This window comes from Balaenoptera borealis, assembly GCF_965194805.1.
Source record: "Balaenoptera borealis genome assembly, chromosome: 16".
Classification (NCBI taxonomy): Eukaryota; Metazoa; Chordata; class Mammalia; order Artiodactyla; family Balaenopteridae; genus Balaenoptera; species Balaenoptera borealis.
In genome coordinates, this window is record NC_138872.1 from 73,483,175 (window position 1) to 73,735,513 (window position 252,339).

The window sequence follows — 252,339 nt, forward strand, 5'->3', positions numbered from 1 at the left end:
GTAACTCATGGCTATTCTTTTAGTAAAATCAAACAAAAATTAGTGTGATCTACGTCACCTGAGAATAAATTATTTTAAAGAAATCTAAGTTGTCCCATGAGATAAATGAGAATTGCCAAATATTTTAAGTCCAAGGTTGGGAATAAATTTGAGAGAATATGAGAATGACAAAGGGGAAATAACCCTGTTCATTGTCAGGGCAGAAAGCTTAATAAAGTGAGCTGTATAAATTGTAGAGAGAAGTTGAAATCAAAGAAATAGAAACTCTAGCAATAAAAAAGTAGCAAGTCCTACTGCCACACTCTGATAAAATAATTGGAAATTCTGGCTCACAGGCTTTGATCCTTGCAATCATGGGTACTTCTTCAGCCCTAGGACAATTGGTCTTTTATAGTTTCCTTCCCAAAGAGTCTTTTCAAAGCTGTTTTTATATGTCTTTGTTCTTCAAACTGTAGATGAAGGGGTTCAGCATGGACATGACCACAGTTTACATCACCAAGGCTGTTGCACTTGAATGTGAGCTGTGTGGAGAAGCAGAGCTTAAGTACATTCATAGACACATACAGTAAAATAAGGAGACAACTGAGAGGTAAGATGGACAGATGGACAAGGCTTTATGCTTTCCCTGAAATTATGAGATTCCGTGTATGGAGGAAACTCTTTTAGAATATAAGTAAAGAATATCAGCCACGGGAACACCACCCAGCAGTGCAGCTGCAAAATGTATCATTATGTTATTAAGTTGACAGAACAAGCAAGTTGGGCCACTTGACTGAGCTCACAGAGAAAGTGGGGATATCCAAGTCTGCATAGAAGAACAGCCCCAACATTACCAAGCTCTGTAGCAAGGAATTCATGGCACTCATGACCCAGGACACCAGAACCATCAGTCCCCAGAGCTGGGGGTTCATGGTGATGGTGTAGCGCAGGGGGTGAGAGATGGTTACAAAGTGCTCATAGGCCACCACAACCAGGAGAAAGTTGTCCAATCCTGCGAACGGTAGGAAACAATATATCTTCCTGCTGCAGATTTCAAGGGTTGTAACTTTGCTGTGTGTCTGGATGTTCTGCATCATCTCTGGGATCGTGGTGGAGGTGAAACAGAAACCTGCAAAGGACACGTTGGAGAAGAAGGACAGGTTGGCTGGGTGTGTGGAGGTGGGAGTCTGAGCTGATGGCCAGGACGATGAGCAGGATTTCAGACATAGCGATCATGTACATGGAGAGGAAAAGCCCAAATATGAGCGGCTGGAATTCTGGTTACTCTAAAAATCATAGAAGAAATTCTATAACTCCTGTAAGGTTCCCTGGTTCCATGTAGTGTACGTGACTACAAGAAGTGAGAAAAACATCAGTAACATGTTTAATTTTCACCTACATTTACATTTTGCAGTCATGAAATTAATTAATTTCAACAAATTGTCTATGGATTTTGTCCCCTCTCTAGGATTCCTTGTACCATCTCTGTTTATGAATTTTTGTCCTACTTTCAGCTTTTTCCCAAGATGTTATGTGTCTTACAATTTTTACATGAAATTCTTTCATGCTTCATGCATTTGAGGAATATTAATTGAGTGATAACTCAATTTTCCAATAACTATCTAGGCCATGAATATAGGGCACTGAAAAACAAAACTCTTTACAATCCAATGATAGAGAAAGAATATAAGAAAATAAAAAATCACGTAACATGTCAGATGGTGAGCAGCACTGTGATGAAAAATAATCAGTCATAAAGGAGACAGTAGACAGGGAGTGTGATTTTTTTTTACTGAGTGTTTAGGTAACACCGGCAAACAAGGTGACATTTGAGCACAGATTGTAGGGAAGACAGGGTTGGATCCAGGAAGTTATCTGAAGTGTGTGCCTAAGTGCAGGAATGGCCAGTGCAATAGCTCCAAGAAATGTGCTTGTTTCAGAAAAATCAAGGCTCCGAAGGAACCAGGTATGTCAAAGAGGTATGAGCAAGAAGGAGCACGATGAGAAACAGTGTCAGAAAAATTTGAGGAACCAGGTGGTTTCCCTGCTGCTGCTGAAGCTAAGCTAGAGGAGGTCCCTCATCCACGCCATGTTCCTCTTGCACCTTATTAATTTTGTTGCAAGGACATCCTCTAAATTGATTGCCTCCTTAGTACCATCTGTTGGTTTATTTCTGGTCTCTGTAATGTAAAAGTCACCTTGGAATTATGAGGCCACGTACCCTGGCTTTAGGGATGTTCTCACTTCACAAGGTACACAAACACCCAAACACACACATACACACACACACACAGAGATTGGACCATGGTCTCCTAGGCTGTTGCTACCATACCTTTCCCATTCCCACCCTCATTGATTAGGCTAGGAGTAAATACAACTCACATCAGCCACAGATATTATCCTGCCTCTAAAGAATGTAGAAATGGTACCCAGAATTCCCAATTTAAAAGCATCTCATGACAAATAAATCTGGGCCTCCATATTGGTATGGCCATTTTCTGTCATGTACTAAAATTACATAAATAAATATATATATAACAGCTTATAGTTATAATGATGGATATCATTATCATAATTATATCATTATCAATTTGATGTTTCTGGGTGGGGACAGGTGGTAGAAATTCTTTTACTGTCATCTTGCTGACATCACCCTAAGAAAGGTGAAGGTCATGGAGGCCATCTTGGAATTCTGCCAACAACACATACATTATAAAAGGATGGTATTAAGCCCTTTCTCCGAGAAGTGCTATGAAATAAAGCATATGTAGTTATTCTGTTTCAACCCTAACTGGGTGTACAATTCAAGTCTGCCATTAACCACCCGGAATTAGTGTCAAACTAATTCGAGGGGTCCTCAAATTCAAGGGGTCACTAAGCCACAATTATGGCCAACTGGTTACAAATTCTGGAATTCCCAAGAACTCCTCAGGTACAATAAGTCATGAGAACAATTTACAGAACTCATGAAAACACTATCCTAGTGATTATTATTATCAAAAAGGATACAACTGAGGAACAAATTAAGAGACATATAGAGTAAGGATTGAAAGGGCTCCAAATACAGAGTTTCCCTGTCTTACCCCCATGGAATCAGGGTGTGTCACTCTCCTGACATATTAATGTGTTCATCAACCAGTACCTGATAACTTTTGCTGGAAATCTGCTCGTCATTTTGACCACCATCTTTGACTCCCACCTCCACACGCCCATGTACTTCTTCCTCTCCAACTTGTCTCTTTCAGACAATTTTTTAGTTTGAGAAGGATTGGTATTAATTCTTTAAATGTTTGGTAGAACTCAGTGAAACAATCTGCTCCTGGGTTTTTCTTTTTGGGGATATTTTTGATTACTGATTCAATCTTCCATTAATTATTTATGTGTTCAAATATTCCACTCTTGCCACATCTATTCAACATAGTATTGGAAGTCCTAGCCAGAGAAATCACACAAGAAAAAGTAATAAAAGGCATCCAAATTGAAAAGGAAGAAGTAAAATTGTCACTATTTGCATGTGACATGGTATTATATATAAAAAACCCTAAAGATTCCACCAAAAACTGTTAAAACTAATAAATGAATTCAGTAAAGTTGTGGGATACAAAATCAATATACAGAAATCTGTTGCTTTTCTATACACTAATAACATATAAGAAAGAGAAATTCAGAAAACAATTCTATTTACATTTCATCAAAAAGGTAACATACCTAGAAATAAATTTATTCAAGGAGGTGAAAGGCCTTTACACTAAAAACTTTAAGACATTGATATAGAAATTGAAGAAGACACAAATAAATGGAAAGAAATTCCATCCTCATGGATTGGAAGACTTAACATTGTTTAAATATCCATACTAGCAAAAGCAATCTACAGATTTAATGCAATCTCTATCAAAATTCCAATGGTATTTTTCACAGAAATTGAGCAAAGAATCCTAAAATTTGTATGGAAACACAAAAGATCCCAAATAGTCAAAGCAATCTGATGTAAGATAAAGAAAGCTGGAGACATCACACTCCCTGATTTCAAACTATATTACAAAACAGTATGGTACGGGCATAAAAATAGACACATAGATCAATGAAATGGAATAGAAATTCCTGAAATAAACCCATGCATATATGCCAATTAACTTATGACAAAGGAGCCAAGAATATACAATGGGGAAAGGGCAGTTTCTTCAATAAATCATTTTGGGAAAATTGGACAGCCAGGGACTTCCCCCGTAGCACAGTGGTTAAGAATCTGCCTGCCAATGCAGGGGACACGGGTTCTATCCCTGGTCCGGGAAGATCCCACATGCTGGGGAACAGCTAAGCCCGTGTGCCACAACTACTGAGCCTGTGCTCTAGAGCCTGCAAGCCACAACTACTGAGCCCATGTGCCACAACTACTGAAGCACATGCCTGGAGCCTGTGCTCCACAACAAGAGAAGCCACTGCAATGAGAAGCCCACACACCACAACAAAGAGCAGCCCCCGCTAGCCACAACTAGAGAAAGACCACGCACAGCAACAAAGACCCAACGCAGCCCAAAATATATTAATTAATTAATTGATTAATTTAAAAAAACTGGACAGCCATATGCAAAAGAATGAACCTGGACACCTACCTTACACAATACACCAATCTCACTCAAAATGTATAAAGACTTGAATGTAAGACCTGAAACCAAAGAACTCCTAGGAGGAAACAAAGGCAGTAAGCTCTTTGACATCAGTCGTGGTGGTGATTTTTTGGATTTGACACCAAAAGAAACGTAACAAAAGCAAAAATAAACAAGTGGGCCACCATCAAACTAAAAGGCTTCTGCACAGCAAAGGAAACCATCAACAAAATGAAAGACATCCTACTGAATGGATGAAAATATTCGCAAATTATTATCTGACAAAGGGCTAATATCCAAAATACATAAAGAACTCGTACAACTCCATATTAAAAACAAAACAAAAAACCAATCCTATTAAGAAATGGACAGAGAAACTGAATTGACAGTTTTCCAAAGAAAACATAAAAATGGCCAACAAGCACATGAAAAAGTGCTCAATATCACTAATCATAAGGGAAATGCAAATCAAAATCACAATGAGATGTCACTTCGTGCCTGTGAAAATGTCTATCATCCCAAAGAGAAGAGATAACAAGTGTTAGTGAAGATGGAAGCCTTGTGTATTGTTGCTGGGAATGGAAGTTTGTATAGCCACTATGGAAAAAAAAAAATGGATGTTTCTCAAAAAATTAAAATTAGAACGACCATGTGACCCAGCAATCATACTTCTGGGTATATATTCCCATGTTTGTTGCAGCATTATTCACGATAGGCAAGATATAAATACAACTTCAGGGTATGTCAATTGATGAATGAATAAAGAAGTGTGGAGTACTATTCAACCACAAGAAAGAAGGAAATCCTGCCATTTGCAACAATTTGGATGAAACTTGAGGACATTATGCTAAGTGAACTAAGTCAGACAGAGAAAGGCAAATACTGTATGATATCACTTATATGTGGAATCTAAAAACGCCAAATTCAAGAAACAGAGAATGGTGGTTACCAGAAGCCAGGGTTGGGGAAAATGGGGAATTATCAGTCAAAGGGTACAAACTTTTAGCTATAAAGTTAACAAGTTCTGTACAGTAATCTAATGTACAGCATGGTGATTATAGTTGATAATACCATATTATATACATGAATGTACTAAGAAAATAGGTCTTAAATGTTCTCACCACAAAGAAATGGTAACTACCTGACAGTAAGAAGGTGTGTTAGCTAATGTTATGTTGGTAATAATTTTGCACTATATAAATGTATCAAATCAACACATTGTACATCTTAAACTTATACAATGTTCTATGTCAATTATAGCTCAATAAAACTGGAAACAAATGATAGATTGAACTGTATCTATTTCTAACATTGAGAACGAGATAATGAAGCCCACTGTCACCACTTCTACTCAACATTGTGCTAAAAGTCATAGTCAATTAAGTAAGGCAAGAAAATAAAAGACATAAAATTTGGAAAAGTAAATGGCTTTCACTCAGATACCAAATAATCATGTAGCTAGGAAATCCAAATAAATCTACCAAGAAAGCTATTACAACTTATTAGTGAATTTAACAAGTTTTAGAAGGGTTACAGAATACAAGATAAATGTACAAAAATCATTGGAATGTGTATTACTAGCCATGATCAAGTAGAAACATGAAATTTAAAAAATACAATTTACATTAATATCAAATAAATAATCAAGCAAATAAAAACTCTAAGGAAAAGTAAAGTACACTTATAAGTTTTTAGTAATGCTGACTTATTAAAACTTTCTATGCTACATAAATCTGGAACCTCTGTTTAACACGAAAATGGATCTGAAAGAGAAAAATAATTTTATTCATATAGTTAAAAGCTATATAGGAAACAAATACTATTTTATAAAACCATTATTTAATGAGCAAATGTATGCTTTATATGACTAAATCATAACTTGTTTTATACCTTTGGAAAAGAAGTGGAAAGAAAAACCATATAGTTTATTTAGGGTGACTCTTTCCTTTCTCTAAAAGAAACACGGACTATCACATTATTACCTAAAGGGTCCAGCCTCAAATACAACCAAGTGCATTTTAGAAATGCACTTTTACAAGGCTAATGTTATTGTTTTTTATATGTGTAACAACATTGGTGACTCAAATTTTAATAACACTGGATTGTGTTGAGAGAATGAGAAGATGAAAATCCCTTAGCTGTATAATTAGCCAGCATGTGGGAAAGCAATAATAAGTTATACTAATTGTTTATCTTCTAAAAGTCAATGATCTAAATTAAACTATCCATGCATATAATATAGCTAATGTACTATTATTGTTTTCATTTATTCAATGAACAATTACCATCATGTGCCAGGCACTGTTCTAGGCCTAGGGATGAATTCATAAGTGAACAAAACAAAGATCCTGGTCCTTGTAGAGTTTCCATTAAAAGTTCACATAGTAGACTTCATTCTTCCCCCAAATGATAAAATCATAAGGTGACTTAATAACATATATAAAAATCATTGTGGATATACCTCCCTTTCCCTGTATTTTTCAAAAAAAAAAACTTTCAAGAAGTAACGGTATTATAAATCAGATTATATTTTCTCAAATATTTTGAGGCGAAATCACAATACCCTGATACCCTGAAAAAAAAATGCTGCCTTTGAAATGAATGCAGTAATACAATTACAACAGAAGAAAAATTTATTCTTTTAGGGACATGAGAAAAATTCCATGAACTATGCCAGATGTAGCTGGAGTAAATATATACAGACCCTCAACGGTAGTACTTTCATAGAATGAGTCACGGTGAGTCAGCCATACACATAGATGAACTGACATTGTAAATGCGGAAAATCAGGATATATAGTCAGAAGGAAAATTTTGAAATGGCAAAAAAAAAAGTCTACTTTATTTGATAACTTTAGTTTTAACATATACCCCAAATATGTAAGGTGTAATATTATCATCCAAATGTTACTCGTGGTTTCCCACTGTTTTCTGGCTCTCCCTAACTTTTCAAGATTTATTCCAATATTAGTTTTACAAGGTCTAACATAAAAGCCTAAGAGTTCCAATCAGAAACAATATTTTATTTAATAAAAAGTATCAAGAAATTATTATCAGTAGAATTTGTTAAGGAATATCAGCATAAGAATTAGCTTTTTATAACATAATATTTTATGCCAACAAATCCCCTACTTCTATTTAGATATGAAATAGTATATATATACTTGGTCCCTGGAGCCACAGGTAGGGCTATGGTAAAAGAATTTCAACAGCTAATCACTTTTTACACTGTGCTATATAATTCTTTGATTTTCTTTCATTTTAGCAAATATGTATTGAGTGCTAATTCTGTGCTATTCTTGTTCTAAACACTGAGGACAGAGCATTTAACAAGATGGTCAACGTACCTACTCCCAAGGAGTTCACATTCTAGTTGGAGAAAATGTACAATAAGCAAACAGATTTTAAAACTTAGTATAATTTCAATCAGAATTAGTGCTATGAGAAAAATCTCACAGGAAGATGGGATTGAGAGTGATAGGGCTCTATGACACACAGAATGGTAAGAGAGGATTATTTCTTACGATCTTTGTCCTTCCTTATATTGGTACACCCCTGAGTCTGCAATGTTCCAGAGGCAGCCTTCATTTTATAAAAATCTATTATTTCTTCTTCTAATTGTCTTCTCTCCTCCTCAAGTTTCATTGTCTCCTCTTGTTGGACCCTCTTAAGATGCTCAAACTTGTCCTGTAGCTGTGAAACAAATCTGCAGTTGTGACTCAAAGCACGCTATGGTGGCACATCCCCAAGAACATGTTTCTTTTTTTCTGGTTATCAAACATACCCTAATCATCAGAGTAACACTTGATCTTAATAACAGTCTCAAAAATTATCTCTGCTGGAGTCATATTGCTCGTAATTACATTTTCAGACCTGAGAAGCAAATGAGCATCTACATAAAATGGCAAGAAGAATGATTGCAAAGGCTGGGGATGTGGGAGTGTGGTATTTATAAATGATGGCAAAATCATTGAGAAAATCATTGAGAAAACTTTTTACTTAAAGATGGGAGGTTGAAGGTAGAAATCAGAGAAAGCTAAACTTTATCTTAATACATAAACATTTCAAATATTAACTACTCTGGTGAGAAACTAGGACTTTTCCTGCAAGTCAGGTTCAAGGTAAGGATGTCCCCCCTCACTACTCCCTTTCAACATTGTACTGGAAGTCCTTGCTAATGCAATAAAGTAAGAGAAGAAAAATAAAATGTATACAGATTGGGAAGAAAGACATAAAACTGTCATTGTTTACAGATAACATAATCATCTATGTAGCAAATCCAAAAGAACTGACCAAAAAACTCCTGGAACTAATTAGCGATTATAGCAAGGTTGCAAGATATAAGGTTATTATATAAAGGTTAATTGCTTTCCTATATACCAGCAGTGAACAAGTGGAATTTGAAGTAAAAAATGCAATAACAATTGCATTAACCCCCCCAATGAAATACTTAGGTATAAATCTAACAAAATACATACAAGATCCATATGAAGAAAACAACAAAACCCTGATGAAAAACATTAGAGAAGAACAAAATAAATAACTATTTCATGTTTGTGGATAGGAAGACTCAATATTGTCAAGTTGTCAGTTCTTCCCAACTTGATCTACAGAGTCATTGCAATCCTAATCAAAATCCCAGCAAGTTATTTTATGGATATTGACAAACTGATTCTAAAGGTTTTATGGCAAAACAAAAGACCCAGAATAACCAACACAATATTGAAGGAGAAGAATAAACTTGAAGAACTGATGCTACCTGACTTCACTGACTATAGTAATCTGACTAAAACTACAGTAATCACGATAGTGTGATATTGGTGAAAAAAATAGAAAAATAGATCAGTGCAACAAAATAGAGAGCCTAGAAATAGATGCAAATATATTTAGTAAATTGATCTTTGACAAAGGAGCATAGGTAGTACAAGGAGGAAAGATAGTCTCTTCAACAACTTGTGCTGAAACAACTGAATATTCACATGAAAAAAAAATCCCCAAAGAATCTAGACACAAACCTTCACAAAAATTAAACTCAAATGGATCATAAATCTAAATGAGGGGACAGAAAAAGTGTTCTATGCAAATGGAAATGAAAAGACAGCTGGTGTAGCAATACTTATATCAGCCAAAATAGGCTTTAAAGCAAAGACTGTAACAAAAGACAAAGAAGGACATTACATAATGATAAAGGGATCAGTTCATCAAGAAGATATAACAATTGTAAATATAGATGCACCCAACATAGGAGCACCCAAATACATAAAGCAACTATTAACAAACTTAAAGGAAGAAATTGACAGTAGCATAATCATATTAGGGAACTTTAACAATGCACTCACATCAATGGACAGATTATCCACACAGAAAACCAATACGGAAACATTGGTCTCAAATGACAGACACACACACACACACTCACACACACATATATAGAATACTCTGTCCAAGAGCAGCAGAAATATACATTCTTTTCAAGTACACATGAAACTTTCTCTAGTATAGACACATGCTAGACCACAAAAGAACTCTCAATAAATTTAGAAGAGTGAAATCATATCAAGTCTCTTTTCTAACCACAGCACTATGAGCTAGAAATCAACTATAAGAAAAATACTGCAAAAAACACAAACATGTGGAGGCCAAACAATATGCTGCTAAACAACAAATGGGTCATGGAAGAAACAAAGAGGAAATTTTTAAATACCTGGAGATAAATGAAAACAGAAACACATTTTTCCAAAATCTATGGGATACAGCAAAAGCAGTGCTGTGAGGGAAGTTTATAGCAATACAAGCCTACCTCAGGAAACAAGAAAAATATCTAGTATAAACAACTTAACATTACACATAAACAAATTAGAAAAGAAGAACTAACAAAACCCAAAGTTAGCAGAAGGAAATAAATCATAAAGGTTGAAGCAGAAATAAATGAAATAGAGGCTTAAAAAATAGAAAAGATCAATGAAACTAAGAGCTGGTTCTTTCAAAAGATAAACAAAATTGATAAACCTTTAGCTAGACTCATAAGAAAAAAAAGAGAGGGCCCAAGTAAAATCAGAAATGAAAAAAGAGAAGTTACAAATGATACCACAGAAATACAAAGGATCATAAGAGATTAATATGAAAAATTATATGCCAATAAAATGGGCAACCTAGAGGAAATGAATAAATTTCTAGAAATGTACAATTTCCCAAGACTGAATCAGGAAGAAATTCAAAATATGAACAAATTACCAGTAGTAAAATTGAATCAGTAATTTTAAAACTCCCAACAAACGAAAGTCCAGGACCAGATAATTTGACAGGTGAATTCTACTAAACATTTAAAGAAGAGATAATGCCTATCCTTCTCAAACTATTCCAAAAAGCTGAAGAGGAAGGAATACTTCTGAACTCATTCTACAAGGCCAGCATTACACTGATACCAAAACCAGACAAAGAAACCACACACACAAAAAATTACAGGCCAGTATCACTGATGAACATAGATGCAAAAATCCTCAACAACATACTGGCAAATCAAATTCAACAATACATCAAAAGGATCATATACCATGATCAAGCAGGATTTATCCCAGGGATGCAAGGATGATTCAATATTCACAAATCAAACAATGTGATATATACTATATTAACAAAATTGAAGAATAAAATCATATGATCATATCAATAGATGCAGGAAAAGCTTTTGACAAAATTCCACATCAATTTATGATAAAAACTCTCAACAAAGTGGGTATAGATGAAACATAATAACCTCAACATAATAAAGGCCATATATGACAAACCTACAACCAACATGGTACTCAGTTGTGAAGAGCTGAAAGTATTTCAAGATCAAGAACAAAACAAGGATGTCCACTCTCACCACATCTATTCAACATAGTATTGGAAGTCCTAGCCAGAACAATCAGCCAAGAAAAAGAAATAAAAGGCATCCAAATTAGAAAGGAAGAGGTAAAACTGTCACTGTTTGCAGAGAACATGACACTATATATAGAAAATCCTAACGATGTCACCAAAAAACTGTTAGAACTAGTAAACGAATTCAGTAAAGTTGCAGAATACAAAATTAATATACAGAAATCTGCTGCATTTCTATACACTAACAATGAACTATCAGAAAGAGAAATTAAGAAAACAAACCCATTACAATTGCAAAAAAACATAAAATACCTAGAAATAAATCTAACCAAGGATGTAAAAGACTTGTACTTGGAAAACAATAAGACAACGATGAAAGAAATTGAAATGACACAAATAAATGGAAAGATATACTGTCATCGTGGATTGAAAAAATTATTGGTATAATAACTACAATACAAAAGGCAATCTACAGATTCAATGTTATCCCTATCAAAGTACCAATGGCATTTTTCACTGAACTAGAACAAATAATTCTAAAGTTTGTATGGAAACACGAAAGACCACGAATAGCCAAAACAATCTTGAGAAAGAAGAACAAAGCTGGAGGTCTCTCCATCCCTGATTTCAAACTATATACTACATAGCTACAGCAATCAAAACATATGGTACTGGCACCAAAGCAGACACACAGACCGGTGGAACAGAAAAGAGAGACCAGAAATAAACCCACACTTAATACGGTCAACTAATCTACAACAAAGGAGGCAAGAATGTACATGAGGGAAAGACAGCCTGTTCAATAAATGATGTTGGGAAAACTGGACAGCTACATGCAAAGGAATCAAACTGGACTACTTTCTGATGCCATATACAAAAATAAACTCAAATTGGATTAAAGATATAACTGTAAGATTTGAAACCACAAAACTCTAGAAAAAACATAGGCAGTAAGCTCTTTGACATCGGTCTTATCAATTTTTTTTGGATATGTCTCCTCAGGGAAGGGAAACAAATGCAAAAATAAACAAATGGGACTGCATCAAACTGAAAAGCTTGGGCTTCCCTGGTGGCGCAGTGGTTGAGAACCTGCCTGCCGATGCAGAGGACACGGGTTCGAGCCCTGGTCTGGGAAGATCCCACATGCCGCGGAGCAACTAGGCCCGTGAGCCACAACTACTGAGCCTGCGCGTCTGGAGCCTGTGCTCCGCAACAAGAGAGGCCGCGATAGTGAGAGGCCCGCGCACCGCGATGAAGAGTGGCCCCCGCTCGCCGCAACTAGAGAGAGCCCTCACACAGAAACGAAGACCCAACACAGCCATAAAATAAATAAATAAATAAATAAATAAATAAATAAATAAATAAATAAATAAATAAAAACAAAGAGAAAAAGAAAATCTTTAAAAAAAAAAAAAACTGAAAAGCTTTTGCACAGTGAAGGAAGTTATTAACAAAATGAAAAGGCAGCCTATTGAACGGGAGAAGACATTTTTAAACAATATATCTAATAAGGGGTTAATAATCAAAATATATAAAGAATGCATACAACTCAACATAAAAAAACCCCAAACAATCCAATTACAAAAAGAGCAGAGGAACTACACAGACATTTTTCCAAAGAAGATATGGAGATGACCAACAGGTACATGAGAAAATGCTCAACATCACTGATCCTCAGGGAAATGCAAATCAAGTTCACAATTAGATATCTCTTCACACCCTTCAAAATGGCTATTATCAAAAAGATAACACTTTGGCAAGGATGTGGAGAAAAGGCAACACTTGTGCAGAATTAGTGGGAATGTAAATTGGTACGGTCACTATGGAAAATAGGATGGAGCTTCCTCAAAAAATTAAAAATAGGACAACTGTACGATCCAGTAATTCCACTTCTGGGTATTTTTCTGAAGAAAACAAAAACACTAAGTTGAAAAAATACATGCACCTCTATGTTCATTGCAGCATTATTTACAATAGCCAAGATATGGAAGCAACATAAGTGTCCATCAATAGATGAATGGATAAATAAGATGTGGTATATATATACAATGAAACATTAGCCATAAAAAGAATGAAATTTTGCCTTTTGTGACAACATGGATGGACCTGGAGGGTATTATGCTAAGTGAAATAAGTCAGATAGAGAAAGATAAATGCCATATGATTTCACTTATACACGGAATCTAAAAAACAATTCAAATGAACAAACATAATAAAAGAGAAACAGACTCATAGATACAGAGAACAAACTGGTGGTTGCCAGAGAAGAGTGGCATTAGAGGATGAGTGAAATAGGTGAAGGAGATTAAGGGATACAAACTTCCAGTTATAAAATAATGTCATGGGCATGTAATGTACAGCATAAGGAATATAGTGAATAATATTGTAAAACCTTGTATGGTGACAGATGGTAACTGGGACATCACGGTGATCATTTTGTAATGTATAAAAATATTCAATCACTGTTGTATACCTGAAACTGATATAATATTGTAAGTCAAATTATACTTCAGTTTAAAAAATTAAAAAAGTAAATTCTCCAAATGCTCTAGAAAAAAATAAGATTACAGATGGCAAATTTTTAAAGGCTGTATCCAAAACCTATATGGTAAATAGCTACTTTTTGAAGAATAGCAAGGATCCTCCAACAAAATCATCTAAACTCTTGAGATGAAAACCTCCAACTTAATAGAACACCTAAACTTGAATACAAATTATATCAAACTAGCAGGACTTGCCTCTTTTTCAGCTTCTTTAAATGCTGTTTCTTTCTGCTTTACTCTCTGCATAAACTTCTGTTTCAACTCTTCTTCTTCCCTCTGACATTGATCCAAGAACTCCTGCCTTTTGGCTTCATAGATCTCTTGAAAACTGAAAAGAAATTTGTGTTACTTTTATATTAAAATGTTAATATAAATAAACATGTAAAAATATATATTGTTTATTAATATAAGTAGCTCATACAACTCAACAACAAAAAACCCAAACAGGAGGCTTCCCTGGTGGCGCAGTGGTTGAGAATCTGCCTGCCAATGCAGGGGACACGGGTTCGAGCCCTGGTCTGGGAAGATCCCACATGCCGCGGAGCAACTGGGCCCGTGAGCCACAATTACTGAGCCTGCGCGTCTGGAGCCTGTGCTCCGCAACAAGAGAGGCCGCGATAGTGAGAGGCCCGCGCACCGCGATGAAGAGTGGTCCCCGCTTGCCGCAGCTAGAGAAAGCCCTCGCACAGAAACGAAGACCCAACACAGCCATAAATAAAATAAATAAATAAAATTAAAAAAAAAAAAAAACCAAACAACCCAATCGAAAAACAGGCAGAAGACCTAAATAGTCATTTCTCGAAAGAAGATATACAGATGGCCAACAGGCACATGAAAAGATGTTCAGCATCCCTAATTATTAGAGAAATGCAAATCAAAACTGCAATGAGGTACCACCTCACACCGGTCAGAATGGCTATCACTAAAAAAATCTACAAATAACAAAGCCTGGGGAGGGTATGGGGAAAAGGGAACCCTCTTACACTGTTGGTGGGAAAGTAAATTGGTACAGCCACTATGGAAAACAGTATAGACATTCCTCAAAAAACTGAAAATAGTGTTGCTATATGATCCAGCAATCCCACTTCTGAGCATAAATCCAGACAAAACTATAATTCAAAAAGATACATGCACCCCTGTGTTTATAGCAGCACTCTTCACAAGAGCCAAGACATGGAAACAACCTAAATGTTCATCAACAGATGATGGATAAAGAAGAGGTAGTACATATATACAATGGAATACTACTCAGCCATAAAAAAGAATGAAATAATGCCATTTGCAGCAACATGGATGGACCTAGAAATTATCATACTAAGTGAAGTAAGTCAAAAAGAGAAAGACAAATACCATATGGTATCACTTATATGTGGAATCTAAAATATGACACAAATGAACTTATCTATGAAATAGAAACAGACTCCCAGACATAGAAAACAGACTTGTGGTTGCCAAGGAGGAGTGGGGAGGGGAGGGATGGACTGGGAGTTTGGGATTAGCAGATGCAAACTATTATATATAGAATGGATAAACAACAGGGTCCTACTGTATAGCACAGGGAACTATATTCAATAACCTGTGATAAACCATAATGGAAAAGAATATGAAAAAGAATATATCTATATATATATCTGAATCACTTTGCTATACAGCAGAAATTAACACAACATTGTAAATCAACTATACTTCAATAAAATACATATATATATTGTTATGTCACATATAAGGACATTTACCAATATTCTCTCATGTACAGAAATGAAAATTTCTATATCACGAGATGTAAAAAAGTGAGGTGCCATATTGAATATAAGTATAGAGAGTGTATATATAGTAAGTACTCAAATTTTGAAACACTTAAAGTATGTTTTGTTTCTCCTACCACTTTTTATTATATCACACTTCTTCACATCTTTTGACAACAAAATTTGGGGAAACATCTAATTTATGAGGTTCTCAAAGCAATTAAAATAAGGCCAGGCGTCTTTCAAAATATGATGCATTTAAGATAGCCAGTTCAATTCTGGTTGCCTTCAAAGTACTGTAACTAATATAACTGGATTGTTCTACACTGTGACCCTTCTGCAGCACAAATCCTATTCCTCCTCAATATAGCTAAGTACACCTGCTCTCAAACTATTTTCACTTGACTTCCATTGAAACTGAGTCCCCCTAAAACCTAGTTCCTCTGCCAAGTTTATGATTGAGCTCTCCATCCAAAATGTTATTCCCTATCTTGTCCAACACCTGTTCCCCTCAAGATTGAGGAATATCAAAGAAAAGGGGAGATTGAAACCGAGCGGGATGTTGTGGGACCCTCCCAGACATAAAAGCCTTTCCGTGTACCCCCTTTCTTGTTTGTGGGAAAAAGGCTTTCCACCTCCTAGACCTTCCCTGAGTTCCAAAGGGCAGATTCAAACAGCTACTGGGAGGAGAGTGAGGGAATGCAGAAAGAAACAATAGTGCAGCATGGGGTCCTGGACCTGGTTCCTCCTGGGGCAGGGGCGGGAGTGTGTGTATGACAATCTGATACAGATCTCTTGAGTTCTTCTACAGGAACTAACGTGCCTACCCAGGTGGAGGATGATAATTTCAGGCTGAGCACAAGCATGTAGACCCAGACTGGTAGGAACCAGAAGGCTGATGACTGAACATCACCCTGTTACCTCACCATCAACCAATCAGAGGAGGGTTACACATCCTATAGCCCTCCCCCACAAATTTTGCCTATAAAAACTTCTTCCCTGAAACCCATCAGAGAGTTCAGGTCTTTTGAGCATGAGCCACCCATTCTCCTTGCAAGGTCCTTGCGATAAACCTTTCTCTGCTCCAAACTCCAATGTTTCGGTTTGTTTGGCCTCACTGTGTGTCGTGCACATGAACTTGGATTCGACAACGCCATGACATTACACTGCTGCTTTTCCTCTTTCCCCCATCCAATCCTCAATATCCTTTGCCATCCTTTTCAATATCCTTTGCCATCTTATACCAATTTTTACTAATATTTGCAAATCTCTTTCCTGAGCTTCTGTTCCATATAAAATATACTTTCTCTTTTGGATACACATTTCAGCACATACACATATTGGATGCATATAAATGAGCCCTTGCATTATGTTGCTCCTACTAACTCTCCATCTAAGTCTGAAGATGATGAAAAACCACAAAATTTAGGATGTGAGAAGTACAGCTATTCTCATTCCGAAATAATCATATCTCATCGTTGTAGGGGATTTCTAAGTCACCCGTCATCTTGTTTGAGCAAGATCTCCACTCACCTAACTGGCTGGTTGTCTGGACCCACATCAGTAAATCCCATTTTTTGAAGTTTGCTGCACCTATAACGTTCATAGTGCCAAGTGTGGGTTTGTTCTTTCAAGTCTTCCATGTTTGTATAAAGAAGCACATCCCGGAGCTTAACAAAGTCACAGTGATCTTCATTTTCCACTAGGCAGAAAAATAATAAAGCCACAATGCTTATTATCAATCCCTATCACTTTCTAAGTATTCTTGAATGAGCTAAGAGATCGTTCTGATTAATAGCTATAATTCTTTTAACCATGTAACTATGGTTATATGGTACATACCAATTATAGGTAGAGCTTATTTATAGACCAGGAAATTTGCTTGAAATTTATTAGCCAAAGAATAAATAGGAAACACTGAAATAACATGTAATATTAGTAGATGGCATAAACTTTCATTAATAATTATGTTAGTATTTTTCAAATGAATATTCTCAAGGTATTTTACAGAGCACTAAAAAAGAATATAACATAATTTCACTAAAGTAAATAATTTTATTAAAGTAAATCCTGCTAACATAAAGGTCTTAACAACTATGCATGATTTAGTTATTAAACTATATTTACACACCATATTTATGAAAATGAATTAGTCAATTTTCAAAATCACTCAGTAAATTCACATGGCTCTCTACTGTGTTTGTCATATCCAAAAGACTGAACACAATACTTTGTGCATTGTGTATGATATTGTAACCAAATGTAATATTCATTAAAATATGTTGTTTTTAAGTACATTTCATAAATTAAAAAATTTGTAATATATTAACTGAAAATAACATTTGGAAACTAGTCCCCAATAATTAGTATCACAAGTATACGAATCAGACAATAAATGACTGCTATTACACTATTCTAACTCATCATGATGCTAGATAACTAATATAAATGTCTAGGTATAATTTATCCAAAAATGAATTGTACTACTTTATTTTTAAAATGGTTTTCCATCCCTTTTTATAGTGACCACTTTAAAATGCTTTATAAATTAGGTAGCAATTAACTTATATAACATGTTTCAAGTACCAATATTTATGCTTCTGTGTTGTTCAGAGTTCTTTTGTTCAAAGAACTTTCCAACATTCTGAATGTGATGGTTTATGCATAGAGAGATAATCTGCATATGGCAGATAGGGGGAAATGAGGAGGTTCTGCCCAGTTTCTGAAGTTTTGCCTAAAGCACCATCCAGAAAACTCCCGTGAGAATAGATTACAATCAAAATAAGCATTATCTTAAATGAAACAGAATCTGTGCTCCTTATCAGTAACTATTAATTTGCTGTTTAGCAAGAGTTACCAATATTGACTCAAGTTAAAATATTTTGTTTTATATATTTATACAGTTATATTTTATATAATTTTTATAATTTTATATATATTTAAGCATAATCATTCCAGAGCAAGCCTGCGCATCTTTGTTACATTTACCTTGTAAAACTCCCCAAGGGTACTGACGGCCTCTGACCATTCTTTTTCCAACTTTCACTTCATCCATACTTCCTACTACAGCAAAAGGTAAGAGTCCCTAGAAAGTAAGTACAATTTTAATCATGTTTCCTTATACCAATATGACTTACTCTGTTAGTCTTATTTCTGTTATGGAAACAACAGAGACAATAATATCATCATAAGTTTATTCAAACAAGTGATTTATCCTGCCTCAGATTTTATGACTTCACGTTAAATATGTGCAAATTAATTTCTGTAAGCATTTGTGCAAGATCATGCACACCGTTGAAAACTGCCTACTGAGTACAGCCTAAAGCAAGGCATTCTACTGTGGGGAATACAAAGAAAACAGTTTTTGGTAGACATATAATTTTTCTCACATTATCTTTACCCTGAAACACAATAAGCAAATCACTTTTAACTCCAGTATAAAAGCTAAAAGACAAAATTAAGAAAACTCTAATAATTAGTTAATTGAAATATAACATAAAGCATATTAATAAATAATACTATATAGAAAATGGAAAAGAAAATTAAAAAAGAAAAAAAAGGAATGCAAATCAGAAAGGAATAAGTAAAACTATCTGTTCTCAGATGATTTTGTGTGTGTGTGTGTGTGTGTGTGTGTGTGTGTGTTTACTTTTTTTTTTAAATTTATTTATGGTTGTGTTGGGTCTTCGTTTCTGTGCGAGGGCTTTCTCTAGTTGTGGCAAGTGGGGGCCACTCTTCATCGCGGTGCGCGGGCCTCTCACTATCGCGGCCTCTCTTGTTGCGGAGCACAGGCTCCAGACGCGAAGGCTCAGTAATTGTGGCTCACGGGCCAAGTTGCTCCACGGCATGTGGGATCTTCCCAGACCAGGGCTCGAACCCGTGTCCCCTGCATTGGCAGGCAGATTCTCAACCACTGTGCCACCAGGGAAGCCCTCAGATGATATTTTTTAAAATATTTTTTAATTGGGATATAATTGACATATTATATTAGTTTCTGATGTACAATATAATGATTTGGTCTTTGTATATATCGTAAAATGACCACCACAGTAAGTCTAGTTAACATCCATCACCACACAGTTACAATTTTTTTCTTGTGATGAGATCTTTTTGAATCTACTCTCTTAGCAACTTTCAAATATACAATACAGTACTATTAACTACAGTCACTATGTTGTACACCACATCCCCAGGACTTATTTATTTTATAACTGAAAGTTATATGACACAAATGTACATATCTATGAAACCGAAACAGACTCACAGACATATAGAACAGACTTGTGGTTGCCAGGAGGTGGGGATTGGGGGAGAGAAGGAATGGGAGTTTGGGATTAGCAGATACAAACTAGTATATATAGGATGGATAAACAACAAGATCTTACTGTATAGCACAGGGAACTATATTCAATATCCTGTGATAAACCATAATGGAAAAGAACATGAAAAAGAATATATATGTATATATATACATATATAACTGAATCACTTTGCTGTACAGCAGAAATTAACACAACATTGTAGATCAACTATACTTCAGTAAAGTATAAAACAAAATAAAATAAACTATTTGGGGTTAAAAAAAAAGAAAGGCAACTGATTTCTGTATGTTAATATTGTATCCTTCTACCTTGCTGAATTCATTTATCAGTTTTAGTAGTTTTTGTGTGGAGTCTTTAGGGTTTTCTATATATAGTATCATGTCACCTGCATATAATGACAATTTTACCTCTTCCCTACTGATTTGAATACCTTTTATTTCTTTTTCCTGTCTGATTGCTGTGGCTAGGACATCCAATATTATGTTGAATAGAAGTGGTGAGAGTGTGCATCCTTGTCTCATTCCAGATTTTAGCAGGAAGGCTTTAGTTTCTCACTGTTGATTAGTATATTGGCTGTGCGTTTGTCATAAATAGCTTTTATTATGTTGAGATACATTCCCTCTATACCCACTTTCGTAAGGGTTTTTATCATGAATGGGTGTTGAATTTTATCAAATGCTTTTTTCTGCATCTATTGAGATGATCATATGGTTTTGTATGGTGTACATGGTGTATCACATTGATTGATATGCTTATGTTGAACCATCTTTGTGACCCTGGTCATGGAAAGCTTGTTTTTTAAAAGGGTAAGCAAAATTGACAAGTCTTTAGCCAGGCTGATTAAAAAAAATAGAGAGAGAGGACCCAAATAAACAAAATAATAAGTGAAAGAGGAGAAATTACAATGAATTTTACAGAAATTAAAAAATCATAAGAGAATACTATGAATAATTGTAAGCCAATAAATTGGACAACCTAGAAAAAATGGATAAATTCCTAGAAAAATATAATCTCCCAAAACTGAACCAAGAAGAAATATATAATCTGAACAGACCAATATTTAGTAGTGAAATTGAATCAGTAATCAGAAAACTCCTAGCAAACAAAAGTCCAGGACCAGACAGCCTCATATGGGAATTCTACTAAACATATAAAGAAGAGCTAATACCTATCTTTCTCAAGCTACTCCAAAAAACTGAAGAAGAGGGAACACTCCCAAATTCATTCTATGACTCTACCATTACCCTGATACTAAAACCAAAGACACAGCAAAAAAAAAAAAAAAAAGAAAATGACAGGCCAACATCTTAGATGTATATAGGTACAAAAATCCTCAACAAAATATTAGGAAACCAAATTCAACAATATATAAGAAGAATCATAAACCATGATCAAGTCTGATTTATTCCAGGGATGCAAGGATGGCCCCAAATCTGCAAATCAATCAGTGTGACACACCATATTAACAAATCAAGGGATAAAATCTCATGATCATCTCAATAACTGTAGAAAAAGCATTTGACAAAATTCAACATTCATTCATGATAAAAGCTCTCATCGGTGTTGGTGTAGAGGGAACATATCTCAACATAATAGATGCCATTTATGACAAACCCACAGGTAAAATCATACTTAATGTTGAAAACTGAAAGCTTTTCCTCTAAAATCAATAACAAGACAAGGATGCCCACTATCACCACTTCTATTTAACATAATATTGGAAGTCCTAGCCACAGCAGTCAGAGAACAAAAATAAATAAAAGGCATTCAAATTGGAAGGGAAGAAGTAAAACTGTCAGTATTTGCAGATGACATGATACTATATACAGAAAACTTTTAAGCCTCTACCAAAAAACTACTGGAACTAATAAATGAATTCAATAAAGTTGCATAAAAAGGTTAATATACAGATTTCTGTTGCTTTTCTATACACTAATAATGAACTATCAAGAACAGAAAGCAAGAAAACAATCTTGTTTTAAATCACATCAAAATGAATAAAACACCTAGAATTGGCTTAAAAGAGGAGGTGAAAGACCTATACTCTGAAAAATATAAGACGTTGGTGAAGGAATATGAAGATGACACCAATTAGTGAAAAAAATATACCACGATCATGGGTTGGAAGAATTAATAATGTTAAATTGTCCATACTACCCAAAATAACCTGTAGATTTAATGCAACCCCTATCAAAATACACATGACATTTTCCACAGAACCAGAATAAATAATAATAAAATTGTATGGTACCACAAAAGTCCTTGAATAGCCAAAGCGATCTTGAGAAAAAAGAACAAAACTGGAGGTATCACACTCCCTGACTTCAGACTATACTATAAAACTACAGTGTCAAAATAGTATGGTACTAGCACAAAGACAGACATGTAGATCAATGGAACAAAACAGAGAGCCCAGTTATAAAACTACACACAGATGGCCAATTAATCTATGACAAAGGAGAGAAAAATATACAATGCGGAAAAGACAGTCTCTTCAATAAGTGGTGCTGGGATAACTACATGATAACTACACAGCTACATGTAAAGGAATGAAATTAGAACCTTTTCTCATAAGATATACAAAAATAAACACAAAATTGATTAAAGACCTAAATGTAAGACCAGAAACCATAAAACTCCTAAAAGAGAACATAGAACACTCTTTGACATAAGTGGCTGCAATATTTTTTTGGATCTTTCCCCTCAGTCAGAGGATACAAAAGCAAAAAAAATAAACAAATGGGATCTAATTTAATTTAAAACCTTTTGCACATCAGAGGAAACCATCAACAAAACGAAAAGACTACCTACTGAATTAAAAAAATATTTGCAAATGATATATCTAATAAGGGGTTAATACCTAAAATATATAAACAGCTCATACAACTCAACATCAAAAAAAGCAAACAACCCAATTTTTAAAAAGGGCAGAAGACCTCAATAGACATTTTTTCAAAGAAGACATGCAGGTGGCCAACAGGCACATGAAAAGATGCTCAACATCACTAATCATCAGGGAAATGCAAATCAAAACCACAATGAGATACCACCTCACATCCATTAATATAAACTATTATTTAAAAAAAAACCCAGAAAGTAACAAGTGTTGGTATGAATGTGGATAAATAGGAATCCTTGTACACTTTTGGTGGGAATGTAAAATATTGCAGCCACCATGGAAAACAGTATGGTGGTTCCTCAAGAAATTAAACGTAGAATTACCATACAATCCAGCAATTCCACTTCTTGGCATTACCCAAGGGAATTGAAAGCAGGGACTCAAATAAATATCTGTACAGGTATAAAAGGACAAATATTATATATTTCCATCGACTAGAAGTACCTTGAGTAGTCAAATTCATAGGGCTGAGGGAAGGAGTAATGGGGAATTATTGTTTATTACAGAGCTTCAGTTTTTGAAGATGAAAAGAGTTCTATGGATATAGATGGTGGCAATGATAGTAGCACAACATTGTGAACGTATAATGCCACTCAGCTGTAAGCTTTAAAAGGTTTAAGATGGTAAATTTCAGGTTATGTGTATTTTACCACAATTTTAAAACCTCTTAGAAGAAAACTTATAAGTAAATCTTTATTACCTTGGATTTGACAAAATATTCTTAGGTATGACATCAAAAGCACAAGTAACAACAAAAATAAATAAACTGGACTTCATCAATATTAAAAAGTTTGTGTTTCAAAGCACACCAAAAATAAAATGGAAAGACCAACAGATTGGGAGAAATATTTGCAAATCATGTATCTCATAAGCAACTTGTATCCAGAATATATAAAGAACTCTTACAACTCAATAATAAAAAGACAGAAGCTCAATTAAAAATAGACAAAGGATCTGAGTAAATTTTTCTCTTGGGAAGACATATTAATAGCCAATAAAAACATGAAAAGACCAAATATTATATAATTCCATTCATATGATATGTCCAGAACAGAGAAATCTGAAGAGAAAGAGTTGATTAGTGATTTCCTAGGGCTGGTGGAGAGGAGGGTTGACAGGTAGTAGGGGAGAAAAGCTGAAGAGTATGGGATTTCTTTTTGGGAAATAAAAATGTCCTAAATTTGGTTGTGGTGATGGTTGCACACATTGTGAATAGACTAAAACTCACTAAATTGTATATACTAACGGGTGAGTCACATGGTATGTGAACTGTATCACAATAAAACGCTTTTTAAGAGAATTGATTATCAGCAAACGTTTTTCAAAATCAAGAAAGTGAAACATTTTCCCACACTGGCTTTTGGGGAAAAAATATCTTATTTATAGTCTCTTTGTCAGATACAAGTGACACTATATTACTAATATTGTTACTTATAAATTATACTTTCATTCCCACCTGTCAAATAGAACTGATATTCAGTAGTTAGAAGCTTACATTCATTGAGGTGTTCACGTGCGTGGTAGCTTCATCATCTGTTGGGAGTTGGTATATCTGGATGCCATTACTAATCAATTCACTCATTATCTTACACTTAAATTTCTGTAAATCATTTTTAGAAATTGTATCTGCTTTGGCAATCAGTGGTATAATGTTCACCTATTAAGAAAGAAACAAACAAAATCTCACCATTGAGGATTTGTTATTAATTTGTTATTTTTACAGTCAAAACCTCAATCTCTCATGATAAATTTTCATAACTAGATAATCACTGGCTATCATGACTTCTTCACAGAATTACTTTCCAAAATCATCAGTACTTTGAAGATTAATCTTTAATCAGAATTCAGGTTTAGAAATCTCAATTTTCTTTCTCTTCTCAAACTTTCTTACACTTCCAACACATCTGGAGTTAGTAAAATGTAAGTAGCAAAATGAAGTATGATCAATTTGATTTCATTATCAATTTGATTTCTTATTAAACTGAGTATTAAAAAGTCAGAAGAGACCTTTCATCAAAATTATAGAACAGATAAACTTTGTCCTTCTACCTGTCATTCATTTGCATCATCTTCTCCATAAATCCATCTTAATCACTGTCCCATTTTCTAGGTAGAATCTTGTTCTACCTAGATGACCTTGCAGGTAGATCTGCTTGTGTTTTCCAAAGACCACCTAAAAGTAGTAGACTTTTTTTTACTATAGTTTAAAAGCTGAGTGTGTTTATGTGTGTGTATAGCACCTTGCTAACAAAAAAGTCCATTTGTAATTTGTAAAAAGAAATGATTTCACATTGCATATTTGAAGTTGAAATTTTATACATAAAATTTTCTTCCTAGCTCTACAATATGATCATTCCTTCTCAATGAATTTACATCTTAATAATTAAACTTTGTAGAAAATAACAATAAAAAATTCCAAAATATGTTTTATTACTGTTAAAATAAATCATTACTGTTAAATCATAGCTACACAATGTTAAGTTCTGTGATCTAGTAGAAATGCATAAAAGTCAGTTTTAGGTCTATTGCTTTTGTTTTAGGTTCCTCAAAGTACATTTTTTAAAAATCCTTGTGAAAATCTAGGGCTTCAATATTATAACGTAGATGTTCAAAATTTTGTCTAATTTTAAAATCTTAAATAATAGCTTCCATAGTAAAAAGCAGACAACTGCTATGGTAGATTCAACACTAACATAAATGTCTTGGGTTGTATTAATGAGAAAGCTGGGAAAAGATATCCTCCAATGATAATAAATCATTAACACATGAGAAATGAAAACGCTTCATGTCAATAATTCCTCAGGTGTTCATATTTAAGGAACAAAAGTCATTTATTGCAAGGAGAGCTGAGAAACCTGTAAGAGAAGACAACAGACAGACACACACCCTTGCCCAACCCTTTATGCAATGGTCTTTGCAAAAATTAGCAACTTCCTGTATCTGGAAATGGCTTGATGATTACAGCTGCCCATAAAATTAAAAATAAAACTGTGTCCTTGAGTATTGAATATACTACTAATCGAGAAATTGAGACAGCTCTTAATTTTAACTAGAAATCTAACTTCTTTCAACTACTTGGTGACTTAGATTAAGTACAACGTTTCTTTCCAGTTTGAACAATACATAGCAAAGGTCAGGCCTTCTTTGATAAAGGGAACGCAATTTTAGAACTCTTCCTCCCTTCAACTGAATAAAGTTGAAGACAGCACGTTTTATCAGGGCTGAGTGCAGAAAGAATCTCATGACATAACAAGTTCTTTCATATGTATATTTGCTCTCTGTTGGAAAAAAAATTATATATATTCTGAATTTTCTCTGACAGAACCACTAACCAGGATCATGAAATCTTCATGTTTCACACCATCAGTGGTACCAGGTAAACGTTAATGGCATTATTTTATAGTACTATAGGGTAAATTCTATTTCAAAACTACAGGTAAATGACCATGATCTGAATCATGATTTAATCACAAACCCCTAAACTTTAAAAAAATTTTTTTAAAGTTTTTTAAATTTTTATTTTAGATTGGAGCATAGTTGATTAACAATGTTGTGTTCATTTCTGGTGTACAGAAAAGAGATTCAGTTATACACATACATGTATCTATTCTTTTTCAAATTCTTTTCCCATTTAGGTAATTACAGAATACTGAGCAGAGTTCCCTGTGTTATACAGTAGGTCCTTGTTGGTTATCTATTTTAAATATAGCAGTGTGTACATGTCAATCCCAGACTGCCAATCTATCCCTCCCCCCTACCCTTCCCCTCTGGTAACCATAAATTCTGTTCTCTAAGTCTGTCTGTTTCTATTTTGTAAGTTCATTTGTATCAATTTTTTTTTAGATTCTGCATAGAAGTGATATCATATGATATTTGCCTTTCTCTGTCTGACTTACTTCACTTAGCATGATAAATTTTAAATTTTATTAAATTTTTAAAAACCTGTGTCTCATTTTCCTAAATGATACACATCCTAATTAAATTTCTCTGGAAAGGAAGAAAGGTTGAAATGTATCAAATGCTATTATGGGCTGAATATGTCTCCCCCTTCTCCCTCACACATATCTTAAAGCCCTAAACCCTAATATCTCACAAAGTATTTGGAGATAGAACCTTTAGAGAGGTGATTAAGTGAAAATAAGGCCATGAAGATAGGCCCTAATCCAATCCCACTGGTGTCCTCATAAAAAGGGGAAACTTGGGCACACAGAGACATCAGCTGTGTGTACAAAGGAAAGATCATGTGAGGACGCAGTGAGAAAATGGCAATCTGCCACCTAAAATGAGGTTTCAGAAAAAATGAAACTTGGCGACACCTTGATCTTGAACTTGTAGCCTCCAGAATTGTGAGAAAATTAATTTCTGTTGTTTAAACCACTAAGTCTGTGGTATTTTGCAATGGTATCCCTAGGAAACGAACACAAATGCTTTAAAGATTAACAACAAAAAAATGATATATATACATATTACAAAATAACAAGTTCTCTGTGTGCAAATGCCTTCAAGATTTGTATTATTTCAAAATAAGTATCAAATCTTGATGGGTTGATAGATTTACCAAACGTACCTTACTGTCAATGTTCTTCATGGTTAATAGATCAAGGGATTTCAGAGAATGTCCTGTAGGTGAAATGAAGTAAAGGCACACGTGGATACGGGAATCATGGTAGTCAACAAAGGAACGCTTAATTTTCAATTCTTCTTGAAGATAGGACTCAAATTGAGCATCTATGTAGTCAACTATCGGCTGGTAGCTGAAAAAATGATTATTTAAACATTTAGCATAACAGATTAATATCATCTGATGTCTGCATTTTTACCATTTAATATCTAGTTAATATGTGTACTCACTAGTTTGCCACAGTGATAAAATGTGCATAACATGTCCTTACAAAGATAACAGCTACAAAGCAATAAAAAGTCCTCTTGTTTATAGAAAAGGAAAAATGATCTATCAGTTCAATGAAGTTCCAATCAGAAAACAAGTTTTTTATATGTATACATATGTATAAGTGCAAAGAACCAAGAATGCTCAAGACATACAAGCCCTTGTATGGGCTGTCCATACAAGGTCAGAGAAAGCCCCCAGATATAACGGGACGAATAAACAGTATATCCACCTAAATGCAACTAGTAAAAGATTTGAGGAGCTGTCTGCTACTTCAAATGCAAAAGCAGCAATGCAAAACTCCAAGGAATGTGAAGAATCAAGAAAACATGTCACCCGCAAAAGATAATAATAATCCTCTAATAACTGAATCACAGGCACAGAATTTTGCAATCTATCTGAAAAAGATTTCAAAATAATTGTTTTAATGAAAGTCAATGAGATACAAGAAAACACATAAAGACAATTCAACAAAATCAGAAAAACAATGTATGAGCAAAATTAGAAACTTAACAAAGGGATAGAAATCTTAAAAAAAAAAAAAATCCAAACAGAAATTCTGGGGCTGAAAAATTCAATGAATGAATTAGAAAATGCAATAGAGAGCATCTACAGCAGAAGAGACCAAATGGAGAATAGAATCAGTGTGCTAGAGAATAGGAACTTTGAAATAACTCAAGCAGAGGAAAATAAAGACAGAAAGAATGAAAATGAATGAAGAAAGCCTATATGATCTAAGAGACTTCAAAAAATATATAAATATTAGAATAGTTGGAGTTCCATACTGAGAGGAAAGGAAGAAAAGGGCAGAACGTTTATTTAAAGAAAGAATAGGGACATCCCTGGTGGCGCAGTGGTTAAGAACCTGCCTGCCGGGGCTTCCCTGACAGTGCAGTGGTTAAGAATCCGCCTGCCAATGCAGGGGACATGGGTTCGAGCCTTGGTCCAGGAAGATCCCACATGCCATGGAGCAACTAAGCCCATGTGCCACAACTACTGAGCCTGCGATCTAGAGCCCATGAGCCACAACTAGTGAGCCCGCATGCCACAACTACTGAAGCCCGCGCGCCTAGAGCCTGTGCTCTGCAACAAGAGAACCCACCACAATGAGAAGTCCACACACCTCAACGAAGAGTAGCCCCCGCTCACCACAACTAGAGAAAGCCCACGCACAGCAACCAAGACCCAAAGACAGCCATAAACAAACAAACAAACAAACAAATAAATAAATAGAAAGAATAGCTGAGTGGTGACCTAAATGGGAAGGAAATCTAAAAAAGAGGGGATATATGTATACGTATGACTGATTCATTTTGCTGTACAGCAAGAAACTAACACAACATTGTAAAGCAACTATACTCCAGGAAAAATTAACTCAAAAAAAAGAAAGAATAGCTGAGAACTTCACAAATTTTGTGAGACACTTAGCCATCTAAGTTTACAAACCCAATAGATCACCATATATCTCAATGCATAAAGACCTTCTCAAGACACATTATAATGAGACTGTCAAAAATCAAAGACAAATAGAGAATCCTAACAGCAGCGAGAGAAAAAAAAAGTGTAACCTATAAAGAAACCCCCATTAGGCTATCAGCAGATTTCTCAGCAGAGACCTACAGGCCAGGAGAGAGAAAAATAACAAAATATAAAAATTGCCCGCCAAGAATACTCTATTTGGCAAAGTTATTCTTCAGAAATGAAGGAGAAATAAGACTTTCCCAAACAACAACAAAAAAGCTGAGAAAGTTCATCAATACTACATCTGCCTTGCAAGAAAATCTTTAAGAAATTCTTCAGGCAGAAGCAAAAAGACACTAATTAGAACATGAAAATGTACAGAAGTATATAACACACTGGTAAAGGCAAATATACAGATTTAGAAAAATCTAATCTGTGATAAGATAGCATGTTAACAACTTAACAAGTATAATGGTTAAGGACAAAAGTATTAAAAATAACTATAGTACTGTAATTTGTTAAAGAATATACAATATAAAAAGAGGTAAATTTGTGACCTCAAAATATAAAATGGGGAGCAAAAGGGTGAAATCTTCTTATGCGATCAAAGTAAACCACCTATCAGTTTTATCTGTAAGATAAAAGATTTTATGTAAGTTTCATGACAACCACAAAGCAAAAACCTAGAGTAGATTCACAAAAGATAAAGAAAGGGAAATCAGAACATACCAGCACAAAAAATCACCAATTTACAAAGACAGAAAGAAACAGAGAAAAAAACTAAATAATGGAACTACGAAACAGCCAGAATGCAATTAATAAGACGGCAGTAGTAAGTCCTTACATATCAATAATTATTCTAAATATAAATGAGTTGAACTCACTAATCAAAAGGCACAGATGGCTAGATGGATTAAAAAAATAAGACCCAACCATCTGCTGCTGACAAGAGACTCATTCAGCATTAAGGACACACATAGGCTCAAAGTAAAGAAATAGAAAAAGATATACCATGAAAGTGGAAATGAAAATAAAGCAGGGGTGGCTGTATTTATGTCAGAAAAAATAGACTTTAAGCAAAAAGGGTAACAAGAGACAAAGAAAATCATTATATAAAGGTAAACTGGCCAATCCATCAAGAGGTTATAACAACCACAAAATACATGCACTCAGCATTGAAGCACCTATATATTAATCAAATGCTAACAGATCTGAAGGGAGAAACAGACAACAATACCATAATTGTAAGGGACTTCAGTACCCCACTTTCAGCAATGGGTAGATCATCTAGAGAGAAAATCAACAAGAAAACGTTGGACTTGGGACTTCCCTGGCAGTCCAGTGGTTAAGACTCCCCACTTCCACTGCAGGGGGGCATGGGTTCGATCCCTGGTCAGTGAACTAAGATCCCACAGGCCACGCTGGACAGCCAAAAAAAAGGAAAAAAAAGAAAACATTGGACTTGAACCATACATTAGACCAAATGGACCCAAGAGACATATATAGAACATTTCATCCAACAGCAATAGAATACACATTTTTCTCAAGTGCACATGGGACACTGCTCCCAACAGCCAAGATGGGGAAAATGTGAGCAAAAAAAATTTTTTACAGTATTGTATTATAACTCATAAAATAAAATAAGTATCCACGAGTCCAACTGATATAAAAAATAATTGAATAAGTAAATAAATGGGGGAGAACATTAAACTTCCCTTAGAGAATAATTCCAATTAATAAGTGTAGAAAGAATGAGAGAAATACAAATTCAACATTAAAGCACCACAACAATGATTGTTACAGGCAGAATCCAGATGCTTACAAGAGTAGTTGAAAATTTTAGGAGAAATAGAATATTTATATAGTCTCAAAGTATTAGTCGCCAAGATGTTTATTCATTACAAAGGTAAAAAAATATCTTAACTTTACAGTGAAGAAACCCTGGTAGATACTATCTTAATCTTAATCAGTTTAACATCACTAGCAATAAGACATGCCCACATCATGCACCTGCTGTTATGACACATTGAGAAAGTAAAATCGACTCTGTGGTATTCTTGCCAAATTGTACAGACTCAGTCTAATCATGAGAAAATATCAGGGAAACCGAAATTGTAAAGCATTCTACAAAATAAATGGCCAGTGCTCTTAAAAATGTTAAAGGTCATGAAAGGTGAAAAAACAAACAAACAAAAAACTGCCATAAACTGGAGTAGACTAAAGAGACATGACAAATAAATGAAAACTGAGTTCCTATGTTGAATCCTAAAACAGAAAAAAAAAAGTTGCTAGTGGAAGAACTGGTGAAACTGAATAGTCTATAGTATAGTAAATTACATTGTAGCAGTGTTCATGTCTTACTTTTGATAATTGAACTATAGTTATGTAGGATGTTGACATATATGGAAAAATGGGTAAAAGTTATAAAGAAGCTCTCTTTACTAATTCGAATCACAAAAGTCTAAAATTTCTGTAGGTCTAAAATTATTTTGGAATAAAATAATTTTTAAAACTCAGTAGGAAAAAAACCTCAGTAGATAAGCAACAAGATTTACTGTCTGTATACACAAAACTAACACAATACTGTAAAACAACTATATTTCAATTTTTAAAAAAAGAGGAAATACCAAAGACAAAAAACAAACAAACAAACAAAAAGAGTAGAAAAGTAAGCAAAAGATTGAACAGGGATTTCACAAATCAGGTTCACAAAATTAAATGTCAAAAAAATGAAAATATAAAAATCTCATTAGTATTTAGGGAATTGCAATACAATACAATCATAAACCTACTAGATGGCAAAACTTGAAAGGTCTGTCAATATCTGGTGAAGGTAAAGATGTGACGCAAAAAGGTGCGGTGCATACATTGCTGCTGGCAGTGTATATTTTTATAAAAACATTGGAGAAAAGTTCGGCATTATCTAGTAAACTTGAAGATATGAATATCTTCTGATCCAGTAGTTTTACTCCCAGTTATATATTTAGGATACATTTACAGCAATGTCTATTGCAATACTGTTTTAAATAGCGCATGTGGTAGCCAGTCTTCAAGTGATAACCAATGATCCTCAAAGTCTGCTATTTGTGTCCTGTGTGGTCCACTCCCAAGAGTTAATAAGGGTTGCTAAGTAGCAAGTAAAAGTGACCATGCATAATTACCAAGACTGGGTTATAAAAGTATTTCATTCTCCACCCTAGTCTCTAGGATAATTTATTCTGGAGGATAGACAACTAACATGTTATGAAGATACTGCAGCAGTTCAAGCAGGCTTTTGGAAGATTTATGTGAGGAGAAGCTCAGTCATCCTGCCAACGTCCAGAACCAACTTGTTAGCCATGTATTTGAGTCATTATAGAAGTGGATCCTGTAGCTCCAGTCAAGCCTTTAGACAACTGTGGCCATAGCTGATATCTGACTGAACCTCATGAGAAACCTGAGCTAGAACTTTTCCAGGTGGCTCTTTATGAATGCATGATGCACAGAAAATGTAAGAGATAAAAAAAATTATTGAACATTTCTGGTTTTTACATATTTTGGGAGATGTAGAAACCTAAAAAGATGATTGCTCTCATTCTTACAACAAATAACAAGGATTTACTTGTTGTTTGCACAGGTAACTATATTCAATATCTTATAATAACCTATAATGGAAAAGAATCTGAAAAAAATATGTATATAACTGAATCACCTTGCTGTACACCTGAAACTAACACAATATTGTAAATCAACTATACTTCAATTAAAAAAAAAGAGAAGAAAAAAGCTGGGCAAAGTGAAAATCAATGACTTTTCTTGAATCCATCAGAGAAATAAAGTCATAGAACAAGAAATGTACTGAAAATCTAGAGGCAAAGAGAGGTGTATAGGGAAAAACAGTAACTGATCATTTGCTTACCTGAGACACATGTCAATGAAAACTATATATCCCAGTAAAAACATTAAGCTAGGAATTTTTAACTAACTGTTAAAATCCAAGAGCGGGCTAACCTGAGAGCATAAAACACTTCAGGAACCATATTAGGGAATCACAGAGAAGATCAGGGAAAATCCTGAGAAATTTCCCCCAAGATGCTGGCGAGGGGAAGGTCACAGCAGTCAATGCTGTAACTTCAAACAGACCTATCTTCCAAAGGAATAAGTCTTAACCTTCAGGGATAAAGGCTTCAAAACTGCAGTCTGAGGGCACTAGTAGAAAGCAACTGAAGATTAGGGAGAGGAACACAGGCAAAAAACAAAAACAAAACAAAACAAAAAACTCTACCCACAAGGGAGGCACAGAAATATGTGCTAGGCCAAACATTATATATGTAGGAGGAGAAATAATGCTTGTGAAGACCACACCCTTGATAAACAGATTCTTAACAACTAGCTAACATTAAATTTTAATTAGAACAATAGACAATGACTGATGAAGCCCCAATGATGTGAGGTAGATACTGTTCCATGAATTATACAGAAAAGGAAAATTGGGCTGAAAGAAGTCAACTAGATCTTGAACAAAATGGTGGACCAGGAAGTCCCAAGCTCTCATTCCTCCACAGAAACATTAAAAAACATCCAAAAACTACCTGAATTAACTTTAACAGAGCTCTTGAAAATAGTCAAAGATTTATAGGCACCAAATAAATGCCCAGTCAAGAAAAAGCCACCTTCAAATAGTAAGAAAGTTTTGTGACATTTTTTATTTGCCCTTGTCTCACCACCTCCTTGTCATGGAAGTGGTCTTGGCATTACAGGAGTGACAGCCCAAATCACAATTTCCTCCCTCAGACTGGGGGGAGCAGAGCAGATCTTATTTGCAAATTGTTTAGCACTTATGTTCTAACCAGTGGAGCTACCTGAAAGACAAATCAGAAAGGAAAATAGAGACATTACTACTGATAATACAGAAATAAAAAGGATTATTAGAGAATACAATGAACAATTATATGCCAACAAATTGGATTACCTATATGAAATGAATAAATTTCTGGAAATATACAACTGATCAAAACTGACTCATGGGGGCTTCCTTGGTGGCACAGTGGTTAAGAGTCCACCTGCCAATGCAGGGGACACAGGTTCGAGCCCTGGTCCGGGAAGATCCCACATGCCATGGAGCAACTGAGCCCGTGCACCACAACTACTGAACCTGCACTCTAGAGCCCGGGAGCCACAACTACTGAGCCCACGTGCTACAACTACTGAAGCCCACGCACCTAGAGCCTGTGCTCTGCAGCAAGAGAAGCCACTGCAATGAGAAGCCCGCACACCTCAATGAAGAGTAGCCCTCACTCGCTGCAACTAGAGAAAGCCTGTGCACAGCAACGAAGACCCAATGCAGCCAAAAATAAATAAATAAAATAAATTTTTTTAAATTAAAAAAACCCTGACTCATGAAGAAATAGAAAATCTGAATATATCTATAACTACTATAGGTATTGAATCTGTAATTTTTAAATTCTACATAAATAAAATTCCATGACAGATGGCTTTGTTGGTGAATTCTACCAAACATATAAAGAAGAATTAACAGCAAACTCCTCTTAAAATTGATGAGGAGGGACTATGTCTTGACTCATGTTATGAGGCCAGCATTATCCTGATGCCAGAGCCATACTAAAACACTAAAAGAAAAGAAAATATACACCAATATCTCTCATGAATATTAATGCAAAAATCCCCTATTAAATATTAGCAAAGCAAATCCATCAGTACAGTAAAAGGATTATCATCACAAATAAGTGGGATTTGTTCCTAAAATGCAAGAATGTTTCAACACATGAACATCAATCAATGTAATACATCACATTCGTAGAATGAAAGGGAAAAAAACAGATGATCATCTCAATAATTGCAAAAAAAGACATTTGACATAAGTCAATACCATTTCATGATAAAAGAAAACACTTAATAAACTAGGACTAAAAGTAATCTTTCTCAACATGATAAAAAACTATATATGAAAACCCCACAGCTAACATCGTACTCAATGGCAAAATCTGAAAGACTTTCCCCTAAGATTAGGAACAAGTCAAGTATGCCTACTTGTGCCACTTCAATTCAACATAGTATTGGAAGACCTAGCAAGAGCAGTTAGGAAGAAAAAGAAATGAAATCCAAATTGGCAAAGAAGAAGTGAAATTATCTTTGTTCACGTATGACATGAAAACAACTTCATTTATAGTAGCATCAAAAAGAATAAAATACTTAGGAATAAACTTAACCAAAGAGGTGAAAGATGTGTACACTGAAAACTACAAAACATTAATGAAAGAATTTAAAGAAGACACAAGTAAATGGAAAGAAATATCATGTTCAAGGAGATTTAATATTGTTAAAATGTCCAAAATACTCAAAGCAATCTACAGATTCAATGCTATCCCTATCAAATCCCAGTGGCTTTTTTTTTTTAATAGAAATAGAAAAAACAGTTCTAAAACTCATATGAAAACACAAAAGACCGGAGATTCTGAAGGTGAAGAATAGAACAACTGAACTAAAAAACCACTAGAGGGATTCAAGAATGACTTGATGAGGCAGAAGAAAGAACCTGCAAACTCAAAGACAGGTCATTTAAAATTACCCAGTCAGAGGAGCAAAAAGAAAAAAAGACTGAAACAGGGTGAAGAAAACCTTAGGAAATTATGGGACTCCATCAAGCAACAAGCAAACCAACATGCCTATCATGAGAGTCCTAGAAGAAGAGAGAGAGAGAAATGGGCGGTAAGCTTATTCAAAGAAGTAATTGCTGAAAACTTCCCATATCTGGGGAAGGGAAATGGAATAGCAGATTGAAGAAACTCAAAAGACCCCAAAATAAGATGAACCCTAAGAAGTCGCCACCAAGACACAATATATTCAAACTGTCAAAAGTCAAGGACAAAAAGTAAAATTTGAAAGCAGCAACAGAAAAGCAACTCATCATGTATAAGGGAGCCCCCATAAGACTATGAGCTGATTTCTCAGGATAAAATTTGCAGGCCAGAAAAGAATGGGATAATATATTCAAAGTGACAAAAAGAAAAAACATGCCAACAAAGAGTATTATACCCAACATAACTGCCCTTCCAAAATGAAGGAAAAACAAAAACTTTCCCAAATAAATACTGAGGAAGTTCATCACCACTAAATCTGCCTTAAAAGAAATGCCACTAGATCTGCCTGAAAAGAAATGCTAAAGGGAGTTCAATTTGAAACAAAAGGACACTAAACAGTAACACAAAAGCACACAAGTGTATGAAACCCACTGGTAAAGGTAAATATATAGACAAATAGAGAATACTGTAATACTGTCATTAAAAAGGTATGTAAATCACTTTTACCTGTAGCATAAAAATTAAAAGAAAAAGAGTATTACAAATAACTATAAATATAAAAATCTTTTAATGGATACACAACATAAAAATATGTAAAGTTTGATATCAAAACAAAGTGAAGGACAGGTAAAACGGTAAAATTTTTGCATGTGATTGAAGTTGCTATCAGCTTAAAGTAGACTGTTAAAACTATAAGATGCTTTATGGAAGCCTCATGATAACCACACAGAAAATACCTATAAAAGGTAAACAAGAGAAAAAGAGAATCAAACATATCACTACAAAAATCAACAAAATACAAAGAAATTAAAAAGAGAGAGGAAAAGAGGAACAAAAGAACTACAAGATAGACAGAAAACATTTAATAAAATAACAATAGTAAGTCATTCCCTATCAATAATTACTTATATGTATTACTATATACTATATATAGTAATTACTTGAATGGAGTAAACGCTCCAATCAAAAGACATAGAGTGGTTGAATGGATTTTAAAAAAAAAAAACAAGATCCAACTGCATGCCATCTATTACAATAGACCCATTTTATTATTTTTTAATTGAAATATAGTTGATTTACAATGTTGTGTTAATTTCTGCTGTACAGCAAAGTGACTCAGTTTTATATATATATGTACATGTATATATACATATATATATATATATTCTAGAAGACTTTTAATTTTTAATACATGGAGAAAGAAAGTTCCTTGAAATAAGAATAACTTTTTAAATTAAAATAAAAAACCACTCACCTGGCTTCCTTGTTTATTTGATCACCATACCCCACTGTTTTCACAACAGTTAAATTCAATTGAATGTTGCTTTCCTGAAGTTCATATGTCTGAATTTTAAGTCCAACATTTGGGTAAAAATGTGAGGATTTTTTGTCTTTCAAATTAGTATTGAACAGTGTGTCGATCAATGTTGATTTTCCAATCCCAGTTTCCCCTGTATAAACATAGATACATCATAGGGACATAAGATGTCTGAGAAGAAGTAACACCCTGACCCTCTAGGATGGTTTAAAGGGTCCCAAACACTTTAAAGACTGGAATGTCCTTGAAAGTATACATGCTACTCTTGACTCCTTCCATCATTAACATAATATAGAAAGATAATATACACAAAGCTATATCAGATCTTGAAGAGCACTGAAACAATTAAAGAAAAAAATGTCTAAGTAACATGACTGAGAAGATACAAACCAATACAAACATGAAGGCGTAGTCTTAAATTAACAGCACCAGTGTTATGCTGCTTAAGATAAGTTGAAATGAGCATTTAGGAAAATTAGGAAATAATTCATGTGAGGGGTTTGGCACTTACCCACACAGAGAATATTGAAAAAGAACCCTTGTCGAACAGATTTGTTCATCAGTTGATGAGGCAAACAATCAAAACCAAAATGACCAAGCAGAGTTAAGCAACGGATATTATCTTCTTTTTGCTTAGAGAAAAAAACAAATAAAAATATATTAATTAGAATAGAAAATATCATTTGAAAATATGACTATAATAATATGTCAAAGAAATGGAATTGATTATCATTTGATCATCATACCTCAGATAAGACGCAAATGAAGTAAATTTGTGAGAAGAGAAATCTTTATCCAGACACACAGATTTTTGTCATCATTTTTATAAACAGTGACTCTATCTCTGATCACACTCAGACTATGTTTCTAAATTTAAAAATAGGAAATTAAAGAAATACCACAAGAAAGCCTAATGTGTTACTATACAATAATAAATTATTTTTATAGAAAAAAAGGAAACAACATTCTTTCACTCCGTTTCAGTGTAGTAATATATTCAGGAAACCCAATATATGTTAATATATGTAAGGAAATCAAAGTTAATTTGAATTTTTTAAAAAGCAACTAAAAACTTTGACTTCAAATTTGTTATATGCCCCCTGAGAACTTGTGTTATATCAAAATGTTAAAGGAATCCACTGCTAATAATACCAACCTAGAAAACTAGAAATCCAACAATATTATACATAAATTTACCAACTGATTATTTTTAAAAGGTGGAAAAATAATTCAAATAAGGCTTAACAATCTACACTAATCTCACCCCTAGAAATCTCTCCCAAACAACTAGAAAATTTCACAAATGCTTTATGTAGAAAAGTGTTCACTGTAGCTCTCTAACATCCAAATATATAACTCCCTGAAATAGAATATCCAAGTAAATGATAATATATTTATTCATGCACACACTGGGGCATTCTTAAGTCTTTTTTTTTTTAATTTATTTTTAAACTTTGGGTTTATTTATTTATTTATTTATTTATGGCTGTGTTGGGTCTTCGTTTCTGTGCGAGGGCTTTCTCTAGTTGTGGCAAGTGGGGGCCACTCTTCATCGCGGTGCGCGGGCCTCTCTTTATCGAGGCCTCTCTTGTTGCGGAGCACAGGCTCCAGACGCGCAGGCTCAGTAATTGCGGCTCACGGGCCTAGTTGCTCCGTGGCATGTGGGATCTTCCCAGACCAGGGCTCGAACCTGTGTCCCCTGCATTGGCAGGCAGATTCTCAACCACTGCGCCACCAGGGAAGCCCCTCTTAAGTCATTTTTTAAGATATTTATGAAGAATGCTTTAATAAATTGAAAAATACATGAAAATATTAAGTTAAAAAAGTAAGGTGTGAAATTGTGTGTACACTCCTAGCTTTTGGTGATAGAGTAACTTATAGCATTTTACCTTTCCTTACATTAACAATTAGAAACAACTGTTTGGGGAGTTCCCTGGTGGCCTAGTGGTTAGGATTCCGGGCTTTCATGGCCGTGGCCCGGGTTCAATCCCTGGACGGGGAACTAATATCCCTCAAGCCGCATGGTGCGGGCAAAAAAAAAAAGGACTGTTTGAAGGCACTGGAAGGGAAAGAAAAGGAGGCAGAAACAAGAATAAATCACGCTGGGAATAAGATTAGCATAATAGGTGAAACTAGGTTTATCCATATATTCCCTTGAAGTGACTCCCCAGTAAATGAGAAACTTGGGAAGCAGAGCTCAGTCTTGAGCTGGGAAGTCTAAGGTCAGAAGTTGAGCTGCCAAAATACTGGAATATTCAGAAAGAAATGCTGGAAGAGCAAGCCACAGAGTGGGGAGATCCAAATCTGCAAACTTTAGAACACTTGGCTGAGTCTAACTCTGCACTTGCAGGCATGACTACAAAGAGCTCAGTGGCAATGGAGAGAAGAGTTGGCATTCCAAAAGTGCTAAGCTGGTATTTCAGCAGTGGTCCTGGGAAGACCCAAGGAGACAGAGTTTGGAGTTTACGTTTCTTCCAAGTTAGACAAGTTTGGTCAACACTTTAGATAAACACTTTGGACTTTTTATTTAAATTTGTAAAAGGACTTGCTATAGGATTTAGGATTATGTTCTAAGTCAAAGGGTTACTCCCAAGTTAAAGGGTATAACTAACATAAACCCACCTTTCCAAAGAGTATCATGACTCAACAGGGTCCAAATGACTTGCCAGTAATCTAACTGCCTGCTAAAACAAAATTCAATACTCTTTAGAGAAATATAATAATAGAATTCAGACTTTCTACAATACCATCCACAATGCTCAATGCATAATCAAAATTACTAGATTTGAAGAAGCAGAAAAAAATCTGTCTCATAGCCAAGGAAAAACACAGTCAATAGAAATACCCACACAATGAGGATATTGGAATTGGCAGACAAATACTGTAACTATTATGAACATGTATAAGAATCTACAGAAAAAATGAGTTTAATGGATGAAGTGATAGGTAATTTTAGATACATGAAAGATGATGATATAGGAGTCAAAGCATACCACCAAAAAAAGTCATCAGATCACAAAGGAAGACAGCAAGATAACAAGTAAAGAACAAAGCAATTACAAAACAATCAGAAATAATTAACAAAATGGCAATAGTAAGTCCTTACCTATTGTTAATTGTTTTAAAGGTAAGTGAATTAATTCTCTAATAAAAGGTCATAGAGGTTGAATGGATTTTAAAAAATCAAAAGATGTGCTGCCTACATGAGAATAACTTTAAGAACACAACAGACTGAGAGTAGAGGGATGGAGAAAGATATTTCAAGCAAATGGTTACCAAAATAAAGCAAAGGAAGCTATACCTATTTCACACAAGATAGACTAAGTTATAATTATAAAGAGGACAATCTATCAAGAAGATGTATTTATTATAAATATGCACTCAGTACCTAAATATGTAAAGCAAATACTAACAGAACTAAAAGGAGGAAGAAATAGCAATGCAGTAGTAGCTGGGGACTTGAATACCCCACTCTCAACAATGGATACATCATCCAGATGGAGAACCAATAAGGAAACAGCAGATTTGAACAATGCAATAGACTGAATGGACCTAATAGGCATATACAGAAAGTTCCATCTAACAGCTGCCTACTACACATTTTTCTCAGGTGCACACAAAATATTTTCTAAGGTAGATCATATATTAAGCCACAAAACAAGTCTTGATTAATTCAAAATGATAGAAATAATATCAAATATCATAATGATATGTAAGACATTTACACTGAAAACCACAAAAGAATGATAAGAGCGATTAAGATTGAATTAAATAAATGGAAATATATATCATGTTTACACATTAGAAAAACCATTAATATTAAGATGTTCTTTCTCCCCATATATATTCAAATGCAATTTTAAAAGCACAGGAGAATCTGTTTAAATGGCACCTACTGGTAAAGTTGCATATTTGAGCATCAAAATTATTAACTATGAGATTACTGTTCTTCATATTCCAATTTCATGTTCCTTTCTACATGCCTACCCCTTCCTGAATCACCCTGCTATGGGACTCTTAATTGAGTTCAGTAGTAAGAGTAAAATAGGTTTACTATATCATGTTTTTAGCATAACTATTTTGAATAGTGTGGTCAAAAATATGAAATTATTAAAAACTTTTTCTTAACAAAGAAAACATAGAGTTGGTAGTCCTAAATAAGAATATGCTTCAAAGATTTTTTTAAAAACACTCTTTGCATAGAAAATAAAATTATGCTATTTCTTTTCCCATAAGCATTATAATATTATAGACACAATGATATAAGGAAACATTTGTATTAATAGTTTCACTATGATTAGTATTAGAATTAATTTAATCCTCTTATGTTAAAATAAGGGATTAAGATCCAAACAGTTTACATGATTTACCCAAAGACAGAGTTCAATACACTTTGAGATCTTTGAGATAGAATTTTATTCATTTTATATCATTAACTCCCAGCTCACAGTAGGCTTTCAATAGCTTTTGGTTGAATTAGTGCATGCTAAATGAAGAGTGAATGGTAGGGATAGGAGCCTACCAGGGTCCTATCTGGTCTCAACCAAGAATCCAGGAATCAACCAAGAATTAATTAGAAAAAATTCCATGGGGATTTTATATTTAAAGAGAGTGTATTTAGCAATACTAAACTGAAAATACAATCAAATAAGAAATAATAAAAAATTTCAATTTGTTACTTGTGCTCTTAGAAGACAGCGTTTATACATGGTGGTAAATTTTGAGTTCTCTACTCAAGAGAGAACATTCTGACCCATATAATCTGAAGATTATATGTAACAATAAAAGATTTGGACACTCTACTGTCCTCTCTGTCCTAGACTCCCTTGTGGCAGGCTTCTCTCATTTTAAAAACTGTAGCTTAGGGAGGTACCAGATCAAAGTGCTTTGTGTGTCCATAGAACAAAATATAGCCCATTTTCTTATCAGGAACAGACCAGAAACCTTGGCCTCATGAACACTGAGTTTTCACCCACAGAGCAAATATCGATAGAACAAGCAGGGGTTTCCATAGAATCATCACTATTACTTAACAAATGTCTTCTGACAGGCCAAAAGTTCTTTCTTATAATATTTACTTTTATAAAATTCCAATATAATCTATGTAGAAAACTTAAATATTTCAGATTCTACTAATTTGGAATTTGTGATCTTTCAAGTCTCATTCTTGAATTCACCTTTGCATCATCCACAAACAAAGCACAAATAAAGCAAATTAAGAAATAAACAAGGTAGATATATAAAAATATATGAACCTACTATTAAAAGGATTATTTCACATGCATTCACATGAAACTGAAATGCAAATCATACATTATTTTAATCCCTCATGATAGCAAGGACACACAGACTACCTCTAGCAAATGGGATACTGTACATAAAGTTATAGTCTGTAAATTTATAAAAGGACTCTACAAGCTCTGACAAGCCCTGATGTTTACCCTGTATTCACTGAACTCTTTTTTCCAGTGGCATGGGGAAAGGTAGCTGAATAAGAAAAGTCACTAGTCATTGTGAGCCTTTGGGACAGTCACTGGTGCCTGTTTTCTCTTCTGTAAAATGAGAACATTTGATCAGGAGAGCTTAAAATTCTTTCACACTCTGATGTTCTATAAGTCAGAGTCTTATTTATGAAGAGCCTACAATTTCAATGAGAATAAAAGCCATGAAGAAAAAGTGAAAATATCTATTAATATCATACTAAGTACCAAAATTATAGAAAAGTCAAAAAATAATATAGGAATTTGGAAGGATAGATGACTGTGGCATGGAGTAGTTAAAAATAATTTTAAGATGACAGATTGGCTCTTGAAGACAAGATAAGATTTGTATGAAGGAGGGAGGTATTATGAACAAGAGGCAAAAAAAGGACCCCAATAATAGACAGTTTTAAATATGAGGCTAAGGAATATGGATTTTATCTAAATGGCAATGGGCAGTGGCTAGAGGTTTGAGCCAGAGAATAGTAGAAGGAAGAAGCATTTCAAAAAGATGAATAAGGCACTAGCATGACAGTGGCCTGGAGAGGAAACTAGAGCCAGAAGATGAGTTGTGAAGCCCCTTCCCTTATAAAAGTGAGTGTTCTGTTGGTGGGAATGTAAATTGATACAGCCACTATGGAGAACAGTATGGAGGTTCCTTAAAAAAACTAAAAATAGAATGACCATATGACCCAGCAATCCCACTACTGGGCATATACCCAGAGAAAACCATAATTCAAAAAGACACATGCACCCCAATGTTCACTGCAGCACTATTTACAGTAGCCAGGACATGGAAGCAACCTAAATGCCCATCGACAGATGAATGGATAAGGAAGATGTGGTACATATATACAACGGAATATTACTCAGCTATAAAAGGAACGAAATTGGGTCACTTGTAGAGACGTGGATGGATCTAGAGACTGTCATACAGAGTGAAGTAAGTCAGAAAGAGAAAAACAAATATCGTATATTAATGCATATATGTGGAACCTAGAAAAATGGTACAGATGAACCGGTTTGCAGGGCAGAAATTGAGACACAGATGTAGAGAACAAACGTATGGATACTAAGCGGGGAAAGTGGCGGGGTGGGGGTGGTGGTGTGATGAATTGGGAGATTGGGATTGACATGTATACACTAAGATGTATAAAATAGATAACTAATAAGAACCTGCTGTATAAAAAAATTAATAAAATAAAATTTTTTTAAAAAACAACTAAAAATAGAACTACCATGTGACCCGGGAATCTCACTACTGGGCATATACCCTGAGAAAACCATAATTCAAAAAGAGTCATGTACCACAATGTTCATTGCAGCTCTATTTACAATAGCCAGGACATGGAAGCAACCTAAGTGTCCATCAACAGATGAATGGATAAAGAAGATGTGGCACATATATACAATGGAATATTACTCAACCATAAAAAGAAATGAAATTGAGTTATTTGCAGTGAGGTGGATGGACCTAGAGTCTATCATACAGAGTGAAGTAAGTCAGAAAGAGAAAAACAAATACCATATGCTAATACGTATATATGGAATCTAAAAAAAAAGGTTCTGATGAACCTAGGGGCAGGACAGGAATAAAGACACAGATGTAGAGAATAGACTTGAGGACACGGGGAGGGGGAAGGGTAAACTGGGATGAAGTGAGAGAGTGTCATGGACATACATACACTACCAAATGTAAAATAGATAGCTAGTGGGAAGCAGCTGCATAGCACAGGGAGATCAGCTCCATGCTTTGTGACCACCTAGAGGGGTGGGATAGGGAGGGTGAGAGGGAGACACAAGAGGGAGGAGATATGGGGATATATGTATGTGTATAGCTGATTCACTTTGTTGTACAGCAGAAACTAACACAACATTGTAAAGCAATTATACTCCAATAAAGATGTAAAAAAAAAAAGAACAGAGCTACTAAAAAGAATTAGGTTGATCCGTATGAGCTGATATGAAAAGTTGTCCAGAGATTAGATTAGTTATTGCCTGTAAAGAGCTAGGTTGAGAGGCCTGTTATCTCTTTCCTATTGTTTGAAATTTTCTTTTAATAATGTTATTTTTAATTTCAAAAAGGAGAATAAATTAAGTTGCCATTTGTAAAGGGTTCAAAAAAGGGTTGGGAGACTACTTGCTAAATGGTTTGTAGCAAGCATTTATATATCAGATTAAAGTTCGACTAATTGATCCTCGGGATCCGCCTATTCTAAAATTTTATGATTTTAATGTCATGTAAACAGAGGAGCATTCACCGTGACTTAATGCATCAGAGCGCCCAAAGGTAATATGGGATGGGCATAAGTCAGTGGTTTAGTCACTGAGATAGGACTCTGACAGTAGTTTTGTCACCAGCAAAGCCCACTGGGGTCCCTGGGAAAAATATGATGGAATCTAGGTGATCGGATAAGGTCTAACCTCTTCTTTTGTGCTTAGTCTAGTCTCACTTGCCTTAAGGGGGCCAAGCGCAGAGCCCCTACACCTAACGTGTGGGATTAGAGTTCCCAGCTCAGAACCACTGCACTCAGGACTTCCCTGGTGGCAGAGTGGTTAAGAATCCACTTGCCAATGCAGGGGACATGGGTTCAAGCCCTGGTCTGGGAAGATCTCACATGCCACGGAGCAGCTAAGGCCACGTGCCATAACTACTGAGCCTGCGCTCTAGAGCCCACAAGCCATAACTACTGAGCCAAAGTGCCAAGAGTAGCCCCCGCTCACTGCAACTTAAAGAAAGCCTGTGTGCAGCAATGAAGACCCAAAGCAGCCAAAAATTAATTAATTAATTAACAACAACAAAAAGAACTGCCGCACTCGACACCCCAACTTGGCACTCCATATGGAGAAGCGCTATGCAAGACACCTCAATTCAAGATGATGACAGTGAACCGTGTGCAGAGACGCTGCTGCACCCGGCACTGCAGTCGCCCTCCAAGAACTCCGCCCCTCTCTCCGCTGACAAGAACCCTATAAAGCGAGCCCGTCAACAGCTTGTTCAGGAGAGCGAGGACTCTAGAGCGAGAGCTCACACCTCTCCATTCTCTGATCAAAGAATAAAGCTTTCCTTTGCTTCTGAACCAAACTGGGTCTCATTCTATTGGCTCCAATAACACCAGGCAGGAGGACTCTTGTTGGAGTCCGACTCAAAAGGGTCGGTAACAATAAGATAAGGTCTAACCTCTTCTTTCATGCTAAGTCTAGTTTCACTTGCCTACAGGGGCCGTGTGCAGAGGCCTGCACCTAACACCTCGGATTACAGTTCCCAGCACAGAACCCCTGGGCCCAACACCCCAACTTGGCGTACCGTGTGGAGAAGCCCTGCGAGCACCACTTGAACTCAAGATAGCGGTGGGGTGCCGTGAGCACCCACGAGAACTCCGTCCCTCCCTCCACAGCCCGGAACCCTACGAAGCAGCCTGCCCACAGCCTGTCCTGAGTGTGGACTTTAGAGCTTGAGCTCACACCTCTCCGTTCTTTAATCAAAGACTAAACTTTCCTTTGCTTCTGAGCCGCACTCAGTCTCATTCCACTGGCACGAGTGACCCCAGGCAGGAGGACCCTTGTGGGGACCCGACTTGAAAGGGTCGGTAATAGTTTCAGAAGAGCAACGAAGATGAAAGTTGGATCAAATGTGATTTTTAAAGTGTGGTTGATAGAAAAATAAAGGTGGAATAAGCCATTCACTTCAGAAAAGTAACTGAGAAAGAGAAGAGAAAAAATATGATGGTTTGATGGTTCAAATGAAGATACAGAAAACCATGCATGATTGGAGGAAAACACCGAAAAGAGAACCATTAGTTATTAAGTCATAAACCAACACTACTTAACATAGCTCAATATTCATGTATCTATTCATGTATCTATTTTGGTCAAAAATAGTTCTAAAACTCAGTTTTCACCCATTCAGATATGCTACTCTCTTTTAGGGTAAAATTGTATGTGAATTACTATGTTTTCCCTAGTACAGAGGCGCCTCTTAAAATGGAACTTGGTTCAATCTCCCACTCAGTAAAGTAATAAAAAAGCAGCCACCCAGCCACTTCCTAAAATAACTTCATTTAAAAGTTTTTTATTATCAGTATCTAAAGGTCCACAAACATATGCATCAAAGTAGCATTATTCTCCTCACCTACTGGGAGGTTCTGGAATTTTCATTTGTTATTCTTTGGTGTTAAATAGGAATAGTCTTTTGTACTACTAAAAATGTCTGCAGATGCAAGAAACATGCATCAGTTATGTAAACAATCATTGATATTTAACTCCAATCAGTATAAAAGCTAATTCATGCCCAAACATAACAAACATAAGCGTTTACCATCTAGGTCTATATCAGTTTACTGAGTCAATATTTTGAAGCTACACAATTTTGTTAAGGACAAAAAGGAGAATTCTCTTTGAAATATATACTCAACTATATCTTCATCATCGGGTATTTGTGTGGACATACGCGTTGGTTTTTCTGCCATGTCAGGCTGAAGGAGCTGAAAACAAAGAAACAAAAACCTTTAAAAGATTACTTTAAAAGGCTACATTCCTACAATATAATTTAGATCAATAAGGGAGCCTAATATAGACATTATCCCTGGCTTTGGCTTCAGTCCACACTGTTAACCTGTTTTCAATTGTGGCTGCTTTGCTAGACAGGCTTCTATATAATAAATAATACTCAACTTATAATGTACAGTAATACATTTAATCATAAACACACAAAAAGCATCTAAAGGAAGGTAAACTCCCTTTTGAAATCAAAAGGACAAAGAGCATTGTTCTTCTTTAAAGAACTCTCTGGGCATGAGAAATGGAAATAGGGAATTTTGCTTTTCTTTTTCACTTTTTCTTTAGTGAAGTATAGTTGATTTACAATAGTATATTAGTTTTAGGTGTACAACTAATAGTATATTGCTTTCAGTGATTCAATATTTTTATAGATTATACTCCATTTAAAGTTATTACAAAATAATGTCTATATTTCCCTGTGCTGTACAATATATCTCTGCTGCTTATTTATTTTATAGGTAGTTGTTTGTGGCTCTTAATCCTGTACTCCTATATCACCCCACTTCCTTCTTAAAAAGTGCTAAAAGAACCAGGAAGACACTTATAATTACTTAACTTTCCAGAGTAACTTACCAGGGGAGGCTGGGGTGTTAGAGTGTACTTATTGAAGGAGAATTGCGAAAGCAGAACTTCTAAAAATCTAAACGACTCCCTTAGACAAGGAACTAAATTAATGATAGTTGTCATTTATGAAGCATTGTGCTGAGTGCTGATGTGCTTTATCTCCTTTAGTTCTCATAATAGATATGAGATACACATATTTTCATTGCCATATGCTAAAAGAGAAAATTCAGAATCAAAAAAATTAAGTAACTTACTTGCTCAAGATTTCAGCTATGCGGCAGACACAGGTCTGAACTGACTCCAAAGCTGGTGTTCTTTCTACTGTCCCCAGTTCTGGACCAAATATTCACTGTGTTTGCAACAGTTTGGAACAAGGGAGGAGAGGTACAAGAGAGCAAGCTGTGCTGATTTCTAAGCAACACTGCCTGAGAAGGACATGCTACCCTACTTTTGAGTATAACACAAAGATACTGAGACTATGAAGCATGTTTTAAAGGGAAATATTATATATAAGCATAGCAAAGAGAAAAGCAAACAGAATTAAAGAATGGCTCTGTACCATGGTATTTTCACTTGATATATCCTGAGGATTATTCCACTTTAGTATATAGATTTACCTCATTTTTTCCCTAATGGTAAATAGTGTTTTCTAGTACAAGTAGTGTTTTGTTCTATGGTATGGTTTACTCTAGTCTAGTATATATGAAGTTTCTATATTATTTAGCAGAACAATAATGGTGGGTATTGCAGTGATTTCCGAGCTTTAATTGCAATCCAACAGTAAACACTTAAACCACTGAAAAAGAATTATTTCTTAACTTCTTATACTTATCCTACCTCAGAATTTGAAGTAAATTACTATAAATTTAAGAGTCTTGTGTTTCAGTTATGCAAATGAAAAAAATTCTAGAGATCTAATGTACAGCATGGTGACTACAATTAACAATACTCTATTTTATACTTGAAATTTGCTAAAAGAGTAGATCTTAAGCATTCTCCTCCCCCCAACACACACACACACACACGCACGCATGCACGCACACAGTGGTAACTATGTGAGGGGATGGATATGTTAGCTTGATTGTGGTAATCATTTCACAATGTATATGTATATCAAAACATCACATTATGCACCTTAAATATATACAACTTCTATTTGTCAATTATATCTCAGTAACTCTGGAAAAAAAGAGAGGAACTTTTAAAAAATAAGAGTATCTCTGTGTAACTGCTGACTTTTTGGCAAGTTTGCAGAAGACGGTTTGAAAACTAGAGATACAAGTTATCTTATTTTTTAAAACCTAATTAATGGTGCCTTAAATAAATAGGGGTTTACTTCTTTCACATAAATCTAGAGCAGAAGTTTACAAAGTATGGTCCCTGGGCCCCTGGGGATCCCTGACTCTCTTTCAGGGGGCCCATACGGTCAACTTTTTTTTCTAATAATACTAAGGTAATTTGCTTTTCCCACTGTGTTGACATTTGCACTGATGGGTCAAAAGCAATGGTGGCTAAAACTGCTGCTACTTTAATCAAGGTAGTGAGTACCATAAAGCATTTATACCGTATACAAGTGCGATGGTTCTCTTGAGCAAAACAAGTTAATGTGATTGTGAGAAATAGTAACTCCTTATTTTATGGAACACCAATTTCAACTACAAAAACAACTGACAAATACTAGTTTTTTAGACTTGGTTATTTCTAAGACAGTTTCTTGAAAATGAATGAAGTGTGCTTTATAACATGAAGGAAAATAACTGAAAATATAGGTTGTAAATGATAAAATTTGAACTTTAAAGTTTTTGGAGAACTTGTAACCACTCTCTTGACAACTTCCTAATACTTACAAACTTTCCCAAAAAGATTAGTGATGATATTAACAAACACAAATTTTTATATTGTATAATGAAATATGTCAGCATTAAATAAACTAGGGTTTTCCAACCTCAGCACTATTGACATTTGGAGCTATATAATCCTTTGTTATGCATTGTTAAAATGTTTAGCAGTACCTCTGGTTTCTACCCAGTAGATGTCAGTAGCAACCCCAGCGTGTGACAACCATTGCCACATATTGCCAAATATTTCTAGACATTGCCAAATATTTCCTAGAGGGTAAAATCATACCCAGTTAGGACCCACTGAGTTAGGTAACTCAGTAAACAGATATTTTCCAAATGGCCAGTGTGTGACATTACAAAGTCATACATGAGTTCAAGATCCATTTGGAGAGTGAGACAGACTAACAGATTGTGGTGTAAAAACTAAAAGTATATGAATATGGTTTCAGATTCTACATTGCAACTAATCTCATCAAGTTTTGGTGGGGTATCAAAGAAGAATATTCACAATTACATGAGAAGACTTATTAAAGGATTCCTTTTTCCAGCTATGTATCTATATGAAGCCAGATTTTCTTCAGAAACATCAACCGAAACAACATATTTCAAAAGATTAAATGTAGAAACAGATATAAGGATCCAGCTGTCTTTTTTCTCTTTTTATGGTATTAAAAAATACATAACATAAAATTTACCATTTTAAGTTCAGTGGCATTCAGTATATTCACTTTGTTGTGCAGCCATCATCTCCAGAAGTCTTTTCATCTTCTCAAATTGACATTTTGTACTCATTAAACAGTAACTAGACATCTCCATTCCACCTTCAGCCCCTGGCAACAATTGTAATGTCTGTCAATGTCCAAATTTAACTACTCTAGGTACCTCATATAAGTGGAATCACACAGTATTTGACCTTTGTTTTTTAACTTTTTATTTTATATTGGAGTATAGCTGGTTAACAATGTTGTAATAGTTTCAGGTGCACAGCAAAGGGACTCAACCATACATATGCATGTATCCATTCTCCCCCCCAACTCCCCTCCCATCCAGGCTGCCACATAACATTGAGCAGTGTTCCCTGTGCTGTACAGTAGGTCCTCGTTGGTTATCCATCTTAAATATAGCAGTAGACGTGTATTATATACTATATATATATAATATTATTATATATAATATTAATATATATTATATATAATGTATTATATTATATATAATATATTATATTATATATTATATATAAATATATAATAAATGATATTATATATATTATATTATATAAAAATATATAATATATGATATTATATATAATATATAATATTCTACTGAACATCAGTAGACCTGTATTATATGTTATATATATTCAATCATTATTATTGTATTTTTAGTTTCGTCAATATAAAATTCGGGAGGGGGGCGGTATTTCAGGACTGAGAAGAGCGACGGCTTGTGTGGTCACCTAGGGGACCGAGCAGTGACCCACGCGGGAGCTTCTGATTGGCAGGGGCTATGAGGGGTCCTCGGCCCTCTCAGAAGGCGCAGTTCTGCGAGTGCCGGGAGCGGGAGGTCCGGGCCCCCGGGGTCAGCGCGGCCCTGGTGAGAAGCAGACCCGTAAAAGCGGGTGGGAGTTCCGAGCCCTGCATATGGGAAGCGGTCGGCCCTGGGCGCCGCCGGCGCATGCGTATCGCAGAGCCGAAGCCAGCGCGGCGTGGCCGCCATTGCTTGGAGGCTTTCGTCAGAGCCCGGCTGGCGCCGGCGGCTGGTCCAGCCCCAGGGGCCTCGTCACTGGGCGTCATTGGCTCAGGCATCAGGGCCCTCATCACCCTCTCCCGCCTGGGTCCGGACGGGCGGCGGCGGTGTCGTCGTCAGGGGGCGGAGCCGCCCTGGGCGCCCTTTGTCTGTGGAGGCGGGTGAGTGCGGCCCCCGCGGGCCGGGCGGCGGGCGAGGGGGCAGGGCGGGCGGCAGCCCGGGGGTCCCGGGTCGCGGACGCCGCCCCTCCGGTCGACTCGGACCCCCCCAGCGGCGCCCTTAGGCTTCTTGGACACCCTGTGCCCCTTTGGTAGGAAGGCCTCCCCATTCCAAGATTACAAACCTATTTTCGTCTAATATCTTCTGCAATTTATTTTGGTATAGGCGTGGGTGGGTATCATTTTTGGAAAGTTTTCCCCATTTCAAGAGTATTAAAACATTCACCTTTATTTTCTTGTAATACTTTTAAAGGATTTTTTAAATAGCTTTTTTTTTTTTTTACATTTTAACCTACTGGGTATTAATTTTGTGATAACGTGTTAGATGCGAATATACCTTTTTCCTCGGTGGTCTTGCCATCATCTATTTTCCCACTGAATTGAGGTGACGCTTTTATTCTATTCTACAGGCGTGTGTACACTCGGATCTGTTTCTAGACTGTTTCACGGCCCTCACAGTTTCTGCACTGATACCATTTTGTTTTAATATGTGGCAGAGCAGATCCCCCTAATTGTGTCTTTGGACATAATGAGCTTTCTGTGTCTTTTAGTTATTTTGAATTGTGGGAAATGTAAAAGATACAAAAGTTACCATTTTATAAGAGACAGAGTTGACCATGGCACTTAGTAGGTGCTCTTATTAAATGGAGAATTTGTTGAAAGTCACTCTATTGCTGAAAACTTTTATATGCTTCCCTGCTGCCATCAGGATAATGTTTTAGTTTCTTAGCAGTGCCCTCAAAGCCCTTTATGACCTTAATATTGCATACTGCTTGGCCTTCCACCCTTGCACTTTATGCTGTAGCCCTACCAAACCACCCAAACAGGACACAAAACCCTCTGGGGAAAATTCATTAATTTAATGATATCAAAAGTTAAAGTTTTTGTATTTGAAAAGAACAAAGGGCTAAAAATTAGAGATATGAAGAAAATATTTGCAACATGTGTTAGAGAAAGTGTCCATAATATGTAAAGAGACTTGTTAAAAAAAGAAAAGAGAAAAAAGAAAAGTGGGCAAAGGATATGCACAGGTAATTTATAGAAGATACAGGAAACCAATGAAGAAAGTGCTTAACTTCATAAGTAACCATAGAATGCAAATGAAGACATATTTTTCACCCACTGGACTGGCAAAATATAAAAATATTGGTGATACAAAGTATTGAGGAAAGTGCAGGGGGGAAGGGCACCGGTTGTACAGTTGAGGAAGTATTTTGGGTGGCAATTTGACTGCATTTACCAAAATGTTAAATGAGCTCACTCTGTGGTTCAGAAATTCTATTCTAAGATCTGTCCTGCAGAAATACTTGCACAGGTGCACAGGGAAGTATGTACAAAGATGTTTATTACAATATTGTTTGTAATTTGAGAAATAGGTACAGCTTAAATGTTCACTCTGGATATGGTTAAACATATTGTGATAGACCCATACAGTGGAATATTGTGCTGCTATAAAATAGAATAAGATAGTTTATTATGTAGTTTATTGTGAAGTTAACACACAAAGAAAGATCTCTAAGACATTTAGTGAATAAAGGATGTTGCAGAACAATGAATATAGTATAGTGTGCATTATGTTAAGTATGTATGTGGTTATATTATGTATGTTCATAAATACACAGAAAAGGATGCAAACCAAGTGACTAACAATGAGTTACCTCCAGGGAGGGAAGCAGAGTAGAAGAGAAGTTGAAAGGCACACATACTTTACTCTGTGTACACCCATGTTTTGCATACTCATGTTTTTATGTCGAATGTGTAAAAAAGAAAAAAAGCTTGTTAACATGTATAATCTGTGTAAGGAAAACAAAACAAAACAAAAACCCTCACACACACTTAGAACCTATACAGAGAGAAAAAAAACCCCAGGTTTTATAAGGTAAAATTTTTAAATATTAGCTCTTTTTAGAAAGCAGCAAAAATTAAAGACAGATGATAAAATGAAGACTATATTTGTTATCTATGTTATGACAAGGGAATTGCTGGTTACTATCTGTGTTCAGAGGTCCCCAACACCATACTCAGGTTCAGTGATGTTCTAGAAGTACTCACGGAACTGAGCAAAACTGTTATACTCCCAGTAAGATGAGTATTACAGTGAAAGGATGCAGATTAAAATCAGCAATGAAAAAAAAGCATGTAAGGCAGGGTCCAGGAGAGACCAGGTGCAAGCTTCCAGTTGTCCTCTCTCAATGGACTTGTGCAAGTAGTTCTTAATTCTCCGGGCAATGATGTGTGGCCATATTTATGCAGTACTGCCAACCAGGAAAGCTCATTCAAACCTTGGTGTCCAGAGTATTTATTGGAAGTTGGTCATATAAGCATGGCTGACCATCCATTTTGCTGACCTCCAGTCTCCAGCTCCTCCAGTGGGCAAGCTGATACCACATGGCCCAAGGTTCCCACCATAAATCCCATTGTTAGCATAAACTTTTTGACCTGTCCCAAGGCCTCAGGTAAACAGAGACACTCTTAACAGACAGGATGTTTCAGGGGCTTATAGGTTATCTACCAGGAGCCAGGCCAGAGTCAAACCTTTCCTTGGAATATGCAGAGTTTGGACCATTCAGACCTGCTCATTTAATCCTTTATTGCAGACTATGTAATAAAGGACTCTGACAAATCAATAAGAAAAAGACAATATGGTAGAAAAGTGGATAATTGACACAAAAGGGTAATTTATAAAAGAAAAAATATAAAAGTTAAAAATGGTAAAAGTCCTACCTTACATGTTATCTAAGAATTGCATATTAAAGCATCAGTTAAATACTATTTGTGTATTAGATTTAAAAACGATAATAACTAACATTGGCTAATGGTCGCTATCATATATTGATGAATATATAAAATGATACACCTTCCTGAACACCTTTTGCCTTCCTTTTTACCCAGCAGTTCCTCTGCTAGGAATTTATCCTAAGGAAATAGTCAGGCAAAATTATGCCAAAACTGTATAATGTTTGCTGTTGTCTGTAACAGCAGAGAAAGAAGGAGAGAGAGAGGCCTAAATGTCTATTAATAATAAACTTGTTAAATAAACTTTAGGTATCACATGCAATGGAATATACTATGAGCCTATTTTTTTAATGAATATTTAGATTTTTGTTTTCTACCATGAAGTGATGTATACAATGTTATCAATTAAAATCCAGGTTTCAAAAAAGAAATAACATGCCATATTATAATGTGCATGAGTGTGTGTGTGTGTTTGTGAAGGAAAAGCCTGAAAGGGCTATATCCCAAAAAAGTAATTGGTTATCTCTGGGTGATGACATTATAGGTGATTTTTTTCCTGCTTTTCTGTATTTACTAAAATTTTCATTTTAATATGTGTCAGAAAATAAAGTGAAGGTGTTTCCACAGTAGAGAAGGGGTGTGGAGAAAGATCTCTCTGGCTGCAGTGTGAAGAAAATGTTGGACTAAAGTCAAGGACCAGTTAGATGGGTGTGGCAGTAATCAAAGTGAGAGATGATACCTGAATAAAGGTAGTGGAAGTGAAGATGGAACACTCACTACGTGTTTAAGGAGGGAAATTTACCAGGATTTGATGTTTGATTGGGGAATGAGACTAAGGGAAAGAAAGAGAGGTCAGGAATGGCACTCAGGTTTCAGGTTTGGTAGCGCTATTCATTGAGACAGGGAATATCATAGAGTAAGAATAATATGTAAAATATATAAATACTGCTAACTAAGTGCTAATATGATCTAAATATTTACAAATATTTAATCCCTTAAGCCTCACAACAAACCCACGAGGTAGGTGGGGATGTCCAGTAAGAGTGTATGTGGTTATATAGCTCAAAAAAGATGATCAATGAAACCGTAGCAATGGGGGAACCACCTGAGAGTAAATAAATAGACTACACTCAGCCCTTTGTGTTTTCGGCTTCCATATTTATATATTCAACCAACTGCAGATGGAAAATATTTGGAGAAAAAATTCCAGAAAGTTCCAAATAGCAAAACTTGAATTTGCCATGTGCAGGCAACTGTTTATGTAGCATTTATACTGTATTAGGTGTTATAAGTAATGTCATCTAGAGATGATTTAAAGTATACAGGAGGATATGTATAGTTTATATATAAATACTACATAGCATATTATATAAAGCATTTGAGCATCCTCAGATTTTGGTATCTGCAGTGGATTCTGGAACCAGTCCCCCAGGGATACCAGGGGACGGCTGTAAAAATAGAAGAGAATGAACACAAACACTAACAAACATAACTGTAGTACAAATGAATGACATAACCTCACTGAAGGAAGTGGCAAAGAAAAGAACTGACCTAAGTAACTTTAGGAACCACTATCTTGACTGGATACTCTAAGGTTAAAGACAAAGAGAACTCTACATAAATGCTGTAATCAAGCTAGTAAATGTGTTTCTCACAAGGGTATGAGTTAGTAATTCTGAAACTACTTTGTGTGTATACCAGAATTGAACAAATAAGTAAATATACTGTAGATAATGAGAGCCAACAATTTTTCACTGTTGGAAGAAAGAAGTTACCAATGAGAAAAGGAAGAAGACCAAAATGAGCCCTGTGGTATTGGATTGGAATCAGAGGTGTCAGTGTGAACTCATGGTATTTAATATATAGACAAACACAATAGAAGTATGTATATGTATGGTTGATATGCATACATATATACTTCGTAGCTCCGTCTCCTGGAGGGCCTAGAAGCAATGATACACCAGTAGCAAGCAGCACACCTGGTACCCAGATTTTTGTGTCTAAACACTTCTCCAATAAATGGAACCAGGGCTCTTTGGAGAAGTGGCGGATTCCAGGGATGGTCAGGGAAAATACAAGAGCCTAGAACATCTTATGGTGCCAGGAAGTGTTCAAAATAGCTGAGCTAGTCAGAATAACACAGGAGCCTCCTAATGGCCAAAGCTGGAACAGTTTGTATAATAAAATAATAATGTTTTGTATTTTAACTCATAGAATAAAACAAATATCCATAAATCCATACAGATATAAATAAATTAGAGCCAAGGAACAGCTTTTCCTTATGGAAAAATTCCAATTAATAATTAGTAGGAAAGAGGGAAATAGAGAAATCACCATTAAGCAAACACCATATTAATAATTGTTGCAGTGGAGAAACCTGGTAAACACCACCTTAACCAGGTGATAATGGTCAATGTTACCATTCATAAGACATATCTACATCATAAACCCATTCATATTATGCACTAAGAAAGACACAACATCACTTCTGTATTATTCTTGCTAAAAATCTTAACTTCATTCCAACCCTGAGAAAACATCAGACAAACCCAAATTGAGGGACATTCTACAAAATAATTCATTAGTACTCTTCAAAAGTATCAAGCTCATGAAAGACAGAAAACCTGGGGAGCTGTTACAGATTGGAGGAGACTCAGGAAAAATAAAAACTAAATGCCATGTGGGATCCTGGATCAGAGAATATTAGTGGAAAAACTGGTGAAATTTGAATAATTTGAATTAATAATATTGTTAAATTCTTGGTATCGATCATCATACCATGGTTATGTAAAATATTAATATTAGGACAAGTAGGGTAAATGGTATTTAAGAACTGTGTACTACTTTTGCAGCTTTACTGTAAGTCTAAAATTGGTTCAAAATAGAAAGTTAAAAAAATAGAAGAACAAACACCAGAACCCTTTCATTTACTCATTTAGCAAATATTTGATACATATCTACTATGAATCACATACCGGGCCTTGAAATTAGAATAGTTAAGCAAGACAGAACAGATTCCTGCCTTCATGGAGGTTAACATCACACAGTAGTGAGATATAAATAAAGATGGATAACTGTACAATAATTACAACAATAAAAAGTGCTACCTAAGGAAGGAAGGTGTGAACAAGGGGGCCTCACTTGGTCTGTGATGTCAAAATCTTACTTGATTTAAGCTGAGACCCGAAGGAAGCATAGGTATTGCTAGGGGAGGAGGTGGGGGTGGATCCCACACATGACACATTTAAACACCTAAAAGCAGGATGCTGTGTATGAACCCTCAAAAAGCAAACAGCAGAGTGGCTTGAGAGGGAACAGGAAGCAGGTCGTAGGTTTCTTTATGGCTTTGTACTCCAGCCTAAGGAAGCTGCTGAAGAATTTCAAGTGAGGAACTGATACAGTCAGGTTAAAATCTTTTAAAGATCCCTTTACTTCAAGTGTGGAGAGAGCGAGAGTAGATTTTGGAAAATCATAAGGAACAACAATATGTGAATGGTAGGCACAGGAAAAGGGATTAGAACATAGCCCACTGAAGTAAAGTGAGACGCAGCTGTCAGCAGTATCAGATACCATCAGAGCTCAAGAAAGCAAGAAGTAATGAGGTCCACTGCATGAACTACAAAAGAGAGTTTGGTATTCTTGACCAGAGCAATTTCAGGGGAGTGCTGATGGCAGAACAGAAGCAAGATTACAGAGAATTGAAAAATAAATGGTAATGAGGAAGTATAGACAAGTATCGACAATCCTTTGAAGAGTTATGGCCTTGAATAAAGAAAGAATGGTAGTTGCAAAGGGGTGTAAAAACCAGTGGAAAATTTTAATGTTGGGAGAGACATTAAATGATTTTAAATGATGATAGGAAGGAGTCCATAAAAGTGAAAGATAAAGTTGAAGATCTAGGAATGAGAAGATAGGTGCTAGATTCGTGCCTGTAGGGAGGCTGGAGAAAACGGACTGATTCCAGGGAAGAAATACTTGGTAATGCAAATTCTTGGGCCAATAATATCTCCAGAGGTGCTATTTCATGAGATCTAGGATAGGACCAGTGAGTCTGCTTTTCAACAAATACCGTGATTCAAGTGATCTTCAGACCACACTTTGATAAACACTGCTCTTTTGTCTATTTTCCCTTGATCTATTAAACCACTACTCCTGCCTTCATTTTCTTCCCCATCTAGTCTAGAACCTAGGTCTCCCGATTCACAGTCTAGTGTTGTGTAAGGTAAGAAAGATTTCAGAAGTGGTTCGGCCCTAGAAGTGGGTGACTGAAGTAGAATGATGGTGAAAATCATTGGGATTGAGGGTGTGAAGGAAACGAAAGGCTCTGAGAGTTGTTGTGAGTTCTTGCTTGCATCAGAATCACTTGTGGGGCATTTAAAAAATATGTGGATGCCAGAATTCTTCTCAACAGATTCTGATTTAGTAGCTCTTGGGTAGAGCCTTGCCATATATATATATATATATATATATGCATCTGGCCCTATACATATGCATCTGTTGTGTCATTTTAAATCTGGGCTGAGTCTAATGCACAGCCCAGATTGAGAACCACGGCATAGGTTTTCTATGGGCAGTGAAGTTCACTCAGATTTTTGGAAGAGCTTGGGGTGAAAATGAAAACTGTTAAGCCAGAATCATTCTTCCTCTGAATTGACTATAATTCTAGTATTCTTTAAGCAGTCAAGGGAATTTGTTACTTTCCCAGCCATCATGGTTACTTGTTTGAAAAAGACTGGCAATTCTGCAGTCTCTTTCTCTGGAAAGCTCCACCCGTTTGTTGTATGAGGAATTGCACAGTTTGTGGGTCGGGAGTGGTTCTCTTTTTTTGTTCTTTCCAATATAGGAATTAAAAGGGAAATTATGAAAAGAAAGGGATCAGATTTTTTTTAAAGGAAAAGGGAGAAAACAAGTAGCAAAAAGGACTCCAGTGTATACTAGAAAGAGCCCAGGGCTGAATCAGAAGACCTAAGTGTTCTAGAACCAGCTCTTTCACTTAGCTCTGTGATTAGAGCTTCATTAAGCCAAGAACTCATTAAACTCAGAATCCTTCATTAAACCAAGGAACTGAGAACTAAATCAGCATTTCCAAAGGTGTATTTTAAGGAACCCTAGTCCCATCAGATGCCATAAAAAGTATTCTCAGGGGACTTCCCTGGTGGCGCAGTGGTTGAGACTCTGCACTCCCAATGCAGGGGGCAGGGGTTCAATCTCTGGTCAGGGAACTAGATCCCATATGCATGCCGCAACTTAGAGTTCGCATGCCACAACTAAGGAGCCCACGAACTGCAACTAAGGAGCCCACCTGCCACAACTAGGACAGCGCAACCAAATAAATAAGTAAATAAATATTTTTTAAAAAAAGTATTCTCAAACTAGCTATATTTGTATACAATGTGTAATATATTTGAAATGTTCCTCATTGCCTTGGGTTCACACATATAAAGGAGAAACCCTGTCCACTAACATGGTTAGTGCTGTTTTTGTTGTTGTGAATAAATGGTTTTCAGGTGATTGGGTTTGAAACCTCAGGACATCCTCGTAGATTCTACCTGACTCTTCAGACCATAGGACCTTTTTAGAGCTTTTGCTTGGTAAAATAAGGACCTGGTTCTTAAAGTGCTTTTAAATTACTCTTGAAAGGTCTGCCTCTTAGTCAACTGGTTGTAAAATGTTAGAATCGTGCCATGTCTTGGCTTGAATGGCTTCCTTATCTAACAGGGCCACTCCATTGGAACTGCAGTTTTCTCTTTTTCTCAGAAATGACTTCATTCTTCATTTCTATCATTAGTTTTTGAGAAAAGTTTTTCAGGTCAACTTTTGTGAGCAGAGAACAAATGTATTCTCTCATGATTATTAGCAGATCAGTACATTTCACTCTGTTGTTGGTATTGGTGAAACACCTGTTTTTTCTTCTTTCTGAGGAGAAGACAACTCTATCTGAAAGTCTTCCTCTGGGCAAGGACCACATGTTTTCTGTTCTGAGAAGAAGGTGGGAGAGGACTGAGGCTAAGTTTGTTGTAGTTGATGCATCTGTACATCTCTGCTCTTTGTAATCTGAGGAATTCTAAAAATGCTTTTTGTTTGTTTTAAAGAATTCCACATCCTACGGTGCTCTATCTTTATGAATGAATAGTTTGTATGTCTCTTTATAGACTCCCTAGGTCCCTAGGTGACTGACACTGCTGGATTTCTTCTGCTGACTCTGGTGCATCTCATTACAGGTGCTCAACCTGAAACTGCTCAACCAGGAGGCAGATTTGAATATCATAGTGAAGTCTGTACATGAAGGATTGATGCCTTTAGGGAAAAAAACGAATGTAATAGCCACTTTCAGGAACCTCTGCATCTCAACTCTGCATGAACAAGGCAAGATTCTGAGAGTGGCTGCTCCTGGGAAGCAGAAGTCATTCTCATGGATATCCACTGGCTCCTGACCCTCTCATGAGTTGAGGCACCTTTAATACCTGGGAGTGGCTGTTTCCTATAAGCCACTGGGAAAAATCAGCCTTCAGGGACTGACAAGGATACTGAAGCTGCTAGTACTGGTGTATCTCCTGACTGTCATGCTAGAAGAGAACAAGGCTTTGGGGACATTACAACTTAAGAACTGCAAAGAGGTGTAGTCATCCTGGTGGAGGACTGAATCCAGGTACTCAAAAAGGAAAGCGAACATTCTGAAAAATAAAAGAGTGAAATCTCATTTCTATATTAGAAGGGTCATCTTAAAGAGAGTAGAGGAGATGTCTGGAGTTTGAGGTTAGGGATGAGTTTATCCCCTTAAAGGGTAAGAATAGGCCCTTAACATATGTTCTCTGCATCACCTCATCTCAGTGGTTCTCATTTCCCACTTAGAATCACTTGGAGACTTCAGAATTTAAAATGCTGTTGCCCAGGATCACCCTAGACCATTAAATCCAAATCTCTGGGAATAGGGGCTAAGCATTGGCATCTTTTTAAAATTCCCCAAATGTGTAGCTAGGGCTGAAAACCAGTGAGCACCTTTGAGCTTCCCTTATGTCACAACAGGTGGAGTTATACTACAGAGGAGAGAAAGTCCTGCATTATGTTCCTCAATGTGATAGAGGAACAAGAATGTCACAGTTAAGTCACCCAGCCTTTAGGCTTATGTCTTAGAGGGCTTCTCTCTAAACCATTTGCCATCCTAATCCAAAACAAAAGGCCCAAGATTTAGGTTCAGCCTTAATGTCATACGTTGACAAGATTCTTCTTTTCTCTTTTTCCCAGTAATGCCTTCGCAGAATGCTGTACTTTCCCTGGAGGGAAACATGGAGAAGGAAATGAATGTTGGATCACAGATACAGCGGTCTCAGGTAAGTTCAGTTTTACTCTCCTCTGAAGTGCTATTATAGTTCTCAGAATGCGGGCACTTTTATTTTTCAATTTTCAGAAGTACTAAGCCCCCAAAATCCAGAGCACTTGAGACTCTTGTGACAGATGCTGATCTCTATGGGATGTTTCCCACTCTCCTTATGTGCCCCTTTATAGCTCTTCTCTCCTTCAGCACTTTTACCAGATCATGGACTCATGTCTGAGCTAGATGTTGTAAAGGTAACACAAGAAGCCATAGACTGTGTTTTAATCACCCTTCCCTTAAATAACTCACTAGAATTCAAACAACACTTGCCACTGTGTCTGCAGACAATGAATGATGCCCAAGTCACTGTGACTGCTTGAAGGCAACAGGACTGTTAATGTACCTGAGAACATCTGTTGACACAAGTTAGTATTTATCAAGAATCTGTTGTATCTCTTCCAAAACCTGTTTAAACCTGTTGTTACAATTTGATTAAGTATGATGTAAATCTCTATGAGGTATAAGTATGATAAGTTGTTTCTATGAAAACTAGTTGAATGCTTTGGAAAGACTCAGTAAATACCAGTCACCTTTTAAAATATTGCTGTCAAATTAGGTGTGAGCAAAACTGTAAAACATTGAAGGAAAATCCTAAAAATCTCAGAGGGTTCTACACCAGTATTATTTCCTAAGAGTCATTTGCTTGTTCTGATTTAATGAAACAGGAAGTGATACATTTTGGATATGGGCCCTCAATCATTAAAATCATTCTCATATCAAAAGACAAGGGAATAAATGTACACTTATGTATTTTAAATTTAAATGTTTAAATCTTTGAGATATTGTTTATGGATCTCCACTTTAACCAGCTGGTACATACCAGATACCAGTCTTGATTGCTTCAGAAAGGAGGACTTCTGTTGTTCCATGTTGTTATGAGATAATCATTATCCACAGGTAGCAAACTCATTGGAGGAGATTTTTTAAAGCCTACATCACACAATTAATATTCAGAAAAGTGTAATGTTGGGTTCTTCTCTGAATGCCAAAGACAACAAATACAGCAGGTGCTCAGAGAGGACAGAAGTCCAATTAAGACTGGAGTGGTGGGGGCTTCCCTGGTGGCTCAGTGGTTAAGAATCCGCCTGCCAGTGCAGGGGACATGGGTTCGAGCCCTGGTCCGGGAAGATCCCACATGCTGCGGAGCAGCTAAGCCCATGTGCCACAACGACTGAGCCTGCGCTGTAGAGCCCACGTGCCACAACTACTGAAGCCCGCACGCCTAGAGCCTGTGCTCCGCAACAAGAGAAGCCACTGCAATGAGAAGCCCACACACCGCAACGAAGAGTAGCCCCCGCTCGCCGCAACTAGAGAAAGCCCGCGCGCAGCAATGAAGACCCAATGCAGCCATAAATAAGTAAATAAATAAATAAGACTGGAGGGGACCAGGACTTCCCTGGTGGTCCAGTGGTAAAGAATCCGCCTTCCAATGCAGGGGGCGCAGGTTCAGTCCCTGGTCAGGGAACTAAGATCCCACATGCCGCAGGGCAACTAAGCCCGCGCACCACAATTACTGAGCCCCCAGGCGCCTCAACTAGAGAGCCTGCGTACCGCAAACTACAGAGCCCCCGCGCCCTGGAGCCCATGTGCCACAACTAGAGGAAGAAAACCTGCACGCCACAACTAGAGAGGAGCCTGCACGCTGCAGCTAGAGAGAAGCCCGCGTGCCGCAATGAAGAGCCTACGCACCACAACTAAGACCTGACGCAGCCAAAAAAATTAAAAAAGAAAGGGAAAAATAAGAATAGAGGGGCGAGGGAAGACTTCATGAGGAAAGGAGAGTTTGAATTTGTGCTGATATGAGGTAGTATTTGGACATTAGAGAAGACAGGAAATAGAACTTGAGCAAGAGCAGGGACCATAAGGAGACCGTCTGCCGAGCTTTAGCATTTATTCGGTATCAGTGCTTTGGGTTGCAAGGAATAGATTCACTCAGTTTACTCTTAATTGTAAGGCTCCCCACAGACAGGGATAGAAAGATATTGAGAACTAAGGTAGCATATCTGCTTCTTGGCATTCTAGCCAGAGGAGTTTGCTTTAATTTTCCAGAACCATTTACTTTGTTCAGAAGAAAGATCATTCATTCATTCAACAAGTATTTTTTGAGCAGTTGCTATGTGCCAGAAATTGTGCTTGGCATCAGAACTACATCAGTGAGCAAAACAGACATGGTCCTAAACCCAAGTTGTTTAGCAGAGACAGACATTCAGCAGATCTACTAAGGAATTGCAAATTGAGATGTTTATTATACATAATAAGAATAAGGCGTTGTGAATATGCATTAGGGAATCAGGGAAGAACTTCCTGGGGAAGCGAAATTTAAGGTGGGATGTGAAGGAGAATATAGGAGTTATAAAAAGTAAGTAGACCATCTCTACAATCTCATAGCAACATCTGTTCACAGGTTGCAACCCAATTGAACTGCTGTATATCTGGGCACCAGGGCACTGGAAAGAATAAGAAATTTGTATCTGCTTATATTTACACAAAGAAACTCTAGAAGAATACATAAAATACTGATAATAGCGATTATCTGTGGGAATGGAGGTGGGGACCAGGTCAGTTGTACCAGGAATGTGAGACCTTTTTTGAACCGTATAAATACACCTGTTCAAAAATATTTTAGGGCTTCCCTGGTGGCGCAGGGGTTAAGAATTCGCCTGCCAATGCAGGGGACAGGGGTTTGAGCCCTGGTCCGGGAAGATCCCACATGCCGCAGAGCAGCTAAGCCCATGCGCCACAACTACTGAGCCTGCGCTCTAGAGCCCGCATGCCACAACTACTCAGCCCACGTGCCACAACTACTGAAGTCTGCGCGCCTAGAGCCCGTGCTCCGCAACAAGAGAAGCCACCACAGTGAGAAGCCCACGCACCGCAACGAAGAGTAGTCTCTGCTCGCTGCAACTAGAGAAAGCCCGCGTGCAGCAATGAAGACCCAATGCAGCCATAAATAAATAAATAAATAAATAAAATTTATTAAAAAAAATTTTTTTTAACTATAAACAGTGTACCAGAGAAAACTAAATTGGGTATAATGAAGCTTGATGACAGCTTCTGAGGTCAATAAAAAAGCAGATTTGGAAAAAAAAAAAAAGTAAGTGGAAAAGAGCATTTTAGGCATGTGCCAAACATCATGTACAAAAACTATGGGTATATTTGAGAAGTCAAAAGAAGGCCACTGTTGTTGGAGTGGACGGAGAGGGGGACTTGGAATAAACTTGGAGAAGTATGCAGGGGCTACGTATACAGGGCTTTATGACCATGATAAGAAGTTCAGTTTTTATTCTTAGTGGAAAGCCTTTGAGAGAATTTAAGCAAGGTAGTAACATAATAAGTAACTGAATTCTACTTTAAACATCACCCTGGTGCATGCTAGATAGTAAGTGCATTTGTGAAAGGCAAGAAAGGAAAGGGGAGCGATCCCTTAGGAAGCTACTGCAGTATTCTAGATGATAGAAAGTAATACCTTAAAATTAGAAGATGGAGAAAAATAGGTGGACTTGAGTGCTTTGCTCTGGGAAACAGCAGAGATTAGTGAGAGGGATAAAGACAAAGGAAGAAAAAAGATGACTTCAAAAAATGTAGCCCACGTAGAGAATGGACTTGAGGACACAGGGAGGGGGAAGGGTAAGCTGGGACGAAGTGAGAGAGTGGCATGGACATATACACACTACCAAATGTAAAATAGATAGCTAGTGGGAAGCAGCTGCATAGCACAGGGAGATCAGCTCAGTGCTTTGTGAACACCTAGAGGGGTGGGATAGGGAGGGTGGGAGGGAGACGCAAGAGGGAGGAGATATGGGGATATATGTATGTGTATAGCTGATTCACTTTGTTACAAAGCAGAAAGCAATTATACTCCAATAAAGATGTTAAAAAAAAAAAAGATGTAGCCCAGGAAATAGCAGGGTAATGGTAGATCAGACCATGTCACTCCTGTTCTCAAAACGCATGGCTCCCATTTCACTCAGAGTAAAAGCCAAAGTCCTTATGATGTCCTAAACAGTCCTGCAGAATCCGGACCTGTTACCTCTCTGACTTCATCGTTTACTTCTCCCCCTTGCTCATTCCACTGTAGCTACCCTGGCCTCATTCATCGTCCTTGATCATGCCACACACACTCTTGCCTTTGTACTGTTAACTTTTCAAGTCTTTTCTCCATTGTCACCTCTTCAATGATATCTTTCCTGACCACCTTATATAAAATTGCAACTGCCTCACCTCCACATTCTCAAACCCTCTTCCTCTACTCTTCTTTTATCTTCTAACACACTATGTAATTTACCTAGTTATCATGTTTATCGTCTACTTCCTCTGCTAGAGTTTCATAAAGGAAGAGAATTTTAGTCTCTTGTTCACTAGTATATCTCAAGCACTATAGTTGGCACGTAGGAAGCACTGAATAAATATCTGTTGAACAAATACAAATTTAGCATATAATATAGGTCATATCTCAAACCAGTGGTGAAAAGATGGGTTATTCAATAATTGATGGTATTTCTGTGGAGCCACCTGGAAAAAGGTAAAGTTGAATCCATACCCCATACTTTACATCAGAATAGTCTTCAAACTGATCAAATATTTAAATGTGAAAAATTAAGGCATAGAAGTTACACAAGAATAAAATGGGAGAATTCCTTTATAGCGTTCACTGAGTAAAGACTTTCTAATTACAACTGAGAATCCAGAAGCCATAAAAGAAAAAATGGATGGGTTCAACTCTTTAAAAATACCCAAAAATCTGTATGAGAAAAGAAAACTGTAAGCAAAGTAAAAAGACATGTCAAATTCGGAAAAATATTTTTGCTACTCAAATTGTAGTGGGGTAATCTTTCTAATAATAATAGTAGTCTTTCTAATAATAATAAAACACTCCTCTAAATCAGGTAAGAGATTAGGAGTCCAATTGAAAAAATGTACAAACAACATAAAAAGACAGTTCACAGGAAAGAAAATTCAAGTGCATCTTAAACACAGGAAAAATGTTCATCTGTACTCATAACAAGAGGAAATTTAAATTAAAACTAGAGAAAGCTTGACATTTTATCACCAAGCTTTGTATTTCCTACGGGGTTGATATTTTCCACAAGCTTGATAACGTACTCTCTTGGCAAAACTTTGGGAAAACAGACACTCTCTTACATTGCTAATGTGAGTGTGTGGCAGATTGCATTTCCAGAAAAATGACCAAATATCTGCCATCCAAAATGCTTTCTATACAATGACTTTGACATTCATCCCATCAAGAGACATCGAGGTCAGTGTTCCCTCCATTGAATCTGTGCGAGCTTGTGACCGGTAGAAGTGAAGCTATGTGACTTTCAAGGCAGGTCATAAGAGGCAGTAAGACTTCCGCTTCATTCTCTCATGATGCTTGGTCTAAATCCAGCCACCTTGCCACACACACACACAAATCCAAACAGCTCATGGAGAAACCTACATGAAGAGGAACCAAGGCCCACAGACCTGGCTGAGCTCTCAGTGAGAGCCAGTACCAACTTGCCAGCCATGTGAGTGAGCCATCTTGAAAGTAGACTCTCCAAACCACAGTCAAGCCCTCCCAGCTGATGCCATGTAGATCAGAGGCAAGCTGTCCCCACTAAGTTATGCCCAGATTACAGATTTGTGAGCAAAATCAATGATAGTTGCTGTTTTAATCCCCCAAGTTTTGAGGTGGTTTATTATGCGGAGATAGATAAATAACTGGTACAGATTTTGTTACCTGGAAGTGGTGTGCTACCAAAACAAACATAGAACATGTGGCATCGGCTTTGCAGCAGAGCCAGTTGAACAAAGGGCAGAAGATGGAAAGGAAAAGGTTATTAGTAGAATCATAATGGCCTCAAGGAGAGTTAGTGGAGGCCTATGGGACCTTTCACAGGGCTTAAAGGATAATAAGGAAAATCTTACTATGAGCTGGAGGAAAGGGGAAGCTTGAAGAAGGAATTTTGGTCAACACTGTCACCTCCAGTAACAAGGAAAATAGGAAATATACTTAATGGACTCAATGATCTATTTAAGGAGATTTACAGGTAGAAGATTGAAAGTGCCAACTGTCAGCTTCTGGCTGCCTAAAGTAAAATGCTAGAGGAAAAAGAAGATAAAAAAAGAAATATACAGGAACCAGACATGAAAATACGCTCAACATTGCTAATCATCAGTGAAATGCAAATCAAAACCACAATGAGATATCACCTCACACTTGTCAGAATGGCTGTCATCAAAAAGAACACAAATAACAAATTTTTGCGAGGATGTGGAGAAAAGGGAACCCTCATACAATGTTGGTGGGAATGTAAGTTGGTGCAGCCACTGTGGAAAACAGTATGGAGGTCTCTCAAAAAACTAAAAATAGAACTACCACATGACCCGGCAATTCCACTCCTGGGTATATATCCAAAAAAATCTAAAACACTAATTTGAAAAGATACATGCACCCCAGTGATCAGAGTGGCATTTACAATTGCCAAGATGTGGAAGCAACCTCAGTGTCCATCAACAGATGAATGGATAAACATGTGGTATATATATGTACATATATATATATATATATGTATATGTATATATATGTATATATATATATACACATGTATATATATATATGTATATATATATACACAACAAAATACTACTCAGTCATAAAAAGGAATGAAAGTTTACCATTTGCAGCAACATGGATGAACTTGGAGGGCATTATGCTAAATGACATAAGTCAGAGAAAGACAAATACTGTATGATATCACTTACGCGTGAAATCTAAAAAACACAACAAACTAGTAAATAAAACAAAAAAAGCTGACTTGCAGATATAGAGAACAAACTAGTGGGGAGAGGGAAGCAGAGAGGGGCAATACAATTGGTAGGGGATTAAGAGGTACAAGCTATTATGTATAAAATAAGCTACAAGGATATACAACACAGGGAATATAGCCAGTATTTTATAATAACTATAAATGGAGTATAACCTTTAAATTTGTGAATCACTATACTCTATACCTGTAACATATAATATTGTACATAAACAATATTTCAATTTTTAAAAAAGTCTAAAAAATAAATATAAAGGAGCCAGGAATTACTGAGCTTGAAAAGAAAACTATTTGTCATTCACACCTCTCAACATGTGCCCAGCTCAGCTACATTTTAGAATTGCTATGAATTGCTGTGTACTTGAATCGGAGTGTCTCTAGTGGTTATTTCTATGCCTTTCCCACGACTTCGAGTTTGTGAAGGGTAGAGGGTGGGGCCAGATTACTATTTCTTTAGCTCACAGAAGGAAAAATAGGGAGAAAGCTTTCAAGGAACTGTACCTGAGGAACTGCGCTCAAAGATCCTCATCTGCATGTGGACCTGATGTAGGTGACAAGATCCTGGACTTCACACTGACGCTCTAACGGGATGAAACATGGGGGTCTTGAGGAAGATGAGTGTATTTTGCATGTGGGAGGGATGTGAATGTTTACATTCAGAGGGTAGACAGTAGCAGATTGTATTTTCTGAAAATGGCACAATTTCTCCCATTCCATAGGCTCCTCATGTACTATGATTTAAATACTCTTTCTATCAAGAGATGTGGGAGTGTGTTCCTTCCCCTTGGATCTGGGCAGGCCTGTGACTGTGGTGGAACTGAAGCTATGTGACTCTTTTTTTTTAAATTTTTATTGGAGTCTAGTTGATTTACAATGTTGTGTTAGTTTCTGCTGTACAGCAAAGTGAATCAGTTATACATATACATATATCACCTCTTTTTTTAGTGAAGCTATGTGACTCTTGAGGCTGGATGATGAAAGCTGGTTCTCTTGGGAGTTTTGCATTTGGGGTCCAGCTACCATGCCGTGAGGAAGCCCAAGCAGCCTGTGGAGAGGCCCGTATGGAGAGAACCTGAGGCCCCTGGTTGAGCTCACAGCTGACAGCCAGCACCAACTTGCCAGCCACATGAATGAGCCTCTTAAAAGTGAATCCTACAGCCCAAAGTTGAGCCGCCCCAGCTGAAACAAAGTGGAACAAAGATGAGCTAGTCTCACTGAGTCCTGCGCATGTTACAGATTCTGTGAGCAAAATAAATGATTGTTGTTGTTTTGAGCCACTAAATTTGGGGGTGGTTTGTTATACAGCAATAGATAATTACAGAACTGATACAACCCCTGTGGAGGTCAGTTTGACAATATATATCAAAATTGCAGATTCATATACTCTTTTGGATTCTAGAGATAGACTTACATGCAATTGCAGAATAATATACATAAAAGATAATTCATTACAGCATGATTTGTAGTAGCAAGAGAGTAGAAAGCAGCTAAAATGTCTGTTAATAGACTAGTTAAATAAATTGTGGAACATTCACAGTGTCCCATCCGGTTATAAAAAAGAATGAGGAAGATGTCTATGAATTGATGTGGAGGGATTTCCAGGATAAGCTGTTCAGTGGAAAAATATCAAAGTGCAAAAGAGTATCTGTAAAATGCTACTTTTGTGTAAGAAAGAAGAGGAAATAAAAATATGCACATAGGGACTTCCCTGGTTGCACAGTGGATAAACTCCACACTCCCAATGCAGGGGGCCCAGGTTTGATCCCTGGTCAGGCAACTCGATCCCACATGCATGCTGCAACTAAGAGTTCGTGTGCCACAACTAAGGAGCCCACCTGCTGCAACTAAGACCTGGCGCAAACAAATATTTTTAAAATATGCATATAAATCTATTTGCTTGTTTGAGCAAAAAGAGACATTGGAAGGGTAAACTTGAGTCTAATGAGTTTGGTTACTTGTAGGGCTTATATGGGACTGGGGTGAAAAAGAGGGAGTGGAGTGGGGCGGTATGGGAGGAGGGCTTAAAATTGAATACAAACAGAAACAAGTGAACCAAACTGTACTTCAAATTACTGATATAACCACACTGAAAAGGAGTTAACTTTTGAACCTAAATAGTTATTTATACTATATGTCCTCAGGCTAAAAGCAAAACAGTTCTAAATAGTGAACTCTCATTTGTAGGCTTGTTTTGCACTGAGACATGTGTTAGCAATACTGAAACCACTTTCTTTACCTTCTAGGATTGAGCAAATAAGTAAATTCATTGTGCATAATAGGAGCCAGGTTTCTCATGGTCAGAGAAGGGAATTACAGATATGAAAAGAGAGAAGGATGGAATGAACCTTGCCATGTTGGATTAGAATTAGAGGTGTCAGTGTGGACTCATGGGTTTCAATACATATAACTAAATACAGAATTGGGTATGGAGTTGTGTGTGTATACATACATCATTATGTATATTCCTCTCTTTCCCAGGTGCAACCCCTGAGAGGGCCTAGAAGCAGTAATACTCCAGTAGCATTGGACACATCTAGTGCCCAGATATTGGTGTCCAAGTGCCATTCTCCATTAAAAGTAACCAGACATAGCCACTCAGTATTTGACCAACAGAGCAGAACATGACAGACTGTGACCCTGTAGATCTTCTAGTGGGAAGCAGAGCTGCTCAGTATTTGACCATTAGAAGGAATCAGGGATCCTTTGAGAAATGGCTGAGTCCAGGTTTGGAGCAGGAAAAGCACAACATGAACCTTGAAAGAACATCTTTCTATCCCAAAAAGTAAAGTACTCAAAGAATGATAGGTACATTTCGAAAGAACAAAGAAGCCAGTTTGAAGGGGCTTCTTCTGGCTAAATCTAGGACCATCTGAGCATTTTTAAAATAATGATAGTAAATGATTATAACTTATAGAATAAAATAAGTAAGTAAATCCACCTCATATAAATTAATGAATAAATAGGAAGGGAAACTGCTTCAGCACAGTAGAAAGCCAACTAATAATGTACAAAGAGTGTCGGCATTAGAAAAGCACCATGAAAATTACAGTTGGTTCAGGCAAGAATTATCAGTGAAAGCCAAAACGAGTGGGTGAAAGTTTGAGGCGGAACAAAGTATCTCCCCCACAAGAAACTTAGTAATTACAGGATTCAATAGTAATCTTCCAGGGGAAATTACTGGTAGGTAACCACCTTAACCAAATTATCAAAGTTAACACTGCCAGTAATGGAACTAGTCAACAATGCGTACAATTCACTGAGAAGAACCCAGCATCGCTCCTGGACTATTCCTGCCATAAATGCATAGTGTGAATCTACTCATGATGAGACATTAGACAAGCCCAAATTGAGGTTTATTCTACAAAATAACTAGCCTGTGCTTTCAAAATGTCAGTGTTAGGAAATACAAAGAAGGGCTGGGGAACTGTTGCAGATTAAAGGAGACAAAAGATACAAGACAACCAAAAATCTTGATTTTGGTTATAAAGGACATTATTAGGACATTTAGTGAAATCTGAATAAGTATATAGCTTAGACAACAGCACTGTATCGATGTTAATTTCCTGATTTTGATCATCCTACTGTTGTTACGTAAGAGAATTCCTTGTATTTAGGAAATAAACAAATTTTTTAGGGGTAAAGGGGCATCACCTCTGCAACTTACTCTTTTTTTTAATAGATTTATTTATTTTTATTTATTTATTTTTGGCCGCGTTGAGTCTTCGTTTCTGCTCGCAGGCTTTCTCTAGTTGCAGCGAGTGGGGGCTACTCTTCGTTGCGGTGCGCCAGCTTCTCATTGGGTGGCTTCTCTTGTTGCGGAGCACGGACTTTAGTAGTTGTGGCACGCAGGCTCAGTAGTTGTGGCTCATGGGCTCTAGAGCGCAGGCTCAGTTAGTTGTGGTGCACGGGCTTAGTTGCTCCGCAGCATGTGGGATCTTCCCAGACCAGGGCTCAAACCCGTGTCCCCTGCATTGGCAGGCGGATTCTTAACCACTGCACCACCAGGGAAGTCCCTCTGCAACTTACTCTTAAACAGTCCAGGAAAATTATAGAAAGAAAAAGGGAGAGGATGGGCTTTTTCTTTTACTGATCCCAACATGCATCACGTGCCTTCTACTCTCAACCTATTTGCCCTTGTTGCCTTTTTTTTTTTTTTTTCTTTTTAAACACACTGGAATATTCTCTCTCCTCTTTTGTCTAAAGCTTAAAAATCTGTTAAGGAGGTACACATGATCCACCAACTTGATACCTACTTTCACTATTTCAACATATTCTGAATTCTTTCAATTCTGAAATCTTAATAGCATGAATTTTCCATGTAGCTTTTTAATCGTTTAGATGATACGAGAGAGTTTCCTCTGCAGCAGGTTGTAAAAAGCCTAAAAGCAAGCATTATTTCATGCATGTTTTTATACCTGTCCTGAAAGGTGATAGAAGATAGAATTGTTGCTTCCAAAATTTTGACCTGGATTACGCAGAGCCCTGAAGACTTTCAGCACAACTGTTTAGGCATCCTAACCTTTATCTACTGCAGCACCTTTGCCTCTTCCCCTAAGGGCCCCTGTAAAAAAAAGTTTTCTGGCTGAGCAAGGATGTACTTGGTGTTTCAGGAATCACTGACATTCCAGGACGTGGCTGTGGACTTCACCAAAGAGGAGTGGGACCAGCTATACCCTGCTCAGAAGAACCTCTACCGAGACGTGATGCTGGAGAACTATAGGAACCTGGTTGCACTGGGTAAGGATGGCATCCCTGTAAGACTGGAACTCATTCTACATGGGTTTCTTTCCTTTAGTAGTGAAAACCTTCAAAGCTTTTGTGTATATAGTTCAGGCCAGGATGAAAGAATGCTAATCAGGTTTGGAGACAGAGACCTTTGTTTTTTGCTTTCTTCTCAGGTGAAAGGTCCTGATTTTGAGATGGGTAGCTTTAGTTTGCTGCCTCTGAAGCCTCCCCTTTCCAAATCCAGAGCCCCTAAAGATTAAACAGGTTGGAAATGAGTTCTGAGAGAGATTTTTGTTCCCAGTATAAAATTCGAAGATACACATTTTTTCCCATGAATAGGGCATCAACTTTATAAGCCAGAGGTGATCACTCAGTTGGAGCAGAAGGAGCAGTGGATGATGGAAACAGACAGCCCACCAGACACTCATCCAGGTGAGAAGCGAGCATTCGGGTATTTGCAACTCAGTGAAGGAAAATAGTCGCTTTTGAAATACTTAACTGAGTGTGTTACAAACATCTGCCTCTGGGATTTAAAGAGGCATGCTTCTTAAAAATTCAGTTCATATTTGACATTTTTCCAAAGTGGAAATGACTCTCTTACTTTTCTTCTGATTAAACAGATAATATATACTTATTATTTAAAAAACTTACACAACACAAATTTATTTTGAAGGTGTTAGTTTGAATGTCCATAAATACCCTGATGTTGCAAATCTCCACGAAGCATTTTCTTTCTCTTCTTTGTTCATACATCCTCTTGGTATTCTTTAAATCTTTTCCTTCTCCATATCAAAAATCCTCTGCCATTTTTACCCATTTTTCATTCATTTTTTTTTCTTTTTATTATCAAACACGTTAAACTTGTCTAAAACCCATAGCCTCAGTTTTAATTCTCTAGCTCACCTTTGTGATGTGACAAAGGTGTCCTACTGGTGTTACTAAAATTGTTTTCTTGGAGATTACCACTGACTTCCTTCCAGTCAAATCCAGTGACTAAAAAACCACAGTTATTGTCTCCTATGATTGTGTTACATTTAACTGTGCTGACTTGACTTTCTTGAAAGTCCACTCTGGCTTGTGATACACACCATTCTTGCCTCTTCTGGCCTCTCCCCTGTCTCTCTACCTGCTCCTTTAAATACCCTCCCTCCCTCCTTATTCTTCTAAAGGCATATATTCTTATGGACTTGGTGTTCACTCTGTAGTATCGTGCTTTTAAGTGGCCTTTCTATGTTCATTTTCCCATTTCTAGCCTCAGTATTTCACCCACATTCTCTTCCCAAATTTTAGATTATATTTGTGTTTATGAATGTCATGCTATCATCTTTTTTTTTTGGCTTCATTGGGTCTTCGTTGCTGCGCACGGGCTTTCTCTGGTTGCAGTGAGCGGGGGCTGCTCTTCGTTGCGGTGCACGGGCTTCTCATTGCGGTGGCTTCTCTTGTTGTGGAGCACGGGCTCTAGGCGCGTGGGCTTCAGTAGTTGAGGCGCACGGGCTCAGTAGTTGTGGCTCGCAGGCTCTAGAGCACAGGCTTCAGTAGTTGTGCATGGGCTTAGTTGCTCCGTGGCATGTGGGATCTTCCCGGACCAGGGCTCGAACCTGTGTCCCCCTGCATTGGCAGGCGGATTCTTAACCACTGCGCCACCAGGGAAGCCCCTGTATAATGCTTGATGAGGGTGTTCATCCTTAGCAGTGACCACCCTCCTCTTAAGGGCAGTTGCAGTCATGTCTACAAACATAGGGGCTTGGGTTAGGTGAGGAGCTGGAGCAGAGACTAGAGTTTGTTTTTCAAAACTGCTTTAAAGTCCAAGATAATCATTGTCTCCATCTGGAGTCTAGACCCTGTCCCCTGGCGTCTTGCCGGGTGGCAACCCTTTGGTTGAAGATCTGATGTGCCTTGAGGGTGTCTACCATGGGGGAGCAGTACTTGTACATTTCATGCACTATCACTCCTCCTGGTATGTTGATCAGGCTGCCCTGTTTCCAGGGATAAATGAAAGTTCTGGAAGATAGGCCTTAGGCAGTGAATGCCCTGAAATCTACTCCTAGGCTGTAGGAGCCTAGAGCACCACACTTACCTGTGGTTCCAGGAGCCAGGTCAGCAGCCTATGGATTTTGATGCTAAGAGAATAGAAAAGACAGTGTTCTGAGCTCCAGCCAATTATTCCAACTGTTTTAGAGCCAAAGTCCCTGAGCAGACAAAAGCATTTTATCTGAAAATAAAGTGGTCCAGTTGATAATTTGGTTGAAATGATAAACTGGTTTAAAATGAATCTTTTAAATCACATTTTTTCCACATATAATTTAATTCTTGACCAGAGTAAGTTTATTTTCTGACTTGGACTTTTTTTTCTTTTTAAAATTTCTATTGCATGTTCAGCCAACTAACTCTTCATGTTGTGCTGAAGAATAAGCCCGAAGTAACCTAAATGTGAATTGACTTTGGCACATCCATAAAATTGGATATTTTACAGTCCTTTAAAAATTATGTGGAAATGTATTTGATGACATGGAAAGTGTTCATGATGTGCAATAATGTAAGAAAGCAAAATACAAAACAGTATTATGGTATAATTCTATTTTATTTTCCCAGGACAGTTGCTGGCATAATTATTTATTAATGTTGCCTCTTTTGCTGTCAGGTGTCCTTGACCATAAGCATATGTGCCAGCTTCAAGGGGACCACTCGTACAGCTTTGTATATACCTCCCCTGTGGGTAGAAGACCAGGACTAGTGCATGATTCACGTCTGAGAAAGTTAAAGCAGTACAAGGCCTGAGAACAGCTAACTCTGACTAAGGAAATGGCTTTGATGGGTGAGCCAGGAGAAGCTGCTGAGTTAGGATCAGTCTGTGCTACCCAAGTTTTGTTGGGACAACGTATTATGAGTGTTTTTCATGAGTCAGCCAACATGATCTTGGATCTCGTCCAGTAGGGTTCATGCCCTAAGGCTGGTCCCAAGGGATTACCCAAAATAGAAATATATCTATCCTAGATCATGGAAATGAGCGGAGAGCGAGGGGTCTAGCTAGAACCTTCCAAGAGTCATAAAAGTTCCCAAAAGTGAGTCTGTTTTAAACATCCACCAAGCTGAGAATGTGAAGCTACCATACAAAAACTGGCCTATCTCTTGATCTCTCTTCCCTCCACACAGCTGCTACCCTCCAACTCTTGTTAGAAGGGAATTAAACAAGAGTTAGTGAGTGAAGGAAGAAGTGTGTAGGGAAATAGTTAAGGGGAGAAAGAAGCAGAGTAGAAGCAGGGAAAAGACTAGAAGGGAAAGAGTAGAGGGGGGGAGAGGCAGGGAGAGAGAAGGAGGAATATTGACTCTGTAACAGCCCAGGGAAGGGGAGAGGGATTAATTTTGAAGTTTTGAATACTATACATGACTGAACACTTTAATTACTGAATAGAGACTGTGTTTGCAACTTAATGTAACAGTAGGAGTATCTGTTACCTAATAATTAAAGGAAGAGCATGGGTCCTGCCCAAATCTTCATACAGAAGCAGAGGAAAAATACCCCCACTAAATATAAAGTTTAAAGAAGCAGTGGGAGACTGAAATGAAATTTTGTTTTTACCACAATCTATGTGTCATGCTTGTTGAAAACATGGTTACATTTATATTTATGTGAATATAGGAGAAATCTGGCAAGAGAGGCTCCAGACTTAACAATGATTACATTTAGGGGGTGGAATTCTTAATTTATACATTGGATATGTTACTATAAGCAAGTATTAGTTTTATCATTTTAAACAAAAGATTAAAAATCAGAAGAAATACTTTTAAAATAAACAAGTAGTTGGCATTATAATAGAATAATCCACAGGTGAGATTTAGAAGGTCTTGGACTTGGACCTGTCTTCTCTAAGTAGTCTTTTCTCTGTCTCCCACCTCTGAACACAGACCTTACCCTGATATTTCTTATTCTCCTTTCCATTTCCTTTCGACTATGTATGCTCCTGATTGATCTCTTTTTTTTATGATTACCACACATATTTTAAAATTTCCACCTGCTCACTGCTTCTCATCATCCTTCTATAGTCTTTCCCCTGTTACATGGCCATATTTCAAAACTTTTAATGCCACATTTGCCTTGTCTGCATTACTGTCAGTTTCATTTGGTAATTCACTATGCAACAATTTCTTTTACAAAACAGAGAATACTGAAAAGTGTTTATATGTTCTGAATTTCTTTTAGATGGGGAGAATAGTCCAGAAATAAAAAAATCAAACCAGAATATTTCTGATGAAAATAAAACCTGTGACATGCTAATGGAGAGATTAACAGGAGACAGTTTCTGGTACTCCATCTTAGGTGGACTCTGGGATTTTGATTACCGGTTAGAATCTAACCAAGAAAAACAGCAGAGACATTTAGGACAAGTATCTTTCACCCACAAAAAGATCACACAGGAGAGAAGCCTTGAATGTAATAGATTTGGGGAAAACTATAATCTGAACTCAAACCTTGTTATGCATCAGAGAATTCCTTCAATTAAAATACCCCTTAATTCTGACACACAAGGAAATAGCATCAAGCATAATTCAGACTTGACTTACTATCAGGGAAACTATGTAAGAGAGAATCCTTATGAATATAATGCGTGTGGAAAAATCTTCAATCAACATATTCTTCTTACTACTCATATTCATACTGAGGGGAAACCCAGTGAATGTGGGAAGGCCTTCAGCCAAAACTCATCTCTTACTCAACCTCAGATAGTCCTCACAGGAGAGAAGCCCTATAAATGTGATGAATGTGGGAAAAGATTCAGCCAGAGGATACATCTTATTCAACATCAGAGAATTCACACAGGAGAAAAACCTTTTATATGCAATGAATGTGGGAAAGCCTTCCGTCAACATTCATCCTTTACTCAACATCTGAGAATTCATACTGGAGAGAAGCCCTATAAATGTAATCAGTGTGGTAAAGCCTTTAGCCGTATCACATCCCTTACGGAACATCATAGACTTCATACTGGAGAGAAACCTTATGAATGTAGTTTTTGTGAGAAAGCCTTCAGCCAAAGGACACATCTTAATCAGCATGAGAGAACTCATACAGGAGAGAAACCCTATAAATGTAATGAATGTGAAAAAGCCTTCAGCCAGAGTGCACACCTTAATCAACATAGGAAAATCCATACTCGGAAGAAATTATGTGAATATAATAAATGTGAGAAAACCTTAAGCCACAGTCCTTCACTTACTCCTCAGCACATAACTCAGAATTTTTAGCTTTGTCCTGGCGGGGGTGGGGGTGGGGTAAGGGACTCATATGAATATATAAATGTAGGAAAATTTTGGTCAGACCTTTTCATCCCACGCAATATCATATTATTCATAGTGGGGAGAAAGGTTATAAATAAACTTCTAATGCGTAGAAGCCAAATAAATTTAGATCTTAAACTAGTAGCATATTATATTCCCAGAAGAGGTTATAAATAGTGAAAGTAATTTATTTTATAAACAAGATTATATGAGGAGTCATGTTCCAAAACTTTTCTTAATGACCAGAAATCCTGTAGGCAATAACCTATGATTATTCCCCTGTGATTTTTATAGCATAAAGTTTTTAAATTATATAAACATTGATTAATCAAGGCAATGATATGGTATAACCAGTCACATAAACTTGAAATGAACAGAAAAGAGCAATATTTCTTAAACTTCAGTCATTTGTATGCATCCTTTACAGATTTTACCATATTCAGTGTTTACTTAATATTTTCCTTTAAAGGGACTCAGAATTTTTAGCCTTGTCCTAGGAAATATTATTTATGGAAATTGTGAGTTCTATATGCTAATTATATTCTAATTTCCATCAAAATAAATATATAACTTTGAAATTGAAAATATCCATTGATGTACCACCTAAGTCTTCTGACCATTTTTTGAAAAGCCATGTCAGAGGATATGGCAATATTATGTTATTTTTTAGGAATCCTTGCATTATTTTCATCAAACAGGTCCTAGGATCTTTAAGAAGAGTCTTGGAGGAGACTGAGGGTCATATTGATGAACTTTGAAAAGTGATTCAGAGAAGTCTACTTTTCTATCCTGTTATTCTAGTTTTAAATTTCCCTGTAGCAAACATAGATTTTTGAACTAAAATTGTCATTTCTGTTATTATTGCAGATTTGAATAGAGAGAAGGTTTTATTTTATAATGACAGGGGCTTTATAAGAATCCCTATACCTCCCTGCACCACTGTGGAAGATGGAAGTAGGGCACCGTACCAGAGGATGAGTGGTGGTGCCACACTGAGGCTAAGAACCAGGGAAGAGCCTTACTGGCTTATATAAACAACTAAAGAAGTGTTACTAGTTGGCTTATTAATTCGTTTTATTTATTGAAATATATTTATGTACCACCTTTTTCCAAAAAGAATTTAAGGTGTTTTAATTTGATTTTTATGATTACTGCCTTGTTTGACAGAAATCACTTTTTGACATTACAAAGCATCGTAAATATAAATTGTCATAAGCCATGAACAGCTGCAACTAGGAGGCTGCTTCTGTTTCTTGGCTTTCTGTTTTTCTCTCGGTCTTCTCAGGTACGGCTGAAGAAGCCATGAGGCTAAGTAAGAATGCAGTCCCCTTGCTTTCTCACCTTCCTTCTAACATATCTCCCAGCTCAAGACTTCCCCCTTTTTTTTTTCCCTGTGAAGGACTAGATATCATAGGCCTTAAGTGAAAGCTGGAATGATTTAAATTTTTTAAAAAATTAAAACACTAAAAACCAAGAAAGAAATGAAATGAATTCATTTCATCATGGAAGTTAAACTTTTCAAAGTACATTTATGTCCCATGCATCAGTGGATGAAATAGTTAATAAAACCCCAAGTTACTGTAGTCATGGAGGATTTCTAATAGTATTTTGTGTTCAGATATCTGTGAAATGGAGATCCATTGTCAAGACATATAAGTTCTGGAAGTGTCTCTTCACCAAAAGGATCTACATTGAACATTTATTTACCCTAAGGAGGCAGAGTATAGAGCACTCAGGTTTCAGGAAGAGAGAGTGAGCCAAGGCGAAGTCTCAGATAGCAGAGGTATGTATGAAAAGAAGTAATGGTTAATTACAATTGGTGAAGCCTTTGATCAAAGTTTAATTTTGCAACCGGGGGGCGGGGGGGGGGGGCGGAAACCTGAATAATCCACAAAGACTGCTAAGGGCTTCAATACAAGGCATTGTATCTCAGCACAGGGGAAGAAGGAGAGCACTATGGGATTTTTCAGGAGAGGATCAGCAGAATTTGGACAATTTCAGAAAAGAGGAGTCGGGACTGAAGAAGACCAGTTGGCCATGGATTTTCAGCAATTCTTCATAAATAGGAATTATAAAATTAGAAGCCTATTATATATCCTTAGGGTCATAAATGATTATGCTTATGTTAACTGTACAGTAAACTATGTCATTCTGGTGTGAATTCATTCTCATGTCCTTTGTTGTCTTCAACATGTTCCAAGTTAAGGGAATCCTAAATATATTTATTACATCAAAATTCAAGGAAGCCATAGGAGTAGTACTCATTCAGAAACCTGTTGTTATGATTTATTTCTGTGTAGGAGGGCAAGATATTACCCTTTTACATATATTAATTCATTTGGTCCATCCAACCAGGTGTTGTTGCCTTTCTTTATGAAAAGAGATACTTCAGCTTAGACATAATAATAAGTGATTTATTATTCAGGGCTTCTTGGACTGAAATGTCACTAGAACATGGATCATGTTACTCCTAATCCAGTGGATACAAACAGTGCCAGGAACAGTGTTTTATAGCACTCTGAAAACATTTGATAACTATATTAAAATTAATAAAATGAGAGATTGCTGCTCAACACCAAAATTCATATGACTCTTTTTCTGAACCTCAGAGTATAAAAGGATTGCCATGTTGATAGATTCTCTTATGTCCAAACGGCTTATGGGTTGGAGAAAAATACTCATCTGGATTTTGATTAATGTTCAATTTATTAATTTAAGGAACCAACTGACATTCTTTAAGCAGCCAACATTCCTCTAATTATTCATAGATGTGCAAATAATAAATAAAAACTTAAGAATTTCTAAAATTAGATATCCCTACTCTTTTAAACACTGATCAGATTTAAATACATGTAAACATTTCATTAAAATCACAAACCTAGGGCTTCCCTGGTGACACAGTGGTTAAGGATCTGCCTGCCAATGCAGGGGACACGGGTTCGAGCCCTGGTCCGGGAAGATCCCACATGCTGCAGAGCAACTAAGCCTGTGCGCCACAACTACTGAGCCTGCACTCTAGAGCCCGTGAGCCACAACTACTGAACCCGCGTGCTACAACTACTGAGGCCCACGTGCCTAGAGTCCATGCTCCACGACAAGAGAAGCCACTGCAATGAGAAGCCTGTGCACCGCAACAAAGAGTAGCCCCTGCTCGCCACAACTAGAGAAAGCCCACGTGCAGCAACGAAGACCCAACACAGCCAAAAATAAATAAATGAAATAAATAAATTTTTTTAAAAAATCACAAACCTAAAATTTCAAATTTTATTAAGTGCCTTAAACACATTAAGAAACAGGTAAGAGGTACCCAGATTATAAAAATAATTATACCGAAACTAGTTATAAATATGTTAACTCCAGGCTTCCCTGGTGGCGCAGTGGTTAGGAATCCGCCTGCCAGTGCAAGGGACACAGGTTCGAGTCCTGGTCCGGGAAGATCCCACATGCCGCGGAGCAACTAAGCCTGTGCTCCACAACTACTGAGCCTGAGCTCTAGAGCCCGTGAGCCACAACTACAGAAGCCCGCATGCCACAACTACTGAAGCTCACGTGCCTAGAGCCCATGCTCTGCAACGAGATGCCACCGCAATGAGAAGCCCACGCACCGCAACGAAGAGTAGCCCCCGCTCGCCGCAACTAGAGAAAGCCCGCGTGCAGCAGTGAAGACCCAACACAGCCAAAAATAATAAATAAGATAAATTTATATTAAAAAAAAGTTAATTCCATGGACTTGATGTTTTTATCCTTATTTGAATATTTTCCCAGGGTTCCAATTTTCGTATGTTCCTAGGTTTACATTTTTCTACCAGGTACTATTTGTATACCTTCCTCAGGTTTTAGTAATCTTATTCAACCCAAAATAAGAATAATACTGTGACAGACAAATTAAGTTGAAATTTATGGGTTAGCAACTGGCTGATCTTTAGTTAGGTCATCCATAAAACCTAGCTGCACAGACCAAATATTCTTTGGTCTCCTTTTATAACAAAATATCACTTGTTATGTCATGGGACATTTTAAGACCTTACTTTTATATAGATTGTAAATTTTTGACACTTGAACTTTCCCAAAACCATCTGGCCCATTGGCCTGTCATTATGGTATGGTGATCTCGCTGGCTAGCATTATTTAAAGCTTTTATGTGCATCATTAGGATAATTAATGAGGCTATCCAGCTCCTTCCGGAAGAATGCAAGTTTTGTTGTCAGTTTTCCTCTATAGAACATTTGGCTACTTCATCATTTTGCAACATATTGCAACCAACTTTCTGCTTGTTTATTGTATGTGACCGTTAGAGGTGATTAACTGTTGAACCATCTTTCTACTTGGTCTGAGTGACTGTCCGGTTCTTCCTATTTCTTGATATGGTTCAACATTTTCCAGGATTATCTGGCTTGCCCAACACCCCTTTGTTTCTTCTTAACTGATTAAACAGGAACAAATATATATATACACATACATGCATGTATATATACATATATATGTACATATGCACATACTTAGCAAGAAATATATAACTTTTTAAGATCAGTATTGAATTATACATATCATGTTACAATCATCCTTTTATGACTGTTTTAACACACTTGACTTGAGCATCATTATGAACACTTGGCCTCTTATATAACAAGCAGTTCCAATTAACCATTTTTTTAAATGCTCAAATTGTGAGAACTTAGCCAGTGGAAGCTGCATTAAGCTAGCTTCTTTTAACTCTTAGCACTTTTTCTGTTATCTGTAAACACTTTCTCGTTTTTGGAAGTAAGATGGTCCAAACCCATTCCAAAATTTTCACTGTTCCAAGACGTGAGAATACTGTCTTTTTTTTTGGCTGCACTCAGCATGTGGGATACCAGTTCCCCAACCAAGGATTGAACCTGCACCCCATGCAGTGGAAGCGTGGAGTCTTAACCACTAGACTGCTGGGAAACTCCCAAGATGTGAGAATAGATTCCTGCCCAAAGAGTTCTATATTCTTTTAGTACAGAGTAGTAGAAAAGACCAAAATCTGGGCCCTAGGGATGTCTGTGACCATTGAGAGTGAGCAAAAGTCCTGCTGCTACTACAGCCACTGCTATCAGAACACTTTTTAGACTTTATAGAAAACCTTCAAAACTCCACCAAAAGCTATTAGAACTAATAAATGAATTCAGTAAAGTTGCAGGATACAAGATTAATATACAGAAATCTGTTGCATTTCTATACACTAATAATGATCTATCAGAAAGAGAAATCAAGAAAATAATCCCATTTACAATCACATCAAAAAGAATAAAATACATAGGGAATAAATTTAACCAAGGAAGTGAAATACCTATATGCTGAAAACTATAAGATACTCATAAGATACTCATGAAGGAAATTGAAGATGTTACAGATAAATAGAAAGACACCCCGTGTTCATGGATTGAAAGAATTCATATTGTTAAAACGTCCATACTACCTGCAGAAAACTATAAGAAGACACTGATGAAAGAAATTAAAGTTGATACAAATAGATGGAGAGATATACTATGTTCTTGGATTGGAAGAATCAACATTGTGAAAATGACTATACTACCGAAAGCAATCTACAGATTCAATGCAATCCCTATCAAACTACCACTGGCATTTTTCACAGAACTAGAACAAAAAATTTCACAATTTGTATGGAAACACAAAAGACCCCGAATAGCCAAAGCAATCTTGAGAAAGAAAAACGGAGCTGGAGTAATCAGGCTCCCTGACTTCAGACAATGGTACAAAGCTACAGTAATCAAGACAGTATGGTACTGGCACAAAAATAGAAATATAGATCAATGGAACAGGATAGAAAGCCCAGAGATAAACCCACGCACATATGGTCATCTTATTTTTGATAAAGGAGGCAAGAATATACAGTGGAGAAAAGACAGCCTCTTCAATAAGTGGTGCTGGGAAAACTGGACAGCTACATTTAAAAGAATGAAATTAGCACACTGCCTAACACCAGACACAAAAATAAACTCAAAATGGATTAAAGACCTAAATGTAAGGCCAGACACAATCAAACTCTTAGAGGAAAACATAGGCAGAACACTCTATGACGTAAATCACAGCAAGATCCTTTTTGACCCACCTCTTAGAGAAATGGAAATAAAAACAAAAATAAACAAATGGGACCTAATGAAACTTAAAAGCTTTTGCACAACAAAGGAAACCATAAGACGAAAAGACAACCCTCAGAATGGGAGAAAATATTTGCAAACGAAGCAACTGACAAAGGATTGATCTCCAAAATTTACAAGCAGCTCATGCAGCTCAATATCAAAAAAACAACCCAATCCAAACATGGGCAGAAGACCTAAATAGACATTTCTCCAAAGAAGATATACAGATTGCCAACAAACACATGAAAGGATGCTCAACATCATTAATCATTAGAGAAATGCAAATCAAAACTACAATGAGATATCATCTCACACCAGTCAGAATGGCCATCATCAAAAAATCTACAAACAATAAATGCTGGAGAGGGTGTGGAGAAAAGGGAACTCTCTTGCACTGTTGGTGGGAATGTAAATTGATACAGCTACTATGGAGAACAGTATGGAGGTTCCTTAAAAAACTAAAAATAGAACTACCATACGATCCAGCAATCCCACTACTGGGCATATACCCTGAGAAAACCATATGTACCACAATGTTCATTGCAGCTCTATTTACAATAACCAGGACATGGAAGCAACTTAAGTGTCCATCGACAGATGAATGGATAAAGAAGATGTGGCACATATATACAATGGAATATTACTCAGCCATAAAAGGAAACAAAATTGAGTTATTTGTAGTGAGGTGGATGGACCTAGAGTCTGTCATACAGAGTGAAGTAAGTCAGAAAGAGAAAAACAAATACCGTATGCTAACACATATATATGGAATCTAAAAAAAAAAAAATCATGAAGAACCTAGGGGCAGGACAGGAATAAAGACGCAGACCTACTAGAGAATGGACTTGAGGACACCGGCAGGGGGAAGGGTAAGCTGGGAGAAGTGAGAGAGTGGCATGTACATATATACACTACCAAATGTAAAACCGATAGCTAGTGGGAAGCAGCGCATAGCACAGGGAGATCAGCTCGGTGCTTTGTGTCCACCTAGAGGGGTGGGATAGGGAGGGTGGCGGGGAGGGAGTCGCAAGAGGGAAGAGATATGGGCATATATGTATATGTATAGCTGATTCACTTTGTTATAAAGCAGAAACTAATACACCATTGTAAAGCAATTATACTCCAATAAAGATGTTAATAAATAAATAAATAAATAAATAAATAAATAAATAAAATGTCCATACTACCCAAAGCAATCTACAGATTTAATGCAATTCTTGTCAAAATACCCATGACATTTTTCACAGAACTAGAACAAATAATTCTAAAATTTGTAGGGAACCCAAAAGACCCTGAATAACCAAAGCAATCTTGCAAAAAAAGAACAAACCCAGAGATACCAGTCTCCCTCACTCTAGGCTACAAAGCTACAGTATGAAACAGTATGGTCCTGGCACAAAAACAGACATACTGACAAATGGAACAGAATAGAGAGCCCAGAAATAAACCCACACGGTTATGGTCAATTAATCTATGACAAATGTGGCAAGAATATACAATGGAGAAAAGATGGTCTATTCAAGAAGTGGTGCTGGGAAAACTGGACAGCCACATGTAAAAGAATAAAAGTAGATCATTTTCTCACACCATAAAAAGAAACTGGAAATTATTAAAGACCTAAATATAAGACCTGAAACCATAAAACACCTAGAAGGAAACATAGGCAGAACACTCTTTGACATAGGTCTTAGAGATATTTTTTTGGATCTGTCTCTTCAGGCAAGCGAAATGAAAGCAAAAATAAACTAATGGGACAGAATCAAACTTAAAAGCTTTTGCACAGCATAGGAAACCATCAACAAAATGAAAAGGCAAGTGTCCATGGACAGATGAATGGGTAAAGAAGATGCGGTATATATATATATATATATATATATATATATATGCAATAGAATACTACTCAGCCATAAAAAGAATGAAATATTGCCATTGCAGCAACATGGATGGACCCAGAGATTAACATACTAAGTGAAGTAAGTCAGACAGAGAAAGACGTACCATATGATATCACTTATATGTGGAACCTAAAAAAAGATACAAATGAACTTATTTACAAAACAGAAACAGACTCACAGACATAGAAAACAAACCTACAGTTGCTAAAGGGGAAAGAGGGAGGGGAGGGATAAATTAGCACTTTGGGATTAACATATACACACTACTATATATAAAATAGGTAATCAACAAGGACCTACTGTATAGCACAGGAAACTCTACTCAATATCTTGTAATAACCTATAATTTAAAAGAATGTGAAAAAGAATCTGAATCACTTTGCTGTACACCAGAAACTAACACAACATTGTAAATCAACTATACTTCAATTTAAAAAATTCGACAACACACTAAAAGGATCAAAAAACATGATCAAGTGAAATTTATCCCTGGGATGCAAGAATGGCTCAACATACACAAATCAATAAATGTTATATACAACATTAACAGAATGAAAGATAAAAATCATATGATCCTCTCAATGGATGCAGAAAAAAACATTTGACAATCCTGTCATGATTTTTTAAAAAAATCAACAAATTGGATATAAAAGGATATCCTAAAGATATCTGCATTCCTATGTTTATTGTAGCATTATTCACAAAAGCCAAGATATGGAAATAACCTTAATAGTGTCTGATGAATGAATAAGGAAATGTCATATATATATATATACAAAATACTATATACATTTTTACATTATATGTGTGTGTATATATTATATAAATACAAAATTCCATCTCTCTCTATATATATACAAAATACCATAGACTGAGTGACTTATAAAAACAGAAATTAATTGCTTACAGTTCTGGAGGCTGGGATATCCAAGATCAAGGTGCCCAAAGATCTGTGTTTAGTAAGGGCCCACTTCCTGGTTCATAGACAGTGCCTTTTTGCTGTGCCCTCACATGGCAGAAGGGAGCAAGGGAGTTTTCTTGGAGTCCTTTTGTAAAAGAGATTGAATCCCATTAATGAGGGCAAAGCCTAATCACTTCCTCAAAGCCCCATCTCCTAATACCTTCACAGTGGAGGTTAGGATTCAAGATAAGAAATTTGGAAGGACACAAACATTCACACCATAGCAGTGACCGTGAGGAGAAATGGATGAGAAGGATGGGTTGGGGGGCAGGGGGCGGAGGGGGAGAGAGAGGGAGATTGAATATATGAGAATGAATAATGTGTATATGGGTTATGGGTTAGGGGACTGGATGGCTGACCAAGAAGCTTATCAAATGTGGGGAGGTTTTACTCCTTTCCAAAAGCATCTGATTCATGTCTTACACCATGAATGATTGCATGTTGTTTTCCATTTTCCAAGTGCCAACTTCTTTATAGGTTAAATTTTTGTGGGTGCAAGCAGCAGACATTGACTCTGGTTGTATAGTCTCTTCAGGACACCTACCTCAGGATGCAGTAGCTCCAGTCACCTCCCATCCTCCGATCAGAGCACTCAAGATTCATATTCCTGGAAGGTAATTTGATTGGTCCAGCTTGGGCCTCGTGCTAAACGAAGATGGAGGACTTTGATTGGCAGACCCATTGAGGCTACAGACACAGGAATTCAGAAAGGCAAATCAAGGTGTTTTTACCACAGCAGACAGGACACTAAGGGGTGATAGGACTCAATCGGATCCCCCAAAATGGTATAAAGATTCCCTTAAACTGAGGACATTGAAGATACAGCAGATGCAGAAAAAAAGCCTTTTCAGAGTGTCCCTTATCTGACTAAAGGCAGAGTTTTCTTTTTTTTTTTTTAAGTCAATAGCTATTTTTTAAAATATTTATTTATTTTGGCTGCACTGGGTCTTAGTTGAGGCATGTGGACTCCTTAGTTGAAGAAAGTGGGATCTAGTTCCCTGACCAGGGATCGAACCTGGGCCCTCTGCACTGGGAGCAAGGAGTCTTACCCACCGGACCACCAGAGAAGTCCCTAAAAGCAGAGCTTTCTAAGAGTGAAGCTGCCGTAAATCCCCTCTCAGAGGAGATTCCAGCTAGGACGGAGACCAACAAACCACTGGCACCAGGATGAGAAATTGCACAAACAAACATTATCACAAACTGTTATACTTTCCATTGTTCTCATAAAAGCCCATTTGCCTTTCCTAAAAGTCCACTTGTTTTCCCAGAGGCCCTTTCTCCCTCCTTCCTTTCCCCTATTAAGTTGGTATATAATCTCCTATTTCTAGTTGTCCAGGAGTCTCTTCATCTGCTTCTGCATGCATGTGTAAATAAACCTTGTCTTTTCCCCTGGTAATCTATTATCAGTTCATTCACAGCTCCACCATCAACACTCAAACCTAAGTTAGTAGAGGGAAAGTTTTCCTCCCAATGAGGGTTGGAAAAAATCAGCAGAAGTTTTTTCTACCTTCGATGGTGTGAAATGATTTGATTTGCATTAAAAAATCATTCTGGGGGGACTTCCCTGGTGGTCCAGTGGTAAAGAATCCACCTTACAGTGCAGGGGACGCAAGTTCAATCCCTGGTCAGGGAACTAAGATCCCACATGCCACGGGGCAACTAAGCCCGCACACCACAACTACTGAGCTCGCGCACCTCAACTAGAGCCCGCATGCCTGAAACTACAGAGCCTGTGTGTACTGGAGCCTGCGCGCCACAACTAGAGAGGAGAAAACCCGCACGCCACAACTAGAGAGAAGCCCGCGCTGCAATGAAAGATCCCGCATACCTCAGTGAAGATCCAGCGTGCCGCAACTAAGCCCTGACACAGCCAAAAATAAATTAAATAAATAAATAATAAATCTTAAAAAAAAATCACTCTGGGTATGTCATTGGTTTTATTAACAAGAGAAGTTGTAAGCTTGCTTGTAAAAGAAAGGAATTTAAGTTCATAGCTAGAGGGAAATATGATATCCCAGAAAAGTTTTTGTTCATATGAAATAATGCATATAAAGTTATTACCACTTTCATTGAAAATTAGCTCCCATTTCTGAAATTTCAAACATCTCACACTCTCCCCCCCACCATCTCTCCTTTTAAATTCACTTGCTAAGTGTGCCCTTGGCCTTAATTCTTTATCTGGATTCACACTTCAATCTAATGACACCACCACTTTTTTTTTTTTTTTTAACCCTCCATTAACTCCCTCCTAGTCTAGCAATTCCCTAACAAGAGCCTAATACATTCCCAGCCTTCCTTCTAACTGAGAAGGCGTCAGCAGCAGCCCACATATACATGTACCCACACCGGACTCCTCTCCATCTCACAGATATTGAAAATTAACACCTGAAGTCATACTAGACATAAAAATCTCCCGAAGTTTATCTTAAATACAACTCCTGGGGGTGGAAACGCTTAAACATTTCAGTCTCAGCATTTGGCAACGTCCAATGATCCAATGTTTGATGAATGAATTAAGTTCCTTTGATTTGGAAGGCCTTGTCCAATGCCTGGGAGCTCAACAGAAAAAGAGGGAAACTAAGTGGCACGGATAAAGGAAAGGCCGAATCCCAACGCTCCTTCCGCCGTGCAGGTGAGGAAAGCAGAGATCAAAATCTCCCGTTAAGCCACAGCCCGCGGCTCCTTTTAAGGGGCAGTGGGCGGAGCCCTGACTTTAACCCCGCCCAGGACTGAGGGGACTCGCGGCCAATGAGAGGGCGGTCCGGGGTGGAGCGACCTGCGTGCGACGTGACGCCATCACGCTCCGGTCGGCGCTCCGCAGGGCGTGCGCCGGAACAGTGGACTCTGTAGGTAACCACCTGCCGCGCTCCGCCGCAGAAGTGGGGTGGATTCCGGAGATCGAAGCGCAGCGTCGTGGGAGCCCTCCAGGCGAGTCGAGTCGAGTCACCCGGCCTCGGGGTTTTAGGGGCGAAGGGATCAATCACCCCCAACCTTCCTCAGGCTGGGCGGCATGGACTCACTATTAATTGATCTCGAAAGCAATGACAAGTCAAGGTCTCCGGTGGAGAGGACACCACGGCCGCGCCGCGTCGGCCTTGCGTGCCCCAAGTAGCCAGGCTGTGAGCGTCTGGGGAGAGGCAGCCCAGCGGGATGGAAAGCAATAGGGACGCCAGTAAAGGACAGCGTTTATTCGCGCTGTTGGGCACCTTATAGGTTAAATCTTCAAAGCACTCCTGTGAGTAAGCCCTGTTGTTATTCCCATTTTGCAGAGGGGGAAACTGAGGCTTAGAGAGGTTAAAATTACAGCTTTGTAAACAGTATAAAGATGGGAGGTTGAGTAATTAAGGAAATAATGAAACGTGTAAGCAACTCTAAAGCGGTGATTCCAGAGGGCCAACAAAAGCTGTTTCTGAACTGGGGCAGTTCTAGTGACAGAATTCATTTGGTGAGTCACAACCATCAGAATATTGAACTTTGGAATTTGTTTTCAGGTGACCAAAGCCACATAATGTCAGTAGTTCGTTCATCTGTCCATGCCAAATGGGTCGTGGGGAAGGTGATTGGAACAGCAATGCAAAAAACTGCTAAAGTGAGAGTGACCAGACTTGTTCTGGATCCCTATTTATTAAAGGTAAGGAACATCTCTATTTTCAGATGGCATTGATAAATCACCAACATGTTCTGGGTTCTGAGCAGAAAAACACTCCCCTGTCAGTAAAGATGCATTGAGCATCTGCTGCACACCAGACATTGTGCTGGTCTGTGGGTGTAACAAAGTGAATTAATCATGGTTCACACTCACATTTTAGAGACACATAGAGTTAATTTCAATTCAGTCTGACAACTGCTATAGTCATTCTATGTGCAAAATACTTTGGGAGCAGAAGACTCCTCGTTCTTTCTTCCCAGGTTGCTGAGGAGAGTATTCTTGATTATATAAGACATTTGAGCTGAAGCTCCAAAAGGATTTTATCCAGAGGACCAGTTGGGGGGCAGGAGGAGTTGGGGGAGTCATTCCAGCCATGATGAATAGTTTGTGGAAGTTCTTTTAGCCATGTATTTACCTAAGACAAATAGACTCCTAGTTATTTCGGCAGCAAAAATGTGTTTATTCGGAATCAGCAGAGAATTGCAATTCAGGGTCTGTAACATGGTGAGCCATGTGCAAGTCTCCCACAAAAGTGGTGAGGTGACCGGGGAGGAGAGTGCTTTTACAGAGGGGAAAGGAAGTTGGGAGGGGATGGTAAACAAAGAGTCCATGGCTCTTCACTGGCTGCGTTGTTGCCGGGAAAGAAGAGAATGTCTTTCTTCCTGTTGATCTCTGCTATCATCACAGGGTGTGAGAGCTTCCCCTTCTGGTCTCCTGACTCTGTTTAATTGAGGTTTCTGTTTATTAATTCCTTACGCATGAAAGGGCATGACATTCTAACTGGAGCAGCAAGTGGTTCGGCAATGTTGAGCCCAGAGCTTGGCACTAAGTAGAGGCTGTTGTTGAATGAACACGAGAAGGATTGGAGCTGGAGTGTCAAGGGTCTTTTATGTTGTGTTTTGGATTTCATCCTATAAGCAAAGGAGACAGAGATAGGGATGAGGACTGGGGGTAAGGAAATGGGTAAGGAGGTTATTGCAGATGTCTAGGATGGAAATGATAAAGAACTGAACAGTCCTGGGAGCAGTGAGGATGAAGTGGAAAAAGATTTCAGGAAAGAAGGGACAGCGTCCTTGATTTGGTAGATGCGCAAGGGAGGGAGGGGGAAGTGCCAAGGATGTTTCTGCATTCAAGGTTGGGCACACTGGTGGGCACAAATGCTGTTTGTTATCTAGGATCAAAAACACAGGAGCCTTTTCAGGGTCTTGTGAGGCTGGGGAGATCCCAGCCGGGAGAAGGACGTTGGATCTCATTGTCCTCCTAGCCCTTCGACTCTCCCTCGAAGCCTCTCAATGAAATGGCGTGATCCCAAAGCAAAAACAAAAGCAAAACCACAGGAGCAAGCTGAAGAGTGATGGCATGATCATTGGCCTTAGAATCAGAGGGCCTTAGTTTGAGTACTGGCTGTTGGTTACTAGCCGTGCACATTACTTAACCTCCTTGAGCTTGTTTTTCTCATCTGTTAAATGGGACTACCTGCTGTGGCAGGGTTGTCTTGAGGAATAGGTGGTTCTAGGTCTCATCTGTGGCTTGTTTGCAATACTTTGAGTGAGGCATGAAGCTAAGTGCTTTATGAACATTATAATGTTTCATTCTCTTGATAACTTTAGAGGTGCAGGTATTGGAGCCTCATTTTATGGTGGGGAAAAAAAAAACTGAGCTTGGAGTAGTTAAGTGACTTGTCCCAAATCACACAGCTAGTGGTGAGATAGTGTGTGTTTAGGCTGGAGAGAAGGCTCTACTGGGAAGGAAGAGTTTAAATATTGTAGAAGAGGATGATAATTGATAGAGCAAGGGTAGTGCAGGAAATAAGCAGGAGAGCTTGGGACAAGATCAGTTCTGGAAAAGTCATTGCCGTTTTCCAGAATTTAAGCAGCTAATTTTTGTATTGGAAGTCTCCATAAGTATGTTATCTATTTTTTTCCCCAAGTTCCAGCTTGTTTTCTGCGCATTCCTTTTTCAGATTTTGTACTGCATTGCCAGGTCATGGATGGGAACTACTGATTTGTTTCCTCCTTCTCTCAACAGTATTTTAATAAGCGAAAAACCTACTTTGCCCACGATGCTCTCCAGCAGTGCACCGTTGGAGATATTGTGCTTCTCAAAGCTCTACCTGTCGCGAAAACAAAGCACGTGAAGCATGAACTGGCTGAGATAATTTTCAAAGTTGGACAAGTCATAGATCCAGTGACCGGAAAGCGCTGTGCAGGAACCGCCTACCTGGAGAGTCCAGTCAGTCTGGAAACCACCCACCTAAGCAAAAACCTGGAAGAACTCGATCTCTCTTCAACACAGTGAAGGAGGATTGGAAAACGGAGCCAAAAGGGAAGGATTTCTAAGTTTGCTTTATGGAAAAATTTTTATAAGTTTCCTCACAAACCGTCCAGTTTCTTTTCTGGTATTTATGAACTAGCTAAAAGTAAATGAAGTAAAGGCCTTGTTATAATTTTTCATAAAGGTTTACAGTCATGTTTCAAATTTCCTTCTCAGCGAACATACTTTCCTGTTACACTAAGTGTGCCTAGCAGTGCGCTGCATTATTTTGTAAGCTCACTGTTTTAGAAGGTGGTTTTTTGTTTTTGTTTTCATTCAGAGGAATCTGGAATTTATCTTAGAACTTTTATTTTGGGAGAAGAAAACCTTTTGATATCGTAAACAGATAAGACCACATTAAGTGAATATTTATTTTTGATACTATATATTCGAAATTAAGTTTTTCTCTGATTTAACCAATTCCAAATGGAAACAGTTAACATGCTGGGGTCAGACTTTATCAGATTAAAGTCTGTATTAATAAGAATGTTGACACGTAGAAAATAAAACTAAAATTCTGTCACTTTTCTCCTGTATCCTAGGCTAAATAGGAATGAGTTCTTAAAATCTGATACATTGATGAAGTTGTAGAATTTCTCACACACATGCATTTGAGTTGGAGAGTTTCAGAGTTTTATTGCTGTTCACTGATAAACTGTGATAACTTAGATTTTGACCTGATGAAACACTGAGCTATATATTTCAGTTTTCTGGCTCCCAGAAGGGACTTGGAGTATATTTCAACCTCAACAAATATGTCAGTATTTGAGTAATAACCACAGGCACTGCCCCCTCCTCAGGGCTTATAATCTCCTGGGCAGGTATGCACAAGTATCTTCATGACAAACACAGAAACACATGGGTGGGGGAGAAACTGGGGTAACTTTCCAGAAAAAAATGAGAGAATGCTAGAACTGAATCTTAAAGGAAGAGTCTCCAGGTTAGTGTGTGAGGGATTTGGAAAGGGCATTCCAGGCAGAGGAAGGGGGTGTAAAGTCCTCGAAGGATGAGAGAAAGGACTAACCAAGGGGTTTTGGAAGCGGTGAGCACTGCTGGGACATTGAACGAGAGTGGAACTCAAGTAGAGAAATAGGCAGGAATTGTAAGTGGTGGTGGGTTGTTTCATGTTTTAAAGAGTGATATAATTAGATTCACATTTCTGTAAAGTAATAGCATCTGTGTCAGGAATAGACTGGAATGGGAAGGATTGGAGGTAGGGAGACAGTGACCTGTTCAAAGATTGGTCCTAAGACATAAACTGAGTTGGGCAGGGAAGATGAAAAGAAGTTAGATAGATGATGTTCCGAAGTAGAACTCTCAGGGAGGATGAGCCAAAGGGAGGCATCTTAGACTGTCTGCCAAGGGGGTGGCTATGCGGTACCGGTTATCCTGGAGGGGACAGGACACCTGTCCAAGCCATCTCTAAAAGCTCAAATATTTTAAAGGCTTACCTATACTCTAATGTATCATTTTTATCTTAACATAGATACTTTCCCTGAAAATCTTGGTGTAAAAATTATCCTCCAGGAAGATGCCCCATGTTTATCCTATGACATTGTAACCTAAGCCACACCCCTGTGAAATAAGAGTTATCTCCTTCCCCCCAGTAAAAAGCACTGGGTTAATGGAACTTCAGAGCAAAATGATAGTGGAGATAAAAGTGCAGAATGAGTGGCCTAATACTAAACACAAAAGCCAGGTCAGCAAAGAAATGCCTTCCAAGTTAACATTTCAGGAAAATAGACTTGAAAGCATCTGTTTCCTGAAATAGAGCTGAGAAATTGGGGAATATGTAAGAAAGTCGCACCGACACCACTGGCTTGAAGAGGCCCTGCCTCCCACAGTGCAGGATGGGGACATGTCCTTTCCACCTTGGAGAGAACTCCAGCCTCCCTTTTGCGTCTCTGCAGCCTCTATGGCCTCAGGAAGCGTAAACCAGTTGAGATCAGGAGCTGGCCTGATCAACAGCCTCTGGCCTCCTGTCCCTGTGTGCCTGGCCTCCTTTCCACCAGGTGCCTCTCCCTGGTCTGGGGCAGATTCTTGTTTCCCTCCCTCCATCCACAGGATCCACTTCTGTTCTCCCTGGTGGCTCCTTGCCATATTAACATGTTCAAACATTGCCCCAGTCAGAGAAACTCCTGCACCCCTGGAGCCCCCTCCCCCTTCCTTCGCCTCCGAAGATTACCGGCTTCAGAGAACCCCTCAGTCCGCAAGCCCAGTTCCTGCCCCCAGCCCTCCTAGCAGAGACCTCCCCGCTCCCCCGTCCTGAGTGGCGTGGTCCGAAAGCGGGTTGGAGAAGAATTTCCAGACACAAGGCAGAATGTAAAGAAGATAGAATTTATTAGAGGGAAGGGTCGCTGCCAGAACAGCGGGCCGACTTCCTAGTAGTCTGGGAGAGCCGAGCCGGAACATGTGCTATTGATCAGGGTTTTTTTTTTTGTTTTTTGTTTTGTTTTATTTTTTGGTCATCCTGAGTGCAGCCGACTTTTTTTTTTAATTAATTAATTAATTTATTTATTTATGGCTGTGTTGGGTCTTCGTTTCTGTGCGAGGGCTTTCTCTAGTTGTGGCAAGCGGGGGCCACTCTTCATCGCAGTGCGCGGGCCTCTCACTATCGCGGCCTCTCTTGCTGCGGAGCACAGGCTCCAGACGCGCAGGCTCAGTAATTGTGGCTCACGGGCCCAGCCGCTCCGCGGCATGTGGGATCCTCCCAGACCAGGGCTCGAACCCGTGTCCCCTGCATTGGCAGGCAGATTCTCAACCACTGCGCCACCAGGGAAGCCCTATTGATCAGTTTTTATAGCCAGAAAACAAAGGAATGGTCCGAGGTGAAAATTTCGTTTACCGATTGGTCGGGGCACATATACCTTCCTTCTCTAGGGTGGGAGTGGGACAGGCCAGATGCCTTTCCTTATTTGGGACAGGTCCTGTTGCCCAGGTGGGCGTCGCCCAGGTGGGCTCAGGAATTTCGTAACCATCGCAACATGGTGGGGAGGGCGAGTAAGAGTCCGGTAAGGGGTGCTAAGGGGTGTAACGCTGACACTTTTTCAGGCAGGGTCGTACTTTGTCCTTGGAGCATCACACTGAGGACCCGCACTGGCTTTGAAACGCTCCCTTTGGTGGCTGGGGAGCTCCTCCCTGTTTCTCTCCCTTTTCTAACTGTCCAGCTCACTTTCTGCGGGCCTTGTCTTGGTTGCGGTTTCATGAGTACATTTGTGGCTCTTTTATCTTGCCACAGGATACATTTCCCCCCAACAGTGCCATCCTGACCCACGCCCTTCTTTAAGCTGTTTCCTTGGCCAGGCAGAGTTGTCCTCCCTCCTTCCACGAGTCAACTCTTTCCCTTGGGACTGCGCTGTTGTGCCAGCTCCCCAGGGTCTATCCTCCACTTCCCATGCACCACCGGTTACATGCTCTCCCGTCCGTGTTCCCTCCCTTCTCTCCATTTCAACACTTGACACTCCAGTCATTTCACATCCAGCCCCACCAGACTGGGACGGCTCCAGGACGAGGATGGGGCCCAGCCCACCGGTGCTGAAATCAACGGGAACAATGGAGTCTGGAGACCACGAGAGAACCTGAGTGTGCGTCCATCCAGAATGCTTCTATTACAGCGTAATTTATTTTTGAAAAGGCAATATATTTACACGGAGCAAAATCCAAAAGGGTATTCGGGGAGAAGCCCGCCCCTCCCCCCAGCTTCGCACCCCAGGTCCTGGATTCCCCTAGGAACCGTGTTACTCTCCCCTTGTGGATCTCGCCACGTGCATTCAAGCCTTGCCCTTGTTCCTTTGGCGTACCCTGTGCTACGCACCGAGCTCCTTCCGCTGGAGCTTAAAGTCTCAAAATAGGTTCTTCTCCAGCTTCCCTTTCTCGCGGCTCGCAGCTGCGGGACCTCGGCGCCGGGACGCACTGCGGACGCGACCGCCGCAGGCCCCGCTCCCCCTGGCGGCCGCGCCCCGCACTGCAGCGGTAGCGCGCCCGCCCCGCCCTGCCCCGCCCTGCCCCGCCCCCGCCTCGGCTGGCCCGGCCGGGGGAGGGGTCGCGGCGGCGGCGTCAGCGGCTGTCCGGGCGGTGGGAGCTGAGGCGCTGGAGCAAGATGGCGGCGCGGGTGCTGCGCGCCGGCGGAGCGGCCTCGGCCGGCAGCTTTCTGCGGCGGGTCGGCCCCTGCAGCCTCCAGCCCAGGCTCTGGTGAGCAGCGCCGCCCTTTCCGGGAGCGGCCGGGGAGGGGCCGCCGCGGGGCGGAGGGCACGGGTCCCCGGCACGAGTGTACGCCCCGGCCCGGCCGCGCTCCCACTGGGCAGGGCCTCCCGGACTGCGGGGCGGCGGGACCGAGGCCTCGGTCGGCGCGGCTGGGCGAGTCGGAGCCTCGGCGGGGTCGGAGTGCCTGCCTGCCGGGCCGGCCGGGCTCAAGGTCACGGTGGGAACGACGGTCGGCGCCGAAGCCACGTCCGCGCGCCGAGCCTGCCCGGCCTGCGGGACCCTGACCCGGCGCGACCCGGAGCGGTGCCCGGGCGGCGGGCGCATGCCTGAGGCCGCAGGCCTTGAAGTCGCAGCCGCCTGAGAACACTGTTCGCCCGCGCAAAGCCTCAGTGCTTGATTCCGCAAACGGCAGTAGAGATAACCCTCACCTCCTGGGTTGTTGTGAGGAAGAAATAAAATACCGCCTCGTCCCCGGTGAGCCCTCAAGTGGAGGTCGGGGGAGTAGTGAAGAGGTGTCATCAGCCCTAAGAACAGTCGTTGACTTGCATTTAAAAGTAGATAACGAATCAAAAAGTATGTACAGTTATCAGCACTAAGGGGACGTTGGCTTCATGTTTAAACTTTTTTTCTAACCTCATTGGATTAAATATTCGGTTTTCAGAATCCATCCCTGAAATAGCCATGTCCCATTTTCCAAATCGAAAAACCAAATCTCATACCAACTTACATGTCGATTTACTTCTTCGGTTTCTTTACGTTGGGTAACTTAAATTTTCTCTTTTTGTTTGTGTTTAATTAAATAGTGAGCCTATAGAAAATACAGTTGGCGCTTAAAAATGGAAGCGGGAGGGAGCTACCTGTTTGTTAAACTCTTAATACGGCCCAGCTTTTTACTGATACGGCTTATTTAATGTAATCCTAGTAGCACTCTTAAGAAGTAAGTAATAGGATCTGCATTTTAGAGATGAGAAGGAACCTAAAGGGCTTGAGACACATGGCTGGAAAAGGCATTTGAACCCAAGTTTGTGAGGCTTGAGGCCCAGTGCCCTTCCTAGGACTCATGCTCAACTTGTGTTTCAAAATTTGATATTTATGTTTCCAAGTTGGTTAACAAATCACCCTCCTTTTATTTTTATTCTGTTATTAAGTATCTACTGTTGCTTTATTTTTTCACAAGGATGATAAAAGCCTACGAAATTGATATTTTCTTCTTTTCACAAAAGACAGCTGAGACTGAAGGCATTCCCCTAAAGTGCCCAAGGTCACTTGAAGCTAGTAAACTGGAGATTTGGAGCCAGGTGTGCCCGGTACCCCCACTTCCTGCTGGGGCCAAATGCTCTTGACACTGGCGTCCTTGTCTCTATACAAAGTCCCCTGTCCTTTCTGACTACTCACTCCTTCCTGGGCTCTAGTCTGCTTTAACCGTAGGTGTTCTTTAGGACTCAGTCTGGACCCAGCTACTCATTGATTCTATCAGATATTGAATGTATATGATGTCGTTGAAACTCTGTGGACCTGAGCATAATAGCCATGGTCACTCTCCCCAGGAAGCCATGGCAGAGGTGAAATCCCACGTAGACTTACAGATTGAGGTAGGTGGCATGGGAGAATCAGGGAACCTCCCTGCATGAGGTCATGGAAGGCCTCTCCGAGAAGGTGGCATTAAGCTGAGACCTGAAGGGTCAGTGGGCATGAAAGCCGTGAATGGGAGGAGTCAGGCATGCTGGGAAACCCGAGAAAAATCTAGGAGCAGGAGTAAAGGGAAGACGGAGAACAGGTGGCGAGGAGCAGGGGCCCGATAATTCCAGGCCTTACAAGCCATTGAGAGAGCTTGGATTTTACTCTGAGAGCCATGGAAGACGTTTAAAGGTATACACTTTAGTGTGACATGATCTGATCTACGTTTTTAAAAGATCAGCCTGACTTTGAAAAGGGGACAGTCAGGATGATGGCCAACGAGGCAGATGCTGGTGCCATTTACCGAGACTCGTTTGTTCCAAAGGTGAGAGTGCCCACCACGTGCCAGGTGCTGTTGGGAAGCATCAGTGAATAAGGCACACAGGGTGCTTGTTAGTCATTCAGAGAAGGAGGAACAGGTGCAGGGTGGGGAGGGGGCGGATCCAGGGCAGTTTTGAACCCGGTGAAATTGGAGATGGCTGTGAGCTACTCGAATAGAAAGACCCAGTAGGCAGTTGGCTTATTGGATCTATATGACTTCTCCAAGGAGATGTCTGGACAGCATTTGAGAGTTGTCAGCATATAGGAATGCAAAATGTTAATAGATCTATGGGTTTCAGTATACTATATTGTATTTGATTGAAATTTTTCATAATAAAATGCTTTTTTAAACTATAGGAATGGATGAGATTTGCTTGAGGAGTGTGGATAGAGAAAGAGCTGAGAAGCAGGCCCTGGGCTGTATGGATATTTACAGGCTGGATATAGGAAGGAGAGGCAGCAAGGGAGCTGGAAGGGGCAGCTGTGAGGTCATTATGGGTCAGTGCCCGGGGGCGGTATTTCAACGAGGGAGTGGTTCAGCTGTGCCAGATGCTGCCAGAAGGTCAAAATGACGGAAGAAAACCGCACTTACCGACAGGGGTGTTGTGAGTGACATTGGAAGAGTGGTTCTAGAGGGACGGAGGACGCGTTCCCGGGAGGCTGATTTGCCAAGCATATCTTCGCTCTGCTCAGTGCCAGGCCCTCTGCTCAGCTGTTTACTGAGCACTGCACCAGTGTCCCCCAGGTGCCGGAAACGACCATGTACCCAGAATTTAACTCATCTTCCTCCTGCAAAGCCTGCTTGCTCCTCCTGGGTTCTCTCTCCCCAGCCATGGAGCATCTTCCATTTAGTGGTCCAGGCCAGAAACCAGGTCTTCCCCAAGCCCTTCCCCTCCTGCTCCCGCCCATCTAGTCAGTTGCCAGATCTGTTAGTTCTGCCTCCAACATGTCTTGACTGTGCCTCTGCATCACCACTCGGCTGGATTCCTATCAAGAGTGTAGACTTGAAGCCATTGGTGAGGGGAACAGCTAGAGAATTCCCCAGAACAAATGAGCAGGACATTTTCCTACTAGAAAGATCTCTGACATGAACCCTGACTGGATCCTAATCCCTCTTCCTTTCCACCCCACGTCCACCAAGAAAAAAATCTATAAAAAACATTTTAGAGACAATTGGGGACATTTTAAGATGGAGTGGGTATTAGGTATTATAGAATTATTATTTTCGTTAGATGTGATATTTATCATTAGTGACGTGGTTTGTCCTTGATCTTAGGAGATGTGTGCTGAAGTATTTAGCGATGGTGTATCATGATGTCTGCACTCTGGTTTCGTATGGTTTGGTAAAAATGAAAAAGTGAAATATATATAAACAGTAAAAATTATAAAATGTTCATTTTTTATCTAGATACAGGGCATAGCGGTCTTCGTTATACTGTTCTTTCATCCCTGTGTCTGAAGTTTTTCAAAATGAAAGGTTGGGGAACCGCTCTCTAGCAGCAGTGGCGAAGACAGATTTACTGGGCTTGGCGGCGGGGCGGGGGAGGGGAGGCCCATGGCTCCTGCTTTAAGGCAAGACTCTTCTTCGGGTCGGGCCCTTCGGCCTCTGCCCCTCCCCCTCCCCTCTGCTGTATTCACATTCCCCTGGCTTTGGCAGCTAGAGTTCTGCTTCCGAGAAAGTCCTTCCTCCCGTGGTCAGCAACCTGACAAACTGCTCCTCATCTTCCGGGTCCTCAGCTCAACAGGTGCCTCTTCAGAGGGCTGGTCCACGTCTCCCTCAGGCTGACCTAGACCCCACTCCCTCTGCCCCAGCCCACCACGCCCACCACCTGTGTCTCCACGGAGGGGCCCTTCTTCCCCTGGGCTGTGATCACGTTTGTCCGTCTGCTTCCACCAGCAAACCGAGCTCTGTGAAGTCAGGGCCAGGCTTATTCCTCTTTGTAGCCTCAGCCTGGCCCAGTGCCTGGCACGTGCAGGGCACAGTCCGTGCATATTTGGTGATCAGACGACCAAAGCCCCTTGCCTCATCCTGTGGTCTCTGTGTTAAATGTATTTCCCTTCTGTAATTTGCCCCGACTAAACCAAAACACCATCTTCCACACCTAATCAGGACCCGTGTCTTCTCCTCTTCACCTTAGGAGTATCTTTTGAATGTAATCCATCCCCTTCATCCCTCCTGCCATCATCTTAACCCAGGACCATCCTTTGGTCCATCCAGTGAGTATCAGATGCCTTCGGTGTGCCGGTACTGCTGGGCTGGACAGCCGGCCAGGAGCCCAGGAGCCACGCTCCCTGCCTTTCTTGCTTAGTCCACCCGCCACACCACTGCCGGGCTGCTTTTTACACCTGAATCTTTTCTGAAAACTTGCTAGCATTGCCCCGTCTACAGGATAAGGTCCAGCTGATAGGCTTGGTGCACGGGAGCCCAGCCCCCCTGGCCCGCTTGCCCTCCCATTGTTCCTCCCACTGTCCTGTCACACCCTGTTCTCTTGCCTTCCTGAACGCTTTGCTGTTCCAGAAACATGCCACACAGCTTCACGACTCCATGCCCCAGGACACCCACAGGACACGTTGTTCCCTTTGACTGGGATTATCACTGGCTTTGTCCCCTGTTTTGCTTGTCCTCCAAGACAGAGCTAGAATGTCTCCACTGGAGTCCCTCTCGCTCCTTGCAGGCCGAGGCCCAGATGGTTCATTCCCTCAAGTTCCCACAGTGCCTGTGACCGCTCTGGCTGTTTACTGATAGGTTTTTCCCATGACAGTGGGCACGCTAGGCATCTGTTCATCTTTGTATCCATTGAGCCAGGCACATAATGCTTATTCTATTTAGAATCTAGTGTTTTGTAGGATGTGCTGCCCCCTACCTCACCCTCTGTAAAGTGCCACCCAACACATAAATGATGTTATAAAGACAGCTGATTGCGGTGTTTGTCACTCTTGGTAAAGCACCCTGGCCCAGCCCAGGTCTTATCACCCTGACAGCTGTTGGCATGGCTGCTTCTACCCCTTTCCGTGATTCAGCTTGGACACTGAGATGGGCTGGGCACGTGAGGCCGTTTTGGTCACCTGCCAGCTGAAAGATTTCAGAGCTCGACAGTCAGCTGGGGCTATGCTGCGCCACACTGGTTTCCATTTGTCAAGACAGTTGCTACCCAACTTTGACAAGGAAGCAGCACTCAGGTTCTTGTGTGTGTCCCGTGATGTTGACTACTTCTTAGGTTAATCTTTAGCTTACAAAGTGTTGTCATATCCCTTACCTCATCTTACCCATCCTAAAGTAAATCCCTTTGGTATTAAAATCTGGAACGAATGCTCACTTGGGGAGGTTTGTGTGGAGGAGGCATCCCTTATTAGTGAAAATATTTTGAACTTTACAGTTAGATCTGGGTTCATATTTTTATCTTGCTGCTTCTTAGCTCAGGTTGTGTAATAACCTCTGTGAGCCAGTCCTTAAAATGCAATAATACCTACTTTGCTAGATTGTTCTGGGGATTAAATGAGAAGACAGGAACAAACTGCCTAGTCCAGTGCCTAACAGGAAGTATGTGCTTATTAGCTTGTAATCCCCTTAAGTTCTAAGGAGGAAGGGAAGAATTACTTTGGAATTTTTTTCCCTTCCAGATTTAGTCTGTCAATAATTCTTTATTATGCTCTCTTATTTTATAAAGTATTAAATGCCATAGGAATTAAATATCAATATGAGTGCACATGGTATATATGCTTGTCTATGCACTTCTGGAAGGATTCATTAAGAACTATTAGTAGTGGTTGCTTTGGTGAGTACTTCTTAATGAAATTCCTTAGTGCTGATATTTTTAGAAACTTCCATTGTACCCCTTTCCTAGTTGTTCATAATTGTTATTCCTAAAAAAAAAAAAAACTATACAAAGTCCTGTTAAAAAAAATCTTAAAACTTTCTACTTTGCATATCACTAATTTTATATGCTTGCCATTTCGCTTCATGATATTATTTAAGCAAATATCCCAAAACATGGTGTGTTTAAAATACTTTAAACATGGGAATTCCCTGGTGGTCCAATGGTTAGGACTTGGTACTTTCACTGGCGAGGGCCTGGGGTTCAATCCCTGGTCAGGAAACTAACATCCCACAAGCCACGTGGCACAGCCAAAAAAAATAAAATGAAATACTTTAAACGAATTGACAAAAATGTTTTCATTTTTATTGAAGTAAATTTTACCATGATTCATTTGGAGAATTGCCTTCTTCAGAATTAGTTTATTTATATAATCAAAGAGTGGGGACTTCCCTGGTGGCGCAGTGGTTAAGAATCCACCTGCCAATGCAGGGGACACGGGTTCGAGGCCTGGTTTGGGAAGATCCCACATGCCGCGGAGCAAATAAGCCCGTGCGCCACAACTACTGAGCCTGTGCTCTGAAGCCTGCGTGCCTAGAGCCCGTGCTCTGCAACAAGAGAAGCCGCTGCAATGAGAAGCCCGCGCACCACAACGAAGAGTAGCCTCCACTCACCACAACTAGAGAAAGCCTGCGTGCAGCAACAAAGACCGAATGCAGCCAAAAATAAATAAATAAATAAATTTGGAAAGAAAAAAAAAAAAGAAGAGTGAATTGAAAACAGAGACGAATACCGTATGATTTTGGTTTCTGCTAAAGAGCTAATAGTTTTTATATATAATTTCTTTTAATTTAAAAAGTTTTTTTAAAGTAGTTTTAAAAACAATTTTTAAATCTCACCATTAATCAGGTGCTGTCCTAAGTGCTTTAAGCATATTTACTAGGGGTTAAACATGTACTTAAAAATATACAAGAATAAAATAAAAAACATAGTCAATACAGATATTATATGGGGAAAGATGTGTTTCTCCTCTATTTTAACTCTCCATCCTTCCTTCAGGGATACCACCATTAACACTTTTCTCAATTCTAAGGCATTTTAACATATAATAAAAGCAAAATGGAAGAATTTCCAACTTCTTTTTACAAATGCCACTTAGGACTATATATTTTTGTCATATGCACTAATAAGAAAAATTGCATGTACTGGTATTAACTTGTTATTTTGCTTATTTAACATGAGCTTGCTGCTTTTTAATCTTAAAAGATTTGAAAAAATGCTTTTCTGTTTCTTGATAACTATTTATAGAAAACATTTTATTGTTAATTTTATATTTGTATATTTTGTTTATATATTTGTAAGCTCCATCAGTCAAAAAAAATTTTTTCATCTGGTTTCTAGCTATTTGTGATAATATCCTATGAATTGGTTTTTAAATTTAAAACAGTCATATGGAGTGAAAAGTGTTCTGTAATGTTTGTTCATTAAAGCAGCAAGTCGATTTTTTTTAAGCAAAAAAAGAAAAAGGCTGCCAGTGTAACCCGTGAAATGTAGAGTTCTGTTTTTTCTAAAGCACCATAGTTGAATAAGAATAGGAATTTGTATTAATGTGGAATCCACACGTTCATCTCGTGAGACATTAGGGAATTTGCATGTCATGCAAGTTTTTCTTGCCTCTTGTTTAAACTCCCCTTCCTTAACACCTGGGGTCACTCTCTCTTTTCCTCTTATATTTGCTTTATGGTATCTGTGCCCTTAAACAGGTCTGCTAAGCAGATTGAAAATGGTCTGTAGGAAATCATCTAGTGTTTCCAAGAGATCCCCCCAGAAAAGGCTCACACTGGCCTGTCAGTAGCCAGACCTTGTTTTGAAGCACTGGATAAGATCTGAGTGTTTGTATTGGTCATTTGGAATCCCAGCACGTTACTGCCCTTGGCATGATCTAGCAAAGGGCAGAAAAGATCATTTATGTGTACATGAATTAAAGATCAAAACAATAAAGAGTATGCCGTGATAGCCCTGGCCAGAGAGGATGGTCATCCGCATAAAGGCGATCGTGCAGAAAGAATGGGCACAGTCTCAAACGACTACATTCTGTATGATTCCATATATGAGACATTCTGCAAAAGGCAAACTATAGAGACATAGAACAGATCAGTGGTTGCTAGGAGTTGGGAGACTACAGAGACATAGAACAGATCAGTGGTTGCTAGGAGTTGGGAGAAGGGTTGATTACAAAAGGAGGAGTTTTAGGGAGTGAAGGAACTGTTCCCTATCTTACTGTGGTGGTGGTTACATGGCTTTATGCATTTGTCAAAACTCACAGAACTGTATGTCCAAAAAAGAGTAATTTTACTGTGCATGAATTAAAGTGGAGAAGAGGAAGGGACGCGATTTGTCATTTGATTATGGTTGTGTGAAGTTAGGAAGAGGGTGAGTCTCAGCCAGGCTTTAGTTTTTAAAATCTTGTTCTCAGGTTATATATACCTATATACCTTACCCATAAAGGAGTTTCTAAACATGCACTTTAGATTTTTTTTTTTAATTTTTATTTATTTATTATTTATGGCTGTGTTGGGTCTTCGTTTCTGTGTGAGGGCTTTCTCCAGTTGCGGCAAGCGGGGGCCACTCTTCATCGCGGTGCGCGGGCCTCTCACTATCGCGGCCTCTCCCGTTGCGGAGCACAGGCTCCAGACGCGCAGGCGCAGTAATTGTGGCTCACGGGCCCAGCCACTCCGCGGCATGTGGGATCTTCCCAGACCAGGGCTCGAACCCGTGTCCCCTGCATTAGCAGGCAGACTCTCAACCACTGCGCCACCAGGGAAGCCCACACTTTAGATATTTTAGCTAATTTTAGGTATAAAAATAATATATGTATATGGAAAATTCTCAAAGAGTCCAGAAGGTTATACAACGAAAAGGAAAACTCTCTCCTCCCATCCCAAGCCCACTACAGTCCCCAGGTGTCCTCACTATTAGCAGTTCACTTTGTGTGTGTATTTGTGGTACTGTTCTGGGCCTACTTTTCCATGTAACTCATCTCAGCGATACCGACATATCAGTGCGTGTAGATCTACCTCATTCCTTGTATTGATTGCATTCTATTCTGATTTTGGCTCTACCTTGATTTATTTGACCAGTCCCCATTAATGGGTTCCAAATTGCCTGTACCAGGAACAAACTGGAAACAAGGTAGTAAGGAATGCTTGCACGCATCCAGCTGTGTGCACTTGTCTAAATATAGCTGCCCATGGGACATACTACAAGTGCAACTCTTAGGCCGAAAGGCCTACGCAGTTTTAATTTTGCTATAGATAATGTCACACTGCCCTCTAGGGAGGTCACACAAATTTGTGATCCTACCAGCAAGCATATGGGAATTAAACATGCACTTAAAATTTCACGGGTAAAGTGTAGTTTGTTACTTAAGTCAAATCTATCCTCACTTTCTGACAGCGTGGATAATAGGAGTTCAGTTATAAGATGAAAATAAGCAAATTATTTATATGTTAATGAAGTCTGTATTCTTAGGTTTTTGTGAGTTAAAAATCTTGATTCTAAGGTTAATTTAGTTTAGGGGTAAAAGTTTTTTTAACAAAAGAATTCATTTCACTTTCCCTGTATATTCCTTTTCACATTTTTTTGTTGCGGTAAAGTACATATAACATAAAATTTGCCATTTTTAAGTGTACAGTTCAGTGGTGTTAAGTACGTTCACATTGTTTTGTTGTACAACCATCACCACCATCCCTCTCCAGAACCTTTTCATCTTCCCCAACTGAAACTCTGTACCCATTAAGTAGTAACTCGGCATTCTCCCCTCCCCTCTGCCCCTGGCAACCACCATTCTACTTTCTTTCTCTGTGAATTTGACTATTCTAGGTTTCCTTGTATGTTTTTTCTATGTTGAAAATTTCCTTGGAGGAAGGAAGAACACCTGGTGGAACTCACAGAGATACATGTGAGAACTCGCCTAGGAGTGCCGAAGTTACTTCTCTCACAGTTTGCTCCTGCGTTCAGAGTGCACGCTGGTGGCATGGAAAGTGGACATGTGGTATCCCAGGTTCTAGAACAGTGCCTAGACAGTGTGCTCAAGGAGTGTTTGCTGAATGGATTGATGAATTTATGAAAACAGTGTACCACACGACACAACCTAAAGACCCTGAGATCTTCGTACCTCTGATTAAACTCAAATTTTTGCATTTGTTATTCCATAGGAAATTGGCGTTTTCCAATAACAGACCTCGAGAGGACAGCTGGTTAAAATCCTTATTTGTCCGGAAAGTTGATCCAAGGAAAGATGCTCACTCTAATCTCCTAGCCAAAAAGGAAACAAGCAGTCTGTACAAATTACAGTGTGAGTCATAGGTTTGCTATCTTCATAGTTGACTTTTTCCCCTTTGTTCATAAGTTTATCGTTGAATTTTCTTTTGTTTCAGTTCACAATGTTAAACCGGAATGCCTAGAAGCATACAACAGAATTTGGTGTGTATACCAGACGCTCCGTTACTTGGGGGACAATAATGATTCTAATATTTGTCAGTTGCGCTAACCCTTGATAGCAGAGCGAGATCTTTCATGCCTCTTCTTAAAGCTGAACGTTGAGAGGCTCTTAAGTTGAGCTCTGTTGGGCATTACCAAGGGTGTTTTGATTTTAAGCGCTCTTTCAGCTAACTCCTCACATAGGCTTTCAGACTTTGGAATGTTACTAGACTCTTCAGGTTGGAAGGGACCTTGCAAGGCGGTCTAGCCCAGCTGCTCATCCAGTGCTTGAGTCCTTTCTGTAGCCCTTCCTGACGCTATGCTTAAATACATTTCATACGCTCCATTTCTGGACAGCTCTGAGTGTTAGGAGTTAGAATTCACACCCCTGGGACCTCCACTGTGTCCAGTTTTACTCCTAAGTAATACTGCCACGTGAGAGCCCTGTGTGGATTTCAGTAGAGCTGCCATTTCTTCCCAGGTCTTCCATCCGCCAGGATTCAAGTCCCTTCAGCAGATTCTCATATGACATGAAACCCATATATTCTTATAGAATTTGTAAACTTTAAGACCAAAGAGAATTAAGTGCATTAGTTCTAACAGAAATAGCATTTTAATGATCAGTTGTCCACAAATATAATTTAAAAGCTTTTTTTTAACCTTTCATATCTGCTGCTTTCATGAGAAAGCAAATGATTTTGTTACCAGAATCAGCATAACTTTCAGAAGCAACACATCTTTTGTTGTTTTATTTTTGGAGGTGGTTTGTGAAATGTAACATTAGTGTTGAGTTTCTTGCTCACCTCAGCACAGTTCTCTTTATTTTAGAAGTGCCCTAAAAACAAAACAAATGCTTTTTTTCTAATTCTCTTCTCATAAAATGAAATTTTTCTGTATGCTGATGTTTCCCTGGATTATCTTTCCTGTCCTGTTTTTTTTTTTCACTTCATCTCCTGTCTCAGATTCCTGGCTATCTATTCATGTTCTCACTTCAAACTCAATGTGTAGAATTACCCTGCTCTTCCAGTTTCTCCATGTGTGACACTCACCATGGTTTTATTTGACTCTTTCCTTAGTTTTATGTGATTAGCCAGTCACTGCAGGCTGTGCATTCTTCATGTGATGTGTATTTTGCTTCTCTTTGCTTGTTTCCCTCTCCAGGCCTGTTGAGGCCCATTTCCAAGTAGCCCTTTCTGACTGCCTTCCTGGGCTTGAAGCTGCACCTGTACCTTCACCCCACCCTGCAGTCCATTACCCAAAAGTTTGTCAAATTGATCTGCTTGAGTTCTGTTTTCTCCTTCATCATGTTTGTTTTTCTTTTCTCTGAAACTTTCAGCAGCTCCCTGTTTCCAGCCTGGTTTTTAGGGGCCCAGATAATGAGGTTCTTCCCAACTCATCAAGTTCTGGGTACAAGTGCTACCTACCTTACAGCCCCCATTCACCTGGGTCATCTGTGCAGGCTTCCATCTGCCACAGTAGCTCCAGTGCTGGGTTGTTTACTTCCTGCTCATGTCATGTGGCAAAAAGAAAACCCAATTCCATTTCCCTGACATAATCTGTCTTTCTCCACCCCTGATTTCCATCAATCCCGTGTGATTTCTGAACATTCATGGGTCATACATCAGATACATTTAATATCTGATCTTAATTTTAAAAGTAAATGCTACCCTTCAAAAAATTACATGGTTTGGTCATTGTACTGGGTCTTAAAGACATTTGAGTTTTCAGTTAGACATAAGAGCATTCAGAGCTTTTCTCTGTCAACTAGTCACATCCACCCAGTCCTAGCGCTCCGACTTCGGGTGGTGATCACTGGCTTAATATCACTTGACGTCAGCAGATAATCAGAACAGTTTCCATTTCTGACCCTTGATATCTTTTTGCATCCATTGTTGGATCTATATGGCACTTTTTCATCGTAATTTTTCTATTCAAAAAGAGTACAAGTTTTAGCTTTTCTCTTGGTATGATGCAGTTATGCCTCTTCCCTTTGCCTTTCCCTGTCCATTAGGATCTGTAATGTGGGAAGGTTTCCGTGGAACCAGGCTCTGACACCTCTGTTAAATTAATGCACTGCCAGGACCATGCGCGATCAATAGCGACAAACTGGGCCGTGTGTCCAGCATGGGATTAGGTGCGATACCTTTCAAATCCCCTCAGCTGGTTGAATTAAGTAGAAACTAATTTATGCCTCATGTCGTCTCTTTCGTTTGGATTCTGCTGCCCCTTTGACGCCCTTCAGGATTGTTGGGGTCGGGGTTGCTTCCAGACTGTGTTGTGTCCCGGCTCCGTCGTCTTCCTTAAAGCCCACTCGTTCTCTGCCACTGCTTCCTGTGCCTCCTGGGCCGCTCCTGTCATCTACCCCATCCTCCACATGACCTTCTTCCCTTTCTTTCTTCTCCCGCGTTCTTTTTCTACTATTCCCATTTCTCTCATCCTTCCTATCTTTGGAACCAGCAAAAGTTAGCTTTCATACACATCACCATTCCTAAGTATATACTTCTTTTTTTTTTTTTTCTCTGAAACAGCAAATAATAGACTCATAGTTCCTGGAATTTTTGGACCTTTGGCTCTTCTTTATCATTTTTATCAATATACTTGAGTTACTTACCACTGTTGTAGATAGCTGGGGTATCAGTCACCTAAGCTTCTGATAAGTGGGACATGAGAGCACAACAGAATTCAGCCAAAAGGCTAATTCTGCACATCTTTTTATCATAAACGTATTCTGAGGTCAGTTGTCAGAACACAGAGTAGATGACCTTTTCCTGTTACTGATCATGTGTTGTCCACCTGGTGTCATTTTGGTGGTTGTTTAATTAGTGTTGCTCTTTCTTCTCTTTAAGTCAAGAGGTGTTGCCAAAGATTCATGAAGATAAACATTACCCTTGTACTTTGGTGGGGACTTGGAACACGTGGTATGGCGAGCAGGATCAAGCTGGTAGGAAGCAGAAGTCTTTGGAATAAACACTTGTTCCTTAAGCCTTTACTGTCATTACTTAAATGATTTTTAACATAATGCTTGTTTTTATAAGCAAAGCTTTCCAAGTCTCAGTCTAGTTTTATGGTTAAAGTAGTTTCTCCAGTAAATCACTGCAAAAACTCCTTTTTGATTGTTTTTCATGTTTGAATCTATCATTGAAACTTTATGGTGTAACTTGAGCCAACACACATTACAGTTTTGTACTGTGTTAACACCATGCGTATCTAGAATATTTTCAAGGTAAGAGTATCATGAAACTCTAAATGTATGTTATCGTTTAAAATATATTTCAGTTCACCTCTGGAGGTATGAAGGAGGTTATCCAGTCCTCACGGAGGTCATGAATAAACTCAAAGAAAATCAGGTAATGATTTTTGAAAAAGACTAATGATACAGTAGATGTTAGTACAGAATTAAATGACTCTTTTCTGTCATCGTTTTTGTTAGTAAACTGTTAGTTTTCTGTAGTAAAAATTTTATTATTTGGACTCTTGAGGTTGTATTTAAACATAGAGTAACCAGTTGTAATACTATTAAAATAATAGTTCTTATTGTAAAAGTCAGTTGTACCTTGATAAGCTGGAACTTTGAAACCGGTAAGTCAGTGTGGGTTACCTAACACATATCTGCTTCAGGAACTTACAACCACATTTTCTTCATCTTGAGCCGACTTTGCTATCCTCCCCCTCCCTTCACGAATAGGTGTGTGTTAATGGAGAATATTCTACCAGCCATACATTATTAGGAAAGAAAACCTTTTGTGTAGACTCCCTGCCCATATATAAATGACTTTTTTTTTTTTTTTTTTTGCCTTGCTGCGAGCCTTGTGGGATCTTAGTTCCCGATCAGGGATTGAACCCACGCCCTCAGCAGTGAAAGCACGGAGTCCTAACCACTGGACTGCCAGGGAATTCCCAATGTAAATGGCTTTTTGATTATCTGATGTTTTGAGGTTTCCATGTCACCTGTCTCAATATGCTGTCAAACACTGTTAGAAGAACCTAAAATCGTAGGAAATTAAATTTGTTTACTTTGTCATTTATATAATTAGGATGACTATGTAGTTTGATATCTAAACTTGGACACTTTTGAGAGTGAAAGGGAATACTAATAGTCATTATGCTGGTTCAACAAGATGTAAACTGGGACTGTCTCAGGCCAACTCTACCCTATTTATAATAGTATTCTATTGTGGGAGGAACATAAATGTTGCTAAAGTGGGTTTATATATAAATCTTCTCATATTTATAATATAAATATGAGAAGATTTCATGAGCACCTTTGTTCACTCAAAGGAATTTGCGGAATTCCGTAAGGCGAGAAGCAACATGCTTCTCTCGAGGAAGAATCAGCTGCTATTGGAGTTCAGTTTCTGGAATGAGCCTGTCCCACGGTCAGGACCGAATATATATGAACTCAGATCTTACCAGCTCCGAGTAAGTACTGAAATAGGAGTTAACTGTCCCCTTGTTCTTCTGTGCAGAAGGACACGCACCCCTGATGCTGAGTGGGCAGCAGACACTGAGCGAATGTTCTGTGATGTGTGTTTGGCTCGTTTTCTCCCCTGTCCAGTTCTTCTCCTCTTGTTTCCTTTTTTTAAACCTTCCTTCTTTCTCCTTCTTTCTCTTTGCTAAGCTCATTTGTTTTTTATAGCCTTACACGTAAGAGGAAAGACCTAACATGCAGGACCAGCTACATTATATAGCATCTGTTGTCATTGAACTAGAGCAACTAATAAGCATGTGACTATTGAATACATTATACAGCACTGTAAGACAAAAGGGGAATAAACTTTGTACGACTTTCTAGATATTTCCCTACTTAGGTGACCACTAAAAAGAAAGGCCCAGGTGGCAACATAGTTAAAGTGAAAAAGTATCAGTAGATCTTGTGGTCTAATACTCAGTATTATACTGGGAAAAAAACAAGTGATGTCCTTGTTAGGTTTACTTAAATTGAATTATTTAAAAATTTCACAATAAAGTCTGAATAGGTACCAACAATTTAATCATCGTGGGCCTAACTATAGTTTTCATAACTATAATTGGATGACTTAATTAACTCTCACTTTGTGTGTATGTTGTCTTCTTAGATGAAGCCACAGAATATTACTTCCACTATGGGATAGGTATGAACACAGTGAATAATACTATTTTGTTACATTTTTTTTATTTGTTAGATCTCACATTATTAAAAGTTAATTTTTAAGTTAGTCTTGTCATTTGATGTTTTTTATACTGTTAGTTCCATATTTCTTCACAGAAGAACTAACAAACCAAATCCAAATCTCTTTTCAGCCGGGAACTATGATTGAATGGGGCAATTACTGGTGAGTATTTTACCAAATGATGAGTTTGTTAAGTCTTATAAATAGATTCTTTTAGGCCATAGTGTTACTTCTAGAAATAAAATCTGGGGTTAGTGCCATGATTTGATACTAGACTGTTGTTTTGTTTGACATATTTGTATTATGAAATTTTTGAAACATATACAAAACTAGAGAGAATAATACCACAGGTCTCCCTTCTATACCCATTACTTAGCTTCAGTAATTATCAACACGTGGCCAGTCTTGCTTAGGTCTAAATCCCCCAACCCAGAGTATTTGGAAGTAAATCTCAGACAACATAAAATTTCCTCTATAAATATTTTAGTATATATCTCCAAGAGATAAGGACTTTTTAAAAAAAAAAAACAAAACCCCCCAGTGTCGCATGAAGTTATCTCATATTCTTCTTGGATGTTATCTTTTCTGAAATGTTGCTTTTGTCACATAAACAGAGCACCACAATGATACAGTTGCTTCTTTTTTTTTTCTTCTTAGTTTAGCAAAATATGAATTTTCCTTCAAACTGATCTATAGATTCAGCAGAATCCCAATCAAAATCCCAGCAGGCTTTAGAAATGCAAGGGACCCAAAATAGCTAAAACAACCTTGAAAAAGAGGAACAAAGTTGCAGGACTCACAGTTCTCAATTTCAAAACTGACTGCAAAGCTAGAGTAATCAAGACAGTATGGTACTGGCATACGGACAGGCATATAGATCAATGGGATAGAATTGAAAGACAAGAAATAAATTCTCACGCATGTGAGCAATTGGTTTTTGACAAGTGTACCAAAGCAATTCACTGGGGACTGATAGTCTTTTCATCGCAGGGTCCTCAGACAACTGGATATCCTTGTAAAAAGATGAATTTAGACCTCTGCCTCACATTATATACAAAAACTAACTGAAAATGAATTGTAGACCTAGATGTAAGAGCTAAAATACAACACTTTCAGAAGAAGACATAAGAGAAAATCTTCGTGACCTAGGGTTAGGCAAAGAGTTCTTACATAAACACCAAAATCACAATGCACAAAAGAAAAAAAATGGTAAATTATAATTCATCAAAATTAAAAGCTTTTGTAATTCAAAGGATACAGTTTTAAAAATTAAAAGACGGGTCACAGACTGGGAGAAAATTTTGCAAGTCACATATCTGATAAAGGACTTGTATCCTGAATATATGAAGAAATCATACAACTCAATCACGAGAAGATAAATAACCCAATTAAAAAATGGGCAAAGGACTTGAATAGACAGTTCTCCAAAGATACACAAATAGCCAAAAAACATAGGAAAAGATGGTCAGCATCACTAATCATAAGATAAATGCAAATCAAAACCACAATTATTTTCCATTCATCTTACACCCTTTAAGAAGGCCATTATCAAAAGAACAGAAAATAACAAGTGTTGGCAAGATACAGAGAAATTGGAACCCTTGTGTACTGTATGTAGGAATATAAAATGGGGCAGTCATCATGGAAGACAGTACAGAGGTACTTCAAAACATTGAAAATAGCATTACTCTCTGACCCAGCAACCCTACTTCTGGGTATATATTCAAAAGAATTCAAAGCAGCATCTCAAAAGAGATGTTTGCACAACCATGTTCATCACAGCATTATTCACAGTAGGTAAGAAGTGGAAGCAACCCAAATATCCATCAACAGATGAATGGATAAAAATGTGGCATATATATATAATGGAATATTAATGCAGCCTTTAAAAAGAAGGAAATCCTGCCACATGCAGGGTGAACCTTGAGAACATTATGCTAAGCAAAATAAGCCAGTCACAAAAGGACAAATACTGTATGATTCCACTAATACAGAGTCTCTAAAGTAGTAAAAACCATAGACACAGAAAATAAAAAGGTGGTTGCCAGGGGCTAGGTGCAGGGGAGTTGGTGTTTAGTGGGTATTATTTCAATTTTGCAAGATGAAAATGTTCTGGCGATCTGTTGCACAACAATGTGAATAGACTTGGCCCTACTAGCCTGCACAGTTGAAAATTGAGATAAATTTAATGTTAGGTGCTTTTTACCACAATAAAAAATAAAATCATAAAATAAATTTGAAAAAAAAAATTTAATGGGCAAAGAATTTGAATAGACATTTCTTCAGAGGAGCTCTGTGAATGCCTAAAAAGGATGTGAAATGCTGCTCAACATCCTTAGTCAGTATGGAAATGCAAAGTAAAACCACAGTGAGATAGTACTTCATACCCACTAGGATGGCTATAATTTAAAAGACAGAATAACGTGTTGATGAGGTTGTCAATGAATTGGTACCTCTACATTTCTGGTGAGAGTGTAAAATGGTACAGCCACTTTGGAAAAGGAAAACCATGACGTTTTACTTACTTTCAATTTATATATATTCTCTTTTTTTCAGTTACAAAATTTCTTGCTTTGGGCTAGATAATTTCTAAGATCTCTTCTACCTCCAAAAAACAGTTCTGGGATCTTTTTTTCTAATGAATCTTTTCTTCTTAGGTCATCAAAGGCTAAATAATGCAAGGTAGAATTCCTTTTCATTTGAAAACTAAGAAATACATACTTGATTGTATCCTATTATTGTAGACATCATTTTATTAAGGAATTGGGGGGTAGGGTTGATGCTATAAGTGTAGTAATTTAGTTGCCCACAGACTAGGATCACCCAGTTCTATGTTTCCGTATTACTCATTGAGACTTGCCCACCGTGGAATCCACAAGGAAGGAACTGAGGTTATTCTTCAGTTATTTTAAAAATTATTTATAAAGCCAGTTCAGCATTCAATTTATATTTTGGCACATAGGTAACTAAGGTGGTGATCTCCTCTTCACTACATGCTTCTGATTATTTCCAGGCTAAGGCAAGTTATGTTTTCTTTGCCTACTGAGAAAGTGAATGAGAAAAATTCAGAATGAAATGAACAGTCCTGAATATTTATCACTATCAATGAAACTGAGGGTTTTCCCCCTTAGGGTTAGAATGCACATTAAAGTGATTTGCTTAATTTCAATAATTTACGAATCAGATTTGTAATTTTTGTGAAGATTATGATCACTTAACACTACATGTAAGGTTAAAGAAATTAACATCACTTGGAGGTAGCCCATGGGGGCAATAGCAAGAGATCCCTCCTTTTCCCCTAAAGAACCTGAAAGCATGGGTCACCTTCGTGGAGTTGAGCATGTGGTGAATGAGAGCCAAGATGTACAAAGTGACCTTGAGGAGACTGGCTTCCTCACTCCCACCACAGGCTGCACTTGCTCTGATTCCACACCCCACTTTGAGATGTTCTAATTCAGTTACTATGAAGTTTGCCTCTAAGAAGAGAATGTGCTGGTCAGGCCGACTCACTTATCTTGTCTCTCACTGTGGATATTAGTGGATTGAATCCTTGTTCATAGTCTCCAGCTCTTTTAAATGAATTAGAATGAATCCATCTTCCCAAGTCCTGTCCACTCTGGGACCCTAACATGACTGAGACATCAGGCCAAGCCTGGGCAGTGTTGATATAAATTGACTGGGTAACTGGGGTGTGGAGTCTCTTGAGAGACGCTACCTGTGACCTTCCTACATCACTTGAAGCTGCTTCCTTCATTTTCAACTTTGATTCTAGAAAACTGCTTTAAGAAAACATACATTTTAAAAACTTGTTTAGGATTTCAAGTGCATCACTAAATATAAAAATAAAGTACTGGTGCAGACACAAAAGAAGGTGTTTAAAAAGCTGATGCCTTTTGCAGCAGGGAATCTTAAAAAGCAAAGTTTAAGGCAAGTGCCAATTTTTAACCAATTTAATCACAATTTCATGTTATACACATAGACACATGTGTATCCACACATGGTGCATACATAATGAATGCCATTTGGTACTCATTTTCCTAACGGTTTGCTCAGGTAAGGGGGCAGAAAAGGAGGCAGCTTCAGTGTTGGCAGTGACAGTGGACTGCCAGGAAGCTCACGTCCATGGTTCTTCCATATGCTGTCCAAGGGGTTGCAGAATTTGACACCCGCCCTCAGCCGTAGATCACAGAGCTTGCGGGTTTCTCAGAGCTCACGGTGTGCGGCTGCTTTGTAGGTGTGGTGCACTTCCTTCCTCTCTGTTTTAAGCCCTGTTCTCGAGGCAGGGTCCCTGCCTCCCTTGGAGTACAGTGCCTCTGGCACCATGGGCTTCTTGGATCGAGAATTCCCTCACTTTCTCTCAGTGTGTTCTTGGAAAGCAGCTTTTTTTAAGTTGACAGGTCCTACCCTCTGCCAGTTTTCTAGACTTTACGTTAAGAATCAGCAGTGCAACCACATATCCTCACGTTGTTGTTTTTATTTTTCATTTTTATTTATTTATTTATTTTGGCTGTGCCGGGTCTTAGTTGCGGCATGTGGACTCTTAGTTGTGGCATGCATGAGGGATCTAGTTCCCCAACCAGGGATCGAACCTGGGCCCCCTGCATTGGGAACATGGAGTCTTACCTACTGGACCACCAGGGAAGTCCCATGTTGTTTTTATTTTAATAGTTATGAATTACTGTCTACTTTTCACGAAAATGACTGCTGTAGCTACAGAAAGGTACATTTACATCTTATGTACATTAAAATAACTTTCGAATGCATTCTGAACCACTTGCGCTGAGGATGGAGGGAACTCACTGATACTTTTTAACATACCTGATTCAATATCTGAACGTTGTTTTTTTTCTTATAGGGCTCGTGCAATTCGCTTCAGACAGGACAGTAATGAAGCAGTTGGAGGGTTCTTCTCCCAGATTGGGCAGCTGTATATGGTGCATCATCTTTGGGGTATGTTTTTTTCCCTTCATTTTTGTATTCCTGTGATTTCAGAGTTCATTACTAACTAACTTGTCCTAGGCAGTAAATCGTATCTCAAGTCAGGAACCTTAAACACTGCAGCTGACCCAAATGTCCCAGATGGAACATAGGTGCTGGGCTACGCGGAATAAGAGGTCAATAGTGAAGGGTCCACAGATGTGCGGCACGTCAGTGAGCTGGTGAAAGTGAGAGTGGGGCGAGAGAGGTGAGGCAGCAGCCCCAGGCGAGGGGAGATGATGGAGCTGCCCCCGGCTCCCTCAGGGACGGTCCCGCTTTCCATGCAGAGGAGGTGCCCACACGCGCGCCCACCCCCTGCCTCGGGTCTGACTCCACTGTCCCAGAGGCCCTTCTCTCGCCTTTTCCATCCCCGCCCACTTTGGTTTGGCACTGTCTTTGGTGTCTTTCAGGGCCTGACTCAGGTGTTCCCCTTTGTCCCCAAGGGAATGTCGCTGTCCCCTGAGCCCCCAGAGCCCAATACTGTGTGTGTGGTCACAGTCATGGCTGTTTGTGTCTGTCTCCCTGCTGAACAGGAACCGGGTCTCAGCAGTAGCTTGGTTCATTCTGGGCACATTTGTAAATGGTTATTAAAGTTAAAGAGATGAAAAGCATGACTTTTTCCAAACCTTATGAATTTGCTGAGGTGTTGGTTTGCCCTGTTTGGTCCACCAAGTGCTGCGGAGTCACGTGCCTGCTGGGTTAGCAGGAGGCTCAGAGACGGGTGACAGGTCTGCTGAGCGGGAAAGCAAACCTGAGTGACAGGCCACCAGGCCGTGTGCGGTGAGTGACGCAGGGAGTTCCAGTGGGGGTCCTCCTCGTTAGGAGTGTATATCGGGATATAAAGGGATACAAAGCTATGAAATGGGGGAAAACCAATGAAAGGTGGAATACGAGCTAGACTTCAGCATCTAGATGGGACTGACAGGTAGAGGTGGGCAGGAGGGGCTGGAACAGCAATGGAGACACGGGAAATTATAAAAAGTGCTCAGGAAACTACAAATAGTGCCGACGGGCTAAATGGTAAGATACCTGCCAGGGACCTGGGTTTAAATGGGTGAGTTGAGGCAAGAAAAGTCATTTTCACATTGTGCCCCTGGAACCTTTCCCTGAAACCCTCCGTGTCTGGGGGGGAGACCCCACTCCAAGCCCCCGCCAGCCGCTGCTCACCTCAGCCACACACACTGGGCTTCCCCGGCATTTAAAAGATTGAAACCTGCACCAGATGATTAGAGGCCGCCAGTAACCCTCAGCTCCCGGAATGTTGGAGGCAGTGGTGTTCCTGGGAGCCGTTTTCTAGCCAGCTGAGATTTGACCTCCTAAGGATCAGAGTTTTCAAATGGAGTAGATTTGCAAACAGATCTTTAAAAGATGTGTTCTGTGTCCCTGCCTTTTGATTATACTAAGTGTAATTTAACCTTTATGGGTTCAAGGTGGGAGTGAAGTCATTTTTATCATTATTTTTTAGTGCATGATCTGTCCAGAGGATATAAACTGGAAAGACAGACCCCTGCCCTTCCCCAGCCTGGAGGGGCCTCTGAGGGTGGCCTCTAGTGAGCGAGCGCGGAGACGGATGTGTCAGGACCCACGTGCTTTGGCGCACAGGCAGAGGTCAGGCACCCGTCTGCTCTGAGGCCCTGCCCTTCTCCACCTTCCTTTTTGTCTCGAGTCTGTGTCCCAAATGTCCACTGCTCACTTCCTACTTATAGGAAAAAGTCTTGAGATGTGCAGAGATGAATTCTCAGTTGTCTGCCCCCAAAACTTACCCTCACTTTTCCATCTTTTTTAAAGAGAACCAACATTTATCAAGCACCTCCAGTGTGTTGGTTATTTATGCACCATTCCCTTTAATCCGTACAGCCACACACCACAAATGAGATACCTGTGACTCATGGGTGGTGAATAAATCACCCAGAACCCACAGCTGTTCAGGAGCTGAGCCAGGCTCAGACGTCAGCAAGTCTGGCTTCAAAGCAGGTCTTCCCCCAGCACAGCCCCCCTTCCTGTTACCCTCGCACGTGATGCCATCCCTCCCCCACCTCCTCAAGGCCTCGCTGCAGCCACGGCTCCTCCACCACCCGATCCGTGGCCTCCTTCCCTTAGTATATGAATGGGCTCAGTGCCTCCCATCTTTAAAAGCCTCCCCAAACCCAAAGGTGCATTGACAGATGAACAAAATGTGGTTTGTTCAAATTCATAGAAACAGAATGTAGAGTAAAGTGTATCGGGTTGGGGGAAGAGGGGAATGGGAAGATACCGTTCAATGGATAATGGTGGCACAATGTGAATGTACTTAATGCCACTGAACTACACATTTAAAAATAGTTAAAATAGTAAATTTTGTTATGTATATTTTACCCCCCCCCCAATTTTTTTTTTAATTAAGAAAATTTGTAAAAGAACACAGGCCTCTCCAACCTGTGTTCCCTCTGGGGGGTGGGGGCGAGGGGTCACCACATGGTGCCCTAGGTGTGCACCTGACCCCGGTGAGGTCATTGTTGCCTGTCACATGAATGTTAACTGTTTTCCTCCGGGTGGTGAGAGGTAAAAGATTTTGTTTTCCTTCTGTTTTTCTGCATCTTCAATATTTTATGTAATAAATTTATACTCCATTACTAGTGGAGGGAACTTTTGTCTTTAGATGGTCAAATTGCCAGGCCTGCAAGGTTAGGTCTTCTCATAGGGAGAAGGAAGCCCCAAAACAGAAACTAGAACTGAGGAGGGAGCCCTGGGTGATCTCTTAGTCACGACTGACACCGTGTTCAGATGCCTAGGAGGCATTTCCCTGGTCACTGGTTGGAAGGATCTTGCCCGGGTTGGGAATCAGAGACCAAGGCACCTGGGTGAGATATCCGAATTGTACCCCAAGGACTCTGACCCTTGGCCCATGCTCTTCCCTCCACCTGGAGCGCCTTTCCCTCCCGTTCCTGCGTGTCGATGATGAAATGGCCTTTTCAACCTTGAAGACCCACTTGGTCCGATCACAGCTTCCAGGCAGCTCTCCCTGGTCAGCTGTGTTCTCCCTGTTGAGTCTCTTTGTTCTCCACTGCCTTGAATACAGTCTCACCCAGATCACTGTAGTGCTTTATAAATGCTGAGAAAAATGGAATCTAATATTGCTTATCCGTAGTCTGACAGTGTGTGGTTACAGATTTAACATGTATTGAGGAAGTTCACTTGGTTTGTAAAGGCACGTCTTGAATCCGCTAGACTGTGAGCCTTGAGAGCGGGTTGTTTTGCGTCTCCCACGGGGCCTGACAATTTTGCTCAGAATAGCCAGCTCACAGTCATTCCAGCTTAGTACTGAGTTCCCAGAGTATAGGTGGTCCCTGACTTACGACGGTTCAACTTAGAATTTTCCAACTTTACGACAGTGCAAAAGTGATCCACATTTAGGAGAAACTGTACTTCACATTTTGAATTTTACTCTTTCCCTGGGCTTTCGATACATTCTCTCGCGATGCTGGGCAGTGGCAGCCGCAGCTCCCAGTCAGCTGCACGATCACGAGGGTGAACAACCAATACACTTAAAACTATTCTGTTTTTTACTTTTAGTGCAGTATTCAGTCAGTTACATGAGATATTCAACACTTTATTATGAAATAGGCTCTGCGTCAGATGATTTTGCCCAACTGTAGGCTAATGTGAGTGTTCTGAGCACGTTTAAGCTAAGCTAGGCTAAGCTAGGATATTCCAGTAGGTTAGGTGTATTGAATGCATTTTCGACTTACAATATTTTCAGCTTACAATGGGTTTATTGGGATGTAACCCCATCATAAGTTGAGGAAGCTCTGTAGGCTCTTTGAGAAAACGAGGAGTGCAGCAGAATCAACACTTCATGGATACACAGTTGACCCTTGAACGTTCAACAAAGGTTTGAACTGCTGGGGTCCACTTATATGCAGATCTTTTTCAGTAAATACACACAGTACTATATGACCCATGGTTGGTCAAATCCAAGGGTACAGAACCATGGATACAGAGGGCCGGCTATGGGATTTGAGCACCTGCAGATTTTGGTATTCACAGCGGATCCTGGAACCAGTCTCCCACTGTACTAGTGGAATTATGTTTGGTTTAAGTCTTAATTCTTCTGTGTGGCTATTTTAAGCTTACAAGGATCTTCAGACCAGGGAAGATATACGGAATGCAGCATGGCATAAACACGGCTGGGAAGAACTGGTATATTATACAGGTAATATCTTAATAGGCATAAAACATTTCATTCTTCTCATCTCATTGTTTTAATGTTCTTTCACCCTGAAGCTAATATGTATTTTAAAAAAAAAATAGTACGTTGCTCTAGGATCGTGAATTGTAAGGTTGAGGGAATGGAGAAATAGTCATATTTTTCTTTGACAGTTACAGGACATTTTTTCAATAGAGAATATTCATTCTTTCAAGTATATATGTTTTCTGGTACAGTTCTCAGATCTTTGTGTATTGTAAACTTTACATCATTACCCTTTTTGTACATTTCTGTATTCTCTGAAAATTTATTATACAAATAAATTTTTTTCTAAGCTTTTCCTTTCTCATCAAAATTGTCCATTCCCCAAAGCATTACAATTTAATACAGCAATTAAAAAGTAATTTTGAAAATTAATTTGGTATTTAGACTTTCCATATGTACATGTATATGCATGTGTACATACGTGTACACCTATACATGTATGTATACCCATACATACACACACACACACACACACACATATACACACACTATGAAATCCTAGTTGCTTGATTTTTAGAAGAAAACAGCCAGGCTGAATACCACCCAGTGACACCAATGCAGGTACCACCTATGTTGCATGTCAGGTACATTTAAGCCCATATCCTACCAGGAAGATCAAAGAGTAATTTGTTCTGGAAAATAACTATTATCTTGTCTTTTAATTCAAAAAAATCATATAACTGTATGTGGCTTTGCTGTTTATTCTTACATTTCCATCAGTTCCCAAAGATGTGTTTTACTTAGCACTGACAGTTCTACAAGTACAGTGTATTTGTTCCTTTATACAGGATACAGTCAAATTATTTGATGTTATATAAATTTTAATTCAGTTGAAAGAACCTTCTGAGAAAGCACCATTTTTCTCACAATATGGACTTTCCTAATTTCCTACAAATGAAACACATTTCCGACAGAATGTTTTAATATCATCTTATAGGATGTCAGCTGATCTGTCATCAGCTTGTGTATTTCTTCCCCTGAGATCAGTCCTAAATATTCCAGTACTCTATTCTGATTTCAAGCAGCATGTCTTCTGAATATTCTTAGCAACCTATTTGTTAATGTATATTTACTGCAGTCTGTTTAGAAAAGAACCAGCCCAGTAATCTTGATCTTTGTTTTCAGTCCCACTTATTCAGGAAATGGAATCCAGAATCATGATCCCACAGAAGACTTCACCCCTCCAGTAAAGCTACAGAATTTCGATGTGCCTACATAAATTTATGTGACAAGTACTTGTCATAAATTAATTTGAACTGTATATCAAGTGAAAAAGAAACACTGAATTGTAAACTGCTGTATATAGCTTGTAAGAGACCTCTTTAAAATTTACAAAATCACAAGAAAGTAAACTATTACAGTTTGGCTGATTGTAACAGTGCTCTGTAGTCCTCTGAAACATCCCTGTATTTGTCGAATATACCTTATAATACCCAGCCACCTCTCCCCACCCTCCAGGAAAAGAGGGCCCAAATTAAAATTGGAATCATCTCCAAATAAGAATCCAACCATGGAAAAAAATTAGCCATTTCTTTATAAAAAGCAAATCTGTTTTATAATTACAGATTTTTAGACAAATTTCTTGTATCAGGAAGAAATATAAATTTTGTCATGTTTCTGTAGCATTTTTCTGAGTCTCAGACTAGGAACAAATTATAAGTGTACCCAATACCTGAAAATGTTTTACTTCACTCTCATTTTTAATGTCAGCATAGTAAACAGTGTATCATTACTGAGCTGGAAGTGGTTGATCGGTAATTCAGTCTCCACGTTGTGTATCGTGATATCTTTATGTGAGAGGAAAAAATGGCTTGAACCTGTGTATTATATGTGACTTTGAAATGAACACCTTGAATAGCACTAATTTTTATTTGTAATATTTTTCTATAACAAAACGAGTAGCACTAGGAAAAGAGGTTTTATTTTGTAAACAATCATCTGTGACCTCAGACATTCTCTGGTTAATATTTTAGTAAGCTCACAGACGATTTTTCCAAGATCATGTATGAGGGGTGGTGCATGTTGAGATTTAAATTGGCATAAAGCTGCATACTTTGTCTAGCTCTGATTTAGTTTTTTAATATAGTGTGCCAATTTTGTGACTGTAATCATGTGAAAGTCCTGTTGAAATGAAAAATTATGGCTGACCCCCAGATCAAAGAATTTATGTTAAAATAAAGTGTGAATAAAATTCTCATATCAAATGTCAAGCTTTTACATGCGAATGGTTTTCTCCAAGAACATATAAAAGTCAATAAAATCCTCTTAATTTTCACATATTACATGTTTGCGATCTCTTTTTAATGACTGGTGCTGAGAATGACCCTGTCACTCTTGAAAGATAGATAGCTTGTCCCAGTTCAATGGGCATATGTGCGTCTACAGAGTAAAATATTAAATAGGCTCATCGGCCACTCTTTATGGCCACTTGGTAGGTGTTGTTATGAGGAATGGGTGTTTGGGTACCAGTGCATGATGGCCTGATGTTTGGGGGCTGGGACTGCCAGTGGAAGAACAGGCTGTGCTCCTTGATGGGGTACTTACCCTCCTGGGTGTTGAGTTCCTTAACCTATAAAATGGGGAGGTTGAATCCAATAGCCTTTAAGGTCCCTTCAGCTCTGAATTTCTGTAACTGGCTCTTCATGGTGGCACAGGAAGCAGTGGGAGAGAGAGGGTATAGCAAACTTTGGCACAGAAAACCTGCAGTTTAGCACCAGCTACTCTACTGATTGATTAGATGGCTCAGAGCATGCTTGCAACATGTGAATGAAAACTATATGAAACTGCTTTCTAAACTACTTAAAGAAAAACGGTAGAATTACTATTACTAGTAAAGGTAATCTAGCTATTCAGAACTGAAAAAAAATCGCTGGGAACAGGGAATTTTCACTTACAAAATTGCGTGGACTTGTAAATGAAACAAACCCTGCAGAGGTCAGGAATCTTCTATCATACACTGGTGTATTCGGGTCCAGATAAGCAGAACCAATAGAATATCTAGATACAGATATATTTAGGGGGGGTGAGGAAGGGAAGGACTGGGAGTTTGGGATTAGCAGAGGCAAACTATCATATATAGGATGGCTAAACAACCAGGTCCTACTGTGTAGCACAGGGAACTATATTCAACATCCTGTGACAAACCATAATGAAAAGAATATGAAAAAGAATATATGTATAACTGAGTCACTCTGCTGTACAGAAGAAATTAACACAACATTGTAAATCAACTACACTTCAATAATTTGTTTTAAAGATATATTTAAGCGGAGATTTATTATAGGAATTGGCTCATGCCATTATGGAAGCCAAGAAGTCCCATAGTCTGCTGTCTGCCAGCTGGAGAACCAAGAAACCCAATGGTAAGATTCTGTCCAAGTCCAAAGGCCTGAGAATCAGGGGGAACTGATGGTGTAACTCCCAGCCCAAGGTCAAAGGCCCAAGAACCAGAAGCTCCAGTATCAGAGCAAAAGGTGGGCATCCTACCTCAAAAAGAGAGTGAATTTGCCCTTCCTTCACCTTTTTGTTCCATTCATGTCCCTGACGAATGGGGTGATGTCCACCCACATTGGGGAGGGTAATGCGCTTTACCTAGTCTATTGAATCACATGCTAATATCTTCCAGGAAAACCCTCACAGACACACCCAGAAATAAGGTTTTACCATCTGAGCATCCCTTAGGCCAGTCAAGTTGATACATAAAATTAACCATCACACTGGGCTCAAGAGCTTCCCCAAACTGCCTCATCCACCTGACTCCCCGTCCACGGGCCATTCAATATCTGGTGAGAACCGGAGTGTCCAGGTGCCAAACAGAGTATGAAAGGATGATATTTTCTTTTAGAAATAGTTCACTTCTCTCTTTCTGTCTTGCTTTCTGTTCAGAAAAGCATAGAGGGGACTTCCCTGGTGGTCCAGTGGTAGAGAATCCACCTTCCGATGCAGGGGACACGGGTTCGATCCCTGGTCAGGGAACTAAGATCCCACGTGCTGCAGGGCAACTAAGGTCACGTGCCTCAACTAGAAAGCCCGCGTGCCGCAACTAAGACCCAACGCAGCCAAAAATAATAAAAATAAATTAATTAATTAACTATTTTTTAAAAAAGAAAAGAAAAGAAAGAAAAGCATAGAGCAATAAACCGACTCTAAAACGGAGTTCGGGACTTTCCTGGTGGCACAGTGGTTGAGAATCTGCCTGGCAATGAGGGGGGACACGGGTTCGATCCCTGGTCTGGGAGGATCCCACATGCCTCCGAGCAGCTAAGCCGGTGCGCCACAACTACTGAGGCTGCACTCTAGAGTCCGCAAGCCACAACCACTGAGCCCATGCGCCACAACTACTGAAGCCCGCGCGCCTAGAGCCTGTGCTCTGCAACAGAAGCCACCGCAATGAGAAGCCCGCGCACTGCAACGAAGAGTAGCCCCCACTCACTGCAACTAGAGAAAGCCTGCACACAGCAACAAAGACCCAATGCAGCCAAAAATAAATACATAAAATAAATAAATTTTAAAAAATAAAAAATAAAATCAGCTCATATAATGAAAAAATAAAAGAGCTCTTTCAGAATACACCCTCCTCTAGAGTTCTGAGGAATTTCTGTCCTAATTAAGTCATTGGGTTTCACAAGGCAGCAAAAAAGCCCCACACTGGGCTTTAGTCTTCATTCAACTCAACGAACGTTGAGCTTCTGTTATGTGCCAAGCACCAGGCACTTGGAAGAACATGAACAAAACATGATCCCTGCCCTTGCGAAGCTTACAGTCCAGTGAGAGGAGACTGGTAATTAAAATAAAAAACACTGTAAGTTACATGGTATGGTAGAAGTTGATAAATGCTGTAGTGGAAGAAGGCAGAATGGGTAATGGAGATCAGGAATCTGAGGGTGGGTTGGGAGGGGCGGTACGTAATATTATATACGTTTGATCAGAGTTGGCCCTGCTGAAAAGCTGAGATTTAAAATTGAAGGAGCCGGGCTTCCCTGGTGGTGCAGTGGTTGGGAGTCCACCTGCCAATGCAGGAGACACAGGTTCGTGCTTTGGTCCGGGAGGATCCCACATGCCGCGGAGCAACTAAGCCCGTGCGGCACAACTACTGAGCCTGCGCTCTAGAGCCTGCGAGCCACAACTACTGAAGCCCACATGCCTAGAGCCCGTGCTCCGCAACAAGAGAAGCCACCGCAATGGGAAGCCCGTGCACCGCAAGGAAGAGTAGCCCGCGCTCGCTGCAACTAGAGAAAAGCCCGCGTGCAGCAACAAAGACCCAACACAGCCAAAAATAAAAACAAATAAATTTTTAAAAAATAAAGTCAGTGGGAAGTGAATGTAGACAGAGAAGAGGACCAAGGTGAGGACGAACCAGGAAGGGAGAGTGAGACACCACCAGGGAAACAGGAAGAAACTCAAGGAAGTGGGATATCATGAAAGCCAAGTGAAGAAAGTCCATCAAGGATGAGATCACTTGTGTCAAATGCTACTGCGAGGCTGGGTTGGATGAAGGCTGACAACGGATCATTAATTTAGCAACACAGTGGTCACCTGGTGACTTTTGACAGGAACATTCTATTAATAAGCTAATTTATCAAATTAACACTTTATTTTAGCAATTCTTGCCCAATTTGTCAAATTCTTTTATTAAACCCCCAGAATTATATTAATTTGTCCAACTATTAATTTTCCCTGGCAATATTCAAAACTTCCAGACTCACTTTCCATTCATTGGGTATAAGTCTGGTGGTTATTACTTATATAAGCCAAATAATTTTTAATTATAGTTCATGTGATATCAGCCCTACTACTTTTCTTTTTAATTTATTTATTTATTTTTTTTTATTTTTGGCTGTGTTGGGTCTTCGTTGCTGTGCACGGGCTTTCTCTAGTTGTGGTGAGTGGGCTTCTCATTGCGGTGGCTTCTCTTGTTGTGGAGCACAGGCTCTAGGTGCACAGGCTTCAGTAGTTGTGGCTCGCGGGTTCTAGAGCGCAGGCTAACTAGTTGTGGCGCATGGGCTTAGATGCTCCGCGGCATGTGGGATCTTCCCGGACCAGGGCTCGAACCCGTGTCCCCTGCATTGGCAGGCGGATTCTCAACCACTGCACCACCAGCGAAACCACCCCTACTACTTTTTAAAAGCCCTCTTGGAACCACACTTCGCTCTCCTCCCAACTAGCACTTGACAGAATCTGCTTCTTTTCCCTTATTCTCACAGCTGCCTGTGAAATATCCTTTTCTTCAGTTCTACATTAAACTTTTAAATTTCTTATTAAATTTATACTCTCAGTTTCTGGCTGAGACATAGCAGATGTTCAATAATATGCTTGATGAGTCGACAGAAGGAAGAGAGGGAGAAAGGGAAGGAAGGGAAAAGGAAAGTATAGAGACTGTCAGTTCTGGGAATTCCCTGGTGGTCCAGTGGTTAAGACTCTGAGCTTCCACTGCAGGGGGCGCGGGTTCGATACCTGGTCGGGGAAACTAAGATCCCAGCTGCTGTTCGGCAAAAAAGAAAAAAAAAAAAATCTTTATAGAGACTGTCAGTTCTAATTGGAAAATACATGGTACTCTCAGAAAGCAGATACTGCCGTGCCTTTATTCCTACTATTTTCATATTCTAGAAATCCTTAGAAATACATTCTGCCTAGATAAGCTCCATAAAAACAATTTAAAAGGAAGACAATAAACATATACAGAAATATGTTCAGAGTTGGAAACTGTGATAAGCAAAGTACTGAACAGTCCTCTGTTAACTAGTACTAAAACTAGTACTTTTTCCAGAGTTCAGTTAACCGTTAAAAATGAAACCACTGGGGCTTCCCTGGTGGCGCAGTGGTTAAGAATCCGCCTGCCAGTGCAGGGAACACGGGTTCGAGCCTTGGTCGGGGAAGATCCCACATGCCGCAGAGCAACTAAGCCCGTGCGCCACAACTACTGAGCCTGCGCTCTAGAGCCCGCGAGCCACAACTACTGAGCCCTCGTGCCACAACTACTGAAGGCTGCATGCCTAGAGCCGGTGCTCCGCAACAAGAGAAGCCACCACAATGAGAAGCCCGTGCACTGCAACGAAGAGTAGCCCCGCTCTACGCAACTAGAGAAAGCCCGCGCGCAGCAACGAAGACCCAACGCAGCCGAAAATAAATAGATAAATAAATTAATTAAAAAAAAAAAAATGAAACCACTTGTATTTTTTTGCAAAACAGGACTTCCATCGTAGGAAGTAAAATTTCATCTACTGTATTAATACATGTTAACACTTGTGGTCACAGTTCAGGGTGGATTCTCTCGGCCCCAGTAAACTGTTAACACTCTAGTAATGCATAAGATAAGGAATGCTGTGGAAATCACTGGCCTGGGTTTCAGCTCTGAATGTGACCTTGTAGCAGTCATTAACTTCTCTGAGCTTGTTTCCTGTCTGTTAAAAATAGGGCAGTGGAGGCTAGCGGGGCTGCTGTGAGGAGGACGCTCCGCAGACTTGGTGCTCGCCGGCTCCCTCTCCGCGCTCTGCGACCGCCGCAGCGAAGATGGCCTCAGGAGTGCAAGTTGCTGATGAAGTATGTCGCATTTTTTATGACATGAAAGTTCGGAAGTGCTCCACACCAGAAGAAATCAAGAAAAGAAAGAAAGCTGTCATTTTTTGTCTCAGTGCAGACAAAAAGTGCATCATTGTAGAAGAAGGCAAAGAGATCTTGGTTGGAGATATCGGTGTAACCATAACTGATCCTTTCAAGCATTTTGTGGTAATGCTTCCTGAAAAAGATTGTCGCTATGCTTTGTATGATGCAAGCTTCGAAACAAAGGAATCCAGGAAAGAGGAGTTGATGTTTTTTTTGTGGGCTCCAGAACTAGCACCTCTGAAAAGTAAAATGATCTATGCAAGCTCCAAGGATGCGATCAAAAAGAAATTTCAAGGCATAAAACATGAATGTCAAGCAAATGGGCCAGAAGACCTCAATCGGGCTTGTATTGCTGAAAAGCTAGGTGGATCCTTAATTGTAGCTTTTGAAGGATGTCCTGTGTAGACCATCACTCGGTGCCACAAACTGAAAGCTTCCGTGTTTAATGTTATCCTTTTGCTATGTAAGTAAAGCTGATACGTTTAGGCCAGGGACTCGCTGAGGGGAGCTGTCTTGTCATTTGCTAGGGTAAACTATTCCATGAACATGTGCAAATGGCCCTAAATAAATCTAAACTCTAAAGTTGTATTGGTGTGAAATTAAATTCTTACTGGCCAAATGCCTGTTTTGATTAGTTGACTTGTAAAGATTTTTGTTAAGCTCATGATTTTTAATAGTGCAGTTCACAAAACAGTCCAAGGCCACATGAAGAGAATTACTGCATCTTCATTAACCTCAGCAGTTACTTTGTTTCTTTTGCTTAGAGAATTGGTCATAATCTGGTTATAATTTCGGCCCAAATTCTTTTTTCTCTGTTGAGCTAAACTGAATAATGGAAAATAATTCTCCTCACAACATGTAACAGCACTAATGTACTTACTAACTATGTAAGATTCTACCAGACGTGTGGTGGAGACTGCTTAGAACCAGCACTGATCTTGCACAGCACTACTTTATGCACGTAGTTGGCACACAGGAAGCAGCTCCTGCACCTGCAGCTGCTCGCTGGTCTAGTCGGGAGGCTGTTCTGAGAGTGACCTTGCATCTTGGAAATCTGGAGAATGTGCACTGTCTTGTAACAACTAATTATAATGCAAATTAGGGCTCCAGTGTAATCCACTTTGTTGATGAAAATGGTGAGGTGGTATATTGACAGACTGGGATACCGGGATGTCTTTAATTGTGTCTCCTTCAGAACTGTGTTGCTTCTGGTACAATAAGGTTTGGAAGAACATTATGTTTACTCTGGGGCCTGGGCAAGCTTCTTAATTTCCTAGAGTAGTTTGCCGACTGTCTGAAGCGGGGAGCAGGTGTGACGGTCGACAGCCGCGGGAAGCCACGCTGAGGACACCTGGAAGTGACTGCCTTTCACATCACAGGTGTAACACTGAACAACACAGAGATGCACAAACAGTGGAATTTAGAAGTAGCAGTACTGGCTTTATGTAATAAAGGAAGCATTTAAAAAAAAAAAAAATAGGGCAGTGATATGACCTCAGGCCTATGAGAATCACATGAGGAACATGTGAAAACACCTTAGAAAATGTGAAAATAAGCAGTGTGACTTATGGTCAGATCACTCCCCAAGTTTTCTGAACCTGATCATAAAGATTCTGAGGGTCATAGAGGCAAAAGCCACCATGCCGTGCCATCACTTACTGAGGCCGACCACTTCAATCTCTGGAATCTCTTGCTACACTCCTGCCCCAGGTCTAGAATGCTGTCCCCTGCTCTTGGGAATGGCAGCCAACTGGGCCTCCCTAGATGTCATGGAGAAACACTTGTCTCCACTGGAAGAGAGAGCGAGAACCCAATTCTCAATTTTTTTTTCTTTTTACATAACCCAATGGTCATAATCAGAATGAAAAATGGTGGGTGTCACAAGGATAGGAAGCCACATAACACTGCCACTGCTTTCTGAATCCTGTCCTGGTGTCACCATATACCTAACTCCTGGGAGAGCCTTTCGGTCGCTGTTTCCAGTGAGTCCAGAATTAGAAAAGCATGAAAGAGGTTAGCACAGTTCTTGGGACATTTCAAACTCACCCCTCTGACACAACAAAGAAGGGACTGTCCCTGCTGCTTTTGTGCAGCTTGTGAGAGCTGGGCAGCCTGGGGGCCAGAGGAGGGGCTGTATAATTGGTATAAAAGGTTCTCTGTGGGTATCATGATTCCTCAGCAGATCAGACTCCTCTGAGCCAAATTCAGCACGCACCCCCCCTGTGCAGGCTGCTGCCCAGTGGAGGGCAGGCTCTGAAGGCCTGGCGGTTAGAACGGACGGCACAGCATGGTGGCTTTTGCCTCTATGACCCTCAGAATCTTTATGATCAGGTTCAGAAAACTTGGGGAGTGATCTGATCACAAGTCACACTGCTTATTTTCACATTTTCCAAGGTGTTTTCACATGTTCCTCATGTGATTCTCATAGCCCTGAGGTCAGATATCACTGCCCTATTTTTAACAGACAGGAAACAAGCTCATAGAAGTTAACCTGCCTACCCGGCTTGCTCCAGCTTATGCACACAGGGTGGTAGCAGAGGCTGAAACAATTTGAAGCACGCTTCACAGGCCTGGCATGCCTGGCCCTGCCCACTTTGCACCACTGAGAGTGCCAACACCGCAAAACGGCTTCAAAGAGAGCTGCCAGCGAGCACTCACAATTATGAAACAACTGCCTTGCTGTCTGGGGTCTCGGTTAAAGGTTGCCAAACTGATTTCATGGCTCTCCTACAGAAACTTTGATCTGGAAGGAAGCTTGATTCATCTGATTTGATTATTTGGCTAAATAATTATCTGACAATTTGGCCAAATTTGATTATTTGGTTAAATTATAAATTTTTCAAATAACTTCCAATGTTAAACCCTTCCGGCCTTTTCTACTTAATTATCCAATAGTATCCACTCATGGCCTGCCTCTTCCTAAACCTGTGTCTCTGTCTTCCCCCTCCCCCACCCCCCCAGCCGCTTTCCCACCAGGGAGAGAATATAATCTCCTACTTTCAAAGCATGTTCTGAAATGTCCCTTTCAAGGCGCTACTCAGAATAAACATGAACCTGGGCTTTCAGGTCCTCCCAAGTCCTCTGTAAGAAAGAAATGGTTCATATATGTTCTGAGGAGTTATTTCTTAATTCATTTAAGGGAAAATACTGATCTTCATCTGGCATAAGTAAAACTTGTTTTTAGTTCTCCTAGTTCATGTGATTATCAAATATCCATTTTTTAAGGTCAGTAGTTTTGTTTAAGGCGCCATGGTTATCTTTTTTAAAAAATCTTTGTAACATTCCCTATATGACAAATACCAAGAGGTCATAAAAGCACTTCCATCCCTCTGGCCCAGCGCTTCCCTCAGTGGCGGGGGCTGAGTGGTGGATTCACTGTGACAAGCACTCTGCCCTGTGCTCAGGAGGGTCTCGACTCCTTGGTTCCTTGCCCAGAGGTCGTTTCTACTCAAATACTTAAATACTTGAAATACTGGATACTGAAATACATGATAGGCAGAATTAAAAATTCTACAAATCGGGAATTTTCTGGCGGTCCAGTGGTTAGGACTCCGTGCTTTCACTGCTGAGTACCTGGGTCCAACCCCTGGTTGGGGAACTAGGATCCCACAAGCTGCGTGGTGTGGCTCAAAAGAAAAAAAAAAAAAAATTCTACAAATCTGTTCTGATATGTGGATAAACTTTTATTTATATATAAAGGGAAAACCAATTTCACTTAAAGCTGCCTAATCCATATTTCCAATAATGAAGGTGTTTACTATCCACCTTCAAAAGGCTTCAAATAAAATATAGCTAGGAAAATACATAAAGAATTCAAATTATAAAACTCTCCAGGTAATTAAATGGTCATAATAATACCAGAACTACAGTTAAAAAAAAAAAACAAAACCGAACCACAATGTTCTAGGAGCCCTAACTATAGTTTACTTGGAAGTACAGATAATCAGTACTAAATTTATATATTAAGTCCTAATATGCAATTGGAAGCAAACAGTATCAAACTGTATAACTTTTAAAAATTAACCTGAAGTTGTTATGAACTGTATAAAAACGGATCTTATTCTTCCAGTTCTCCCAAAAGCTCTACAAAATCAGTGATGTACCATTCCGAGTTGTCCTTTACTTGTTGCCTGATCACATTTCCTCCAAATCCAATGAAAACATCCTAAGAAGAGAACAAAAGGGAAATAGTTTAAAAGAGAGAGAAAGATACAGCAGCAGCCTAGGGCAGTAAGTGTTGTTTAAAAGAATAAACTCTGTGTAAAGAGAGGTGAGCCCAGCCTCACCTGGGGCACCTCCCTCCCCAGCTCCCTGGGAGCCTCCTTCCCCCCTCCTGCCCCAAGAATGAATGAGTCTGACCACCACTGCTGCAGATGCATTCAGCTGGACATTGCGGGCTTCAGGAGAACTGAAGCCCTCTTAAAACCAAGACAATTGCTTACAAAAATAAAACCACACCAGGCGGTAAACATCTGAGTTCTAAACTAGGTGGCAATCACATCCAGGCCAGACAATTTCAGAGAAAGAAGATCAGAGAAAAGCCTGTGGTGCCGTGGAAATGCCCGGGGCCTGGAATCAGGACCAGAGCAGGTATCTCCCGGCTGGCGTCCTGGGTGAAACTGAGGGACCTCCCTCCCAGGAGGGCGTGTGATTCTGGGCTGAAGGAGATGACAACCCCAGAGTATGTTAGCAGCACTCTACTTTCCACTGGTAGAATTATTTAAAGTTACACTGTTTCATTAATTTCTGCTCAGTGATACCTTCTTTTAGTCAATGATCTTTTTAAATGGTATTTTCTCTTTTTCTGCCAGGCTACAGACACAATATACACGAATTTAGAAGTACAAAATTCTCTTACTTGACCTTTGTCTTCATTTTTATTTTCATACCATACAAGGGGGGGGGGGGGGGGGAATAACTAGATGCTTACCTTCTAGTTAAATTTAGCCTCCTTCTAACTGAGCTCCCTGCCTCTGTTGCAGACCTTTCTGCATGCCAGCACCAACTCAGCTGTCCTAACACACTGACTTGTTCCTTCTCGGTCCAGAAGCCTTCCAGGGCTTCCCAGGACCCAAAGGTAACACCAGAGTGCCTGGTATGTGGGGTCGTCTTCTCTTGCTGAAGAGAAAGCTCACTCGTGCCTAGGACCATGCTAGTACATACTGTGCTCTGCTGCTTCCCCTCCCTCTAGAAGTTCCACACACACCCACCCCGCCAAGTCCTGCCAGGCCTCCGCATGCAGGCTGCTAACCGTCCTTTAGGGCACAGGTTCCTCTGACCACCTTCCAGGGCCACACACCTGCACGCACACCACTTTCTCTTGGCTCAGTCAGGCTGTATCATTTTCTGACTGGTAGGGTCATCTGGAATTTGTAAGTTTGCTCTTTCTGGACACCGGGATCGGGGGCCCCTTGAGAGAACCCTGCATTTTATGCCTTGTACTCATTCAACTAGCCCGGCGTTCACTACTTAGTCAACCCCAACATTGGCTATAAATCATCTAAGAATGTGTTATCTCGAACTGACTCAAGTAGTGTTAGAAGGATCCCAAAAGATTCTTTAACCACGAATGCTTAATCATTGACAGAGAAAGATGCTATTTTTAGAACTCAGGAAACTAGGTAGTAAAACGTTCACCACTGTATTTTTGGTTCAGTTTTTCTTAAGTTAGAACAAGACAATATAGTCAAAGTCATACGTGAAATGGACATGTGATAGATAAGATATTGGCTCTATAGCACTTGTTTCCTGTTAGTCTCAGAAAACAATGTTAATTCAGAAGAATAAAATGCTTTAATATGGGCGTGGTATCAAACCTCCCTGAGCCTCAGTTCCCTGATCAGTAAAAAGGAGAAGATAATACTTTTACCTCACAGGGCTGTTATGAGGATTAAATGAGATAACGTATGAGGAAATAGTTTATCAAATATAAAACAACATTAAAATTTTGGTTATAGTATAAGAGCTGCATTATTTGTGGAAATGAAGCCAAACCTTGTTGAGCACGTACTTGGGCTAAGAGGTGGCAGCCATCCTCCAGGGACAAGGGGTCTTTGGAAGTTTTAAAAGGTTTTTAAGCTCCTTATTTGCAACCTTCCTTAGGTTTGCAAAAAGCCAATTAATATATTGAGATTGAATTTGTTTTATTTATTTTGGTTTTTTATTTTAGGCTGATACAGGTTTTTGTTTAACTCTCACAAATTGTACTGAGTTCTAAGTCAGCTGTCAACAGTAAAAGTACAACCGCAAAAAAATTAGTACACTTAATACATACAGCAGGAGGACAGGCTTCCATGTCTGTGGCTCCATCTCCAATCATGACTATTTTCTTAAAATGAAATTTTTCCTTTAAAAGTTTAATAACTTTTCCTTTCCCACCAGATTCGGCTGTTGGCTGCATCTCATCAAAACCTGCATATTCACCTTAAAAGAGCCATTAAAACAGTGTTAAAGATCCACAGGATTGTATCAGTAGGGCCAGCCTTTTGCATAGATGATAGCCTCACCTTCATGTCACTCACAAGGCTAAAAACGGCCTTCAGTAAAGTGACACAGCCTGGACTTCCACACTTATTCCTCAGAATGAACAAGCTTTGCTTTTAAATTACAAATACCTCTTGTCAAGGTTACTCCTTTAGATGATAAATATCTTGGGGTAAATTAATTTTATCCTCTAAGCTTCCAGTGTCATAATTCTCAAAACTTGTTGAGGTGGCAGAACACCATGAAATAGTAATATACTAATTTAAAACATGTTAATATACAATTTCATCTAAGAAGAGATTACAATTTATATTTGATGGATTATTTCCATTCTTACAGTAATTACCACACTTATCTCTACTTTTTTTTTAATGATTTCTATCTATAGACCCTTAAAAAGTATTCTATTAACACATTTAATTTTTTTTTAATTAATATTATTTGGTTTTAAGAATGTCAGCCACCCCTTGACATAACTGGAGACATCTTGAGATGACAGAAAACTACAGCTGTGGCTCTGTGATGGTCCAGAGAGGGGCCAGGAGGTGCCTCCAAAGGCAGCTAAAGTGCAGCGACTTGCTCACAAATTAACTCTCCTTCCTGAGTCTAAATTGATTCAGATACATGAGAGCTTTCATAGAACTGAAATATGATGCATAACAGAATAAGTCACGTGGGTTACATAGGAACTAACATGTTACTAAGTACAGACATTTATATACAGATAGATGATTATATGGACACTGAAGGTAGGAGAGATGATGACCTAAGTCTATTTTGCAGGGCAAACGATACCAAGGTGCAAAAGACATCATAAAGAGAATCCTTTATCGCAGCATTTAACTCTGATGCCACCTTGCTTGAGCTGCGTTCCAACAGACATTTCCTAGGATACTGAACACTAAAACTGATAAGAAGGAGAAAACGTTACTATTAAAGACTTACCATTAAAGTAGAATTTCAGCCTGTTGGCAAAGACATTGGTTGGTGGGATGTTGAGCTTTGAAGCAACATGTTCCACAATGCTCCTAAAGCCTCCAGATATTAGAAAAACCTGAACATTTCGCTCTTGTAGGCGACTTACTAGCTCCCTGAAAAAATAAAAACAAAAAACATATAAAATACCAAATGCTGATTAATATAAAAGAGAAAACATGAAACATGAAAAGGAAACTCAAATATATTTTTTTCTCCAGATGCATTTGCCCAAGGTACATCAGACGAGGTATATTGCCTAATGAATTAATGTTTCATATATGTTTTTCTAAAAGCACTTAGAAATTAGTGGGTGGGGCTTGACCGCTTTAGGAAACCATTCCACAACTCTATTCTGCCCATGGACCCAGAAACACAAGAAGAAGAGGAGGCTTGGGCTCTCCGTGGGGAGAGAGGGAGGGCAGACGTGGGCAGGACCAACTAGCAGACAAGACCATATACAAGTACCGAAGGAACCACAAAGAAGGGAGCTCTAAAGTAATGGTGAGATACCCTCAGGAGGACGTGCCCCCAAATGCAGGTGCTGATAGGGAGACAGTGTACCCAGACCAGGGAGCCCCTTACCTTATGCCGGGGGTCAGGTGTGGTGGGTGCTCTGCTATGAGCCTTTGCACCTGTTCCCTGGAGGGCTGGATCAGAGCTAAGCGCTCTGTGAGGGCAGCCTTGAAAGGCACTGCCCCGCCCATGGCTCGCCGTGTCCTAGGAGGAAGACCCAAAAATCAGGCCAGCCAAGTGCTGTCTTCGAAGTTTACACGTCTACCCTCCCCAGCTCCTCACAAGGTCCACGCACAAGGAAGGTGCCCCACCGTACAACAGACGTGGTACGTGGCCATGGGAGTGAGTGAGGCCTGGGATAAACTATTGAAGGTTTGCTTGAGAATCACGTTAATATTTTGAAGCCAAAATAGCCTAAGTCTATTTTGCAGAGCAAACGATACCAAGGTGCAAAAGACATCAGTAAAGAGAATCCTTTATCCTTTGCATCCACAAATACACCCTCCAGTGAGCTAAGAAAACCACATATACTATCCACAGGTACCTGCCTTGGAAGCTGTGAGCGTTTGTAAACCAAGAAAGAAACCAGAGGCCAGGTACTCTTGCATCAAAGGAAGCTGAACATGAAATGGTCCATGACCTAGTGACTGCAGGCGGCACAGGGGGGGGCAGGAGGGAGGGAGGGACTCTCATCCAGGCACCCATGAAGAGACTCTGAACCATAACTAGCTTTCTAGCAAACCACTAAGGCCACACTTTCAACCATGACACAAAGCACTGGACCCCTGGAGACCCCCCAGGTCATCTTCTTTGGTTACTTATCGTCATCATTCCCCTGACCAAGCTAAGAGTATGTCATCCATATGTGTTTGTCAGAGGCAACCATATATTTTTTTGCCATAAATATTTGTATAAATGGATGGTTGGATGATGTACATTACCAAATTCAGCTCTCAGTGGCGGAGGAAAAAGCCTAGTGCCCATGTTTCATAGGCAGGGACTAAGATCAGGGAATTGTGGCTCTGGTCCTGCATGTCATCCAAAAGTCACTCTTCTTTTGCAATTCTTTATCATTTCGTAAGGTGAATAAATACTGTTCTTACATTTCTGACACAGCATCCTCAACTCCACAGAATTTGGCCAGCTCATCAATTCCTTCTTCCCTGATGACTGTGCTGTCAACATCAAAGCACACTGCATCAGCTGAACAGAAAAGTTTCCTCAGCTCTGAATGGGAGACCATCTTGGGAAGAATTTTCCTCCTACAACAGAAAAAGATAAATATAGTTAAAGACATAAAATAGAGTCATAAAAAGTTCTAATTTTGCCTACGACTGTCAATATATTTTAATTTGTATCCAAGTCAGTGTAGCCCATATAAGCATGTCCTCATGGAGTCATTCATTTTTTTTTTTTTTTAACACAAATTAAGCATCTTCTAAATGTCAGGCTCTGGGGTTACAAAGATTAGTGGGACCCAAACTCTGCTCCCAAGAATTGTCTAGTGAAGGTACCAACTTATAAATATATTTGATGTTCAACCAGTATTCAAGGACTTTTGACCTAACAGAGCAATAAGGCAAGGGCTACAATGGAAATGTGCATAAGTTACCGTGAGCACACAGAGGAAATGTTGAACCTTGCCTATGAAACAGGGCTTCCAAGAAGTACAGGCATTAAGCTGAATCTTGCAGAGTAAGTGGCCCTCTGAGTGGGTTCTCAAAGGGCAGGGTATCAATTTGGGGTGTGCTGGGAATTAGCAGGGAGGGAGACGGCAGCAAGGAGAGAGGGTAATGTTGGCAGAGGGAAGAGCAAGGGCAAAGGCAACGCAGCCCAAGGATGGATGACGTGCTGAAAGCTGCCCAACAGCCCAGTCCAGCTGCCAGGCAGTGCACGGGGAGTTAGTGCGGGCCGGGCTAAGGAGTTTGGATTTTAACTTCTAGCTAACGGGAAACCTTGCTTTCCACCTCAGAAGAGAAGTCAGAGCTACACACACACGTGTTAGTCTCTGGTGCAGAGGTGGTAACTGAAGTCACAGACTGATGGAAGTCACCAGGGAGAGTGGAAAAAGGGAGAAAGAAGAGGCCTGAGGACAGAGCGCAGGAACAGGACATTCAAGTCAGGAGCCTGAGAAGGAAAATGAGAGGGAGAGGTCATGGGAAGAAACTCTGGGAGACCACAGTGCTGCCGAAGCTATGGAGGATAGTTTCAAAAGAATTTTGAGTATTTCTTTCTTTCTTTTTTTTCTTTTTTAAGAAAATCACTGGACTAGAATCGTGGACGTGAACTAGATCCTAGAGGTCACCCAGACCACTCACCCATCAAAGAGACTAATATGTCATGTACAACGCCACACGGACAATGCAAATCAGCATAAACAGTGGCTGAAAACAGACTCAAAGGAGTCTGGCCAACCCACTTTGTAACTGATTTCAAACCAATGCATTTGGGGCTTCCCTGGTGGTGCAGTGGTTAAGAATCTGCCTGTCAATGCAAGGGACATGGGTTCGAGCCCTGGACTGGGAAGATCCCATATGCCGCAGAGCAACTAAGCCCATGTGCCACAACTACTGAGCCTGAGCTCTAGAGCCCGCAAGCCACAACTACTGAGCCCGCAAGCCACAACTACTGAGCCCACATGCCACAACTACTGAAGCCTGAGCGCCTAGAGCCCATGCTCCGCAACAAGAGGAGCCACGACAATGAAAAGCCCGCGCACCGCAACAAAGAGTAACCCCCACTCACCAAAACTAGAGAAAGCCCACACACAGCAACGAAGACCCAACACAGCCACAAATAAATAAATAAATAAATAAATAAATAAATAAATAAATAAAACCAATGCATTTGGCAGAATGATCTGGTTCAAAGTTGACCTGAAAAAAAAAATCTTTTAAGCCAGGGGTCAGCAAACTACAGCCAGTAGGCCAAATCCAGCCTGCCACTTATCTTTGTACAGCCTACGAAGAATGACTTTTTTACCTTTTAAGTAGCTGGAAAAAATAGAAGAATAATATTTCGTGAAACATGAAAATTACATAAAATTCAAAATTCAGTGTCCGAAATAAAGTGTTATTGGAACACAGCCATGTTCATCGTTTATGTGTCTATAGCAGCTTCCCCACTACAACAGACAAGTTGAGTAGCTGCATCAGAGACTGTACAGCCTGCAAAGCCTGAGATATTTACTATCTGGTCCTTTACCAAAAAAAATTGTTGATCCTTGTTTGACCCCTTACAAGAGAGTACTCCAAACAGGAAATGTGAGTTTCATTAGAGACCCAATAAAAATAGGCAAGGGAGGGTAAATTAATGAATCCAGTTAGATAATAGAATCTTAAACTCTGCACTAACATTATCAACCTAAATGTGAATAAGTCTCCATTCAACAGAAAACTATTCCTAAAAAACATGAATACTAAACACATCTGCTACTGGTTATCAACAATCTGTTTTTTCCCCCAGCATCAAGCTCTTGTTCAAGCTGATCCCTCAACTTAGAGGACTGACTTCCCAGGTTCACAGTTCATCGGCTCTTTGAGGCTAAGCTCCTTTGCTGGTCGGTTCTCTTCTGTTCTCTTAATGTTGCAATGGCCCATGGTCCGTCCTTGGTCTTCTCTACCTATACTCACTCCCTAGATGAATTAATTCATCTAGGCTCATGGCTTTAAATGCTGTCTCTATGACAGTAACTCCCAAATGTACACCTGCAGCTCAGTTTTCTCTCCCAAACTCTAAACTCCAACTACCTACCTGACTTCCACTCAGATGTTTGGTAAACATCCCAAACTTAGCATGCCCAAAACTGAACTCCCGCTCTTCCCTCCCCCCAGAAAACTATCATTCTTGCAGCCTTCCTTCTCTCCCTTAATGGCAACTCCATTCTTTAGTCACCCTTGACATTTCTCTTTCTCTCAAATCCCACATCCAATCTTCCAGGAAATGCTGTTGGTTCTGCCTTTAAGCTCTAACTAAAATATGACCACTTCTCACCACATCCACTGCTATCGTTCTAGCTTGAGACACCAATGTTTCTTGGCAAGATTATACCAAAAGCCTCCTAAAAGGTCCCCACCCCAGTATTTGCTCTCGACATAACAGCCAGAGAATCACTGTAAGCTATAAGCAAATCATGCTACACTTCTGGCTCAAAATCCTTCACTGGCTCCTCATTTTACTAAAAGTAAAAACCAAAGTTCTTATGATTACCTAGAAGGTCTGCCCCCCAACTCTGGCACCACCACCACCATACCCTCCCCATTACTTCTCTGGCCTCATTTTCAACTCCTCTCCCCCTCGTTCACTCTGCTCCAGCCTCGCTGGTCCTCCTGCTGCTCTGCAAATACACCAGGCAGACTTCCCACTTAGGGCCTTTGCTCCAGCTGTGCCCTCGGAGGGAAGGCTCTTCACGTGACTATCCACTTGGCCAATTCCCTTGGCAAGAGTTTGCCCAAATGTCAACCTGACCACCCTGTTTACCACTGTAACCCTCCCTCCCTAACCTTACCCCCAACATTACTAACCTCCCTCACGATGCCTTACTTCTTTTTTCTGTAACATCTCTCATCTTCTAACACACGATAAAACTTATGTTTATTATGTGTTGTCTATCTGTTCCCATTAGGATGTCAATTTCACAAGCGTAGGATCTTTATCAGCTTTGTTCACTGTTGGATCCTTAGGACTGAGAACAGTATTTGGCACACAGTAGGACTCAGTAATATCGGTTGAATTAAGTGAATGAATAAAGCTCAAATGCCATCTTCACTATTAAGTCTTCCCTGATTCCCCTGAGCTGGAAAAAAATCTCTCCCCAGAACTTCCACAGTACTTCATGTAGATCTGTTTTTTTAAGATATGGAATTCATAATATTCCAACTTATCTTAAATTCATTTATGTACATAGCACCTCCACTCTTGGATTGCAAGCTCTTTATACTAAGATCCAAAATTTTCCAAAACACCTATTGTTTTGAACTTCTTTTGAGTAGATGCTCAATTAATTCTGAAGGTTGAATGAATAAATAAATGATAAAATGGTGAATTACATACCCACAACTAACCATTTTTTTAACTTTTTATTGTGGCAAATTTCAAATGCATACAAAAATAGAAAGTATGAATACATGAACTCCATGTATTTATCATCCTGCTTCAACAATCATAGCAAATCTTGCTTCATCAACCCCACTATAAAAGGTTCTGCACCCCAATTCCAACATTGGGAGGGTAGGGCTCCCACACTACCAAGCAATTCTTGGACACCAGCAGGGTATCCTACATTTCAACTCAATTCCAACACTAGCTACCCATAGGAAGAGCATCAGATTCCACAGGTCAAGGGTTCAGTCCCACAAGACTGACCCCACTCCACCCCTGACACACATACACACACACACACACACACATTTCAGATGCCAGTCACAAGTCCACAAGTCCAGATTATCACCTGTGCTTCTGACTGACCTGCTATAGACTGGAGGTTCCAACAACCCCCTCCTTGGGTTTAATTAATTTTTTAGAGTGACTCACAGAACTTTACTAGATTTATTCTAAAAGGATATAACTCAGGAACAGCAGATGAAAGAAATGTACAGGGCAAGGTATGTGGAAAGGGGCATGGAGCTTCCATGCCCTCTCCAGGCATGCCGTTCTCCCCAAATTTCCATGTGTTCACCAACCTAGAAGTTCTTCGAGCCCCGTCCTTTTCGGTTTTTATGGAGGACTCTTTACAAGGGCATAATTGATTAAATCATTGGTCACTGCTGACTAAGCTCAGCCTCCGGCCTCTCTTGCCTCCCCAGAGGTCAGGGCAGTGGGACCAAAAGTTCCAACCCTCTAATCACATGGTTGGCTCTCATGGCAAACAGCCCCCATCCTTAGGTGGGTCCAAAAGTCACCTCATTAACATAAGAGACATCTTTATCCCTCTCATCACAGGAAATTCCAAGGGTTTTAGGAGCTCTGTGCCAGAAATAGGACAGGACCAAATATATGTTTATTACAAATCGCAATCTCACACCCACACACTTCCACCTTTGAGATAAATCTGATTTATCTCAAAGCAAATCATATCATTTCATACAAAAATATTTCAGTATGTATTTTTTAAAGGTAAAGACTTTTTTTTTAACATAGTCATTTGCACTTAAATTTTAACTATACTGCTGTGCCTGCCTGTGTTCAGGTTTGGCTGCTAAGGACTGAAGAATCAAATCAGGTTAATCACATCAGACCTCATGATGCCCTTGCTCATCCATTCCTCATCATTAGCATATAAATTAACAAAATGTCTCTGCTATTCATTTATGCCATTCATGATATGAATCCTATTTCACCAATCTATTCCCCATTGCTCTTCTCCCCCCACATACACTCACATACACACACCCACACCTTATGCTCAAGGAATACAGAGGACTTCTTGTTCCTTAAACATGTCATGATTTTTTAGTTCTCTGTACCTTTGCAGATGCTGTTCCCTCTGCCTGAAATTATCTAATTACTCATGTCTAATGGGAAAATCCCTATTTATTCTTCAAGGTTCAGATCAAATTATTTTCCCTGTACTAGCTCCTTCAAAACCCCCTCAGAGAATTAATTAATCACTCCCATTCCCTTCCTAGAATGTGAGTTCCTTCAGGGTAGGAACCTTGACTGAATTATCTTTCTGTTTCCAGCACAGTGGGTGCTAAAATTAAATGTTTCATGAATTAGAGCTGAATCTAAGCAGTTACTGAGAACACAGAATTGAGTAGATTACTATTCTCACTAAAACAATTCCAATTTAGTGTGCTATTACCCTAAAATTAAAATCCTTAACAAGCAATGATGGCTATAACAGAGAAACAGAATCAATATCATATATTCTGAAGTTGGAAGGAAACTCAAAGTCATTACCTAGGGCTAGTCCCATGCCTTTCTGCAGGAACAATATTAATACATCCATTTCACAGATTAACTAATAGAGGTATAAGGAAGTTAAATGCTTTACCCAAAGTCATACAGCTCCTAAATGATGGCCAAAGAACTGAAACTTGGGTCTCAAATGCACAGAGACAACATAAAAGAGGTGGATAAATTAAGCAGAATTAAATAAGATCAGACATTGTTAAGAATGTAACGTGGGGACTTCCCTGGTGGTGCAGTAGTTAAGAATCTGCCTGCCAATGCAGGGGACACGGGCTTGACCCCCGGTCCGGGAAGATGCCACATGCTACGGGAGCAACTAAGCCTGTGTGCCACAACTACTGAGTCCGCGCACCTAGAACCTGTGCTCCACAACAAGAGAAGCCACCACAATGAGAAGCCCACACACTGCAATGATGAAACTAGAGAAACCCCGTGCGCATCAATGAAAACCCAACACAGCGAAAGAAAGAAAGGGAGGGAGGCAGGGAGAGAGGGAGGAAGGAAGGAAGGAAGGAAGAAAGTAACGTGGACCCAGGAAATGTCAAAGACTTTCAGCAAAAATGCAGACTGTCCTCCAAAGATGACATACATATGGCCAACAGGCACATGAAAAGATTCTCAACATCGTTAATTATTAGAGAAATAGTGAAAGAAGGAAGTCTGCCCATTCTTTGGGAGACCAGCAGATAGAAACAGGTTTCATAAACTGTCAAATTCCCACCAAGCCAGCGAACTCCAAGGAGCTCCATATCCCACTCTCTGTGCCTCAGAAACACCCACTTGGCTCTGGTCCAGAGGGAATTAACCTAATATTACATGGCTAAGCAGGCTCACTATAAAAGCGTAGAAGAGAGAAGTCTATCAGCAGCGAAGCAGTGCTTAATGCAGTGCAGTTCCACTGAGCATGGAGAATAAGCCATTTGTAAATGGAGAGAAAGCCAGCAACAGACAAACAAATGATGTTAGAGGACCTAAAATGAGATAAATGGGATAAGCTAAAGAACCTTATAAGAATGTACAGGAGGCGACATTCACAGAAAGACAGACAACATGAAAAGGCAGAGGGCTATGTACCAGATGAAGGAACAAGATAAAACCCCAGAAAAACAACTAAATGAAGGGGAGATAGGCAACCTTCCAGAAAAGGAATTCAGAATAATGATAGTGAAGATGATCCAGGACCTTGGGAAAAGAATGGAGGCAAAGATCGAGAAGATGCAGGAAATGTTTAACAAAGACCTAGAAGAATTAAAGAACAGACAAACAGAGATGAACAATACAATAACTGAAATGAAAACTACACTAGAAGGAATCAATAGCAGCATAACTGAGGCAGAAGAACGGATAAGCGACCTGGAAGACAGAATGGTGGAATTCACTGCTGTGGAACAGAATAAAGAAAAAAGAATGAAAAGAAATGAAGATAGCTTAAGAGACCTCTGGGACAATATTAAACGCAACAACATTCGCATTATAGGGGTCCCAGAAGGAGAAGAGAAAGGACCCAAGAAAATATTTGAAGAGACTATAGTCGAAAACTTCCCTAACATGGGAAAGGAAATAGCCACCCAAGTCCAGGAAGCTCAGAGAGTCCTGTACAGGATAAACCCAAAGAGAAACACACCGAGACACATAGTAATCAAACTGGCAAAAATTAAAGACAAAGAAAAATTATTGAAAGCAGCAAGGGAAAAATGACAAATAACATGCAAGGGAATTCCCATAAGGTTAACAGCTGATTTCTCAGCAGAAACTCTACAAGCCAGAAGGGAGTGGCATGATATACTTAAAGTGATGAAAGCGAAGAACCTACAACCAAGATCACTCTACCCGGCAAGGATCTCATTCAGATTCGATGGAGAAATCAAAAGCTTTACAGACAAGCAAAAGCTAAGAGAATTCAGCACCACCAAACCAGCTCTACAACAAATGCTAAAGGAACTTCTCTAAGTGGGAAACACAAGAGAAGAAACGGACCTACAAAAACAAAACAATTAAGAAAATGGTCATAGGAACATACATATCAATAATTACCTTAAACGTGAATGGATTAAATGCTCCAACCAAAAGACACAGGCTTGCTGAATGGATACAAAAACAAGACCCATATATATGCGGTATACAAGAGATCCACTTCAGACCTAGGAACACATACAGACTGAAAGTGAGGGAATGGAAAAAGATATTCCATGCACATGGAACTCAAAAGAAAGCTGGAGTAGCCATACTCATATCAGATAAAATAGACTTTAAAATAAAGAATGTTACAAGAGACAAGGAAGGACACTACATAATGCTCAAGGGATCAATCCAAGAAGAAGATATAACAATTATAAATATATATGCACCCAACATAGGAGCACCTCAATACATAAGGCAACTGCTAACAGCTATAAAAGAGGAAATCGACAGTAACACAATAATAGTGGGGGACTTTAACACCTCACTTACACCAATGGACAGATCATCCAAAATGAAAATAAATAAGGAAACAGAAGCTTTAAATGACACAATAGACCAGATAGATTTAATTGATATTTATAGGCCATTCCATCCAAAAACAGCAGATTACACTTTCTTCTCAAGTGCGCATGGAACATTCTCCAGGATAGATCACATCTTGGGTCACAAGTCAAGCCTCAGTAAATTTAAGAAAATTGAAATCATATCAAGCATCTTTTCTGACCACAACGCTATGAGATTAGAAATGAATTACAGGGGAAAAAACGTAAAAAACACAAACACATGGAGGTTAAACAATACGTTACTAAATAACCAAGAGATCACTGAAGAAATCAAAGAGGAAATCAAAAGATACCTAGAGACAAATGATAATGAAAACACAACGATCCAAAACCTATGGGATGCAGCAAAAGCAGTTCTAAGAGGGAGGTTTATAGCTATACAAGCCTACCTTGAGAAACAAGAAAAGTCTCAAATAAACAATCTAACCTTACATCTAAAGGAACTAGAGAAAGAAGAACAAACAAAACCCAAAGTGAGCAGAAGGAAAGAAATCATAAAGATCAGAGCAGAAATAAATGACATAGAAACAAAGAAAACGATAGCAAAGATCAATAAAACTAAAAGCTGGTTCTTTGAGAAGATAAACAAAATTGATAAAACATTAGTCAGACCCATCAAGAAAAAGAGGGAGAGGACTCAAATCAATAAAATTAGAAATGAAAAAGGAGAAGTTACAACAGACACCGCAGAAATACAAAGCATCCTAAGAGACTACTACAAGCAACTCTATGCCAGCAAAATGGACAACCTGGAAGAAATGGACAAATTCTTAGAAAGGTATAACCTTCCAAGACTGAACCAGGAAGAAATAGAAAATATGAACAGACCAATCACAAGTAATGAAATTGAAACTGTAATTAAAAATCTTCCAACAAACAAAAGTCCAGGACCAGATGGCTTTACAGGTGATTTCTATCAAACATTTAGAGAAGAGCTAACACCCATCCTTCTCAAACTCTTCCAAAAAATTGCAGAGGAAGGAACACTCCCAAACTCATTCTATGAGGCCACCATCACCCTGATACCAAAACCAGACAAAGATACTACAACAAAAGAAAATTACAGACCAATATCACTGATGAATATAGATGCAAAAATCCTCAACAAAATACTAGCAAACAGAATCCAGCAACACATTAAAAGGATCATACACCATGATCAAGTGGGATTTACCCCAGGGATGCAAGGATTCTTCAATATACGCAAATCAATCAATGTGATACACCATATTAACAAATTGAAGAATAAAAACCATATGATCAACTCAATAGATGCAGAAAGAGCTTTTGACAAAATCCAACACCCATTTATGATAAAAACTCTCCAAAAAGTGGGCATAGGCGGAACCTACCTCAACATAATAAAGGTAATATACAACAAACCCACAGCAAACATCATTCTCAATGGTGAAAAACTGAAAGAATTTCCTCTAAGATCAGGAACAAGACAAGGATGTCCACTCTCACCACTATTATTCAACATAGTTTTGGAAGTCCTAGCCACGGCAATCAGATAAGAAAAAGAAATAAAAGGAATACAAATTGGAAAAGAAGAAGTAAAACTGTCACTGTTTGCAGATGACATACTATACATAGAGAATCCTAAAAATGCCACCAGAAAACTACTAGAGCTAATCAATGAATTTGGTAAAGTTGCAGGATACAAAATTAATGCAAGAAATCTCTTGCATTCCTATACACTAATGATGAAAAATCCGAAAGAGAAATTAAGGAAACACTCCCATTTACCATTGCAACAAAAAGAATAAAATACCTAGGAATAAACCTACCTAGGAAGACAAAAGACCTGTATGCAGAAAACTATAAGACACTGATGAAAGAAATTAAAGATGATACCAACAGATGGAGAGATATACCATGTTCTTGGATTGGAAGAATCAACACTGTGAAAATGACTATACTACCCAAAGCAATCTACAGATTCAATGCAATCCCTATCAAATTACCAATGGCAATTTTACGGAACTAGAACAAAAAATCTTTAAATTTGTATGGAGACACAAAAGACCCCGAATAGCCAAAGCAGTCTTGAGGGAAAAAACGGAGCTGGAGGAATCAGACTCCCTGACTTCAGACTATACTACAAAGCTACAGTAATCAAGACAATATGTACTGGCACAAAAACAGAAACACAGATCAATGGAACAAGATAGAAAGCCCAGAGATAAACCCACACACCTATGGTCAACTAATCTATGAAAAAGGAGGCAAGGATATACAATGGAGAAAAGACAGTCTCTTCAATAAGTGGTGCTGGGAAAACTGGACAGCTACATGTAAAAGAATGAAATTAGAACACTCCCTAACACCATACACAAAAATAAACTCAAAATGGATTAGAGACCTAAATGTAAGACCAGACACTATAAAACTCTTAGAGGAAAACATAGGAAAGACACTCTTTGACATAAATTACAGCAAGATCTTTTGTGATCCACCTCTTAGAGTAATGGAAATAAAAACAAAAATAAACAAATGGGACCTAATGAAACTTAAAAGCTTTTGCACAGCAAAGGAAACCATAAACAAGACAAAAAGACAACCCTCAGAATGGGAGAAAGTATTTGCAAACGAATCAACGGACAAAGGATTAATCTCCAAAATATATAAACAGCTCATTTAGCTCAATATTAAAGAAACAAACAACCCAATCCAAAAGTGGGCAGAAGACCTAAATAGACATTTCTCCAAAGAAGACATACAGATGGCTGAGAAGCACATGAAAAGCTGCTCACCATCACTAATTATTAGAGAAATGCAAATCAAAACTACAATGAAAAAACAAAACAAAACAAAACAAAACAAAAAAAACTACAATGAGGTATCACCTCACACCAGTTAGAATGGGCATCATCAGAAAATCTACAAACAACAAATGCTGGAGAGGGTGTGGAGAAAAGGGAACCCTCTTGCACTGTTGGTGGGAATGTAAATTGATACAGCCACTATGGAGAACAGTATGGAGGTTCCTTAGAAAACTAAAAATAGAACTACCATATGATCCAGCAATCCCACTACTGGGCATATACCCAGAGAAAACCATAATTCAAAAAGACACATGCACCCCAATGTTCATTGCAGGACTATTTACAATAGTCAGGTCATGGAAGTAATCTAAATGCCCATCGACAGACGAATGGATAAAGAAGATGTGGTACATATATACAATGGAATATTACTCAGCCATAAAAAGGAATGAAATTGGGTCATTTGTTGAGACGTGGATGGATCTAGAGACCGTCATACAGAGTGAAGTTAAGTCAGAAAGAGAAAAACAAATATTGTATATTAATGCATGTATGTGGAACCTAGAAAAATGGTACAGATGAACCAGTTTGCAGGGCAGAAGTTGAGACACAGATGTAGAGAACAAACGTATGGACACCAAGGGGGGAAAGCCGCGGGGGGGTGGGGATGGTGGTGTGATGAATTGGGCGATTGGGATTGACATGTATACACTGATGTGTATAAAACTGATGACTAGTAAGAACCTGCTGTAGAAAAAAATAAATAAAATAAAATTTAAAAATTAAAAAAAAAAGAATGTACAGGAGGCAACACAAATAATGGAGAATGGGCAAGACTCCTGAGAATGACTGACAGGCTCCTGAAGCCTCAAAGATGTAAGAAGATGAAGCCAATCCACAGTGCCTCTCTGTGCCTCGCACAAGTCCTGGGAAATGCAGAATGGGCACCATCTTCAAGAGGTTCCCAGTCTCGTTGGGATGATCAGACAAATCATTATTGCTCACATTTGAAAAGCCAGCACCTTTAGCCTCTTTCCAACCACTGATATCAGCAATAGCTTCAACCAGATCATGAGCGTCAAATATGAAAGGAAATGTACATTTCCTCAAATAAAGTGAGGACTGATTTTCACAGAGCCAGATGAACATTAGTCCTGACTTATGACTCAGAATTGCTGACACCTGCATCCTGGGTTGCACTGTGGTTCCAAAGACAGATTTTGATTCCAAAGACAGGATTTTTGAGACAAACTATTGGAGGACAGAGGGAATGAAAAGTGCCCACCAAACTGAGAAGGCATCTTGAGACCAAAAAATGAGGCAGGCAGCTCTGTATAATCAATGGATCGGTTTATCACAGGTAACTTACTCAGAGGGTGGGATCTGGATTGGGTGGACAACAATCCAGAAGCATTCGCAGCTGCACTTCCCACCACCCAGGGGCCATTGGGACAATTTTATAGTGCTTGGGAGTAGGCGCTTGGAAACAGGGCGTGCACTCCCAAGCCAAGATTTATGAATGGGTAAGTAGTCTCGTGGGTGCCGGCAATACATCAGGGGAGGGTTTTCATCATTGTTTGGGGACTAACAGAGCATAGAGGCTACCTGGTCCTAATGATTATTAAACAATGTCTATTAACTACAAAGCCCTTGATGACAGAGAAGTGAGTCACTGCACAGTACAGTCCTGGGTAGGGTCAGCGGAAGGACAGGAGAAACTGTAAGGGTCCATGATGGTGCCAGTTATGCTAACAGCCATACACAAACATTACATTGAAGTTACATGGAAGACTGATTCTTTCTTCATGCCCTCCCTAGCAGATGGAGCTGGATTATATGACCCTAACTTTGCCCACTAAATGCTCGTGCCAGGGGATATGCCCTCCACCCCTCAGCTTACATGGGTTTCAATCCCCTGCTTAGACTGCAGAACAAATTCAGCTTCCTTTAGCGCTTCCCAACCCGCACTGTAAAATGCTCTGCCTCCTTGTTCACTTCTGGTTCCCTCTTTTTTTCATTGTCTCCACCAGGAGTGACTCATGATTCATACAAAGTCAAAATTCTCATAGCTCCAGGGGACAGAGGGGAAATCTGCTGAGTAAGTTCAGTTGCTTCAAAGTGAATTGTGTACATTAGAAAAATCGTTGCTGGAGAATGGACTCTGGATCTCTCACATCTGGCCCTTGCAAGGAAGGGGGACAGGACGGGGGTGGAAGAAATCCTGGTGGAAAGGTCTGTGCTTAGACATGGCAGCTCCCAGGCCTGGTCCCGACCACTGGACCACTGCCTTCTGTGTCTCAGGACAGGACTCCTGCCCACCCGACCTCAAGCAGGTCCATCTTGGGAAAGCAGAGGGCCAACTGGTAAAGAAGCCACAGCTGACAACCCCTCCTCACCCCCAGCTCCAAAAGTACAAAAACAAGTTTTCCTTCATGGCCAACCTTAGGAGGTCTGGTTTTAGATAAAAGGAGAAAAACTTGCTCATCCAAACTCTCTTCCAACTTTTCCATCTAAGTATCTCGCAAGAGGCATCTAAGATCACCTTCACCAACTTCCCCTTTTGCTGGGATTGACCTCTTACCTTCACCTGTGTAAGAACAAATATAAGCTGGTACAGAGGTTGAGGAAGCCGACAGAGCAAAGCTTCCTGGGCTTAGACGGGCGTCACCTGGGGTGGCTTTGGTCTTTGGGATGAGTCTGTTTGGGGCCCTCCAAGCAGTGAAACAATGCCCAGTGGAGGCTGAGAGGTTTCTGAATCAGAGGAGCGTCAAAGAGCCTTCCTGCAACTAGGACTATGGTTTCTGGTCAATGCATTATAGTATATTTTATGATAAAAAAGAACAGCTATTCTTCGGGGAACCTGAGATTTTTAAGCATGCCACATAGGTTACAACAGGAAATTTTTTTTTATTCAGTGAATATTAAACTGTTAACTGATAAATATACAACAATGACAATGAAAACAGAAGACAAATTGGACTCACGTTTCTCCAGGGCTGGATTCCTAGGAGACAATACTCTTCTCTTCCTGCTTCTTTCCTGAATAAAAACACAGCATAAAGTTCTGACTACAGATTTCTTTAAGAGAGATCTTGTGAGTTCTGCAAGAGCGAGAGCCTAGAAAAAAACAGGGACATGAACGTCAAGGTCCAGACACAGGAGAAGAAAGAGGAGACCGTCTAGCTTCACTGTCCCTCCTGGCAGGACCGGTACAAAGGAGGGTCAGCTGCAAAGTCTCCTAAGACTGCTTCCCCTGGGAAACCCTTCACGTCTGTCTCCTTGAAGCATGCAGAGGAGGAAACACTCTTCTGTGGCTTTAATTCTGCAAAAGCTTCGAGTCTGATAGGAAATCACCTACACCTGATTAGCAAGGCTCAAAGAAGGAGAGAGAAAGGGAAAGAGGATCTACTGGGAAAACACAATACAAATACAGAGAAGCCAACACAGGTCCATTACAGGCTCTACAAAATGGTCCCTGCTTTCTTCAAAATGAGGAAAGTCAACAACATTCCAAGAACAGTCACGGAGGAGTCCTGCTGCCCAATAACAAGGGAACGAAGCCAACAACTTCAAATTATAATCCTCATCATTTAAACTGTAAATAGAAGTGGATAGGGACTTCCCTGGTGGCACAGTGGTTAAGAATCCACCTGCCAATGCAGGGGACACGGGTTCGAGCCCTGGTCCGGGAAGACCCCACATGCCACGGAGCAACTAAGGCCGTGTGCCACTACTACTGAGCCTGCGCTCTAGACCCCTCGAGCCACAACTACTGAAGCATACACGCCTAGAGCCCATGCTCCACAACAAGCCACCGCAATGAGAAGCCCGAGCACCGCAACGAAGAGTAGCCCCCGCTTGCCACAGCTAGAGGAAGCCTGCACGCAGCAACGAAAACCCAAAGCAGCAAAAAAAAAAAAAAAAAAAAAAAAGTGGATAAAGGTGCTAAATCTCAGAAGAAAAAAAGAGATACAAAGAAATAGTTAAGAACAAGCAGCAAGAAAAAGCAAAGTAGAGGTTGACAAAGGAAGGAAGCTAGAATGGAAACAAATCATTTGGAAGGTTCGAATACGGTCCTCACTGAACTCAGAAAGGGTTCGGTGTACCCTTCTCTCAGCGGAGTCACACAGCATAATACTCCCGTGAAGGAGGAAGAGTACAAAGTGTACTCAAAGCTTCGTACCTGAGCATGCAAGTCTAGCGTTTCTTTCCCACTCTGCTGAGCATGGCTGGCTTCTGCAGGTGTTCTGAATCCCACTCCCCTGCAGGCCCGCGAGAGCTGCACCCTAGCGACCCTCCCCGGAAGCTGCTGTTCTTAAGGAGAACCCACTGCCAGGAATGGCAGGACAAGAAAAGGAATATTTCCAATTTGCTTCTTTAATAGAGTTTATTCTTTCTCCTTTGATCCATTGGTTTAACTATAAAGGCCCGCTCTATTTCTCTTCTAATTTAGAATTCATACTTTGCTACTGGCCTTTTTTTTTTTTTTAATTGGGCATGTATTAGATCATGTGAAAATTTAAGACGTCCCTTGTTTCACCAGCATGAAAATGACAAGACTCTGATCGTTATTATATTGAAATCCTACCTGGTAGTTTTAATAAAATATAGAAATCTTGAAATGTATATTCTTCCCTAACTTGTAGTCCAATGCCAAAAATTAACTCCAAATGAATCAAGACCTAAACACAAAAGCTAAAACTATAAGACTTCTAAAACACAGGAGGAAAACTGCACACCTGTGGTAGGCAGCCTCTAAAATGGCCCCTAGTGGGAATTCCCTGGTGGGCCAATGTTTAGGACTCTGTGCTTCCACTGCAGGGGGGCCTAGGTTCCATCCCTGGTCAGGGAACTAAGATCCCGCAAGCCACACAGCGAGGCCAAAAAACAAAAAATCCAAAAAACCTAGTGAACCGACTTCCTGCTATCCCAACCCATCTGTAACCCCCTACCCTTGAGAGTGAGCTGGGTATAGTGACTCTCTTCCAGTGAATAGAGTGAGGCAGAGGTGATAGGATATCACTTGCAAAATTAGACTGACACAAATGAGTGTGTGTATAACTGTGAGGTCTGAACAAGCTCTATGGATTGTGCCAATGTCAGTTCCTTGGGATGTTGTCTTCGGGGGAAGGGACCTGGGGGAAGGAGGAATGCATGAGATTTCCCTGTATATTTCTTTGCAGCCTTCTGTGAATCCATAATTACTTCTAACTAGAAAATATTATAAAAGTGGGTTTTTTTAAGTGAGTTAATCTCGGGGAATTCCCTGGCAGTCCAGTGGTTAGGACTCGGCACTTTCACTGCTGGGGCCTGGGTTCAATCCCTGGTCGGGGAACTAAGATCCTGCAAGCCACACAGTGAGGCCAAAAAATAAAATAAAGTAATAAAATAAAGTGAGTTAATCTCAAAAAAAGAAAAAAAAAAGGAATGTGGCTTCCATCTTGCCCCAGCACCCCCACTCCTTGCTCTGGGGGAAGGCAGCTACCATGTTGGTAGCTGCCCAATGAGAGGCCCATGTGGCAGAACTGAGGGAACATCCAGCAAACAGCCAGTGAGGAACTGAGGACCTCAGTCCAACAACCCTCAAGGAACTGAATCCTGCCAATAACCAGGTGAGTGCTCTAGGAAGCAGATCCTCCCCCAATAAAGTGTTCAGATAAGTCGACCTTGGCCAACTGCAACCTCTTAAGAGACCCTAAACCAGAACCACCCAGCTAAGCTGCTCCCAGATTTCTGACCCACAGAGAGAAAATAAACGTTTGTCATTTTAAGCTGCTGAGTTTTGGGATAATTTATTATGCAGCAATAGACACTAATAGAACAACCTTAAGGTAGGCAAAATTTTCTCAAATAAACCCCAAATAGCATGAATAATAAAAGGAAAAAATTAAAAACTTCTGCTTTTCAAAAGACACCATTATGGAGGGTGGTGGGGGGAGAAAGAAAGGGAAAAAAAGGCAAGTCGCAGAATGGGAGAAAATATTCACAATACATATATTTGATAGAGCACTTGTATCTAGAATAAAGAACTCTTACAACTCAATAAAACAAACAACCCATTAAAATATAAGCAATAGACATTTCAAAAAAGATGTGCAAATAAACTCAAAAGAAGAATAACAAAAATAAAAAAGACTGACAATACCATGTATTGGTGAGGACATGGAACAACTGGAACTCTTATACATTTCTGGTGGGGATGTAAAATGGTACAACCACTTTGGAAAACAGTTTGGCAGTTCCTTACGAAACTAAACATTTATCTACCGTAAGAGTCAGCAATCCCACTCCTGGAGATTTATTCAAGTGAAATGAAAACATATTCAGGGGACTTCCCTGGTGGCGCAGTGGTTAAGAATCCGCCTGCCGGGGCTTCCCTGGTGGCGCAGTGGTTGAGAATCTGCCTGCCAATGCAGGGGACACGGGTTCGAGCCCTGGTCTGGGAAGATCCCACATGCCGCGGAGCAACTAGGCCCGTGAGCCACAACTACTGAGCCTGCGCGTCTGGAGCCTGTGCTCCGCAACAGGAGAGGCCACGATAGTGAGAGGCCCGCGGACCGCGATGAAGAGTGGCCCCCGCTTGCCGCAACTGGCGAAAGCCCTCGTACAGAAACGAAGACCCAACACAGCCAAAAATAAAATAAATAAATAAAGAATTATAAAAGTATGTCCATTAAAATTTTAAAAAACAAAAAAAAATCCGCCTGCCAATGCAGGGGACATGGGTTCGAGCCCTGGTCTGGGAAGATCCCACATGCCACGGAGCAACTAAGCCCGTGAACCACAACTACCGAAGCCCGAGTGCCTAGAGCCCTGTGCTCCTCAACAAGAGAAGCCACCGCAATGAGAAGCCCGCGCATCGCAACAAAGAGTAGCCCCCACTCGCTGCAACTAGAGAAAGTCTGCGAGCAGCAAGGAAGACCCAACACAGGCAAAAATTAATTAATTAATTAAAAGTATGTATTAAAAAAAAAGAAGCAGCTAAGGGATGGGACTTCCCTGGTGGTCCGGTGGTGAAGATTCCACACTTCCAGTACAGGGGACATGGGTTTGATCCATGGTCGGGGAACTAAGATCCCACGTGCCGTGCGGTGTGGCCAATAAATAAATAAATAAGTAAATGTATGTAAAAAAACAAGAAAACAAAAAACATATTCAAAGCAGCTTTATTCATGATAGCCCAAAACTAGAATGACCACCAACAGATAAATGGATAAACAGTGTGTTACGTCCCTAGAATAGAACACTACTCGGCAATAAAAAGATATGAATTACTAATGACGCTGTAACATGAATAAATATAGAAAACATTATACTGACCAGAAGAAGCCAGACACAAAAGAGTACGTACAATATGATTCTGTTTATATGAAACCCTAGAAAATACAAACAAATGCTATTATGACAAAAATCAGGCCAGTAGGGCTAGAAGTGGGGGGATCTGACTGCAAAGAGGCCCTACAAAACTTAAGGGTGATGGAAGTGTTTTATTGTGGTGGTGATTATAAGTGTGTACAACATTGTCAAAATTCATCAAAATGTACACGTAAAATGGGTGCATATTATTGCATTAAATTATACATCAATAAAACGTTAGCTTAAAAAAAGTTATTAGGCATGTATCAAATAAACTGAAAACTTAAAACGTCCAGACTACTTTGCTTCCCAACATGAAAGTGACAGGACTATTATCATTATATTGCAAACACACCAGGCAGTTGTAATAACATGTAGAAATCCTGGATTTAATTTTTCTTCCCTGATCCTCATTCCAATACCGGTCAGTCAAATATTTAAAGAGTAAACACAACGTCCAAGTCACATATAAAGAAAACATAGTACATAAGTTTAATTAATAGAAGAATTATTTATTTAATTCCCAGCTTGAAGCTCTACCTTTACAACAATGTATCTGGTAAGTACATATTTAAAATTCTAATTCCAATGGTAAAGAAGTTGATGAAGTCAGACACTGCAACTCTAAATTCTGGAGATTTTCCTACTCTTGTACTGATGATTCCCCTATGTAGGATTGCATCATTCATTCATGCTGTTTGGTAACAGGCAGCAGTGGGATAAAACAAGTGAAAACCATTCAAAAGTAAACGGATGAAAAAAAAGCCTTGGAATCCCATGAAATATTTTATCTATCCCGATTAAGGAAAATAAATGTAGAATCACAGAGGCCCTGGGTGTAGGACAGGCAGACCGGTAATCAGAAAGTTGGGCACACGGAGAGATAAACACATGCCCAGACTTACCCGGGCGCTGCTGCTAGTTCCTGGGCCGCTGCCACCGCCTCCAGGTCTCCCGCGGCTGTAACCGTCCGACTGCAGGGGGGCCGAGGGCTGGCTCCGACGTGGAGTCGCGGAGTTCCGAGGGAGGTGACCTGCGTAGACCCGCAGAGCCTTTACCAAACAATCATGAGATCTGCTGATAAGTGCGGTGGCTTCTGGCCGGGTTTGCATGCGCTTTACTAAACTAGAGCCTGCAGACCTCCGCTCTGCAGGGCCGGGCAGCGAAGAAGCCCTTGGCCCCGCCCCCGAAGGAGGGACTCCCTGAGCCCGCCCCCTCCTCCCTCCGGGGGCTCAGCGCTGGCGGACCTAGACTTGAACTCCGCGGTGGACGCTATCCCGCAAAGCCTCGGGTCACACCACCTCCACTTTGCGGAGGAGGAACAAAAGAGCTCGCGTGCTACCCAAGCGCTCCCCACCGCCACCACCACTTGGGATAAGAGTACGTGAGAGAAGCGAGGGACCTCTGCACTGATTTTGCAATTCACGAAAGCCCCTTAGGGAACTTTTTTGAAATCCACGTTTGGCTTTATGCTGTTGTAGGAATGCAGGTCCCAAGAGAACTTCAAAAACTACATACATTCACAAATGCGAAAAACCGTGAGTGACGAAATGAGTCTTTGCACACTTTTTTTTTTTTTGTCATCTTATTTTCTTCTAGGTGTCACTTGCCCAGCTACTTTTATGTTGACTACAATAAATTAGAGTGATTGCCCCCAAACATTTACTTTTGGGTACAGCTGGCTGGAGCTGGGCAGTGAGGTCCTACCCTAAAACACAACCTGAAACCTCAGATACTGACAGTCACGTCTGCAGGCTCCTTCCAAAACTGGTCATTCAGGCAGAGGGGATGCAATTGCTGGAGCAAGACTCGCTCGGTCACAGCACCCCTGCCCTTTGCTACAGGACCCCTCAAAAAACACAATTCTATCCAGAAACAAAAGTCCTGATGCTCCGTGGTCACATGTGCCTTTGAAGTTCAATGTTCTCAGATTTCATTAGTAAGAAAATGTTTACAGGTTTGGGGCACACCCGGTTTAACGTCTCCCAGATCTGCCAGATATGGTTTTGATGAAGGATGGAAAGGAGGAATTTTGATGTTTTGAAATATGAGGTAAAAGATTATACAATTAGTAGGGGAGGGCAAAATAAAGGGGTCTAAAATAACAGTCTAGTCAAGAACTTGTTTATATTTTATGATAAGTAATTTAGAAATAAGTATAATAAAAGAAACAAGATGTTAAACACCAAATATTTACTTGTATATAAGTATAAAATGGTAACTGAGAATTTATTTCAAGAGGAAAAGAAACCCAAGTACAATAAATGTGAAACAGTAAAAGAGTTCATTTTTGCTATTATTCATATTTCATAGATGTTGAATATTAAACAGATTGCAGATAAAATATACCAAATAAAATCTGTCACCTATTTACGGTCCCTGTACCCACCTCACATTTACACCTGTATTAACACTTGTGGGTGTGAGGTGGCAGTGTTGTAGGCACTGTTTAGCTAGAACACATACCATTTAAAAAAAAAAAAAAATGGTGTCCAGAGGAAGCTAATGGGCGGTCACAGATACATGTAACAATCAGGAAGTAATACATGTTAACAATCAGACAAGGCATAACTATGTAAACAGATTATAATATGCTTATTGTTGTTCTTCTGGAATATGTTAAATAGCACACCTAAACCAAACACAATATAGTATAATGAAGTCATAATCAAAACATTAGCAAGTTATTTTGCAAAGTTTTAATCATAACTGGCTATTAAAAAGTAATACAAGTAATACTAGTGTTCCTGAAAGGTTTTCTATAGATCACATTTTTATAAGCTAACAAATTTTCTAAAGATTAACTATGTTAGAATCAAGTACTATTTTTTAAAAAAAGTAATTCAGTGCTAATAAAATAGCCTTCTTAAATATAGAATGTTGGAACAGTCACTCTAGAAAACAATATAGTATTATTGAGCAACATTGAACCTGCACATTTTCTATGACCCAGCAATTCTACCTCAAGAATGCACTCAGAAGAAACTCTCATACATGAGTACTGAGAGTCACACAGGAGAATGTTCACAGCAGTACTGTATATATATAAATAGTCATTGACTGGAAACTTTAAAAAGATAATATCCCTTAATATCATAAAAAATAACTCATAACATAAAATTCAGAATGGTACTTACCTCTAGGGACAGAAAAGGAAGTGAGACTGGAAAGAGAGTATAAATAGACTTAGTTCTTTAATGGTATTGACAGTATTCCTTTATTTTAAGGGCAGTGCATATACAGGACTTTTTTTGTATCTGTGTATACATAAAATATTTTATAATACATGTAATATTTCATATCAATACATTAAATGCCTATATTAAAACATCATAAACATTTTAAAAGAATATACTTAAAGAAAAAATACAATTTAATGTAAACATTGACATTCAAAATGTCACACCCTGAAAATATGTCCATGATATGTCATGTGAATAAAGCAGGTTGCAGAACATTATATATAGCTTAATTCCCATTTTTGAACAAAGAAAACTCTGTGTATGTCTATAAACATGTGCGGTATATGATTATATATCTATGTCTGCATATAGCTGTTAATTCTGGGGAGTAGTTAATCCTGGGGAGTAAAAGGAATGAAGAATTTACCTTTCTACTTTATTTGGTTTCGCAGATATAGAGAACAGACTTGTAGTTGCCAAGGGGGAGGGTGGGTGGGGGAGGGAAGGATTGGGAGTTCGGGATTAGCAGATGCAAACTATTATATATAGGATGGATAAACAACAAGGTTCTACTGTATAGCACAGGGAACTATATTCAATATCCTGTGATAAATCATAATGGAAAAGACCATGAAAAAGAATATATATAACTGAATCATGTTGCTGTACAGCAGAAATTAACACAACATTGTATATCAACTATACTTCAATAAAATTTAAAAATATATTTAAAGTAACTTCTCTTAGGTCATAATAGTTGCTTGGAAGAATAAATTCTGATAATTAAAAAAAAGAATGTAAATCTATATCTATTGACAAAGAAGAACTTTGGGACATATTATTGAATAAAAATGCAGAATACAAAACAGCATGTACAGTATGAGCTTATTCTTATAATCTGTGTATAACTGAGAGACGTTTGGAATGTTTACCAAAATGTTGAGTAGTTGCCTCTCAATGATTTTCATTCTTCCTTGTAGTCTTTTGTATGACTTAAATTTTCTACATGATTATGCATTATGTATTATCTTTGGCATTAGGGAAAATATACAGCTATCTTTATAATGGAGAAAAATGGGGAAATTTTACATTACAAACTAATATGATTATGATATAGGTACTGCAGTTATGTATGACTGAATGTCCGCCCTCCACCCCACAAATTATATAAAGCAACAGGGAAATATAGGAAGGGAAAAAAAAACATGAAAATCCTATATTCTGCAATACTAGGAGACAAAGAGCAGCGGAAGACTACAAGACCTGAGTAAGGATTACCAAGAGCAGCTGAGACTGGGCAGAGGTTGCATGGCGAGAGACTCTTGGAGTGTTTAAGGGAACCAGCAGCAGCAGATCCCAGAAAACACCAGCAAAAATAGACTCCCAGAGGATGAGAAAACAGATTCACTGAGGATGAGAAGTTCATGTGAAAGTGAAAATGTTTGCTGTTCTAAACAATCAGAGCAGAAGTAGGGATAAAATGAACTGAGGTTGGGTTAAAGCTATAGGGAACATAGTAGAAAGAGGAGGTACAGAATGTCCAAAAGAATGTCTGGGAAACTCAGATATGAAAATCTCAGAAAGTAGATAAAGAGCTCACCTAAAATGCAGGGGCTATGTTTCCTGTGTGCAATGACTAGTGATGATGCCAGAGAGCACAGGTCTGGGGCAAAAGCCCTGTTTAGAACAGAGAAGCAAAGAAAGCAGGGCTACACAAAAACTACAAAAAGGGCCACATTGAATGAGACAGTCTGATTGTGGCAGCTGAAAACCTTTGCACTGTGAAGCCTGGAAAACTACCTTGGTCCCTCTTGCCCTTCCTTCACAGAGGACACTTGAAAATGGTTGGAAAACACAATTCATTTAATAATGGATTAAAAAAAGAAAGAAGAAGGGTAAGCTGGGACGAAGTGAGAGAGTGGCATGGAAATATATACACTACCAAATGTAAAATAGATAGCTAGTTGGAAGCAGCCGCGTAACACAGGGAGATCAGCTCGGTGCTTTGTGACCACCTAGAGGGGTGGGATAGGGAGAGTGGGAGGGAGACGCAAGAGGGAGGGGATATGGGGATATATGTATACGTATAGCTGATTCACTTTGTGATACAGCAGAAAATAACACACCATTGTAAAGCAATTATAATCCCACAAAGATGTTAAAAAAAAAAGAAAGAAGAAAGTGACAAACACCTTTGTTATGAGATGAACTGTGTACCCTAGAAGTTTGTATGCTGAAGTTCTAACCCCTAGTACCTCAGAATGTGACTCTATTTGGAGATAAGGTCTTTAAAGAGATGATTAATTTAAAATGAGTTCTGTAGATTGAGCCCTAAACTAATCTGACTGGGGTCCTAATAAAAAGAGAAAATTTGGATGCCAGAATTGCGAGTGTGCACAGAACAAAAACTATGTGAGGACACAGTGCGAAGGCAGCCATCTGCAAGCCAAGGAGAGTGGCCTCAGAAGAAACCAAGCCTGCCAACACCTTGATCTTGGACTTCGAGGCTGCAGAGCTCTGAGGGAAAAATATTCTATTTTTTAAGCCACCCAGTCTGTGGTATTTTGTTATGCAGTCTAATGCAACCTTTCATACAAAATTACTATTAAAATGGTAGAAAAGAGCAGCTAATCTTACCCATAGACAAAAAATACACAATAGAAAACTAGAAAACTGTTAGCCACAGAAAAAATGAAAGCTGTGATTGAGTATACATTCTGCCTTGATATTTAAAAACACAATGGGACTTCCCTGGTGGCACAGCAACGAAGACCTATGCAGCCAAAAATTAATTAATTAATTAATTTTTTAAAAAAGACAAATCATGAAGTGAGAAAAACATATATGCAGAACTAATTTCCCTAATATAAAAAGAAGTCCTAGAAAAAAGAACAAGACCAATAATCCATAGAAAAATGAGAGAAGATGTACAGTCAGTGCTCAGATAAAGAAAAACAAATGGCTTTTAAACATAGGAAAGAAGCTCAATTTCACTTACATGAAGTGCAAATTAAAACTATACTGAATGATATCTCACTGTTGTATAAAGAAGTTACAAATAAGGAAAGGGGAAGTACTAGAATGAACCTTGTGGTATTGGATTAGAACTGAAAGTATGAGTATAAATGGATGGTTTTCCTATATATACAGATTGATATAGATGTGTATGTGTTCATACAAATATTCTGCTGAGAGGGTCTAGTGGCAATGACACCCTAGTAGCAGTAAGCATACCTAGCATCCAGATGTTACTTTCCAAATATGATTAACCAATAAGAAGTCCAGAGCTCTTTGGAGAAACGGCTGGTTTCACAGCTGGGGCTAAGAAAATACAAGATGCGTTTGGAACATTTTGTACTGTGCTGCCAAAAAGTAAAGTGCTCAGAAAATGACGGGGACAAGTCAAAAAACAAAAGAGCCAATTTGAAGAGCTCCTAATTTGAGGATCAAAATAAAGACTATAACTGACTACAATCTAAGAATAAAACAAGGATCCTTGAGAGAAGGGGAGAAGGGAAAGATCTTCCTTACAGTAGAATTCCAATTAACATAAATATATAAAGAATGATCAAAATATGATAAAGGAGGCAAGAATATACAATGGAGAAAGGACAGCCTCTTCAATAAGTGGTGCTGGAAAAACTTGACAGCTACACGTAAAAGAGTGAAATTAGAACACTCCCTAACACCATACACAAAAATAAACTCAAAATGGATTAAAGACCTAAATGTAAGGCCAGACACTATAAAACTCTTAGAGGAAAACATAGGCAGAAAACTCTATGACATAAATCACAGCAAGATCCTTTTTGATCCACCTCCTAGAGAAATGGAAATAAAAACAAAAATAAACAAATGGGACCTAATGAAACTTAAAAGCTTTTGCATAGCAAAGGAAACCATAAACAAGACGAAAAGACAACCCTCAGAATGGGAGAAAAGATTGGCAAACAAAGCAACTGACAAAGGATTAATCTCCAAAATATACAAGCAGCTCATGCAGCTCAATATCAAAAAAACAAACAACCCAATCCAAAAATGGGCAGAAGACCTAAATAGACATTTCTCCAAAGAAGATATACAGATTGCCAACAAACACATGAAAGGATGCTCAACATCACTAATCATTAGAGAAATGCAAATCAAAACTACAATGAGGTATCACCACACACCAGTCAGAATGGCCATCATCAAAAAACCTACAAACAATAAATGCTGGAGAGGGTGCGGAGAAAAGGGAACCCTCTTGCACTATTGATGGGAATGTAAATTGGTACAGCCACTATGGAGAACAGTATGGAGGTTCCTTAAAAAACTAAAAATAGAACTACCATATGACCCAGCAATCCCACTACTGGGCATATACCCAGAGAAAACCATAATTCAAAAAGAGTCATGTACCACAATGTTCATTGCAGCTCTATTTACAATAGCCAGGACATGGAAGCAACCTAAGTGTCCATCGACAGACGAATGGATAAAGAAGATGTGGCACAAATATACAATGGAATATCACTCAGCCATAAAAAGAAACAAAATGGAGGTATTTGTAGTGAGGTGGATGGAGTTAGAGTCTGTCATACAGAGTGAAGTAAGTCAGAAAGAGAAAAACAAATACAGTATGCTAACACATATATATAGAATCTAAGGGAAAAAAAAAAAAAAAAGGTCATGAAGAACCTAGTGGCAAGAAGGGAATAAAGACACAGACCAACTAGAGAATGGACTTGAGGATATGGGGAGGGGGAGGGGTAAGATGTGACAGGGTGAGAGAGTGGCATGGACATATATACACTACCAAACGTAAAATAGATAGCTAGTGGGAAGCAGCTGCATAGCACAGGGAGATCAGCTCGGTGCTTTGTGACCACCTAGAGGGGTGGGATAGGGAGGGTGGGAGGGAGGGAGATGCAAGAGGGAAGAGATATGGGAACATATGTATATGTATAACTGATTCACTTTGTTATAAAGCAGAAACTAACACACCATTGTAAAGCAATTATACTCCAATAAAGATGTTAAAAAAAAAAAGATGTGGCACAAATATACAATGGAATATTAGTCAGTCATAAAAAGAAATGAAATTGAGTTATTTGTAGTGAGGTGGATGGACCTAGAGACTGTCATACAGAGCGAAGGAAGTCAGAAAGAGAAAAACAAATACCGTATGCTAACACATATATATGGAATCTAAAAAAAAAAAAAAAAAAAAAAAATTGGTTCTGAAGAACCTAGGGACAGGACAGGAATAAAGATGCAGATGTAGAGAATGGACTTGAGGACACGGGGAGGGGGAAGGTAAGCTGGGATGAAGTGAGAGAGTGGCATGGACATATATACACTACCAAATGTAAAATAGATAGCTAGTGGGAAGCAGCCACATAGCACAGGGAGATCAGCTCAGTGCTTTGTGTCCACCTAGAGGGGTGGGATAGGGAGGGTGGGAGGGAGATGCAAGAGGGAGGAGATATGGGAATATATGTACATGTATAGCTGATTCACTTTGTTATACAGCAGAAACCAACACACCATTGTAAAGTAATTATACTCCAATAAAGATGTTAAAAAAAAAAAGAATGATCACAATAGAAAATTACCATTTGGCAAACTGTCAGGTCTGAGAGTTAATTTTATCCTACTTACAAACTAATAAGTTAGCCTGATACCGCTTCATAGATGGTGGCCAAAAACAGAGACTCCTGGATCAGAGACAAAGGACTTTATTGCTTACAGCATAGCAAACAGCATAAGCATCATTTTATTTCCATCAGTTCTCCTTGTTCTCAAGTTCCATGGGGGCAACATAATACAGCAACATAATACAGCCCTCATGGAAAGGATTAGTGCTCTTATAAAAGAGATACCACAGAGACCCCCAGCCCCTTCCACTATATGAAGACACAGAAAAAAGGCACTGGCTGTGAACCAGGAAGAAGACCCTCACCTGACCAGGCTGGCACCTTGATCTTGCACTTTCCAGCCTCCAGAACAGGAGTATGGCAAGGATGCCCACTTTCACCACTTCTGTTCAACATAGTACTGAAAGTTCTAGCCAGAACAATTAGGCAGGAAAAGAAATAAAAGGCATCCAGATTGGAAAGGAAGAGGTAAAATTATCTCCGTTTGCAGATGATATGATCTCATATGTAGAAAACCCTAAAGACTCCATAAAAAAGCTATTAGAACTAATAAATGAATTTGGCAAAGTAGCAGATTAAAAAGTTAACATGAAAAAATCAGTTGCATTTCTACACACCAATAATAAACAATCTGACAAGAAATTACAAAAATAATTCTATTTACAATAGCACCAAAAAGAAAAAAAAAAAAGCTTAGGAAGTAATTTAACCAAGGAGGTGAGAGACTCATACAATGAAAAGTACAAAATATTGCTGAAGGAAATTAAAAAGGATATAAATAAATGGAACACAACCCATATTCATGGATTGGAAGACTTAATATTGTTAAAATGGCAATACTACCCAAAGCAATCTGTAGATTCAATGCAATCTCTATCAAAATTCCAATGATATTTTTTGCAGAAATAGAAAAACCTATCCTAAAATTCATATGGAGTCTCAAGGGACCCTGTATATGTCCTAAAACAACCTTGAAGAAGAACAAAACTGGAAGACTCACACTTCCTGATTTCAAAACTTACTACAACACACCATTGTAAGGCAATTATACTTCAATAAAGATGTTTAAAAAAAAAAAAAAAAACTTACTACAAAACTATGGTAATCAAAACAGTATGGTATTGGCATAAAGACAGACATATAGACCAATGGAATAGAATAAAGAGCTCAGAAATAAACATCTATGGTTAAAGGATTTTTGACAAGGGTGCCAAGACCATTCAATAGGGTGAACAATCTTTCCAACAAATAGTGCTGGCAAAACTGGATATTCACATGCAAAAGAATGAAGCTGGACCCTGACCTAACACCTTATACAAATATTAATTAAAAATAGGTCAAGGACCTAAATGTAAGACCTAAAACAATAAAACTCTTAGAATAAAAAGGACAAAAGCTTCAAAACATTTGATTTGGCAATGATTTCTTGGATATGACACCAAAGGCACACGTAACAAAATAAAAAATAGACAAATTGGATTTCATGAAAATTTTAAAACGTTGTTCATCAAGAAACAGTATCCACAGAGTAAAAAGGTAACCCACAGAATGAGAGAAAATATTTGCAAATCATACATCTGATAAGGGATTAATATTCAGAATATACAGAGAACTCCTAAAACTCAACAACAACAACAAAAAACAACCAATTCAAAAATGGTCAAAGGACTTGAATAGATATTTCTCCAAAGAAGATATACAAATAGCAAATAAGCACATGAAAGGAGTTCAACATCACTAATCATAAGGGAAATGCAAATCAAAATTACAATGAGATACCCACCTCATACCCATTAGGATGGCTACTATCAAAAAACAGAAAACAACAAGTGTTGATGAGGATGTTGAGAAATTAGAACACTTGTGCACTGTTGCTGGGGATGTAAAATGGTACAGCTACTGTGGAAAACAGTATGATGGGTCCTCAAAAAATTAAAATTGGAATTACTATATGACTCAGCAATTCCACTTCTGGGTATATACCCAAAAGAACTGAAAGTAGGGTTTCGAAGAGATATTTGTCCACCCGTTTCATGGCAGCATTATTCACAATAGCTAAAACATGGAAACAGCCCAAGTGTTCATCAATGGATGCATGGATAAGCATAATGTGGTATATACCATCAATGGAATGTTGTCCAGCCTTAAAAAGGAAGGAAATTCTGCAGTATGCTGTAACACGAATGAAACTTGAGGACGTCTGCTAAGTGGAATAATTCAGTCACAAAAAGACAAATACTGTATGATTTTTGTTATGTATATATATATATATCTTTACATATATAGGGATGTGTGTGTGTGTGTACAGGCATACCCTGGAGATACTGCAGACCACTCCAATAAAGAGACTATCACAACAAAGCAAGTCACACAAATTTTTTGGCTTCCCAGTGCATATAAAAGTTATGTTTACACTATAATGTAGTCTACTAAGTGTGTGATAGCATTATTTGTTAAAAAAAAAAAAGTACACATCTTAATCTAAAAATACCTTACTGCTAAAAACTGCTATCATTTGAGTCTTCAGTGAGTTGTAATCTTTTTGCTGGTGGAGCGTATTGCTGATATCTGATGACTGATCAGGTTGCTGAAGGCTGGGGTGGCTGTCACAATTTTTTAAAAATAAGGCAGTGATGAAGTTTGCTGCATCAATTGAGCATTCCCATCACGAACGATTTCTCTGTAGCGCGCAATGCTGTTTTATAGCATGTTATCCACAGTAGAACTTCTTTCAAAACTGGAATCAGTCCTCTTAAATCCTGCTGCTGCTTTATCAACTGAGTTTATGTAATATTCTAAATCCTTTGTTATTTTAACAATCTTCACAGCATCTTCACCATGCATAGGTTCCATTTCAAGAAACCACTTTCTTGGGAGTTCCCTGGTGGTCCAGTGGTTAAGACTTCGTGCTCCCAACGCAGGGGGCCCAAGTTTGATCCCTGGTCAGGGAACTAGATCACGCATGCCACAACTAAGAGCCCACGTGCCACAACTAAGTGCCCACATGCCGTAACTAAAAAAAAGAGCCCACATGACCCAGTGCAGCCAAAATAAATAAATACATATTTTTTAAAAAGTAAAGAAGAAAAAAGAAACCATCTTCTTTCTTCAACCATAAGAAGCAACTCCTCATCCATTAAAGTTGTATCTGGAGGTTACAGCAATGCAGTCACATCTTCAGACTCCCACTTCTAATTCTGGCTCTCTTGTTTCCACCACGTCTGCAGTTACTTCCTCCACTGAAGTCTTGAACCCCTCAAAGTCATCCATGAGGGTTGAAATCAACTTCTTCCAAACTCCTGTTAGCGTTGATGTTTTGACCTCTTCCCATAAATTACAAATATTTTCTTAACGTTCTTAATAGCATCTACAATGGTGAATCCTTTCCAGAAGGTTTTCTTTTCTTTTTTTTTAAAAAATTATTTATTTATTTATTTTTGGCTGTGTTGGGTCTTTGCTGCTGTGCAGGGGCTTTCTCTAGTTGTGGCGAGAGGGGTCTACTCTTCGTTGCGGTGCACGGGCTTCTTATTGCAGTGGCTTCTCTTGTTGCACAGCACAGGCTCTAGGCACACGGGCTTCAGTAGTTGTGGTACGTGGGCTCAGTAGTTGTGGCTCACAGGCTTTAGAGCACAGGCTCAGCAGTTGTGGCGCACAGGCTTAGTTGCTCCACAGCATGTGGGATCTTCCTGCACCAGGGCTTGAACCCATGTCCCCTGCATTGGCAGGCGGATTCTTAACCACTGCACCACCAGGGAAGTCCCCAGAAGATTTTCAATTGACTTTGCCCAAATCCATCAGAGGAATCACTGTCTATGGCAGCTATAGCCTTATGAAATTTATTTCTTAAGTCATAAGACTTGAAAGTCAAAATTTCTCCTTGATCCATGGACTGCAGAATGGATGTTGTGTTAGCAGGCATGAAAACAACGTTAATCTCATCGTACATTCCATCAGAGCTCTTGGGTGACTAGGTGTATTGTCAGTGAGTAGTAATATTTGGAAAGGAATCTTTTTCTGAGCAGTAGGTCTCAGTGGGCTTTAATTACTCAATAAACTATATTATAAACAGATGTTCTATCATCCAGGCTTTGCTGTTCCACTTATAAACCGTAGGCAGAATAGATTTTGCATAATTCTTAAGGGCCTTAGGATTTTCAGAATGGTAAATGAGCACTAGTTTCAAATTAAAGTCACCAGCTGCATTAGCCCCTAACAAGAGAGTCTGCCTGTCCTTTGAAGCTTTGAAGCCAGGCATTGACTTCTCCTCTCTAGGTATAAGAGTCCTAGACAGCATCTTCTTCCAATATAAGGCTGTTTAATCTACATTGAAAATCTGTTATTTAGTGTAGCCAGCTTCATTAATTATCTTCGCTAGATCTTCTGGATAAATTGCTGCAGCTTCTACATCAGCACATGTGGCTTCACCTTGCACTTTTACATTATAGAGATGGCTTCTTTCCTTAGACCTCGTGAACCAACCTCAGCTAGCTTCAAACTTTTACTCTGCAGTTTCCTTACCTGTCTCAGCCTTCATAGAATTGAAGAGAGTTAGGGCCTTCCTGTGGATTAGGCTTTGATTTAAGGGAATGTTGTGGTTGGTTTGATCTTCTAACCAGGCCACTAAAACTTTCTCCATATCAGCAATAAGGCCGTTTTGCTTTTTTATTTGTGTGTTCACTGGAGTAGCACTTGCAGTTTCCTTCAAAAACTTTTCCTTTGCATTCACAACTTGGCTAACTGGCACAGGAGGCCTAGCTTTCAGCCTGTCTCAAATTTCGACATGCCTTCCTCACTAAGCTTAATTATTTCTAGCTTTTAACATGAGAGACATGAGACCCTTTCTTTCACTTGAACATTCAGAGGCCACTGTAGAATTATTAATTGGCCCTGTTTCAAAATTTTTGTGTCTCAGACACCAAGGGGGGAAAGTGGCGGGGGGTGGGGCGTTATGAATTGGGAGATTGGGATTGACATGTATACACTAATATGTATAAAATGGATAACTAATAAGAACCTGCTGTATAAAAAATAAATAAAATTCAAAAATTCAAAAAAATTAAAATTTGAAATATGAAATTAAAAAAAAAAAAAGTGTGTGTCTCAGAAAATAAGGAGGCCCAAGGAGGGGGAGAGAGATGGGGAAATGGCTGGTAGATGGAGCAGTCAGAATGCCCACATTTATTAAACTCACCATCTCATGTGGGCAGGTTTCATGGTGCCCCCAAATAATTACAACAGTAACATCAAAGGTCACTGATCACAGGTCACCATAACAAAGATAATAATAATGAAAAAATCTGAAATATTGCAAGAATTAGTAAAATGTGACACAGAGACATGAAATAAACAAATGGTGTTAGAAAAATGGTACCAGTAGACTTTCCTCAATGCAGGGTTGTCACAAACCCTCAATTTGTAGAAAGCGGAATATTTGTGAAATGCAATAAAATGAAGTGCAATAAAACGAGGTATACCTGTACTATACACACACATACACATGCACCACAGAGAGACAGAGAAAGAGAGAGAGAGAGAGGTACTTTAAGGGATTGGCTCACGTGACCGTGGAAGCTTGGTGAGTTCAAAATCTGCAGGATAGGGCAGCAGACTGGAGACCCAGGGAAGAGCTGCAGTTCAAGTCCAAAGGCAGTCAGCTGGCAGAACTCTGTCTTGCTAGGGGGAGGTAAGGTTTTTGTTCTATTAAGGTCTTCAACTGATTGAATGAGGCCCACACATGTTATATAGCATAATCTGCTTTACTCAAAGTCCACAGAGTTAAATGTTAATCGTATCCAAAACACACCTTTACAGAAACATCCAGAATAATGTTTGTCCATATATCTGTGTACTGTGGCCCAGTCAGGTTAACACATAACCATCACAAGTCCACCCCTTGTCTAGTTGGCACTCATATGCATCTCCTCAAATTTAATAATTGAATAAAGACAATAACAAGGTCATAATTTTGCCGAACATGATACAACTCTCCTGCATAGACAACTGAAAACACCCTAACCCTTTCCCCAGAAGAGGATGCAAAGTCCTTGGGTGATGTTTATTCTTCTTCCTGATATCCCATAACTTAAAAACTATGCTATAAAGTTAACAATAAATACTATGACATAAAGTCAATAATGTTCCATGACTATGTTACATGATAAAGGAATGAGAGAAGAAAACAAAGATATTTGCTCAAGACACACACACACGTATTAATAATAACATAAGGAAGAAATACTCATGACAAATACAGTCCTCGTTTCTGTAACTGGTCGTGTGGTTGCCGATGGTATTTAGAACTACCTTCTTCCACTCCCATATGGTGTTCCTGCTGCCCTCAGCAAGCACTTCAGCTAGTCACAGTTCTTTACTTGTTGGAGTGGCCCAAATCCTCATGCCTGAAGGGTCCTGGGCCATTAGTAATCCTGCCTGAATTGAGTTGTTATAGTTTTCCACTGACTTTAATCACAGGCATGGTACTACTAAGAGACACCCTCTGGGATCTCTTGTATCCCAGACATATCTGTGTTGTGGAGGAGTAGTCCAATTTCCCTTTGTTTTTTTGTTTGTTTTGTTGTTGTTGTTGCTGTTTTTGTCTGCACTGTGCAGCTTGCAGCATCCCAGTTCCCTGACCAGGGATCGAACATGGGCCCCCGCAGTGAAAACGCCGAGCCTTAACCACTGGGCCGCCAGGGAATTCCTCAATTTCCCTTTGGTAGTCAGGATCAATCACCCCTGTCAGCCCAGTAAAACTCTTCTTTCCCTGTTGACCCAGAAGCATGAGGAGCTCAAAGTGGCTGAGTGGCAGTATTAATTTCCAGTTCCATGGAATTATTATTGTGTCCCCTAGTAAAAGCATTTCTCCCTTTGGAACTAAGACCTGTAGGCTAGTAGAGCATAAGGTCATGAGGACAGGTAGCGAACATTTTACTAGTGGGTCATTAGGACTGCCACTCTCATTTCTACTCCTAGATACCTGTGAATCCTGGCTATGGGAGAAACTGCATTATATATTGGACATTGATTCAGAGCATATAAGCCTCCCGGAGAACTTTTTCCCATCCCTGCAAGGGACTGCCACCTAGCTAGCCCAATACCTGAGTCTTCGACAAGCCATTCTGCCATTCTATCAAGCTGCTTCAGGAGGGTGGGGAACATGGTAACATCAGTGAATTCCATGAGCATGGGCCCATTGCTGCACTTCCTTTGCTATCACATGAGTTCTTTGAACAGAAGCAATGCTGTGTGGAATACCATGATAGTGGATAAGGCATTCTCTAAGTCCACAGATGGTAGTTTTGGCAGAAGCATTGTGTGCAGGGAAAGCAAATCCATATCCAGAGTGTCTATTCCAATAACAAAATGTTGCCCCTTCCATGACAGACGTATGGTGCAGTGTAATCAACCTACCACCACGTAGCTGGCTGATCACCCCAGGGAATGGTGTCATATCAGGGATTGAGTGTCATATCACTCAACCTCAGTGCTCAGATTGAGCACTCAGCGGTGGGGGTAGTCAAGTTAGCCTCGGTGAATGGAAGTCCACGTTGCTGATCCCATGCATAACCTCCATCCCTGCCCCCAGGGCCACTTTTTTCATAACTTCACTGGGCAATGACAGGGGTGGCTGGGAAAAGAGGCCAACTGGTATCCACAGAATAAATTATTCTAGCCACTTACGAAAATCTTCCTCTGCTGAGGTCACCCTTTGGTGAGCATTCACATGGAACACAAATATCTTCACGTTGTTCACCCATTCAGAGAGGTCAATCCATGTATCTCTTTCCAAGACTTCCTTGTCATCAATTTTCTAATCATGTTTCTTTCAAGTCCCTGACCATCCAAAGCATTGGCCATAGCCCATGAACTGGCATATAATCACTCATCAGGCCTTTTCTCTTTCTAAGCAAAATGAAAAACCAGTTGCATTGCTTGAAGTTCTGCCCACTGGGAGGATTTCCCTTTACCATTATCCTTCAGGAATGTCCCAGAAAGGAGCTATAGTACTACAGCTGTCCACTTTTAGGTGGAGCCTGCATGTCCTGCAGAACCATCAGTAAACCAGGCCCAAGTTTTCTCATCCTCTGTCAACTGATCACAGGGAACTTCCTATGAGGCCACAGGTGCAGGCTGAGAGAGAGCAGGTAAGACAGCATGAGTTGGGATCATGGACATTTAGGCCACTTCTTCATGTAACTTACTTGTGCCTCCAGGGCCTACTGAGACTTTAGTTACAGTTTCAGAAGCAAAAAGGGGTGAGTCCTGAAGAGAATCACCAGTATTTTGCAAGGCAACTGCCTCAGGGGAGGCCATAACAGTTTCATAGCGCAACGTAGCATAAATCTCCACAGACAGGGTTAGAGAGGCTGCTTCTACTGGCAAAGACGATTCAACAGAATGTAGGGGCTCAATGTCCCCAGCTTCATCAGGGTATTCTCACACGTCCCACTCCAAATTTCAGATCCCATTCCTTCCTCATAATGCCCTCACTTCTCAATTTGCATTGTAATTCAGCCACTCACATGATAAGATTTCAGCAATCTCAGCCCTGTGGCTATAGGAGCTAAAAGTCTCTTTCAGGATAGACAGAGAAGCTTTCAGGTGATTTATATATTGCTTAAGCTGGGAATTTGAATCCCTGATCTCATCCTTTTCTTCCCCCACTTTGTCCAGTGACATTAGAAGCAACCAGCCAACCTCATTATATTCATTAGTTTGACAAAAATGTTCGAAGGCATCATATATATGGTTACCCAGGTCCTTGCCTCTTGTGTTTGATTAGGAGCATCCAATTGGGATATTTTGCATATTTCTATTTTCATAACATGCCATGAACTATACCATTACTACTACTCTCTTTATTATTAGAAACAGAATCATTAGTCTTTAAATCTAATATTAGAGAGCCAATTCCAAAAACCACAGAACCAATTCAGAAAATTCATCCTTAATATTCTGCCCCTTTAGAAGCCTTATCAGCACCATAATCTGTATTAGTCAAGATTCTCCTGAGAAACAGAACCAACAGAATGTGTATCTAGATATCTATCTATACATATCAATCTAGATATATAGATATACAGCCTCACAGCGTATCTACTGTTAAAGTGAAGACAGGCAGGGCATCATCCACGTTAAAATGAGAGACAGATTGATTTACCTTAAGGAATTGGCTCACATGATCATAAAGGGTTGGTAACCCAAAGGCTGTCTGCTAGCAGAATTTATTCTTGCTAGGGGGAGATATGCCTTTGCTCTATTAAGGCCTTTGGCTGGTTGGAGGAGGCCCACCCGTTATTGTAGGATACTCTACTTTACAATAGAGTAAATTTAATGTTTAAATTTTAAATCCACCAATTTAAATGTTAATCTTATCCAAAAAAAAAAACACCTTCACAGAAATGTCCAGAGTAATGTTTGACCTAATATCTGGGCACCATGGCCCAGCCACATTGACACATAAAATTAACCATCACAAATGGTCACCTCTGAGCGATGAGATTATGAATTTATTTTAAATTTATTTGCTTCTGCTACTTTTTCCAAAATGATTATGTATTATTTTTGTAATAAGAAAATCAAATATATTTTTTCAATAGTTAAGAAAAAGATTTGCTTTAGGAAGTCTTCTCTAAATAGCATGCACTGAGATTATACATACCATAACAGGCCTTTAGTATATTGTATATATTATGTATGTTATTGTGTGTTTGTCTCTCTACACTGGGAAGTCTTTGAAGGGGCCTTCTCTTTTCATGTGTATATTTACTCCAAGCACAGTACTCGGCAACACAGTAGACACTCAGAGAATGAATGGCCAACAACAGAAGAAACATTACCCAAAATCAATATAGTTACCTCACCTCCCCATACAAAACCTGCCCCTTTTCTGGAATCTCCTTGACCTCTTCAGACTCCTAGACTAGAAATTGTAACTATGTAGCACATGTTTCGAAATTCAGTCAATTTTTTTTTTTTACAGTATTGAAAAAATAGTTTTTTATTGTTTGAACTCAAATCACCACCCAGCACTTTAAGCCTACCCTAAGTCGCACCGACAAATAACAGTTATAGTACAAGCAAACTGCTAATTCAGCAGGTAAGCAAGTTTATGTGAGAAATGCCTCTAGCCCCTGGCCTTTTGCGATCTCCACTTCCACTGCATAAATTTGAATAGTCCACCTGTTAAAACATGTATTTTACTTTAAAAGTAATAAAAAAAAGAGATTTTTAAAAACTAGATTAATTCTATTATTTATTTAAAAAGAAAAACAAACATGCAAAATAGCCAGAAATTTTCTGAAAAAAGGTTGATGAAGAGGATCTGGCCTTACCAAATTTTGAAACATACTGTAAAACTATAGTAAATAAAACAATATGGTGTTGAAACTTACAACAGTATGGAACTGAATATAGTCCAAAGTAGATCCAGATACATCTGGGAATGTAGTATATGTTAATAATTACATTACACATTAACGGTGGAAAACATTAATTATTCTGGAAGAAAAAGTAAATTGGATTCCCTGTGAGTTTTTCCCAAGCACCAATTCTCAGAAACCAACTATCTGATTCTCTACCACCAACTGGGTGTCCAGCAACTCAATCCTGACACTATCTGGAGTTAGGGCAACCCCCACAGTTAAGGGTTCAAACCCACAGGAATGCCTCCTCAGACACTAGTTGCAAGTCCCAGGTCCCTAAGCTACCCACACTTCTGTCCAACTTGGCTACAGATTTGGGGGTTCCCACAAAATCCCCTCCTTAGGGGAAACTGAAAAATTTTGAGACTGACCCACAACTCAGGAAATCACTTGACTTAGGTTTAATAGCTTATTAGAAAGGATACAACTCAGGCACACCCAAATGGAAGAGGTGCACAGGACAAGGTACTGGGGGAGTGATGCAGAGCTACCATGCCCTCTGGATGTACCACCCTGCCAGGACATCAATGGGTTCACTCACACTGATTGTTCAAGCATTTTTATAACCCATCTCCAGCCCCGCTCCACTCTCCAGAGGTTGGGGGCACGGGGCTGAGACTTCCCATCCTCTAATCACATGTTTGGTCTTCCTAGTGACCAGCCCGCACCCTGAGGCTATCTAGGGTCCCTACCTTGACTCACCTCAATAGCACAGACTCAGGTATATTCTAAAGGGGACTGTAATGGATAACAAAAGACCCTCCTATCTCTCAGAAAACAAATGGTTTTAGTTCTGTTCCAGGAACCACGGACAAAGACCAAATATATATTTTTATTATATCACAGATTATCTCATTCCTTACCAAAATAAAATAAATTCCAAATGAATCAAAGATTAAAATGAAACACAAAACCTTAAAAATACAAAAGAAAACATGGGAGAAATTTAAAAATATTTTTTGTGTGTAAAGCTTGTTTTACACAGTATAGCACAAAATTCAAACACACATAAAAGAAAAAAGATACAACTGACTACCTGAAAAAAATTTTAATGTTTAATTGGAAAAAAAGGCATAAATACGAAATATAAATAACACTGGGACAAATTAATTGCAACACAGAAAACACAAAGAGCTCCTGCAAATCCATAAGAAACCAAATAGCAAAACAGAAGACGTAAATAGTTCACAGAAAAAAACCTACAAATGGCTCTTACATATAAGATATATGCTCAGCCTCACCCTCAACAAACAAAACTATAAGGGAGTTCCCTGGTGGACCAGTGGTTAGGACTCGACGCTTTCACTGGTGGGGGAACTAAGATCCTGCAAGCTGCACGGTGCAGCCAAAAAAAAAAACCTAAAACTTTCAGATACCATTTTTCACCTATAAAACTGGCAAAGATAGAAACAAAATGTTCAACATTTTGAGGATATCCTTCCTGTCCTTTATATATATAAATATTTAATATATATATATGCATTTTTTTGGCGGTGCCATGCGGGATCTTAGTTCCCCGATCAGGGATCGAACCCGTGCCCCCTGCAATGGAAGTGCAGTCTTAACCACTGGACCGCAAGGGAAGTCCCCTAAATATTTAATATTTTTATGAAATCATATGTGCATATACATGATTTCATAAAAATAAGACACTGGACATACTTTGTATATTTCATATTTTCATGTATATAATTCTGCATCCCGCTTTTATGGATACATAAATTGGGGGGGCTGCAAAAATGAAAACATTATGAATTTTTTTAATATAGTCAATGTTAATATTTTTTTTAATATTTATTTGGCTGCGCCAGGTCTTAGTTGCGGCACACAGGATCTTTTAGCTGCAGCACGTTGGATCTAGTTCCCTGACCAGGGACGGAACTTGGGCCCCCTGAACTGGGAGTGCGGAGCCTTAGCCACTGGACCACCAGGGAAGTCCCCAGTGTTAATATTTTGATGCATATCCTCTGTCCTTTTTTGTATAGATGCATGGGGAATGGTTAAAAAACTGAGAACATATTATTATACATGCTATTTAAAACATTATTTTCCCCCTTATTTATGTTATTAAAAATGTTTCATCACCTTCTGCATGGACTTTTCAACCCCTTTCTTTCTGATTGCCTTATTCTCAGTCTTCTCCCTTAGTTCATCCTCCATTCCACCTCCAGTGGTATCTTCATCACTAGTTCTTTGGGTGGGTTCTCACTGCTGGCAGGCTTAGGCCCAGACTTCCTAATAAGCAAACCAGGCCCTAACAGTCAGGACAAGCTACGTCACCAGATCTGTCTCTTGTAAACTTTATCCACCCACCTTCCCCTGGGCATGCCAGGCCCTTCCACTGTCGCTCTGTCTGATATCACTCTCCTAAGCCCTCTTCTCCTGCAAAGTATCTATGTATCATTCAAAACTTACCTCCTCCAAGAAGCCTTCCCTGATACTCCGAGTTAATACCTTTGTGCTCAGAGCACTGCATTCATCCCTTAAATAAAACATCCTATACTTTACTGTCATTTGTTTACAAGTTTATCTCCCTAACTAGGCTACCTGCTTCTTGAGGATTAAGGATCTCCAGAACTAATCATGCATCTCCTTCTACTGTGTAACTCAAACTTAGATGCTTTTGTGATTCTCAAATACACAAAGCCACTTAAAAGCATTTTATACCACGGTAGTCGCTAGAAGACTGGGAACAACCTAAATGTTAACCAGTAGGTGACTGGCTAATCAGGTCATTCTTATAAAGAATATCATGCAGCTGTTAATAAGAATGAGGAAGACGTATTTGTATTGATATGCGACAATCTCCAAGATACTTTAAGTGTAACACACCCAACAGTGCGTATTACAAATTGCCATTTTGTGTGGGGGAAATTTCTTATATTTATATACGTATTTATTTAGAAATTCAGAGAGCATCTGGGGAATTCACACTATCTGAAGGAAACTTATGTAGCTAAAGGTACATGCCAGGAGGAAATTGAACTAGAGGAGGGAGGAAGACCTTTCACCATATACCCTTTGGCACCTTCTGAATTCTGAACAGTTTTAGTCATTACCTATAAAAATAAAATACAAAACATTAGCGAATACCTGGTATCTAGGCACGGGGCGTGAACTGGATACTAGAAAACACTTGTGGACATCTTTCAGAATAAAAGAGTCCTCTCAAAGGCTGGACACCACTGCTCAACGAAGTTTGAGTTTTCAAAACTGCCTTGAGGGCCTGAAGCCTCAGCACTGTGTCGTGTGCCCGAAGGGTGGACTGACTCTTGCTTTTCCTCAATTGCCATCGCACCAATCAGGTAGCTTTCTAAAGGCTTCTAGCACTTTCCACCTCGCATTATATCTCTTCGTCTTCCTTACGCCTAAAACACCTAGGATACTGGGCGAGAGTCCTTATCAGATCCACTTTGTAACCCCCACAGCACCTAGAACACCGTCCAGCACACAGTACACAGTCAAGAAAACTAGTGACCGGGATGAAAGCAGCACGGCGAGAAAAAGGGAAAACGGCTCGAGCGGGGGAGGGAGGAGGCCCACCCTACACCCTGCGGCCGGAGACCTCCGGGAAGAGCAGCCGCCTCTGCCCTCACGCCCTGACGCACGCGGCCAACAAGCCCGCTCCGCCTACGCCCTCAGGTCCGGGGTCAGCAAAACCGGGTGCTGGGCAGTTCACGGGGGCCCCGCGAGCCCTGGTTGCCGGGGGAACACGCTCCTCCCGAGCGCAATGGCGCCGCGGCCAAAGCGAGGGGCGGGGCTACGTGCGGCCGCGACCCAATGAGCGGCACCGGCCGACCCGAGGCCCAATGGCGGCGGCGCGCGGGCACGCTGGAGGCGGGCCCGGCGCACCCGACTTTTCCAGAAGACCCGGATAGCGCCTCCCGGCCACGCTGAACCGGCTCTGGGCCTTCCGGACGCCGGGTTCCCCCATTTTCTTCTGCTGGGTCAGCTATGGCGGCCGTGAAGACCCTGAATCCCAAGGCTGAGGTGGCCCGAGCCCAGGCGGCGTTGGCGGTCAACATCAGCGCGGCCCGGGGGCTGCAGGACGTGCTGAGGACCAACTTGGGGCCTAAGGGCACCATGAAGATGTAAGGCGCGGCTGGCGGGGAGGGCTGGGCGGGCACCGCGCACCTCGTGCTGCCGCGGGCCTGCGCCGGGGACCGAGGCCTGGAGCCGGCCGCCTTCGGGCCTCTGCGTTCGCCGCGGTGGCCTTTCTTCCCCGCATTGTCCCGGGTCGGTCCTATTTCTTGCCCTGGCTGTTTCCTTGGTGGTCGATTCCGTCTCCGCCGAGAACAAAGCTGCTCGCGTGCGCGGCGCGGCCTCCCCCCCGGCCCCCCCCCACGGCGCGCTTGGGACCTAAGAGACCCTGAGGACTGTTCCCCAGACGGGAGGGGGTGGGCATTGCACCATTCCTGTTACCGGAAGCAGAGAACCAACCCTTGGCCCCAGCTCTTGAGGATCTGGGTAAAGCCCAATTTTTATGGGCCTCTTAATTTGGTCTCCATTGAAAAAGTCACACTGTGATTCATTTCTGCCCATTGAACAGGCTTGTTTCTGGTGCTGGAGACATCAAGCTCACTAAGGATGGAAATGTGCTGCTTCATGAAATGGTGAGAGGCTGCTAGACTAGGTCCAAAATGTCTTGGTTTTCCATAGTACATTTGATTTGTAGGAAGACTTTTACTATTCGTTTACAAAGTAGGAGAAAATCATTTTCATTCTTCTCAACAGGTAGTTTTCCAGATAACGGAAAAAGTAGAAAAAATGTAATCAGTACTGTTGTTGACAATACAGTACAGTGAGGAGCCTTGGAGTCTAATGAACTTCCTTTTGAGTCCCCTACCCTTGCCATTTAAGGTCTTCGTTAAAGGGTTTTAATTACTAAAATTCTAATAAAAACTGAGAGCAGTTGACATAATCAGGGAGGCAAAATGCAACAGGATGGTTATACTTTTTCAAACAGCACCTCTTCTGTTGTATCACACTTCACCACCAATTGGAGGAGAAATAAAACTACCATTTTTAAAGTCCCAGTGACTAAGAATCTGAGGTTACTGAGAGGAGCAGTCATTTTACTCATCCCTAAGTTTCCAAAACCTAACAGTTCAAATCCTAGAAAAGGAAATGACTTGCCTATGTTTTGAGTTTAGAGTGAAATTTAGGGTTTTGATAATAGTGTATCATGCCTTCAACGTTCCAGGTGTTTGTAAATATCTTCAGTAAGGAATAGCTAACCTAGAAGGTGTAGTTTTTGTTTGGTGGCTTAAGTGGTGGCCTGTGCTAGCAGAGAACAATAGAGTCATAGTTAGTTTAAACTTGATGTCAGAAAAGCCATCTCTACATGACTTTTAAATTTTCCCTAATTGAATGAGATAGTCTGCTTAGATTCTTAAAACTCTGGGTGTCCCCAAATACATAAAAGACTGGACAACTGTACAGGATTAAAGGAGTATAAGAAGACAAAAGCAGTGCAGGAGCCGTGTTGGAGCCTTTGTAATTAAGAATCTGTGGGTGACAAACATAATGAATATTCTGTTTCTCCAAAACCTTTCCAGAGTGACTTAGCATCCACTGATGATCTTTGCTAAAGAGGCTAAGTTTTTCTTTTCTTTTCTTTTCTTTTTTTTTTCATTTTAATTATTTGTTCAGTGCCAAGTAAACTGGGCAGCCAGGCTTTCATTTAAAAGGCACTTGGTTTATTCTCACAAGAATCTTAAGTTTGTCATAAAGAGGCATGCATGGAACATGGATTTGAAATTATTGCTCTTACTTGTTAGTTCTATCACCTTGAGTTAACCTTAACTAGGTCTCACATTTCCTCATCAGTAAAGTGGAGATAATCTGAGAAGGAAACAAATTTATATATGAAGGTGTTTCTGTCATCATAAACTGATAGCTAATGGTGAGTTTTTAATCAGAGTAATATGTAGCTGTACACTTGGGCATTTTGTGCAGATAGATTAGCCCTTCACACATTTTAAGGTATATTTGGACTGTTTTCATTTTTAAGTTGTTCCACAAATTTTTTTTTCTCTACCTGCAGCAAATTCAACACCCAACAGCCTCCTTAATAGCCAAAGTAGCAACAGCCCAGGATGACATAACTGGTGATGGTACCACTTCCAATGTCCTAATTATTGGAGAGCTCCTGAAGCAGGCGGATCTCTACATTTCTGAAGTATACATGATTCTCGTGTTTCTGTGATATTTTATTGTGTATAGGAAATAATCTTAGTTTTACTTATAAAAACTGATGTGCTAGTAGTAACTGAGGCCATATAATAGAATGTAAAGAGCATGGGGTTAAATATGGGAACAAGGGTCTGTATCCTACTCTGACACAAATTTACTATGATCCTGGATGAGTTGAAGAATCTTCCTTGGCCTGAAAGGTGTTTTTTATCAAGTTGCATTGCATATACAGTTTTTATATGCCTATAACAGATTAATAATTGTGATCTAGAAATGGAATATTCAGGATTAGGCATATTTTTAAGGAAAAAGCTAACAAAAACCTTGAATTTAAATAAGAATACTACAACTTTTTTAGCCCTCAGTAGTTCCAAGGTTAAAGCAAACCTAAGTGAATACTAATCTGATGTTAGGAAGAATTTCCTGGGAAGAGAGAGAAAGCAGACTCTTAGTCTCCCTGTTTATTTTATTAGTAAATGGTGTGAATTAATTTCATATCACCTATAGGAAAGATATAATGGTCCTATTGACTGCCAATTGTTATGACACAGTTTTGAGTTTTGGGCGTTATCCCTTGAGGTTTGCACAGTGAACACCCAAGTGTGCTTTATAGTTCCCTTGGCTTTGACTCTGTGCTAGAGCAATGTCTGTTCTTTTCCTCTGCATTGAAAGGACTATTTATCCTTTTAAATGTATTCAGAAAGTCAGCACATTATATTAATTGTGTTTAAGGGTATGAATGATCCAGAATATCCCTTCATAAATTTGCTTTATCGGGAACTATAGTTGCATCTAACTGAAGGTCTCTGTTGTTAGTGGCGGTTTTGTAATTGTGTGTTTATTACAGGGTCTTCATCCCAGAATAATTACAGAAGGATTTGAAGCTGCAAAGGAAAAGGCACTTCAGTTTTTGGAACAAGTCAAAGTAAGCAAAGAGATGGACAGGGAAACACTTATAGATGTGGCCAGAACATCTCTACGTACTAAAGTTCATGCTGAACTTGCTGATGTCTTAACAGAGGTATGTGTTAAATTTTGTATGTGTCTGGTACATTACACCTATACTGAAAACCCCTGGCAACTGGAAACATCAGTATTCTTGCTAATTCCATTTATAGAATGCCATCTGAAGTCTTCACAGTACCATCCTGTGTGGAGTAAGTAGGTTCATTTTTGTGGCAGTGATAACCTGATCTGTGGCCCTAAAAATAGAAAAAATAAGTAAAGTGAGAAAATCGTAATAGCATACCTGGCCAGGTTATGAAGGTATAATCAGAGCTTTCAGTAAATGGAGTTTCTAAAATGGAGATTTCCTTATTAAAAAGCTACTAATAGTAGAGATGTCAGTGATTCTGTAGGTAATTACAAATTGAGGTTTCAGAAATGTAGATGACTTCAGCCCTTTACAAATAATGCATTCTATTAGCATGTAAAAAAAGACTTAGATCAGTTCAGAGATTTTTAAAGACAAGAAGCTGTCTGCTTTAAACTTTTCTGAAGAATAAACAACATAAGTGTCTCAACTTCTGCTAGTCAAATTCATTGAATGGTTATACTCTGTTGCAGGCTGTAGTGGACTCCATTTTAGCCATTAAAAAACAAGATGAACCTATTGACCTCTTCATGGTTGAGATCATGGAGATGAAACATAAATCTGAAACCGATACAAGGTAGGTGGTAGAATACTATGAAATAAAAAGAGTGTTTACAAACTTGAAGGAGTTTATACAATACATATATTTTGCTTGTTTTTTTTTTTTTTGTCTTTGAATTAACATATATTGCCTAGATGAGTATTTCATTTACTCAGTAGTATCAGTATTTCCTCTTGAAATGAAGTTAATGGTATAATGTATTTTTACATAGAATGATTCTGGAAAGTCAACTACATCAGTCATTTGGCATTTATTGAACCGAGCATGTGGGAGACTTCAGGGAATTTTAAAGAAAATTATTTCAAAGACCTAGTTTGAAAGCATTTTTTAAAGGAGGTGATCACAGTTTAATAGCCTACCAAACTTGTGACTATTTCTCTGCGGAACCTTCTGCACAAGACAGGGTTGTTACTTTCATTTGAATGGCTTGTTTTTGTCATGTTCTGGAATTCTGCTTTTTCACAATTGAACCTTCCTTGGTATTACCCAAAAGTCCTGTTCAAATAGCTCAAGAAATAAAGCTCATTGTGTGAAAATTATCAATACTGTCTCAATTCAGTGTTTTAGTTTTGTTAGCATATGTTACACCCCATCTGGAAATCAATAAGAATATATTTTTTATGTGTTGTAACAGCTTGATCAGAGGTCTTGTTTTGGACCATGGGGCGCGGCATCCTGATATGAAAAAGAGAGTAGAAGATGCGTACATCCTCACATGCAACGTGTCATTAGAATATGAAAAAACGTGAGTTTATATATAGCTCCTTAAAAATGGAAGAGAGGTGGAAGAGCTTGATATTTGGGGCAAGTCACTTTTTTGTGAGACTCAGTTTCCCTGCTGTACGGACAATAATGCCTCAATGGGGTTTCAGAAAATTACAGGAAATAGCCTCTGAAAACGTACCAGGGGTGGAATTGGAGCTCGGTGACTATTTGCTAAATATTTCCTCCCCTTTCTGTAACTTCCTTTTTTTAGAGAAGTGAATTCTGGCTTTTTTTACAAGAGTGCAGAGGAGAGAGAGAAACTAGTGAAAGCTGAAAGAAAATTCATTGAAGACAGAGTTAAAAAAATAATAGACCTGAAAAAGAAAGTCTGTGGTGATTCAGATAAAGGATTTGTTGTTATTAATCAAAAGGTGAGAAATTTTGTTTTATAAACTAGTGTGTATCTATTTTTATTTTAAAGGTAAAATATTGAAACTTATTTTTTGTTGTTGTTACAGGGAATTGACCCCTTTTCCTTAGATGCTCTTGCAAAAGAAGGCATAGTAGCTCTGCGCAGAGCTAAAAGGAGAAATATGGAAAGGTACGGATAGCAGATTATCTGTGTGACATGAATTTCACTTATTTTGCAAGTTAACTTAGATTATTCCTTTTTTCCCTCCTCTTATTTTTGTGATTTTCTTATTTTTTATTGCGATAAAATATACATAATATAAAATTTATCATTTTACCTGTGTTTTCCAGGATCACATTTCTTATTAAGGATAATATTCCATTGTATGGGTATACCACATTTAGTTTCGTTTATTCATTTATCTGTCAGTGGACGTTTATTTGGGTTTCTACCTTGGCTGTTGTGAATAGTGCTGCTATGATTGTTGATATACTTGTTTTATTTTTAAATGATGACCTATACAGTACATATTTTTCCATGTCAAGAGACAGCATCAAGGGTTTCAGAGGAATACTTTCTTCCAAAGAGCTCACCATGATGAAGAGCTCTGTGCACCTTTAGATTTCATATCAGAGGAGTATTTGCTGACTTAGGAGTGGTTTTAATGGAGAGTTAGGAGAAAAGACCAGTTTTCAGCTAGTTGGTGGTGAATGGAAAGGCTTAAGCTAAAATATATTTTAGAATATGATTTTCACATGTAATTCTGAAAAAGACTGCTTTCTAAAAATATTAATCTCTAAACATAACTAATAAAATCCCTTCTGCATCTCCCTTAAAACACTTGAATATTTCAGGCTGACTCTTGCTTGTGGTGGGGTAGCCCTAAATTCTCTTGATGACCTAAATCCTGATTGTTTGGGACATGCAGGACTTGTCTATGAATATACATTGGTAAGTGTATTTTCTTTCCAAAATAATACTACTTTTTGGCTCATGAATTCTTCAGTAGTTAAAAATTCATTCAAACTTTGGATGATATTTTTGCCTTGTTAATATACATTTTGATGATTTATATGTAGTAATGATAAGCCATTGATGGGAAAATCACATTTCTTTTATGTGACTTTTTTTTTTTTTTAATATTTTATTTATTTATTTATTTATGGCTGTGTTGGGTCTTCGTTTCTGTGCGAGGGCTTTCTCCAGTTGCGGCAAGTGGGGGCCATTCTTCATCGCGGTGCGCGGGCCTCTCACTGTCGCGGCCTCTCTTGTTGCGGAGCCCAGGCTCCAGACGCGCAGGCTCAGTAATTGTGGCTCACAGGCCCAGTTGCTCCGCGGCACGTGGGATCCTCCCAGACCAGGGCGCGAACCCGTGTCCCCTGCATTGGCAGGCAGACTCTCAACCACTGCGCCACCAGGGAAGCCCTATGTGACTTTTTAAAAGAAATTATTTGCTTTAATGTGATCAGTGCTGTGCCCTATTAATATGCTACTTATTCCTTCATAAGGCCCTCTCATCTGGTCATTCGTTGCATAACCGTATCCTGGTTTTTGAAAATACTGTCTCTTCACACAGGGAGAAGAGAAGTTCACCTTCATTGAGAACTGTAACAATCCTCGCTCAGTCACATTATTGATCAAAGGACCAAATAAGCACACACTTACTCAGATCAAAGATGCAATAAGAGATGGCTTGAGGGCTGTTAAAAATGCTATTGATGATGGTAAGATGGTCACTGTATTTAAATTGTATTCTTTTGCTAGTCTAAAAGGCATGGCTGAATACTGTGTTCTTTTTATCAGTAGTTTACACAGCCAGACACCATGCAAAAGTAAAGTTTTACCTTTAAAATGGCTATGATGGTATGCTAATTTTTTTCATGGCATGCTATTGTTAAAAGGGGATACAAATAAATGAACTAATACTAAGCTTTCAGGATTTTCCATGTGCTAGTTAAATCATTCTGCTGTTTGATATGTTGCCTGTATTGCTTTCAAATGTAATATTAAAATTGCTGTGGTTATACTGAATTCTCAAATTAATGGATTTCCTGTGTGTGTTTTAATTTATGTATTTTCTTAAAATTGCCTCTGCAGTTTTATTTTCTTTGTAGCTTAGCATTTCCCTCTTCCTCCCACCCAACAGGCTGTGTAGTTCCAGGTGCTGGTGCAGTGGAAGTGGCAACGGCAGAAGCCCTGATTAAATACAAGCCCAGTGTAAAGGGCAGGGCCCAACTTGGAGTTCAAGCATTTGCTGATGCATTGCTCATTATTCCCAAGGTGTGAATGCTTTAACTGTTTTCTAAACTACACCAAAATGATTCATCTGATGAAAACTTTTTGCTAATGTGGGTTTTTTCATAATGTGGATTTTGAATAAATAGGGTTTTCACCCTAACACTAGAACAGGTATTTCTCATTATCTAGATGTATTGGTTCCTCTGGAGGGGAGGCTTGAATATCTGATGTTTCAGATGGCAAGAGATAGCTGTTTTAAGAGGGTTTGCAGTGTAGGGGTACAAGCTTGCTTTTTGTTTTTGTTTTAAACTAAGGTTAATACTGTGATTTTTCTATTGTATGCTTATTTAGGGTACAGTTTATGACCAGTGTATTGCCGGGCTTGGGGTGGATTAGTGAGTTTGCTGGTAGTGTATATCTAGTCATTCTCTGAAGTGAACATAAATACCAGTCTGTTTTCACTTATTAAAGGTTTGGTTTTTTTGTTTTGTTTTTTTTTAACTATTAATTGGAAATACTGTTCATTTATTACAGACTTGACTATCTGTTATTAGGTCCTGTCTTTTAAATAAATTTTGTTTCCTTTAGGTTCTTGCTCAGAACTCTGGTTTTGACCTTCAGGAAACACTAGTTAAAGTTAAAGCAGAACATTCAGAATCAGGTCAACTTGTGGGTGTAGACTTGAACACAGGTAAGGAGGATGTGACTATTTGTAGGGGGTGAACTAGATACTATAGGTGAGGTAAGACCAGGAAGGATAAAAAAAATGGGAGAGAGAAGAATCTTGGAGTTGCTTTTGCTCTTTGACACCAGTGCTATCCAGGATCTCTGGGTTCTAAAGTATGATACAAAAACGTAATGACTAGATACAGAAATAAAGGGAATCGAGGAGACATTTGAATAATTTAGAAGAGTACGGATTTGTTGATATTGCTGAGTTGTGGTAGGTGGTTTGGTTAATGTTGAAGGGTTTCATGTTGAGCTTGCTTTACTGTTTTTTATCAGGGACTTTGATTAAAATGATACATTTCCTGATCATACTCATGGGTGAAAAAAGGCTGAGGATAGCAAAAAATGCTGGAAGAGGGAACCAAATCTAATAAAATGAGTAAAGCCCTGATCTTAGACCAGTGTAATCCAAATTATACAAGTACAAAGTGGAAGAGAGATAACTGAGATACATCTGTGCAGTATGTGTAAGACCTATTGTGAACAGCATCATTTACATTCAAGTTAATATAAAAGGTTTCTTTTCTTTAAATTAACTTCTACTGTAGTATAGTTGATTTACAATGTTGTGTTAGTTTCTGCTGTTCGGCAAAGTGAATCAGTTATACATATACATATATCCACTCTTAGATTCTATTCCCGTATAGGTCATTACAGAGTATTGAGTAGAGTTCCCTGTGCTATACAGTAGGTTATTATCTATTTTATATATATATAGTAGTGTGTATATGTCAATCCCAGTCTCCCAATTAAGTTAATTTTAAAGGTTTCTGGAATGAGGGTAATGATAAGCCTGTTTTGCCAGCTTATAGTTCAGGTGCTATACTTTAATATGGACAAATAGGAACGTCTCCAGAAATACAGAGATGTTCAAATATTTGATAACCAAATAGAGCATTCCTATCACTGGAAGCATTCTAAGTAGAGGTCAGCCACTCATCAAAGCTGCTGTGCACAGGAGTCATGGTCTGGAGTACAACATTGGGCTAACTGAGGAACTTCGGGTTCTCATAGATAATACTGGAGGAAATGAGTGACCATTGATGAGTGAAGCAGCACAAAATACCCTTTTTAGTTCTTTCAGACAGTATTCTGATCTTATGACCTGCTCTATATGATTTTAAGAATACTGGGTTACTTTTCAGGTGAGCCAATGGTAGCAGCAGAAGTAGGCGTATGGGATAACTACTGTGTAAAGAAACAGCTTCTTCATTCCTGGTAAGTTTGGGAAAGCCAAAATTATAACATTTGGGGAATATTCATACTCTTTAAAATTGGTATGTTTTGTTTAATTTTCTTTCCGTAAGAAAAGGTAATCAGTCAAAAGTAGCAACTAAGTGAGCCTTCTATGTATGGAAAGGAAAGGGGAAACTTGACTGGATATAATTTGTGCAATTTAGTTGGAGATTGAGTTGAATTAGAGTTCATACCTCAAACCTGAGTAGTCTGATTTTTTTTCCCCCCTTTTCAGCACTGTGATTGCCACCAACATTCTCCTGGTTGATGAGATCATGAGAGCTGGAATGTCTTCTCTAAAAGGTTGAATTGAAGCTTCCCTTGTATCATCTGAATCGTGAAGATTCTACAGAGTGATCCTAAGAATATAGCTATGGAATTTTTGTCCAAGCTTCAGATGATTTTCAAAGGATTTTCTTTTCCCATATAAAAAAAGGAGAGAACACTGGCATCTGTTCAGATTCTGAAGTTCTGAAATTATAATTACAGTATTTTTTAAATTGCACTGTAGTGTACACATACAGGCCATACTTACCAATAAACAGGATGTTTTGCTTTAGCTTCAGTGATACAAAAATACATGTTAGATAAGCATATATTATCTACTGTATTAAATATTCCTTGAAAAACATTTTAATGGTTTAATAATTCTTCTAATGATTGTATTTTAATTTATCTCCAATAGTTCCCTGTCATTAAGCATTTAAGTTTTCAATTTTTATGCTAGTTATAAATAAGACGTAAGTAACTTAAGGTTTTGAAAGCATTCCTGCTTCCTTAGTATAAATCCTTTTGAGCAGGGGTCCCCCATAACCCCTGGGCGGAGGACCAGTACTGTTCAGCGGCCTGTTAGGAACCAGGCCGCACAGCAGGTGAGCAGGGAGCAAGCAAGCAAAGCTTCATTTGCTGCTCCCCAGTGCTTGCATGACTGCCTGAACCATCCCCCGCCCCCCTCGAAAAACTGTCTTCCACAAAACCGGTCTTGGTGCCAAAAAGGTTGGGGACGGCTGCTCTTGAGTAAAAAAAAACTATTGGATAAATTGGACTTTTCATGCTTTTGAAGTAGCTTTGCTAAACTGCTTCCCAGAAATGTTACGTTGTAGTGAGTAGAAAGATGGAACTAGAGCTGCAAGTCTAAAGTGGCAAAATAGGAAAGGCAGAGGTTAAATACATGGCTGAAGGCGTGGTGACTAGGACCAGGTGAGGTAAGAGATTTTCAGGCAAGACGGTATTTTTGCACCTCGGAACCTTGCTTAGGCTGATATCCCTCCCAAACCCTCTAGTGTCCTATTTTTCTCACCCAAATTACTGTTCTCTTCTACATGTTGCCACAAAATACATATATTGTGGCAATATATTTGAAGACCTTGAAAGGGAAGTTGTGTGTTGCTAAGCTTTGCGTTTTGAGGACTTCGCAGTTGCCTACAGTGAGCGTACAATAAATTGGAAGTTGAAACCTTTTCTGTGATCTTGCGATGGTACTCCAGGGCACAAAAGGGAAGGAAATCAGTCCGTCCAAATGTTCACAAGCTAAAGAAGGGGCTTCTGGAATGGCAGGGTCTCTCAACCCCAACGCTGAGAAAATTGCCTTCTCTTAATTACTTGGCCGGGCAACCCTGGAGCTTCGGCCCCAGGACTAATTTCTAGGTGGGGCCGCGTAGAGGAGCAGTGCGCACGCGTGCGCAGGGCACGGTCGCCGACGTGATGCGCGCGGGGCGCGTGCGCAGCAGACCCGCACGGTGGCGCGTCTCCTCGTGGGGCTTCCGGGGTAGTGTTCTCGGCATGGCCATCTCGCTGTCGCCGCTGCTGACTCTGCTGTCGCTCCTCTCCGGCCCGTGGCTCGAACTAGGTCAGTGTGCTGGCCTGCCCGACTGCCCCTGGCGCCATTCGTCCCTGGAGGCAGGAGAAAAGGGGTGGGGCGCTCGGCCCCGGCGGGGAAAGAGTCGATGGCCGGTCTGCCCACTTCCTGCGCGATCTTGCAGCGGCCGGAGGTGCCTCCCAGAGGCGGCCAACTTGGCGAGGTGTATCTCACTTCTTTTTTACTTTTAACTTATTATTCTGGAATCTTTTGAGCATAAAAAAGAATAAAACGATCCTCTCCCGTCCACCACGTACCCGTTGCCTAGTTTAAACGGTTGCCAATTTATGGCTTTAATCTTGCTTCTTTGGGACCCTTTCCCTGGGAAATTCATTTTGGAGTGAATTGAGGCACGATACAATTTTATTCCTCAATATTTAACTTGAATAGCCAAAAAGACAAGAAGTCACGAAAAAAAAAGTATCACTTTCCCACCTAAAAAATTAACCGTATTCCTTAACACCATTAAACATCCAATTAGTGTTCAAGTTCACCTACTGTAAATGTTTTAAAAATATAGTTTACTTGTTGAATTAGTGTCAAAATAAAATTCATATATTGCTATTGTCTGTGTGTGTGTTTTGTTTTGTTTTGGCTGTGTTGGGTTTTCATTGCTGCGCATGGGCTTTAGTTGCCGCGAGCCGGGGGCTACTCTCTTCGTTGTGGTGTGCCGGCTTTTCATTGCGGTGGCTTCTCTTGTTGCGGGGCATGGGCTCTAGGCTTGTGGCCTTCAGTAGTTGTGGCACGCAGGCTCAGTAGCTGTGGCTCAAGGGCTGTAGAGCAGAGGTTCAGTAGTTGTAGCACACGGGCTTAGTTGCTACGCGGCATGTGAGATCTTGCTAGACCAGGCATCGAACCTGTCCCTACTGCATTGGCAGGCAGATTCTTAACCACTGCGCCACCAGGGAAGTCCCTGTATGTTGTTTCTTAATTCCCTTTTAATCTGAGAGTTTCCTGCTTTCTCTATTCCAACCCTCACCCCCCTTAAAGTGGGCGAAATCATGTGTGAGTGTGTCAGAATGAGAATGAGAAAAGGGCCAAAGATGGGATACTGGGGAACATGAAAAGATGTGGACTCTGCCTTTAGGGAAATTATACTACTTAGACACCGTTAGGTAGAAACATAACGAAATAGTACGTCAAGCCAGAGAAGTGTGACCTTTTGGAAATAGCACTAACCTGGAAGTAAGGAGACCTTGGTTTCTCCTGTTAACTGGCTGTTTAAGTCATTTCCCTTTGGGTTTTGGTTTCCTCCTGTCATATGAGGAGGTTGAAATAAAGATCCTTTTAATTCTATGATTTTTGGAGGTATCCAAACAGCAAGTGTAAAGCAGTTCATTCAGTCATTTGATGATAATTATTGTGCACTTGTGCTAGGTGCCAGGGATACACTGGCAAAACAGATGTAGTTCTTTTCTTTCTGGAGCATATGATATAATGGTGAAAATCATTACGAATTGATAAGAGTTCAGACAAGTGAAAAGGAAGAGTCAGAGAAACAACATGAGCAGTAGTATGGGTAGAAAGTTGATAGATGTATTTCAGAGTATAGTGTCTAGATTTATCTTGCTGGGACAAAAGGTTGTGCAGAAGAATAGAGAGGTAAGGAAAGGAAATAAACATTTGTTGAAAACCTACCAGGACTTCCTTGGTGGTCCAGTGGTTAAGACTCTGTGCTCCCGGCCACTTCCCTGGTGGCGCAGTGGTTAAGAATCCACCTGCCAATGCAGGGGACACGGGTTCGAGCCCTGGTCTGGGAAGATCCCACATGCCGCGGAGCAACTAAGCCCGTGTGCCACAACTACTGAGCCTGCGCTCTGGAGCCTGTGAGCCACAACTACTGAGCCTGTGTGCTGCAGCTACTGAAGCCCGTGCACCTAGAGCCCGTGCTCCGCAATGAGAGAAGCCACTGCAATAAGAAGCCTGCGCACCACAACAAAGAGTAGCCCCTGCTGACCGCAACTAGAGAAAGCCCGCGCACAGCAACGAAGACCCAACCCAGCCAAAAATAATAAATAAATAAAATTAAAAAAAAAAAAGACTGTGCTCCCAATGCAGGGGGCCTGGGTTGGGTTCGATCCTTGGTCAGGGAACTAGATCCCACATGTATGCTGCAACTAAGAGTTTGCATGCCGTGACTAAGACCTGGCGCAACCAAATAAAATTAATTAAAAAAAAAAAGAAAGAAAACCTACCATGCACTAAACATTTCACACATTATTTTAATACAGCCATGCATTTCAGTTAGATATTATCCCCATTTTACAGATGAAGAAATTGAAATCCAGACTAAGTAATTTGCCCAAAGTCACCCAGCAAATTGAGTGACAGAACAAGAACTTAAAGCCAAATTTTTTTAAAAAAATACATTTATTTATTTATTTAATTTTGGCTGCGTTGGGTCTTCGTTGCTGCATGCAGGCGTTCTCTAGTTGCGGTGAGCAGGAGCTACTCTTCATTGTGGTGTGCGGGCTTCTCATTGAGGTAGTTTCTCTTGTTGTGGAACACGGGCTCTAGATGTGCGGGCTTCAGTAGTTGTGGCGCAAGGGTTCAGTAGTTGTGGCTCGTGGGCTCTAGAGTGCAGGCTCAGTAGTTGTGGCACAGGGCTTAGTTGCTCCGCGGCATGTGGGATCTTCCCAGACCAGGGCTCGAACCCGTGTCCCCTGCAATGGCAGGCGGATTCTTAACCACTTCGCCACCAGGGAAGTCCTAAAGCCAAATTTTTTAAGCCTCCATTGTTTTATTCATTATAGCATTATGAGTTTTACATATGATCCAAATATTGCCACTTCTTTTATATATATTCGACTCTTTTTTTCTCTGCAGGGAATGGGCAGATGACCAACATGGTCCAGCTACCAGGTGGGAGATTCCAGATGGGGACAAATTCACCAGATGGCAGAGATGGTGAAGGACCTGTCCGGGAGGTGACGGTAAAACCCTTTGCTATCGACATATTTCCTGTCACCAACAAAGACTTCAGGTACATCCAGTGTTCTTCCAGGAGAAGTAAAGGCTTTTCTAATCTTCATAATATTTAAAAGGAGATTAGCTTGTTCACTACCACATATCATCTTTGCAATGGTACAGTGAGATAAGTGTTGTCTACATTTTTAAGATGAAGAATCTGAAGTCCAGGGACTTCCCTGGTGGCGCAGTGTTGAAGAATCTGCCTGCCAATGCAGGGGACACGGGTTCGAGCCCTGGCCCGGGAAGATCCCACATGCTGTGGAGCAACTAAGCCCGTGCGCCACAACTACTGAGCCTGCATTCTAGAGCCCATGAGCCACAACTACTGAACCCTTGCGCCACAACTACTGAAGCCCGCACACCTAGAGCCCATGCTCCACAACAAGAGAAGCCACCTCAATGAGAAGCCCGCACACCACGATGAAGAGTAGCCCCCGCTCACCGCAACTAGAGAAAGCCCGTGTGCAGCAACGAAGACCCAACGCAGCCAAAATTTAAAAAAAAAAAAAAAAAAAAAAAAAGTATCTGAAGTCCAAAGTTTATGTTAGTGGCAGAGCTGGGCCTGGAACTCAGATCCTCTGACTCTTGAGCCAGTGGATTGTCCAGTGCACTGGGCATAGCGCTGAGAAATATGGGCAGAAGTCAGACACTGAACAGAAACCTCTGCAACGGGAGAAGGAATTGGGAGAAGGGTCATAGTAGCTGAGAGTCCCTTAAATTCCCTTTACATTTACTTAGGGAAATGGCGTTGTTTCCAGAATCAAACATTTTGGTTCCAGCTTAATCTAAGAAGCCATGTTGAGCTGCGTCAGTGTCTCCAAGGTGATATGTTTTGGGTAGGCCAAAGTAGAAAATGATCCAGGACATATGTATAACTTACCTTCAAATGGTAGAGGAGGGAGTATATAGAGAGGAGAGGGAAAGGAAGAGGAGGGGATGGGAAGACAATAAAGCAAATGTGAGAAATGACTTAAATGTTACATTTGTGGACTTAAAACTTTTCAGGATAAGAAGTTTTGGGGAGAATTTGATTCAGGAGACACAGGCTGAAATCAGCATAAGGATTGTCAGTATACTCTCAGGCCTTTTGACTCACTGGTTCCACCTCTAAGGATTTGTCTTGAAGAATTAAAAGTTGTCCGAGAACATTTAGCCAAAAAACATTTAGCTATTGATACAACGCTAATACATTTACAATGTCATCTTGTAAACAAATGTTAACAATTTTAGAATCACTTAAACATATTGTATCAATATAACAGACTACTTAGCAGCCCTCAAAAATCCTGTTGTCAAAAAGAGATAGTTTTGAAGTGTTAAGTGAAGAAAGTAGGTTACAAAATACTAAATAGGGTATGATCCCATTTTTTAAAACTATATGTATAGAATGTGTATGCATTAAAAAAGACCTGGAAGTTGCAACATGGCATTAGGTGACGGATTCTGCTCATGTTTTTGTGACTTCCAAATGAAAATAATTACAGGAAGCACCTTCTGAAAGCAATTTAAAAATCCTTGGTTGTGGGGTGAAGAGGGAGAGAATATGGACAGGTATATCTTAGTTGGTGTGATAATGGATGATTTTAGTTTTTTTCTTTTTACCTACCTCTATTTCCTTGTTTTTCTATAATATGATGTTATATATGCTTTTAAAAAAATATTTTTAAACAGGAAAGTTATTAAAATCAAAGGAGAAATCACTTCTGATCAGGCTTGCACCGCATCATGACAACCAGAAATAGCTAGCTAGGTAGATGCATTCTTTTTTTTTTTTTTTTAATTTTATTTTATTTATTTTTGGCTGTGTTGGGTCTTCATTGCTGCGTGTGGACTCTCTCTAGTTGCAGCGAGCGGGAGCTACTGTTCATTGCGTAGGCTTCTCATTGCGGTGGCTTCTCTTGTTGCGGAGCACAGGCTCTAGGTGCGCGGTTTTCAGTAGTTGTGGCTTGCGGGCTCTAGAGCGTAGGCTCAGTAGTTGTGGCGCACGGGCTTAGTTGCTCCGCGGCACGTGGGATCTTCCCGGACCAGGGCTCGAACCCCTGTCCCCTGCATTGGCAGGCGGATTCTTAACCACTGTGCCACCAGAGAAGCCCTAGATGCATTCTTTTATATTTTAAATTGACCTTTTATATTATGGAAATATAATGTCACCTCCAGTAAGCCCCTAAACTTTTCTTAGAACCCATAATCTGTCTTTGCCTCTCTGGTAAAAGAGTCTCAAACCGTTCAGGTGGTCAGCGGTCGGTAAATAGGTATTGCTACCAAATCTCATCTCCTCCTCCATTCTCAGTGCCCCTTTGATGGGTGAACAATGTCTTCTCATATCAGAGGTCTGGCACAGATGGAGTACTCTTAGCCCAGTGAAAACAATCCATCTTACCCTGGAAATCTGCTTGCTGAAATTTGCTCAGCCGTACCAAACTATATGAAAATCCATTCTAAAATCTCGGCAAGTCATTTTTGTTTGACTCAATCTCCCTCATCTGTTAGAGGGAGATAATAACCCCTGTTCTGCCTCCCTTCTGTGATTGTTGTGACATTAGGTATGTGACGAAGACCTTTCCGAAGAGAGACCCATTCCCACCCTTGAATCTTCTCAGAAGCTTTATTCATTATCTCCAAAAACTGGAGGTAACCCAGATGACCTGCAACTGGTGAATGGATAAACAAAATATGGTCTATACATCCAATGAAATACTACTCAGCAATGAAAGGCAGCAAACTAAAAAAAAAAAAAAAGGAACAGGGATGAATCTTGGAAGCAGTATGCTAAGTGAAAGAAGCCAGACCCCAAAAACTACATACTGTGTCATTCAATTTATGTGAATTTATATTCTGGGAAAGGCAAAACTATAGAGACAAACAACAGATCAGTGGTTGCAGAGGCATAGGGGAATTTTAGGGGGTGGTTGATGGAACTGCTCTGTATCTTGATTGTGATAGTGACTACGTGCTTTGTCAAAACTCACAAAACTATACACCAAAAAGAGTGAATTCTCCTGTTTGTGAACTGCACACACAGCAACAGATTTTAAAAGAAAATCTGCTCAGGCTCTCAGGTTAATTCCTTGTAGTTCATGAAAATTCTGTGATGTGTGACTAATAGGATAAGGGTGTATGAGGTGTTCTGGAGCAGGAGAGGGTGAGGGTGGAGCACAGAACCCTATTAGCTAAACCATATGAAACATCTCTTTTCAGGGAGTTTGTCAGGGAGAAAAAGTACCAGACAGAGGCTGAGGTGTTTGGGTGGAGCTTTGTCTTTGAGGACCTTGTCTCTGATGAGCTTAGAAACAAAGCAACCCAGAAAATGCAGGTAAGAGAACCTAGGTTTGCCACTGAGGGGATGGGAGTGGGACCTAGACAGAGGATCCTGTGGGATCTGGGGTCCCCTGGGCCACAGTAGAGAATCAAACCTGAGAACCAGAGGCAGGGAGGAAGCAAGAGAGACCCACCCTGGAAGAGTCAGATGAACACACACTCCCAGGAAGTTCACCCTGTGCTGGTTTCTATATATAGAGACTCTGTAAAGATGCAGATACACACAGGGTTCAGGATAGTCCCTGGACCAGAAAGAGAACCCCTTGAGAAGCCTCCCTCCAATACGGGTGGTGAGATTTTGGACACAGCCTCACTTGGACCACCTGAGTCTCAGCCTGAAGTCTCTGCTTTGCCTCCTGGGTGTCAGCCAGGAAGGTGCCCTCGCTGGGTCAGAGCATCTTTTCAGTCGTGTTCCTTCCTTTTTGCAGTCTCTTCTCTGGTGGCTTCCAGTGGAAAGAGCATTCTGGAGGCAGGTAAGGGTTGGTTCCTCTACTTTGTTTTCTACCCCTGTTGACTCTTGGGAGGCCTGGCTTCCCTAGACCCTTGCCCATCTAGAAATACTGAGTTTAAAAGGATGACAGAGAAATTTCAGGGAAGCAGCCAAGCCACCCTGTTTTCTCTGCCCTAATCCTTGTACCCCTGGCCCATCCCATTTCTCCCTTTCGTCTCATGTTTAGTCCTTCTTTCTGACTCTGGACCTCTCCTCACTCACCAGGCTCTCTCTTCCCACTTCCTTGCTCCATCTGTGGTAAAAGCTGAACTCAGGCACCCTAAGCCTAGCCTTCCTCAGACTTCCACGAGCTCCCAGAAGCTTGTCTCACTTCATCCTGGCTATCAGCCTGCAGGTCCCGGCTCTGGCATCCGAGAGAAACTGGAGCTCCCAGTGGTACACGTGAGCTGGAATGATGCCCGTGCCTACTGTGCTTGGCGGGGGAAACGGCTGCCCATTGAGGAAGAGTGGGAGTTTGCTGCCCGAGGGGGCTTGAAGGGTATAGAGATGCTAAGCGATTTCCCTTTTTTCTTTCTCCCCATCCTGCCTTGCATGGGGGGCTTTAAAGGGCGGGACAGGTTTGTGCTCCCTAGAGCAGTGCTGCTTACACTGTGTAGTGATGGACCAGTTGTTGGTGGTGTTATTTCTAATCCGTCTCAGACCAATACTTCCATAAAGTAGCATAAAAATTAATAACTGGAAAATGGAATGAAAAAACCAGACATATATTTTTTTAATTGTTGCAGAGTCTACAGACATGTTCCATTTCAATAAGTATAATCAGAACAACATAGCATAGGGAAAAAGAAAAGGATTACCTACACTGTATACCTTTTCCATAGCTGTATAGGGATTAATATAACATTGCTATTTGCTTATAACTTTGTTAGTTTGCAATCCTAGCTAAACAAAGTTAGAGTGAAATAGCAATTTCCCATATTCAACACCTCTACACAGTCTTTGAATGAACACTGGCTATACCAATAGTCAAAGTTATGAATGTGATAAATGAGGTTGCTTGTTCATTTATCCAGTCTAAGTCTAACGAACATGTTTCTCAGTGCTTACTCTCAGTTTCTGTACTTATCCCAGCATGAGCTGGTAACAGATAGTTTGCAGAATGGCATTGGTCAGAACCACACCTAGAATTGTCCTGTCCTGGAGCAAATCAGAAGCCAGGGCCTCCGAGTGCAATACTGTGAGTGGAAGGGAGGGGTGTGGGAAGTAAAAGTAAGTAATCTTACTCTTCTGTTCTCATCACTTCCTCACTTCCTTTCGGTTGCCTCGCTCTTTCTGCCTTTCCCTTCTTCCCCAACTCCTCACCTCTCCCTCCTCCGCTGTCTCCTTGCCCTCCTGGCAGGTCAGGTTTACCCCTGGGGAAACGAGTTCCAGCCAAACCGCACCAACCTGTGGCAGGTAAGACACACGTTCCTCACTCCTGTCCCTTCTCAGAGTGTTGATTGAGACCTGCTGTGGGCTAGACACTGTGTTAGGCTGTGGGACTCAGAGGCCTTAGTGTTCTAATGGAACTGAAAGCTGGTAAAGGGGTAAAGCAGAAGACAACGTGGTGGGGCTGTATAGTGAAGATGTGCAGCATGTGCTGGGGGGGTGTGCTGGGAGTGTGCTCTCTTGTGCTGCAAGAGCAGGGCGTGACTTCACAGTGAACATGCCATTTGAGCTGATTGAGCCGGAGTTTGCCACGAGAAAAGTGGAGGAAACAACATGCCTGTCAGCAGTGGATTAGGAAAGGGTGCTGTGTGTTCAGAGACATGCCAGACTCGGAGAGGCTAGCGCACAGGGAAACAGGAGGTATCGGAGATGAAGTAGGCAGTGGATTGGAGGCAGATTATGAAGGACCAGGGGTGCCAAGATGTGGTTTTAGATTTTACCCTCCAGGCAGTGGGGAGCCGACAGAGGTCTTGAAACAGGGGAGCGACAACATCATTTTGATTTGGGGGATGCTGATTGTTGAAAATTTGTGTGGGATCAAATGAAGTAGAGCTGCAGGAGGTCTCTGAATCCAAGGCTGCGGCCATGGCCCGGGCATGTGAACACTTGCATGAAGTGAAAGTGAAATCGAGAGGAAGCCAGGTGGGAGACGCCGGCCTGAGAGGAGAGACAGGGTTTGGTACTTCGCCAAACATGGAGGAGTGGAAGAGAGAAGGACTCAAGCATGAATCCAAGCTTGGGCAAGAGGGTGCTGGTGTGACCATTATCCAGAATAGATAATATGCATGTTGGGGGTCAGAGGGATAGAACTTGGTCAGTTTAGGATCAGCCTAGCTTAAGCTGCCTTTGGGTCATGGATATGCTCAGTAAGAGGTTGAAAGTATGAGTTTGGAGCTTAGGACAGAGGTCTGGGTCAGAGCAACTGGTTTGGAGTCAACAGCATACACTGTAGGCAGGAATGACATCCCCCAGGGGGACTCTGCAGCATGAGGGGAGCCCAGCACCAGCATTTTAGGGTGAAGCCTTGAAAAGGGCCTGAGGGGTAGACTGACCTTTTAGATGATCTTGGGATCACAGCTTTGCAAAAAGTCTTATCTGACTTATTCACCATGGGATCTTTGATAAATTAAACTGTTTTGAGTCTCAGTTGCTAGTTTTTTTTTGTTTGTTTGTTTTGGCTGTGTTGGGTCTTCGTTGCGGCGCGTGGGCTTCTCATTGCGGTGGCTTCTCTTGTTGTGGCACATGGGCTCTAGGAGTGCAGGCTTCAGTAGTTGTGGCACACGGGCTCAGTAGTTGTGGCTTGCGGGCTCTAGAGCGCAGGCTCAGTAGTTGTGGCGCATGGGCTTAGTTGCTCTGCGGCATGTGGGATCTTCCCGGACCAGGACTCGAACCCGTGTCCCCTGCATTGCCAGGTGGATTCTTTTTTTTTTTTTTTTTTTTTTTTGGCTTATCTCTTAAATTTTATTTATTTATTTATTTTGGCTGTGTTGGGTCTTCGTTTCTCTGCGAGGGCTTTCTCTTGTTGCGGCAAGCGGGGGCCACTCTTCATCGCGGTGCGCTGGCCTCTCACTATCGCGGCCTCTCCTGTTGCGGAGCAGAGGCTCCAGACGCGCAGGCTCAGTAATTGTGGCTCATGGGCCCAGCTGCTCCGTGGCATGTGGGATCTTCCGGGACCAGGGCTGGAACCCGTGTCCCCTGCATTGGCAGGCGGATTCTTAACCACTGCGCCACCAGGGAAGCCCCGCCAGGTGGATTCTTAACCACTACACCACCAGGGAAGTCCCGGTTGCTAGCTTTTTAAAGGGAGAGAATACTTGCCTCACAACCTGGTCAGCATTAAAGACAGATGTAGCAGCCCTAGCACATGGTTGGCGATGAGTAAATTGTAACCCCTTCATCTTCCCTTTCATAAGATCAGCCTCCATAGAGCAGGGGCAGCTGAACTCCAATTTCAATGAGAAGCAGAATGAACAAGCTGAACAAATTGCATCAGCTAATACGGGTTACTTTTCCAGAATTTTGGCGGTAAAAAGCAGGAGGTGAGGGAGGCAGGGTCAGAGCAGATGAGGGAGAGTTAAGCCTGTTGGTGGTAGAAGGGAAAGCGATGGTACAGGGGAGCACAGGATGAGCATCCTGGTTCCTGAGGAGACAGGTGCAGGTCATGGAGGAGGGGAGGCAGAGCCTTTCTTCTCAAGGCACATGGGGAGGAAGTCGAGAAAGTGGGAATGGGGCAGCCTGGTGTGGACACAGGGGAAACGACACACTTCCTAATCCAGCCAGGAGGTCATGGTGGAGGACATGAAGCAGCTGGTTTGGGAGGTCAGGGTGGGAACCTCGGGTCACTGCCCCGTGCCCTTCCCCTACCCCAGAGGATACTGCAAGATGGCCTTGGTTTAAACTCCTCTGGGCAGATGGGAGCAGCTGCCTTGGGACGGGATGGTAAATCTTTTAGTCTAAATTTCTCCCCCCTCAGGGAAGGTTCCCCAAGGGCGACAAGGCTGAGGATGGCTTCCACGGAGTCTCCCCGGTGAACGCTTTCCCCCCACAGAACAACTACGGTAAGATTGCTCATCGGGTTGCTGTCAGCGTTCACAGCTTCGTTGGTGGGATGGTCCTGCCTGAAAGATGAGGTGGAGAGAAGCAGCACCGGGAAGCATTAGCTCCCCAGGGCCGTCGATGGCCAGGAGGGGCGGGGGTGGCGCTCCCCAGCCTGGGCCAGACCCGCCGCTGTGCTTCAGGGCTCTCTGACCTCGTGGGCAACGTGTGGGAGTGGACAGCGTCACCATACCAGCCTGCCGACCAGGACATGCGTGTCCTCCGGGGGGCGTCCTGGATCGACACGGCGGACGGCTCTGCCAATCACCGGGCCCGGGTCACCACCAGGTGAGGGGCTCAGTAGCTGGGGGCTGAGGGTCTGGGTCCTGGTCTCCCAGAGCACAGGTGGCACCAGATCTGGCATGGCCGCCACTGCCGTGCCTCCCCCTCCACTGGGGGCTGTGGGTACAGAAGAGGAAGCAAGCCACACTTGCCATGAAAAGCCAAGAGCCCGGGACTGCTGGTGCCTTTTCCTGCCAGCAGTCAGCACCAAGGCAGACTCTGTGTCCAGCATCTTAATTATGTGGTTTCCCCTCTTGTCCTCAGAGCTAGGCTTGCAGAGAGAGGGAAGTGGAATGGCCACATCGATAGGTCATGGCCAGGGGCCATGGAAATATTGACTCTTCCAACGAGTGTGCACATGAAAAGTCATTTTCTACAGCCATTTTGTTTTACAATCAAGAAAAAATAGGCTCAGGAAGGTCCTGGAACCTGCTCATTTCACACAGATGGCTAGTGGTGGCACCTGAATGGTAGAGTCCCCGGCTCCCGAGTCCCCTTCTAGGACTTTCTGCTTTGTTCATCTGTAGATTTATTTTGGTTAATCTCCCTGCAACTCCTCCTGCTCCTGGGTTCTGTAAGGACTGTAGAGAAGCCACTGTTCCTGTGGCCTCAGGGTATCAGGTTTGCAGGCGTTTGATACATTGAGCCCCCTGGATTTTCCTCACCTTTTTCTTTAGGACAAAGTAGTGGAGAAAGTATTGGCCTGGGGACCAGGAAACTGGGTTTGCCACTGATTCTGTTGTGCCCCTGAAGCAGTGGTTGGCCTTGGGCAAGACATTTAAATCTTTCTAGTGTCTGACTCTGGGTCTGTGAGATGGTGAACAAAACCCTCCTTCCAGAGCAGTAAGGGAAATGGCAAATGAAGGAATACATGTGAAACTTCTTTGGAAAGTGTGAGGTACTGATTGGTGCTATGATAGTCTCACTTCTTGCCGACAGGTTTTCTTCGGCTGAGTTATTCTAAACTACCGACAGTCAAAGTTATTACTTGTGGCCTTTCCTTCCTTCCAGTTCAGTCTCTCAGGACCACCCTCACTTCCTCCACTCTGTCCCAAGGTCCCTTCTTACCCCTTTCCCCCAGGAATGGCACACCCTCAGGCCCTACCCTCACACTAGGTTCCTTTCCAGACTGTGTATGCCCCCCCACCAGTCCTCAGGCGCCCCAGACCACAGCAGGCCCTGGGAGCTGCAGCAGGAGAGTTGGGTAAGGCCCCGGGTCCCTTTCTCAACAAATGTCCGTTGTCTCTCCCCTTCTCTGGTGGCAGGATGGGCAACACTCCAGATTCAGCCTCAGACAACCTAGGCTTCCGCTGCGCTTCCAGTGTAGGCCGACCACCTGGGGAGCTGTGAGCACCCACACAGAGACGAGAGGAGTCCCCCGTGGCACCCGTGGCACTCCCTGGCCACATGCCAAACACAGCCAAACTCGGGACTGCGTCCATCCCCTCCCCCATCCTCTGCGGCAGGCACCTCTGCCCCGGGCAGGAAAGGACCCTGACCTCCGCGGAGGGGCGCCACTGTCTCTTGGAGAAGGGGCCCAACTTACTGATTGTGCCCAGGAGCCGGATGTTTCTCTTAGAGGTCAAATATTGACCGTATGGGGGCCACATACTCAAAACAGTTGGGGCACAGTGCTCTGAAAGGCAGTTTGTGAAAAAATTTTATATCTGCTCCCTCCTCCTTTCTCGCTGTCTGACCCGGGGACCTGACATTGTTTGCTCAAGGCAGAATTTCCCCAGGTCTCCTTGTTTTCCCAGCAAGTTGCTGTAGAAGGAAAATGATTCCTTCATTTGCTTTATTTGTGGGGTTTCACGCACCTCCAAGGGAACCTAGTTTCCACCGTATGTGAAATGCAGTTCTGTGGGCTCTTTAAAGCACAATGTCAGTCTTAAAAGGGTCTAGGAGAACGACGGATTTACCAGGCGCAACTGCGTATCATGGGAGGCACAGAGTGAATAATACTCCACAAAGACAAACAGCAGAAGCTTCCCTTTCTATTAATAGTTATGTAAGGGCTGCCCTATGCCTCTAAAAACATGGCCCCAGAGAAGAACCTGCTCCCGTGGTGTCACTGGACTTTGTGAGGTCAGTAAAATCTCCTGTGATTGCGATTCTCAGACTGTTCTCTTTCATCCTCACCCTGGGACCCTAAAGGCGGTGCACCGAGTGTCAGTAACTGTGGGCCTCCCGTGAGGACAAGCGGACATGGTGGTATAGCTGGGCCATGGAGAGGCAGCGTGCTCCTGGTTCTGGACCACAGCTGGTCCCCCACCCCGTGGGCCTGGCTCCAACTGCACTGACCACCGCGTGACGCCTCCAAGACGGGAGAGTGGCCCCAGCGCCTGGGGTCCGGGCCGGGGCCAAGTGCCCCCTCTGGACAGAGGCCTGCACACGCTCTCACTCCTGTGCCCTCCATATCAGTGGCTTCTCCTTCCAGCCTGACACCCGTCCCACCTGCCCTGCCGGCCTGCCCGTCAGTAGCCCTCCTCAGCCAGGGAGAGGAGCACAGCCTTGGGTGTGTTCTCGAAGAGCGCCGCCCGGTTCTGCTGCTGCCCCTTCTTCACCCAGTGGCCATAGATCCGGAAAGCGTAGGCGTCGATGAGTCGCCGCAGGGGCCGGAGGGCATAGGGGTCTCGGATGACGATCTCCCGGGTCACGGGCTTCACCCGGCGGTACTGGTAGTAGATCCGCACGGAAGCCAGCACCGTCAGGGCGATCACCTGCGGAGGGCCTGGCCTGAGAGCTGGACCCGCTCCGCGGCCTGTTTCCTTCCCAGTCCGTGACGGCAGGCCCTGAGCTTGTTTGCCACGAAGGCTTGTGTGGTTTCCGCTGGGCCTGTCCTAGCGTTCCCGCCCCCCACCCCCGATACCCCCATTCCCACCCGACCCAGGCGCAGGGCTTAAGGCTGTCGGAGCCAGAAGCCAGAAGTTGAGCTGCAACCATCACAGGGCTGGGCGGGAGGAGAAGGGTGGGTGCTCTGGAAACCCGGTGGGCGTAAGGAGTCCCCAAGAAGGGCACCGGGAGCTCGGACTTCAGGGGCCTGCGGCACCTGCCCCGGGCCCCTGAGTGGCAGGCGAGCTTAAGTACCTTGAACTTCCCCCGGGGGCTGAAGTGACGCACTTCCTCCACCGTGTACTGCTGGAAGAAGGGATGCGCTAAGGCCTCTTCTGCCGAACAGCGGCCTTTGGGGCTCACCACCAAGAAGCGGGAGACCTGAGAGAACGAGACAGAACGGAAGACGTCTGTGGGGGGTCCCTCCTGGCAGGGCCTCCATCCCGTGGCATGCACGGTACACTCCCCTCTCCCCACTGTACTTGCCCCTCGCCTGACCCCCGAGCCAGGAGGCCTTTCCTCTCACCAAGTCCTTCACAGTGTCCGAGTAATCATCCCATTCTGGTGAGCCAAACTGGTAGCTGCCACTCATGATCATCCTCAACATCAGCATCTGCTTGCGGTGCCAGAAGGGTGGGGAGCCGGCCAGCAGGGTGTACATGATGACCCCTGTGCTCCACCTGGCACCGGGCGGCAGGGAGGAAGGCAGGAGGGCCAGCTGGAGCTCCCACCGCGCCCTCCTCCCCAGCCAGGTGCTCCCGGCCGTGGGGGCATCCCTGTCCCTCCGGGTCACCTCCCTCCCCCCAACACACTCACATGTCCACCTCCTTCCCATAGCCAGGGTGGTCATCATCCATGGAGCACTCAATGATCTCAGGGGCCAGGTAACTGGGCGTCCCACAGACCTCTGCAGGGACAGTTTCCATCAGAACAGGTCAGCAGAGGCACTTGGAAGAGGAAAGCCCAAAGAGACAATGGAGAAGGAACCAAAGTGGTGGCTGGGCTGGGACTCTCTGAACACAGGCCTGGCCCAGGGCCAAGGGCAGGGCCAGGGTGCTGGGTCCTGTGGCCACCCGATGGGGGACCGTCAGTGGCCTGGTCACTTCTAGCTATCCTGGCCTGGAATGCAGGCAGTGGGAACTTGGCTCAGCCCAGTCCGGGGAAGAAACACCCAGCCCTGAAATGGTAGGATTTTTATTCTGGGGGGGAAACCCAGGCAACCTCTGTTCCTAGGAGAGCTGAGGAGAGAGCCTGAGCCCCTGACATGGGCCAAGGCCATGTTACCGGACCTCGCAGCTTCTCTTCTGGCTCCAGCTGGCAGGAAAAGCCAAAGTCTGTGAGCTTGATGTTCATGTCATCATCCAAGAGGATGTTCTCAGGTTTCAGATCCCGATGCACGATGTTGAGTTTGTGCAAGGTGAAGATCACCTCTAGCAGGGCTCTCATGATCTTTCTGGGGTGGGACAGGAACAGGTTACTTTCACCTGCTACTCTGCAGGGTCAGGTAACAGGCAGGGACACCAAAGCCCGTAAGCCAGCTGGACTGCAAGTGAGGGAGGACTCAAGACAGGCCAGGCCTACCTTGGCTGAGTCAAGGAGGAAAGGAGGCCACCAAAGCCAGCGGAGCACACTGCCCACCCAGACGGGCGCATGCCACGCCTCCTCCAAGACCGCGGTGCCTAAGCAAGGGACTCAGGCCGGAAGTAGGGAGAGGGGCAAGTGGACCCCACCTGGTTTCCTTCTCACTCAGGGTGACCTTCTCAGTGAGGTAATCAAAGAGCTCCCCTCTCTTCATCCTGTGGGAACAGAGGGTTTGTAGCTGGATGTGCCCCAATGCTACCCCCTCCTTACCCTGCTCCCAGAAAACTGTTTCCCACCCTAACACCTCCAGGGGCAAAGTGGGCTGCTCCCCACAAAGGACCAAGGTCTGTGGGGAGGAGCTAGGGAAGTGAGTGGAGAGGCTGTCTCGGAAGGTTGAAAGAAGAACGAGACTGGGGGCTGGGGGATGGCACCAGTGCGAAGGTCCCCCCGTGTGTGGGAGTGACAGCATGGACTGGGATCCCTCAGGGTCAAAGTCAGGGTTGGGAGGGGGGAGAGGGAACTTGAGCCACTGGCACAAGGCCCCAGACCCACATCAGAAGGACAGGAGTATCCTGGTTTTCCCCAGGAACAAACAAGCAACAGTAGTGATGGAAGAGCAGTTTTACCTATTTTAGGATTTCTTAGCATTAAGAATTGCGGTTCCATTTTCTCACTTGGGATGATCTAGAAAGAGGTTTCTGCTAGAATCATCTAGTTATACCCTGAAGGGCAATTTGGGGCAGCATTAAAAATAGCTTCCCCAAGCAACTTCTTCAAAGGTTAGAGACATTTGAGCTGCCCCCAAGGACTCTACAGGACAGTGCCACCGAACAGAGTTGAGACAGCTAGAGCTGGGCAAGTCTGGAGGGGTCCTAGGAAAGGTGCATCCTGCCTGCTCCTCCAGGAAAAGCAGAGCCCAAGGGAAGAATTCTGGCCAGTATCTGAGGGAGGCAAGAAAATCCTTGAACTTAACTGGTGGGGCGGGGAGTTGAGTTCTGTTTGAGGAGCAACCCAGAAATTACAGAAGTGAGCCTTGTTTCATACACGATTGGTACTGTGTCCCTAAAAGGCAGTGTGTGCCTCCAGTTTTGATCACTTTAATTCCATTTTAAACACGCTAGGAGAACTCACTAATAGCAGCAGCAGCAGCAAAAAGATTTACCAGTCAACAACACTGGGACCCTGCAAGGTCCATCAGCAGGCTCCTGCCTTCCTGGAGCTGGTGGTTGAATTGTACACACAGGCCAAGTTAAATTGTGTCTCCAAGAAAAACTTAACACTGCACATGTTCAGTATGACTACACAATGAAGTGTTCCAGCAATACAAAATCTGCTTGAATAATCTTCTCAAGTAAAGCTAGTCCTTAAATTAGCAGTTATGTATGGAGAAGTCAAGACAGCTCTCCAACAATGATTCGTGCAACAGAGGTGTGTGTCCTTTAGTGAGGACTCAATGGAGTGGGGGCATGGGAGCTGGAGAGTTCCCTTCCTTGGGAACCTTTTCCAGTAAAAACGGCAAGAAGTCTGAGTGCACGGTTCACAGAACACTTTGTGGTGTTCGAATTTGATGCTTGGAGCCTGGTGAGATGGACAGTATCGTTTTTCCTTTCCTGAGAAAACAGAGGCTCTCACAGCTAAAAGGCCCGCTGGTCCCTGGGGGCAGAGGGCCCTGAACCAAGGAGCTCATCTCAATAGGCCTGTTGGTGCACAAACATGGTGACATGTTGCTGTTGATGCTGCTGCTGACGACAACGATGATGACGTCAATCTTTGAACCACATCCCAAATACAATCTCCACCACTGTCTCCCTGCTGGGCCTCTTGCCCCCATATTGCTGGCTTCCTCCTTTCCACTCTTGCCTCCTTACAGTCAGTGGGATCCTTTATAAAAGTAAGTCAGATCACATCACCCTCCTGCCCTTGGCCCTCCAAAAATTCTTACCTCCAAAATGCCTGCATAATCTGCTTTTTGGTACTGACTGACCTTGCATCCTGCCATCGCCACAGGCTTGCTCCACTCCCCCATCCTGACTTCCTTGCCGAGCCTCAAACATGCCAAGCCCACCCCTGCCGGGCCCCTGCTCTGGCCGTTCCCTCTGCTAGAGGCTCCTTCTCCAGGTCTTGGCTCAGATCCCTCCCTCCCTTCATCCAGGTCTCTGCTCAGGTCACCTCCTGGAGAGCATTCCCTGCCCACTCCCTCTGACCCCTGCTCAGCTTTACATATATGTGTAACTCTGTGTGTGTTTTATGACTTGATTGCTTTCTGTTCACACCCTGTGAAAATTAGTGCATGAAGTAGGATTGCGTATCCTCAACGTCTAGAATAAGTATTGAATGACCACCATGGTCATCATCATGGTAGTTCATAATTATTAGCATTTACATTGTGCCAGTCACTGTGCCATTTTCCTCCTGCAACACCGATGGGAAAGCTGATACTGACAGAAATCATCCAGCCCATAAGTGATGGACCCAGGATCTAAAACCTGGCAGCCTGACTCCAGGGGCTGATCTGCCTAAAGCGTCTGTGGCCTTATTTGGCATCCACGGTGCCAGGGGCTGGCTGCTCGTCTCCAGGAAGCCCTGGGTGGGGGACTACAATAGAAGCCTCTCCAATAGGCCCCAGGCCTGGGTACTTACAGATCAAACACCAAGAAGAAGAAAGTGTTGGTCTCATAAGTGTCCTTCAGCTGTACTGAAATGGAAATGGCTCACTCGTCTCTGGCAACAGAGGAACCCAGGCGGGGGCAGTGGAGGCGCGAGGGGAAGGGGACTAAGGCCGCTGTGGCCGGACTCAGAAGCTGGAAGGGGTATCGCGATGGTGTTCAAAGGAGGCGCACCAGGGGAGGGGGCACCCAGGGACTTCACACTCCCATTCCCGCACCTGCACCCAGCCCTGCCTGTCACCCCTTCTGTGGGGCTGGAAGAGGAGGCTTAGAGCTGACTCCCGGGAGCAGAGAGGGTGGAGCCGGGAGCCTCAAGCCTCTGGGCACTGGGCTTTCAGGGCCTCGGGGTGCAGGAGACACTGGTGGTTCTGGCTAGCTGCACTGGGGCCACACTCCCTGGCTTGGGTAATCAGAGCAGACCCATGGCAGGGCACTGCGCCGTGGCTCGGGGCCGTCACTCACTGATGTTGGGGTGTCCTGAGACCTTGTGCAGGATGTCCACCTCCTTCTGTGTGGCCTCTCGCAGCTCCTGCACCTCCTCGGAGCTGAAGCTGCCCCCACCCGTGACGTCGATGATCTTCACAGCGTACTCCTGGCGTGTGGGCTTGTGGATGCAGCGCCTGACAACGCTGCTTATTCCCCTGGGGGTGCAGAGGACAGATCATCCCCGGGGCCCCTCAGCCCAGGGGGAGGCCCAGATCCAGGCCGCAGCAGAGATGTCCTGCCTTGTCCCCCAGCTCCCTGTGAGCTTTGGGGGATGGTAGGATGAAGAAGGCACAGAGAGGGCGATTTGCCTGGAGCCCAAGAGGAGGAAGCCTGCTCTGGGGCCTCCTAGCTCCTAGTTCAGTGCTCTTTCTCGGCACGGAGGAAGAAGCTCTCTCAGCTCTCTTATGGCCCTCTCAGGGCCATAAGCTTCTCTCTGACACCTGACTCCTGACCCTGGCCCCAAACTGGGGGAGCTCCTTGCTGGTAGAGGTCTCTAATCTGGGTGCTCTTATACCCGCTTCCTCCATCCTGGTGCAGGAGGGCAGGACCCCGAACTGAGAGATTCTCCAAGTGGACAGTGCTTTCGGGATGGAAATGGGGTCAGTGCTCAGGGTCAAGCAGAGATGGATCCTGCCCGCAGTGCTGGCCGGAGCCCAGGACAGAACTTCATGGGGAAGGTCCGGGCCTTACCTGCCCAGGATCTCCTTGGGCTCGTAGTTCTCATAGAAACCCTGTGCGGAACGGGAGTCCGGCAGTGCCTTGTCCTGGGTCATGTTCAGCTCCTTAAAGAGGGGAACAGAAAGAAGCGGTCAGCCATCCTGACCTGGGGGATGTGCTCTTTGAGGGCTGAAACCGTTTCTCCCTTTTTTTTTTTTGGCTGCACCGCACAGCATGCAGGATCTTAGTTCCTTCCTCTGGTAACCAGGAACCCAGAGGAACCAGGGATCGAACCCGTGCCCCCTGCGCTGGAAGTGCGGAGTCTGAACCGCTGGACCGCCAGGGAAGTCCCTCTCCCTCATCTTCGTATTTCCTGGCATAGGTCTGGCCTCTTGTGAATATTCAAAATAAATGTTTATGTATTTTTTAAAAAGCTTTGGAAAGAGCCCAACTTGCTTCTGCCCACTGGCTGTAAACTCTCGTGACCCCAGGTGACCATGTGGCTCCCGGCATGTTCTCGTTGTTAGTTGTTGCTCCCCGATAGGAGCAATAGATGGGCAGCCAGGCCCAAGCTCAGGCTCGAGGCAGGAATCGGGCCACCAGGCTGCAAGGTTAGTTCTGACAGGGCCAGCACACGCTTGGTTTTAGAAAGCACCACCGAGAAATTCTGCAAAGGACAAATTAAAGTGCTCTTTCCTCTTTGAGGCGACGAGGCTGGTCCTGCTTTTCCTCGGCCTGCTCTCTGCACTTCTGGAAAAGGTGAGAAGCTTCATGGTTTCATTTTCAAATAGGCTGCTCCCATAACCTCTCCTTATCTCCCCCACTTGTAACTGTCCTACCCAGAAAACACCCCTCCTCCTGGGACAGCCTTGCTGTGCTTCCCATTGCTGCTTCCTCACCCGTTCCGCCCTTAGTTTTTGTGATCACTGTCCCCCCTTGACCCTTCCTTCCTTCCTTCCTTCTGTCCTCCCTCCCTCCCTCCTTCCTTCCTTCCTTTCATACTCAGAGAAGTACTGTGCCAGGTGCTCTGATGCAGAGTTTGATGGGTGAGTCCTGGTCCCAGCCTCTGGTATCACTTGTTGTCTCACCTCTATCCCACCGTGATCATCTCTAGATCATCCCAACCATCCCTCCCCACTGTGCCCAGTGCAGGTGTGTCGCAGGTGCTGCTCCGTAGATGTAAGTCAATGGCTGGAGGTGTCCCTTTGGTCCAGGTTCCTGCCAGCAGGAGGGTCATGTCCTCAGAATGCCCTGTGTCCTACCTAACGATGGCCAATGAGCCCTGAGTGGTCCTGCTGCAGTGTGGGACAGAACAGAGCCAGGACACTCAGGCCTAGACCCAGAGGAGCTGGCCGGCTTTGCTTCAGGAACATAGAGGCCACTGGGTATGGAACTCCTATCTCACACCGAGGACTTGAGGAATGGAGAAAATTCTGTACCAACAGGAAGAGGGGCAGATAGAAAATGGGCACGAGCTGCCTCTCAGCAGGGCCAAAGATGCCTCCGGTCCCATTTCCACCGCCCTTTCTGGGTCCAAGAAGGTCTGGCCTGTCAAAGAGGCCAATTTGCTGACCAGCCAAGCAGCAGCCCTGGCTGCCTCGGGACAGGCCGGCTGTTCTAGGAAGGCTGGCGTCCCCACTGCTGGGTGCCTGGTTACCAGAGGAAGGATGAGAATAACAACAGTGTCCTCTGCCAGCAGCAGGCTCTGGAGCCGCCTCTGCTCCACCCCCGTCAGCAACCCCAGCTGAGCACCGCAGTGTCTGTTCCCCACAAAAACTAGCCCAGTCCCTGGTAAGCCCTTTAAACGAGGGGCATCTGTTCCCCCTCCTCCCCCCACCTCCCAAAGCTGGGCAAGGAAAGGTCTCTCCTTCCTGCAGCCCTCCCTGCACAGACGGTGTATGTGGACCCAGCCCGGGATGCCGTCCCATCAGGGCCCATTCCCTGGCACAACCGGCCCCACTGAGCCCCAGCAGCACTCCCGTCTCCTGGGGTGGGCGGCGGAGGTCTATCTTGCCTCATCCCCTTACTCTAGGCCTAACCTGGGGCCAACTTCGCGCCTCTGTCCACTGCCCCCGCCTGCATTCCCCATGCCTTACCGAAGATGCCTTTGGAAAGGGTCCCCAAACGGGAGTAGGTAGCCTGGTCCTTTTTGGAACATGACATCCCTCCCTGAAACTTAGAGAATCAGTGCTGCCACTCTTCTGGGCCCATGTGCCTTCAGAAGCAGGGAGAGGTGGGTCTAATGGATGTGGGGGGTTCTGTCTTCTCTACGCCACAGCCTCTCCCGCTCCCCACCCAGCTACTCACCTCTATGTCCTCGCAGGCCCTGGAATGAACGTGACAGGAATCCCAAAGGTCCAGGAGCCCCCTGGGGACAGGGGACAACAGAGAGCTGAAGCGTGTCCCGAGCAGACGCTTGTGGCCAGAACAGGATATCTTGCTGCTCTTCCTTCAGGCTTTGCTACTTGAGGACGGAAGCCTGATGTGCCAAAAATAAATCCCAGCTGCAAAGCTGGGGTGCAGGCCAAGGCTCAGCAGGGGTGACCTCTGGTGGAGGGTGAGGGAAGCTCCGGTGGCCTGGGAGCAGGCAGGACAGCACAAGGTGACCCATCTTCCCTCTGGAGCTCACTCAACCTCCAGGCTTAGAGGAGATAAAGCCAGCTCGCTGGGAACACGCTGGCTTCTCTGGGAGCCATTCCTGTGTGTGCTGAGAGCAGAGCCCTGGAGACACCCCAGCACACTGGCGTGCCCACGCTGCAGCCCTGGCTGCTACAGGGACCCGCTCAGCTACGGTTTGTGTGGCTGCCTGACCCAATGCAGACCTCAAAGGCTAGGGAACATTCCCTTCAGGACCCCATCTCTGATCTGCCTCCATTTCATCCTTAACTTCAGCCTGCAGTTTCTAATGAATGAGAGGAGTTCCATGTGCCAGGAAAAGCACATGGGCTCTTAACCGTGTGTGGCTTTAGGCTCTTTGGGTGAGGGTCCTCATCGGTGTGAGTCTAGCTTAAGAGGCTGACAGAGTTGGAAATAATGTACGAAACATGCTGGCACACAAGTAGACACTTTTTAAATGCTCACCCTCATTCTAAAGCTACCTGTTCTTCAAACCCCTAGTTCTTCTAATATACCAAACGAAGAAAGGGGTAATACACTGCTTCATACAGGTGCTGAGCCCACAAAAACCCATTTTATGAGCATTTTACAATGCACTTCATATGCACTCTCATTGGGCCCCCAAAATTCTGGTATTAAGCCAATTTTAGAGAGAATGTGACTTGCTCGATGAGGCGAGTAGGAGGGCCTAGGTGAACCTCAGATGTAGGCCCACGTGCTCTTTCCATTGTATCACGCTCGCCATCTCTTCCACTCTGGGGATAGACTTTGCTGAACTGCTATACAGAAAGGAGTTGTAAATGACTCTGTTCCTATCCTTAACGGCCTCCAGCTTATCGAGATGCAACATCTGGTTCCAAAGATGAAAACACTGAACTCTCCTTTTACTTACTGTCAATAAGCCTTTTTCCCCGATTCTAAGCTGCAGACGCCTGCTGGCTTACACTTTCAATACATAATAAAAATCCCTTCTGACTTTAGGGCAAAAGGCCAATACACCTGGTGGATTATTCCCTGTGACCTTCTCTACGTAGCCATGGCTCCCACCAGGGGCAGGCCAGGTCAGCCAAGACTCTTGCATTTTATTGTCAGTGGTTCATTCTCCTTTGATTCAGTGATTCAACCACATTTGGGTACCCACCATACAGCATCACACCTTGAACGTAAGGGGCATTAACACTATGAACTCAGAGGTCCTGAGCCTTTAGGAAAATGGGCAAACGAGCCCACTGATGAACCCAGGAGGGAATATGCTGAGGGACTGGCCAGTAGTGAATTGTCTGTGGTCATTTTGGTCCTTGGGCAAGGTAGTCTTGGCCTCTTTCAGGAAGTGAGTGATTAGGTACAGAATGGGGCACTCTTAAGAACACCGCTGAGGACAAGGAGGTAACAACTGAATAATTCACTTACTCAACAGCACTTCACTCACCTTGCAGTTAACAGGAAAAAAAAATCAGATAATGGAAACTCTGAAAGGTATATTTGAAAGTAGGAAAACTGCAGAGCATAATGGAGACTGGAGGTCAACTCCCAGAAGTAAATGAAATTTTGAGCTCTTTGTGAGGGATGGAGCTGGGTTCATTAAAAAAAAAAAAAAAAAAGATGCACCCCATATTGAGTCCAACATGGACTTAAGACAGCTTGGAGAGGGCAACTTGAGTCTTTCAGGAAGAGGAAGCTACAATGCCTTAAGCAGAATAAAAACATCTGCAGGGAAACTGCCTGTATTGAGAATGAATTTTCATCTCCAACCAACTGGATAACCTAGGTTAACAATGCCATGTAGTGCTGACCTGGCCACAGGGAGCCCACACGTGTAATGGGTCTGCTCCCACATTTCCTTTATCATTCACCTGATTAGAACAGTTAGTATTTTAGTTTCGTTACTGCTCAGTTTCCTGAACATTGGCTCCAAAGGCCTGTACCACCTGGAATCTTTTTAATGAGCAGCACGTTTGCTAGGGAGCTACTCCTTACATAACTATTTCTCTACCAAAGCTCCTCAGGAAGCTCTGCCAGATCCTCCAGGTGGCCACTACTTTAACATCCAGAGACTACAGACTAGATACACTTAAAGACATGTAGAGACAACTGTGTTCTTCTGCAAAATGCATTCTGTTCAGCATGTGTATACCATGTGTGATTTATAACCTTATACTTGAGACACATTTGGAAATAAAATCACTTTATTCTAATTAATTCACAAACAAAAGCATGTTTAAGAGGCCACACAAACATCCGCCTAGCCCCAAACTCAATATCATCTCAGTGAGCTTCCATATGGTGAGAATACCCTCTTCCACTGCAATCCTGAAGCACAAAAGCTATTAATGATTGAGGAGCGGTTTAACTGGTGGCTTCACACTTTATATCCTCACTATCAATTATATTTTTAATGCTAAATCAACGTGGTCATGAGAGATGATTTTCCATGCCTTCAACTGGAACTTCTTGATTAAGCTAACCCTGCAAACAGAAAAGGTTTGTTAGAAGAGCACTAGCTACGTATTCTCAACAAAACAGAAGTCCTCCAAATTATGAAAGCAGGGATGAAGCCCAAGGTTATTAGTTTCTTTCATAAGCTGTTTAAGGCATCCTGCAACCAATAAAACCTCAACTCTACACTTTGAAGCAGAAGCATAATTACTCTGGTATTAGACGTAGCTTCATCAAAGACTTCTGATAAACTTGGCCATGCAATCTCTTAATTCCACAGTTCGACCACCTATAAGGATTAACTTCTCCCCTATTTCCTACATAAATGAAGGTGGGGAACTTTGAGAACCACTGGCCCAGACCAGGGTTTTAAAACGTTTTTCTGTAAAGAATCAGGTAAATACTTTTGGCTTTGTGGGCCATATAGTCTCTGTCACAACTGCTCAACTCTTCCTTTGCCATGGAAAGCAGTCATACACAATACCTAAATGAATAGGAGATGGCTGTGTTTCAATAAAATTATTTACAGAAACAGGTGTCAGGATGGCTTTGGTAAATGAACCACAGGTGGTCAACCTCTGGCCTAGACCAATTCAGTATAAGAGGCCTGAAAAATGACTCTGTATATATTAAATATACTCTGTGACTCCATGAGAATCAACTATAGATTTATCCACAAAAACCCTTTCTAAGTTTCTAAAGAAAATCTGCACAACTATAAAATAAATAAATAAAAATGCAGGCGGGAAAATGAAAATAATCATTTTTAATAGATGGTGAATTCTTAGGTTGATAGGAAGAAATCACACAAACACAAGTTGACTGCCAACATTCCAGAGAACCTAAATCTCAAAGTCCCACTGAGGGATTTAATAAACTTGCCCCTCTCAAATGAGGTGCGCAGAATGACAATGCTCTATCAGATCTTGTGCTCATTCCTGGACTTTGGTGAAATCAGCACTAAGGCTATGCAATAACCACAATAAGATCTTGGCACACTAATCTATACCTGCCTAAGGAAGAATCAGATTCACAATGTAACTGAATCTGATTCTTCCTTAAGCAGGTAAAAGCCTAAGATAATGACTAGAAAACTCTGGACCAGCTCCTTGTTAGAAGAGTTAGATTATTTTTAGAGTAATTTAAACAATATCTCCTCTAATTTGTCAGTTTAATTTATCAAACACAGACTCCCTAAGTTTTATAAGGTCCAGGGGTACCATTCAGTGAATTAAGCAGATGCAAGTTCAACCATGGATTGATGTATCACCTACCGTTCGCCAATCTGCACTGTTTCAGCACCTCACTGAAACCTTCACAAAGCTTAAGGTCACCCTGGTTCTGGGCACACTCCAAAAACTGTTTCACCTCAAAAGAGCATGGGCCATTCTGCTGCTGCTGTGCCAGCTGGGTTCCCTGAGGCTCCTGCAAAGGCATAACATTCGGGACTGTTAAGAAGGAAATCAGGGACTTCCCTGGTGGCGCAGTGGTTAAGAATCTGCATGCCAATGCAGGGGACACGGGTTCGAGCCCTGGTCTGGGAAGATCCCACATGCCGCGGAGCAACTAAGCCCGTGCGCCACAACTACTGAGCCTGCACTCTAGAGCCCGCGAGCCACAACTACTGAAGCCCGTGCGCCTAGAGCCCATGCTCTGCAACAAGAGAAGCCACCACAATGAGAAGCCCGCGCACCGCAACGAACAGTAGCCCCCGCTCGCCACAACTAGAAAGCCCGTGCTCTGCAACGAGAAGCCACTGTAATGAAAAGCAGAGTAGCCCCCGCCCAAAGCCTGCGCACAAGGAAGAGTAGCCCCCACTTGCCCCAACTAGAGAAAGCCCACATGCAGCAACGAAGACCCAATGCAGCCAATAAATAAATAAATAAATAAAAATTAAAAAAAAAAAAGGAAATCAGACTTATACCTGAACAAAGAGCAATAGCCACTCTGTGAGGTTAACTGGGGGAACAGAACTAGAACCAGATGCAAATTAAAGTTTCTATCTAATAACATGGACAGTGAAAAAAATTAAAGGCAGAAGGAAATGAGCTTTAACAAAAATCCCAGTTGTAATCAGAAAGATTCATGAACAAAGATGCAAATAAAGTGGTTATCTGGGCATCTAAAGACCAGTGGTTCAGTGATGTTTCATGGAGGAAAAAATGGGCCTACTGTAGAAAAATAGATGGATGAGAGTTTTAAGTACATCAGAAATACAATAGAGTACACATCCACGCTCCTTAGAGGAGAAAATTCACATATCTCAGAAAGAAGGGCAGTGGCAAATACCAGGTAAGAGATGAGAGAGCACAGAGCCATTAAAAAGATTTCTGAACGCTTAACGAAGATTGAGACTGAATTAGTTAAGCGTGACCAGGACAAACAAAACAAAACATATATATGTGTGTATATATATATATACACATTCATTCATTCACTCATTCATTTATTTATGCCAGGCCACACGGCTTCTGGGGTCTTAGTTCCCCAACCAGGGATTGAACCCCGGGCCCATGACAGTGAAAGCGGCAAGTCTTAGCCACTGGACCACCAGGGAATTCCCCAAAATACTTAAAATAAGGGGAACGTGGCTGCTTGACAGTGCATCAGGTTGAACCGCCACAATTCTACTCCTTGAGAAGAAACACCATTTGTCCAGGACTCTCTGACGCTGGCCTAAGTAAGGTACTAACGCAACTGCTGCCAGGTATGGATAAACCATTCTCCACATGTGGAGACAGTCCCAATACATAAGGCACTTACAACTAACTAGGTTTTCTCATAAAATACACCACCGAAGAGAATGCTGCCCCAAATCTTACCTGGTAAGTGATGTCAGGCCTTGAGGGCTCAGCATTACTTCCTCCACCGAAGCCACCAGTGATGGCATGACCCAGAGTGTGGCCGACGGCAGAACCCACAGCCACGCCGGCTGCAGTGGTTGCCATCTGGGCCATCAGACCTGGCTGCCGGGGAGCAGCAGCAGGGGAGCCAACGGCAGATGGTGGAGCCACTGCTGGTGGCTGAGCTGCGGGCGCTGGCCTGGGCGCAGTTCTCATCTGAGGTGCCCGGCTGTGAAAGAAAGGAACAGAAAGTATGAAGTTCCCACTCCCAACCAAGTTTGGAAATTGTCAACTTTTTTTTTTTTTTTTTAATAAATCCAACGGGATATTAAGTCTATGCTATATTCTTTTTTTAAAAAATAATATTTATTTATTTGGCTGTGTGGGTCTTAGTTGCAGCACGCGGGATCTTCTTTGCGGCATGTGGAATCTTTAGTTGCGGCATGAGGAATCTTCAGTTGCGGCATGAGGGATCTAATTCCCTGACCAGGGACCGAACCCAGGCCCCCTGCATTGGGAGCGCGGAGTCTTAACCACTGGACCATCAGGGAAGTCCCAGGAAATTGTCAACTTAAATAAACAAACAAACAAACGAAAATCCCTTGTATATTAAAATAACCTCAGGATTTCATTTTAAATTATTAAACGCAAATACTACATACATACAAGAAAACCTTACAGAACACAATTCCCTGAACTATTTACATCATTTTCTCTTTAACCTTTTACGGTTGTAATCACCAAGTATTACCTTTTCTTCCCTGCTTTTTTCTAACCATTTCCATGTATTCACAAAGTCTATAGTATCTTTAGAGAACAGTTATTCCAATACGTCATAAAAATCAATATAACTGTTAATGAGACAAAAGCCTCTACCTTCGTGGAGCTGACATGCTATTGAGGGGTCAAATAAATGTTAAGAAAAAAATATTGAGAGAGAGGGCAGCATGTTGTGGGATGCTGCAATTTTAGGACAGTCAAGGGAGGTCTCACTGAGCTGGTAACAATTGAATGAACACGGAAAGATAGTCATATGGGGAAATAAACTAGTCCAATTCCTTCATTTTACAGATTAGAAAACTGAAGCCCAGTAAGTGGAAGTGACTTGCCCGAACTGTTATACCTAAACTGATTTCAACTATTTCCCATCTGTAGAACATTTGGATGTCTTCAAAACTTCACTAATATGTCCAATGTTGCTCCAAAAATCTTTCACACAGATTATACAAACTCTGCATTTTTAGATTGTTTCCTTGGGCGCTCTTCCCTCAAATGATGCTAGGTCAAAACTTTATGACTTCACTTCCTATCAGGTGGTATCTAGTCTAACTTTACAAAAATGTGGTTTCCTCTCCTTTGGATAGCAGCGTCTTTCCATTAAGTGAACTCTTTCCCTATGCTCCTAGCATGCAGTCTGAACACAATTCACCTTAGTCTAGAGAAGCAACGTGGTACTCTGCTAAATGTCCTGAATTTGTCACCGGAAAACTCAGGTCTGAGACCTGGCTTCTCTACTTATTGGTGGCATGACCCTGGACAAGTCACTTATTCTGAGTCTCTAGTTTCCTTACTCCTGTAAAACAGGAAAACATCTACCTCTGAGCCTATCAGGAGGTGCAATTGGCAGTACATTTTACAAGTATTTTATGAACTAGAAAACGTCATGTACACGTGAGGCCTTAGTGACTGTGTCCCCTACTGGGCTGAGCCCTTGGAATGCTCACTGCTCCTGGAAGGTTCTCAAAGATTATTTACTGAACTGAAATACGATCATTTATCCTGATTATACTACCTTACACTTTTTTTTTCTTGCTATTTTAAAAAAAATTTATTTATTTAATTTACTTATTTTTGGCTACATTGGGTCTCCGTTGCTGCGCGTGGGCTTTCTCTAGTTGCCGCGAGGGGGGGGGCTACTCTGCATTGTGGTGCGCGGGCTTCTGATTGCGATGGCTTCTCTTGTGGAGCATGGGCTCTAGGCACAAGGGCTTCAGTGGTTGTGGCGTGCGGGCTTCAGAAGTTGTGGCGCACAGGCCCAGTAGCTCCGCGGCACGTGGGATCCTCCCGGACCAGGGCTCGAACCCGCGTCCCCTGCACTGGCAGGCGGATTCTCAACCACCAGGGAAGCTCTTCTTGCTATTTTTGACGTTTCAGCCAAATTACACTTAGGAATATCCATTTCTTTCTAGAAGTGGCCTGTTTTAACTTAAAATGGACTCTAAGTATTTTAAGTAATAATTCATGGACATTCCAAATTAGCAAGTTTGCCACTAACGGGAAAACTAGCCAAAGCCCTACAACCAGCTTGCGGCGACCGGAGGCGGGCCCACGCCGCCCCAGCCTTCGGACTCCCCCGTCCCCCGCCGCCCCGCCGCCCCGCCGCCCCGAGGCCCAGCGCAACCTCCCTCTGCGTCACGGCGCCGGCAGGGCCCCAAACCTCGCGGTGGCCTCACCTGGCCGGAGGGGCTACGCGGGAAGTGCGGCTTCGGCTTCCACGAGGCATCTTAAATGCGTGGCGAAGCGGAGTCCTCAAGCGCGAGACTCGGAGGAGACCCTGGCTGCTTCTGCGACGAGCGAGAGCGGAAGTCGGAAGGCGGGGCTAGACTCAGCGCGCGGCCAATCAGAGCACAGGCAGAGGCTTTCCTTTCGCCGACGTCTCCGCGGGTCTGAAGGTCACAGGAAGAGCAGGACGTCACGGCGGCGCCTTGTCGTGCACGGTTGACGTCAGGAGCTCGGCGCCAGGACTGTTTAGAAAACCGGAAGTGGCCGTGTTGTTGTGCAGACCTTGTCCTCCGAGCCTAGCGCGAGTCACAACCGCGAGCTGTTTGCTTCCTAGGGCCCAAGAACCGTCGCTACTACCTTCAAACGTTTGCCTTATTAACATGGTAGGTCAGCTCCAATCTTGAGAGAGTGAGTCAGAGCTCTGGCGTGATTGTCGCTGGACCTTGGGCCAGTTACTTAACCTTTCTCACCATTAAGTTACTCATTTGGGTAAATATTTTTTGAGGCACAATGTGGGCACATAATAAGACGGAAAACTTTAGGGATCGACAGAGCTGAGTTGGTTCTACTTGTATTTTGTCCGTGGATCCAGTCAACAAAAGTTAAATTCAGACAGTAATAATGCCTTACATTTATGTATTTCATACATTTCAAACCCCTTTCATATATTATAGAATTTGTGCCCGTAATTGGTAGGGTATTCGTTCACTGATAATTAAGTGAGATGTTCTGAATGATCTCCAAGTGCTAGCTAGGTTCTGGAGATAGAGCAGGAAATAAGACTACCTCCAAGGAGTTTAAATTCAGGGAGGCAAGAGACAAACACCTACATAAATTAGATGGTGGTGATATGAAGCGAAAGCAGGGTAAGGGTGGTAGGGAGTTAGGGGTTGGAGAGGGCATGAGTCTTTGAAGAGGAAGTATTTGAATGGAGTCCTTGAGGAAGTGCGGAAGCAAGCCTTGTGTTTATCAAGGGTACGAGCATTCCTGGCAAAGGGAACGGCAATTGCAAAGGCCCCAAGGATCTGTGCTTCAGTGATACTTGGTGTGAAATGCTCTTTTTTTTTTTTTAATTAATTAATTTATTTATTTTTGGTTGTGTTGGGTCTTCGTTTCCGTGAGGGCTTTCTCTAGTTGCGGCAAGCGGGGGCCACTCTTCATCGCGGTGCGCGGGCCTCTCACTATCGTGGCCTCTCTTGTTGCAGAGCACAGGCTCCAGACGCGCAGGCTCAGTAGTTGTGGCTCATGGGCCTAGTTGCTCCGCAGCATGTGGGATCTTCCCACACCAGGGCTCGAACTCGTGTCCCCTGCATTAGCAGGCGGATTCTCAACCACTGCGCCACCAGGGAAGCCCTGAAATGCTTTTAACAGTACATTTTAGCGCCTCTGCAGTAGGGGACAAGTTAACTAGTGGCATTTCATGGGGGGCTTCATGGGAAAGTCCTTGGGGGTGGGGTGGGATTTATGGAGGAGAGAAAGCAGAGGTAGAACCTCCATTTCTGCTTGGATGCCAATCAGAAATTTCCCCCTTCCACCAGAGGTAGCAGAGTTTAACACAGCCTTTCCAGCAACAGCAGAATGTTTGTGGAACTGAGGGGTAAATAATGCAAAAAACTTTTGTGAAAAACAAAGTTTTATTTTCACAGAACTTTTTAAAGAAATGAAAGGTTTAAAAATGATAAGCCTTTGTATTCGCCTTTGGATAATTCATAAAAAGAGATGGGAGAAAGAAACCTTATTTATAAAGGACATTCTGGCACCAGAAGAGCTTAGAGTGAGCAGAGCTTTGGACAGACAGGCATGCAGACCAGAACAGAGACAATTTTAATCATACTTAGCTAAGTCATTAATTCCTAAATTGAAGAGAGAAAATTAGATGTTTGTACAAGGTTATTTTGTGATAGTAAAAGATTAAACAATCTAAATTCCTGTCAGCAGAATACAGGTTAAAAAAAAATTATGGCACATTCACACAATATGCAGCTATAAAAAAGAAAGACGTTTTTCTGTGTATTGATATGAAATGATTTCCAAGATAAACTGTCAAGAGAAAAAAAGCCAGGGGCAGAATTGAGTATAGGGTGCTATTTGTGAAATGGAGAGAAAAGCCCATAGTGTACATGCATAAAATATCTTTAGCTGATAACACTAGTTGCCTTCAGGCAGTGGCACAGGGGTGAGACTTTTACTGGTAACATTTTCTATCTCTTGGATTTTGAAACAGTTAATGTATTACCTCTATTCAAAAGACAAGAACATGTAAAAAGTTAAAATGAATAGCAAAAAAGTGGGAATTGAAAATAAATAGAATTCTGCTACCTATCATTTGCAGTTTGGTGGGTTAGGTGTGCTGAAGTTCACACTTTAGTAAAATTTATATAACAACTTATTCCGTAGTGATCTCAGTCATTCTCAACAAATGCAATTACAGTGATCAAAATTTGAACAACGAACTCTTGCAGGCATTGTTACAGATATTTGATACAGATATTTCGCTGAATGGACTTTTGATGATTGCAGTAAAAATTCTACTGAAATTAGGTGGTAAATATCAGAAGTTTTAAAACTGTGCAAACTCTGTTCCAGAAATTCCATGTCTAAGAATTTGAGAAAGTCATGAATGTGAAAGAAATTAGCCATAAGGATGTTGATTTAACAAAATGTATAAAATAGGGAAAATGTGAAATAACCTAAGTGTCCTGCAATATACAATTAGTTAAATAAGTTATAATACATACATACAATGAAATGCTATGCAGCCATTCAAAATGTTGTGAAAGAATATCTGAAGTGAGAAGTATCTTCACAAAATACCAAGTGAAAGAGCAGGTTACAAAGTAGTATACATAGTATGTTTGTATTTTGAGAAAGTTCTTTTATATTTTAAAGGCTGTAATTATATACATCCCAGTAGTGATGTTATCCATTGGATAGTGATTTCTTTCTTCCTTTTTTTTTTTTTTTTTTGGCTTGTCTGTATTTTCCAATTTGTCTACAGTGAACACACAATAATTAAACCTACATTGGTGGTTTAAAATATGTCCTCAAATTCCTTGACACTCCCTTCAAAAGGTGGAGCCTAATTCCTCTCCAGCCTCCTGAAAGACCCTGAGTTAGAATCATTCAGCTAAGCCACTCCCAAATTCTTGACCCACAGAAACTGAGATAGTAATTTGTTACACAGCAATAGGTAACTAATACACATAACTTCTACAGTGACCATATTTAAATTTTAAAAGCTGTAGTATCTAAAATGAGCAAAATCTAGTTAGAACATCTTACAGTGTTGCTTTAACATAGCTGATGTCTGTCTGGGTATGCTGTACTTTACAGCAGGAATTGTGTAGGAACTGAGATGTTTAAGACATTAAGGTCCATACACTGTAAATGTAGTTTTTTCTTTGGACAACTAAGACATAGTTATATGAATATAGTGCCTTGCACATATCATACAAAAAAGAATGAATGAATGAATTAAACTGTTGATCTAAAAGTACAGAATACTATAAAACAAATGGTTAAGTGGTGTTTATATGAAGTTCTAAAGGATTTTAAAGGAATGGACATTCAGTGTGGATGAAGGCTTCAGGGAGAAAGTGGCACTTGGTGCCACTTTCACTTAGGTGAAATTAGTTTTAGAAAAATTAAAATTGTAAAGGGCACACTGAGTAGCACAGCACAGATTCAAAGGAAGAAGCAGAATTGAATATGGTGAATTTAGAGGACAGAAGACGTGTGTCACGAACCAGTGTGTTTTTGGAAGTTGTGAGAAACAAACTTAAGAAAATCCAATAGATGGGGACTTGCCTGGTGGTCCAGTGTCTTCCAATGCAGGGGACGCGAGTTCCATCCCTGGTCAGGGAACTAAGATCCCACATGCTGCAGGGCAACTAAGCCCGCGTGGCACAACTAGAGAGAGAAAACCCACACGCCACAACTAGAGAGAAGCCTGCGCGCTGCAACGAAAGATCCCGTGTGCCACAGTGAAGATCCCATGTACCACAGCTAAGACGCGACGCAGCCAAAAAAAAAAAAAAAAAAAAAAATCCAATAGATGATTTGCAGCATAATATAAGGCATCTAAGCTTTTTGGCCTGCAAAGTTAGAGCAGCACTGAGGGTCTTTATATTATTAAAATGGTCTTCTGAAGATTAATCTGGACATGTCTGAGATATAGCAGAGGGAGACTAGGGGTAAGGAAAAAAATCCTGAAGGCTAAGACAGTGGTGATGGGAACATTATTACTAATTATTTGAGTGCCTGTTGTATACCAGGCACTGAGAGCTTTACGTGCGTTATTTCATTTATGCCTCACAAGAACTCTTGAAATAGGTACTGTATCATCCCTATTTTATAGGTAAGGAAACAGATGCTTAGAGTTTAAGCAACTTGCCCAAGTCCATACAGGTGTTTGACTCCAAAGCGAAGACTCCTACCATACCACACTGCCTGAATGTTGGAGACATTTTAAAAGAATTAGTGAAGTGAGTGAAAGAATTTAAGACTTCCCTGGCAGTCCAGTGGTTAAGACTCTGCACTCCCAATGCAGGGGGCAAGGGTTCCATCCCTGGTTGGGGTACTAAGATCTTGCATGCTGCATGGTGCGGCCAAAAAAAAAAAAGGCTTCGTGACTAGAGAGGAAGAAGAGGGATCATGTTCTGTAAACTTAAAAATAATTACCATGTATTGAGCACCGGTTATGTGCCAAGCCCTTAAGGGTGTCAGACATTTTATATATTTTATCTATAATCCTGTTTGGCGAAGTAACCCAATATTATTCCCATTTTACAAATGCAAAACCTGAAGCGTGGTGGAACTTGAAAGTAGCTACCACTCAGAAGTTTGCTGAATGTCAGATTGATGAACACCCATAGCTAGGATTAAAATTCAAGTTGCTCCTTCCAGAACACCACCCTTCTCCCCCAACAAAGGACTCACCGCTGGGCGCAGAGACCTGACTGAATGCAGAGTGAAGAGAAAGAAAAGGGACCCTGCCATACTCTGCATAATTTTTAAACTATAACCCTAGTTCTTGGACATGGAGTTTGTGGGTGGTTCTGAACCACAGAAGGATGTCTACAGTTGAGGAAAACTGTGATGCTGGGAAGAGTTAATGTTTTTGAGTATCGGTTACGCCACGTTTTCTAATTAGCTGTATGACCTCTGGAAAGTTACTTGAGTTCTGTGCCTCAGAATCCCGTCCGTAAAATGGAGATAGCATTCGCTTTAAAGGATTGCTGTGGGGTCAGCAGCGCAGAGAACCTAGCATACAGCATTACAATTTAAAATATTCCTATTCTGGCAAATAAATATTAAGCCTGCACAGTAGTATATGACACTTGGGTTGAAATCTTGACAAATTCCTATCTTTGTTCTGCCCACATTCATCTTTGCGACCCCTTCTTTGCAGATAAGAACTCAAATATTTGTGGACTTGAAACAAGTTACCACAGCAACTTAAAAAAAACAAAACACCAGAAGAGTTAAAATGCCATTCTTGCTGCTCTTTTAATTAAAAACCCTAAACAGGCATACCCACTTGGATGTTACTTAATTAACAATCAGTAAGGAAAAGATACTGAACTTAAGCGATGTCGAAAAGAAGTTCTGTTGAGCAACATGGACTGTTCCCCTTAGGACCACAGTTACAGCTGGAGTCAGAGAAAATACTTTTATCAGGTCCTTCGGGTATGGGTATCCTGTTGAAAACCAGACAAAAACATAAGTCAGTTATTCTCTTTAGTCCGTGCATAAAAACTGGAAGTAAATCCCTTACTTGTATTTTTAGAAAGATGTTTTCTGCGTTTCCCAGCCCCTTCTACCCAACTAAAAAATTCCAAAAGGTAGAATTTTAACTGCCGCCGGGAGATAGGCTGGGAGTTTAGGGGGCCCAGCTAATAACTCGCTACGCAGGGCAGCCTCAGGAGGTGGCGACTGTGCCGCGTTCGAGTCGCAGGGGGCGTACCGGAGCGTTACCAGGGCGCTCGCGCGGTTGCCCTGGGCCCCGGCCTGTGGCTGCCCGCACGCACCAGCGCTCAGGCGAGACGGGTGCGCGGCCGGGGCTGCAGCTGGCGCTGGCGACGCTTGCGCTGGCCGTTGAGGAGCTTCTGCGCGATCCTGCGCTCGTGGCCGCCGGGCACCCACCAGTTGGTGCGCAGTTCCCGCTCGCGCCGCGTCCGGCCCTTGCTGCGCCCGGCCCCGCAGGCCGGGAAGTCGCGCAGGTAGTAGTAATCCGGACAGTCATAGAGCTCCTCCTCGGAGCCAACCAGCGGCCACGCTTCGGGTGGCGGCGGCTGGGCCTGACCCTGGACACCGGGAAAGGCCGGGTCCATCGCGCCTGGCCTCCTGGTCGCCCGCGCGCGCCCCGGCGCGCGCGAGTTTCTGGAGGCCCCCCCCCCCCCCCCAGCGCTTCGATTGGCTCCGCCGAAGGTGGCGGGGCCTAGGGCCGACGTCACAGAGCCGGGAAGGTACTCCGCGCGAGGCCTCTGCGATCTGGCACGTGGAACCGTGATCCCTTCCTCCATCCCGGCCTGTGCGCCGCCGGAGCGAGAAGGGTATTTGGCAAAATTCGACCAAACACTTGTTTATGTCGGTCAAAAATGGGAAATTATCCAAGTATCAAGTGTGAGGGAGCTGTGCATTCCTCTGGCGGACTTTTATCAGCATTGAACATTTTGTTAGGCTATTTGATGACAGGAGTAAGTGCTCAATAAATGATGCAAAGTGAAAAATGAGCTTTTGAAGTAATATCTCTGGTATCCCAGTAATATATTTTTAAAACATGTCTGGAGTGAAAGGAAATGCTTTGGAATGCTAAAAGTATTTCTGGCTGGTAGGGACATACACACATTAGTTCTTTTTCCTTTCCACAGTCCACGTGTTTGATAAGGGGTACGAATTAACTGTATTAAGCGAGCGAGCGATTAAGAAGGGAAAGTCACCCTGCCTGGTGCAAGGCCGGGAACCGCGTGCAATTTCGGATTATCAGCAGGTGCCCAAGCCCTGCGGCCAGGGGACGCTAAAATTGTGGTAGCTTGATGCGCCGGCAGTTTTGGGGTGAGGGCCGAGAGTTGGTAGCGGCCGCGCGGGGGAACCAGCGCGAGTCCAGCGTCCTACCCGCCAGCCTCGGGTGCGCCCGGCCCCGCGGGCGTTGGGGGAAGGATGCTCCCCGAGAGCTGCAGAGGCGAGAGGAATCAGGCCGAGTGCCCTGCGCTCAGAAAAGGCCAGGCCTACCTCCTCGCCGAGGGCAGCTGCACAGCTGAGCAGGAGTCATTAACACCCTCCGGCACCCGAGGCTCTGCGGCGACTCCCCGGTCTAATTACCTAATTACTGTCTCCGTAAACGCTGCTCTCAGGGAGTTATTGCGACGAATGCCTTTGTTTTGGTTTGGTTTAACTAGCGCAGATAATTCTCTTCCCACGAAAACTGCATCTATCCCCTCGGGGATTTTTTTTTTAATAGATCGAAAATAATTCAATACTTTAAAAAAAAAAAAAAGTCCTTTTCAGGTATTTGATCTTGCTGAGTTTCTGTCTGTGACCAAGTTGCCAATTTGAGTTTTTTTTCTGCTCTCTGAAGTATCCCTGGTGGGGCGTGGCCTACATATCACGCTCCGAGGGCAATTTTGTTAGTTCCTTAAATGAGCAAATCCCAAGAGAGAGTTTTTAATAAAACGCAGAGAGGATTTTCTCTTCCACCCACGTGTCTTACACCTGCTACTGGGAAAGAGAGAAACTAATATTTATCCCTCTACCACTCTCCCACACGTCATCTCTTTTTAAAACTCTCTTTAGAATTTGTTATGAAAATATTCAGACCTTCTCAGAAGTGAAAATAGAACAAAGAACTCCCGTATCCCATCACACGGATTCAACAATTATCAAGATCCTGTCAGGTTTGCTTTACGCCTTTCTGTTTTGCTCTGCTGCAGACCTTATGTCATTTTACTCCTATATATCTCAGTATACAGCTCTAAAAAAACTAGACTTTTTTCTTACATAACCTCAGTGCCATTTTCATACTTGACAAAGTCAACTTGGCCCTGTTATCATCTAAAACCCAGTCCAGAATCAAATTTCTCTGATTGTCTAAAAGACAATAGAAAACATACAACTCAGAATACATACAGAATCTACACATGAAATTTTCTTGTATGGTGTTTAAGTCTCTTATAATCTAGGGTGGGCCCCTGCCCTTTTCATTTTTCCGTGTCATGACTTGCTGCAAAAACTGGGTCAGTTGTCCTGTAAACTGCCCCACTTTGTGGATTTTTCTGTTTCCTTGTCGTGTCATTTAACTTCTTCCTCTCTCTCCCATATCGTGTAAATGGAGGTTGGCTCTAGAGGCTAGGAGGTGATGTGTGTTGGTATCACACCAGGAGACCCGCAATAGCTCATGGTCCCAATTTTAGTGATCAATAGGCTCAGGTGGTGACAGCCTGCCCCTGCAATTGTATAGTTCCACATTAAGCTTTTATCTAATAGTTTCAACTATAGTTCATTGCTTTATTTGCTGTTGTGTTCATTTGCTATTATCTCATTAGGGGCTGTGAAATAGTAATTTTCTAATTCAATCCTTTCTTCCACATTTATTAGCTAGGATTCTTTCCCTCATGAATTTAGACTCTTTGGTTACCCTGATATACCTTTTTTCTTCCAGTTTTATTGGTATATAGTTGATGTACAGCACTGTATAAGGTGTACAGCAAAATGATTTGACTTAATACATCATGAAATGATGACCACAGTAAGTTTAGTGAATATCCATCATCTCATATAGATACAAAATTGAATAGAAAAATATTTTTTTCCTTGTGATGAGAACTCAGGATTTGCTCTGTTAACTTTTGTATATCACATACAGCAGTGTTAATTATATTTATCATGTTGTATGTTACATCCCTAGTACTTACTTGTCTTATACCTGGAAGTTTGTATCTTTTCACTACCTTCATCCGATTCCCCCCTCCCCCCATACTACTCTCCCACACATTACCACTAGACCTGTCCTACAAGAAATGCTACAGGGATTCCTTCAGGTTGAAATGAAAGGATGCGAGACAGTGACTTGTAGCCAGATATAGGCATAAAGATCCCTGTTAAAGGTAAATACATGGGCACATATAAAAACCTATTGTTGGGGCTTCCCTGGTGGTGCAGTTGTTGAGAATCCACCTGCCAATACAGGGGACACGGGTTCGATCCCTGGTCCAGGAAGATCCCACATGCTGCGGAGCCACTAAGCTCGTGCGCCACAACTACTGAGCCTGTGCTCTAGAGCCCGTAAGCCACAACTACTGAGCCCGCGTGCTGCAACTAGTGAAGCCCGTGCGCCTCGAGCCGGTGCTCCACAACGAGAGAAGCCACCACAATGAGAAATCTGCGCACTGCAACAGAGTAGCCCCCGCTCGCTGCAACTAGAGAAAGCCCACGCACAGCAACGAAGACCCAACACAGCCAAAAATAAATAAATAAAACCTATTGTTATAAATTTTTTTGTAACCCCACTTTTAATTTTTCACAGGATTTAAGAGACATGCTACAGTGATCAAAACATGTAGTACTGGAATAAGGCAAACATATACACCAATGGAACAGAATAGAGAACCCAGAAGTAAGCTCTTGCATATATGATCAAATGCTTTTCAACATATGGTTCTGGGTAAACTGGATATCCATTTGCGAAAGAATGAAATTGGACCTTTACCTTACATCCAATACAAAAATTAGCTCAAAGTGAATCAAAGACCTAAACATAAGCTCTAAATCTATAAAACTCTTAGAAGCAAACGTAGTGGAAAAGCTTTATGACATTGGATTTGGCACTGATTTCTTGGATATGACACCAAAAGCACAGACAACAAAAGAAAAAATAGATAAATTAGACTTCATCAAACTTGAAAACTTTTGTGCTTCAAAGAACACTATGAAGAGAGTGAAAAAGCAACTTATGGAATGAAAGAAAGTATTTGCAAATCATTTATCTGATAAGGGTTTAATATCCAGAATATATAAAGAACTCCTACAGCTCAACAACAACCAAAAAACAACCCAGCTTAAAAATGGGCAACAGACTTGAATATACATTTCTCCTTTCCTAACCTTCCTTGCCATATTGATTTTTAGCCCTCTGTGGTACTCCAGCAGCTATGATAAACAATATGGGGTCTGTGCCAGTTACCAATTTATTGCCTTTTGGCTCCAAATTCACCCTTCATTGCTTGCTGTGCAAAAATTGGAGCTGGACCATTTAAGTATTTTTTTCTTTACCAGTTGGCACAATGTTAGTCTTTGTCAGGTGAGGGGCTCCAGAGAGTAATTGCAGGAGGAAGGGGTTTCCCTTCTCATTCTGATGTACTCTTTCAGCAGGCTCCTGCAGCATGCATGCGTTCCTTAGTGCTCAGCTCCTGCGGTGCAGATGGCTTCCCCAGCACCAGGGTTCTGCAGCTCATGTAGCTCTTCCAGAGCCCCGCTCCTGCAGTGACAGTGGCCAGCACCACCCAGCCAGTAGTTTTCCCCTGAATCCTCCCATCCTTGGTTGGCTTTGTGTCAGGGTGCCTCCACTGAGATACCTCTCCAAGAATGACTTTCCTTGACACCGTAGAAGGTAGGTTTCTGGCAAGTTCTGGAGGGCAAATTTCCAGCAACTACCATTGCTGTGTAAAGCTCAGCTTCTCTGTACACCAGTCCCAAATCTCAGACATAGAGTTTTGGGTAAAGTAGAAAAGGATAGCTTTATTACTTTGCCAGGCAAAGGGGGACTCCTGCCTGGAAAAACTATGTGTCCCAACCCGGGAGGATTTGATGAGGGGTTTTACAACAGTGGTTCAAAGGTGGGGTCTCAGACAAGATTAGGGTGTGTTCGAGGCTTGCACTCGCTTGATCTCTTCTCAGGTGGTGGGTCTCCTAATCTTGATGAGCTTCTCTGGTCCCTTTCATCTCGCCTCAGCTGGTTTCCTGGCTGCTCCTCCCTTGATTAGCAACAGTTTGAATCTGCCCTTTGGAACTCAGGGAAGGTCATGGAGACTAGAGTCTTGCCTATAAGAAACAGGGGACAAAAGGGCCTCTATGCCTGGGAGCCTCACAGGGCCTCACTCGGTTTCACCGTTGGCCCAGCATTGAGCGACTTCTGTGCCATCCAGTTACCCACAGCTGTGTAACTCTCCAGCAAGGTCTGGATCTCAGCCCTCGCCCTCCACCTCAGCTTAGGGGGTGATGGATGCACCTTATATATGCCAATCCTATATTCTCCAGAGTTCTCTTTACTTTTTGGCTAGGAGCCAATCCCACTTTACTCAAATCCCCTATTATAGTTAACACTTATATGTATTAAAATTTCGCTGTTCAAATCGCTGTGTGGCTTCCATCTCCCAATTTGACCCTGAGTGATACGGGGTCTCTGCCCAACACAGCAAGGAAGAAGGATGCCCATTCTCTCACCATTATACAGTATGGTGTGCTAAACCGGTAGTGGGACAGAGTATTGGGGGTAGTGGGTAAGAAGATACCTAGAGGGTCCATGAAGACTGAGAGAATTAAGCTGAAAGGATGAGGAGGGGATCAGGGCACTCCAAGTTCATCATTAACACCTCCTCTTGTCTTTCTTCCCACCATCACTAAATCTCTGAGTTATATCAATTCTATCTCCCAAGTCTGGTCCATGCCTTCCACCCCACTGCCACATCTCATGTCAGGCCATCATCGTCTCTGGCTGGTTTATTGTGAGGGCCCTCTAATTATCCTCTTTGCTTCCACCCCTTGTTCAGCCTCTTCTCCACAATGAAGCCAGAGAGATTCTTCTAAAAGACAAATGTGAGTCCTTGATTAAAAACTGTTGGTTGCTGCCCATTGCCCCTAGGACAAAATCTGACTCATTGGGCCACAAGGTTTGGAAAGATCTGGCCTCTGCTCACCTTTTCAGTTTCATCTTGTGCCACCTCTCCCTGTATTCTTACTCTCCAGCCACATGGAATGTTTCCTTAGGAACCTTTATTAGTACTGTTCCCTCTTCCAGGAAACCCTCTCCCTACCACCACCTTCACCCTTCCGCTCTCATCTTTGCTTCCTTAGCTCATCCTTAGCCTCGGCTAAGATATCTACTCCTCGGAGAAGACTTCCCAAACCTATCTTTCTCTGATCTGGCTAGGCGCCCCTTGTGTATATTTCAGTCAAACCCGGTACTTTTCTCATAATGCTTATCACAGTCTGGTAACTGTCTGTTAACATGTATGTCCCCTCACTACCATAACATGAAATTCATACTTCGTGGCAAGAAAAGAAAAATTTAAACATAAAAACTTTTCTCTGCCCTTTGGCCTCCTCTCTCCCCTCTACTGTGCATTGTGTATCTGCATTATGCATCGACCAAACCTCCCCATAGGCAGAAATACCTGCTCAGCCATAAAGAGCAACATTCTCCTAGCACCAACAAGACAACTCCTTAAAAGATAACATTCCTTCCTGATTTTGTAAGGAAGGGGTCACGATGACCCACTACTTTGCACTCACAGATCTGGATTGTGTAAACTGTCAATAATGCGTCACTTAATGTACAGCTCCTTGTCTCAAAAAAACTTATATAACTGTGCTTTGACTTCTAATGGGCGGAACAGTTCTTGGAGCTTTCTGAGAGGCTGTTCTCAGGTTATAATCCTCAATTTGGCTTGAATAAAATTTTCCATTTCTTAGATGGACTGATTAATTTTTCGTCGACACTACACTACAAGCTCCATGAGGACTGAAACTCTTGTTCACCCTTGTTTCCTCAGCATCTATTAATATTATAGTGCATGGTACATATTAGGTGCTCAATAAATGTTGGGGAGAAAAGAATGAACCAGCAAAGATGACAGGGAGAATGTGTGAAAGTATGTCATGTAAGCAGAGTGTAGGGACATGGGTAAGAGTGGCTGGACCTGAAGGGCCCTGTAATTTATACTGAGCAATTTTTACTATAAAATATAAATCAAACACCCCACATTGGCTGCTGGTGATTGAACTGGGCTTCCTGTTCATACATTTGGTTTGACCAGCACAGTTTTAAGAACCTTTGAATGTGTATGCCTTTCAGTTTGCCACAATTCCCACTGGTCCCCACATTGCATGGGCCTCCTTTCCTCATTGAAGCTGGCTGCCTGCCTCACTGAGATCTGTCTTTGCTATCCCTGCAGATGTATGGGGGGTAATTTAAAGAGGGAGAGGATTTAAAGAGGGGGATTTAAGATATGAGTTCTAGAAAGATAAATCCACCCTCAGTGAAGGTGTGCTTTGAGGATTCCTAGGGAGAAGTGAATTTGTTTCATTCAAAGAGCCCTGGGAATAAAGGTAGGCTCAGAAAATCAGAGGCATCGACCACATTTTGAACAGCTCACGTCTTCAGACTGCTAAGTTGGCCATTGCCAGGCCGAGTCCATCCTCTCCTGTTTGCTTTCTGAAATGCAAACTGCCCTGATGAAATCTGAAGTCAGAGCTGCAACATTGACTCAGCAGCCTGCCATATTGCAAGGCCTTATGCCAGGAGCTGTGGGGGGATATAAAATGTCAGGGGAGGCTGGAATATAGCATCTCCTAGGGGAAATGGCAGCCGTGGACAGATAAATTAAAAAAAAAAGGCTCCATGCTCCCAATACGGGGACCTGTGTTCGATCCCTGGTCAGGGAACTAGATCCTGCATGCATGCCGCCACTAAAAGATCCCGTGTACAGGGAACTTACTCGGTGCTCTGTGGTGACCTAAATGAGAAGGAAATCCAAAAAAGAGGGGATATATGTATACACATAACTGATTCACTTTGCTGTACAGTATAAACTAACACAATATTGTAAAGCAACTATACTCCAATAACAATTTAAAAAATAAAAAAATTTAAAAATTTAAAAAATAGAAAAATAAAAGATCCTGCGTGCTGCAACTAAGACCCAGTGCAGCCAAACAAACAAACAAATAAATAAATAAAATATTTTTAAAAATAAAGTTAAATGAAATGAAAAACTTGGACTTCCCTGGTGGTCCAGTGGGTAAGACTCCGTGCTCCCAATGCAGAGGGCCTGGGTTCAATCCCTGGTTGGGGAACTAGATACCGCACGCACACCGCAACTAAGAGTTCATGTGCCACAGCTAAGACCCGGTGCAGCCAAAATAAATTAATAAATAAATAATAAATAAGTAAATAAAATAAAATAACTTTAAAAAACCATGCATTAAATAAATAATAAATTAAAAACTTAAGCTCTGTGAAGGACAGTTAACAAAATGAAAAAACAAGTCACAGACAGGGAGAAAATCTTTGCAAAACACATATTTGATAAAGGAGTGGTATCAAAAATATATAAAAAAACTCTTTTAAACTCAACAATAAGAAAACTAACTTCCTGACTAAAAGTGGGCAAAAGATCTGAACAAACACCTCACCGAAGAAGATATAAAGATGGCAAATATGCATGTGAAAATATGCTCAACATCATATGTCATTAGGGAATTGCAAATTAAAACAGTGAGATACTACTACACACCTATTAGAATGGCTGAATTTCAAAGCACTGACAACACCAAGCATTGATGAGGATGTGGAGCAACAGGAACTCTCATTCATGGCTGCTGGGAATGTAAAATTGTACAGTCATTTTGAAAGATAGTATGTCAGTTTCCTACAAAACTAATTGTAATTTTTAAGTTGGAAATCAAATATGTAACTTGTTTGAGGTAAATAGTACCACAAGCAGATTTTCTTTAAGAGCCAAACAAATCTTTAAAAGCAAGTATCAATATAAGACAAAGCTTCTGGTATAGGATCAGTAGTAAAAAAATAATGATGTATGAGTACTTGGATAATAAACCCACTTTGCAATAGCACAACTTTAGGTATATATTGTGGATTCTCTATAGTTCAGAATTCTGAAATATACAACAACAGGCTGACTGTCCCTAAAGAAAACTATTTTTAAAAAGGCGTAACTTAGGTGTTCTTGTATTTGACCAACTCCATCTAAGTTTAGATGTGTTGAAGGACGTAGGTTAGTGGTTTTCAAAGTGTGAGCAAAGGGGACCCATGAGGTAAAAACCATTTTAACAACACTATTAAAGACATTATCTGCCTCTCACTCTTGTTCTCTCATTAGTGTAGAGTGGAATTTTCCAGAGGCTACATGAAGTGTGATATCACAACGGATTGAATGTTGATATGAGAATCCAGCTGTCTTTTATTAATCCAGACATTAAAGAGATATGCAAAAATGTAAAGTGAGTCCACTTTTCTCACTGATGTGCTTTTTTTGTTTTGGAAAGTATAATTATTTTTAAAATATGTCAACCTGTAATGGTTTTTTTTTAAAAAATATATTTATTTTATTTATCTTTGGCTGCATTGGATGTTTGTTGCTGCATGCGGGCTTTCTCTAGTTGCAGCGAGCAGGGGCTACTCCTCATTGCAGTGCACGGGCTTCTAATTGCAGTGGCTTCTTTTGTTGCGGAGCACGGGCTCTAGGCGTGTGAGTTTCAGTAGTTGTGGCGCATGGGCTTAGTTGCTCCACAGCATCTGGGATCTTCCCGGGCCAGGGCTCGAACCCATGTACCCCTCGTTGGCAGGCGGATTCTTAACCACTGTGCCACCAGGGAAGCCCCCCTGTAATGGTTTTGTTATTATTTTGTAATGAACAGATATTTTTAAATTCTGTCTTAATTTCTAATATGGAAACTTTTAATATATATAACTCATACAAACAAAAAGTCTTAGAGATTTCATAAAATTTTAAAATGTAAAGGAATGCTGAACCCTCAAAATTTGAGAACCAGTAATTTAGCAAGCCATGTGCACCTTGCTACTTGATGTATTTAAAAAAAATAAGGTATAGGGTAGTGACAGTGAGATAAGGAAGAAAAACATAGGGCTCCCCTGGTGGCGCAGTGGTTAAGAATCCACCTGCTAATACAGGGGACACAGGTTCGAGCCCTGGTCCGGAATGATCCCACATGCCGTGGAGCAACTAAGCCCGTGCACCACAACTACTGAGCCTGTGCTCTAGGGCCCGTGAGCTACAACTACTGAGCCTGCATGCCACAACTACTGAACCCTGTGCTCCTAGAGCCCGTGCTCTGCAACAAGAGAAGCCACCAAAATGAGAAGCCCACACAACACAATGAAGAGTAGCCCCTGCTCGCCACAACTAGAGAAAGCCCATGCACAGCAACAAAGACCAGATGCAGCCAAAAATTAAAAGAAAAAAAAAAGAAAAACACAGAGGCGTAAGTCCTAATGACTACTCATGCATATTCTTTTGACAACAAGAAAAAAAAGGCAAATAATTTGCACAGGAACTTTAACATATTCTCTACAGTGGTCTCACTTTGCTGACATCATTTATACAAATTCTTCAGTTTTTACTTGACTATTATTATCAATATGTGCTTCCATGATTATTTAATCAACCTCCTCATGTGTTAACTTTTCTTGAAGGTGTTTTATCATGTGATGTAGTTATGTCGCACCAACACAGATAGTGTCATCCTTATTAAACACAAGGAATGTTTCTCTAATTTCTTTTTTATGTTTTTCATTTTTCTTGTCATCATTGTCATAAAGTCCAGAAAGTCAGTTGTACTATTTCCATCACCATTTGTTTCATTAATTTATCCTGAAACTTTGCTTCTAGGGAATTTTGCCCAAGAGGCCTCATTACAGTCTCCAATTTTTTGATGTTCGTCACCATCCTTGTCAAATAGTGGAAAACTTCTTTCAATTCTGCACTCTGTTTTCCCTTCAGCTGGTCAACCACGCTGCCAGTGCCACTTGTCTTCAAGTGACAGTCACACAAACGTTCAGTTCATTAGCTCCACTCAGACACTCTGAAATACTATTACTTCTTAATGTTTATATGTTTATATTTATACATATTTTAAGTAAAATTTACATGGAAAAAGCTTATGTGTGCATTTGCTATTTTTTAAAATTAATTTATTTATTTTAATTGAAGTATAGTTGATTTACAATGTTGTGTTAGTTTCTGGTGTACCGCAAAGCGATTCCCTCCCCCACCTCATCCTCTCTCTTGGCAACCACAAGTCCATTTTCTATGTCTATGAATCTGTTTCTGTTTCATAAATAAGTTCATTTGTGTCATTTTTTTAGATTCCACATGTAAGTGATATCATATGGTATTTGTCTTTCTCTTTTTGTTGTTTTTTAAAATATATTTTATTTTATTTTATTTATTTCTTTTCTTTTATTTTTTTGGCTGCATCGGGTCTTCGTTGAGGCGTGCAGGCTTCTCTCTAGTTGTGGTGCATGGGCTCCAGGGCGTGTGGGCTCTGTAGTTTGCGGCACGCGAGCTCTCTTGTTGAGGTGCGCAAGCTCAGTAGTTGTGGCTCACGGGCTTAGCTGCCCTGTGGCACGTGGGATCTTAATTCCCTGATCAGGGATCGAACCTGCGTCCCCTGCATTGGAAGACGATTCTTTACCACTGGACCACCAGGGAAGTCCCTTTCTCTTTTTGACTTACTTCACTTAGTATGATAATCTCTAGGTCCATCCATGTTGCTGCAAATGTCAATATTTCATTCTTTTTTATGGCTGAGTACTATTCCAATGTGTGTGTGTGTGTGTGTGTGTATGTGTATGTATCACATCTTCTTTATCCATTCATCTGTCGATGGACATTTAGATTGCTTCCATGTCTTGGGACTTCCCTGGTGGTCCAGTGGGTAAGACCCTGGGCTTCTAATGCAGGGGGCCCAGGTTCAATCCCTGGTCGGGGAACTAGATCCCGCATGCATGCCGCAACTAAGAGTCCGCATGCTGCAACTATGACCTGGGGCAGCCAAAATTAAAAAAAATAAATAAGTAAATAGATTGCTTCCATGTCTTGGCTATCGTAAATAGTGCTGCTATGAACTTAAGGGTGCATGTATCTTTTTGAATTATAGTTTTGTCGGGATATATTCCCAGGAGTGGGATTGCTGGATCATATAGCAACTCTATTTTTAGTTTTTTGAGGAACCTCCATACTGTTTTCCATAGTGGCTGCACCAATTTACATTCCCACCAATAGTGTAAGAGGGTTCCCATTCACTGGGTTTTGCAAATTCATTGGTTTATTTGATAAATGCATGTGGCATTGGTAACCACCAAATGAGAAAGAAAAAGTCATTTGTTACAGTCAGGAACTAGTTTTGCACTATCAGGCTTTGGCATTCTCTTGTTTTTTACTGATGAGTACAAGTCTGCTGTATGAATATACCATACTTGGCTTTTCCATTCACCTGTTTGTGGTCATTGGGTTGTTTCCAATCTTTAGCTGTTAAGAATAAAAATGGTATGCATAAAAAGACTTTGTACATGTATATTTTGTGAACATATATTTTCATTACTCTTCTAGAAAATATCTAGGTGTGAAATTGCTGGGTCATATGGTAGGTGACATTTAGCTTTATGAGTAGCTGCCAGATTTTCCGAAGTGTTTTACCATCTTACATTTTCCAACAACGTGTGAATGTTTCAGTTGCTCTTCTTCCTTGCCAACCAGGGTAGGCGTTGTCATTGTGTTCAATGTTAGCCATTCCAGTGGGTAGGAAATGGTACCTTGTGGGTTTAATTTGAATTTCCTTTTCAGAAAACATCATCCATCATATTAACTGAATGCTGCTCATTTGAATTTTACTGTTTTTAAAATATATTTTATATTTATATTGCTGTACAATTACATTTAATTTTCTAACTTGCTTTGGTTTTATCCTTGTACAAGGAGCTATAAGAATAAGACATTTATTTTATTTTTTAGAATAAGGCATTTATATCTACTTTTCTGTTTGTACATATTTAAGTAGCATCATAATAAAAATAATATAGGTCAACATTTGAGGCTCATAATTTTTCCTTTACAAGATGTAAGTGCATTGCTCAAGTCTGAACCACTAACCCAGCCCACATATTTCTGCCATTCAAGTCTTTGTCCAATTTTCTTCTTTTAAAAATGTATTTTATTTTATTATTATTTTTTTAGAAGTCAGTTTTTTTTTATTTAAATTTTTATTTTTTAAATTTATTTTTGGCTGCGTTGGGTCTTCATTGCTGTGCGCGGGCTTTCTCTAGTTGCGGCGATTGGGGGCTATTCTTCCCTGCGGTGCGCGGGCTTCGCTTTGCGGTGGCTTCTCTTGTTGCGGAGCAGGGGCTCTAGGTGCGCGGGCTTCAGTAGTTGCAGCACGTGGGCTCAGTAGTTGTGGCTCGCGGCCCCTAAAGCGCAGGCTCAGCAATTGTGACTCACGGGCTTAGTTGCTCCGCGGCATGTGGGATCTTCCTGGACCAGGGCTTGAACCCGTGTCCCCTGCATTGGCAGGTGGATTCTTAACCACTGTGCCACCAGGGAAGTCCCAATACTTATTTTTAAATAAAGATGTGAGAATTGTCCTCTACTCCTTAGCTCCACACTCTTATTTTAAAAGATAATTACTGTTAACAATTTGGGGGCTTCCCTGGTGGCGCAGTGGTTAAGAATCCTCCTGCCAATGCAGGGGACATGGGTTTGAGCCCTGGTCCAGGAAGATCCCACATGCCGCAGAGCAACTAAGCCCGTGCGCCACAACTACTGAAGCCCGTTCGCCTAGAGCCAGTGCTCTGCAGCAAGAGAAGCCACTGCAATGAGAAGCCTGTGCACCTCAACGAAGAGTAGCCCCCGCTCACTGCAACTAGAGAAAGCCCACCTACAGCGATGAAAACCCAACGCAGCCAAAAGTAAATAAATAAAATTAAAAAAAAAAAGAGGGACATTAAAAAAAAAAAAGTTTGGGGGGGTAGTGGGAGGGAGGTCACTTCATACTTTCCACTTTAATACATCATGGGCACCTATGCTTATATCTACTGATCTACCTTAATCTTTTTCGTGGTCACGTCGTGTTTCATTATATGGATGGATTACAGTTTTCTAACCAGTCCCTGTAGGCTTTTAGATTCCTTCTCACATTTGCTATGAGCTCTTTACATCATTAGAAAATGAAACTATCTCACATTTCCTGGTAACATTTTCCTGTCTAAATTTTCCCCATAAGCCTTTGAATGTTGTTAACTTTTCACACACCATTTAAAACTTTTAAGAACTTAACAGCTGTCTGTGTGTTCCTTCTTTTTCTTCACGGTGTCTTCTGCTCTACTCTGGGCTTCACCATCTAGGAAGAAAGACTGAGGAGGCAACATGGCTCCTGTGTGCTGGGCGTGGGAGAGACACCCCCTCAGCTCTAACATCTCCTCCAGTGTCCACCCTAGGAAGGTGATATTCAGTGTTCTGGAATCAGTTCCCCCACCGCTTTATTTTTTTTGCTTTATGATCCCCTGACATAACTTCAATTGCTCCTTCCCTATCTGCTTCAAAATCTGTCTCTTTAGCACCAGACTCTTCCCCAGATGCCTTCTACTCCTATCCAGATAGATGTCTTGTATCTCCAAGACAACAGCTCTCCAGCCAGACTCACTATACGCACCCACAAAAACGGATTCCCTTTTTCTCAAGACCTCGTAGTCTTTCACCATCCATATCAAACCAGTCATCACAAACCTTATTGATTCTACCTTCTAAGAATCTCTGGATGCTTTCTCTTCAAGCCCGCTCTTACCGTCTGGGTTATGGCAACTGAAATTGTCAAGTCCTGTGTGTGACAATTATTTAAATCTTAGTACAACAACAACAAAACCCAAAAAACAAAACATAACAGAAAAATCTTAGTACAGTTGACCCTTGAACAACATGGATTTGAACTGCACAAGTCCACTTATATGTGGATTTTTTCCCCACTGCATAAATATATACAGTAGTACAGGATGAGCAATTGGTTGAATCCAGATGCAGAACCACAGAGGGCCAAGGGCTGACTATAAAGTTATTGGAGGATTTTTCACTGGGCAGTTGGGTGCCCCTAACCCCAGTGTTGTTCAAGGGTCAACTGTAAATAGAAATGATCTAATTTCCTCCCTTCCTTTCTGTTCCTCTCCCTCCCTCCTTTCTTCTTTTTTGTCTCCCCATCCAATCCATCATCCATGCTGCCCTCCAAAGTTCTCTCTCCAAAAGGCAGATTTGGTTGTTACTCCAAAACTGTAAGATAATAAACTTGTGTTGTTTCAAGCCACTAAGTTTATGGTAATTTGTTACAGCAGCAATTGGAAATTAATAGTGGGGGTGGGCATAGACAGCAGTATTAAGTAGAGTGGTCAGGGTTGGCCTCGTTAAAGTAAAAATTAAGCAAAGTCTTGAAGGAAGTGAAGGAGCTGGCTAATGGTCTACCTGGGGAAAGAGCATTTCAGGTAAAAGGAACAGAATGAAGGCCCTAAGAGGGAACTGTCTGGTGTGTCTGAGGCTTAGGAAGGAGGCCAGTGGAGCAGAGAGAGTGAGGGAGAGAGAAGTGGGGGAAGAGGCCAGAGAGTTGACAAGCTGGGGTCCGTGCAGATCATGTGAGCCCTTGGAGGTCATTGCCAGGATTTGGCTTTTACTCTGACTGATATGGAAATCAGGAAAGGGTTCTGAGCAGAGAGGTGACACAATCTGTCTCCTGATTTAAAAGGACCCTCTGGCTGCTCTGAGTTGAGAAAACTCCAGGAAGATTTGGGTAGAAGCAGGGAGACCAAGCTATAGCAACATGTGGGTGGGAGATGATAGTGGCTCTGACCAGGGTCATAGCAGTGGTGAGAAGTGGTCAGATCCTGAATACATTTTGAAGATCATCAACGGGATTTCCTGACAGACTGGATATGGGGTGTCAAGGTTGAGTTTTATTTTTGTGGAATTCTTTTTTTTTTTTTATAACCTTCAATATTCTCCTTTTATTAAAAAGAAAATATTTTATTTTTAATATCAGAATACCTTAGATAGCTATAATTAATGTACTACACTGTAGTTCATTCTCATTCTAACTTCTTTATATACATAGAACAGTGAGACTCTTACCCAAGGTTGTAGCTCACCTCTACTTCCTCACAGACTTTTTTTTTTTTAACATCTTTATTGGAGTATAATTGCTTTACAATGGTGTGTTAGTTTATGCTTTATAACAATGTGAATCAGTTATACATATACATATATCCCCATATCTCTTCCCTCTTGCGTCTCCCTCCCTCCCACCCTCCCTACCCCACCCCTCTAGGTGGTCACAAAGCACCAAGCTGATCTCCCTGTGCTATGCGGCTGCTTCCCACTAGCTATCTATTTTACACTTGGTAGTGTATATATGTCCATGCCACTCCCTCACTTTGTCCCAGCTTACCCTTCCCCCTCCCCGTGTCCTCAAGTCCATTCTCTAGTAGGTCTGCGTCTTTATTCCTGTCTTGCCCCTAGGTTCTTCATGACCATTTTTTTTTTTTTTTAGATTCCATATATATGTGTTAGCATACAGTATTTGTTTTTCTCTTTCTGACTTACTTCACTCTGTATGACAGACTCTAGGTCCATCCACCTCACTACAAATAACTCAATTTCATTTCTTTTTATGGCTGAGTAATACTCCATTGTATATATGTGCCACATCTTCTTTATCCATTCATCTGTCAGTGGACACTTAGGTTGCTTCCATGGCCTGGCTATTGTGAATAGAGCTGCAATGAACATTGTGGTACATGACTCTTTTTGAGTTATGGTTTTTGAGACTTCTCTAGTAACAAACTATAGAAATGATCCCTGAAAGTATAGTCTTTATTTTTGTGGAACTCTTAAATGATTTTTAAAAATAGTACTGCCTTTCCCAATCCTACCAAGAATGGGAAGCTAGATTAAAGAAATCTCAAGTCAGACCAGTCCCTCTTTGACTATACAGCCCTTATAACACCCCAACTGTACAATCAGGTTTTTGTTACTAAGGATTAGGAGAGACCCCTGCACAGTTGGTGCCTGTTGTTGTTGTTGTTGTTTTTCATCTGTTAATCAAACTTACTTTATCATTCTTTTAAAAAATTTTATTTTATTGAAGTATACTTGATATACAATATTATGTTAATTTCTGCTGTACAACAAAGTGATTTGGTTATACATATATATACATTCTTTTTTCATATTCTTTTCCATTATGGTTTATCACAGGATAATGAGTATAGTTCCCTGTGCTATACAGTAGGACCTTGTTGTTTATCCATTCTATATGTAATAGTTTGCTTCTGCTAATCCCAAACTCCTACTCCATCCTTCCCCCACTCCCCCTCCCCCTTGGCAACTACAGTCTGTTTTCTATGTCTGGGAGTCTGTTTCTGTTTCGTAGATAAGTTCATGTGTGTCATATTTTAGATTCCACATCTTTATCATTCTTGATAGCCTTGTATACATGCGGTTTTGGGAATTCTTTGAGCAGCTTGTAACATCTTATTGGTTCCCTCATTAATTAATTTTTCCCTAATCAGTTTTGATAAATGAGGAAATAAAATTATGTTGTTTGCACACTTTATCCAAGATTGGAGTCACATTGGCTACATCAAATCAGTGCTTGAGCAAATGTGAAATTAGAGCTTTTTTAGCCTGGAACATTCTGGGTGTTGTTATTAAAGAAGATGCCATTTTATTTATTTATTTATTTGTTTATTTATTTTTTTAAACAGTGAAGAGAGTTAACCGAATTTTGGCTGCATTTATTGATACATAGTGTTTATTTTTATTTATTTTTTAAAATTTATTTATTTATTTTTGCCTGCACTTGGTCTTTGTTGCTGTGCACGGGCTTTCTCTAGTTGCGGTGAACAGGGCTACTCTTCCTTGCGGTGTGCGGGCTTGTCATTGCGGTGGCTTCTCTTGTTGAGAACACGGGCTCTCGGCACGTGGGCTTCAGTAGTTGTGGCTCGCGGGCTCTAGAGCGCAGGCTCAGTAGCTGTAGCACATGGGCTTAGTTGCTCTGCGGCATGTGGGATCTTCCCTGACCAAGGCTGGAACCTGTGTCCACTGCATCGGCAGGCGGATTCTTAAGCATTGCGCCACCAGGGAAGTCCCTCACTGTACTTCTATCAAAGAAGTTGATTTAAGTCTCTCCTCTTGTGAACATCCATAGATTTTACTCTCACAGACCATATCTATTGTGGCATCAGGCAGAGCGGTCACAAAATCCCTGTAACATCAATTTCATTGTCCAAAACCCAGAAAAATGCATACTATTTGAGCATCATGGGAGTATCACAGTACAGTCCCAAGATGATTTCAGCACACATTTTATATATATATATATATATATATATATTTTTTTTTTTTTTTTTTTTTTTTTCCCGGCTGCACCAGGTCTTAGTTGCGGCACGTGGGATCTTCGTTGCCGCGTGCAGGATCTTCGTTGTGGCATGCGAACTTTTAGTTGCGGCATGTGGGATCTAGTACCCTGAGCAGGGATCGAACCCAGGCCCCCTGCACTGGGAGTGTGGGGTCTTAGCCACTGTACCACCAGGGAAGTCCCTCAGCCCACTTTTTAAAAGCATGTTTAGTACAATATTTTAGTAGAACTGAGATGTTTGGAGAGTCCCTTGGAGGTTTGTGATAAGAGAATGTGACCCATATCTCTCAGGTTATTCAACCTAATCACTAAATGATTAATAATTCAAGTCCTTTCTATACCTCTGGGTATATGGGTGATTTTGAACATGGCAGATCCTTAGGGTAGAGGGTGAAGAGTGGAGACTGAAAGCTTTGTCTTTGCTGTAAACGAGCCTGCCAGACAGATGACCTGGGAAGGCCATTTAGTTTCTTTGAGCTACAGTTTCTCATTTGGGCTCAGAGTTAAATATCACTAAGGGGCTTCCCTGGTGGCGCAGTGGTTAAGAATCCGCCTGCCAACACAGGGGACACGGGTTCGAGCCCTGGTCCGGGAGGATCCCACATGCCAAGGAGCAACTAGGCCCATGTGCCACAGCTACTGAGCCTGCACTCTAGAGCCAGCAAGCCACAACTGCTGAAGCCCGCATGCCAGAACTACTGAAGCCTGCGCTTGTAGAGCCCGTGCTCCACAACAAGAGAAGCCATCGCAATGAGAAGCCCTCGCACTGCAACGAAGAGTAGTCCCCGCTCGCCGTGACTAGAGAAAGCTTGTGCACAACAAGGAAGACCCAACTCAGCCAATAAATAAATACATACATAAATATCACTAAGGTTCTTTCCAACGTAGAGAGAGTAGTATTTTCTACCCAAAGACCTGGATTTTAGTCTTGGCTTTGCCATTTATTAGCTGTGTGACCTTGGGCAAATTACAAAACCTCTTTGAACCTCTGACTTCTCACCTGAAAAACGGGGATAATCATAATTTGCAAGTTGTTCCAAGCACCAAATAAACTGATATATGGGATAATACTGTCTAATAAACCATAAAGGAACACTAATGCAGAGGTATCAATTTTTATTTTTAAGAGTAGCTTGTCATAAAGGAAAACAAAATAAAACACAGTTTTGAGTTGTGTTCTTGGTTTCTTCAGAATTTGCAAAAATGGAAAAATTGTAAATGTGCTTACTGGGCCTTTATAGCAACAAGCACTTAGTTTGAAATACAGTATTAATGGCTTATAATATATAGACCGGTGCACTCTGGGAATGCTTGGTCGTGGTGAAGAGAGCCTATCAGCTCTGATATGGAGGTGCATGGAGCCCAGCATCAGGCAGCGGCTGGGTTATAGGTCTCCAGCAGGACACAAAACACAGCACATCAGGTGGCCAAGAAACACTTTGATTCTTGGGACCTTTTTTTTTTTTTTAATTTATTTATTTAATTTGTTTTTGGCTGCACTGGGTCTTCGTTGCTGCGCGGGCTTTCTCTATTTGCAATGAGCGGGGGCTACTGTTCGTTGCGGTGCACGGGCTTCTCATTGCAGTGGCTTGTCTTGTTGCGGAGCACGGGCTCTAGATGCACGGGCTTCAGTAGTTGCAGCACGTGGGCTCAGTAGTTGTGGTGCGCGGGCTCTAGAGCACAGGCTCAGTAGTTGTGGCGCACGGGCTTAGTTGCTTCCACAGCATGTGGGATCTTCCCGGACCAGGGCTCGAACCCAAGTCCCCTGCATTGGCAGACGGATCCTTAACCAGAGCGCCACCAGGGAAGTCCATGTGACCTGTCTTTAAAGCCAGCAATGGCTGGTCTAGTTTCTCTCATGATGCCATCCCTCTGGTTCTGCCTCTCTCTTCTGCATTTAAAGGATCCTTGTAATTACACCTGGCCCACCTAGATAAGATTTTCCACCAAAGTAATCTTCTTTTAAGGTCAGCTGATTAGCAACCTTAATTCCATCTGCACCCTTAATTCGCCCTTCCTTTGTAACATAACATAGTTACATGGGGACTAGGACATGGATGTCTTGGGTGGGGGGCATTATTTTGCCTCCCACAGTGACAATTTTGTCACTATACTAACAAGACCAAGTGCTGAGCTCAGCATTGGGAAATTAAGCATGAATAACTCGTGTTCCCTAATCTCCATTCATTCATGGGGGGAGCACCTCACCTAGGTTTGGCAAATCGGAGTGGGCTTCCAGGAGGAGGTGATGTCAAAGCTGACAAGCGTCAGATGAGCAGGAGCAGAAGCAAGGCCAGTTGAGAGTAGGGGTTTAAGAAGAAGTTTCCGAGCAGAGGCGATAACACACTCCAGAGGCTCCCTGAAGAGAGAGCATGGGGGATTTGGGGGGCAGAAGAGATCCAGGAGGGCTAGACAGCGGGTAAAATGGAGAGGGGAAAACAGTGATGCTGCGAGGTAGGACAGAGCAGGGACCGTTAAGGAGTTTGGACTTTATCCCAAAGGCAAGGTATTTAAATGGGGGAGCGACACGGTCAGATTCATGGGGTAGAGGCATCACTCAGGCTGCTGTGCAGAGAAGGCACTGATAGGAGCGGACAGCTCAGTGGGAGAGCTGGAGGGGCCCAGGGGAGAGGCAGCAGAAATGGAGAGGATGGATGGATGGATGTAGGAGATGCTGAGGAGACAGAATCATCAGGGGTGGTGAATGGAGTTAAAGGGAATGCCTGGGTTTCTGTTTGGGCAACAGGTGCTTCTGCTTGTGCTTTTCACAGAGACAGAAATGCAGAAATAGGGTCACGTTGTGGCGGCGGGGGTGGGGGGGGGCGGTGGTTGTAATAAGATGCTTTTAGGACGTGTTAAATTTGGGATGCTTGTGGCCATCCTAGTGTGGATTCTGGTAGGCACATCAGTACGGAAGTCAGAGACCCAGAAGAAGAGTCTAGGATGAAGATGCCTATTTTGGTGTGATCATCAACTAGATGAAAGCCATGGGAGGGGATGGTTTCACCCAGGAAGAGGGTGCAGAGTGAAAGTCAAGAAGTCACAGGGTAAGGAGCACAAACATCGGAGGGGCTGGAAAGGCAGACTCAGCCTCCTATAACTGGAGGGGCCAGCTTCCTTTCCCTTCCTTCCTTCCACCCTCCCTCTCTCCTTTTCTTCCCTTGTTTCCTTTCTTCCTCACTCCCTTCTTTGCTTCCTTCCCCTTCCTCCTTTTCATTATTCCATTCTAATTCAATCCAAAATTAGGCTTGACAAGCCCAGATGAGGTGGTCCTGGTGGCCTGTCCGAGGACAGCAAAGAAATGGGGCGGCAGGGACAGCCCACCAGGGTCCACTAATTGGTGACATAGAAAGGACTGAGCACATGGAGACGGATTCTGAATATATATTGAGATACTGGGAGCCAAGTTTCTCACTGTTGGAGAAGAGAGGAAGAAATATGGTGGAAAGGGGAAACGAGAATGGGCCCTGTGTTGTTGGCTTGGAATTGCAACTGTTGGTGTAAATTCATGCTTTGTAATGTAGAAAGGTATAGCTATAACTAGAGATATAAAAGTGTATGTGGGGGGTATACATATATTTATTCCCTGTTCCATCCACTGAAAGAGCCTGGGAGCTGTGACTCCTGATAGCAAAAGAAACCAAGGCTCCTTGAGAAATGACTAATTTCAGTCAAGGCCTGGGAATGTATAAGACGGACCTGGAAAATTTTGCTGTGGAAGAAGTGTTCAAATAATGATGGGAACGTGTCAAAAGACACAGAAGGTGATTTGAAGGCTCTCACTTGCCAAATCTGAGATAATATGACCACAAAAGTAAATAAGAATAATAATTGGTTAAAACCAATTGAAAAAATACAGAAATTCATGGGTCTACACGGATCTAAAAAAATGAACAAATAAATGGGGAAGAGAAACTCTTCTTCATATAGTAGAATGTAAGTCAACAAATGCAGAAAGAAACCAAGAGGGCCTAGAGATAGGAGAGAATTGAAGAAACATAATGGAAACCAGAAGAATGACATGTGTGGAGGCGGGTGTGGTCAACAGTGTTGATTATTACTGAGGGGAAGAGCAAGGTAAATTCTAGAAAGGGTCTTATGGCTTCGGGCCCATGGAGGTTGTTGGTGAGAATCTATTGAGCGGGTTGAGGAGGGAATGGGGAGGGAGAAAGTGGACACACTGAGCACAGACAATTCCCTGAAGAAATTTCGCTATGAAGTGGAAGAAATAGAGGGGTAGCCACAGGTAAACACACTGAGTTTAGGGAGGGCTTTTCGAAATGGAAGAAACATGAGTAGTTTAAATGCTAATGAGAAGGAACTAAAAAAGAGGGACAGGTTAAAGATACAGGAAAGTAGGAAGAAAATTGATGTGAGGTTCCAGAGAAGGCAGGAAGAGAGAAAACCCCCCAGATGGGGGATTAGCACTTTCTTTATAACATGAGGGAAGGAGGAAAGGCAGAATACAGGATAATATGTAGATTTAGGGGCAAAAAGTTGAGAGAGTTTCTGTCTGGTGGCTTCCAAGTTTTTGTGAAATAAGAGATGGGGTCACTGATGGCAAGTGAGGGCCAGATGAAGAGCGCAGAGAAGCATCTGGAAAACATGGGAGATAAAAAGCTGGCAAACATGCAAACAACTCCTTGGAAGTATCAGGGGTCCAGTGGAGGGTGGCAGTCATCAAGTTACAGTGGCCCCAACCTATGTGGTTATGGGGTCTTTGTCCTGTCCTCAGACTGGCTCTGCAAACCTGAAAGGGCCGGCTTTCTTTTCCTTCCTTCCACCCTCCCTTTCTTCTTTCATCCCTTCTTTCTTTGGCAGGTGGAAATGATGTATCATGTACCAGTTACCAGTTGATGCCTCTTAGCTCCAAATCCACCCTTCATGGTCTGCTTTGCAAACGTGGAGATGGGTCCTTTAAGTGTTTCCTTGTGAGCTGATGCAATATTAAGTATTGTCAGTAGAGGGCGCTAGAGATCCATTTCAGGGACACGGGGCTTTTCTTTCTGGTTCAGGTGTACTATTCCCAGGCACCTGCGGTGCGCGGTGGTTAGCAGCACCTAACGGCCAGCAGCTTTCCGCAGCACACCCCTTGGGTGATTTTATAATGGACTGCCTCCAGTGAGACATGCCTTCATTAACCGCTTAATCTAGCACCCCGAAAAGTAGATTTCCAGCAAGTTCCAGGAGGCGGATTTCTAGCACACCCCACCCACCACAACTCTACCATCCAATTACTCAGGACTGTTCCCGCCCCGCCTCCCCACCAATGTGGTCTGGATCTCAGCCCTGAGGGGCGGGGGGATCCTTCCTTAGGGATAATAGCTACTCTTTACATCTGCATTCTTATATTCTTTAGAGTTCTCTTTACTTCTTACTAGCCAGTCCTTCGTTCCTCTGATCCTCTGTTACAATAATTCTTTATTTGCTTAATTTTTGTGTGGTTTATGTCTCCTGATTGGATCCTGACAGATACAGGATTGGTACAAGCAGTGGTACCAGGAGACAGACTTGCAAAGATGGGATTTGGGGATAGGTTTGGTCATGGCTTTGGCTTTGAGTACAGTGCTGAGCTCCTTGTCAATGGAAAATGGGATGCTGGTAATTTATCACATGAAGTGAGGTTGCAATTAATCAAGCTATTTGTTGTTTATTGTGATGAAATGCCAACTGAAGCACATACCTTGGAGGCTAAGTGGCTGCTGCACTTGACAGTTACAACAGTAATGATGACTTTGAAGACTGTGGTATGAGACGGATTTTTGTGAGTGTACTTAAGCACTTACAGAGAGAAGAACCACAAGCTCAAGTCTTTAACTCAGCTTAAGTCATGGTTTAAGAACCTGAGATTGCCATGATAGCCCTCTTATTCTTATACAAGAATCTCTTATTTCTTGTATCAACAGGGCTTATATTGTTGAAAATCAAACACAAATTTAAGTATGTGGGTTGCTGAATTACAGCAAGAGTTGAGCTCACAGTCTCACCACGTTTCTCATGTGAAAGTTAGGGCATGAATTGGTAAAGAATGGGATTCTAAAACTTGGAATGGGAACGTATGTTTGGATCCAGATGAAAGTGACGATTTCTCACGGAAGCTGAGAAGCCAAAGGGGTGGATTATCCAGTTATTAATTTATTGCTTCTCCGATCCACATCCATCCTTCATTGCCTGCTCTGCAAAAATAAAGATGGGTCCTTTAAATATGTTTTCTATGCCAGCTAGTATGATGTCCAGCTTTGTCAGCAGAGGTACTGAGGAGACATTGCAAGAGGAAGAAGTTTTCCTTCCTGCTTCTGATGTGCTCCTGTTGGCAGACTCCTGTGACGTGAGCAGCTTCTCCAGTACCCAGCTCTTGCTTCACAGGTAGCTTCCTTATCCTGGATGCTGTTTCCACTCAGTGATTCAGTTGACCCGAGAGTCAGTTGAAATTTCTCTTTC

The 252,339-nt window shown here is 41.0% G+C and overlaps 9 protein-coding genes and 2 pseudogenes across 27 annotated transcripts; 5 read left to right on the plus strand and 6 right to left on the minus strand.

The window, feature by feature from the left end:
- Positions 1–371: 371 nt before the first annotated feature.
- LOC309613179 (olfactory receptor 7A10-like) lies at positions 372–1,545 on the minus strand (annotated as a pseudogene). Its single transcript has 2 exons — positions 1,488–1,545; positions 372–1,256 (listed from the first exon to the last, which is right to left on the minus strand). The product of its transcript is annotated as an olfactory receptor 7A10-like (transcript).
- SEPTIN14 (septin 14) lies at positions 1,256–51,045 on the minus strand. The gene is made up of 9 exons (XM_082358705.1): positions 47,321–51,045; positions 37,937–38,057; positions 37,363–37,558; positions 27,526–27,712; positions 24,454–24,615; positions 18,726–18,822; positions 17,271–17,439; positions 14,188–14,320; positions 1,256–8,278 (listed from the first exon to the last, which is right to left on the minus strand). The coding sequence occupies exons 1-9, from the start codon at positions 47,372–47,374 to the stop codon at positions 8,099–8,101; spliced, it is 1,299 nt and encodes a 432-aa protein (XP_082214831.1). The 5' UTR covers positions 47,375–51,045; the 3' UTR covers positions 1,256–8,098.
- Positions 51,046–51,144: 99 nt separating this feature from the next.
- On the plus strand, positions 51,145–93,846 carry MRPS17 (mitochondrial ribosomal protein S17). 6 transcript variants are annotated; one of them, XM_082358613.1, is made up of 8 exons: positions 51,145–51,777; positions 60,792–61,219; positions 61,816–61,901; positions 62,230–62,310; positions 69,700–69,995; positions 73,365–73,491; positions 73,819–73,911; positions 77,681–80,368. In XM_082358613.1, the coding sequence occupies exons 6-8, from the start codon at positions 73,458–73,460 to the stop codon at positions 78,721–78,723; spliced, it is 1,170 nt and encodes a 389-aa protein (XP_082214739.1). In that variant the 5' UTR covers positions 51,145–51,777; positions 60,792–61,219; positions 61,816–61,901; positions 62,230–62,310; positions 69,700–69,995; positions 73,365–73,457; the 3' UTR covers positions 78,724–80,368. The 6 variants fall into 6 exon arrangements, with proteins under 6 accessions (XP_082214739.1, XP_082214738.1, XP_082214737.1 ...); XM_082358612.1 differs by lacking the exon at positions 62,230–62,310 and having other exon boundaries at positions 51,541–51,777; XM_082358614.1 differs by lacking the exons at positions 62,230–62,310; positions 69,700–69,995; positions 77,681–80,368 and adding exons at positions 91,232–91,371; positions 93,418–93,846 and having other exon boundaries at positions 51,606–51,777.
- A 3,876-nt stretch (positions 93,847–97,722) lies between these two features.
- NIPSNAP2 (nipsnap homolog 2) lies at positions 97,723–124,837 on the plus strand. Of its 2 annotated transcripts, XM_082358656.1 has the most exons (10): positions 97,728–97,893; positions 107,936–108,075; positions 108,158–108,203; positions 111,047–111,141; positions 111,477–111,547; positions 112,479–112,619; positions 113,481–113,512; positions 118,206–118,300; positions 122,436–122,519; positions 123,684–124,837. In XM_082358656.1, exons 1-10 carry the CDS (start codon positions 97,802–97,804, stop codon positions 123,746–123,748), a joined length of 861 nt encoding a protein of 286 aa, XP_082214782.1. In that variant the 5' UTR covers positions 97,728–97,801; the 3' UTR covers positions 123,749–124,837. The 2 variants fall into 2 exon arrangements, with proteins under 2 accessions (XP_082214783.1, XP_082214782.1); XM_082358657.1 differs by lacking the exons at positions 108,158–108,203; positions 111,477–111,547 and having other exon boundaries at positions 97,723–97,893.
- A 5,116-nt stretch (positions 124,838–129,953) lies between these two features.
- Positions 129,954–130,746, plus strand: LOC309612667 (destrin pseudogene; annotated as a pseudogene). Its single transcript has one exon. The product of its transcript is annotated as a destrin pseudogene (transcript).
- Positions 130,747–133,822: 3,076 nt separating this feature from the next.
- PSPH (phosphoserine phosphatase) lies at positions 133,823–159,145 on the minus strand. Of its 4 annotated transcripts, none has more exons than XM_082358685.1 (7): positions 158,601–159,049; positions 153,324–153,456; positions 139,238–139,396; positions 138,204–138,338; positions 137,589–137,734; positions 136,435–136,583; positions 133,823–134,325 (listed from the first exon to the last, which is right to left on the minus strand). In XM_082358685.1, the coding sequence occupies exons 3-7, from the start codon at positions 139,375–139,377 to the stop codon at positions 134,218–134,220; spliced, it is 678 nt and encodes a 225-aa protein (XP_082214811.1). In that variant the 5' UTR covers positions 139,378–139,396; positions 153,324–153,456; positions 158,601–159,049; the 3' UTR covers positions 133,823–134,217. The 4 variants fall into 4 exon arrangements, with proteins under 4 accessions (XP_082214811.1, XP_082214810.1, XP_082214813.1 ...); XM_082358684.1 differs by having other exon boundaries at positions 153,324–153,378; positions 158,601–159,048; XM_082358687.1 differs by lacking the exon at positions 138,204–138,338 and having other exon boundaries at positions 153,324–153,378; positions 158,601–159,145.
- A 21,633-nt stretch (positions 159,146–180,778) lies between these two features.
- On the plus strand, positions 180,779–190,741 carry CCT6A (chaperonin containing TCP1 subunit 6A). The gene is made up of 14 exons (XM_082358586.1): positions 180,779–181,031; positions 181,490–181,553; positions 182,987–183,121; positions 183,983–184,156; positions 184,702–184,805; positions 185,425–185,535; positions 185,767–185,926; positions 186,014–186,096; positions 186,762–186,858; positions 187,484–187,631; positions 188,054–188,187; positions 188,734–188,836; positions 190,020–190,092; positions 190,346–190,741. The coding sequence occupies exons 1-14, from the start codon at positions 180,895–180,897 to the stop codon at positions 190,416–190,418; spliced, it is 1,596 nt and encodes a 531-aa protein (XP_082214712.1). The 5' UTR covers positions 180,779–180,894; the 3' UTR covers positions 190,419–190,741.
- A 143-nt stretch (positions 190,742–190,884) lies between these two features.
- Positions 190,885–205,183, plus strand: SUMF2 (sulfatase modifying factor 2). Of its 7 annotated transcripts, none has more exons than XM_082358630.1 (9): positions 190,885–191,959; positions 194,795–194,951; positions 198,137–198,251; positions 198,685–198,729; positions 198,972–199,245; positions 200,107–200,162; positions 202,648–202,753; positions 202,934–203,078; positions 204,338–205,183. In XM_082358630.1, the coding sequence occupies exons 1-9, from the start codon at positions 191,815–191,817 to the stop codon at positions 204,420–204,422; spliced, it is 1,128 nt and encodes a 375-aa protein (XP_082214756.1). In that variant the 5' UTR covers positions 190,885–191,814; the 3' UTR covers positions 204,423–205,183. The 7 variants fall into 7 exon arrangements, with proteins under 7 accessions (XP_082214756.1, XP_082214757.1, XP_082214758.1 ...); XM_082358631.1 differs by having other exon boundaries at positions 202,669–202,753; XM_082358632.1 differs by having other exon boundaries at positions 199,095–199,245.
- Positions 205,047–213,770, minus strand: PHKG1 (phosphorylase kinase catalytic subunit gamma 1). The gene is made up of 10 exons (XM_082358623.1): positions 213,602–213,770; positions 211,328–211,419; positions 210,614–210,792; positions 210,126–210,180; positions 207,635–207,700; positions 207,194–207,357; positions 206,721–206,811; positions 206,431–206,584; positions 206,160–206,285; positions 205,047–205,792 (listed from the first exon to the last, which is right to left on the minus strand). Exons 2-10 carry the CDS (start codon positions 211,408–211,410, stop codon positions 205,547–205,549), a joined length of 1,164 nt encoding a protein of 387 aa, XP_082214749.1. The 5' UTR covers positions 211,411–211,419; positions 213,602–213,770; the 3' UTR covers positions 205,047–205,546.
- A 2,304-nt stretch (positions 213,771–216,074) lies between these two features.
- CHCHD2 (coiled-coil-helix-coiled-coil-helix domain containing 2) lies at positions 216,075–221,801 on the minus strand. Its single transcript, XM_082358701.1, has 4 exons — positions 221,643–221,801; positions 219,169–219,418; positions 217,621–217,771; positions 216,075–216,376 (listed from the first exon to the last, which is right to left on the minus strand). The coding sequence occupies exons 1-4, from the start codon at positions 221,690–221,692 to the stop codon at positions 216,366–216,368; spliced, it is 462 nt and encodes a 153-aa protein (XP_082214827.1). The 5' UTR covers positions 221,693–221,801; the 3' UTR covers positions 216,075–216,365.
- Positions 221,802–227,174: 5,373 nt separating this feature from the next.
- Positions 227,175–228,358, minus strand: NUPR2 (nuclear protein 2, transcriptional regulator). Of its 2 annotated transcripts, none has more exons than XR_014235323.1 (2): positions 227,657–228,358; positions 227,175–227,390 (listed from the first exon to the last, which is right to left on the minus strand). XR_014235323.1 is itself a non-coding variant. In XM_082358695.1 (2 exons), exon 1 carries the CDS (start codon positions 228,213–228,215, stop codon positions 227,727–227,729), a length of 489 nt encoding a protein of 162 aa, XP_082214821.1. In that variant the 5' UTR covers positions 228,216–228,353; the 3' UTR covers positions 227,175–227,390; positions 227,721–227,726. The 2 variants fall into 2 exon arrangements, 1 of the variants encoding a protein (XP_082214821.1); XM_082358695.1 differs by having other exon boundaries at positions 227,721–228,353.
- Between the last annotated feature and the right edge of the window lie 23,981 nt (positions 228,359–252,339).

Bases quoted from the DNA above. Each gene is read 5' to 3' on its own strand.
- SEPTIN14 (XM_082358705.1), bottom strand. From the start codon at position 47,374: ATGGCAGAAAAACCAACGCGTATGTCCACACAAATACCCGATGATGAA. The intron at 37,559-37,936 runs GTAAGTGCCAAA...ATGTTTATACAG, and splicing joins TTTCAATATTCTCTGTGTGG to GGGAAACTGGGATTGGAAAA. The intron at 14,321-17,270 runs GTGAGTGGAGAT...ATTTCTTTTCAG, and splicing joins CCAGACAACCAGCCAGTTAG to TTTTCAAGAGATCTATGAAG.
- MRPS17 (XM_082358611.1), top strand. From the start codon at position 61,818: ATGCCTTCGCAGAATGCTGTACTTTCCCTGGAGGGAAACATGGAGAAG. The intron at 61,902-73,364 runs GTAAGTTCAGTT...TTGGTGTTTCAG, and splicing joins CACAGATACAGCGGTCTCAG to GAATCACTGACATTCCAGGA. The intron at 73,912-77,680 runs GTGAGAAGCGAG...AATTTCTTTTAG, and splicing joins CCCACCAGACACTCATCCAG to ATGGGGAGAATAGTCCAGAA.
- NIPSNAP2 (XM_082358656.1), top strand. From the start codon at position 97,802: ATGGCGGCGCGGGTGCTGCGCGCCGGCGGAGCGGCCTCGGCCGGCAGC. The intron at 111,142-111,476 runs GTAGGAAGCAGA...AATATATTTCAG, and splicing joins TGGCGAGCAGGATCAAGCTG to TTCACCTCTGGAGGTATGAA. The intron at 112,620-113,480 runs GTAAGTACTGAA...ATCTCTTTTCAG, and splicing joins TCAGATCTTACCAGCTCCGA to CCGGGAACTATGATTGAATG.
- PSPH (XM_082358686.1), bottom strand. From the start codon at position 139,377: ATGGTCTCCCATTCAGAGCTGAGGAAACTTTTCTGTTCAGCTGATGCA. The intron at 138,339-139,237 runs GTAAGAACAGTA...TCTTCCTCCTAG, and splicing joins GAGGATGCTGTGTCAGAAAT to GACACGGCGAGCCATGGGCG. The intron at 134,326-136,434 runs GTATGTATTAAG...TTCTCTTCTTAG, and splicing joins TGGAAGCCTGTCCTCCTGCT to GATGTTTTCATTGGATTTGG.
- CCT6A (XM_082358586.1), top strand. From the start codon at position 180,895: ATGGCGGCCGTGAAGACCCTGAATCCCAAGGCTGAGGTGGCCCGAGCC. The intron at 181,554-182,986 runs GTGAGAGGCTGC...CTCTACCTGCAG, and splicing joins ATGTGCTGCTTCATGAAATG to CAAATTCAACACCCAACAGC. The intron at 187,632-188,053 runs GTAAGATGGTCA...CCCACCCAACAG, and splicing joins TAAAAATGCTATTGATGATG to GCTGTGTAGTTCCAGGTGCT.
- SUMF2 (XM_082358630.1), top strand. From the start codon at position 191,815: ATGCGCGCGGGGCGCGTGCGCAGCAGACCCGCACGGTGGCGCGTCTCC. The intron at 194,952-198,136 runs GTACATCCAGTG...ATCTCTTTTCAG, and splicing joins GTCACCAACAAAGACTTCAG to GGAGTTTGTCAGGGAGAAAA. The intron at 203,079-204,337 runs GTGAGGGGCTCA...CTCTGGTGGCAG, and splicing joins CGGGCCCGGGTCACCACCAG to GATGGGCAACACTCCAGATT.
- PHKG1 (XM_082358623.1), bottom strand. From the start codon at position 211,410: ATGACCCAGGACAAGGCACTGCCGGACTCCCGTTCCGCACAGGGTTTC. The intron at 206,812-207,193 runs GTCCGGTAACAT...CTGTCCCTGCAG, and splicing joins GCCAGAAGAGAAGCTGCGAG to AGGTCTGTGGGACGCCCAGT. The intron at 206,585-206,720 runs GTGAGTGTGTTG...GCCCGGTGCCAG, and splicing joins TATGGGAAGGAGGTGGACAT to GTGGAGCACAGGGGTCATCA.
- CHCHD2 (XM_082358701.1), bottom strand. From the start codon at position 221,692: ATGCCTCGTGGAAGCCGAAGCCGCACTTCCCGCGTAGCCCCTCCGGCC. The intron at 219,419-221,642 runs GTGAGGCCACCG...TTTCTTTCACAG, and splicing joins CGCGTAGCCCCTCCGGCCAG to CCGGGCACCTCAGATGAGAA. The intron at 217,772-219,168 runs GTAAGATTTGGG...ATGCCTTTGCAG, and splicing joins GGCCTGACATCACTTACCAG to GAGCCTCAGGGAACCCAGCT.
- NUPR2 (XM_082358695.1), bottom strand. From the start codon at position 228,215: ATGGAGGAAGGGATCACGGTTCCACGTGCCAGATCGCAGAGGCCTCGC.